The sequence below is a fragment of the Lachnellula hyalina genome, assembly GCF_007821495.1.
Source record: "Lachnellula hyalina strain CBS 185.66 chromosome Unknown contig00043, whole genome shotgun sequence".
Taxonomy (NCBI): domain Eukaryota; kingdom Fungi; phylum Ascomycota; class Leotiomycetes; order Helotiales; family Lachnaceae; genus Lachnellula; species Lachnellula hyalina.
This window is the reverse complement of record NW_022157157.1, coordinates 1-217,073: the sequence shown is the minus strand read 5'-3', so window position 1 is coordinate 217,073 and position 217,073 is coordinate 1. Positions and strand designations below refer to the sequence as shown.

General features: G+C 46.8%; 54 protein-coding genes and 1 non-coding gene across 55 annotated transcripts; 24 read left to right on the top strand and 31 right to left on the bottom strand.

The window, feature by feature from the left end:
* Nucleotides 1-1,682: 1,682 nt before the first annotated feature.
* mlcB_1 (Compactin diketide synthase) lies at nucleotides 1,683-7,168 on the bottom strand (the record flags this gene model as incomplete). Its single annotated transcript, XM_031149328.1, has 4 exons — nucleotides 1,683-2,327; nucleotides 2,378-2,551; nucleotides 2,607-5,802; nucleotides 6,084-7,168. Coding segments are annotated over 4 exons (5,100 nt in total), but the record flags the coding sequence as incomplete, so codon positions are not given.
* A 1,764-nt stretch (nucleotides 7,169-8,932) lies between these two features.
* On the bottom strand, nucleotides 8,933-10,526 carry azaB_2 (Highly reducing polyketide synthase; the record flags this gene model as incomplete). Its single annotated transcript, XM_031149327.1, has 5 exons — nucleotides 8,933-9,062; nucleotides 9,130-9,228; nucleotides 9,273-9,298; nucleotides 9,535-9,805; nucleotides 9,874-10,526. Coding segments are annotated over 5 exons (1,179 nt in total), but the record flags the coding sequence as incomplete, so codon positions are not given.
* A 1,833-nt stretch (nucleotides 10,527-12,359) lies between these two features.
* Nucleotides 12,360-17,378, top strand: easA_2 (Nonribosomal peptide synthetase; the record flags this gene model as incomplete). Its single annotated transcript, XM_031149326.1, has 2 exons — nucleotides 12,360-14,540; nucleotides 14,688-17,378. The coding sequence occupies 2 exons, from the start codon at nucleotides 12,360-12,362 to the stop codon at nucleotides 17,376-17,378; spliced, it is 4,872 nt and encodes a 1,623-aa protein (XP_031006533.1).
* Nucleotides 17,379-19,704: 2,326 nt separating this feature from the next.
* Nucleotides 19,705-20,695, bottom strand: LHYA1_G004364 (uncharacterized protein; the record flags this gene model as incomplete). The annotated part of the gene is made up of 2 exons (XM_031149325.1): nucleotides 19,705-20,071; nucleotides 20,391-20,695. The coding sequence occupies 2 exons, from the start codon at nucleotides 20,693-20,695 to the stop codon at nucleotides 19,705-19,707; spliced, it is 672 nt and encodes a 223-aa protein (XP_031006534.1).
* A 1,760-nt stretch (nucleotides 20,696-22,455) lies between these two features.
* LHYA1_G004363 lies at nucleotides 22,456-22,546 on the bottom strand. The gene has a single exon. It is a non-coding gene; the product is annotated as a tRNA-Ala (tRNA).
* A 766-nt stretch (nucleotides 22,547-23,312) lies between these two features.
* On the bottom strand, nucleotides 23,313-24,088 carry pmp20 (Peroxisomal membrane associated protein; the record flags this gene model as incomplete). The annotated part of the gene is made up of 3 exons (XM_031149324.1): nucleotides 23,313-23,553; nucleotides 23,686-23,785; nucleotides 23,869-24,088. Coding segments are annotated over 3 exons (561 nt in total), but the record flags the coding sequence as incomplete, so codon positions are not given.
* Nucleotides 24,089-25,006: 918 nt separating this feature from the next.
* On the bottom strand, nucleotides 25,007-29,195 carry PEX6 (Peroxisomal biogenesis factor; the record flags this gene model as incomplete). Its single annotated transcript, XM_031149323.1, has 3 exons — nucleotides 25,007-25,571; nucleotides 25,626-28,983; nucleotides 29,033-29,195. 3 exons carry the CDS (start codon nucleotides 29,193-29,195, stop codon nucleotides 25,007-25,009), a joined length of 4,086 nt encoding a protein of 1,361 aa, XP_031006537.1.
* Nucleotides 29,196-29,885: 690 nt separating this feature from the next.
* Nucleotides 29,886-32,322, top strand: YEH2 (Sterol esterase; the record flags this gene model as incomplete). Its single annotated transcript, XM_031149322.1, has 2 exons — nucleotides 29,886-29,894; nucleotides 30,040-32,322. 2 exons carry the CDS (start codon nucleotides 29,886-29,888, stop codon nucleotides 32,320-32,322), a joined length of 2,292 nt encoding a protein of 763 aa, XP_031006538.1.
* A 985-nt stretch (nucleotides 32,323-33,307) lies between these two features.
* SHB17_2 (Sedoheptulose 1,7-bisphosphatase) lies at nucleotides 33,308-33,927 on the top strand (the record flags this gene model as incomplete). Its single annotated transcript, XM_031149321.1, has 3 exons — nucleotides 33,308-33,492; nucleotides 33,583-33,691; nucleotides 33,754-33,927. The coding sequence occupies 3 exons, from the start codon at nucleotides 33,308-33,310 to the stop codon at nucleotides 33,925-33,927; spliced, it is 468 nt and encodes a 155-aa protein (XP_031006507.1).
* A 1,195-nt stretch (nucleotides 33,928-35,122) lies between these two features.
* LHYA1_G004358 (uncharacterized protein) lies at nucleotides 35,123-36,021 on the top strand (the record flags this gene model as incomplete). The annotated part of the gene is made up of 4 exons (XM_031149320.1): nucleotides 35,123-35,362; nucleotides 35,417-35,453; nucleotides 35,527-35,594; nucleotides 35,644-36,021. The coding sequence occupies 4 exons, from the start codon at nucleotides 35,123-35,125 to the stop codon at nucleotides 36,019-36,021; spliced, it is 723 nt and encodes a 240-aa protein (XP_031006506.1).
* Nucleotides 36,022-38,217: 2,196 nt separating this feature from the next.
* Nucleotides 38,218-39,976, bottom strand: LHYA1_G004357 (uncharacterized protein; the record flags this gene model as incomplete). The annotated part of the gene is made up of 2 exons (XM_031149319.1): nucleotides 38,218-39,624; nucleotides 39,671-39,976. The coding sequence occupies 2 exons, from the start codon at nucleotides 39,974-39,976 to the stop codon at nucleotides 38,218-38,220; spliced, it is 1,713 nt and encodes a 570-aa protein (XP_031006511.1).
* Nucleotides 39,977-70,839: 30,863 nt separating this feature from the next.
* butA (Diacetyl reductase [(S)-acetoin forming]) lies at nucleotides 70,840-71,892 on the bottom strand (the record flags this gene model as incomplete). The annotated part of the gene is made up of 5 exons (XM_031149318.1): nucleotides 70,840-70,862; nucleotides 70,910-71,244; nucleotides 71,309-71,601; nucleotides 71,714-71,756; nucleotides 71,807-71,892. 5 exons carry the CDS (start codon nucleotides 71,890-71,892, stop codon nucleotides 70,840-70,842), a joined length of 780 nt encoding a protein of 259 aa, XP_031006510.1.
* Nucleotides 71,893-73,051: 1,159 nt separating this feature from the next.
* On the bottom strand, nucleotides 73,052-73,822 carry LHYA1_G004355 (uncharacterized protein; the record flags this gene model as incomplete). Its single annotated transcript, XM_031149317.1, has 2 exons — nucleotides 73,052-73,200; nucleotides 73,291-73,822. The coding sequence occupies 2 exons, from the start codon at nucleotides 73,820-73,822 to the stop codon at nucleotides 73,052-73,054; spliced, it is 681 nt and encodes a 226-aa protein (XP_031006509.1).
* A 1,915-nt stretch (nucleotides 73,823-75,737) lies between these two features.
* dapB (putative dipeptidyl-aminopeptidase B) lies at nucleotides 75,738-78,557 on the top strand (the record flags this gene model as incomplete). The annotated part of the gene is made up of 2 exons (XM_031149316.1): nucleotides 75,738-78,417; nucleotides 78,466-78,557. 2 exons carry the CDS (start codon nucleotides 75,738-75,740, stop codon nucleotides 78,555-78,557), a joined length of 2,772 nt encoding a protein of 923 aa, XP_031006508.1.
* Nucleotides 78,558-89,605: 11,048 nt separating this feature from the next.
* On the bottom strand, nucleotides 89,606-90,685 carry SDR3c (Short-chain dehydrogenase reductase 3c; the record flags this gene model as incomplete). The annotated part of the gene is made up of 3 exons (XM_031149315.1): nucleotides 89,606-89,761; nucleotides 89,821-90,176; nucleotides 90,256-90,685. 3 exons carry the CDS (start codon nucleotides 90,683-90,685, stop codon nucleotides 89,606-89,608), a joined length of 942 nt encoding a protein of 313 aa, XP_031006515.1.
* Nucleotides 90,686-91,261: 576 nt separating this feature from the next.
* AGP2_0 (General amino acid permease) lies at nucleotides 91,262-91,890 on the top strand (the record flags this gene model as incomplete). The annotated part of the gene is made up of 3 exons (XM_031149314.1): nucleotides 91,262-91,457; nucleotides 91,507-91,614; nucleotides 91,670-91,890. The coding sequence occupies 3 exons, from the start codon at nucleotides 91,262-91,264 to the stop codon at nucleotides 91,888-91,890; spliced, it is 525 nt and encodes a 174-aa protein (XP_031006514.1).
* Nucleotides 91,891-92,039: 149 nt separating this feature from the next.
* Nucleotides 92,040-93,230, top strand: AGP2_1 (General amino acid permease; the record flags this gene model as incomplete). The annotated part of the gene is made up of 3 exons (XM_031149313.1): nucleotides 92,040-92,096; nucleotides 92,163-92,452; nucleotides 92,507-93,230. 3 exons carry the CDS (start codon nucleotides 92,040-92,042, stop codon nucleotides 93,228-93,230), a joined length of 1,071 nt encoding a protein of 356 aa, XP_031006513.1.
* Nucleotides 93,231-93,770: 540 nt separating this feature from the next.
* On the bottom strand, nucleotides 93,771-94,733 carry LHYA1_G004350 (uncharacterized protein; the record flags this gene model as incomplete). The annotated part of the gene is made up of 5 exons (XM_031149312.1): nucleotides 93,771-93,848; nucleotides 93,911-94,101; nucleotides 94,156-94,271; nucleotides 94,328-94,557; nucleotides 94,620-94,733. 5 exons carry the CDS (start codon nucleotides 94,731-94,733, stop codon nucleotides 93,771-93,773), a joined length of 729 nt encoding a protein of 242 aa, XP_031006512.1.
* A 498-nt stretch (nucleotides 94,734-95,231) lies between these two features.
* On the top strand, nucleotides 95,232-97,349 carry stcW_10 (putative sterigmatocystin biosynthesis monooxygenase; the record flags this gene model as incomplete). The annotated part of the gene is made up of 6 exons (XM_031149311.1): nucleotides 95,232-95,461; nucleotides 95,520-95,798; nucleotides 95,851-96,008; nucleotides 96,115-96,807; nucleotides 96,861-97,068; nucleotides 97,142-97,349. The coding sequence occupies 6 exons, from the start codon at nucleotides 95,232-95,234 to the stop codon at nucleotides 97,347-97,349; spliced, it is 1,776 nt and encodes a 591-aa protein (XP_031006493.1).
* A 334-nt stretch (nucleotides 97,350-97,683) lies between these two features.
* On the top strand, nucleotides 97,684-98,625 carry rhgT (Rhamnogalacturonan acetylesterase; the record flags this gene model as incomplete). Its single annotated transcript, XM_031149310.1, has 3 exons — nucleotides 97,684-97,819; nucleotides 97,875-98,041; nucleotides 98,164-98,625. The coding sequence occupies 3 exons, from the start codon at nucleotides 97,684-97,686 to the stop codon at nucleotides 98,623-98,625; spliced, it is 765 nt and encodes a 254-aa protein (XP_031006494.1).
* Nucleotides 98,626-98,988: 363 nt separating this feature from the next.
* On the bottom strand, nucleotides 98,989-99,611 carry MMF1 (Protein MMF1, mitochondrial; the record flags this gene model as incomplete). The annotated part of the gene is made up of 3 exons (XM_031149309.1): nucleotides 98,989-99,309; nucleotides 99,365-99,378; nucleotides 99,431-99,611. The coding sequence occupies 3 exons, from the start codon at nucleotides 99,609-99,611 to the stop codon at nucleotides 98,989-98,991; spliced, it is 516 nt and encodes a 171-aa protein (XP_031006489.1).
* A 608-nt stretch (nucleotides 99,612-100,219) lies between these two features.
* PMT4 (Dolichyl-phosphate-mannose--protein mannosyltransferase) lies at nucleotides 100,220-102,636 on the top strand (the record flags this gene model as incomplete). The annotated part of the gene is made up of 3 exons (XM_031149308.1): nucleotides 100,220-100,480; nucleotides 100,537-102,172; nucleotides 102,218-102,636. The coding sequence occupies 3 exons, from the start codon at nucleotides 100,220-100,222 to the stop codon at nucleotides 102,634-102,636; spliced, it is 2,316 nt and encodes a 771-aa protein (XP_031006490.1).
* Nucleotides 102,637-104,938: 2,302 nt separating this feature from the next.
* On the bottom strand, nucleotides 104,939-106,033 carry LHYA1_G004345 (uncharacterized protein; the record flags this gene model as incomplete). Its single annotated transcript, XM_031149307.1, has 1 exon — nucleotides 104,939-106,033. One exon carries the CDS (start codon nucleotides 106,031-106,033, stop codon nucleotides 104,939-104,941), a length of 1,095 nt encoding a protein of 364 aa, XP_031006491.1.
* An 871-nt stretch (nucleotides 106,034-106,904) lies between these two features.
* On the bottom strand, nucleotides 106,905-107,998 carry tpc1 (Mitochondrial thiamine pyrophosphate carrier; the record flags this gene model as incomplete). Its single annotated transcript, XM_031149306.1, has 2 exons — nucleotides 106,905-107,838; nucleotides 107,994-107,998. 2 exons carry the CDS (start codon nucleotides 107,996-107,998, stop codon nucleotides 106,905-106,907), a joined length of 939 nt encoding a protein of 312 aa, XP_031006492.1.
* Nucleotides 107,999-108,405: 407 nt separating this feature from the next.
* On the top strand, nucleotides 108,406-110,013 carry BODG (Gamma-butyrobetaine dioxygenase; the record flags this gene model as incomplete). Its single annotated transcript, XM_031149305.1, has 1 exon — nucleotides 108,406-110,013. The coding sequence occupies one exon, from the start codon at nucleotides 108,406-108,408 to the stop codon at nucleotides 110,011-110,013; it is 1,608 nt and encodes a 535-aa protein (XP_031006505.1).
* Nucleotides 110,014-110,528: 515 nt separating this feature from the next.
* MAL31_1 (Maltose permease) lies at nucleotides 110,529-112,323 on the top strand (the record flags this gene model as incomplete). The annotated part of the gene is made up of 5 exons (XM_031149304.1): nucleotides 110,529-110,918; nucleotides 110,974-111,014; nucleotides 111,084-111,649; nucleotides 111,697-112,134; nucleotides 112,187-112,323. The coding sequence occupies 5 exons, from the start codon at nucleotides 110,529-110,531 to the stop codon at nucleotides 112,321-112,323; spliced, it is 1,572 nt and encodes a 523-aa protein (XP_031006486.1).
* A 473-nt stretch (nucleotides 112,324-112,796) lies between these two features.
* Nucleotides 112,797-114,846, bottom strand: sdnE_1 (Cytochrome P450 monooxygenase; the record flags this gene model as incomplete). Its single annotated transcript, XM_031149303.1, has 9 exons — nucleotides 112,797-112,962; nucleotides 113,018-113,178; nucleotides 113,252-113,336; nucleotides 113,400-113,752; nucleotides 113,821-113,896; nucleotides 113,967-114,032; nucleotides 114,087-114,357; nucleotides 114,422-114,553; nucleotides 114,600-114,846. 9 exons carry the CDS (start codon nucleotides 114,844-114,846, stop codon nucleotides 112,797-112,799), a joined length of 1,557 nt encoding a protein of 518 aa, XP_031006487.1.
* Nucleotides 114,847-119,610: 4,764 nt separating this feature from the next.
* LHYA1_G004340 (putative ankyrin repeat protein) lies at nucleotides 119,611-122,565 on the bottom strand (the record flags this gene model as incomplete). The annotated part of the gene is made up of 3 exons (XM_031149302.1): nucleotides 119,611-121,255; nucleotides 121,304-122,404; nucleotides 122,456-122,565. 3 exons carry the CDS (start codon nucleotides 122,563-122,565, stop codon nucleotides 119,611-119,613), a joined length of 2,856 nt encoding a protein of 951 aa, XP_031006488.1.
* Nucleotides 122,566-125,358: 2,793 nt separating this feature from the next.
* LHYA1_G004339 (putative endoplasmic reticulum membrane protein) lies at nucleotides 125,359-126,094 on the bottom strand (the record flags this gene model as incomplete). Its single annotated transcript, XM_031149301.1, has 3 exons — nucleotides 125,359-125,832; nucleotides 125,896-125,979; nucleotides 126,032-126,094. Coding segments are annotated over 3 exons (621 nt in total), but the record flags the coding sequence as incomplete, so codon positions are not given.
* Nucleotides 126,095-127,068: 974 nt separating this feature from the next.
* On the top strand, nucleotides 127,069-127,675 carry rpb7 (DNA-directed RNA polymerase II subunit; the record flags this gene model as incomplete). The annotated part of the gene is made up of 3 exons (XM_031149300.1): nucleotides 127,069-127,317; nucleotides 127,350-127,448; nucleotides 127,502-127,675. The coding sequence occupies 3 exons, from the start codon at nucleotides 127,069-127,071 to the stop codon at nucleotides 127,673-127,675; spliced, it is 522 nt and encodes a 173-aa protein (XP_031006516.1).
* Nucleotides 127,676-135,210: 7,535 nt separating this feature from the next.
* MGAT3 (Beta-1,4-mannosyl-glycoprotein 4-beta-N-acetylglucosaminyltransferase) lies at nucleotides 135,211-136,377 on the bottom strand (the record flags this gene model as incomplete). The annotated part of the gene is made up of 1 exon (XM_031149299.1): nucleotides 135,211-136,377. One exon carries the CDS (start codon nucleotides 136,375-136,377, stop codon nucleotides 135,211-135,213), a length of 1,167 nt encoding a protein of 388 aa, XP_031006523.1.
* A 659-nt stretch (nucleotides 136,378-137,036) lies between these two features.
* PTC7 (Protein phosphatase 2C-like protein, mitochondrial) lies at nucleotides 137,037-138,269 on the bottom strand (the record flags this gene model as incomplete). The annotated part of the gene is made up of 1 exon (XM_031149298.1): nucleotides 137,037-138,269. One exon carries the CDS (start codon nucleotides 138,267-138,269, stop codon nucleotides 137,037-137,039), a length of 1,233 nt encoding a protein of 410 aa, XP_031006522.1.
* Nucleotides 138,270-138,870: 601 nt separating this feature from the next.
* JAC1 (J-type co-chaperone JAC1, mitochondrial) lies at nucleotides 138,871-139,638 on the bottom strand (the record flags this gene model as incomplete). Its single annotated transcript, XM_031149297.1, has 1 exon — nucleotides 138,871-139,638. One exon carries the CDS (start codon nucleotides 139,636-139,638, stop codon nucleotides 138,871-138,873), a length of 768 nt encoding a protein of 255 aa, XP_031006525.1.
* Nucleotides 139,639-140,279: 641 nt separating this feature from the next.
* On the top strand, nucleotides 140,280-141,496 carry fabG_4 (3-oxoacyl-[acyl-carrier-protein] reductase; the record flags this gene model as incomplete). Its single annotated transcript, XM_031149296.1, has 6 exons — nucleotides 140,280-140,334; nucleotides 140,409-140,453; nucleotides 140,559-140,582; nucleotides 140,634-141,169; nucleotides 141,223-141,279; nucleotides 141,335-141,496. 6 exons carry the CDS (start codon nucleotides 140,280-140,282, stop codon nucleotides 141,494-141,496), a joined length of 879 nt encoding a protein of 292 aa, XP_031006524.1.
* Nucleotides 141,497-141,880: 384 nt separating this feature from the next.
* Nucleotides 141,881-142,577, top strand: CDA (Cytidine deaminase; the record flags this gene model as incomplete). Its single annotated transcript, XM_031149295.1, has 3 exons — nucleotides 141,881-142,236; nucleotides 142,381-142,462; nucleotides 142,518-142,577. 3 exons carry the CDS (start codon nucleotides 141,881-141,883, stop codon nucleotides 142,575-142,577), a joined length of 498 nt encoding a protein of 165 aa, XP_031006519.1.
* A 3,536-nt stretch (nucleotides 142,578-146,113) lies between these two features.
* LHYA1_G004332 (uncharacterized protein) lies at nucleotides 146,114-146,441 on the bottom strand (the record flags this gene model as incomplete). Its single annotated transcript, XM_031149294.1, has 2 exons — nucleotides 146,114-146,158; nucleotides 146,208-146,441. The coding sequence occupies 2 exons, from the start codon at nucleotides 146,439-146,441 to the stop codon at nucleotides 146,114-146,116; spliced, it is 279 nt and encodes a 92-aa protein (XP_031006518.1).
* Nucleotides 146,442-153,363: 6,922 nt separating this feature from the next.
* Nucleotides 153,364-155,416, bottom strand: LHYA1_G004331 (putative secreted metallopeptidase; the record flags this gene model as incomplete). Its single annotated transcript, XM_031149293.1, has 2 exons — nucleotides 153,364-154,957; nucleotides 155,073-155,416. Coding segments are annotated over 2 exons (1,938 nt in total), but the record flags the coding sequence as incomplete, so codon positions are not given.
* A 1,321-nt stretch (nucleotides 155,417-156,737) lies between these two features.
* Nucleotides 156,738-157,723, top strand: LHYA1_G004330 (uncharacterized protein; the record flags this gene model as incomplete). Its single annotated transcript, XM_031149292.1, has 2 exons — nucleotides 156,738-156,776; nucleotides 156,839-157,723. The coding sequence occupies 2 exons, from the start codon at nucleotides 156,738-156,740 to the stop codon at nucleotides 157,721-157,723; spliced, it is 924 nt and encodes a 307-aa protein (XP_031006520.1).
* Nucleotides 157,724-159,580: 1,857 nt separating this feature from the next.
* On the bottom strand, nucleotides 159,581-161,185 carry SPAC227.12 (putative WD repeat-containing protein; the record flags this gene model as incomplete). The annotated part of the gene is made up of 2 exons (XM_031149291.1): nucleotides 159,581-161,058; nucleotides 161,113-161,185. The coding sequence occupies 2 exons, from the start codon at nucleotides 161,183-161,185 to the stop codon at nucleotides 159,581-159,583; spliced, it is 1,551 nt and encodes a 516-aa protein (XP_031006495.1).
* A 2,384-nt stretch (nucleotides 161,186-163,569) lies between these two features.
* Nucleotides 163,570-164,288, top strand: LHYA1_G004328 (putative mitochondrial membrane protein; the record flags this gene model as incomplete). The annotated part of the gene is made up of 4 exons (XM_031149290.1): nucleotides 163,570-163,651; nucleotides 163,737-163,961; nucleotides 164,024-164,150; nucleotides 164,207-164,288. Coding segments are annotated over 4 exons (516 nt in total), but the record flags the coding sequence as incomplete, so codon positions are not given.
* Nucleotides 164,289-164,599: 311 nt separating this feature from the next.
* Rad17 (Cell cycle checkpoint protein) lies at nucleotides 164,600-167,416 on the top strand (the record flags this gene model as incomplete). The annotated part of the gene is made up of 2 exons (XM_031149289.1): nucleotides 164,600-164,693; nucleotides 164,727-167,416. The coding sequence occupies 2 exons, from the start codon at nucleotides 164,600-164,602 to the stop codon at nucleotides 167,414-167,416; spliced, it is 2,784 nt and encodes a 927-aa protein (XP_031006503.1).
* A 331-nt stretch (nucleotides 167,417-167,747) lies between these two features.
* gedK_0 (Questin oxidase) lies at nucleotides 167,748-169,095 on the bottom strand (the record flags this gene model as incomplete). The annotated part of the gene is made up of 3 exons (XM_031149288.1): nucleotides 167,748-167,854; nucleotides 167,908-168,534; nucleotides 168,591-169,095. 3 exons carry the CDS (start codon nucleotides 169,093-169,095, stop codon nucleotides 167,748-167,750), a joined length of 1,239 nt encoding a protein of 412 aa, XP_031006504.1.
* Nucleotides 169,096-169,309: 214 nt separating this feature from the next.
* YJR141W (Uncharacterized protein) lies at nucleotides 169,310-171,147 on the top strand (the record flags this gene model as incomplete). Its single annotated transcript, XM_031149287.1, has 2 exons — nucleotides 169,310-170,092; nucleotides 170,542-171,147. Coding segments are annotated over 2 exons (1,389 nt in total), but the record flags the coding sequence as incomplete, so codon positions are not given.
* Nucleotides 171,148-172,820: 1,673 nt separating this feature from the next.
* On the top strand, nucleotides 172,821-175,637 carry LHYA1_G004324 (uncharacterized protein; the record flags this gene model as incomplete). Its single annotated transcript, XM_031149286.1, has 1 exon — nucleotides 172,821-175,637. One exon carries the CDS (start codon nucleotides 172,821-172,823, stop codon nucleotides 175,635-175,637), a length of 2,817 nt encoding a protein of 938 aa, XP_031006502.1.
* Nucleotides 175,638-176,774: 1,137 nt separating this feature from the next.
* Nucleotides 176,775-177,794, bottom strand: LHYA1_G004323 (uncharacterized protein; the record flags this gene model as incomplete). The annotated part of the gene is made up of 2 exons (XM_031149285.1): nucleotides 176,775-177,448; nucleotides 177,755-177,794. 2 exons carry the CDS (start codon nucleotides 177,792-177,794, stop codon nucleotides 176,775-176,777), a joined length of 714 nt encoding a protein of 237 aa, XP_031006499.1.
* Nucleotides 177,795-178,471: 677 nt separating this feature from the next.
* rna1 (Ran GTPase-activating protein) lies at nucleotides 178,472-179,769 on the bottom strand (the record flags this gene model as incomplete). The annotated part of the gene is made up of 2 exons (XM_031149284.1): nucleotides 178,472-179,533; nucleotides 179,584-179,769. The coding sequence occupies 2 exons, from the start codon at nucleotides 179,767-179,769 to the stop codon at nucleotides 178,472-178,474; spliced, it is 1,248 nt and encodes a 415-aa protein (XP_031006500.1).
* Nucleotides 179,770-180,056: 287 nt separating this feature from the next.
* COX17 (Cytochrome c oxidase copper chaperone) lies at nucleotides 180,057-180,417 on the top strand (the record flags this gene model as incomplete). Its single annotated transcript, XM_031149283.1, has 3 exons — nucleotides 180,057-180,081; nucleotides 180,140-180,207; nucleotides 180,274-180,417. 3 exons carry the CDS (start codon nucleotides 180,057-180,059, stop codon nucleotides 180,415-180,417), a joined length of 237 nt encoding a protein of 78 aa, XP_031006497.1.
* Nucleotides 180,418-180,712: 295 nt separating this feature from the next.
* sec10 (Exocyst complex component) lies at nucleotides 180,713-183,360 on the bottom strand (the record flags this gene model as incomplete). The annotated part of the gene is made up of 2 exons (XM_031149282.1): nucleotides 180,713-183,102; nucleotides 183,153-183,360. 2 exons carry the CDS (start codon nucleotides 183,358-183,360, stop codon nucleotides 180,713-180,715), a joined length of 2,598 nt encoding a protein of 865 aa, XP_031006498.1.
* Nucleotides 183,361-183,697: 337 nt separating this feature from the next.
* NUS1 (Dehydrodolichyl diphosphate synthase complex subunit) lies at nucleotides 183,698-184,825 on the top strand (the record flags this gene model as incomplete). The annotated part of the gene is made up of 3 exons (XM_031149281.1): nucleotides 183,698-183,793; nucleotides 183,846-184,278; nucleotides 184,329-184,825. The coding sequence occupies 3 exons, from the start codon at nucleotides 183,698-183,700 to the stop codon at nucleotides 184,823-184,825; spliced, it is 1,026 nt and encodes a 341-aa protein (XP_031006532.1).
* A 36-nt stretch (nucleotides 184,826-184,861) lies between these two features.
* Alkbh3 (Alpha-ketoglutarate-dependent dioxygenase alkB-like protein) lies at nucleotides 184,862-185,964 on the bottom strand (the record flags this gene model as incomplete). The annotated part of the gene is made up of 3 exons (XM_031149280.1): nucleotides 184,862-185,474; nucleotides 185,522-185,787; nucleotides 185,842-185,964. The coding sequence occupies 3 exons, from the start codon at nucleotides 185,962-185,964 to the stop codon at nucleotides 184,862-184,864; spliced, it is 1,002 nt and encodes a 333-aa protein (XP_031006531.1).
* A 291-nt stretch (nucleotides 185,965-186,255) lies between these two features.
* On the top strand, nucleotides 186,256-187,946 carry trm5 (tRNA (guanine(37)-N1)-methyltransferase; the record flags this gene model as incomplete). Its single annotated transcript, XM_031149279.1, is given in 4 exon segments — nucleotides 186,256-186,617; nucleotides 186,628-186,743; nucleotides 186,801-187,219; nucleotides 187,353-187,946. 4 exon segments carry the CDS (start codon nucleotides 186,256-186,258, stop codon nucleotides 187,944-187,946), a joined length of 1,491 nt encoding a protein of 496 aa, XP_031006530.1.
* Nucleotides 187,947-188,451: 505 nt separating this feature from the next.
* On the bottom strand, nucleotides 188,452-190,558 carry cnp3 (Inner kinetochore subunit; the record flags this gene model as incomplete). Its single annotated transcript, XM_031149278.1, has 4 exons — nucleotides 188,452-188,552; nucleotides 188,602-190,197; nucleotides 190,250-190,428; nucleotides 190,476-190,558. 4 exons carry the CDS (start codon nucleotides 190,556-190,558, stop codon nucleotides 188,452-188,454), a joined length of 1,959 nt encoding a protein of 652 aa, XP_031006529.1.
* Nucleotides 190,559-197,432: 6,874 nt separating this feature from the next.
* pip_0 (Proline iminopeptidase) lies at nucleotides 197,433-198,449 on the bottom strand (the record flags this gene model as incomplete). Its single annotated transcript, XM_031149277.1, has 3 exons — nucleotides 197,433-197,618; nucleotides 197,678-198,122; nucleotides 198,172-198,449. 3 exons carry the CDS (start codon nucleotides 198,447-198,449, stop codon nucleotides 197,433-197,435), a joined length of 909 nt encoding a protein of 302 aa, XP_031006528.1.
* An 875-nt stretch (nucleotides 198,450-199,324) lies between these two features.
* YJL213W_2 (Uncharacterized protein) lies at nucleotides 199,325-200,718 on the top strand (the record flags this gene model as incomplete). Its single annotated transcript, XM_031149276.1, has 2 exons — nucleotides 199,325-199,733; nucleotides 199,808-200,718. Coding segments are annotated over 2 exons (1,320 nt in total), but the record flags the coding sequence as incomplete, so codon positions are not given.
* A 4,943-nt stretch (nucleotides 200,719-205,661) lies between these two features.
* On the bottom strand, nucleotides 205,662-206,708 carry HAP2 (Transcriptional activator; the record flags this gene model as incomplete). The annotated part of the gene is made up of 1 exon (XM_031149275.1): nucleotides 205,662-206,708. The coding sequence occupies one exon, from the start codon at nucleotides 206,706-206,708 to the stop codon at nucleotides 205,662-205,664; it is 1,047 nt and encodes a 348-aa protein (XP_031006526.1).
* Between the last annotated feature and the right edge of the window lie 10,365 nt (nucleotides 206,709-217,073).

The following is a 217,073-nucleotide window of genomic DNA, read 5'->3' as shown; positions in this document are numbered from 1 at the left end:
TTATAATAGTAATAAGCTTTTTAATAAAATAGTTCTTATTAACCTATTAGTTACTAGTGTCTTATAAAGTCTATTATTTTATATAATAAACGCAGCTGCTTATTAACCTATTAATTACTATAGTCTTTAAATTACTAGTAACTAGTAATATTAATATCTTTTTATTAACTAATTAGTTACTAGAAAAATCAGATAGTACTATCTGTTTCTCTTCTTATTAACCTATTAGTTATTAGAGATCTGCAGGCTATTATTACTATTCTATAGTATCTTCTATAAGAATAACTACTAATTAGTATTAGTATTATAAGTAGTAATATATTAGAATGTGATTACTTCTCTACTATATAATATAGACTTAATACTAGTTAATTAATACTTAGCATTTAGGTGATATTATAAAGATAAAGAGGTTATACCTCTTTACTAACTAAGCTAAGTTATATGAGCTAGATTATATAACTAGAAAGGTTAAAGAGGATCCTAGAGCAGATCCTAGAGCAGATTGTATATCTTAACACTTAGACTTATATAAGATGTTAATAGAATAAATAAATAAATAAATAATAAATATAAGATATAAACTAGTAGATAAGATTATAAACAGAATGTGATTTAAATAATAAACTAATCTCTGCCTTTTCTAAAGCTAGAGAAAGTCTTATTTATATTTAAGTAATTATACTAATTTAAATAAAAGTTTATATATTAAGCTAAGAGGTTTTAGTTTTAAGTTAAGCTTAAAGCTAAAGTCTAACAAATATAGTTTAGATTAAAGTCTAATCTTATATAAGCTTTAGTTATAAAAGTAGGCTTTTATATTACTCTTATATTATTATACTTTTATATTACTTTTCTTTTATTTATTTTAAGACTTTATATATTTTTTTATTCTATTAATATTCTATATAAGCCTAAGACTATATAGAACAGCGCTAGCCTAATGCTAGTGCAGGCTAGTAATATCTGTAATATTAACATCTTATATCAAATTCAGGCTTTTGCTCTACATACTCTGCATTCGCTCCGTGACACTAGAGTCGCCTTCTTAAAGTTTTCGATAATATATAATAGCTTCCATCATCGACCCACCGACTCTAGTCGACGGCGTCAAATCGAGGCCGAGCACAACGCTCTTATATCAAGGCCTATAACCTTTTCCAATAAAGAGTTTAAGTAACTCGATATGGGAACTCTATATCGGAACACATTATACCTTTATCTATATAAACCAGGAACCTAGAAGATGAGGAACTCGCGCCTTAGAAACAAGTCGTTCTTCGCAGATTGAGCTGCACCCGAACCTGCCTGAATTCTCCAACAAAGGGAAGAATAGACGAAGGCCGATCTGTGGAGTAGGAAGGAGAAAGAAAAGATAATGATGTGGAGCGCCGAAAATGGACGAATTATTTTCGAAGATGTCTTTTTACGCTCATAACAAAGCTGCGAGGGCGTAGTCCGCCTTGCTATAATTTTGCACTCATCTACTAAGTGCTCTTGTTATTTGGTCAATCCGATACGTTACTTGGCTTTGAAACGTTTGTAATCTTACGAACAGTAGAAACACCAAGATGGGACTCGATCTAGATCTATAACCTACTCTATAAGTAAGGACGGTACCCCAAGGGAGGAATCGTCACCGTCATCCAAATCCTACTCCTTCTTTTGCCGACAGAGCATCACTACGACTTGCGGCTCGTCTCCCTCTGGGAGAGAATATACGTGGCTAAAGCTCGAAGATTCTCTGCACGTGTTATGGCAGGCAGTGGAGTTTCGACGCCAGTTTCCCTCCGAATCCAATTGCGCAGCTCTACAGACACTAAAGAATCTAGGCCGTAGGCTGCAAGCGGCGCATCCGGTTCCACCTCATCCCTTTCTATCATCGTGATAGAAGAAACTTTATCCATAAGGGCATCCAACAAAGCAAGGAGAGGATCACCGCTATTAGCAAGTCGTAATCCGTTCAAGGCCGTATCATCGTCTTCATCGAGACTAATCTCGGAATTACGCTTCTTGGCATTAACACGCTCTGCGAGGGCAAGTGGGTGGTAATATTGCCAGCCTAGTGTGTTTGGGTCTTCCCCTGATGAGAAACGGAATGCAATGGCGCTGCCGTCCTCATTCAGGTTGGAAGAAGGGCCAATAATCGCACCCTTGACAGCAGTATGGAGATCAGCTTCTGTCAATGTCGCACCCAACGAAAGCTTCAAAGCTTCAGTCAAGCCTTTTTCGGCAGCATAGCCGATATCTAGCACAACCGGCAAGGCCATTGCAACAGTTGGTTTACCGCAGGCGATTCTATAACGCGCGAAAGCATCGAAATAGGTCTAGCGTAAGAGTGAGCTTCATGAAAACTTGGGGGGTCATTCATACTGACCGCTGTGCCTGCGTAGATCCCTTGCCCCAAGTTCCCGGCAGCTCCAACAAACGAAGAGAGTGCAATGAAGAAGTCGACATCCTCTAACAACTCATGGAGATTCCAGGCACCCTGAACTCTAGGTCTTGTGATATTTTGCCAGTCGTCGTATGTTGCATTTACTAAGAGTGAGTCCTGGCATGGATGATTAGCTTGGACGGAGGGATTAGTATATGAACAATAAACTTACCCGGAGGTAAAGCGCGCCATGGACTATACCATGAACAGGTGGGAGGTCTTTGATTGACTGTAAAGCGTTGACAAGCTCCGTTCGGGAGCCGACATCACAAGCAACAGCTCTCATTTGGACGTCAGTGCCCTCATATTTCTCTAACAGCTTCTTGACCTCGGGACGTGATGAGCCACTGCGACCGAGCAACACAACATTTAGGGCTCCATTTTTGACCATCCATGATGCTAGGGAAATGCCGATACCGCCCGTACCACCAGTGATCAGGTATGTTGCATCAGGACGCAGCAGCTGACCATACGGTACACTTAGCGTTGGGGGGCAATCAGCCAGCACAGAGTCTTCCGGACCCATCGTGACGACAATCTTGCCTATATTTTGGCCAGATTGAAGCTTGCGTAGACCTATAGCTAGTTGAGATATGGATACTGCGGTTACTGGGCGAATAGGCACAATAATCTTTCGTTGAACCAGATTAATAAGTTCGGCCAGACACTCTTTCTCCTCCTCTGGTCGCCGATCAAAGAGTGTGCGGAGATCGACGCCACTGAAAGTCACGTTACGATCAAAGGGTCTCATACCCAAGTAGCTGTTCTGAAGCAAGTCTCTCTTGCCTATTTCAACAAATCGACCGAAGTCTCCGATCAAGTCCCAAGTCTCTTGCAGCAGGTTCCCGCTTAGAGAATTGACGATCACGTCGACCCCTTGGCTGTCGGTTGCGTTGAGAATTCCTTCTCTAAATGTCGGGGTGCGGCTGGAAAATATTTGCTCCTCAGGGAGACTATAGGTCTCGCGGAGGAACTCCCTTTTTGCAGGAGTACCAGCTGTAGCGAAGATACGAGCTCCAATGTACTGTGCTAGCACAATGCACGCCTGGCCAACTGCACCAGAAGCAGCATGAATGAGTACGCTCTCGCCTTTCCTAAGCCGTCCAATGCGTATGATTGCAAAGATGGCGGTGGAGTATGCGACTGGAATGCTTGCGGCATCCGTGCTGCTCATGTCATTTGGAATTCTCAACACTCGATATGAGGCCAGCCGGACGAAGGTCCCCAAGGATCCTCCTGCAAGTGACCCATAGAAGACGCGATCTCCGGGTTTCAAATCTCCCACGCCGGAACCCGTCTGGGTAACTACGCCAGCCCCCTCAAAACCGGGTCTCGTCCATGGGATTGAACCAAGAACAAGAAGAAGATCGCGAAAGTTCACTCCTGCAGCCACAACTCGGATCAAGACCTCATCATCACTCAAAGGCTTTGTCTTCACATCGTTCTCGCGAAAATATATAGAGTCAGGACTACCTGCAACGTCAACTGTCATCTCGAGTGACCTTTCGTTTTGCCAGACGTTTTGCATCTTTCGGACTGCAATTCCTGCCTCTGACGCAAATACATCTGTCGCTCCCTCGAGTTGTCGAAAGCGAGGTAGATGGATTATGCCATTATGCCAAACAAAATCCTGGTCGGTTATGCCTGCTGAATTTGCAAGTTCCAGATCTTCTAATCGTCCAGCGACCTGAGCTATGGCTAGAGCGCCTTCCGACGTGCAAGGCGTCTTTTCCAAAACGAGTAGATTCTTTGATTCGGTTTCGTGGCGCACGGAGCGTAGCAGGCCTTTGATTGATTCGGCTTCGGGAGGACAACCTTCTGGAACAACCCACAATAATCCTTCTGTCTCTAAAAGAGTATTCTTTATGATTTCGAAGTTCTCCGCCGAGAGGTCACCTAATACACTATAGCGCGGGGAATCGATGAAGATGCACAATCGCTTATCCTCGGCATCCATTTCAGCGAAAGGTTTAACTTCTGAGGGGCAATTAAGGTGCTGAGTGACATGGTCAGAGACCATCTGTGCAAACTCTTCTTCGTCGTCGTCCATAAAGAGACCGCAAATGGTTATTGATCTTGCGTTATGAGAATCTTCCCGCGTGCCTATCCTTGTGGAGCATATTATACTGATTACATGCTCAGAAGTCCCTGGATAGTCAGCAATGGCGGCATCTACTCCTGAAAACCCCACTGCAGTGAGGACAGTCTGCCACTTCTCCTCCGATAGAAGTGGTCCTTCCTCATGGTCTCGGTACTCGTCCTCGGAAAGCCACCAGCCTGGAAGCAAGGAATAAGGCAAAGAAAGAGATGGGTGGATGATAGCCTCCATCAAGAGCAGCTTGCCATTAGGTTTCAGAAGGCTTCGAACATGATCAAGCGTGGTTGCAATATTTGGAGTTGCATGCAAGACGTTCGAAGCAATAACCACGTCATACTGCTCGATGGCGAAGCCTTGCTGCACTGGATCTTGACTAATGTCAAGTTTCTTGTATATGATACTTTTCGCCCACTTAGCCAGCTTTGTTCGAGCATTTTCAAAGAAGCCGGTCGATATATCTGTGAAGGTATAGGTGAGAAACGCAGGCAAATCTTGCCCCCCACGGGATAATTCATCCAGGACAGGCAGTGTGGCGCTAGCTGTACCGCCACCAATTTCCAGCACGCGCAAGTCGGGCTTGATATCCGACAGCTGACGGACAAATCTACCCAAGGCTCGGCTAGAATGTGTAGTAGCCGCCTCTTGCTCATAGTTTCGCATGAGAAGATTATCCTTGAGCATGATCTCCAGTGGTTGCACTTCACCGCGCAAGATTTGGACGAGTTGTTCACCTACAGCACAGAGCATTTCACCTTGGGCGTCGGAGGTGAGTACTTCGGTCAGCAAAGACGTTGGCTCACTGTCGAAAGCCAAATTTTCGCGGGCAACAACTTTCTTGGACCAGTTCAAATAGCGAAGAAGGTGAGATGGTAGGTGAGAAAGGTCTTCTCCAGCCGTTTCTTTCAATGCCCGATTCATGTAATAGACACCGGCTCTGTTCACTTTACGCCGGTGCTGGCGTGCAATTTCGAGTGTATCGGATTTAACCGTCACCATCTTAGCTGCATATTCGTTATCGACGAAATCCAAACTAGGTATCAAGTCCCAGCAGTAGCCTGCTGGCAGGCTGGAGACTGAATCCCCGGTGTCCGACGATGAGATAGATCGATATGTCACCGACTCCCATTCGGCGAGTGGCCTCAGTGAGCCGTGGCTATGCAAAAACACAGCGATGCTGCTACGCAGCCTACCGGCTCTGGTATCGTTACCAAGCAAGCGAGTAACAATGGTGAAGCGCTGCTTTTGGACGGCTTCAATCTTGTTCGAGATTCTAAGCCTACTGACATAATTAGGCATATGCGCCGCGTTCTTTTGCCAAGGGGCTATACCCTAGATGTCAGAATTTTGGAGTCAGTATTAGCTGCTAGAGTATATTCCGAGAGACCGAAAACTGTTCAAAGGAAGTAGATTTAATAATCGGGGGCGGTTGACCATTGAAACTCATGTAAAGAGTAATTTGCTTCGAAGATATTCGAAATATGAAACATTTCTCAAAGATAACTTACCTGAAGATGAGAGTCTAAGGTCGGTGGATCAATAGAGATGGGCGACCCAAAGGGCCCAGGTGGCGACAGATCAAGATCGCGCAGCTCAGTTTCCAGAACTGTCCAGCTGGGCCCTTCCCAGTATTTGCGCATGGCTTGAAAAGAAGGGCCGTAGAGCGTCCCTCCCTGTCCTAGGTTACTGTATATAAGTTTTGCATCACGCTCTTTGAGGTTCTCGCCACCAATGAGCGGTGCTGATACTTTGAAAGTTGGACTTTCCATGGCCATTTCGCTCGCCTCTGCCTCTACTTGGCCATGGCAGTGTGCCGTCCATCCATTCGTTTCTGTCCAAGAATTGATCTCAAACACCCAAGCTGTGGTGGAAAAGCTTTCCGTTCCAGTTGTAATTGGCCTGAGCTTTGTTGTGATATCGATATGTTTACCTTCTTCGATATCTAAGCTGCGTTTGACGTGGTATTCGCGTACAAGTATGCTTTCTGGGATCTTGGGACTCACTCTCCTCAGTGCCTCAATAGCCATCGACAGATAGCCTGTCATTGGAAATATGACATGCCCACCTACATTGTGATCTCGAATCCATGGAATATCATCAAGAGTGAATACCTGTCTGAAAGTGGGCTCACTGCTGTTGCTGTACAGAGACTTGCTTCCAAGAAGCTGCGAAAAAGATTGACCAGGATGCAACTTCTCCCGCATGATGCGTGACTTATGCACGTATCTCACTGACTTATCCCACGCATAGGGAGGAAGATCAGTGAGAACATGGGCGTTGTGGTGGTCAAGTTGGTTGACCATCGCCAGTTTAATTGAAGACCCCATAGAGAACAGACTCCCTGCCAGGCCAAGAAGAGTTTCATCGCCGCTCTTTCCACGTACTAAAGAGGCAAGGTAGGTAAATTGTGACAGACGTTGGTCATTCCGCTGGCGGAGTACTTCTACTATCTGTTTGATAGGATTTTGAAGAGCAGAATGTGGGCCGACCTCCACGATTACATTTGGCAACGCAGCACTACGTTGCCCAGCGTCGATTTTGTTGTCGCCCGTCGAGAAAATACTCTCAATCGCATCCGCAAACCTGACTGGTTGAAGAAGATTCTTAACCCAGTAAGATGCATCAATGTTGTCCGCGCCTTCTATGCGACCAGTGACAGAAGATACGAAAACAGTATGGGACTCATCGTGATCGAAGGATGGGGATTCCAGATCGCAGAAAGGTTTGATGGATTCCAAGTAAGAAACCGCCACCAGCTGCATATGATTGGAATGATATCCTACTTCAACTTTCAGCTTGCGAGCAAACAAGCTTTGAGCCTCCGCGATCTGCCGTATATTATTGATAGCAGACTCGTCTCCAGATATGGTAACACTCTGTGGGCTATTGATAGCGGCAATGGTCGCGTATCCGTTGGGATTCTGCTGGAGTAGTTTTGATGCTGCTTCAGAGCTCGTGCCAAGTGCCAACATGGCTCCCTTTTGGCCATGTTCCCGAGACAACTGAGCAGCTGCTTTACCACGGAAGTACGCGATGGCTATTGCTGCTCGGAATGAGATTATCCCAGCAGCATATGCAGCCGCTATCTCGCCGCTAGAGTGCCCTGTGACTCTAGTCGGTGCAACTCCCCAAGTCTTTAGTAACATCACAAGCGCGAGTTGGACGGCAGTACACGCTGGCTGACTGATTTCGGCATCATCAATGCGTGATTCAGGTCCTGGCTTGTCAAGCTCCTCTGCCACGCATTAGCCCCATACACTTGTATTCGCCTCATATTACGTACCGTTTAGGGACCAAGATGCTCCCATTTCGTGGAGATATATTTCGGCCTGGTTTATGGCAGCGGCAAATATTTTGTGGTGCTTTAGTCCGGCAGTCATCTGAGGGTGTCTTTTGCGGGTTAGCTAAGTTTGGACCTCTCATTTCGTATGAATTATATGACGTTCCACTTCCAGTGACAAACTCGAGAGTTTTGAAAAGCAATCACTGTTCTAGATATTGAAAGAGGAGAAGAGGGGTCTTACTGGGCGCCTTGGCCGGTGAAGACGTGGGCGATGATCCGATCTTTTACTTTGCTGATTTTGCTTGTCAATAATTGGGCTTTCAGGCTAGTCGCCGAATTTGCTGTCGCTGTAAGTCGATATAGGTATTGTGTGCGTCGTTGTCCGAGGGTGAAACTGAGATGCTCCATGAAGTCGCTGGATTCAGATGCGTTATTCAGGTACTCAATGAAGGAAGACAAATAAGAAGCAAGTGTGCTTTCAGACTTGGCAGATAGGACGAACCTAAATTACATAAAGTCAGTGTTTCGTATTCAAATTGTAACGGTTGAGGGGGTTTTCATGAGAATTTTTGAAATGAGACACTGGAGCTCCGATTCTGATCTTGGAAATCGAAAAGTTACTCACAGCCGATGCTCACGACTAGAAACATCATGGGGTGCTGCCCCATTGCCATTTGTGACTGCAGTACCATTAGTGATACCGTTTTTAGTGCCGCTGTCCATCAGTGCGATGCCTTTCGCAGTACCATTCTCTATTTTAGCGCCGTTTGTTTGTTTGGCTGGTGCTTTTTCGAGTATGACTGCCGCATTGCTGCCGCCGAATCCTATATTTTATTATTTTAGCTGTTTTCTTTTCTGTATGGTGAGCAATTTAATATCTTATATTACCGAAATTTGTTACAATTACTCGCTTTGGCGCATTCTGTGGCCAAGGCATTATCGTTTGGGCCACCTGTATTATTGGTCAATAAATTGCTTCTGTCTTCTCGCGCAGAATAAAACCATTCTATTGCATCCCTAAAAGGAAGTGAAAAAAAACCTGTGATAGCCTATTCTAAAACATCCGATGTTCGAACTGGAGGAAAACAAGCTGTCGTATAGTAAGAAGATGAGCACATACCTTTAGTTTGTCCCTCCCTTCGATGTTGTGGTTGAACTCCTCGAATTCGGAATTAGGCAAGATGCATCCACGCTGAATCATCATGATCGCTTTGATAACGCCGAGAATCCCGCTTGCGCCTTCTAGATGGCTGTACAAGTGCCCATGAGTCAGCAAAACAAAAAGAAATCGATCGATTGTCGGAAAACTACTCTTACCCAAAGTTTGACTTCAGAGATCCGATGTACAACGGATCGGATGGCGTTCGCTCGTTCCCCAATACGGTCGCGAAAGCACCAGCTTCGATTGGATCACTACTTTATCAATAATGAGCGTCAGAGAATTTTATTAACAGACTTACCCGGCCTGAGTGCCGGTTCCATGGCCCTTGAAAAAGTTAGCAACTTTTCCCAATTGAACTGTAAAAGGGGTTCCGTTTAAGCGAGATTTTCTCGCTAATCCTTTTTAAAGGGTAAGTTGGGAATCTTTAACGAGAAAGCCCGGTTAACTAGTCCGAGAAGATTTGCCCCTGTATTTGCAGGAGAGTGGGGATATGAGTAATATAACGGCAAGATTACTTCCTACAGTATAAATCGTTGAAAGTAATAGGACTATGGACATACCTCAACAACAGGCGTCTCGGATGGATTTAGGCCAACCTCTTCGTGCACGCGTAAGAGCAACGCTTCTTGGACTACTCTGCTTGGCATAGTGATACCTTCTGATCTACCGGAATGGCTGGCGGCAGAATTGCGAACGATAGCTTGAATTGGATGGCCGGATTTGAGTGCATCCTCCAGGCGCATAGCCAGTAGACATGCACCACCTTCGCCGCGACCGAATCCCGAAGCCTTTGTATCGTAAGAGAAACATTTACCCTCTGGTGATAGTGCTCTATTTTCTACTGGTTAGAAAATTCATTGTCAAGAAATAGACTCCAAGTGATGGCGTGATAGTCATACCCCAATTTGTCGAGAACATTCCACTGAGTTGCGCCCATGATTAGTGATGATGCACCTATGAATGCGGCGTTGCATTCGCCGGTTCGAAGGCTTTGGCAAGCCATGTGAATTGCATAAGTACTGCTTGCGCATGCAGCATCGAGTGAGATGGAGGGGCCGTGGATATCGAAGAAATACGATAGCCGGTTGGCGAACATACAAGGTGCTCCTCCGAGAGCTGTCCATGTTGTTGTAGAGAAGAGGTCTTCTGATGACTGCTGCGTGTATTCCGTCGATCCAATTGCTGCAAATACTCCTATGTTGGCGCCTGCAAGATCAGCCAGACTGAGACCAGCGCTCTCAGCTGCCTCGAACGCGCATTCGAGCATCATGCGATGCTGCGGGTCAACCGCGCGAGCTTCATCGGCTCTCAAATTGAAGAACTGGGCGTCGAAGCTGTAGATATCGTCAGGCAAGAAATGGGCGCCCTGTGATGAGAAGCAGCCAGCCCTTTCAGAGTCTGGGTTATAAAACGCATCTTGGTCAAATCGATCAGCTGGAACTTTCGACCAGGCAGACTTTGCTTCAGCTAAGAATTCCCATAAGCCTTTTTGTCCGACACCTGGAGCACGATACGAAAGGCCAACAATGGCAATAGGTGAGAAGTTATTCATATTGTCTCCTATTCTGTTTGCTGTCATGTATTTGCTGAGTTGTCTCAGGAGCAAAAGAATGAAAATCCACAAAATATGGAACTACGAGCAGTATTGATAATATAAGCCGAAAAGAAATCCGCATTATGCTACACTGATGTCAGTGGTTATCGGTGTACGAGTATGCTTCGTAGATAGAAATACTTTCAGACACATGCATTGGAATCCTTACTCTATGCAAGGTCACCATGTGCCTCAATATCCTCCCCTCCTAAGGGTTAAATCACGTAAAGTCTCCATTGAACATAGGATCATTTCTAAATGAAAATCTAGATGTCCTTGCAGGTCCTGTAAAACAGGTCTAATATTAATGTCTGAAGTGCTTGTTAGTCTATATGTTACCCTAAGTATGTTGATACTATTTGTCAACTCCTAATATATTTACGGTAGCGTAAAAGATTATCAAAATTTATAAAGGGGGGGGTAGTTTGTACTTAGTACCCAGGTACCCCGCTATCGAGATCCGTACCCCGTACTAGTCACAGACGAAGGAGTGCTTCTAGCACGAATTCCAGGGCATCTTTACGGAGGTGTAACCTATTTAGGTTGACATTGGAAAAGTAAATTTGCCTTCATAGGCATGGCTTTGCCGTTCATGCGGTCAGTCAAATCAAGTCTTATTATACCGCCTGGTGATAATCGTTCGAGGTAACACCTGTATTCAAGCAAGATATAGTACGTATTATTTAATAACTCCTTAGTTTCGAATCGTATGCTTATTTTGTATTAAACTGCTAAGGAAATTTATGTACTTGGATGGGATATTTTCAGCTGCTATAATATAAGTACGCCTTGTTAAAGCCGACACTAGAATTTAGATATCAATATCCTGTCCTGTATCTTAATACAAAAATAAGAAATACGGAGTATCTGTGCAAAGTCTATTTCCTAACTAGGGGATAACATACTTGCAGCTCATCTGCAAGATATCTGCTAGGCATACAAATATGTGATAATGGGTTTTTAGAGCCTAAACCGAGGCTCACTAAGCGTTGAAACCCCCGCTACCTGATGGATTTGCGCGCGTAGGCTCCTTGCATACTCCGGAGTATGGAGTACCCCACTACCCCGCGTCGCATAGGATCGTAAGATGTTCCCCTATCAAGTTAGATATGCGGAATACCCGTCGTAGAAGGAAAACTGTTCTTTCATTCTTTCACGAGCCTAGTGTTAGCGCCGAGTCGTGCAGCGGTACCTGTATAAGCTAGTGAGTAAAAGACCCCCTTCCCCTTTCTGCAGATCGCATCCCTTCTCGACCTTGAAATAGGCAGACACTGAATTGAGGTCTTCTTTATCAGCAACGGTCAGATAATAACGAGATATCTGCAGATCTTCCGAGGTGTGCATGTCTCAAATCACTCAAGAATGGGGGTGTACTCCGGAGTATATCCCGGTGGAAGGTCGATAGGAGTTCCTGGTTGGAATATTCTATACGAAGTATACGAAGTATACGGTGAATTTGTCATTATGAATGGAACGGACCCACACCACCCTTACGCTTGAGAATAGTGGCAACAAAGCCTGGAACGCGGGGTTGGAGGATTCAGGACCATTCCATGGCGGAAGGACACGCAGAAGTCACTTGGCTGATATGCATTGGAAATTTCTGACTTTTCGATAGGCTCACAACTGCGAGTATACCGTTTTAGCAAGTTCCATCATTAGTGTTGCAGTCTGTACTAGAAATCATTCATTGCTATCTCCTGTTGGAGCTTGTGTTCAATATATTGAAGATATTATCTTCAACACGTGCTAGAGCAAAGTCATTCGTACTTTTGACGCCTGATCCAAATAATGGTCAAGATTGTGCCACAGACGGTATTGTCTCGAGATGGGGTGGAGGAATCAACGTTGGCAGAGATCGCAGAGGCATGCCATATATCAGCGGATCAAATCGACGACATATACGCGTGTACGCCACTACAAATCAGTGCCATGGCAGAGTCCACAATACGCACCGGCGCCAGTGTATTTCAATATGTCTTCTCTTTCGCTCCCTCAGTTGATGTCGAACGAGTTTGCATTGCTCTGCAGACAGTGGTTTCGCTGAACGCGATCCTGCGTACTCGACTTGTCGACTCTCGCCTTGGAATTGTGCAGATTGTTACGAAAGGAGCTCATTACACTCATCGACTGCCTGACAATGTTCAGATTGAGCAGTATAAGGGCGATGAAAAAAATAAGGCCCTGGTTTTAGGCAAACCGCTATTCCATTCTGCTATCATCGACCGGATGTGGGTGTTGACTATGCATCACGCGATCATGGATCACTCTTCCTTGACTTTTCTATTCAGAGATCTCCTCGGTATATATCATGGTCACGCGCCAGAGACGCGCACTCCTTTCAAGAAATTTGCAGAATACTGCCTCAATATTAACGAAACTGCGGCAAAGCATTTCTGGTCATCGCGCTTCAAAGGAGCTCCAGCCATCTTCCCAAAAGTTGAACCGGGTTATGCTCCTAATGCAACGCAAAAAATGACTTTGAAAATAACATCTACTCGTATTGGTGCTGGAGTCTCTCATGCTCATGTACCATCGTTTATCGAGGCGGCTTGGGCTTTGACTGCTGGAGCTTACACAAATAGTGAGAGCGTTGCATTTGGCCAAGTTCTGTCCGGCCGCACACTCGATTTGGCGGGCCTCGAGACTACCCTAGGGCCCATGATTGCTATAGTCCCAGTACAGATCAATTTGCTGCGAAATATGACCGTGGAGGGAATTCTTAAGGATAGGATTACAGCGCTACGACAGCTCCAAACACACTCGGCTCTACAATACGGCGTCACGAGAATTCGGGCTGTTAGTGATGAAGCACGTATTGCATCAAGCTTCCAGACTTTACTGAACATTCGTCCCTCATTGGATGACCCTGATGAATCAGAAGACTTGAAGTATGAAGGTATGGACGAACCGAATGGAGCCTTTGGCCTCTGCCTGTATTGTAATCTCCAGGAAGATGGAATTTTTGTTGAAGCAATTTCCGATCCGACTATCCTTTGTAAACGCCAGCTTCTCAGGGTAGTGCATCAGTTTGAACATACTTTCCAGTTGCTCTTAGACGCTGATCCTCAGACCAAGCTAGTGCAGCTGCCGCTATTGAACCCCCATGATCGTTCGGAGATCCTCAAATGGAACAAGAAATTACCCGAGACGGTGGAGAGGTGCATTCATGAGCTATTTAGTATTCGAGCTCGGGAGCAACCCGAAGCTGTAGCAATAGAAGCTTGGGATGGGGATCTCAGCTATCTCGAGTTGGACGAGATGTCTGATCGTCTCGCTCACGAGCTGCGACGAAAGGGTGTTTCTCCTCAAGATACAGTGGCTTTTATCTTTGAAAAGTCACACTGGACAATCGTCGCTATATTTGCTATTATGAAGGCAGGGGGTGCATGTGTCCCCATCGATCCAGCAAATCCATATGCTCGTAAAGCAGCCATTATTTCTAGCGCACACATAAAGATTATCTTGGTCTCATCCGCACAGCTTGCGAGCTCTGCGGACCTCGCGCCCGACATCTTCGTGGTCAACACAGCATCCATTTCTGGGCTTGCAGATGTCACTGGTTCTCTTGATGAAACATGCTCTCCAGGGGATCTTGCCTACATCATGTTTACCAGCGGTAGCACGGGATCCCCTAAAGGTGTCATGCTAGAGCATCGTTGTTTAGTGTCGTCACTCAGCTCTCTTGCCCAAAAATGCATGTGGCAGCCAGGCAGCCGGATGCTCCAATTTGCTGCTCATGTGTGGGATATTAGCATGGGTGAGATATTCGGGGCGCTTCTCTTCGGCGGTTGCCTTTGCATACCTTCGGATGAAGCGCGAGAATCGAGCCTTGCCAAGTTCATCACATTCAGCAGAGTTAACTGGGCGTGGTTTACCCCTACAGTTCTCCGCACCTTGTCTCCTGAAGAGCTACCCAGCTTGCAATCGATGATCTCTGCCGGTGAACCAATTGGCGCCGACTCGCGAGACGTGGGGCAGAGCGCTCCGCCTCTTTAATGGTGTAACGACCCCTTTCTTTGCTTGCTTTGCCTTCGATTTTGCTGAATTGATATCCCTGAAGATTATTCCCTCTTGGATAACGTTTTCTTATCAAAAGATTGTACTAATTCATTGCAGTGGGGCCCATGCGAAGCCTCCGTTCTCAGCTCGGTCGCGGAACTGACACCTGAATCTCGCGACCCTGAGAGCATCGGTAAGCCTGTCAGCTGCGCTATGTGGATTGTAAAGTATTCAGGGAATACAAATGAACTTGTCCCAATTGGTGCTATTGGGGAAATCTTAGTTGAGGGCCCAGGAGTCGCTCGGGGATATCTAGATGACTCTGTCAGGACCGCAGCTTCGTTCATTTCACCACCTGCTTGGGCTCCTTCTCGAACAAAAGCCAAGCATTTCTACCGTACTGGAGATCTAGCTAAGTATCATTCTGATGGAAGTATCGTTTTCGTCGGCAGACAAGACAGCCAAGTCAAGATTCGAGGCCAAAGGTTTGAGCTTGGGGAACTCGAGAATGTTATCGATAGCTGTGGTGAAGTGCAAGATGTTTTTACTGCAACCAGAATATTGAAAGGCCGGACTGAACTAGTCGCTGTGGTGGTTTTGGCGGATCCCCTGCTGTCGAGTAGGGTTGTGCTTAAGGACATCTCCTATGAGTTCGCAGAAATCACTTCTCGGTATCTGCGTGCTATAGGAAACCATGTGCGAGCTAGACTGCCTTCGTACATGGTCCCCACCATTTGGCTTACTGTAGAACAAATGCCTCGAGCAGCATCAGGAAAGTTAGACCGAGTGGCTATTAGTTCATGGTTAAAAGCGAAGGATTTATCGTCTGTAGGTTCCGCGGTGGACTCGCAGATGGCCGCAACTTTGACGCCTCCATCAACGGCGGAGGAAAGGTTACTGGAGTCAGTGTGGTCATCAGTGTTGGATCTTCCCAAAGGACATATTGGGCGGGAAAGCTCCTTTATGCAGTTGGGGGGGGATTCAATCTTGGCCATGCAGGTAGCAAGTCGATGCCGTAAGCATGGCATTCAGACAACAACTTCAGAACTTTTAAAAGGTAAATCTCTCGCAGCTGTCGCCGAATTATCGCTCCTCAAAGAGCCTGCTAGTGATGGGATTATCATGTCTTATAACGCAGTACCGGAGGATAACCACCAGGTCGAACCAACAGCTCCGATTCCGAGCGTTTTCGACTGGCTTCTTTCAAAATTGGGCCATTCAAACTCGTTTCTCCGGAGGGGAAATATTGAGAGAATCATCACAGCGACAGATGCTCAAGCCTATATGCTCGCGGCGGGTGAGCTTGGAGAGAAGGGATTTCATATCCAGTTCAAGCTCGAGCTTAGACCTAGCCTTGACTCTGCACGGCTACGGAGGGCCTGCGAACAAGTGATTCGGCATCACTCAATTTTGCGGACAGTATTTTTGCAGCATGGGCCGGCTCTTCATCAAGCGATACTAAAAGGCTTGCCCTCGGAAACGGTAGTCGAATTAGAAGAGGAGGACAACATGTCACCGAAAGTCACGTTCCGGGAAGGAAATAACTTGCCACGCTTTCGCTTATTCTCTGATGGCCAACTTTGCCACCGCTTATGCCTTGATATCCATCATTCTCTCTACGATGCTCTCTCTTTAGAATTGGTGTTCCGAGACCTCGACGCAGCTTATACAGAGAAACAACTTTCCGGAGGGCTGTATTTCCATTCCTGGATCTCGCACGTCGAATCCCTTGACAAGTCTACACCGCGAGAATATTGGAGAACGGTGTTACGAGACTCTTCGATGTCATATTTAGTGCAACCCTCTGCTCGCACAATACAGATCCATTCATTCGACCAGCAGCTCAAGATTCGTGTTCCTCTCCAGAATTTACAAACAGAATTAGGAACGCCTTCAAGTGTGATGAAAGCAGCCTGGGCCCTCCTCCTTTCCCATGCTCTTGGAACAAGGGATATCACATTCGGCGAAGTCAGCACAAATCGCTACTTACCGGTCCTAGGACTGAGCGAAGTGAGAGGTCCCTGTCTAAACTTTCTACCAGTCAGAGCGTGTCTCGATCATAGTTTGACTTTTGCTTCGTTGATCACACAATTACAGAACCAGTCAGCCGCTGGACTGCCTCACCACCATCTTGGATTCCGATCTATCATTAAAGACTGCACTGAATGGCCTAGCTGGTCTCGATTCAGTTCTGTACTAGTGTATCAGAACCATGGTTCATTGAAGCCTTCTCTCAGGATCGGGGATGCGGACTGTGCACTTTCGCATTCCGGCGAAATTGGCGACACCGCTGACATCTCAGTGATCGCTACACCAGGCTCGAAGGACCTGGAAATCGACCTTCACTATTCCTCTCGTGCACTTCCCTCCAAGCAAATACAATGGATTTCTCGATCTTTGGTTACAATACTAGAAAGAATACCATCTTTCGTGAGACAAAGGATGAATGAAGTTGAGGATTCCATCCAAAACTCTCTGGGATCCTACGATGTGCCTCTAAGTCGCACAGCCCAACTGCCAGATCATGCAAAAGGACATGTGCATCCTCCCTCATTACAAGCACAGTCAGTTGTTCTAGATGCTTGGAAGGAGCTTGAGCTATTGCCAAGAGACCAAAACGAAGATTGTTCACTATTCAGCTGCGGGGCTGATTTTGTTACTGCTTTGCTACTCTCCAAACGCTATCTTTATTGCGGATATGATATCAGCCCTAAGGATATTATTCAGTATCCTACCCGCTCAATGCAGGCATATATGGTAGACTCAAAGATAAAATCAAAGCCCAGTGAGATAGTGTTGGTTGATTGAAAGCTGATATAGTGGACTTGTAAAGTATAGCAATTGATGTCACTCTTCATTATTGTATGAATATTCTCTTCTGGCAAGCTAAAGACCGTATAATCAGCCAGTCATTTATCTACTCTTACGGTCACTTAGTAATTCAAGCTCACAGCTATACGAGACTTCAGCGCTTTAGTCTCTAAGCAGGTCCCTGTAAGCTCTGAGTCACACATCTTACAACGCCAAAGTTGCCTTGAAGCCGCAGAATCCAAACATTATGCAAGATTCTTTAGGAAATGATCAGGTTGCTAATTCAGGCTGGTCTCAAACCAAAGTAGCGTGAAAAGGTTGCTAAATGTGTCTATGTAGTCAGATTTAAGCTGCTGGGAACAGGCAAGGCAAGGCAAGGGAATAACAAGTTTGACCGTCTATGTCTATTCAACACACATGCATACTGACGCACTATCTCGAATATCATAACCCTTTGTAGCAGTCGTGGGATTAGCGCTGTGCCACGACTATACTTATATTCATTCGAAACCCCGCAATGAAAATACAAGGATTAATGCAACCCCCTCAAAAGAAACACACTAGCAAAATTAATTTATTCAAGATGCGACAAGGCATTTGTAGCGTTCAGGGGCCGGAGACGCGAACCGATTTTGGTAATGGTAACGAAAAATGATTTCTATAAGTCTAAAAATTTTCTCGGATTCTTTAATGCTATTGATACCACCTACTCATAGTACACTCTCGCGCCTTGGCTTACATCGAGTACCTTGAATGGCTGCGATGGCACAATAAGACATATTACCAGCACCGGTAATCGGACCTTCCACTCGATTAATACAGTGTCCAGAGTCTAAATAAGTTATTGTACTATAGCTCAAGACATTATGATCTTCGACACTTTGATGCGGGATGCTGTACTGGCTCCAGTTCTGCTTATTGTAGGACTCGGTCTCTACGAATTCCTTCGGACAAAACCACCCTTCCAAATTCGTCCGAAATTGCCCAAGCTCCCCGTGGTTGGCGCTAAAAGGGGAGAATGGTTTTCGATGCTGAAGGCCATGTGGAGGAATTCAATCGACGTCAGGAGAGCTTGTCAAGATGCCTACCAATTCAAGGACCAGCTCTGCCTTTTACCCATCATTGACTTAGGTCCCACTGTGATAATACCTCCCAGCGAGATTTCTTGGTATCTAGACCATTCCGACTCGGACATAAACACACGCGAACATTTAATGGATGCATTCCAGCTCGACTGGACCCTCACAGACCCACGGATATTCAGAGAAAACAGGCCCATACACCATGTCTTAATTAGCTCGAAACTGACACGGGAGATAAACAATCTTCTCCCTGGGTTAGTAGGAGATATCCCCAGCAACATCACCGCGACTTGGGGAACTGATACGGAGAACTTTAAAGATCTATGTCCTATGGACGACCTGCCAAGTGTAGTTGGGCGAGTCGTGAACCTGGCGTTTGTTGGTGCCCCAATGTGCTATAATAAGGTCATGGTTGATGCTGCTATCACATTTGCCAAAGGTCTAGCAATCACCGCTATCTTGTTACGGTTGACGCCCCAGATACTTCGGCCTCTGATAGCACCTATTGTGACTCTGCCGCAAAGGATAGCAACATGGCGATTTTTCCGTGAGCTACGGCCTGAAGTCGATCGACGCCTGCGAGAGCGAGATCAAGATAAACACAATGACTTTCTCCAGTGGATCATCAATGCGGCCATCCAAAGCGGGGAACCATATATGCTAAAGCCAAAGACAATCATGGGCCGTATTTTGCTACTCAACTTTCTGTCCATTCACACGACAACACTAGCCCTCACACACGTTCTGTTTGATCTCGCCTCAAATACACCGGCTGATATCGAGGAGCTGCGAACAGAAATTTCGAAGGCGCTGCAAGCACATGGTGGCAAATGGAACAAGCAGACTCTTGGAGATATGCCAAAGCTAGACTCGGTGTTCCGCGAGTCGCAGAGAATGAACCCACCAGCAACAATCGGATCGCCCAAACTCGTGACAGCTCGAGAAGGTGTCACGACACCATCAGGTGTCCATCTCCCTTATGGCACCTACCTCGCCATAACTGGATACGCGGTCTTGCGTGACCCTATCCTATATCCGGATCCAGAAACCTTCAAACCTTTCAGGTTCGCTGACCAGAGTGAAGCGGCAGAGCAACAAGGGTTGACGTTGGAGAAGGCAAGACAGGCATGGACTGCAACGAGCAATACGTACTCGACCTTTGGGACCGGCCGACATGCTTGCCCTGGTCGCTTCTTTGCATCAACCTCCATCAAAGTCTTTTTAGCATACATTCTCATGAATTATGATATTGAACCGCGGGCAGAGCGGCCATCGACGCCTTCAGTTGGTACAGCTTTGATCCCACCCATGACGGCAACGATTAGATTCAAGCGGCGGAAGGAGCCGTTTACAATTTGAGTTAAAAGACAGTTGAGACGAGCTTTTGGGCTAATCTTTTCTGTCAATATCGTGATGTCTTGGCCACTATTAGCGCAACGAGTTATGACAAGGTCAAAATTGGCTGTCCAGAGATCTTGACTTTGGACAGGAAAGGATCTGGAATTCCTATCTTCTCCGACCTCCTCCTGGCCATTAGACGCGTTGTTGCTAGGTTTAGCGATACGCTTCAACAGGTCAAAACCAAGACCGGGTGGTGCTGAGACGAAACTAGGTAGGATGTTGTGGATTGGATTTCTTTTTAGCGAATCACTATAAGATGTAGGAAATGGAAGTCTTTTGAATACAAAAGCATACGTCACTTGACAATTCTGAAGGTCATGCAAAGTGCAAGGAATAAGTTTGAATTATTATGAAGAGGAGTATTATATTATCATCAAGCTACATACGCCTTTCAAGATGTCTGTGGTAACTACTATTATATGATTTTTTCCCGAGCCGTACTGTACAGTATCAACCTATTCATGCGGCAACCATTCCTGTGATTCTTTTGAATTTCTCTTCAGTATGACTCCACACCTTCTCTAACATTCCTTCCTCTCTAAACTTCGTCAGGATGGCCGCAACTTTAGGCCCCGAGTTCTCCCCAAACTGGTCTACGGAATACACACCACTTCCAGCTTCTCCATTTGTTCCCCTCGTAATGGTGATAAAAGGACTAATGAGTTTCCATGCTATCTTCATCACGTACATCGATATACCTTGGGGATCTCTCAACATACCCCCGTCGATGGCTCCCGGGTACCCGTGGATGAATGTTACGTTGGGGGCTTTCTTGGCAAGTGCTTCCATGAACAAGGTTATCATGGATACAAAATGGCCGCGCGCTTTCATCATAGGAACCTTCCGCGCCTAAAAGTCGTTTTCATAGATGGGGCCTTCGTGGGCCCCGGCGAAAATGGTAATGACACGCCGAAGTCCTTTCGCTTGTTGGATAAGTGGTAGGAGGTTGACAATAAACCGATTCCGGGAGTAGAAATTTGAAGAAACAACTGTGTGAAGACCTTCCATCGTCTCTATAGAATTGGTTAGCTTCTTTTTGAACAATGATATCTCTCGTAACTATAAACATACCCGTATAAAAAATGTAATGATCCCTGGCTGAGGAACAGCAGATTTATTATTTTCTCCTTGCTCTTGATATCGCGGCAGACATCATCGACCACTTTAATGAGGCTAACATCTGCCTTGATGAAGAAATATGAACCTTCCTTATTTAGAGCCTCCAATTTGCCTGTAATACGATCTCCAGCTTCTTGTGAACGCCCAACAAATTACATGCGGGGTGCTTTGGAATATCTGGCGTATTGTTTCATGGAAGTTTCACCGATGCCACTAGTCGCACCGACAAACACAGCGACGGAGCCAGGATTGAGGGTCTTGGAAATCCTTGCATTGGAAGCCTGAACTGCAGAGAGGAACACCATCTTGTGATCTTTGAAAAAGGGATGACTATGATGCGCTGCAAAATCGCGAGTCGTGCTACGGAGGTGATTAGGATATATGGCAAGAAGTCACGAAACACGCTTCGTAACACAGGGAGTTTATTTGTTTTATATGTCCTGATACTTATAACAGACTGCAATGGGCTGTTTTATTATGATTCATTGGTTGATACTGATGCTATGTTTCTCCTTCTTATCAGAAGCCAATGCCGTAGTCTCAAATACGACACGCGGTTAGCTTAGTGTCGGAGTTCTAGGTTCTCCCGGATTTGCGGAGAATCTCCTAGTCAACTGGGCGTTTTCCGGTATGTGTGTTTAGCCTATAAGGCTTTTGCATGTTAGCCTCCTTTATTACAACAATGAATTGTGGAAGAGCTCAGCTCCACATTGGAAATAAGCGAAGGAGAAAAGGGGGTGAATCGCCCCCTTTTTTCCCTTCCTAATTCAGTGCCCTCAACGTGATAGTATCCTATGACTATAAACACTATAATAGTCCTTCTAATTTATGAAGCGCAAAGCGTAAGCTTCTAATTGCTAGCTAACTATTATATAATCTATAAACTTCATTCGCCCTAAAGTTTAACCTAAAACCATGCCCCCCGCAGCCCCCCGCAAGCTTCGGGGCGTTAGATATGGCCGTGCCTAGCTAACGTAGCAGTAAGTAAAATTAAAAGAAGTTTATCTAAGTGGAAGCGAAAGGAGGACGTGGGGGAAAGCTGCAGCGCTTTAGTATGCTGCTATAAGTATAGAAGTAAGGGAGGGGTAACTAAGAACATGTATCAAAACGCTCCTGCCACTACTATTTTTATAAGCTAATCATATACCCTAAAACTTTCTTGATCTATATTTGTAACATTTAAATCCTGTACCCCCTATTAACACACACAATTTTGGGTCACGCGTTAGAGGAGAAAGTAGACACTAGCGCTGGCAAAAAGGATTTGTTTTATTTTAAAAAACGATAGTCTTGAATAAATTTACTTAGAAAGAAGAACTTACGGATGTTTTTCATATACTATATATAAGAATACAATCAATCACATAGCAAGCGCCGAGAAAAGGGGGGAAAAATTATCAGGGCGCCGACTTAGCACTTGCCGCCGTTTCTTAGGCGAAAAAAAAAAAAAAAAAAAGAAACGAAGTTGTTTCTGGAGCAGAGAGGACTCGAACCCCTGACTTCTTCCACTTTCTTACAATTAAAGACTGCTAAGGAAGCACGCTACCGCTGCGTCACAGCCCCGATATTTTATTTGTAATCTTCTTATACAACTTTATAGCTACTCTGTGGTTGGGAATAAGTCTTGACCCGCTTTCCCAATGCAGCTAGCGGGTGGGTGTCAAATTTTAGCTACACTTAGTTACCAACCTGGCCTGGCCTGGAACTTCTTCTACAACCCCTATAATACGGCGACGACGTATAAATCCAACGACCTTGTAAAAGATAAGCTATGCGCCTAAGGACTTGCCAATACCAACTACATGTCTTGGCAGTCTTCTCTGTACCCAAAACCGCAATGCGTCCGATAACCATTTCTCAGTCTGGTCATCACGCTGGGATCAATAGACCGCCTTTTTCCAACGCAACTGAGCCATTTCCACTTGGACTAGGGCAATTGGTTTAATAAACCAACACTAGCATGTCAGATTGCGGTGTTGGATCTTTCCAATTAATCAACTTTACTTAATACATTGAGCGAACAGAATTGTGATTTGATAATTAAAAGAAAGACGGAAAAGTTGGCTTTAAAGATGATTATGTCGTGGCCTTTCTATTTCATTCGAATGTGAGAAACCTGGGTTCGGAGGGTATTCATCTTGCATACCATTGCTCTTTTTAAAGGATCGCAGATACGAGGGTACTAGAGGGAATGGATTATCCAATCATATTCCGAGACATCACGGTGCCGCAACACCAACACAGAAGAACGAGATGCACTCTGTATAAGGCCATAGCTCTTCCTCTATATCCCACATTCTATCTCATTTCATTTAACTACCCTTCTACCTCAACCCAAAATCTTATCCGCAGTGCTAACTTCAGCCCCGATGTTATCCGGCTCAATATGCACGCTCTTCACCTTTCCATCCCCAGTCACTACAGCGTACCGCTTGCTTCGGTTCGTGCCCAGCAGAGGAGCAGCAGGGAACTCGACGTCGAAGGCGCGCGAGAACTCGCCCGATGCGTCGCCTAGGAATCGGATCCCGGAGGATTTGTCGGCGTCGAGGGATTTTCCCCATGCGTTCATGCTGGTGGTTGTTAGAAGGGAATGGGAAGAGAATGTTGGAGGGGGGGAGAATGGGAGTGGGAGTGGGTGGGAGTAGGTAGGGTAGTGGACCCGAGGATAGTGGAGAATGGGGATGTCATTGGAGGAAACGTACACGAAACCATCGTTGACGGAAACGACGAATACCTTGCCGGCGCTCTTGAGCTTGGGGTGTGCGATGAAGCCCGGGATATGGGAGTCGGAGCAAGTTGGGCCTTGACACGCAATCAGTTAGCAAGCACAACACAGCGCGTTATAAAAAGAGCTCTGGCACAGGATAAGATAGGTATGGACGTACTGAAAGCAGCAGGGACACCAATGATGATTCCGTTACCAGTTGCAAGCTCTTGCGACAGATCAACCTTCTTGTCCGGAGCACCCTCTTGGAGAGGGATGCTGGGAATGCTGTCTCCGACCTTGACCATTTTGACGGTTGTAGATAGGTAGATGGGTATGTTGCTAGGAAGTTTACTTGAGAGATTGGAGATGAAGTGAGGTGAGATGAGTATATAACAATTGCTTTGGATGTGGATATGGAAGAGGGGTCGTTATAAGTAATGGACCCCGCCGTAAGGTACAATACGTCACGTACCGGCGCTAAGCCATATACGACCTAGGTAGCCTGCAGAGTATTTGAAATAAGAGAGGGGCAGGGAAAAGGGGTAAATCTCTACAGTACAGTACTGTAGTTCTCAATATCAACATAAGATAAGCATCATGGTCTAGAACTACCTACCTTTCCTACTCTTCTTAATTCTTATAAATCATATTATTCTTCTAGCACCAACATCAATGAGACTATTCAAAATGCCTAGGTGTAGGTATGTATTAGCAGTGCCGCCAACTTGACACGCTGTCTCGCATATTTCTTCAAATACAACACACACCCATCATCCACTTTACAACCTCCATACATACCCGGTATACACAGTACTATACCCATATAAAGCCGAAACCCTGTCGGTACGTAGGTACGAGTATTTGTCACACACACCCACACTTTCCCTTTCTCCCTCTCTCACTGCCGAATCGGTACTTACTAACAAATACCCCACCCCTCCAAAACTCACCCCACCACCAGAAGGTCCAGAACCAACCAGCCAGCCATTCTTATAAACCAACAAAGCAATCAACATTTGCATTTAAACGGAAAACCTCGCCTTCATGAAACATACTTACCTACTTATCTAGGTATAAGTCGTGACGAATGTAATAAATTGTCTGTGTGTGGAGGGGAACGGGGGCGAGTGTTGTTTCTTCAAACCGCTGTTTATCTTCCCTTTCGCCCGCACCCCCACCCCCTATACTGTTCTTTTGCAGAATGAAGAACGCCAGAGGACAATATACATTTGCTTCAAAAAACCAAATTTCAGATTTTGTCTTGTACTTGGTATATCGTGCTACATTTTATTTTCCATTCCATTGCATTCTATACATCAATACAACCCCTCATCATCATCCTCTCCATCCCTAAACCCCATATCAACAGCCTTCCCTTTTCCCTTCCCCTTAGACCCGTTTGAAGTAATACCCCCCTCATCACTATCAACCGCCCTCCCTTTCCCTTTCCGATCAACAACTTTCGCTTTCCCCTTACTCTTTGGCCTCCCATTCGCATCCCTCACATCCGCATCTACCTCCACCTCCGCCTTCCCCTTGCCATCATCAGGTTTTTCAAACATACCCCTAACCTTCTTATAATGCTCCAACTCCCCAAAACTAACACTGGGAACCAGCTCTTTCTCCGCTAGCATGAAATCTTCTTCCGTGACCACTACATCCGTATCCTCTTTCGTCGCGTAATGGTCGAAAAAGTATGCAGTGGAGATTTTGGTGGAGGTGTTATTGATTGCGGCAATTTTGGTGTCGACGAGGGAGGCTTGACGGGTCACGGCTTTGAGCATGGCGTCGGAGCAGAGGGCGTAGAAATCGGCGCCAGTATATGTGAAGGGGAGCCGGGAGGCGACGCGCTGTAGAGATAGGGAGGGATGGAGTGTGAATCTAGAAATGTTGCATTAGTAATGTTTACAAAATACGGTGACATGGTGAACTTACTTCCGTGTCAAGGCTTCCATAATCGTCAGCTGTTTCTCGTGCGTGTCGCTCACGCCCAGATACAGCATCTTGTCGAATCTACCTGGTCGCAACAATGCAGCATCAAGCAGATCAGGTCGATTCGTGGCGCCGATGACAAACACACCCCCTCCACCATCTTCACCGTCTGACATGCCATCAAGCTCAGCTAGGAGTTGGGAAACGATGCGGTCCATGACACCACCGCTGTCACCTTGATTTCCTCGTTTTGGTGCTACTGAATCAAGTTCATCAAAGAACACAACACAGGGCCTCGCATCGCGAGCGCGCTGGAATACTCTTCGCACGTTGGCTTCTGATTCACCAATGTACATGTTGAGCAATTCTGGTCCCTTGACGCTGAAGAAGTTTAGACTAAATTCGGTAGCGATAGCCTTCGCAAGAAGGGTTTTGCCGGTGCCGGGTGGACCGTAGAACAAAATCCCGGATCGCTTCTTCATGCCCTTGGCGAAGAGTTCTGGGCGCTCAAGCGGAAGTTGAATGGTTTCGATGACGGCATCCTTGACGTTTGTGAGACCTCCAACATCGTCCCAGCCTACATTTGGAATCTTGGGAGCTCCAATTGCATCAGCAAAATTCTTCCTTGCGGCATCGACGGCAAGGTCAAAATCAGCTTTCGTAAGACAACGGCCTGCAGGGCCACCGGCTACAAGTACATCCCGCACAGTAACAGGGGTTTCAGCATTGGAAGACGCAGAGGCAAGTGATTCGAGTCGCGAGTTTCTTCCTACAACAGCACGGTCAACAACATCAACGAGATCGCCGGCCACGAGGGCAGCAGTTTTGACAGCAACACCGCTCAAGTCTACTTCTGGAGCAAGAGGTATTGGCTGAGCATCGATTATGCCTCGGAGGATGCCCTCGCGCTCCCATTCGTCAGGGGCACTCATTTCCAGCTCATGCGTAAAGAGACCTCGAACGCCATCTGGGATCTTGTCAACCTCAGTAGTGGTGGCAATCAGTACTCGAAGCCCCGATAAGATTCCACTCAGTGAGGTGATCATTCGATCAGCCGTGAGAGCTTCAATATGACGAATCAAAATAGAACAAAACTCAGGCCCACAAGCCATAGCTTTGTCAGCACGAGTTTCCAAGTATGCAATGGCATTCGTATCACTACCCGCTCTACCTTCCGTCATGATATCATAAGCATCAATATTGTACGTATGCAGACCAATATCAGCGCACGCTTTCGACGCCAATGTTGCTTTCCCAATATTTCGCTGTGTGGAAACCAGAAGAATGGCAAGAGACTGCTGCTGGAGATGAATGGCACGAGGACTCGTAGCAGCAGCAATCAGCTCTCTCAGGCGGCGCTGAAGAGTAGTGACTTGGTGTCTCGGTGCCTCCGGCATGGAAGTTGTACTTGTTTCAGACTTGGGGACGGCAGTCAACCCCAAATAATATTTCCAAGTGCTGTCCATAGTCCCAGGAACTCGTCCAGTTGCACTGCCAGACTGCATCATTTTAGTGATCTGACTATCGATAGATGCAGCACCTCCCCAGATATCCTCATCATCTGAAATTTCATCTTTATTAACTCCAATGTATACTATCTTGAACCACCCAACGCCGGACAGCTTAGATTGCCTGGCAGAGTTTATAGTGCCTAAAGCTGAATTAGATAACAACTCTTGTATCTCATCACTAGCTGAGGGTTCGTATAAGGTTCGTCCAAGGTCCTCATCGATGGGAATGGCCACTAAATCACCCTTTCGAACGACACGTATGCGATTCGCAAAATGCCCCTTTAGATTTGCAAAGAGAGCGTCCTGGAAATTACGATCCGTAGATAGTGGGGTAGCAATTTTCGACAATGTGAGTTCTTGCGCAAAAGGAGGCCGAGATGAACTAGTGATTTTGGGTTGAGCAGTTCTTGCCGGTTGAGAGGCGCGCTTCAGAGCCGAAAGCCTGCAATAAGGTGTATTTTCCATATTTGCAAGTAAGACGGGCGAAAGATAGACTATCGGGTTAGTGGGCTTCTGAACTTGGGATTCAAAGAATGACATTCTTCGTTCCCCTAGCTTATTACTTGGGATCTTCGTGACTGGACGATGAGAGTAGCCTTCTGGTAACCCAAAGACCTTGACGGGACGCCATAACGGGTCTTCTGGTTCGGCGCCAAAGCTTCCGAGACCCCATAGGCCTGCTCCATTTGCCGGTGGCTCAGAAGCAACTTCTAATCGGACCCAATCCCCCGAGAAACAGCCAATCTTCGATAGTGAGCTAACGTCCACGAAAACTCGAGATTCTTCGTCGTCCTCATTACTTGGTTTGGGGTGTAGTATTTCTTCGGCTAAAGGCTTCATCAACCCTTGGGCTTTGAAAAGTCGTCCTTTTTGGCCACCAGCGCGGGCTGTGGTTGCAGTGAATGATGAAAAGACGGAGCCGGGGGTGGCAATTCCATTCGTTCTGTGGCCAATGGTCTGAGGCGACCCTGGCTGTACAGTTGATATTCCACTAGCATTATGAGCTGGAAGCATTGGGGCTTGTAACGAAATCATATCGTCCATAGAATCATCCGATAAATTATCCTCTTCTGATAAGTCTGCCTCAGTATCGGTCGCAGAATCGTTGTCCTCCACAGCCGTATCAGTTTTATACCGGTCTTCGGCTGCAGAATAGAATTGATCGTTTGATGTATCTTCGTCGTCTGACCCCCCGTTCTGAAGGCGGTTCACTGCTAGGGACTGCGGTTTTCGTGCAGTTTTCGGAAGATGGCCAGATTGAGTGATGATAATCTTGGTCTGTGGTGACAAGATACCTTGGCCGACAGGTTCGGAGAGAGTAACCTTGGCAGGCGGAGGAGGAATGTGTGTAATGGGATGAGGTTGTAGTGGTAAGGGGAAATCATCTCCAGTGTGTACAACCTTTAAGGACCCTAGTGCTTCCCGAATTGCAGATGACAATAGTTCTTCGGGGGAGGTAGCACTTGTTTTGACCATCGGTTTGCCATTGGTTCGTGCATGTTCTCCATGAAAAGTCCCTTCTCCATTCTCCAACCGGCTTGCTAGTTCCCTTTCTATTGTCACAAACACAGTATCCAAAGGCATGGGTATTACATCCAAAATTCTGATCTCAATTCCACTTCGACTATGGCTCGATAATTTGGAGGGGGCTATTTTTTGTAGAGCCGCTGCGAATCCTTGGAGCGCGAGGGATGAAGGAGAAAATTGCACTGTCGAATGTGCAAGAGCACTGGAGGATCTGATTGGAACCACCGTCCACGTTGAGTCTTCGACAGTGGTGGAGGGCTCCCAAGGGGAGATTGCAACATGGTGAACCTCGTCGTTTTGAGGGGGGCTGTCATCTTTTTGAGCTGAAATATGTTAGCTAAAACCACTTAGTAGCCAGCAGGAAGTATTCACCATACGCCTGGGCGGGAAATAAATCCGCAAACAGGTCTTCGGAAAGTATCCCAACGTCTCCCTTCACATGGTCATCTAAAACCAATCTCGCAGTAATCGAGGACTTGTCTTGACGCCGCCTCTTGCGCTTTCGATGGTGGGGTATTTGTATAGAATCTGCCATACTTGCAGCCTCGAGCTCTATCTGCTAGGAGTGCCGCGTTGAAAAGCGTTGAAGAGTTATGAGTTGGGGACCATAATCGAGGGTTTTCGCAGGGAAGGAATGCTAGATAATATTTGTATAAGAGACAGCTGTGGATTCGTAAGAATTTCGTAGATATGTACAATAAAAATGGTCAAAACTCAGACAGAATTCAATCAAACGCCGCCAATGCAAGTTTTGGTGTTGGGGTTCAAAATGCAACGAGCTCGGCTGGTACAGCAGGTAGAGTAAGGTACAGAATCAACGGCCGAGGCTTTGTGGAGAAGTGCACTAGAGAGAATACGGCTGAGAGACTTGGAAAGTCATGTGATTGGCGGTTATGGATGGATCTTAGATAGCTTTCATTTTACAAAGTAAAACTATCAAAGCTAGAAAGTGGAAATATCTGGCAGAGAAATAAACTCTCACAGCTTTATGAATGCGCCATCTCGAATAAAGTAAACACTATCACGTGCCTACTAACACGTCAAATTCTTTAGATTTGATTTTCACATGCTATCTGGCTAGGTACCGTATCTACATATAGGGATCTCGGAATCTACCGTACCAATGAACGGTGAAACAGAAACAACCAATCACAAGTCTTGGAGATGTCCCCCGTCCTGCTTTTCGGTCTTTTCAGCTGAACCAGGATCTTACTACAGTATCGCCATGCATCTGGTGTGTGGGCTCCTACAATATCTTGTACATTTGGTTGTCTATTTCTTTCTATATAACTTCAATTCTAACATTTCTACCTGTACATACATGTCCGCTGCAACTTTTCAGACATTGTAGTTATTCGCTGCTTCCCTTGCCACTACAGGTATGCTATATTAGATTTCCCTACATTGTTGCGATCCCCCCCATCGCATCGCATCGCATCATCACTTCGCACCACTTCGCACCACTTCGCTTCGCAATGGGAGACATCCAGAGTTCGGGGACCCCCGTGACAGACCGTCTCACCGCCAATGCTGCAGTGCAATACGCCCACCAAGCCGACAAGCTGTCCTACGAACACGACCCCAGCGGTTGTGCCACCGCCATCCAGGCCGAATTTGTTACACCCCATGATCCTATAATAATAACGGGCGATGGCGGCAGACTACCTGGGGTTCCGCTGGCAGAGGCTGCGAAACTCAATTCCCTCAAGGACCAAGTCGATGGGGTGTCGGGGCATGCTCTTAAAGGGGAGGCATTGGTAGACACTTCCCCCGGACAGAGTGAGAACTCAGGAGCGGAATCGCCCAAACAACATGGCACGATACAGAAGTCCCAGGAAGGTTCGCTGCGCAGATCAATGCCCCCTTCGCGGACACATCCTCTCTTCCCACCTCTCCCGCTCTACGGGCCCTCTTCCATAACTCGACAGATACAATGCATGGTCTTTCGCACATCTTCATTTTTCCTCTCCCTGGCCTTTCTCGGCATTATTGTTTTGGGCTCGGCATTTACTAGCATACCCCTAATGTTCAGACATATTTGGAAGCGTGTTACATTTCGAGACCCGGACGCCTCACGGCCTTTCAATGAAGAAGAGAAGAGGCGGAGAACGATAAGGAAGGAGCAGGAGAAAGTGTGGAAGAAGGAGAGGTCGAGGCGGAGATCCACTACGAAAATGGATGATGATAACGAGGATGAGGCTGCGCAAGGAGAATTCATACCAACGGAAGGGGGAAAGGATCCTCTGATCTGTGATGCTGGGTATTATGCTAGGAGAGTCGGACTGGACGTTGAGGAATTCAAAGTGCAAACTGAAGATGGCTTCATTATCACGCTGTGGCATGTCTACAACCCTCAAGAGTTCACGCCAATGACCGAGGCTGAACGAGCAGCACGAGGCCCAGACATCTTTATAGATGCAGGACCTTCACGCCCTGGTGGCTCTCCGCAGAAACCCAAATTCCCAATTCTAATGATCCACGGTCTCCTACAATCCTCGGGAGCCTACTGCACCAACGACGATGATTCTCTAGCCTTCTATCTCTGCAAAGCGGGCTACGATGTCTGGCTCGGCAATAATCGCTGTGGCTTCAAGCCAGAACACACTCTCCTATCCTACTCCGACCCTCGAATGTGGGCCTGGAACATCCGTCAAATGGGTGTCATGGACCTCCCCGCTCTCACATCACGCGTCCTCGCCGAAACAGGCTTCCAAAAACTGGGCCTCATCGCACATTCTCAAGGCACGACGCAGACCCTCGTCGCACTAGCAAAAGAACAACGTCCAGAGCTAGGCGAGAAACTTACTGTCTTCTGCGCCCTAGCTCCTGCTGCGTATGCTGGTCCGTTAATAGGAAAAGCGTATTTCAAATTCATGCGCATCATTTCACCCGCAATGTTTCGTATAGTATTCGGAATACACGCCTTCATCCCCTTTATGATGACCATGCACGCCCTGCTGCCCGGAAACCTCTACGGAGCAATGGGCTACCGCGTCTTCTCATTCCTCTTCAACTGGTCCGACGACCGCTGGGAACGGGATCTCCGAGACCGCATGTTCCAATTCGCTCCCGTCTACGTATCGGCTGAAAGTATGCGGTGGTGGTTGGGCCGAGAGTGCTTCGCGAAGCAGAAATGTATTCTTGCGACCAAGGACGAGATTCGGGATGAGGAGCGAGAGGATGAGTTGGAGGACTATCATGCGAATCAGGCGGGCGAGGAACATCCTCCGCTGCCTAGGCATTCGCACGAGAAGGCGAGGCATGAGAAGAGGAAAAAGGGCGCGACGGCTTGGTATAATGAGCAAGTCCCGCCGTTTGCGCTGTGGGTTGCTGGGTCGGATGATCTCGTTGATGGGCGCAGGTTATTACGGCGTTTTGACAGGGGGCGCGAGCCGCATGTCAGGGTTGTGCATTCCAAGGTCATTGAGGAGTATGAACATCTCGATGTCATCTGGGCCATGGATTCTATAGAGAAAGTTGGACGTGAGGTCAAAGATACTCTATGGAAGACGTGTGATGTGAGAGACAAGGTTCGAGTTCCGAGGGGCTGTGAGGAGGTTGAGGTGTGGATTGATCCGAAGAATGAGCGGAAGGCTAACGATGATATAAAAGAGGCTGAGGGGCTAAGTAGTAGCGCTAGCGAGACGGATTTGGGGGCGTAGCATAGTCATTTCCCGTTCTGGCGTCTTGGTTGGTTGGATTTTTGGATGGAAATACATGCATGAGCAAGCGGGAGTTGGTAGGGGAAACAGAACATATTACGTACATGCTATATATAACTTTAGAATAGATATAACAGTCCTACAAGGGACATGCAATACAGATCATATCAAGCATTCCTCAACCGACTGAGTCTTTCTAGCGATTCAACTTACAGACTCCACCCAAGTGGAGTCAGCGAATCAGTCAATATTCCTTGACTTGTATGTACTATTCACATCCGTTCCTTACTCCCTCCCTAGGTACTTTGTGAATCGCGCTCACCCGGTCGCTCTTCTTCTACCTTTCTTTCAGTCGTCACGGTGCGCTATTTATTTCACCTACTCTATCCACGAAATCCAAAATCCAAAATCCACTCTACCTCGACGCACTGCACTTAACACTTCTCGCTTACTGCTATATATATGCAGTAACCCCTGTTCATGCCCCTCCTTTTTTTCTTTAGGAGCTAAGTATGAAAGACAATGATGGTACATAGGACGTATGAGAGGAGGGGAGGAGAATGTTTAACTTGTACGCTTTTTGAAGTGTGGAAATGTCGGTTTAGCTTTCCCCTCCATGATAAAAATTCAGGAGCAAGCTGCTTTTTGTAGTGGGGGAGGGGGTCAGGGACTACATATGCGAAGTTGACAGCAAGTGGAGGTTGACAACAGAAGCAAAGTATAAGCTATGATTCTGAATCCAACGCTTTAAGATAATTTTATCGTTATCTGAGTTTATTAGGTCAATGAAAGGTTGCATTGGCCATAAACGGCTTTTTGATCCTTCAAGATTACCCAACTTCATCTGACTCCATTAGGTCAATAAAGGTTGTATTCATTAGCTATGAACGGTATACTATGTATGGTAGTCTGGTTGCAGCTCTAGTATTTGATTGAAGTTTGGAATGTTCTAAAACCCGGATAACGTGCTGTTGATACGTTAGAGATGTTGCTGGGACCATCGCAAAAAGAGCGCTTGGAGAAGGAGGGGAAAGTCACTGTCATGGAGGATATCACGGAGTGGGATTGTGGAGATTACGAGGGTTTGAAGCCGAATGAGATACATGAAAACAGAGAAAAGAGGGGTTTGCCTAAATGGGATATTTGGACGCAGGGTTGTGTGGGCGGGGAGTGAGTTGAACGTACCCGCTTGTTAGCAAGTGAAGCTTCGATGTTGCATATGCTCAACAAGAACTTTCTAATATGCTCTGCTCAATCTAGGTCAGCCGAAGCAGTGCAACAGCGTCTCGATAGACTCATCGGGGAAATATGTAAAATGCAAATTCCACACATAGACGGCAAAAGCAGACAGTCTTCAAATGTCCTGATTGTAAGAGCGCAATTTCTTCCTTACATTTCATTTCACATATCTAATAAGACTGAGTTCTATAGGTCGCTCACGGTCATATCCTACGCGCATTTACCAAGAGGTGGCTTCTTTACGCCATGGACTTCCCATTTATAATGATGATGGAGCTAGGTGCCATTGGTATCTTGAGTTATGCTCACCATAATGTCAAGGATCCTGCTATTCTAGTTGGCATGGCCTTTCCTCAGGCAAAGTAGTCTGATATATTTTGAGGCTCTCGGGAGCTGGTACACATATCACTTGTTATTCTTGAATTAGCCTCTATCCTTGCTAATCTGATATGCTGCCATGTCTCTATTTACTGGATCCTGCTTGAGGCACATCAAAATGAGGGGTGTCAGGACAAGCGGTAGCGATTTGGCCTTGCCAATCAACCTCGTCCGTGTTAGACCACATATGGTGAAAGAAACCAAGCCGCCAGATGTGACCATCTAAGTGCAGTCAGATAATTCGATTGGCCCACGTCGAGGGTAGTATTGAGAACTTTTCGGCTAAATATGCCAAAAGCACGACAATCTTCCCCAGAAGAAGAGGTCCGGCAAAGTGCGAAACAGGTAGAGATTTTACTTTACTGGTCATTGAACAATATAAGTATTGGTGGATCCATAATCAGAAGGGTGTAAATACATGAGAACTAGAGATATTCCAATTCCGGACGATAACATCTCATCACGCGCAAGAATATATGTGTAACCTGGACGATAGGCGTCAATATCAGGCGTACCCGTTGAGATATACAAAACTAGGCATGGCAAGTTCTGTTTCCACTGACTCTACGGAATTCTGGATATATTGCATATGAATAGTTTCACACGAAAACCGATAGGTTTTGGTCGTTTCGTGCCTCCTCCTTTTCCACTCTCCATGCATGCAGGCGCCGCTTGCATACATGTTTTTCGACAGTTCTGCACCCACACAGCCTTCCATGAGCTTTCGCACATGATGATCTTTCAATCTGTTCTTAATTAACTGCTGTGCAACCAAGTGGCTGTCCGCCAGCGGATGCTCTGTTTAATGTACTTTTATACCCCACACGCTGATTTCCTCTGTTATCTTGAGAAACCTTAAGGTAAAGTTACACAAGTCTACCTCTTCATCCCCCAGTATGCTATTTGGGTTTGGTCTAGCTGTTACAGCTCTCTTTACACTTACACAGGCAGCATTAAACCTTAGTGTCCTATCGGAACTTCCTGCTTGCACGGTCGGTTATTAATCATCAATGAGTACTCTGAGTACAAACTAATAGGCTAGCTTTCATGTTCCACGACTCGGCTTGCCGCTGCGAACTGTCCCCTCACAAATCTTCAGAATTGCATGTGTACGAATACTACGCTGCAGAGCGAGTTATTCGTGTGCATTATCGTAAAATGTAATTATACCGAGCAGATAAGTATGTTTAGATTCCAATCTTGGAAGTGCTGTATGCTGGCTGACTTCCAAATCATAGTATCTGCACAAGTTAATCAGAACTTGATCTGTGGTGGCATTCCACAGCCCTCCCGAAGAACAGAAATCATACGATTCATATCAATCATAACGGCGGTCACGTCCCCGTTTATTATATTACAGGGTCTTTCACGGTACCTAGTGACGAAATTCTGGTGGGATGATGGGATTATGTTGATTGCAGGCGTAAGTCCCCCTTTGGCCCGAATTGCTAGCAGCTGAGAGTTGACTACAATCTAGGTGCTCCTAATACCCTTGTCTGGTATCCCATTATACAGTAAGTATAAACTAATTGGGCTGAAGGTTCTAGCGTTTAGGCACTGTCTGAGGGCAGCGCTAACAATCCCTAGTTGCTACCAAGGGATTTGGAGACCACTTGTGGAACGTTCCGCCTGAGAACATCCTTATTCTACAGCAGGTAAGTAAACATATGACAGCTAGTGCGTGTCTATACTAATTCGAAGCAGCTTTCTTACGTTTCTGCAATCCTCTACGCTTTCTGTATCACGCTTCCTAAAATCTCCATTCTTCTTTTCTACCTACGAATATTTCCCAATAAAAAGTTTCGCCTTTTAGTAAAGATTGCCATTGCAGCAGTCAGTTGTGGAGGTCTGAGCTTCACCTTGGGGGTAATATTTCAATGCTCACCTGTGCGCGCTGCCTGGGATCTGACTGTGGATGCCAAGTGCATCAATTCAAAAGGCATCGTATTTAGCGGAGCTACTATTGCGATTGTAGAGGATTTCTTGATTATGTTTTTCCCGCTCCCGTTACTGAAGGGTTTGAATCTATCTCTGCGGAAGAGAATTGCTTTAGCCTTCATGTTTGCCATAGGATCGTTGTGAGTACCCACAGATGCCTCAATAAGATAGTTTCCTAGGGGAGTGCTGATTATGTTACAGTGCCTGCGTTACTAGTATATATAGGTTGAAGTGGCTAGTTTGGTTCCATTTGCACTCACTTGACGCAACTTGTAAGCATTCCAAACTCCTTCTTGCATCAGAAAACACCCCAGATCACTGATCCAAGACCAGGGGTTAATGTGGACCCAGTCATATGGTCCGTATTTGAGGTCTACGCAGCCATAATCTGCTCCTCCATCATGACCCTCCGGCCACTCCTTGTCAAATATTTCCCCCGAGCTTTCGGCTCCAAACGATCTACCCCAAGTAACACCAGCTTTAGCGCTAGCTGGAGAAATCGAATCGGCTTTCATCAAGAATCAAGACCTTGGAGTAATAATAATGGGGTAGAGTTGCTTAGTCAAGAAAACTTTGTGGAACCTAGGAACCATAAACCGATACATGCAAGCCGGGTCGAGAACAGCACAACCTTTGACGAGAATGTTAGAGCAGACCATCGTGCAAATATCTGGTAAATTCAAGTGTATATTCATTAGAATCAGATCCCTGTACAGCTTTATAATAGCTTCACGTCACTTCTGATTTCGGGTAATTATTCAGGAACTCAAATGTATTCCAAGGGAATCCTCATCCTTGAAACCAGCTCTATTCGAAAAGGAATATTATAAAACTTTACACTTCGGTTACCCGCTTTGTTCTTTGACTTAACGTATTCTACCAGATGCTCTTCGATTTATTGATTCATGTAATTGTCAGAGAATATATTAGGAACTTTTAATGGGAATGATGTTTTACAGCTGCCGCAGAAAGTAGGAGTTAATACAAAAACCAACAGCCTCCGAGGAAAGTTCATTGCTGGCCAATTCCCTGATGGAGAACAAAGAAACCATGGTTCATGACATAGCCCTTCCGTATACTATATTGCTTTGTGCTAGATGCATATGCTTAACGCGCCATGCGGAAATATAGACAAAGGGACCGAACGTAGAATCCCGGCTTCGGAATACCTAATAGTGCATTGAAATATCCAGGCATCTGATGGATTCGAGCTTCTATTCATTACATTTGCCGAAGTATATACAGTACCTAAAATCTAATGGTGCATGCGTATATACCAAAATAAATCAAAACTTCCAAAGAGCCTCCTACATTTCCGCGAGTATTTTATTTTCTCCCATCTGCATAATTCTGGCGTCATTCTCCAGAAGCAGCTTATTTCAATTCTTCATCGCCACCTCTTTGATCACTCCGAGTACATTCCATATAAAGCCTTCCCAAGTCCCCTTGTCCCCACCCCCCCGCAAAAGGACGGCCTTGTCGCAAACACACCAATACGAATTACAATAACGTAAAACAAAAGATACACATCATCTTCCGTATGCATACCGTCGCCCTTTCGCAAAAGACAGACGCCGAGGGTATGGATTGGGATTGGGAATGTTGCAATGTAAGATATGATATTCTCACTTTGTAGATTAGAGGGACATGACTCATGAGGCTAATTAAAACATTGTGTTGGTAGTGTGATAATTCGAATCCGAATCCTGATAAGACATGTCCTATGTGTGGACATGTTGAGTGTCCTGATTGTGGGGAGATTCGGTAGATTCGTTTTCGATGGGTTGGAAGTAGAAATAAGAGACGACGGGACCTAAGGGACGATAAAGGATTTGAATGGGAAGCAAATGATTGCGGACTTTTTGTAGGTGAAAAAAGAGGGGAGTGGGTTTCGGTTGAGAAGAAAAGCAGCGGAGAGAATGAAGTAAATCAATTCACGTACAAGTCAACAAGAGCCAATGCAAAGTAAAGTAGAGGTGAGTGAGGTGATACACCAAGTGACATTTTTATTCGGTATCATGTCCCTGTCCTGTCGGCTGCTATAATAACGTACATCCACCATCCACCACAACACCTACCACCCAGAATACCAACTCCCTCCCTTTCTCTCTCCGAGTCTCTCAAAACATGCCTCCCACCCAACGACTATCAACGGCCTCTCTTTCAAATTCAAATTCAAAAAGAAAAAATCAAGTCCAGTAATACTCTGTAAGGAAAAACATCGCATGTCATGCGTTAATAAAACAACAAGAAAAGCACCCGTGCATGCTTATCATAAACTCATTCGCTCGTACTCATTAGGCATTAAGCAAGCCAATCATGCAGGTGATCGGTCTGCATTTAAAAATCCCAGAAATCACCACCAGTCACTTGGTTCTTGCCTCCCTGCTTGCCGGTTCGAAATTTGTTGGGTTTGTTGTGTTCGGCCTCCTCACCATCGCTATCATCACCGAAGCCCCATTGACGACCAACACCCTTCTTGCCACCCATTCCATTACCACCCGTGGCGATTCCTTTGTGCTCATCGTTTCTGTGACTCATGGCATTGGTCGCGTCGGAAAGTGGAGCCTTGGCAGTAGGTGGCATATTCTCCTTCTGATCTGGGGATTTATCACCTGCGATCCAATTGGGTTCCATCATCTTGACTGCCTTGGCTCTGTCTTCAGAGATACGCTGAGGTGCAGGTTTCGCTGATGGAGAATCATCTTTCATCTCCCAGTGGGAGTCAAAGTCCTTGCGGCGATCAACTACATTCGCAATGGGTCTGAATTTATGCGGCTCATCACCTCCAGCCTGTCCACCAGTCTCATCATCATAAACGTTGTTCCTATAGAGACCCATACCGTCGTTATGGCCTTGCCCACGGGGTCGACCAATAATGCGACGCCCGGCCTCTGGAGTACCATCGTCCTTGAACTCAAAATGGGCCTGGGCGTCCTTCCTTGGCTTGTCCACCTTTGGGTGCTTGACTGGGCTATCAACAAGTTCATCGTCCTCATTGCCCCAGTGTCGGACCTCGTTGGCGCGCTGAACTTTGCCAGGGACAGCCTTCGCAGGGGTGTTGAAATCATCAAAGCCCCACTGAGTTCCGTGCTTGCTCGTCTTCTCCTTACGAGCAGGAGCATCATGATTTTCACCAAAGTCAAAGTGCTCATACTTCTTAGAATTTGTCTCTTTCATGGGGGATGGTCGGACGAGATCAGCCTCGTCAAGCTCCTCAGTATCGAACAAGCGCGAAGGCCCATAGTTTTTTCCTGCTCCTGCACCGCCCTTGCCCCTGACGCCGCCGTTTCTAGAGGGGGACTCGGCACGTTCGCGGGCAGTAGGTCTGGTAGGTTCAGTTGGAGATTGGTCTGATTCATTGCCGACGAACAAGTCATGGTAATTCCGCTGTGCTGGCTTTGCTGAAGAAGCGCGAGCAATAGCTGCTGGGCGGGTCTCGGCACCGGCAGCCTTTTCGCGTGGCCCAAAGAGAGATAAAGATGCATGAGGATCGCGGGTAACGTTCGTAGAGTTGGCGCGGGAGGAACGGGCAGCATCGGCAGCATTCGAAGTAGATCCCGAGGAAGGTTTGCCAGTCGACTTAACACTTGATACGATCAAGTTGATTTGGTCCTTTCCATCGCGAATTGGCCAGTTGCGCCCAGTCTTGCCAATAACATCGATCAATTTGAGAAGCGATCCCTGGTCCCAGCTCTGTCGGATTTGCTGGATCTTGTCGTTTGCATCGAAGCTGACGATGTGAATCTACAGAGGTTAGCAGTCTGTTTTTGACAAGGGATACAAAACATACGATTGGCAAGGTGACAATGCGATCCGCGAGGAAGTTGTCATCTAGGCTGGGCAGATATGCACCACCTCCGGTCTGGAATTCCACAGTGGTGTGGACCTCTACAGCTAGAGAGTCTGGGCCTTCTACCACATCGAGGAACTTCTCCTCTTTCTTGAGCTCATGGCTCTGTCCATTGAGGTATTTGATAATCTCTGCGGAGCCGTGCAGGGTGGTGAGAGTGGTAATGTAGTGCAGAGACGCGTCGCTGGCGAGGAAGGATGCGTTTGGCGTAGTTAAAAACTGCTTGTATGCGGCCTGGAGCGCCATAGTGTTCGTTGTTGTGTGGGAGTACAGAGTATGCGCGATGGATGCAGATGCAAGTGGGAGACAGATCTGGTTCTTCTTCTTGTCTGCGCGCAAATTGACAGATGCCGTGTCTTGGGGATTAGACAGAGTGGTGGTGGTGGTGGGAAATGGGAGGGGAGTCAGGGAGGGACGGCTGTTGCAGAAGCGAAAGTGGTGTTTACAGCGTCGCGACTTTCTACGCGGTGAGAAGCGATTCTATTTGATCCGCCGGGCAACAGTGGGTGGAGTGGGTGGAGTGAGTGAGTGGAGTGGAGTGGAGAGGAGTGTTGTATAGAAGTTTCTCTAATGGTATAATTAGATTATGATTAAATCGACATTAACTGTTCCTTTGTCTTGCTTTGGAATTGGTATATCAATTGAGGGATATATCAGTTCCTTATTTTAAGCCTTCGTGTTGTATTTGTTTTGTATCTGCTCAACACCCACCACACCCCCTGGCGAGGATCTTAAGATGCACCCTTTAAGGGGCACATCACAAGGAGCAGTGAGCAATCTCCTCCAAACTGCAATCTTGGAAGTTTACAAGTCTTCGTGCTGTAGGGATTCCGGAGTATCGTAGAGGACCGTAGACAGAAGCGGTGGTGTTTTGTCTACGTACCTGGCTACGAGGTCTGGATGATCTGCCGCACCTGGTTATGCTCCTTTAGGCTAGCAACGACCCTGTCCAGGGCCCGTTTGGTTTCAGAACGCGCCACTGCTGCCAAAATTAGAGGCCATGTTTCAGCTTGGATGCGCGTGCTAAGATGTTCAATGGAGAGAGAGAGGTATCTTTCAGCATGGTAAAGGGGGAGAGATGGACACATGGATAGATGGACACATGGAGATATACACATGGACACATGATGAAAAGAGGTCGTTGATACTCTGTAAACCACAGAAAAGCACCCCATTCTTACTCTCTCATACGATGGGGAAAGGAACTTTATTCAAATCATGCCACGACTAAAACCTTCTGCCTTTTGGTACTTGCATTACTATTGAAAAATACCAACTTCCCATCATCTTCGCCTACACCTTGCCCCTATTCCCGCAGCTCGGTTCCTTACAGGACTTGATTAATCGAGCTACTTTTCACGATGTGTTCGCAGAGCCGGGAATGTTTCAAGGTGTCCAGGTTAGTTCCAGCCCCCTCTCTCCCCCATGCCGCCCAATCACACATGGTAACGCTGCCAACAGCAAACAAAGTTGGTGATAGTTGGTGTATGGCGAGTCCACCAATCATCTACCTGTGTTTCCATTTGTGTTTCGTTTCACCTTCGCGGCAAACAAGTTTCCTTTCCTTGAGCCTCAAGTGTCACCGTGCCCGTGCTTACCTTAATCTGTCGACTTCTCCCTCCATCATTTCATCCTTCCTTCGTGCTTGCTCAGCCTTGGACCTTTGATACAAGCAGTGTCTCGACCTCAACTCCTATAATTTGCTTCTTATATATCCCATCACTACCTAGGTACTTGTAACACACATGTTCCAGCCATTTGTTTCCATTGATCGTCAGCTCGCATAACTTCACCAATTGCACCGCTACAAAGCTACAGTCACGTGTCATGGCTTCGATTGCAGCTGTATTGTTGGGCTGTTGCGACAGTCTCAAGTCGATCTTAGCATCCCAGGAATTTGGATCAGAGTATGAATTGTTATGTACTGAGCTTTCAATCCAGTCTTTGCGAGTTCGTCTCTGGGGAGAATCGGTAAGCTTACCTCCTTGTGCCACTTTGTATACCTTGGCCCCGTATTGACACGTCACAGGTCGGACTGGATGTGGAAGAAAGCGCTCGTCCGCTGAATCGGGCATTCAAACGGCCAGATGTTGAGAAAACCATCACTCAGACAATTCACAGCATCGCCTATGTATTATCTGAGATTGAGAATCTTCGAAGGAAATATGATTTACAACCTTCGTCACCTGACCCGAGAGGAGATTCCGAAAACTCCAAGCACTCACGTTCCTGGAAATCTTTTAGTTCTTTATTTGTCACTTCACCAACCAAAACCGTTCTCCAGGAGCGCATGCTAGAAAACCAAAAGCAGAAATCATTCCTCGCCATTGCCAAATGGGCTAGTGTCGATGCAAGGAAATTCGAAGAAAAGATCAAGGCCCTGAAGAGCCTCATCGATGGGCTTGAAAGTATTTCAAAAGCTGCGGGAGTCATCACTCCTCCGCCGAAAGGACCTCTGGATCTCCCTGCTGTACCAGATGAAAATCCACCACCATACACCACTATTTTACGACCAAGACCTACAAGGAGCGCAACAGAGCCTTCCCGGACGATGACTTTGCGTCAGACTTCACCCTCGGTTGCACCGTTATCTGCTGTACTCAGAAAACATATGACTGCTATGAAGAGCTATCTGGCCGAGCATCCAGAAAATGCAAATACCCTTCGAAAGCCACGGGAAAAGCTCGCCATATTATCAGAATCTCAAGTCGAAGAGTTGATAAACGATGTACATGACGAATTAATCCGTCGAAAAGCACTTCTAGGCTCCCCAGATCACCTACCTGAAACCCCAAGCTTTCACCCAAAACGAAACCAAGCACGAAAGAAGTTCGGCTCCTTCCCCGAGCCGCGGTTCCAAGACCTCGTCGGCAACTTGGTGGCTGAGATGGAAAAGCGGTATCCCGTACTAGTGGAGAAATCACCAAGCACGTCTACTCAAACTCTAGCTCCAGTCCACGATTCACGATCACGATCACGCACTCGCTCCCAAACAGCACCATCATCACACCAACCCTCCATTGAAAACCCTACCACCACCACCACCACCAATCTCAAACGAGCACAATCACACTCCGCTCAAAAATCCTCATCATCATCATCATCATCATCATCGTCATCCGACCTCAAACGCCACGGCTCAACCCCCACGACCCCAGGCACCCAAAAAATGGAAACAATCTTCAAATCCTTTCGCGTAGGCATCGACGATCCGACCTCGGAAATACTCCCCGCGGCCCTGCAGAAATACAATATCGACGGACCCAGCGAAAACTACTCCCTATATATAAGTTACGCATCTGAGTCCGGGGGTGCGGATGTACAGAGACCGTTGGGATTAGACGAGAAGCCGTTGATGATTTTCAAGAAACTGAACGAGGCGGGTCAGAAGCCTTCGTTTATGCTGCGGAAGCGTGAGAGGAAGGATTTGTGATTTTTGATGTATGGGAATTTGGCGTCTGATTTTTGGAGTCCTCTCTATTGGTTTAATTGGGAGTGTGGGATGGCGTTTGGTGTTGCTACGATTTCTAAAACCTTGATACCTATTTTGCTTTATCTTAGCAGTTTTGGCGGGTGGATGGACGGCATGGGCGTTCTTTGGGAGGCGACGACTTATGATCTATCTCTCTGGGTTTTGACCAATGCCTTGAAGGTGTAGGAGAGATAGTAATGGATAATGACAATATTACCACATACTACAACCTTACCTCCCACATCCTGAAGTAACTCACACACATGACTACAAATCTCATAAAAGTAGAAAGTATAATCTTACGATTCTCCATCTAACATTTCTCTACTTACCTCTACTCCACTCTACCAATTCATAGACGTATCATCAATCTATCTATCATTTCAACAGCTCTCTCTAGCTTTCATTCGGATAATCTTATCTTCATACGTCGATGTGTTTCGAATCTCTACCCATGGTACTCTCTCAAGATACAAAGGGATTCAGAATTGCACAATTCATTTCCATTTCCATTTACCTACTTTACCTAAAAGTGCATCATCTTGGATTTTATTCGCTGACGCACGTACGCAGCGTTCCGCAGACACCCGTCGGGTCCGTCCTTTCGAGGCGATGGGGAAAGGGGCGCTACTGTAGCGTATTTTGTAATGTACGGTGGTGGGGATCGCGGATTTACCTATACGGGATGGCAGGTAGGTAGGGAGGGAGGTAAGCGAGCCTCCGAGGAGGAAGAGCGAGAGTAGGTAGGTAAGGTAGGAAGGAAGGTTCTTAGTTTTCTAAATAAGAGGAATACCGATACCGATACTGTACCGATACTGATACTAAGACATCTTCTTACGAGTATGCTAGCGGTATATAGTTTTAATCTGCTTCACGCTGTTACTGTGATTGTAGTAATCTTGACTTCTTACTATTTTTGTTTTCACTATAGTAACTTACTTGAAAGTCTAGGGTAGGTTTATATTTATAGGTTTAGGCCGAGAATTACGAAAAGGCTAGTCCGGGTTTAAGTTACATTTCAATGGCCATCCATTGCCTTTATATAGAACATATTATTATTTAATCCAATTATGACAAGTTGGAAGGAAGGATAGATATTCCTACATTCTTCTTAGTTGCTCGGTTAGAAACGGTTGAGATGCGGCCCGGTTTGAACTTCAATCCCAACGACCCTCGCACTCCCATAAAAGCAAACATACCATATCTACATATAAAACCCTTCACCAGACCATACGTTAAAACTATCTTGCTTCTTCTGAATCCGTAGGTAAGTTATATTAATAAGCCCGCTTAGTTTTGAATAGGGGTAAGACAAGGGGTAGTTAAGCGAGGAATGCCAGGTGTGTTTGTGCTTGCTTTCTTTGTTCGTGAATCCAACATCGTGCCATATCATGTCATATCCCGCCGGTTCTGCGCAGAATACGAAACACTATGGAATGGTGTTTGTTTGTTCCAGATTAAAGTAGGGTAGAGTGGAGTTTGGAGAATGGAATTGATTGATTGTGGAAATGGATATATAGATGGGTGGGGGGTTGTTAGTATTGGGGTCAATCGGCAGCATTGTATCAAGGGCGTATATTATATGAGTATAGCATTTGACCTCATGGAGGGCTTTGCGACGGTACTTGATAATGGTTTGATTAGGATGGAGCGTCTGATAGCAGATACTTCCGAAATTTCGGTGTATGGATTGGATTACTCAGTTGATACCTAAGTTATATAGCGCATAGTATATGAGGAAGTCTTCTAAGCCATGGGAATGTGTCAGATATTTGGGACATTGTAGAATGGCAGGAAAAAAAAAAACGGCTTCCACAAACTATTACCAGTGCCTAATGATTGTTTTCATTATATTACATCTAATCAAGCTGCAATAAACGGGTAGCAGCATATCATACATGTCAAGGGCAGTCAGCCAGAAGCTCCCAGAAGCTCCCTCCCGGTCAAACAAAAAAAAAAATCGAGATCCACGCTTACTTTGGGTGGAGGGGGTGATCAAGAACTTGTATGAGCTTGTGTAAAGCAAGATGTGGTAGATGCTTGTATGTAGTTCCGCTACAGTAGGCGGGTAACCTGCCCACCCATGAATGACTTTAGCAAATCCAAACGCATACCGACAGTACAAATGCCTGAATCCTAGGGAGGAACCCCTCAACTAAGTCAGCACCAATAATAACACTCCTTCTAAATCCTGTTTGTACGAGTAAAACTACATACGTTTCTTATAACAGACGCCAAAGAAAGACTACGCTCCAGAAGGCTTCCGAATACGCTCGCTGAGACTAGAAAAGGGGAAACAACGCTCGCGAGGCCTGGGAATCCGGAAATACACTTCCACCATAACGAATACTAGAAGCACAACGACAGAAGCCACTTGATTCCTCAGTATCAGTACTCGAAAGACATGCGGAGGCAAACAAAGTGGAGGAGAGAGACATTCTGGTCTGAGAATACTTACCGAAGGGCGACCCAACGCCCAAATACTATCGACAAGACCCCCGAGTTCCCATTCGACAACCTGCTGATACCACAGAACCATTAAATCAACTCTCAGCGAACCACAGCGCCCAAGAACCTATGAAATCATAAACTGAAGCAAGGCTGCGGAAAATAGCACTGGTAAACAGGTAAGCCTCCCCAGGGCCCCCTCTCAAAGACCAGCTCCTGCTCCTCGAACGCCTAACTACTTCAAAGAGCCACACCATCCATAGCACACTAGATACTAAAGACGAACTCATAGCCTGTGTCCTGGCATTTTCGACCACCAGCCCAATCTTACCGTTCGAATCCACCCCGAAACGTCTCCAACCGCCCGAGACATCCTCCCTCTCGAATCCCCACAGCCCAAGGACAAGGACCACAGCACACAACCCATCGTCTCAGCCCCTCGAAGACGCCGCGGAACAGTAGACACCTTCTCCTACGCCTTACTATTCTACATTGAAACGAAGCTCCTCTCCCAACCGATCGAAGCCCCTTCAGATACGAGCACAAGTCGACAATCTCTATAGCCAGGCCATCTTCCAACACAGACAATCGGCAGGGCATATTGCTAGGCTAAAGGTGTTTCTATTCCGGAATCCTGGACGCAAGAGCTGTTGCATTCCCTACATTTTCAACAAAAGACGCAAGCTATCGCAGACGCACTTTGTCCCGAGCTATATTGATCACTCACTCGACTCCGCCATCTATCTGCCTGCCTTCGGTCGCTAGCATACCTATACACTGGCGACGACATGGTCTCTGACTTGGATCCCTCGATTGCGACCACGGAGCAACCCACATGCTTATTCCCGAATCGAAAACTAACACCAACAACCAATCCTACATTACTACACTCAAACATACACACGAGATAAACGAGGAGGACGTAGGCAAGGACACATGGAGGGAAGTCAAAAGGAGGCCCGGTATGATGAGGAGCAGTGGAAAGCAGAAGTGATGGAATCATCAGGGGAACGGTTCTTGGGTAAGTCAAACCACATTCTGCTTCAACGCTTTGCTTTACGGCCTTACTTTTGATCTATCTTGTTCTTGATCGGTTCCCTGCCATTGGCACAGGGAGACTACTTACTATACTCTGTAGCAATGATAGTAGATGCGTGGACAGCTTGTCTATCCCAGTAAAATTCGAGCAAGTGCTTTTACAACACCACCACTTCGAACTATGCTCCAGGACATGGACACGACACGTCAAGACAACTCGTACATCTACTGAGGCATGAACGGACGGTCGATCGGGCGGTCGATCGGACGGACAGTCGGTCACTCACTCATTGTGGGAGACAATTTCATCATTAACTGACTCACTGCATGGTTTCTGTCCACAATAGAGAATGAATATTGACCTAGTTCTCACCTTCCGCCTCCAGGATAGCATGAAAAATGATATGAGCATATCCCAGGAGAGATTTGGGGACGTGTTCGAATAATAATTTCGAGTTCTGCCAGTATGGCTTCACCTCCAAAAGATCCACACTTGGGGCCGACGGGTTTGCTGACTTCTACTGCCGCTTCTCTTCCAGCACCTTCTCAACAACAACAACACGACAGCATAGGGTAGGCAGCTTCAGATATACCCCTCAGTAGAAGGTTGAACTAGCTAACAGTCTTTAATCGCAGACGTCAAGCTCCCGCTGATACGACTCGGAACGAAAAGCCTCTCCTTAGCAATGCACTCGACCCATACGCCACTCTGGAGGAGTGAAGACTCGAGTCAGAGTTACAACGCCGGAGAACGAGGTTCTAATACAATGCTACATTGGACAATGGGAAGTGAACACGGAGACTTTTAAGAACAGGTACACGGCTCCCACAGGTGACAATTAGGGAATAGGCGCTCTTACTAACGATCACAGAGAATGCGACAATCACTCGACCGCATCACCCTTTCCCCTCACTCCACATTCGAATCATCTAAGACACTTATGTATATATTGGCGATGGAGATAGAGGGCATGCCAGGACCTATGCCAGCAACTACGCGGCGTTCAGGATAAACATACGACTTCAGAGATTACGAATCAGCATACAGATACATGGACATGTTGGCAGCGCACGTTAGGGGAAACTCAGTCACCAGATAACCAGAACATCGAACAAGAATGGTCAGATATCTGCGAAACTGCGGTATAATGAGGGCACCACAGATCGATTCTGCGGAACCACCAAGTCTGCAAACCCCATCCCCACAACGAAGAAACTTGCTATCCTTCTTCCGAGGCAATCGCAATTACGGTGCTTCTAGAACTTTCAAGTCCCATGATTGCAGCCGCCGATAGGCCCAGCTGTTATAATGGGCGTGGCAAACATGCCTGCCGGGAAAGTGACAGCCAATGGCCAATTCCGAATTACGTTTGGCATGTATAATGGCATGGGAATTCAAGACAACAAGCTCAGCTTGCGAAGGTCTTAGATTTACCACTTGGCAATACAACCATTCAAACCCGAAATCATACCAGCCACGGATCGTGTCCGGTACGAACGTCAGCAAACGAAATAATTGGTGGTTGAGGAGTTCAGCAAGTACAACTCGCTGGAATGAGCGATTGGGGTATCTCGACGCCTTTGTTATTTTCGAGTCGCAGCTACCATGCAATAGCCGGCTGTTTGTACTCTGGTAAATGTCACATATCTCGCTGTTTCAATGCGGGTTGCCGCTCCCGGCCGTGGCACATATCTGAAGAAGGCTTCGATAGTGAACGGGAAAGAGTGTACATTGAAGCCGCTCTAAGGACAAGGCTTCGGGAAAGGACAGAGTAACCTGGTGTTGCAGGGAGAACCTCATAGATAGGAACAGTGCAGTGAGACTTTCAGGCCATGCTTGTATTGCCTCAACAAACCGGGTTGAGGTGTGGACTCCAGGGTGGGAGCAAGACCGAGGCATTTGATGATGGTGCCGCACTGGTGCGTAGGGGGAGTTGGACAAAGTAAAGTTATACAACTGCTTCACGGGGAGAGGGAAGTCTTGTAGGTGCTTTACAAAAAGATTCCTTCTGAGCAGCAGGAGTCAACTGCCCACCGAAAGTAGAAGGGCACAAAATAGGCCACTCATTATGCAAACTACACGCTGGTGTGGTTGATGAGATTCCGAGGCTGGCTTGAGTAGTCAGAGCAAGATGCTCCACATCATCTACCCTGGAGCTTGCGAGTTTATTCCCTTACTTTGAACCCAGAAAGCGGCCCAACACATGAGCAACAGTCTGCTCTGGGGTCGAAAGAACCAATCCGAGTCGCAATGGTTGAAAGAGGACCGGGGGGTCGCATCCCTGGAACAAAGAATTGGCCCTGAAGCCAAATGCCGCCTGTCCTGGGTAATCCAATCATAGGGACGTGGCCCTATATTTCGAGTGCCGGCTCCGAAAAGGCCCCAGTCTCAATGGGTCTCAGGAATAAGGCGAGGAAATGCCTTGTGGATAACCCTTCACGCTTATCGACGCTTGAAGATGCTCTCGGGATGCGAGCTGTAGATCCAAGGCGGCGTAAAAGCTACCAGTAGCTTTGAGTACCGATCTGGTACCGCGTAAGCCCAGCGACCAATTTCTGACCATGATGGTTCAGTTCGATGACCTTCAGCTGACACTTATGGTGATGATTCGCCGCCTCCAAAGAGGCAGAGCAGATTTGAGGAGCAAAAACAGTTTCGACGGAGGCTATGAGCACAAGTCTCATTGAGCGAATGAACATGGATATGCTTGATTGGACTTTGAGCAACCAGTCATTTCTGCAAAAGACGCTCCAGGAACAAAGTCATTACTTCGGCCTGTGGGTAGGCGTTGTTCGTTGAGAGCTTGAAGGGAAATCTTCCACGTGCAACGAGAAATGATTTACTCTACGCAAGAATTGAGCGAAATCACAACTCGCAGTCACCGGATATAAAGCATAAACTGTTTGAGGGCGAGTTGTCCTGACTGCCGTGGCAGCGGTACTTCATCTGGATGACTTTGTAATCAGCCTTGGCCAAGGGCTGGAACAAAGTATTTGGGATGAGATATGCCTGAAAACGTCGGCCAAAAATTCAAAGTATAGGGGCCCTGGTGATAGATGAAACTTCCTTAAGCTTAGGCCGATTTGGATGTAGCTATAGGTAGACCCTCCCCCCTCAGTAAGCTGCGACCTCTACAACGGACTAATGGGCTGCTTGCTGTTACCAGCGCTGGCTACTCAATGCAGAGATATACTTTGAGGAAGCTCCCGCCTCTCGTATTCTAATATGGGTAAAGAAGGCGAGCAGAGCATGGATATCGCAACTAACTTGTTCTCAACGTCCATGGCAAAGTTTGTCACCTCTTGACAGGCTTCGGAATGTTCACGATCAATGATGGAAGCGGTGCCAGTTTGATAGGAGAACTTGTTTTCGACTATCAGAGAGGGGCTCTTCTGTGAAGTTGCCAACTGTTCAGGCTGAGTACTTGTATGAAGGGAGCCATGAGATATATAGACCTCCAAATTGCCACATATAGACTACTCCTACTAGCACTCAGCTATTGGACTTCACCGAAGCGGCCAACACACGTTCGTAGTAAGGATATCAGATTGAGCGTTCTGTACTGTCTAGCTAGCATAACTCGGGCAATTCCACCAGTCTAGGAGCAGTCATATTGCCCTGATCTGGATGCCGATGAGCGCAGAAAACAGATCGCAGCTCTTGTAAGCACCATTCAGCGATTCTGAAGAGGGGCTAGGGCATCGGAGTCGAAGCTGCTACTGATTTGCTTCTTGCGCTTCGAGAGAAGTAATGCCGCCATTGTATGCTTCCATGCCTTGGGACGTATGTCTCGATCGATGAGTGCATCTATGCCTTGGATACGCAACCCTGAATTGTACCTTCAGCGTCCGCGAGACGGGGAAGACTTCGTAATTGTATGGAGTCTGTCGGGTCCGGAGACGTGCCCTTGGAACATGTTTTGTCCAGAGGTAGAACGTTTGGAATGCGTATAATCATACGACGATTCGTTCGACATAATATTGAATGCGCATATCGAGTTTGGAGAGATTCGATTAATGGCTGAAGTGGTGGTATTGCTGCGATTTCGAGTTGTCCAAGGGCGTAGTTGGGTTTGGGTTGGTTAGGCTCCTCGCGTGTATTAGCCAAGCCAAGTTCACCTGGTAATGCTTAGTCATATACGAAACTCAGTCCAGACGACACACCTCACCTCACCCTACGAACAAAACCTTACTACGGACCATACTTGATTTAAATGAGTATCAGCATGGCTACCCTCATATCACAGAGGGGAAGCATAGTCTTGAGAGAGCACGACGCTCCAAACTCTTCAGAGTCCATCACTGCGACATTTCTACTTGCACATCTCACAAGCCATACGTTTTTATTTCTACGGGTGTACTAATTCAAAGACCTAGTTTGGATACGAAGTCATCCTCCAAGTTTATCTGCCTTTAAGAAAAGACTGAACCAGAAGGGCCAATCATGAATACAAGAGGAGCTTCTCTCAGAAGGGAAGAGCAAAGGAATTCAGCAAAAAGAAAACGCCAACGAAAACGCAATATCGATAGAGTCAGTCGCAGCTGAACTCGAAAAGCGTCACCCTAATCACAATTGACACTCATTAACTCATCATCCAACACTTCACTCGCCGACCCCATCTTCCTCTGAAAGACCAATTAGCAATCAGAGTTTTCGCTCGTCCTTCCGACGACGTCGTTTAGCCGCTGAAGGTCGACTTGCTTCCGAAGCCGGGGAAGCCATGTCCTGAAGACCGGCAGGCTGGGTAGCGGCGCGTTGTGCGCGGCGAAACGCTGGTCTGCGCCTCTTCGCAGCTTTTTTGCAAGCTTCTTGGCATATTCCCTCTTTCCTCAGGCGGTTTTCCTCTTGTCGGGCAACAAAGTTCTCGAACTTTGCCACAATTTCAGGACCCTTGGATTTCAGATATTCCTGCTCCTGCCCGATGGCTGGCATGTCACCCTTCTCCCCTACGTGTGGAAAACTTTCGAGGTATTCCCTTAGGGTGGGCTGCGGCCAGCAAACAAACGTATATGTTTCATCCTGAACGAGAGGCATGATGTGGGGCTGATACCTCGCCAGTATATATGCGTCCGCCCGTTTTGCCCTCTGTTTCGGAGCTGTAATTATATGGTCGCCAGCAGTGACAGTTTCAACGTCATCATTCATGTTCAGGTCGTCCTGACCAGTGCCTGGAATAATCGATTCAGCCGACTTGCTGTGCATATCATCTGGTATTGGGAGACCTATACCCTCTCCAGCCATATTTTGTTGATCTTGGTAATAATCATAATCACCATACACAGAACTATACTCATCATTTCCGTTTGCATATGGTGATTTAGGATAGCCACATTCGGCTCCTGTCAATGTAGGTGCGGTGTGTTGCGAGATTGGAGTAAGCTGAGCTTCAGGCATTCCAGTGGTTGCGTTCATCGAGTCTGCGGGGGTAGGAGAGTACTCATTGGCTGCGGATGTTGTTTGCGGCGGCCAGAAGCTTGAATTAAAGCTGGCGGCGTCAAATTCGGCTAACACCCCATATTGGTGATAGGGGGATGGGGCGGAGGAGGCGGAGTTGCACATCTGTCTGGACTGCGAAGACTTGTGGCAAGTGTCAGTATCAATGATCAACAATGCGAAAGGGCACGTTGCCCAAGGAAGCCACTCTTCATTGGTGTGGCAGAAGCACGAACTTGTTGATGAAACATATTTGGGGTTGGGAACTCTTACTGTGTTGGAGGTATATACCCGGCTTGGGCTTGGCCTATCGCTATCTTGTCCGATACCCGCTACATCTACAGCCCCTGGAACTCCCGGCATCTGAAATGAGGTTAGCGTTGAGTTCCCAGTATGGCTTGGTTGACCACACGAGAAGGAAGGTTTCTTCTGAGTGGCTATCTTACCTCTCGCACGGTGGGCGCAGCAATAAACGCGTCGGTCGCGATGGCATTGATCATTTGTCCGAGGTAGCCATGATTGGCATCCGTTGCTTGGATCTCAGCACTGTAATTCCTGGGAGAAAGGGAGGCGTCCGTCGCCGTCGTTCCGCCCGAAAGCGCGTCCGTAGTGCTTACAGCCATATCAGAATTGAGGGAAGTTGTCGCGGACTCCGGTTGCTCAAAATATGACCCGTCCTCGGAGTGTAGGAACCTTTCCCAGGAGTTGTCAACCGTTGGTGTTGTCACGGCTGTATCATCGTCAGCCAGATCTTCAATGAATTCGCTTCAATGCTCTTACGTATGTCCTCAAGATCATCGAAAGCATCGAGACCATCGAGCCATGCATTCTCTACATCGTCCATGGTGCCGGAATTCGATTGGAAAGTCGACTGGACGTCACAGCGTGACAATTGGGGGCGACTTGCTGAAGGGGCTCGCTGTCTCTCTGGAAAAGAACAACGCTCAAAGGGAAGTCAACTTCGAATGATGGAGAGTTTCGCGAAGTCTTTGGGATCCTGATATAATTGTTGATACTTGTGCGAAAAAACAATCAACCCTGGGTCGGCACGGATCTCTACCGCTGAGGGTCAACAATTTTTCTGTTAAGGATTGTTGCGGATGGTGGCCACCGTAGCCGTGGTTACCCTTTTATACACGCCTTCGAAGGTTCTGTCGCGGATGTCACGGGATCTTTCTTTTCCGGTGCACTCACTGCGGTATACAAACGACAAGTCAATGTGGACGACAATTCAATTTGTCTGTAAATGAAAGCTTTACTCTCATATGTTGAAAATCTACCGCTCTCTTCGATGTTCTCTTCGCCGTCCGCCGTCTAATCAAAAGCACATCCTATTCAATGCGATCCCTCCAATAAACTCAAAAGCACATCTGTCCGCTTCTCCCCCCTCCAACTGACAGGCCTTGCGACGACGATTTCCCTCAAGGACCCCCATTCTCATTCTCTCCTTCTTGGTAGGGTACAGACTGTGGTCCAGGGGAATCACCGCCGGTGCTGCCGTTGCTCGTGGACAATAAAGGGGCTGTGCTTCTCCGATCGGAACCTCCTCCCATGGTGCGTCCATTGTGGCTCAAGCCTTGCGATCGCTACACGGGGTCAGCATGCTGTTCAATTTCCTTTGTTAAAATTTATGACTGGAGAGAGATTTTGTCCCCATTAAGGATTCTCTGGGCCGGCCCCAAACACAAAGATATAATGAACGTGCGGGTGAAGACTTACAGATGGCTGTTCATCGAGGCCAAGGCGAACGTGAGATGAATTGTCCATGTTGGCTGCTGTGCCACTAGTATCAAGGTCCATAGGGGCTTGGATGGCCGAAGGACCATCAACAAATCCGCCAAGAGACTCATCGATCGCCCGTGCTTCAAGAGACTCTGCAAAGACATGTACCTCGTACTGAAGATTTTTGTACATTTCGATATACGTCTCTCTAGTCATGGACTTGAGTACGTGTTCTGCCTCGTCGGCGTTTGTCAGGTCTCGCAGGGTAGGGAATTGAAAATGGAAGTTGTTTGCGATCACTTTTCTGTCGGCTTCAAGGTCGGGCATGACATTAGCCACGTCCGCGAACGATACGCTCTTGTATCCCCGGGATTGTGCTATAACATTGTTCCTGTTGACGGTCTCAAAACTTGTCAGACTGAATGCCGGGGGCAGCTTCTTATGCTTGACCATTTTATCGAGGTAGGGGCAATACATTTTAGGCGGAAAAGCCAAAGACTGATGGCGTTGGGTTGAAGAAGAAAAAGTAATTTGCGCGATGGCGGTGGGTGGAAGAGAACGAAATAATTTACGAGGCGGTTGTCCTTTTTATAGGGCGTCCACACGGCGTCCAATTCTTCTGCAGACACAGATTCACCCCTACCACCAAGCGAGAAAAAAACCCATCTCGTGGATTTTGTGGGCTAGCATTACACGAGGAAGGTATTCCAAGGTATTCTAAGGTATGCTATCACGGACAAGACTCTTATCTAATCTCTCAGCTATCTACCCCGCGGCATCTCGGCACTCCCCTTCCTCTTACTCTGTGCAGTTTGCAGCTGGTTCTAGTTCTGCTGGTCTGTAAGCTACGAATAAGCTCGTAGCTTAAGAAACTATAGTTCGTGAAGAGATTTGAGTAGTTTGTAGGCGGAAGCTGTGCAAGAGGGGCTTAGTCTCCCGTATTTTTTGGACCGCTATTATTATATAGGATGAAGCATCACTGTGTGCTCTAGCCTCCCCTTCCCCTCCCCTTTAAGCCTTTGGCGGCCTTCACAATCAATCATCATTATGCAGGTAGGTGCAGTACACCGTTGAGGGCCACCAACCATTGCCTAGAGATGCCCTCCGAGCCTTTGCACAATCCACGCTTGTAAATCAAATTACTAAACCTAGTCAACTGCTGCCTTGCCTTGTTATTGAAGGTCCTCCCCCCTGTGACTGCCGTATTTCATTCGTATTGAGGGGTGCTTCGAGACTTGTGTACAGCAGAGAGATGATGCGGTGTGTTTTCTTCGTCTTTTAGTAATTGCTGGGGGTCTCGAGGATCGGTAGATGAGAGGAGAATGGTTGTAAAGGTTTGTGCAAGGCTTGTTTGTTTCTTCGTGTTTACAGGTGATTCGAGACTTATGTACAGTGGGGAGACGATAGGAGGTTCTTTCGTCTTGCAGTGTTCGCAGAGGGTCTTCGGGGCCTGTACATGGGAGGAGAGTAGTTGCGGGGTCTGCGTACGCCAGTAAGGCTTGGGCTGCTGTAGGTTGGATCGTTGTTGCCCGTATCGTCCTTGCTGCTGAGGTTCCGCTGGCCAGTCGCCAGTATGCTTTATTTCGGTATTGGGTTCTGCGTAGGCATGGCTCATTGGAAGAGGATCGAAGTAATAAAGGCTGCTGTGTGGATATGTTGTTGAGAGATACTGGTATCTGTCAGTCTGTCAGTCAAACTGTCAGTTGGTTGGCTTCTTTCTACCCCCCATGCTGCATCTGCTTGCAATGACATCTTGTTCGCGTCGAAGAGAAGCACATACCGTCTACATAAGTTACCATTGCATCGCCGCCAAAACGGACCAGAGTTTGGGAGCTTTCAATAGCAATGGCGGTTTGTGTTCAAGAGGGCGGGTTAGGAAGAGGCAGTTATCGAAGCTGGTGTAACCGAGTAACTTGGAAGGAATGGCATCTCGATTGTAGCGTGCTGCGACGAGACTTTTCAGCCATATTAGGAAAGTGGGTGGTGGTATTGCTTCTATCAATATCGTCAAGTCGCTTGCTACCAGTATTATCTCCATCGGCGGGCTTATTTTGAAGAGAATCCCTACGTTCTGATTTAGATGTGGGTCAATTGGATAGTTAAAAAGGGGGTATTAAGTTCCTTTTGCATTAAAGTAGCTATCAAGATGCCCAGGACAAAAAACTTCACTCTGGGGCTTCACATTTGCTACGGGAAATCATCCTGTTCTGAAAAACAGACCTGTTCAGAGAATACTTTCATGCTGGCTCTGCTTCAATGGTGTTGACATACAGTATGTCGTGTGGCATTTGGGCAAAGACTTTACAAAGGTATTAAATTGCTATTCGAGACGTGCTGGTACTGCACTCTCTGGTCTGGTTCAAACTGCCGAGGGCAGATTTGGTTCCAAGAACCATCTACTATAACAACATCGAGACTGGTCAGAAGGTCCAAAGGGACCAACCAAACCAGCACTGTCATAATAGGTCCAATTATCTTACTCCGAACCAACGAAACGCATCATATCACCAACCGCTCTCACTCCATCTTACATCTGCTGAAAGTACCGCCCTACACCATTTTTCTCCCACGCTCCTTCCGAAGCACCATCACGCTGGTATGTTACCCCTTACTAGATGCCTCGCAGAATATCTTCGATATCTCGGGGGACAAGAAAGTTTGTGGCTGCGTTGGGCCCAGTTGTAGGTCTCTTCACACCAAAGTGCCTGGTAATCCGTGCCCACATCGCAGTGTGTGCATCGGCCTCTCTTTCGAAATGGGTCTTCAGCAGCCTAGCTCTGCTTATTAAGTATTTCTGGTGCAGCTCCGGCTCCATATAGAGAACAAATTGATTGATGTCCAGGTCCTTCCCGCCCGGCGGCACAGGAAGTGAGTTTTCTAGGAGAAAACTTCCTAGGTGATCGAATGGGGCAAACTCTGGGTAAAACTGCACGATATGCGTGGACGGGTTTGCTATGACGCGATCCTCGTGCTCTCGGTAGTGTTTCATGACCCAAGATGGCTGCTTCGATTTGCGTGCTGGTGCTCCTGGGGGATTGCCACTGACGTTGTATGCACCGTTGGACGTGCTGGACCCGTTTGACGAAGGGACTACTGGTACCGTCGGGAAAGACGGTCCTGCTGACAATGATGCCGCGACTGTCGGGGCTGAAGATGGGACCGGCAAAGCCGATTGCGGCATATGCTGGTTGTTCAATGGGATAGAAGGGTAGTAGGTATTTGCGCTCGCCTAGGAGGAATTAGCTTCACTTGATACTACGACAAAGTTTTGTGCCTAATCTGAATGGCCGAGTAAAGAGGAACATACTGGATCGATGCTTCTCAGCAGGTTGGCCAAGTCTTTGAGGTTCGAAGGTTGGTTGGAGTTGCATGAATAACACGTTGCCGCGTATCTAAACAGCTCTGCCTTGGTTCTGTCATCTCTTTGCTGTTCCCCGTATCGACTATTTAGTTGTCTCTGCCAGGCAAGAGCTTCCGCGACTACTTCCGGGTCCAGTTGATTGCCCGTGGCTATGATCTGGTATGGTGAAACGCTAGTGGAGGGCACTTCTTGCCCGGGAAAGACTTGTGTTCTTGTCAGTAGCTAATCTAAAGCTATTAGGTAGCAGGTCTGGGACATACAGTTGCTAATGTCTTCCGCGCGGAATAGGAACATGATCTCTAGGTGAGCATCTTTGACACTTTTTGGGATTTGTAGACTGTCCATGTATTCTAGGACCGTTAAATTACCCTCCTCAGCCAAATAGCCCAGAAGGGTCCGAACATCTCCTGCGAATTGGTACGTAGATTCGAAGCTGAAAGGGAAGGAGTGCTCGTACGATTCCATTGTCGAGAGCGTGGCTTTGGCTTTGGCTTTCGGTGGTGGAAGGTGTGAGAATGGAGGTTAAGTAATGCGCCTTTGCGAGTCTACATAAGCAGCCAGTTAGCAAGAAGTTCCAAAAGGCTGGATTTTTCTAAACGAACTGAGATCAGCTCGATGGTGGTTACCTTGGTTTGGTTGTGGTATCTTGGGACTTGCGCTGCAGATGAACAATTAGCAATCGAGCAGACTGCATCAATGAGCCAATTGGGAATATTAGGCGTAAGGCAATGATGTTCAGGAGATCGTGCTTATAGGATTGTTTCTAGGTCAATAGTTGCGCGGATGGTGCTCGACTGTATTCAGCAGAGTGTCGATAAAGGAGGAAAGCCTTGCCGGAAATACTTCAATTCATATTTGTCGTCGGCGGAATTCACGGCTCGAAAGCGGTTAGCAGCGCGATTGAGACGCACAGAATCACAAGAAAGCTTTTAAGTAACTTTCAATCACACGGTTTGGGGTCTTTATACTCTTGGAAATTGTCATTTAAGTGCTACTATTACCCTATGTCTTCAATGAATGTTTTCTGGTCCACAACTTCCAATAACAATGGCAGGCCACCCATATCCGAATATTACACGTCCAATGCTTGAAATCGTGAACTTTCTTCGATGGTTCTCCCCTCCAAGTGCGGGCTCTCTAGCTCCAGCCTTTCAGGCCTCTCATTTTCCTCTACCGCACGCCTTCTTGCCATCTCTCTTGGCCTTTGCATCCAAGGCCTTCTGCGCGCTCTCTTCAAGCGCACGTATTCGTGCGCACTCGTTCGGGAAGCCCGACTCCCTCCCAATCCAATCTCTTGGATTGACATTGCGATAAAATTGAACGTGGTGGCCAGCGTCAAGGTACTTTGCCTTGAAGTTCTCACCAATGATTTTTCGGATCCAGTGCGGCTGCTTTGGGGTTCGATTATTCTGGGTTCTGGCGGGCTCCTTGCCTTTCGCAGTAGGACTTGTTGAGACGCCTAAATCGTCGGAATCTTCGTCGGAATCATCATCCACTACGATCACCGGGATCTTATGACGTTGATCTGTTGGAGGAGGAGTCCGTAATGATGAAGTAAACTTGTTGCCATCACCATTGCTCCCACTGTTTGAGTGGATACGGGCGCGTTTCCTAGATGGTGAAAAGGAGGAGTCAGAGACTGAAGGTCCACGTTTGGAGGTCGACTGGCCCATGTCGTTGTTTTGGGCCACGGGACGGTGTTGGACGTTCACCATACTTGGTCTGATCGAGGGAACAACAGTAGGAGCAGCGTCTTCTCTCTCCCAAACGGGAGCCCCGCTGAATGGGAGAGGTGCATATAAGGATCTAGCAGGTAGCAGTTGCTGCGAGCTATTCGATACTTGTCTCCCTGGCGGTGCTGACATAGGGGCGAGATCTTGAAATGGGTCGTCCATGACAGACATAGTGCTGTCGTATCCGACTTGTTGAGCCATGTTGGGCATCATGCTGTTCGGCACCATGTTATCCGGCATCATATTGTTCAGTCCCATATTGTCCGACATCATCCTATTAGGCATCATGCTGTCGTATTCGACTTGTTGGGCGATGTTCGGCATCATATTGTACGGCACCATGTTGTCCGGCATCATGTTGTACGAACCATCTGGAACAGCTGTGTGATCATTAGTAACAGGCGGATGGGGTTGACCTGGGGCCTGCACGTTACCTAGCCCAATCTGACTTCCCAAGCCAAGATCGTTGCTGATCTCAGAACCGTTCTCATCATCATTCTCATAATGATTTGTAAACAGTTGGAACATCTGGTCATCCGTATAATTGGTTGTCCCAAGGTCGTAACGCTCTTCCCAAGACAAGTCATCGAGTGCCGGGTCAAGAACCGATCCTGGAAAATTTGGAGACATTGTGTATATCTCGTCCCTTCGATGTGGTTACCAAGGTTGTAAGTGTATAACTGTGATCTAGACTTCTTCTTGTTGTAGGCACGGGGAGGGGTCAGAAGATGAGTTACCTGCACCTAGCACGAGGATAAATCCAATCTTACCAGGATAATGGCCGAGAGTCTTTTTGTTGGTGTTGCAAAGCTCTTGATAAATCTTTGCAGTTCGATGGTAGTGGTGGTGATTTTTGGTCTTGATGTTGATAAAGTCAAAATCCGCGGGATGAAGCATCTGATGGAAACTTTTATAGGGAGCCATCAGCGGCGACAGAATTGCGCTCTGCGCTCAGCTGTTACCAGATGAAATTTACCAAACAACTTCCAATTGTTGTTTATCCAGATTTACTCTAGACAGCAAGGTCTGCGCTGCCTGATTGACCGTATTCAGCATCGGAAGCGAGGGGAAAAGCATCATAACAGGGAAGGAACAGCTTACGAACAGCCTCTGAACAGTCTTGGTGGCGACATTCGAGAGGAAATCCTCTGAAAAATGCGTGGGGAAAGGTGAGGGGAATGATAAAGTCAAAAGTAGGTGCCTATTAGACGTTGGGGATAATAAGATATACGAGTATTGCAAGAGATAAGAGCAGGATGGACGTCTAATATACTTGAATTCCAGCTGACGGAATGAGGGCGAGGTCCTACATAGGCAAACAAAGGATTTTGTCTTTGCTAGTTATATAATGTTTCCCAGTACCAAATTTCCCTAGATAATTGCCAAATCGGATTTGGTCAAACATTCTTGTGGCAGGATTTAGGGGCAAACACTTCAAGCCTGCATTGTAAAAGGAAGTGTCTCGAATAGAGCAAAGTCTACTATCCTCGACTTCAACCCAGTTGTCGAAAAGTATATCACGATGAGCTGTCCCAGAGAATTATGTGACATGTACCATTTGGGCGATCTGAAACGCCCGCTGTTAAATATTCAGAGCTTTAGTGTCTTCTGATGCATTCGCAGCAATATCAATCGATAGGAGCGTCAACTCCTCAGAGCTCCAGAGTCTTTTGATAACTCCCCACCACAATCAATCGATATATTTTATACGGAAGCCTTCCCCTTCGCTATCGCTAGAGAATAGGCCATAAGTTGTAGCTCTACTTCCCAAAAGTCTCTTCTTCCTGACAGTCTCGCAGGTTCTCACATCTTTGTTCCACCGTCTTGCCCCGTCTGCTTACGCTCTGCCTTGCGTTGACTAGTATTCTCCAAGCCACCCCTCTTCTGATGAATGAAGCTGGCGAATAGTTTCCACCGTCATCTCCCTTCCCTGTATAATATACTGTCACATCGGAGAACCGCAAGGGATGGTCGGTATCTTTGTCTGCCGGAGAGTGGTGATGAGGTAGCGTATTAATCAAAATGTAGCAGTAAGAGTCAATGGTCGGAGATATTCGAGGGTATGGGTTTCAAGCTCAATGATTGGGATGACTCGAGGAGATCATCTGGACAAGAGGTGGGCTGGCTGTATATTGTATATGATGTATTTTAAGTCAGCCTTCATAACTCCAGCAAGAGTAGACTTCCGTAGAAGTGATTATCGGTAATTAATGCTTCAAGTTTGTAATTTGGTCGCGGAGTTCCATCAAGTGTTTCTGGGCATGGCTTCCAACCGATTTGTTCTTGCGCCAGGTTGCAACGTAGTCGCGCCTCCAAATTGTCGATTTCTTTCTTCCAATCTGACGTTTCTGATCGCGGTATTTATAAGTTATTCTGCTGCTCGTCCTTCCTCTTGCTGTCGCTACTCGCTGACGGAGCGCTCAGCGCCTTGTGGAATCCTCTACCATCCGCTCCTATACGCAAAACCTGCTTTACTTTATGATTTACGGCATTCTTAGATAACCAGAGTAGGACCTGATGCCTACAAAGAGGGTTCGCGGATGCAGCAACGGTACTGGTAGCAGGACGGAGATAGCAGAACGGCTCCTGTGTGAGCTGCTAATGATCCAGATGCTGGGGATGGAAGTGGCTTGCGAGACTAAGCCTGAGGAGTAAGAGTCTGTTTGTGCCAACTAGGCTTTTCATCATGTTTGACTGAATATTGGCATTGCTGGGCTGGAAACGAGATGATCGATATACTAACATCGTGGCGCACGATGGGATCTGAGGAACAGTCCTACTATTATATTCCATTTCTCTATACGAGGGTCGACGGCCATTTGAGCTGGGGAAATCCCCGTCGAGAATCAGTACGCCAATGCCCTTTATTCTCGAAATTTCTAAGTTTCTTTATTGGTAGATTCAGCTAAAGGAGTATTTACACGCCACGTCGCACTATCCCAGAAGCATCATTAATCCAACCAATTATATTCCCAGTTCCAAAATAATAGACCTATTGATAAATAAGACGGTCTATCACCTCGTAGTATCAGTACTAGCTTTCATGCCATACGTGATAGAGGTAGCCATCGGAATGCCACATTCTTTGATAGCCTCTTAGCATTTAGGATTTGATTAGCGACATAAATATTAATTCTAAAATACTATCATTCTGACCCTATACCGGCAATAATAGAGGCCTAAAATATCCTATTCTTCTATAATAATCAGCAAATAATAAAATATTCAAAACCTCTAAAAGTCATATGCCTATAATTCCATCCAAAAAGGGCTTATGAAAGACTTTATCTTAGATAAAATCTATATTATAGATAGATGAATTAAATATCACTTAGACCAGACCAAAGAAGCTAACATCTAGTAATATCCTAAATTTCTAGCTTAGGTGAGATTACCCCTGATTCCAAACTCGGTTAATACTGAGTCACGTGGTTGTATTTTAGATTGTGTGTATCGAAATATGTTAGTGAGATATAGATCTTAGAGTCCTATTAGTTAGTTTTAGATATTCTTAAAGGGGTCCCTTAAATGACATGACTACCATGGCTATGTTATCATTTCTTTACTTTTAGAAATATCTTATTCTTTGAACGAAACGTCTTACTGCCATGAAAGTGCCCTTGATATTAAGGCTTTTGGTAAATAGTATACTCACAACTTTGTTCATAGGTTTATAATTCACGCATTATACCTACTACTTCACAATAAAAAGAACATGAGCGATACTAGTATCGAAACTCTATTTCTACTCATCTGTGAAGTTCGCTAAAAAGTCATATTACTAGACCAATGTCGAGAGGCGTGAAACGCGCAGCGTGCCGAAATCTACTACGAGTAATGCCCCATATCCGCATGACATAATGACAGGCTGATGCTTACTCACTCACTCATTCAACCCCACACCATCAAGTCCTAACTCAAATTGGCGGTGCTTTCTTGCTCTTGGTGGACTTTCACTTGCTCTCCTCTTCCTTGAGATGCTGAAAAGGCCTACCTGGTCCCCATCTCTTTGTTGTTGTGTTTGCAGTTACAGCTGATGTTTCTCTCATGATAACAGCAAAGGATTCAATCAGTGCAATACAACTCGGGTGGAGTTGCGAAATGAACATCAGCCATGTTCACTGTCAAAGTGCGAGCAGCCTTCTGTTGCCGCTCCTTCTCCTGGGCTTTATACCACTCCATAAAATCATGAAAGAATTTTGGTTCGGGATTTAAGACAGTGAAGTAATACTCCGCGCCCGCAAAAGTTTGCGGCAAGTCATACGGCAGCCCAAAGGATTTGGTGAATTCGACCAAAGCCTCATAGATGTAAAGTGGACGGTGTGATCGAGCTGTGGGTGGAATAAGATTCTTGAGAAACGGAAATTCAGTCATAACTACCCCTTCGAAAAGAGAATCTTCTTCCGGTTGAAGATTGAAAGATTCGTTGTTCCATAGGTCGGCACCTCGCCAGTGCAATCTTCGGCAATTTTCCACCTGAGTGGGGGTTGTAAACTGCGTTTCAGCGGGGATCTCCTTGCAATAGTTGGATTTGTATCTGTCTGCCTTGTTCTGGTAAAATCTGATATCACACGGGGTTGTCGGCTGTTGAGTATTGAATTCGTAGATTTCGGCTTCATGATTGTACGGCTTTAGTTTCACTTGTTGGTCAAAGTGCTACGACTTTCAAGAAGTCGAAATTAAAGCATACCTGAGGTGTAGATTCGGCCAACCCGATGGTAGAGAATCTGCCATCCAATTCTGTATAACAATTGAACGAGAAACCTTGAGTGCGAGCTTCCATCTGGTTTTGATCAATAGTCGCCATCATATTCATAGAGTTGTTGTTCAATGGTATCCCTCTCCAAGCCGTTATTCCAGTGTTCATATATACAACGAGTGGATTGGTGCGAAGGGTAGGCATCGTTTCCATTTGTGAGGCAAGAAGTGAACCATTTGGAAGATTTGTATAGAAGGATCAGCCAGTCTTTTGTTTAGAAGTAAAGCAACATCCTCAGTGCGGCACCAGCAATTGAAGTCCCGGGCAATTGTGTGCACTCCAAAACCAAGAAGATTCTCATGAAATTTAGGAGCCAGCAATGCATCTCAGGAAAACGAAGGAATGCGGTCAGATTGAGGTCAAGGAAACTGCGAAAGAAAGTGCTTACCAGTTTGCTCGCATGCAGTCGGATTTTTGAACGTCATGGGATTTTGCCGTTCGAAGCGTATATGTTCACTTTCTCCAGGAGTCTCAACCGCTCCCAAGGACACTCGCAGCCTGGATCTGCTGTAGATGGAGTTAGCGAGATCGATATATATGGATATATTAACGCACAGTACGTTCGCCATCTCCAGTGTTCAAACAGCAAGGGAGCTACCGTTAACTTCAGAAGAAAGAGACTCTGGGGAACAATAGACCTCTTTTCAGCGTGCGGCTTCAATAAAGTTGAAGAAGAGTTATATAGTATATTCCCGAATGCGATGTAATGCATTGCGGACCGGATGATCGCAAAAGATATTTCCAAAAACCGATGTGTGATGTTGGGAGCAGGGAGAAGACCAACGATCTGGGTTAGGGATGTCGACATGAGTTTCAAGGTGGGAAAGCTATGTGAATGAGGAAAGGGCCTCCATGAGGTCGCGGTTTCCCAATTGAGAAACAGGACCGTGACAGCATGCGAGTCACGAGTGCTGTATCGTACACCACTCATTCAGAAGACTAGCAGTCGCAATATTCGGATAAAGCAATAGTCAACTGTTGCAAAGCGAGGCACAAAAATTTCATAGCTGTTTTTCGGACAGGAAATTCTCTGCTGCGCTGAAGTTCAAGATACCGTAAATTAAAATTACTTTAGTATTAAGCTATGCTTCCTTCCCCCAACATCAAATATTATCTCTCAGCATCCAAATCGCAGATCTCACTACACCGATCACGTGTGTGCGTAAGATCTACGCAACAGACTGGGACGACATCTCCACCGACCCAACCTCGAATCCTTCGCCAACGCCACGTCGCGCGGCTTCACCAGCACCTCGTTGACCCTGATACCTAAATATTGAAGCTCCCTCCGAGCATCAGGGTCCATCAGTTTCAATTGTTCACCCTCGAGTCTGTTCTTCGCTGGCATCATTGGCTGAGTTGATGGCTGGAAGTTCAAGCCCGGAACTTTGTCGAAGACTGTCTCTACCTTCAGAGACTCAAAACACTGGGGCTCTAGATGAGGGGCCATGTCTTCTGCGTGTACATTGTTCTCTTCTTGCAGGACATTCTCTATCGTGTAGTCGTTTTCCAAATCGTCTTCGAAGAAGACGGCTGTTTCGTCCTCATATATTGTGGTATCGGTACCTGACATCCAGTCATAGATGGAGCTATCATCGCTGCTATATGAGGCAAGAGAAGCAGAGAGATTTTCAACCCCTTCTTTAGACACGCCGTGATCTTCAAGTTGGTGCGCTCTCAAGGTCTCGGGAAACCCTGAGACGTAAGCAGCCCAGTCACTGGGATGGGCGCCAGTATACTCCGTCGAATTTTGTCTGCCGGCAGTATCTCTCGATTTATCCTGTTGGTTTCTTTAGAATGTATCCTCTGAGTGGAGTTTGAACGTAGGTACTTACATCATTTGACATCTTCAGACACTCGGCTTCTTTGATTGCTTCTTCGACATCATCTGCCCAGCTGAATGAACTAACAGATGTTCCTGCCCTCGACATTATGCTATTTCTGGTTAGTCAAGCTTCGTTGATGCCATGGAATCTCACAGTGATTTTCTCACAGGGTATTTCAGGTCGCAGTTCTGGAATTTCGGAATCCAAATAAAAAAATTTGTGTCGCAAGAAATTGTTCATGTCTGCACTTAACGATGCAGGACGACGACGCAAGACAAATACCACGTTTTATTCAGCTCGGCAGGTCTTGTTCTGTTCGTCTGGCTGAATTACGTGTTTCCTCCTCGCTGACGTTGGTGAATACCTAGGCTTGTTCCTTTTGCCTCTTCAAGTGGTAATTCAATATTGTTCGCAAACAACAATTCTCACAAGACAGACAGTCAAGACATAACAGTCACTCGCATCAAGTAGGTACGGAATACCAGAAAAAAAAGTATCTCCATTAATCCACTAATCCAATCCTCGTAACTCCAGTGTTCCAAAAAAGCCACTCACTCACTACTCATACACACAGCACCAGGCCGAGCGCATTCATCCCCACCACTGACCCCCTCCTCATCATCCCTCTCCAAAAACCATCCATTCCTTAACAAGCTCGTCTGGCGTACCCGGTACCGCGATAGATACGGGTGGCAGCAAAGTGCAGATTCCCCCGGCGACTCCACCGCAACAACATACTTAAACCCAAACCCAGTCATCCGCTGGTCCTCCTCGCGAATCTTCCGCTTACGCTCATCGCGCGCCATTCGCGCGATGCGTGCTTCTGCTAGTTCGGGGGGTTCGAAAAGGGATAGGGGGGCTGGGACGTCCAAACTTGAGGTATCATCGTCGAATATAGGCGAGACGGAGCGGCGTAAGTCAAGCCAGTCGCCGGAACTGTAGGGAGAGTTGTAGGATGAGGAGGTCATAGTGGGGGTATCTAGTGGCATCTCCCCTTCGATGTTCAAGAGGTCTTCCATATTGACGTCTCCGATGTCCTCGTCGTCCGAATCGGAGCTGACTGCTGACTTGTATAGCGATTCATCGAGCGCTATTCCCTCATCGCCGTCCTCTGTATCCATACTTTCTCTCCACTCTGTTGGTGCGCCTTCTGTAGGTAGTGGAGTTCTCGTTTTAGTATCTCCTGCTCACTCGTCAGTTACAGATCAGATTTCCCAGGTTGCTGTTCATCACATACCACCCCTCTCTCCCGTTATCTCCCCATCTCCGTCCCTTTCTCCTTCTACTTTGCGTCTGATTTTCTTGGTCATGTTTAACAAATAAATGATGCCTGCGTTGTTGGGCTGTAGACTGCGCGGGGTGAAATGGAAGCGAAGACGACAGTACCGCTTCAAGAAATTGAATCACAGCCTGACCTCCGCTCGCAGCTTAGACGAACGTAAATTCACTCTTGGTTCTTTTAGAACAGGAGTAACAACCTATATAGCGGGTCTTGACTGAAATCTAAATTCAAATTCTTCAAATTATAAACTTGTTAGTCAACGCGATTATTCGTTCAGACTTTCAAAGTTATACATGAAAACGACTCATATTTTCACGAGAGTAGCAGGAGTATGTTTGCCATAGGTATTACTCTGATACTTAATCAGGTATGGCGAGCCAGTAGATTGTATAGCGTTCTAACAGTAGCACATGGATTGCAAATAGGTAAACGAGGCCTCGATCGGACTCATAGAAAACTTAAAAGAGCATTTAATACTTCTGCGTTCTGAGACGTAGGAAATCTGACTCTTATTAAACACTGTGACTTTGACTATTACTATTATTATTACTCAAACTTTTATATAACCAGCAATAACCAACAAACAAGTTCCAAGTACGATGTACAGCTTCTATCACAAACACAGCCCCCCACCCCATACTCATATCTCCAATTCCTACCTCCACCTCCACCCTCACTTTTACAAACACTACCACCAATATCATATCCCCTAACCTAATTAATCAAGTGTCATGCGAACACTCGCCGGACTGAGCGTCGCAATATTTGGTCCCGGTCGGGCAGCAGTGCCATCGACAACCGGGGGCCACGGTCCATCCAATTGTCCCGTAATGTGCTTGAAGTTGCCCTTTGCTACAGTCCAGAGATTTCTAAACTGCTATTCCCCCCTCAAAGTTAGCACTTATTTCAAACCTCAAGTAACTTATCCCAAGAGCAAGAGGGGGAAGGAAGGGTTTCATTTTATTCATACCTGGCGTTCCTCACGTGTCTGTGGAGCCAGGATTGCACCCCTAGGACGGGCGCACGGATCTTGCAAAAAGCACAAGAGACTGTATGAGCGATCTTGTTTCGGGGCCGCCATGTTGCCATTGCAACTGAGAGCCTGTTCTTAGTTAGCAAGTCTGCTTATACTTTGGGAAGGGGAGGGGATGTTTACTTGAGCGTCCTCCCGCTTCTGGATGTTGGTCCGCATCTTGAAAGGGGCAGCGGTGGCTCTTAGGGTGAAAGGGGTAGCGGGGTCCCTCAGGGTGAAAAGGGGAGCCGTTGCCCTGATGGTGAAAGGGGTAGATCTTTCCACGGCGTGGACTACCCTGACACTTGGCACCGATGATGGCCCGGTGGTGTAGTTGGACATGGAGGAAGTATCATCATTGGCGATGGAAGTCTCTGCTTCGGTAAGTCCAGCTTGGACAGCCTCATCGGCTTTGGAATCCGGATCAGTGTTCATCACCCTGAGGACCCCGGTTGGGGTTGGGGTCGGGGTCGGGGTTGCCTGGATGGCAGCTGCTTCTTCCTCGACCATGTCTGCCCATGAGGCGGTAGAGGTAGGCATGTTCTTGGACGAGGTGGAAACCATACTGGCGAGAAGTAACCTCAAATGTGGGGTACTGAACTTGAGATTGTAGTGAAGAGTGAGTGTAATGGCGTCTGTTGCGTGTGATCAAATATCCTGTTATAGTATGTGAGAAGTTGATTTCGTTCACAAAAGATACAGAAAGAAGATGAGAGTAATGATGGAGAAGAATGTGAAGGAATATACTCAAGGGGGATATCGGGGGATATTTGTATGGTATCATCGATTGTTTTCTAAGTGCGGGCGCTTGAATAGCTTGGAGGATTTCTATCTCGACTGACTAGACCCGTAGCTCTTTCCTCCTACCCTACCCCTAAACAAAGTATGATGTATTAATGCTGATAAGTATTACCTAGGTAGGACCTAGAGAGCGCCTTAAAAGTGTCGATTATAGTGCATAATGTATTAATCGTCGCTTCCGTGTGAAGTTTCGAAGATTTCTTCCAATGGCGGAACAACATCCCACTCCAAATTCTTCTCGTTATCCTCTTTTCCTAGATTCTTCTCATCATTCTCAAAGACCCAGTTCCATCTCAATCGACTGGTACAGTAGCACCTATACCTCCCAAGTTTCTTGTGTTTGCGGAAAAACGTATCTTCGTACCATGTGGCAGGTCTATGCCGTACCTGAAGACCCTTAATTTCCTCACTAGTGCCCGTACCTTCACAACTCCCCCATCCACTGCCATCCGACCCCTCCTCCCAGGCATCGATTCCCCACGCATCATCAGAAATTACGGTCTTTGTCACAACAGTTTGTCTGTTAAAATACAGAGGCTTCGGTGTCTTTCGAAGTGTTTTCTGGGCCGAAAGCTTGGAGAGAGCCGCATCGAGAGCCGCAGAGACGGAGGTTTCTAGGCTGGAAGTGTTTTCGGGAACTATAGCTAGCTGCCGCATGTCAGTCCAGGTTGAAATATGGGGATCTTGTGACTATGGTACTTACACATTTCGGAACGTTGATAGGAACCATGACTCTGAATCTCTTTGGTGGTGCTTGGTTGGACTTGCGTTGCTCCTTTCTGTCCTGCCGAGCTTGCTGCGCCGCCTTCCAGAGCTCAGGCAGGGAGAGTCTTTGCCCCAACTCCGCGACGTCCTGAACACCTTCGGGGACACTGCCGCCGCGGAAGTCTGTGTGTTTCTTAATGCTCTTCGGATGATGCAAAGTGTCGTCGAGAATGACGAGACGTAGCCCGAGTACGCCTTCCACATCCGTCAATTCAATCACGTACCGGACACTTCCCCCTCGGAAAGAAACCTAGCTTTTCATTAGCCTCAGCTTGAAAATACCCCGTGTAGACTGACACACGTTGAATGACGGACTAGAGAGTTGAAGCAATCCGATCACCAAAGCCGTCACCGCATTGTCCTTGTTCGCAAGTACTGGTATTCCGACGCACCCGAGCGCGCGAGACTTCATGTTGGAAGCCATGCCAATGCAAAGCTATGATAGCGATAGATGTTTCAAAATTTAAATGCGAAGAGTGGGGCTGTTAAGATATACAATAAAGCGATAAGTGATGTTTGTGTGCAATTGATCTAATTGAGAAGTTGCGACCTTGGAGTTGGTATTTGCGACGTATATTGACGGACACCAGGCGAGAAAGCAAGGTAAAGATACGGATTTCGTCTGAAAGTTACAAGTTTCTTAGGGTAGAAAATGGAGAAGCAACTGTCTCGAGTTAGCTTTTGAAGGAAGTGTAGAGTGAATTATACATTTGTTCCCTTGTCTCCACTAGAATAGACCAACTTATAGGTTCTCGTCCCCGGGAAAGGATTCACTTGTTCAGCTAATTTATTAGCAGTGGATGAGAAGAAACACATTATATTGAAACCCGTGTTTGCTTTTCACTATAATGATTTCAGCCAGTCTTTGCTAGTATCGGACTCTGCATAACGCTGTGTATAGAAGAGGGGAAAACACCATTGACTACCTAGGTATACCTTAAGAGAAAGAATATAAATCACTCGATCTAGAAATTTCTTCTCGCCCCTAAACCAATATCCCCTTAACCTATTTCCCCCATTTCTCTCACTCTCACAAAATTCAGCTTACCTACCTACTCGCTTGAGGCAACACTGCAAGAGTCTCGTTCCATCTGGTACGTTCATCACTTCGGAAATTTGATCGCTTGCCAAGCTTGTTCTCGGACTCAAAACATGAAGGACTTACATTCACAGTCGACTTTAGATTACCAGCTTCATTAGATTAGAGTTATTGAAAACCAATGCTTGTGGGGTTTTAAGGGGCGTCACGTGAAGTGGAGGTATGCAGCTAAAATGTATTGCGTCGTATAAATACGACGCTTTGATAGTCTTAGATCACCATCAATTCTACATAAACACTCTTTTACATAGATTATTATATTTATATTTATACAATAATGGAACTTTAAGTCAGATCTTAGCCTAGAGTTCGCAGTTGTGTTGTCCCTCCACAATATGAAAATACTATCCGACATCTTCAGGAAAACTGAATCCCACCATCTATGAGAATTAACACCTTGTATCCAGAAGACAAAAGAGCAACTTACCTATAATCAACGTCTGGCCTGTCATAAAATCCGAATCCGGCGACGCCAAATAGCTGACACACTTGGACACATCTTCTGTGGTGCTGGGTCTCTTCAGAGCAGTCAATTCCTCCGTCATCTTCTTAAACGTATCTCCCTTTTGAGCACCCGTCTTCTTCCCAAGTTCCTGATCGATCAGGTCCCACATGTCCGTTCCTACTATGCCCGGCGCGTATGCATTAACCGTGATCCTATACTCTGCCATCTCCATTGCAAATGCTTGTGTGAAGCCCCGAACAGCCCATTTCGATGCCGAGTAGTGGGAAAGCAGTGCGAATGGTCTATATGCCACAATACTGCGGATCAAAGTGTCAGCGAAAAGGGCATCCTAATAACTTGCAAGGCTTGAGAAAGACGAACCTAGCACAGCCAATAATCTTTCCTGGAGTTCCTTGCTTGATCATTTGCTTAGCAGCTACACTGTAGGAGTTGAAGAGCCCAAAAACATTGACCTCAAATACCCGTCTGACATCGTCTTCTGTTAGATCAAGAAGCGGCTTGACTTGTGCGATGCCGGCGTTTGCAATCATGACGTCCAAGTTGCCGAGGTTCTTCACAGAGGCTTCGACCAGCTCTTCCACTTCGCAGCGCTTGGAAACATCTGCGGCATGGCCGTATGATTGTCGGCCGAGGGCTTGAATTTCTTTGACTGTCTAGATGGGATGTTAGCTAAGTTTATGATGGATAAGTTGAATACTATTCCCGAAGACATAGACTTCCCTCGTCAATCCCAGCCTTGTTCGCTGCTATGTCGTTGATACAGACATCATATCCATCTTCTGCCATGCGAAGAGCAACTGCCTTCCCGCTGTCTGTCGTTAATGGAAGCTCGTGTAACACTGCTGCGTGCATCCCTACATTCCCCGCGCAGACCCGGTGACAATGACTGTCCTCTTGCCATAGTCTTTGGTAACAGCCGTGCTTGATTTCCCGCCACTTGCCATTTTCGTTTCGTATGTGCCTAGAGACTCTGGTTTTCTTCTATAGAAGGATATACCGGGCGCAGAAATGCCGACGTTGAGCAGAGATGGAGGAGGTTCTTAACAAGGTAAGGGATTTACAGAAGAAAGAATGCCCCGGCCTCAAGCTGGCGCCTTCCTTGTACTTATCTGTGCTCTCGATGCAGCGACAAGGAGGGGTACTGTACTTGAACCCAGGATTTTCATGATGAAGTGGAGTGCAGCAGGGCTAGCGGCGCGTTTCGCAACAATTGGTGCCGATCAATTAGGTACCCCGCCAAAGTCTTGGACGCATTCTAATCTTAAGCTTGACCACTCTGCTTTATACCTAGGTATCTGTACTTAGGTACTTAGGTAGTATGTACAACATCTCTAATATATGCTGCGCTTGGTCTTGTCTTATGCAATTCCTCGCGCTTTTCCATTAGTCTTCTGTACGAAACTTTGTGTTTACTGTAACCTGTGCTTTTTAGTGGGCTTGCGGTAATGAAAATCTCGAAAGAACTCACCAATTGGCGAAGTCAAAGACAGAAAAGGGAGTCAACTGTTGTATCCTCAGCAATATACATTTACCTTATCTCGGAGAAATATCCATTTTCAAGCACGGTACAGATGCGCTGGAAATGCAGCTCAGAAAGCCTGGAGTCAAACAGTAACTCGCTAAAATCCAGGGGCTCGTCACCCGAGAGTGCTAAAATTGCGGGGTACGTATGCAGGATGCCCTGGATACACGTGACAGCTCTGCTCTTATTGAACCACTGATGATTACCTTGCCATAGCTTGTAATCTCACCATACTAGTCGACTTTGGACTTGAATCAAGCAACCGATCAGAATATTTTGACGGGACAAGTAGATACTTGCAGTCCTTTAAGTGGATCGGTGCCACGAACCTCATCGGAATAGAAAGATCGCAGTTCAAATTGGTATCATTTTATGCATGCAATCCTCTGATATATACACACAAGCACACAAACACTAATTTCTTGGACGCTGGCACAGTTGAGTTTTCCCATCCAATTATTTTCATTGAAGTATGAAGTACCCTCCCTGCCCCGGCTTCAATACATCACAACACTGCATCCCCGCACCTTCTTCTTAACCAACCCAACCACTGGAATCGATTTTCACATGGTGTCTCCAATCTACAGCATCATCATGCCAGCAGCAACGAGGACGAATGATGAGATCAACCCAACCCTGGCATTCAGCACGGTGCCTGCGCTCTTGGCCTTTGCAGTAGACGACGCGGACGTAGCTGCGGAAGAGGCGGAGGCTGCTGCATCTTTGGTACCTACGCATGATCCGTTAGATGAGCTCATATGAATTCGAAAGTCAAGTTGGATTATTAATCAAAGACTAATGATAATTAAATGAAACGTACCATTCTTAGAAGACGCTTTGGAGCTCTTGATAGAGTCACAAGCCGTTGTGAGCGTGGTGTTGCTGGTCATAGCATCCAGCTTCGTCTGTGCCTTTGTAGCCATAGTCTTGATGGCGTCGATTTTCGTCTGGTTGTTCTTGGCCTTATCCGCAAGAGCTGTGTCGTTGCCTGCTAGGGTAATGAGTTTCTGGAGGGATTTCATGCTCTCGCATTCATCATCCGTCTTGGCGGCTGCGTCGATGACCGCGCAGGTTGACACGAGGGTCGTGTTGGAGGACATGGTCGTGAGTTTAGTGGAAGCTTCAGATGCCTTGGATTGGATGTCGGCGATCTTGGTAGCGTTGTTGTTGGTCTTGTCGGCCAGCTTGGTTGTATTGGATGCAAGCTTGACAAGCTGGTTCAGGGAAGACATCTCCTTGCAGAGGCTCTTGTCGGTCACGGCTTTGGTGCTGGTGCTGGTGCTGTTCTTGTCGCCCTTGGCTACGACGGCGGTGGCTAGCACCAGGGAGAAGAAGAGGCTGGAGAACTGCATGTTGTCTGTTGAAGGATATTGGGAATATATGAAGTGTTTGTGAATGAAAGTTGGTGATAGAATTGAAACGGACCGGCCGAAAATATATGAAGTTGATTAAAAAATGAAGATGAGAAAGCACAGTGATATCCAGATGCTGCTTTGAGGAAGACACATCCAAGTCTTATATACGAAAGACCATCCTCGGGAATCCTATGCGGCTCCACATCGATATTCCAAGAATACATTAAGGGCGTGGCTTGTCAGTGCAAGGCCGCCAAGACCTGTCACAGTAATTGAATGGAACAAACTTGCTACAAGATGCGTTCAATCCATTGTAGAGTTAGGAAGGACAGGGTTGAGGAAAAAGACCCTAAACAAACATTGTGGATAATTTGTCCTAAAATATGCTCGATCGGCGTGGAGGCAAGCCCCGTACGAAGTAAGAGACGATTTGGATCTCATCGATCCTTACCTAAATGCTTCACTTCCCCGCGAAAACCGCATTTCGTGAACAATTGCTTGGCGGCAAGTAAAGGCGATAAGTTTCGCTGACGACAAGAATCCACTGTTTCGTGTTCACAGTGACTTGTTGGTGGGAAATAATTGGTTCAAGCGGCGCCTTCTCCAAACGTTTGGTGTTGGGAGATGGTGGCGTGGCGATCAATCAAAGCGAGCCCGAAGCGATGTTACAGAGATACGGTACATCCGCTCCGTACAGTACTAGATGGCGTATCCCAACTCAAGAATGACATTCGCGACCCTGCTAGGGCCAGAAGACAATTGTTTTTAGATCTGAAGCATCCGGCATCTGTTTACTTGCGTTGACACTGGTTTGGGATACCGCTTTGATCAGATGGTGGTTGGGGTTTTGCCGCTAGCATGCCTTGCAGTCTGTGCCACACATATTTGAGGGAGTTTGAGGTTTTCCATTGCAGCATTTCAAGGTCGAAAAGTTGTAAATTTTTGCTTCGAATCAAGTAATCAATGATGCTGTGTTCAAACCAAGGGATAACCTGGGCGTATTATAAGCTGACTTTGAATAGATGACGGACTTCGTGGTATTCGAAAAGAAACATGAATCCATGAAGACTCCTACCTATCTTCCGATGAAATTTGACCTGGTCGATTGTTGATAGTATGGACAATTAAATGTGTTAATGCCTCCTGGTGCTCCAACACAACTTTCCTAGAATATCGAAAGCACGCTGAGGATCAGAGAAGACTTTGCTTCTTCCCGTCGTATAAGGAAGAGGACTGAACCTCCAACTTTCTTGAAGATGCGATCAGTCATATCATACTGAGGCTCCTCACGATCCGAAGGTATGCCAGGGAGGACAAAGCACTTGCTGCGTAAATCGACACAAAACCCGAGGCTAGATTAAGCGTCAAGCTCGCCGGTTGCCTTTGTCTTGTGCTGTCTATCAAGATTCAAGAGTGGACATACATGTGCTGCATCGTGAAAGCTTGACCCATCTCGAGTCCTAATCCCGAGTCGTGATGAAGGCGAGGAGCATTCGCAGGATTCATATTGCGCATACGAGAGTTTACATGAGTTAAGGGGGTCGGAGTACACTGTAAAGGAGTTAAAGAGATGCAAATGGCAATTATCAGAGATCTAATCTAATCTAATCGGGTTCAATAGTACAGTACAGTACAGTACTGTACTGTAAGGGCTTAGCGGCCGCCAACTGATCTGCAGGCATCAGGCTGCGCATGACAAAGAATACAACAACATACCTACCTGACCACCTGCTTTCGGTGCTCAATAGATCTTTCTGTTGCACACAGCCGGTGCTCATGAATCGTTAGCCCATTCACCGCTTCCGCTTTCCGCTTTCCGCTGTATAACAATGATATTTTCTTGAAGAACACTATATCCGCGAGTCCATCGCTTTGACTACATCCCAACTGTTGAAACCCGCCCTCAAAGATCATGGCTGGCCACGAAGAAGAAGGGGCACAACTGCTACCTCTCGAGGGCCAGAAGAGAGATCGAAAATCCGAAGAATCAATCTTCTCAGCGTCAACCACGAGCCTGGTGTTTGAACGTATCGGCGAACGAGCAGACTCAGGAAATGGGTATTCGGTGAACGGCGACAGCAAGACGGTCACTCCCAAATTCTCTCCTCGAGGCGATTCTGTAGCATACGCAGACGACGAGAACATGCGCCACCCTTACGAAGAAGAGAAAGAGGAGGATGACCTCGAAAGCGGCCCTTTCATTAACACGGGCGTGAACAAGACAATAGACAAGAAGTTCCGCAAATTAATGTGGATCATTGGAGGGTGCTTCATTGGGGCATGGCTCCTTGCACTTGTGGTTTTTCTAGGGCAGCAAGCTTACCGACATCCATCCGAATCTCCTCACGATCCCGCTGCAACTTCAGTTCGAGGCCATGGGAAGAAGGTTACACTAGACCAGGTCCAGTCAGGGCAATGGCGGGCAACAAAGCACGATATCAGCTGGATACAAGGAGCAAATGGCGAAGACGGGTTACTCCTTGAACAGAATGTTGGTGGAAAAGACTATCTAATAGTGGAAGATATAAGAGGGACTACTGGTGACGACAACAAAGCATTGGCCACGAAGACCCTGATGACCCGCGGTTATTTCGAATACAAGGGCAAAGGATATAACCCCAGCAAAGTGTTTCCAAGCAAAGATTTGAAGAAAGTCCTCATTGCAACAGATGTTCAATCGAATTGGAGACACTCTTTCTACGCGAAATATTTCATATTTGATGTCGAGAAGCAGACTGCAGAAGCTCTGGACCCGGCGAATATAAATGGCCGGGTACAATTAGCCAGTTGGAGTCCACAGAGTGATGCTATCGTTTTTACAAGGGACAACAATTTGTTTTTGCGAAAGCTCAACTCAGATAGCGTCATCCAAATAACGAAAGACGGGGGCCCAAACTTCTTTTACGGAGCACCCGATTGGGTCTACGAGGAAGAAGTCTTTGGTACTAACAGTGCCACCTGGTGGGCCGAGGATGGAAAGTATGTTGCTTTCCTCCGAACCAATGAATCGGAGGTGCCAGAGTATCCCATTGAATACTTCGTCTCTCACCCAAGTGGCGTTCGTCCAGAACCAGGGGAAGAAAACTATCCTGAGGTCAGACAGATCAAATACCCTAAAGCCGGAGCCCCAAACCCCACAGTTGATTTGCAATTCTACGATGTCGGCAAGGGGGACGTCTTCGAAGTGAAGATTGCTGATAGCTTTGCGCCTGACGATCTGCTTATTACCGAGGTTGTATGGGCTGGATCGACTGGCAAAGCGCTCATCCGCGAAAGCAACCGTGAAAGTGATGTATTGAGGGTCGTTCTGGTCGACGTGGAATTGCGTACTGGAAAGACAGTGCGGACCCAGGATGTTCAGAAACTTGATGGTGGTTGGTTTGAGGTGTCTCAGAAAACCAGATATGTCCCTGCAGACCCTGCAAATGGTCGACCGCAAGATGGCTACATTGATACTGTCATTCACGATAACTATGATCATCTTGGATATTTCACGCCTTTGGATAATCCCACTCCGATCATGCTCACTTCAGGAAACTGGGAAGTTGTTGATGCGCCTTCTGCTGTGGATTTAAAGAAGAATTTGGTATATTTTGTTTCGACCAAGGCTTCTTCGATCCAACGGCAAGTCTATAGCGTTAAGCTCGATGGTACGAATCTTCAGGCCTTGACGGATGAGACTAAAGAGGGATACTATGGGGCTTCTTTCTCCAGTGGTGCAGGGTACGCACTTGTGAATTATGACGGTCCGAACATCCCGTGGCAAAAGGTCGTCAGCACGCCTAGCAATTCCGACCACTATGAAAAAGTCATTGAGGAAAATCCAGTGTTGGCAGATCTTGCCAAGACCCACGAGCTCCCAATCAAGATTTTCTCGACGGTCAATGTTGACGGGTTCGAATTAAATGTGGTAGAACGGCGGCCACCTCATTTCAGCGAGAAGAAGAAGTACCCAGTGTTGTTCTTTCTCTATGGTGGCCCTGGCTCTCAATCAGTCTCCAAAGGCTGGTCCGTGGACTTCCAAGCATATATCGCTTCAAGTCTTGGATATATTGTGGTCACTGTTGATGGTCGTGGCACTGGGTTCATCGGGCGAAAAGCTCGCACAATCATTCGGGGTAACATTGGGTACTACGAAGCCTATGATCAAATCGAGACTGCCAAAATTTGGGCTGCGAAGAAGTACGTTGATGCTTCGAGAATGGCAATTTGGGGGTGGTCGTATGGTGGATTTATGACACTGAAGACTCTTGAGCAAGATGCTGGGCAGACATTTTCGTACGGCATGGCTGTTGCGCCAGTCACCGATTGGCGATTCTACGACTCCATTTACACGGAACGGTACATGCATACACCACAACATAACCCAGACGGTTACGACAACTCGAGTATTAGCAACGCGACAGCAATAGGGCAAAATGTGCGATTCCTAGTAATGCACGGGGTCGCCGACGACAATGTGCACATGCAAAATACTTTGACCCTTCTCGACAAGCTAGACTTGGCTGGGGTGGAGAATTACGATGTCCATGTTTTCCCAGACAGTGATCATTCCATTTATTTTCACAATGCGAACAGAATTGTATATGACAGTAAGTTTTTCTTGTGAAGAACAAAGAAATTAGCTCATAAAATACCAGAACTGAGCAATTGGCTGATCAACGCTTTCAACGGCGAGTGGCTCCGCACGTCAAATGCAGTGCCCTTGCAGATTGATGCAGCGTCGGAATAAAGCAGGGTATTTTTGTTTATAGTAAGGCATTCAGGAGGCGTTCACGGTTTCGCGGCATATTTGAATTCCTTGAGAAGGTGGTAAGTATCCAATAAATATTGGATATTATGACTCTGCGTATATAGAAGATCCTCATACATAGATGATAATCCTCATAAATCAACCCTTTTTTTTTTTCAACCCCGCGCCAGCGTGGTTGTTTTCTGATATCAATGTAGAATGTTTTCGCAGTTTCCTCCCTTAGTTTTTGTCAATTTGTTTATCCGAAGTTTCGGATCGAGCGATGGACGTTCATGAGCCCCCCGAGCAAAGCTCTGTTGCTAAAGCTCAGAGGCATCGGCATCCTTTCCCATATGGCCGGGGGAAGCGACTGTTCATGCACTCCCCCCAGAGGAATTTCAAAATCCTCGAAGCGCGTCGGCGGACGTACTGATTTACGCGTCGCCAAAAATAACGACTCTGAGTAGGCCACATATTCTGGACGCGCCTCCCATGGAGTTAGACTTGCACTCTCTAGCGATGACGATGACGACTGGCCATGGAGATCCTCATCTATATCTCGAGCACCCGCGTCAGACGAAGTGTCTGCAATATCAGACGCAATGTCTGTGTCGGTATCGGTGTCGGTGTCTGAGTCGACCCAACTCCAGTCGTTGGGAATACTCAAAATGTACTCATCCCAGCTATCGCCGAATGATGAACCGGAGTAGTCCGGGAGGGGGAGTGTAGGCGGCTTATTGCCGCTTCGGCCCACCACGGGTGTGTCTGCTGGCAGTTCGAACACATCCTCGGACGATTCAGGGCCTCCTGGAACCAACCACGATGCAACCTCTGCGGCAGACTGTCGTTTCAAGCCTACCTGTTCGGGTTTATCGTCGAGACCGAAACCTAGCTCTGAGCCTTGCGGCGTTGGGAGAGGGACGGGTTTTCGCTTGATGGACATTAGCCCTATTCGCAATGTGGGGGGCAGGTCGCTTTGAGATAGGGATGATGTGGGTTTGAGAGGCTTTTGCCTACTTGGCAGCCTTTCTCGGTCATCTGTTGTGGACGACGGATTTACACTTACTGGGACGTTCTTTCTGCGGATGGTTTTGGTGGGGGTGTGAGAGGGCGAGTCGGAGGTTTCACGCTTCGAATCTTCTCGTGCCCGACCCTCCATCCGATCATCCACGGCCTCCAACCTCGCAACTGTAAGAACTCCTTCCTGGGATGGGTCAAACGAGAACAATGAATTTCTGTTCGAAGTTCCTAAGTCCAACTTATGTTGTCCCCGACCCGTCTTCCGAAGATTATCAGCTTCTCGCGACGCAGCAGTAAGCTGCTCTCTCTGGATTGGGACAAACGAGAATAGCGAATCTCTGTTCGAGTTTCCTGGGCCCCATAAGGAAATTCGGGTGTTGGAAAGTGCCAGTGCTAGGCGTCGATCGATTTTGGATTCAAATACTAAAAGATTATCCAACTTACCAACCAGCCGGTCCAAGAGGCTTCCCCGTTGTGCGCGCTGACATTTGATGCAGTCGTCTGACGGCTGTGCTTTTGTGATTTTCATTGCTTGGCATGTCGAAGTCACGAAAAAGCGAAAAGGATTATGTGACGGCAGTTTCGTCGGGCAAGGAACCGCTTCGATTTTCTGGTGGTTGCATTCGCCATACTGAGAAACGAGTTAGCACAGTAAAAAGGTGAAGGTTCGGGGAGAGTCGCCACTAAGAAACTGTCTCAAGAGCTAATGCAAGCTCCTAAGACAGTTCACAGCTTATCAACCCCGAGGAATAGCAACCTTTTTTATGGGAAAACATACCGTATTGATGATGAAGATGCACATGCTGATAAGTCGAGGCGTTAAGGTTGCGTTTAAGGTCCAAAACGAAGGATGGTGGAGTCACAGTGGATAAGGATGTTGATGGTGGTGGTGGTGGTGATGTGAAAATTCGCCATGCCTAAGTAAACTTTCTGAGCGTCCTGTCATGAAAGCTACGCTCGCTGTTATAATTCCTTTGTATTGCCCCATGCGACTTCTTTGTAGAGAATCTGCAAGGAATGACTTTTCCTCGAGTCAATAAAGGCCATTGTCACCTGAACAATAAAAACAATAGTTCAAGGATCCTTTGTGCACGAACAACACACAACAAAGCATCTGTTCTATATCAATGGTTGTTTCTCCCTCCACAATCCCATATTTCCATTTTCCCCCAATTCTCATCTATATCTGCCGTCTTTCTGCCACCGTTCTCCAATCCGAATGCGTTGACCGTACCTGATTTCTATCCACCATTTCGACCATTTCCACAGCAGCTATTTCTTCAAGTTAACCAACGCCTGTTAGAATACCATTCGCCAATATTCTATCCCTTCGGTTTCGAAATACAACCACTCTCTGACTGTTCCAGCTTTCAACAATCTTCGCAGGTTCGAAGTTCCTTTTCAGACACCACTCCTAACTTTTTGCGTACTCTGTATACGCTCGAAATCTCGGAAATGTCTCTAATTACCGCCAGTACCGCCCAGGAATGGCGCGATATAGGCTACGCAGGCATTCCTACCCCTTGTAAGTCTCTTCGAAAACCCCCAAGACACAAACATGCTAAGTTCCTAGGGGCGCCTTCTCCATGGTCCATCTTACAGATGCAAGCAGATGGATACATCAACTACCCTCGCAACCCAACCGTAGTCCTTGCCGAGTCTGTGGCCATGGCCGACCACTACTGGCGTCTCTGCCAAGAAGAAAACTACAAGTATGAACAAGAAGAAAAACGCAGTATTAAGCCTGCCTCCAAAACCATCAAGCCGCGGTCAACGTTCCGGTCAAATCACTACCTCTCCCATAGGAAAATTGCGCGCATGAGACCCTTCAATCCCAGACTAACTCTCAATGGCCAGCGCGAGAAGACTTGGGAACAACTCAATGATTTCCAGGAGCAGTTGTGCAGGGAGAGATTTGAGATGATGATGAAGAGTTTGGTAGTAAGGGTAGTTGGTTTTTTCATTTTTCTCTCTGCTTTTACGTACTATTTCTTGTAATTCAACTATTTCTACTGAAGTTTCAAGTTCTTTGTTCGGCGATAATGAAATATGACGCCTTAATATTCGCTACTGACTATATCGCCAGATCCGACTGGACTGGCAATTTTATGATACTTGTAAAAGGGATAGGTGTAGGTAAGAGCTATGGTAGGACAGAGAGGTGGTACCAAAACAGGCTTAGACTCATGATTATATGGGAGCCCCTACTAGCGCTATGGAATACTTATGGGCTGTACCTCCGTGATAATTGGTCTTAATGTCTTTCTATGTAGGGCCCTCCCTTCCCGATAGGGCCTCGGCTGCGAAGGATCCCTTGAACTGCGGATCGTTATGTGGGGGCGGGGTAAGAAGCTTGCTCACCATCAAAAACGCGTCTTTGACGCCATCACCATCACTGCTGGCCCGCCATTCCTATTTGTGCCCAGGCTGATAATTGAATAGTGGATGATATCGCGGCCCCAGGCTTTCCTTCAAAACTCTCCAGGCGCAGTAGCGTACCTGAACGCTAACGCCAGCACAGTCAGCCTCCCTTCAGAATCATAGCAATCTAGCATCGAGTTACAAATGGTCTTCGCGAACCGAGGACGTTTGCGAGTTAACGACTATCAAACATCTCCTATGAGCTTACTGACCAAGCCTCAGCTTGCGTTCAAACGAGTCCAAAGATGAAGGAATATGCTACTAACTCCGAATTCCTATGTAGCATGAACTATCTGATGAGCATATCCATTAAATGAGAAATATACAGCGACATGAACGCTAGCAGGATCCTAGCGCAGTTACATTACAACGCTTGGCACCCTGCATCCAAAATTTGGAAACTACACACTCGCCAACTACATCGTCTCATTTTTCCACAACGATGACATACAAAGGAAGACTACTGCCTCTGGCCCTAAGCATTTTAATCTGCTTGCTACTTTTGTTTGAAATTCGGACGAGATACGAGCTTGAACAGAATACTAGAACTCCTGCTGAGACGATATCCAATCCTCACCTACCTGTGATGGAGAGCGACCAGACACATCGTCTGAGCGTACTAGAACTATTGACGCTGGATGCCTCTGAGCTCCAGGTTTTACTCTCACGGGGAAATATTACGAGTGTCAGTTTGGTGGAGCAAGTTCTGGATCAAATCGCGAAGGAGGACAGAGATGGAGCCAACCTACGTGCGATGCTTTTCCTCCGGCCACGAGAATTGATTCTCAAAGATGCTGCCCAGCTGGACGACGATCGACGGGGCGGGAAGTTGCTAGGACCATTTCATGGCATTCCTATCATTGTCAAGGCAGGTTAGACCCTGCTGTTGTATTATTCGTCCATGTTGCTCACGTGCGTCAAGGACGCCCTTGTAAATTCCCCATCTTTAGGGACACCATCAACATTTGGGTGCTATGCATTACTTACTTCAAAGCCAAAAAAGAACTCTGTAGTAGTTGACAAGGTACATTGGGCTGTTTTGAGACGTCTACTCCATGCTGACAGCGTTGGAGTTAATAGCAGACGGTTTGATCATCATTGGCAAATCAAATTTAAATGTACGTTCTTGATTTCATTCCGCAGAGTCTTTATTAATTCTAATTAGGAGTTCTCAATGTGGAAGTAAGTATTCTAACCATGATGCTGCGGTATGTCCTAATCTGTCAGGGGGTTCAATGGAATCAATGGATTTTCTGCCATCGGAGGCCAGACGAACTCTGCATATATAGTTGGAGGTTTGCGCGAACATGAAGCACCAATGGACATACGGTGGGTTCTATAAGTCCCTTGAACATGCTGGTCTAATTGTAATGTGATAGAGCCCATGTGGTTCTTCGACAGGGTCTGCGGTTGGGGTATCTGCAGGCTACAGCCCTCTGGCATGGCACCGAGACTGAAGGATCTTTAATTCAGCCAGCAGGTAGAGCGGCACTCTTCGCCTTGAAGCTAACAGCTGGCAGTGTTCCAAGAGAAGGCGCATGGACTCTTGCAAAAGCAATTGGCTCCATTGGAACAATGACAAAATCCGTCAGAGACCTCGCTGTCATGACGGCGATGATACACACAGAGGATGTACGAGAGAAGCTACCAGCTACAGGATACATATCATTCCTCACCAAAACATTTGCTGGGCTGAAGGTTGGCTTCGCTGATCCAGCAATCTGGCACTTTCCCGCTTCTCTCTGCCCGCCAATCGAGGGCGTAATACAGCAACTAGTAAGTATTGGACAACCGCACGAATACTTTTAATGATCGTCGACCAGAACACAGCCTACTTTGATGCCATGAAAAAGATAAAAAAGGGTGGAGCCAATGTCGAGTTTCCTGTGTCTCTTCCTCTCCCTAGTGATTTGACAGTAAATGGTTCGAATGCAATGTCAATTGTTATATGTCCGTAAGCTCTTTAGACCGAAAGGCTTGTGCTGATTAATCTGTAGTCAATGAATATCGGAAAAACATAGACGAGTACCTTGACAGTCTTGAATTTTCAGAGGTTAAGAATTTGAAAGAGCTGACTGATTGGAACGAGAAGCATGCCGACATTGAGTTGCCATTCGGTGAGTATAGTTTACTTGTGGTCACTGACATAAATATAAGCTGACATAAGAAGATTATGCAGATCAAGGGGTCCTCATCAAGGCCCTCCACTACAAAACTGATGCCACCGAACAAGAAGAAGCACTTAACCATCTCCGAACAGTATCGATGGTGAAAGGATTAGATCCGCTCTTCGACGGCCAGGAGTTCGATCTCATTGTAGCCCCTCAAGACAGTCAAATATGTGTGCTGCCTATGGCTTCAGGTACGTCGAATACTGGAAATGTTATTACCAGCCATGCTAAAACCTGGAATCTAGGATATCCAATGGCGACTATGCCTCTTGGAACCCTGGATCATCTGGGTCGCCCTTTTTCTCTTACAGTCATTGCAAAAGCAGGAAGAGAGGATCTGATATTTCAATTTTTAAGCGCTTTCGAGGCCACCTTTCCCAAAAGAGTTGTCCCTCCACAATTAGTCCGTTCGACCAACGGTACTAACAGCTTAGATGAGGCCGAACTCTAGAAATACTATGTAGCTCCCGGATCATCTATAAAGAGGCCCGTATTTAGCATCCAATTATATCATCAAGTCAATAATGGATTTCTTTCGGTGGCTGCTTCTAGAAATGATTGATTGATTTCCTCAACTCCGTCAGTGCTCCTGTCATCATGTTGTGAGACTTCATTTTCGGGTTTTCCGTGCAGAATATAAGCCATGATAGTGACGATAGCAAACAACGCCTTGGAAATTAGCTTTGGAACATAGTCTGATTTCCATTGACTTACAGCGGATACAAAGAAACAGAACCCCTCTGAAACCACGACCCCCTTTCTTTGGATCAGAACTAGCGAGGCCATCAATGGGCCCCCAACTAGCTCAGCAAATCCGTTGATACTGGTGATTGTGGTAAACATCCTGCCAGTATAGGCGCTATCGACGAAGAAGGCACATAGTCCCTGTAGAACAGGTTCGATTCCCTCACCAAACCGCCAGATGAACATAGCTATCAAGAACCAGTGTGAATCTTTATGTGCTGCTAATCGAAAGACTGGCCCAGAAAAATGAGAAGCGTTGAGTGCGATGACCATGCTAGGAATGACCCAATAGTAGCAGAGATCGAACTTGCTCTTAAAATATAAAGGTCTACCTTCTCTGCGGAGGCGACCAATTTTCGGATAAGAATGGTTGAAACAGCCGGCAGGAAGATAAATATCCAGAAAATCATTCCAGTTGCTCGTGACATTTGGAGTTGAGCCGTATGTCGTAGCGGGATGTAAAAGTAGCGCGAGACGTACTGGTAAATGAAGTCTTGACTCGAAAAGGCTACCCGTTTCAAGAAGAATATTAGGTAGCATGTAAGAAGCGGTGCCGTGAATAGCGCACTCCAGGGGATGGATTTGAGCTGGCTTGTGGCAGGTGATGTTGAGTATATAGTGTTAGAACTATCGCTCGAGACTGCCTCTAAACGATCACAGTCAGCCATAGGTGAGGGTGTTGCATCTATCGCTTGTCTATCAGAATCATGTGTGAGTCCATTTTTAGATGGCAATGCAAATACTAAAATTAATATGCTGCCGTCGACTATTACAAGTGCTTGAAATGGAAGCCAGGTGGAGTACCCTAGCATAAACTCTGCAGCCGGTGGTGTCAGTAGTAATGCTGCGGAGCCCACAGCCCTTCCCAGTATCATAAACCTCATCCTGGGCCTTGGCTAATAACTTGGGACTATCAAGAGATATTTCGATACGCACTTGAAGGTAGGGTGCACGATGTCAGAAATAAGGCTGAATAACATGGACCAGAGCACTTGATTTCCACCTCCGATGAAGTAGAACATGGAAGACGCCCATACGAGCCTGATGGGAACCTCCAAGTAGCCTCGACGAACGCTGATATTAGCCAGGTTTTAGCAATTTGTAATATAAAACTCACAAACGCCCAGAATCCATGAAAGTGATAGCACATATCCCGAAAAAGCCATTAAACACACAATTTTCCTACCATGTCGGTCTGCGTACGCTCCATAGTAGACGCTAATCAAAATGCCTTGCGAATCAGTCAAGCACGCACAGTCTTTGATAATGAACTTACGAGGTATGCTATTGAAGAAAGTCAAGAATCCAAGAACAGTTGAGAGCTCTTTTTGAATCTCCTTGAGTTTACACATCGACTCATCAATTGGTGGTGGCGGACCAATCTGAGGGGGCTGGCGGGTACGATAGTAAGCGTGGCATATTCGAGATTCGAAAAGATGGACCTTTGGAACAATCTGAAGATTGTTGCTCAGGTGATTCAAAACGATTATGGACAGGACACAGGCGAGCGTCCGTGGAGTCGCTAAACTTCTCGATGCAATAAGGCTGTGAACCATCGCACCGTACTTGCTCGACACTCCTCACGGCATGATGAGGAGTGGATGACGCTGAGTAAGGCACACACTGAACTCGGGTCTTATTTCAAAGTACCCTGACACGCTTGCGATGAGGACGAAGACGGTAATAATAATGATATTGATGTTCTACCCGTCAACCGTGGAAATAAAGAAAAGGCGCGGAACTGTTTTAAGCTGACGTTAAGGCGAGCGGCCCGGGGTGGGTAGCGCAAGGTAGTCTGACACGATCTGCACAATGTTGCCTAGTATACGCCGAAACGGCGACAGAAATGCCGTCTCAGCTGATCAGTCCAGTGCACAAGGACCTTATTAATGTGAGGCACATCCGTTTCCTCACCCCTGCCTCAGACCATGTCTAATCTAAGATTGATAAACTCTCATCTATTCTGTTGTTATTTAGGCTGTGCACTTCAAAAGTCTTGTCTTTATCGGTATATAAATGAGATTGCCCGTGGAGTCGCTTTACTTTTACCACCAGTACCCCTTTCCTTTCCTTTCCTGCCTAAGGCATCATTGATTAGCCTTACCCAATTAGGACGTCCGTGACCCCCGAGACCCTAAAAGGCGGCGTAAACAGCCGTCTGATAACGCGAGATAACTACTTACCAATAAACTCTTCTACAAATCTTTGCCTGCTGTAACGCATACCAAAAACTGGTACTAAATTAGATCATAAATTTCTTGCTTGGAAACATAAGGGCGATATGACCAAGCGTTCATATGATGCATTGAGCGATCAAAACCGCCTTCCTGTTGATATAGGGGCCATTGCCCATCCTATAGTGGGGGGTTGTGATGGTGGAGATCCGGAGCAACCTCATTCTGGGGAGAACTCTAAGCATCGTAGGAATTTCTTAGCGCTAGTGGTACATATTTCCACCTCATCGTTCCAATATTAGTTTTCTATTGCTAATGATATATAGGCTTGTAAGCTATGTCGAGCAAAGAAGTCAAAATGTGACGAAGACAAACCTCGTTGCGGACAGTGCAAGCTTCGTGGGAGTGTTTGCTCTTATGATGAGCGGACAATAACCAAGTACGTATGAATATTGCTGATTTTCGATCTTCAAGACCATGGTCCTCTATCTGACTTGTATGCTAGGAAAGACCAGTCTCTAGCTATTATCGTTAATAGCTTACGACGCATGGAGTCTAAGATGGACACATTGCCGTCACAAGTATTATCTTCGTTACGAGATCCTGACCGCGCATGTTCACCATCAAGCAAGCGCACGGCAGAGTATCATAGCGAAATAGCTACTCCGATTCCAAGCCGATCGAACTCAACCCTTCTTCTCAATGATGAATTTGATTCGGACAGTGTACCAAAGTTAATAGACTTTCAGGGCCAAACGCATATCAGATATAGCCAGCATGGCGTCCTTCTTTGGCCAGCAATAATAAAAACGGTCCCCCAAGAATTTCTTAGTATTTTTCGACATCTCGAGCCAGACTATATGGTAACCCTAGAGAACAACAGACCACCACTCCCCATGGGAATCTCTTCATATCCGCCTGATTTGGGTGAAAGGTGGATAGAGGACTTGCCATTTTCTGTGATCGAATCCTTATGCGACGCTTTCTTCACGACATTTAACCCCATGTTGCCAGTCTTAGACAAGTTGTATTTCTTCTCTGTCACTCTAGAAACAGTGGTAACTCAAGGCTTCGAATGTAATATTGATTCCTGTCTTACATTAGTCATTATGGGGCTTGGTTGTTTAGCTGTTTTATCACACGAAGAAGGTGACTACCCACTACAGCGAAATAAGTCAGGAAGCTCTAATGAGGGATTTATATGCCCTGAATGGATTGGAATCGTAAGAGAAGAAATCCCGGGATTACGATTCTTCAACCTTGCTCGACAGAAAATGGGATTTCTAATGTGCAAGAACGACCTCATGACCTGTCAATTCTACCTCCTTTCTGGGTAAGTCTCAAACAGATCCTCATATGAATGGAAGAATATATTAATTGGAGTCATCAGGCTCTACTATACACAAATAATCCGCCCTATCGATGCTTGGACAATGGTAAATAGGGCTTGTGTCTGCTGCTTTACGATGCTAAAGACGTGAAGCTCCCATGAAAACTTTCAAGAAATTTCTTGCTGACTTTAGTATCAGGCGGCAGAAGATTCCGTGGGATGACTGGGATGGCGATATGAGATCCCGAGTATTCTGGCAATGTTTGATGTTCGAAAGTATCATTATCCAAGAATTGAACCTTCCCTCAAGTGGAATTGCATCCTTGGAAGATCGCATTCCAATTCCGAAGTTCATCCATTACCAAAGTAGCAGTGGCTCACTAGAAGCTTGTTCTTTATCGAAACAATATGATTCCAACTATCAGTATCATTTCTTGGCGCAGGTAGCGCACCGCTTGCTACTTAGTCGCATAAGAGACAGCTTATTCTTTCATTGTATGTCTCTAGACTCTGTTCCGATTGTAATGCTTTGACACTCATTCTCTCCTAGCGACAACCAACAATTCTCCTTCTGCTCCCATCGTTGCGGAGCTGCGTCACCAGCTGAGTCAATGGCGGAAAAACCTTCCAGAGACAATCGAGACTTTTATCGAGGACTCCCAACTCAGACCTGAAACTCCAGCGGATGCAATGCTCAACACCATGCTCCGTGGCCGTTATCGTATTGCGAAATTTCACCTTGGAAGACCGTTTCTATATAAAGTGCTGCACGCACCAGCCACAGCCACCGAAGATGACCTTAATGCATGTCACGACGGGCTAGCAAATGCCATGAATTGGCCACAGATTCAAGGCGTCTGTAAAAAGATGAAAAGTTGCATGCCCTTGAAAGCTGGCTTATGTAGTCTGTATGAATATATTTCTTGTCATGTAATTGTATCTATCTACATGCTAACACCATACATATAGATTCTTCGGCCAGCTACTTTTGTTTTATGGCGTCAGGCACTGTCCTGACGTGCGCATCCGAGGAGTCTTACCTGTGGGCTGGGAGACGTGGTGCGGTGAAATGATCACATTTCTCCAGGACTGTGCACCACAGTGTCCCGCGGTAGGGCATGATCTCGATATGATCGAAACATTTGGCTGGGCTTTAGGAGTTCTCTAAGCTCTTGATAAAGGTATTAACTACAATTTTGGCCGTTCTTGCGGCAACTTATAACCGCCAATATCCTTCATGAATCGACCTGCTGAATTCATCAGCTCTGCTACATCCGAACCTACCCATTCAGGCACCATGGCATTATAAAAAGTTTCGAGCTCAATCATCTTGCCCAATGCAACCTATCATCATCATTAATCAATGGAAAGCCCCAAGCACATGGATTTCGCTGGCTACTCACCAAGAAGCATTTCCCGCTGCGTGAAGAATCCATAGCAGTCTGTGTTATTGCCTGGGCCAAATCATCTACGGTGTTTCCGGGTACGCTGCTCTTACTCCATAGTGCGGAGTAACCACTGGTCATGTGTGTCGGAGTATAAAATGGTGCAATCCCGTTGACCCTAATACCTAGCTGGTTCGCTGCTCCCTGAGAAGCCCGCAATACACCAGTCACACCATGCTTCGAAGAAATATATGAGGCGACACCGCTACTGCCAAAATATCCAGAAGTTGATGATATAAGAATGATTGACCCTCGAGAGCTGTCCGGGAAACAGGGGGGATTTGATCGCATATGGTACATTGCAAGCTTCAAAGCTGTTGAACGAAGTATGGTCAGTTAGTTAGTTGTACTTTCGGATATTATTTGACTTGGTGGAGATCGAGCACTGCGTACTGTTCATAGTTCCTTTCAGGTTGATGTCTATAACTCTACTCGATTCTTTGGGTTCTAATGGATCCCCTTGCTCATCAAGCTGGTCAAAATCCCAAAAGTTCGTACTTTCCATGACTCCAGCGTTCGCAATGACAATTTGAACGGAGCCGAATGCGGAAAAAGTCTTGAAAAACATATGTTTCAGGTCGTTCCAGCTGGTAGTGTTTGTCGGTATGTAAATCATTCGTTGTTGAGAACCGGCTGGAAGCGATGTGATTATGTTGTTGGCTGCATTTTGTGAGGACGCAAGGTCTGCAATGGTCACATTGGCTCCGTATGTATGGCAGAGCCTGGCTGTCTGAGCTCCAATGCCATTTGCTCCGCCCGTGACAATGACAGTTTTCGAAGAAAGACCTCGTAGGAAAGTCTTATCAAAAGCCACTGATTCCATCATGATGTTGAAGTCACAGTTGCTAGTGCGGGCGCAGAGAGATACTAATAATCCTTTCCTAAAACATACCCTATCCACTCTCGAATTCAAATGGCGATGCTGAGTAAGGTTTATTGAAGGGTATTCCATAAATCATAGACCTCTTGTGCCTAGCCTAGTGGGTTGAGATTCTGAGATACACTCTATCGGGCCATCCGACACTATTTTCAGGGGTTTGCGAGCAGTAGCTCGATCGACAATCTCGGGGCCAATCCGCTCATGTGTCTATTTCGGTTAGTACAAAGATGTGATTGGTCCTTAACTCCACCATTCTTATCAACGAACACCCATTCTTGAAGATTTTCGCTTACAGTATGCGGGGAGGGGAGTCTAACGCTTCTCCGAGAATATGCATTCCCGTACAAAGTGTTATATCAGCAGGAGGCTTCGCTGGCGTATCCTAATGCCAAAAATGATAAGTCCTTAGACTTATAGCCGTTCGCTAATCGTGATAGGCGATGGAGACTTTGTATACATAAGCTTTGAAAGGTACGAGTTATTGCACTTCGAACTGTTAAGGCTCTCTGTTTAGTCGCAATGTCTCTTCCGGTGTCCTATGTAGCAGACTCGGACTTCAAGACTCAGGAGAAGTCCGCACTTGAACCAGAAGCATCCAGTGGTATAGAAATCGGTGATGCAGAAGCTCTGATGGGTACCGGGTCGCAGAATCTGCACCGGAAGCTGAGGGGGAAGGAGGTACAGTTATTTGCAATTGGAGGTGCAATTGGAACATGTGATTCGCCTTCTATTCTCTTCTATGATTTTTTCTAATACCTACATAGCTTTGTTCATGCAAATGGCCTATTCCCTTCCCAACGGAGGGCCCGCAGGCCTCTTCCTCGGATTCGCGGTATATGGAACTGTCATGGTTGCTGTCAATGAATGCTTTGGTATGACTACTTGAAATCCTTTGCTGGATATATTTATACTGATGCACCATCATAGCGGAGATGGTATGCTACATGCCAATCGCGTCCCCATTCATTCGGCTTGGTGGCTTCTGGGTCGACGACGCTCTCAGCTTTGCAATGGGCTGGAACTTCTTCCTTAATATGGCTCTCCTTGTGCCATTCGAGATTGTGGCTTTTAATATTCTTCTCACTTACTGGACCGACAAAGTTCCAGTCGAGGCTATTGTTTCTATACTCATTGTCCTTTATGCGTAAGCTCTCATTCTAATTATAGTACTATCGTGTCTGACAATTTCAGGATCCTCAACCTCATATCCGCACGTTTATTTGGGATATCTGAGTTCTATCTATCAATTTTCAAAGTGGTTCTCATTATAGGCTGTATATGCTATACTTTCATTACAATGGTTGGCGGAAATCCACTACACGATGTGTACGGATTTAGGTATTGGAACAATCCCGTAAGTCGTTCGATGGTTCTGTTCAGGAAGGTTTGTGCAAAGGCTTACTGGAGTTATAATGTTTAGGGTGCTTTTGTGGAACATATTCGGCCGGGTAACACAGGTAGATTCCTGGGTCTGCTCGCATGCATGTCGCAAGCTTCTTTCACCGTCTGTGGCCCGGAGTATATTTCCATCGTAGCTGCGGAAACGGAGCAACCACGCAAGATTCTTCCAACGGCATTCAAGTCCTTTGTCTGGCGCCTACTTGGTTTCTACGTCATCGGTGCTCTCTGTCTTGGAATTGTAGTCCCATATAACGACCCTACTCTTGCCGCTACCATCTCCGGAGATGCTCCTAGTGGGACTGGTGCCAGGTTAGTTCTGAAAGGTATCCTTTCATATTCGAAGTGGTAACTAACAACCGACAGTTCGCCCTACGTTATCTCCATGGATCACTTCAACATACCCGGCCTTGGGAGTCTTGTAAATGCCCTTATCATGACCTCTGTATTCTCCGCAGGCAACGGACTCTTATTTTCTGCAACACGTTGTCTCCATGGAATGTCACTTGAAGGCAAAGCACCAAGATTTTTATCAAAATGCTCAAAATGGGGTGTTCCATACTACTCAGTATTGGTTGCTCTTGCATTCTGCCTCCTAGGCTTTCTGCAGGCTGCTAAAAGCTCTAGCTCGGTTCTTGGCTGGCTTGTGGATCTGATCACTGCCTGTCAACTAATCAACTATATGGCAACAATAGTTGTCTACCTCCACTTCAAAGCAGCTCTGGATGCTCAAGGAATTGACAGAAAGAATCTTCCATATAGAGGATTCTTACAGCCCTATGCCGCTTACTATGCTCTTGGAGGTACAACAATCATGTTGCTTGTTCTTGGCTATTCTTTGTTCTTTCCCGGAGGCTGGAGTTATCTTTACTTCTTTCTCGACTACTCTATGATCGCAGCCTTCCCGCTAGCTTTCATTGGCTGGAAGATAATCAAGAGGACCAAGTATATTCGTCCAGGTACCGCAGATCTAACAGTAGGGGGAATGAAGCAGGAGATTGATAGGTATGAGGAAACTTTCATACCTCGGCCAACAGGAAAGTTTGAAACTGCTTTTGACCGTCTTTTTGAACCAAAGAAAGACATATAAACCTGTGGCGATGGGTTTATTTTATTTACTTATTACATGGAATTGGTTTGCTTAATGAATTCGTTGTTGTATTTTGGAGAGCGAGAGGAGACTTCGAAGTATGCTTTTCATATTTTTTGAAATAGCTTATGTCACCATCATTTGTGCAAGTTGTCTAGAATAGTTTATTGGAGATATACGAAATAGAGGAGGCACTAGTATGGAGTATAATAGACGCAATTTTGGCTGCAATTCGTTCTATTGCTATTAGGCTAAAATAGGAAGGTAAGATCCTAACTTTAGAGTGGAGTCTATATGATAGTCCAGATTGTGTTTAATAGTCATGGAGAGAGGTCTAGTTGGACTTGAATGGGCTCAGCGCTCATCATGATCTGCACCTCGCAACATGAATCAATTCTAATTGTTACATGATATTCATATATACTCAAATAAGCCCAAGTCATCTTTAGTAGCTATGATGTACATCTCAAACATAAATAGTATGGTAAGTAACTAGTAATAATAGCATCTCGTATTTGAAGGCTTATAGCTTAATTAGATCTAGACTTCGTGTTCAATATCAGAGACTCTAGGAACTCTATTGACCTTCACACCAGCAAAATTTGCAATCAATTCGATCTGAACTCGTTTAGTTAGTTGCGTTGAATAGTTGGATGACATAAGCCGGAAGGATAACGCACGCATTTATGTATACCCTCCACGTCGTTGAGGCTCACTCCCAATCTTCTCATCCCCCTCAAATGCCAATGCGTCTCGTTTTTCAAGTTCTGTATCATTATCCCTGTCAGAACCACCAGTTCCGTATCTACGTCGCTTAAAATAGTATGATCCGAAAGTAAAAGACCGTATACGATTTCAGATCCAATCCACGCTATAGGAGTCAGCATCTCAGCGTTCGAAACAGATAGAGGAATGTAAAGAATACCAAAATCCTTATGTGCTACCAGTTTGTTGTCATACTCATCTATATTCGACTGATAGATTCTTTGCTCCCATGCGGCTCCTCGTGCAATATTCTCGGCTCCGGACTTCCAGTTCTCACTGTAAACAATATATATCAGACTTTAATCCTTCAGTAACAAATGCACTAGGCGTACCGGGAGAATGAAAAGTCCTTGTCCTCTTCCATCTGTACCGCATCGATACTGAAAATTGCTTCGAGTGGTCTGCAAACTCCAACAATCGCAACAAGCTTGATGAGAGCCTCTCTAAGCCTTCTTATCAGCCCCTTTCTAGACTCCGCGGTCGAGTACTGGGTCTGATTTATGAGGTAGGTGTATACATCGGCCGAAATCTCTGTCATCCCAGCTCCAGTGAGTGCAGAAACCTAATTCAAATCTGTCAGGTGGAAATATTAAAATGTTGGGTCTGAAGATCACATCATCATACCGCCAGGAGGTACCATTTTTCATCTCCAACGCCTCTAGGAAACTCTTTTTCCAGTGTCTCGAGAAGTTCCTGTATCTCTTTAGAAGTCTTTTGCGTGTCCTCAAAAGAAGCCATTTTTGTCACTATGCATGTGATAGTGAAAATATTATTTTTCCTGTTGAGAAGAAGAAAGTCTCGACGTCCATAAGACGGTAAGACCGCTCCTTTCCGCAGTTAATTCTAGATAAAGGCATTTCTTCTAGACGAATTCTAGAATGAGTTGCCTTATCTGAAGTCAACTCTAGCTATCGGCCCCTTATCTTGTCTTGCCGGGGAGGCTACATCTTCTCCGAACACAATGCCAACCCCATCTTTCACATGTGGGGCTCGTCAATATTGTAAACCCTTCGGGAGATCCAAAATAACATATCGATAGTAAATCCAGTATAATTCGATAACGTTAGAGTATATGAATCATGGGGCTTTTGTCTATATCAATCTACCATTCTCAATCGGGTTCCCATGAGACATTGAGGGAAGCATTGAGGAAAGCACACTTGATATTCTCTCCTGAATCTCCGCACCCAGGACCTCAAACTACGATTATTCTCGCGATACCGCTTGTCGACAGTTATGGAAGATATAGAAATAGGCAATGGAAGGCCTACATCGCCATATAACTATTCACCGACTCCTATGGGAACACCCAGACCTATGCGAATTGTGGTCATTGGAGCAGGAATTTCTGGAATAGCAGCCGTAAAGCTCTTTCGAGACCAATTCTTCAACCAATCAGTTGAATTGGTGGTTTATGAGAAGAATAAAGATGTAGGGGGGACCTGGCTCGAAAACCGATATCCAGGGTAAGTAGTTGTTGATATGCCATGTCAAGCGTCATACTTATTTAGATCTCGTCCCCAGTTGTGCATGTGATGTTCCAGCCCACATGTATACATATACGTGGGAGGGCAATCCATCATGGAGCAAAGTCTACGTTGGATCGGCAGAGCTTTTTGCGTTCTTCAAAGGAAGGGCAGTTGCATACGGCGTCGAGGAGTTCCTCCGCTTGGAGCACCAAGTCACGGAAGCAACATGGATAGATGAATTGGGGAAATGGAGAGTGAAAGTGCTGAATAAAAAAACTGGTACATATTCTTATGACGAGACGGATGTTTTGATAAATGCTGCAGGTTTCCTCAAGTTTGTTTATTCTTTCGCCCTATCCATTGTCCGTCAACGCTCACTTTTGCAGTAATTGGATATGGCCCAAGATTCCGGGACTTGACACTTTTCAAGGCCAACTCATACATTCCGCAAATTGGCAAGATAATTATGACTTCGGAGACAAAACCATTGCTGTGATAGGTTCTGGTTCTTCAGCCATACAGATCGTTCCACAGCTTCAGCCAAGTACGTAAGGAGTTTTTGTTCATCTTCTTGAATTGATTCAATGATGGCAGTTTTACTCGATAGCTCTACAACCAGAACCCGACTGACCTTTAATGTCTGCATCTAGAGGTTAAGCATCTTACCAGCTTCAATCGATCAAAGACATGGATAACTTCCGAATTCGGTCAAGAATTTGCTCCAGAAGGTAGAACAACGGAGTTCTCGGAAGAACAGAAGAAAATATGGGCAGAAAATCCCAATGCCTTCTTCCAATATCGCAAAAGAGTCGAGGCAAATATGAATGAGAGTTTTAACTGGGGATTTAAAACAGCAGAAGAGCAGCGTAATTTATTAGAGCAATCTAAAAAGCTGATGAAGGGCCGATTAGGGGGGAGAAAAGATCTTGAAAACATATTGATTCCCGACTTTGCGGTGGGATGTCGACGGTTAGTCATGCGCTATTCTCTTGGGTTTCTTTCTCTTTATGGTGCGGATATTGTATATGAAATTGTGCTTAGCCCCAAACTGACAAGAGCTTTTGACAGGCTGACTCCAGGCCATGGATATCTCGAAGCACTATCTTCCAACAACGTCTCCGTTAGAAAGGATGAAATTTCAGAAGTTGTAGCAGACGGAATTAAGATGAAAGATAACACAATCATACCTCTGGATTGTATAGTATGTGCGACTGGATTTGACACGTCGTACAGACCGGCTTTCCCTCTTCTTGGAAAGAAGGGCAAAGATCTTAGAACTGAGTGGGCTACCAATCCTCGCTCATACTTATCAATTGCAGCTCAAGACTTCCCCAATTACTTCAGTGAGTTCTTTCCTTACCATACTCCACGGTGATGAGGCTAAAATGGGATGAAGTCATTGCAGGGCCAAATTTCCCAATTGCAAATGGGTCCTTGATTCCAAGCATAGAAGCAACCATCAAGTATGCTTTCAAAGCCGTCGCAAAAATGCAGCGAGAGGGGATAAAATGCATGGTCCCCAAGAAAGCTGCTATAGATGATTTCCAAGAACATAAGGATTCTCTGATGAGAGATCTAGTTTGGACTTCTGGTTGTAACTCATGGTATGGTCATTGTTTTGTGCTAAAACTCTCGTGAGAATCGAGAAAAGATTTTGGCTAATACTTCCATTATTAGGTATAAAGATGGCCAGGGAGCGGTTTGGGGTCCATGGTGCGGCTCTTCTTTGCATTTCCTCGAGCTGATGTCCGAATGTCGGTGGGAGGATTGGGAATTCGAAGGCTTCAGTGGAAATAGATTCCAATATCTGGGTAATGGAAAGACTCAAAGAGAAGAACGGAAAGCAGATCTAGCATATTATCTCACCCAGAATTCAACAAGCTAAAGTGCAGCTCTTCTAAAGCATATTAGATAATAAAAACTTTCCGCTTCTCAATCACCCATCAAAAATTTAAAGTTGACACAATGCTAGCCGCTCTATCGGTACTTTGCGGATTGTTCCGAAAGCCACGTTCCAGGGGATATTGCGAACTGTGGGGTTGTGGATAATATACGTCCTGTTGGAATTAATGCTCCAATCAGAGGGCACGAGAAGGGGATCTACCATGTGAGATATAGATTGGACTTGGCAGGTGATGTCTATAAGAGCAGAAGATCAAGTACTTGTAAGTTCCTAGTCGAAAGACATTCATTGCATATTTATAATTTCACTTAAAGAGATGTATGCTCCTATTGCCACGTTTTTGTTTGGCCTCGCCTTGGCATCTCCCCTAAATGCCAAGCGAGCTGGAAAGACACCTGTGTTTTTTTTAGCTGGGGATTCAACCACAGCTACGATTACTAGTGGTGGCGGAGGTATTCATAGTACCTCTTTCTCATGTCCCAAACGAAAACTAATCATTTTTGAAAGGTTGGGGAGATGGATTCCTCTCCACTCTCATAAATGGAGCCACTGGCATAAACTTCGGTCATAATGGAAGAACGACTGTGAGCTTTGTGCAGGGAGGAGATTGGGCCAACGTTTTGAGTGCAGTAAAGAATCATACCGGAGTTTATGATCCTTATGTTACAATACAGGTTTGTGGATTCTTCGTTCCCATGCAAGTAAATGAGAGTTGAGTTGAGGATTTATCCAAGAGACATCCTGATTTGGGATTAGCGAATGGATGTGTGGAGAAAGAGTGCTAAGTGCTATCCAGTTCGGACATAATGATCAAAAAGCGGCAGCGAATATAAGCATCGCTCAGTTCTCCACCAATCTGGCCAATATGGTTTCCGACGTCCACACCGCAGGCGGAACACCCATCCTCATCACTTCCCTCTCGCGCCGCAATTACAACTCCTCCGGCCTCATCATTGAGAACCTAGCACCACAGGTAGCAGCCACAGTTTCCGTAGGCTCGAACACTAGTACCACGGTTCTGCACTTGAATGAGGAGAGTACGAAGTATTTGAATGCTATCGGGGAAGAGGATGCGTATGAGTATAATCGGGTGGAGGGTGATTATACACATTTGAATGTTGCGGGCCAGACGGTATTTGGGAATATGGTGGGGTGGCTGTTGGAGAAGAGTGATCTGCGTGCGAAGGTCGAGGGGTTCTTGGGGTTGAATGGGACAATTGTGAAGGATATTGAGGGTGGGGTGTTCATTTTGCCATGAACCCGGGACTCAAGCTTGCGGAATGAGTGCGCGAGAATGCACGAGGATATTGAGTTCGTAAATATGCCAGACAATGAATATACGATCAAATAGCTTGTACTTCTCTTGAAATGGGGTTCGTTATATGGAAAGCAAGCAGAATTAGACCAGTTGACTCTGAAGCGTCTTGAGAATAATGACCCTTGTCGTTCAATATCAGGGTGAGCGTGACAACTTTGGAGAAATGAATAAGCAAGGAGTAAGGACTTGTGCGGATGTGATGATTTTGAAAACCTTTTAGTCTACTTGACGGGGCTGTCTATTGAAGTATTATGCCAAAACGATGGCTGGGTGCAACGAAAATCATTATTTCATTCATCCCACCTACGGTATCGCAATACACTCAATCTCAAGATCCACACCCTTTGGTAATTGCCTCACAGCAACACAACTCCGCGCCGGCTTATGCTTAATCCATTTTTCATACTCGGCGTTCATCTCCCCAAAGTCCTTCATATCTGTCAGGAAGATTTGGACTTTGACAATCTTGTCGAGCGATGAGTCGGCTTCAGTGAGCACTGCGGAAATGGCTTTCAGACACGCGGCGGTCTTTTCACCCATGCTTCCCTCCACTAGATTGCCTTGCGCATCGGCAGGTAACTGGCCAGAACAGTAGATTGCGTGTGGTGTTTTCATTGCTTGACTCTGTGGTTTATGAGCATAGACAGAGGCACGTGGTACATGTTTCAGATTTGCTCACATATGGACCAACAGCTAGTTAAGCGTCAGTGGTTCGATTATTTAATGCTTGGTTCAGGGAACAAACGTGGCATGGCATTTTTGCTCAATATTGGAGTCGTCGGACTCGATCCAGAGACCATTCTTGACCGTGAAGAAGCGAAAGCGCGTTGTTGAACTCGAGTGGAGGACAGAGTAGTGCGTAATATCGCCCGGCTGAAGGCATTTTGAGATCCGATGCTGGTGCCAGTCTTGGAGAGAACGAACATCTTGAGAGGAGGAAGATATAAGGCTCTATTAATATGTTTTGTCTTGAAGTCAAAAGTTATAAATAACCACGGCCTTGCCCCTTACTTATCAAGGTTGGGCTTAGCGTGGTCTACACGTGATTAGTATACCTACGTCCTTCCTCATTTGAAAAAGAGGAGCTCTGCAGTTGAGATTTAAAGATAGAAGTATCAAAGGTCTTAATATCATTATAGTTATTCTATAATATTCTGTAGATTGTAATTAATTGTTGCGAACAGAAGAATGACCCTTTGCCCCTGACGCCATGTGGCCTTATTCCAACGCGCTAAGCGGATGGGACACCTTACGAAAGTTATAAGTTACGCGGCTGTGAAATTCCTATCTCTCGACCAAGAAACATCCTCCTCGTCCTCCGACGTAGAAGACAGCAACGTCGCCTCTTGATCTGTAGATCTTCTTCTGAGATCAATGCTCTCTTCCTACACTCATTGAGCTCTGCTAGGCTTTGCTGTGCTTATTGTGAGTGCCCTCTTCCCCCCACAGGAGAGCTTATAGAATTGTGCTTCTGGTCGATTACTGGCTAACATACCATTTTTTGCAGTGATTTTCTTTCTTTGCTCATCTCAATATGTCTCAAGTAGGCTCCGCGAAGAAGCGGAAAGACGCCAATATTCCCATCAAGGCGAAAGATGCTTCCGCAACTGGTATTGCAGCCCCTCGCGACGCCGATCTCGATGCTTTAGTCAGGGCGAATAAGAGCAAAAAGGGGGCCGTTGAATGGGATTATCGGATCGCCATCTCAATCATAACGGTGCTGGCATTTATCACTCGATTTTGGGGTATCAGCCATCCCAATGAAGTTGTCTTTGACGAGGTCCATTTCGGCAAGGTAGGCCAAATCGAACTCATCCACACAACTAGAAGCTAACAAATGGCCTCAAACAGTTCGCTTCATACTACCTCGAACGAACCTACTTTTTCGATGTCCATCCTCCTTTCGGAAAACTACTTTTCGCCCTAATGGGTTGGTTCGTGGGATACGATGGAAAGTTCCACTTCGAGAACATTGGCGATTCCTATATCGATAATAAGGTCCCATATGTGGCTTACCGTGCAATGCCCGCTCTTTTGGGTGCTTTGACTGTCCCGACAGTGTTCGCCATCATGTGGGAGTCCGGATACACTCTTCCCGCCTGCATTCTGTCGGCTTCTTTGATCCTCTTCGATAACGCACACATTGGACAGACTCGTCTGATCCTGCTAGATGCTACGCTTGTATTTGCCATGGCATGCAGTCTGTTGTGTTATATTAAGTTTTACAAGCTCAGACACCAGCCTTTCGGACGAAAATGGTGGAAATGGCTTCTGTTGACCGGATTCGCCCTTAGCTGCGTCATCTCCACGAAATACGTCGGTCTGTTTGCCTTTGTTACGATTGGATCTGCAGTTGCAATTGATCTCTGGGATCTCTTGGATGTCAACCGTCGCCAAGGCCCTATGAGCCTTCCAGAGTTTGGGAGACATTTTTTCGCTCGGGCAATTGCTTTGATCATTGTTCCCTTTCTTTTCTACCTCTTTTGGTTCCAGGTCCATTTCGCGATCCTGACACGTTCCGGACCTGGTGACGATTTCATGACTCCTGAGTTCCAGGAGACGCTTAGCGACAATTTGATGACCGCCAATGCCGTAACTATCGATTATTATGACAACATCCAGATCAAGCACAAGGAAACCTCGGGCTTCCTTCACAGCCACCCCGATAAATACCCCTTGAGATATGATGATGGCCGAGTTTCCAGTCAAGGTCAACAAGTCACGGGTTATCCATATGCCGATGCCAACAATCATTGGCAAATTATTCCCGCTGTCAGCGATGATGTTCTGGGACACCATGTCAAGAATTTCGACCTCGTCAGACTGAGACATGTGGTCACCAACACCATGCTTCTCTCGCACGATGTTGCTTCTCCGTTTTATCCAACGAATCAGGAATTCACCACTGTGCCAATGGAAGATGCTTTAGGAGATCGTCTCAACGATACTTTGTTCGAGATCCGAATTGAGAACGGCAGGGTGGGACAGGAATTCAAGAGTCTTTCAGGCCAATTCAAATTGATCCACAACCCAAGCAAGGTTGCCATGTGGACACACACCACCCCACTCCCGGATTGGGCATACAAACAACAGGAAATCAACGGAAACAAGAATCTTGCGCAAAGTTCCAACATCTGGTATGTTGATGACATCCCATCCATCCCGAAGGACAGCGAGCGGTTGGTCAAGACAGAGCGCAAAGTCAAGAGTGTGCCCTTTCTCAAAAAGTGGTTCGAGTTGCAGCGAGCCATGTTCTACCACAACAATGCTTTGACGAGCAGCCATCCGTATGCCAGTGAGCCTTTCATTTGGCCATTTTTGCTCCGTGGTGTCAGCTTCTGGACCCAGAATGATACTCGTCAGCAAATTTACTTCCTCGGAAATCCTATTGGATGGTGGCTTGCAAGCAGTCTTTTGGCTGTGTATGCTGGTATTATTGCTGCAGATCAATTGTCTCTTCGCCGTGGTGTTGATGCGTTGGACGAGCGTAAGTTTTAAATCCTAATGCGTTGACTTCTTGCTGACTAAATAGGTTCTCGATCACGACTCTATAACTCGACCGGTTTCTTTTTCCTTGCATGGGCAATGCACTACCTTCCATTTTACCTGATGGGTCGTCAACTGTTCTTGCATCATTATTTGCCTGCTCATTTGGCTTCAGCTCTAGTCACGGGCGCTTTGCTTGAATTTATATTCAATGTGGAGCCTATCCTCGACGATGCTTCGATGGTCAAAGGGAGCAAGAAGGCTCCCAAGAAGCACCTACCGGCACGTGAGAAGTTGGCTGGTCAAAACCTATTGACCTCATGGGCGGCAGCAGGTTTGATTATTACCGTCGTCATTGGTGGATGGTACTTTTTCTTGCCCTTGACTTACGGTTACCCGGGTCTCTCGGTTGACGAAGTCCAGTCGAGAAAGTGGCTCGGCTATGACCTCCACTTTGCGAAATAGATGGGAGTTGGTCTGGGAAGAAGAAAATGTAACAACAACGATATTGGGAGGGGAGTAAAAACGGTGGTCATTTGGAACGTCAGGTCGATGCGCTTAGCGACTGTATCTGTATCCCATCGACGCCTCTGGTTGGAATAGATTATTATTTACTCTGTATACTTGATATTTGCCGTGACCCTATACTTGTGAGAAGGACTGTCCATAAGGGAAGAGCAGCTCCCGAACTTGTGCCATACGCTGTGCCGTCAGACACATGTTGTAGGCATTGTAGGATCATCTGAGGCATTTGACGTGCATCTGTGGAGAAGCTGCACGGACTAAGTGTCCAAAATGCCACGAGGCGAGCTACTACTTTACAGAGTGCTAGGAAATGGATCACTCTGCCCATGATTAGCTCTGCGATGACCATACGAACCTCGTTCGTACCTATGATTGGCCGCTAGAGAGAGCGGTCAATGGTATACGTCTTCTTCCTGTTGCTGCTTCTTTCTATGAATGCATCGCTCACTCTATCGATATGGCCGCAAGCCAGTCCCTACCCGATATATTGGTACGAGAAAGCAGGTGGGCATCGCCTTCGTTCAGAGAGATGGAAAAGATCTTGGCATCATTCACATGCGCGCCCTCTGTGATTTCATTGAGTTTCAAATTGTCCCCCTGCGTAACTCGACCACCGTTCCCCCTTTACATTCAACACATTCGTCACCATCATACATAAGGACAGCAGCATACATAGCATTAAGTTACCATAATACATACACGTAGCAGTATCCACAGTGTAGTATATTGAAGTTAAGTGAAAACAGACGCGCAATGTGGAACTTATCTCATGACCCCGCTGTCATTTCTACTAATCTCTTTCCTCCTCCTTATCATTATAAACTTATAGCTAGATAAATGTGTAATTCTATTGCAGCTAACGCGGACATATCTAACGTACATAGATGAAAAACTTGCGCTGAGAAAGTTACCTACTAACGTCTAACACTCATTCATTTGATTTACCAGCTAGTCTCGCTAAAGCCCCTAAGTACCTTCTTACCTGAAAGCAGAGTTTGACTCCTATAGTGTTTTATAGTCTCCTCCACCAAAAGCCCTACCTATCCTCTTTAAAGTAGATATAGAAAAAAGTGGCACTCACTGTGTATCATTGATTTCAATATTCTACGCCGCCCTGCAAATTATAAATCAGTACCGCTTTTTCCTATGCACCGCGATGCTTCTTCAAGTAAAGTAGCAGCGTTTTTTGAGGATTTCCTGTCGGTGAATGGGATGGGATGTGATGAATTTTGAATTCGAGGGTTATTTGAGTCATGCAGAGGATTTCCGTAGAAGGGCAACATGTTGAGAAAGATGGAGAGCAGCAGCTTGATGAGCTGTCGGATCAGAAGAGTTTGGACGACTCGCCGTCACGCGAACTCAGCACATCTTCGAGCACTTCGAATGAACTATAAGGAAACGGCAACGTTCGATACCTATTCACAAGATCATCCATCCATTCCCGAAGAAGGCTTTCACTACCTCCAAGTTTAGCAGCAAGCTGAGTTCCGTGGATCCCCTGATGATAGGGCGCATAAAAATGATCCAAACGTTCCATTATCCATAACTTATATATCAGCAAGCCGGCCACTGACATATATAGCAGGGAACAACACAAAGGCAGAGGCGAACATCCACATTGTGCTTCTACAGGAGAATGGGAAAGATCTATTGCCTATTCATATGGAGACGATCTGATATATTCGCTCTTGTCCTAGAAGTTTTAAATTCGATGGAAGACGTGGCGCATATATACAATACTACGCACAAAGATCTTATGCATGTGCAGGGAAATGAACGGCAAGCTGTCTGTCTGCGTGAGACGCATTCTAGAAGAATTTTCAAGGCGATTGAGGAAAAGTTCATTAGGGTGAGGAGTTGGAGAATCCGAAACATCTAAGGCAAGGTGCTATAGAATTGGAACGGCGTTCAGAGCTGGTGCATGCGGGATCGAAAGTGCAGGTGGTATTGGAAGAACAATGGTCGAATCAGCCTTGCTGTCGTAAGGTGAGAAGCACAAATAGCAAAACAATTATACAGCGAAATCAATCAATTCGCGTTGGTGAGCACTGAGAAGCGATTAAACTTCCCCGTAAAACTACAATGCCAAAATCAAAGGCCAAACTAAACCGCAAACGTCAGGAAAGAGTCAATTACACTAACATCCAAATCCATAATATTGTATCCAGATGCCCAAAAAACACCATAGCTATGTAAATTCATGATGCTTCAAGCGCCAGGCTATGCATCAGACTACCTTAAATCAATCATCCTCATCCATCAGCGTCAAACACTCCAGCTCAGTCCTCACCAATCTTTCAAACTCTTCCCTCTCGATTCCCCCAACCTTCGACAGCCTATACAGACTCTTCATAGTCGTCGAAATATGCTGCTTGATGCCCACCTCATTCTGCTCGCTTCTAGCCGCTGTTCTCTCTAGGCGAGCAACAGTATCACTACCGCTACTTCCTATACTGGACGCAGGATGTACTAGTTCCTCTGTATATGCAAGGTGGTCGGGTTCCGGGTGCGAAATAAGGTGTTGCCGCCACTCACTCGTGGTTTCGTCTCCTCCCAACGATGTCTCTACATCGCCATTCTGCTGTGCTTCATCGGGATCATGGCTATCCATTGCAGGCTGCACATTCCCATATTGTTCGTAGTATGAGAGCTCATCGGCAGGCCCATTGAGGCCGTTTGGCGGGGCTTGGGGAGGATCTGGGTCTTTCGGGGCTGGGGTTCGGCCGGGGGTGCTGTCGTATTGGGCCCAGTAATCGTCGTCGTCATCTTCATCGTCTACGGGTGTGAATAAGGTATCGCGGTCTGTACTGTGGTGGATGTTGATTGTGGGTTGTGTTGATTTGAAGGATTCTTCTGCTGCGCTGATGCTGCTTGCTCCCCATGATGAACTTGTGGACTCCGATCCGCTCACTTCTCCGATTCTCCAACCGTCGCCACCGCCCAAATCGTCTCCTACACACCATACAAGCTTGACCTCTAGTCCTAGGTCTCGCAGAGTGACCATTGCTTGCATAGTCTCTTGGTCAATCCGCTTGTACCGGATTTCCACATCATATTCCCAATCCACCTCCACCTCGCCAGACACAGGATGCGGTTCTAACCTCTCATTCTGCGCGGCATGTTCCAATTTCGAGGCGTTTGCACTATCCCAGGAGAGGAGGGAGAGCCATGGGTCTTGGCTCGAGGCTGAGAGCAGTTGCACTCGCTGACGGAGAATTGGTGAGAGGAGGGGCAGGAGGGCAGTCGGTGGCTCTCGCGAAATAGAAGCACCGGGCAATGAAGCCAGCAGAGGGGCAAGCAGTTCCTCAACTCGTGGAGGGGCAATTGCGGCCTGCATTCTTTGGAGTTGATGGTGAAGTTTCCAGGAGGGCCATCAATCACATGCAAATCACTGCGCAAACAAGCGGCGGGAGATGAGAAATGCGATGAAATGCGATTATGAAGGAACAATATGATGAAAAAGGGTTATAATGAAAAAGGGAATAGATATTGGAATAGGAGTAGAAATGGGAACTTGGGCAGGAAAGGAAGGTGTCAACTGACCAAGGGAGCGCATGGGTATGTATATGTATACTGTATGTAGAAGTCCATAAACGGGTCTGAATGCTGTACTTCGTACTGCCGCTGCTCGTTTTGAGGTCTGTTCCATTTGGCCGCGTGGCTTGAATATTTACAAGGACTACCTGTGGCAGTGCGCAAATTCCGGCCCTGTGATTCGTGCGATCATAGCAAGGCTGCGCAAGGCTGAGGCTATCAAAGGGACGAACGGATACAGGTATACGGAGCACATATTTCCGGAAGAGCCTTTCTTCATTTCATTTTATTCCATTTCAAAGTCATTAGTATGATAGTTCAAAGATATCCTACTTGTAAATAAGATATTCCAAGACTGAAAAGGTTATGAATCCTTCGGGACGATCCAGATAAAATGTTCGACACCGGAGACCGGGGCAATTTCGTAAAACCCACCGATGCCTGGCAACCAGGTGGAATAATTTGACGTCTTATGTGCCAAATAAGTCACGGTGGAGGACAAATTGACTCTTCCTGATGAATCGCACGTTTGTCTCTTTGCATATTTACTGTTCTTCTATCTCTGAATACTGGCTGGCTGTCGCTAAATCCATCTGACCCCCGGATCTGATGTTTTCCTTTAAGTATGTGACGGCGGCCATGTAGTCAGCTGAACTAGACATAATGTATCCTATTCAGCCTGCAGCAGCCTTAGCTGTAGCTTCCATGTCCAGCAAGATATTCAAAACTCTCTCATAGGTCCACATTGTGATAGCACTTGCGGGAGCGGATTTCAGAAGACTTAGAATTGTTAGTGTTTGCATAGCAGACATTCCATCGGATTCGTACCTGACTGTCAGCCCTCTGTAAAGCCCTCTGATCCCCTCGTTCTTGAAAATTTCCCGCATAGAGTTAAATACCCCTTTATAAACGGGTATGTTCTTGTGCACATATTTCGATCTCGTGGGTCCTTGAACTTGCAGTCGCTTCCTGATTAGATCAAGAGGAAACACTCCTGTCTTCGAGATGACCGACGCCATGACTCCGGCCGTAGCGTCACTAGATCCCCAAGGCATATGTAATGTTCCCATAGGCAATCTCAATGTTTCATATGTGGCAAAGAAAAAGCCCATGTATGGAATGATTTGCCCTACACCCGCACTTAGACCCTGGAAGAATCCTCGAGGGCCTTCATTCCGGGCAATTTCGCGAATTGAAGCCAAGAGGGAAGGATATACCTTTTCTGCGCCCTGCGCTGCAAAACGAGTCCGCAGAAGATCGAGTGGGTATGTAGTAGCCGTTGCCAAGGCTCCTGCACTGGCACCAGCGATGAAGCTTTCTACCGGCGCAGGTATTCGGTTTTCTCCAAAAGCCGTTTGCAGTCCTATGGTGACAGATCGATATGCTGTGAACTGGATAGCGCTGTACGAGACGTACATCAGTTCCGCGGGGATGTTTCCCTTCCATAGTCCCGTAAGTCCTTCCTCTCGTAGTATATGCTTGAGCGTGGGAATGGTGCCTTTGTAGATTGGGGAACCTTGCAGATCCCGATGCGACAGAGGATCAGATAGGGAGTGCGTTTGCAATTGAAGACGGATTTTCACGACATCAAGAGGGGCAACGACAAATCTGAGTCGGGAGTTAGCATTGATATATCTCGAGAAGGATAGAAACCAGAACTTGCCTTGCGATCAATCCAGCTGTAGCTCCAGCGATAACGACCTGGGTTTTGGAACCCTGGAACTCGATTAGCAGTAATAATCATTGGGGTTTAAGCAGCGTACCTCATCCTTGAGGTGCTCACCGCTGCCAGACATGCATCTGCCGATTCCCGACTCGAGTCGCGCTTTGAAGGGGATTATATCTTCAACTTTTGTTTTCGACGCAGATGCACACGCACATGCTGCAGCTTGAGATGCCACCATGATCGTTTCGGGGAAAGCGGGAATTCGGCTTAGGTATCGGGGAAGCCTCGGCTATTTGGTATGAACTCCTCTCCTTTGAAGAGTTGATGCCTTTTCTTCTTCCCCTTTTCCGTGAAACTTCATATAAATGTCACTACCGTATACGTTATCATGAAGTATACTCCTTTCGACTCCAAGCGGTGACGACCTACTATCGGCCAAGACCTCTTCATTGCTCCTTCCTGTTACGAAACCACATCAAACTGTGTTTCGCACGTGACCTGTCGTCGAGATGGCTTTACCTATGCTGAGGTCTAGCATAGGAGGAGTGGCGAAGAGAAAGGGGGGTTGCAGGAGCATCGAAGCAGGATGCTGCATCTTGAGCTACCAGTCTCGGGGATTTGCTCAAATCTTCGGCTCACCCTTAGATGGTTTCGAAGATGATAGTCTATCTCTATCTAAACCAATGCAGCACTTGACATATAGACAACGAAGAACGAAAACGACTCCTCTTAAGGGTTCACTTGAGCCAAATTCCGGTCCTTGGCGCCTTCTTCGTGATAAATTAACATTACGCGGAAAGGCTCTGCTCCGGGGATCTCCGTCGTTGGCCAAGGGTAATCGAACAGCAAAGTCTCGCATATCTCCTCCCAATGGTCTACTTGAGCGAAAGGAAACGCCTCTACCCTTCAAAGTGCCTGCTGCTTTTCTGAGCTATAATGCCACAGTGCACATCGGGAAAGCACAATTCCATCCAATATTACTTCGCGATGCCTGCATGTGCCCCAAGTGTGTTGATCCATATTCAACGCAAAAGAACTTCCATACACCAGAGATCCCACCGAATATCCAAGTCAGGTCTATCGAAACTTCTCCAACGGGAGATATTCATATCAAATGGGAAAATGATATACCTGGTTTTGGGGATGACCATGTCTCTTTCTTTCCCTCGGGCTCGTTGGATATTCGCCATAGAAGCAAGAAATCAATGAATCGAAACCGTACTCGGGAAGTACCCAACGCAGTATGGGATGTTACTAGAATCAAGAAGGAACTCCAGTTCGTCAACTTCCAAGACTACATGACATCTGACAAGTGTCTTTTGCGAGCATCATATTTACTGTTAAGGCAAGGCCTCTTGATCATCCGAGGAGTTCCTGAGTCAGAGAAGTCGGTAGAAGACATTGCTCTTCGGATTGGATCCATTCGCGACTCATTCTATGGGCGGACATGGGATGTCAAGTCGGTGCCGGAGGCTAAGAACGTGGCTTATACTGCCCAGTTTCTTGGACTCCATATGGATCTATTGTACATGGCAAATCCACCTGGTTTTCAGCTGCTACACTGCCTGAAAAATACTGCGGAGGGAGGTGCGTCACTCTTTGCAGATGCGTTTATGGCCGCCAAAAGCTTAAGCGTCAAGCAACGTGACATTTTAAGAAGAACCCCAGTTGCGTATCAATATCAGAACGCGGGAGAACATTACTATCACACACATCCAGTCATTGAAGTAGAGACTTCGCAAACTGGAGATACCGTGTTCACAAACATGAATTACTCGCCCCCGTTCCAGGCGAACTATCTTCTTCCGATGACCCCCAACGTGGCTGAGGTGGCTGAATTTCTGGAAGCATTTAAGGCTTTTACACACCGAGTTGAGAATAAAGACCATCTTCTTGAGTATAAGCTTCAGGAGGGAGAGTGCGTAATTTTCAACAATCGACGGATTCTACATGGAAGAACACAATTCGACGCTCTCGGAGGCGAGAGATGGTTGAAAGGTGCATATGTCGACTCTGACGTCGTAAATAGCCGTTTCAGGGCCTTGAGCAAGGAATTTGATTTGGATAAAGACGACGATGCGCAGCTCGTCTTTGAACTAGAGGGGAAGAAGAAGTAAAACAGGAATCTGCAGACTAACACACTTGTGGGAAAAGTAGTCGGGTAGGATGACAAGTTCAAAGTATAAAGCGTTTACCTATGGTACTTATCTTTCGGTCAACAATGTGATGGTGAAGCCACGCTAAGAATTGTAGTTATTTGAGGCTCCATCTCCGTAGTAAAAAGTCCGCAGCTCAAAACCTTATTCGTCCCAACACCACGGTCTAAAATACTTAGTTATCTTTGATATCAGCAACCCCAGTAAACCACGATAAACCTTGTCGAATCTCAAGATGATAACAGCCGGTATCCCCCAATCGATCCACCCCGCTTGTTAACGTTGCATCCAGATCCAAAGGTGGGGGGGAGGTTGGTCGATAAACATGGACCCCTTTCAAGGCAAAGCTCCGATCATATCTCCACCACTCCTCCCGGCGTCCATTGCCCCGGGGCGTCTGATAAAGATATCATGAGCTTCCTCGTCTGAATTTTAAATTTCATCCCATTCATTTTCTCATCCATTTTCTCATCAACATGGACATGGAAAAAGCAGAAGAGCACGGTGATGTCGACATCCAAATCACCGCCAAAAATGGCACCGTCCTTGAAGTCGGGCCCGAAGCCCTCTATGCTATGGAAACAGAGCACCGCATGGGCTTTTTTGAAGGCCTAAAACTCTACCCCCCTGCCGTCGGCTGGTCGATATTCTTCTCCCTTGGGATAATCATGACGGCTTTTGATCCTCAGTTATTGGGTAGTTTGTATGCTACTCCTGCCTTCCAGAAGGACTTTGGGTATTTATTTGAGGGGAGTTATATTATTAGTGCGCCGTGGCAGACGGGTTTGGGTATGGGTAATCCAATCGGGCAGGTTGTTGGAGCGCTGGCGGCGGGGTACCCGATGGAGTGGTATGGGAGAAAATGGGTATGTGTTTGACATGGGAGGAGTTGTAAAGAGAGACGTCAACTAACCTACAAAGACATTTGCGGCTTGTGTTGCTGCTACTGCTGGGTGTATCTTGTAAGCAAAACTACGCAGCTAAGGCGTCCTGCGAGAATACAAGCTAATCTGCGAATCCGCGTCCTATAGCATCCAGTTCTTTGCCCGCTCCTTGAAAGTATTGCTAGCAGGGGAGCTCATTGGAGGTCTTGTCCTCGGCACATACGCAACCATAGCTCCGACCTACGCCTCAGAAGTGTGCCCCATTGCTCTCCGAGGCCATCTCACAGCATATATTAACCTTTGCTTTGTCATGGGCCAGTTGCTCGCAAATGGTGTTATTGCCGGAACTCAAACCCTAGACACGCACTGGGCTTACTCTGCGCCGTTCGCTATCCAATGGCTATGGCCCCTTATCATTTTGGCAGTTGTTCCCTTTGCCCCAGAGTCGCCCTGGTGGCTTATACGGAAGGGCAGATTGGAAGAAGCAGAGAAAGCATTGAACCGTCTATCTTCATCTAAAGTCGATAATAAGCCTACTTTGGCGATAATGATTGAGACTGACAGGCTTGAACTTGAAATGGAGACTGGAACTACGTACATGGATTGCTTTAAGAAGACCAACCTCCGAAGAACTGAGATCTCAATTGGAGTATACACTATTCAGGTATTTAGTGGGATCTATCTAGTCGGTTACGCAACGTACTTCTTCCAACGTGGGTCCATCTCCGCTTGATTGGAAACTCATGCTTATGATCTCTAGTTGCCGGTCTTCCCGGCTCAAAAGCCTTCGACATGAGCGTCGGCTATCTAGCAGTAGGATTCGTCGGGACCTGTCTATCTTGGGTTCTCCTTTCCTACATGGGACGCCGACGAATGTACAACATCGGTCTCGCCATCTTATCAGTCATGATGTTTATCATCGGAATCCTAGACTGCGCGCCTAATTACGAGAATCGTCCTGCAGTCATCTGGGCCCAATCTTCTATTATGGTGATCTGGAATGGTATATACGACCTGACTATTGGGCCCGTGTGCTTTTCTATCATCTGCGAGGTCTCAGCCACCAAGGTGAGGTCCCGGACGATTGCGGTCGCCACGGCTGTACAAGCACTGTTTGGGATTGTCATGACCGTTGCTATTCCGTATATGATCAACCCGGACCAAGCAAACATGAGAGGAAAACTTGGATTCTTCTTTGGTAACTACCTACCCATTCCTTTAGAAGTCAGAGATGCTAATATACGATACAGGCGGACTCTCCGCGATCTCGTGCGTGTGGGCTTGGTTCCGGGTCCCTGAAACAAAGGGTCGAACTTACGAAGAGCTGGATCTGATGTTTGAAAGGGGCGTCAAGACGAGGGAATTTAAGCATTATAAAGTTGTTTGAGGAAATTTAATTAGCGTGTGTCATGACGCCGCTTCAGACCTGTCCATACTAAAGCGTTCCAAGCCATTGTGAGATTAGTGCAGCCTGTGAAATCACAATATTAACGAGACGAATGTGACCGGGTGTAAAAGAGTATGGATTGTCTAAGATGGGTGCTCGTGGGCCTGAAAGGAAGTACACTAGGGTGGCGCTAAGCCCCCCTCACAGATTGGAAGTGTCTTCTGTAAGAGACACTACGAGCAGAGTGCATGGCACATTTGAATTTTATAAGATACAATTACGTACTTTGAACTTAGTAGGCTTCAAATGACTAGGTCAGAATGTGATAGTAGATTAATTCCCTAACTCACTCAACCTACTTGGTTGCCGTTTCGATTGATCATAACGTCTTTCAAAGTGCAACAAAAGCAATGTTGTCTCCCCCATTTCAAACCTCTCATCAAGTTCAGCTTCCTTTTCCGGGATTTAGCTAATCATTGAACCTTAATCCTTAATCCCTTGCTATCCATCTTGGGCAATGAGGCAGTAAAATGATGCACTTTCTCCACGTCACTTACATCCGTCTCAAAGAGAGACATCCTCGGCCCTCCTGGACGAAACAATACTGATGTCAGGATATATAGCTCTGAATATGCCAAACTACACAGCCACAACGAGTCAGCAAAACTCTTCGAAGCGGAGAGGAAAGACTTACTTCTCCCCCAAGCAACCACGAGACCCTTTTGCAAATGGCACAAAGTTCCTATCCATCAATGGGTTATACTCGCCTAGCCATCGCTCAGGAATGAACTTCTGTGGCTCTGGAAAGATATCGGGGTCCATGTGCATGAAGTAGGCGGACATGCCCATCGGAGTCTAGAGAAATTTGACGACGGTCAGTCCGGAACTACGTAAGTGTTTATTCAGAGGCTGGTATCAGCCGACTCACGTTTCGTGGGATAGTCCATCCTTGACACTCCACATCTTCGTCAGGGAACATTCGGGTTTGGCGACGGCTGATCACCGTTCCTATGCTGTCGTGGCGTATCAGGTAAGTAATTTGAAGTCGATTGAAACCACCAGGAATGGCTTCTCACCGAAGACCCTCTTTTACCACTGCCGTCAAGTAAGGTAATTTTTCTAGCTCTACTCGATGAGGAATTCGATGGGGATATGCAGACATAGTGTTTCCAATTTCTTCTTGTAGTTTTATTCTTGCGGATTGGTTGTCGAGCAAGTGGTATGAAATCGTGCCCATTGTGCTCGCGACTGTAAAAGACCCAGCACCAAAAAGGAGCATAGCTTCTTGAGTAAGTCGATCCATTGACTTTTCAGCTGGCGGCATGTCACTTGAGACCATGATTTGGAAAAGGGTAGGCGTGGATTCGGTTTTACTTAAAGACGCTTCGACTTTGGCCTTGTTGGCATCATCAATGCCAGATCTAGCTATCTGAAGTCCGATACGGGAATTAGCAACACCTCTCAGGAGGAATAAAATTGATCAATTAGGCTACTCACCACCTCTAGCATCTGCAGATGAGCGATTGCGGGAGACAATTTAGACAGTACCTGCTCCGGCAATTTCACGATAAACCTAACAAAAGGTAATTAGTGTACAATTACCTAAAACATATTTCACGGATTGCCTGAAATGATGCTCTTACCCTCTAAGTAATGGGAAGTTGAGAAATACAAGACCTGTTTCTGTTATCGTGTTGAAGAAATTATGCCTAGTAAGTATATTAATATAGTGTGCTGATCAAGTAGATGGAATAGTAAGGTACCAGTAAGTTGCAAACGTCGGGTCATTCAGCAGTTCAGAAGGATGATCACAACAGATTTGGCAGATGATATCTCCAGCAAAAGCAGAGAATGCATGCTCGAGGTGAACCGCGGTGTCCAAACCGCTGAACCTCTGCAGGCGTTTGTCTAGAATTGCTGCTTTTTCGGCGATTTGCACCTCAACGCTTTCGAGACTGCGGCGTGTGAAGAATGGAGCTAGTGGCTTTCTTCGCTTTCGGTGCAGCTCGTGTGAGACGGTTGCAATATGAGTGTCTATGAGAAAAGAGTCTTATATACAACTGTTCAAGACATCTCAAGGATTTAGAAGGTTGCTTACCGTCAAAACCAAGTCCGGCAAGTGAACTGGCCCATTTCTCGGTTCGTCTTGTGTTTGCCGCAACGAAAAGCTCCGTATAAAACTCTGGGTCCTTGATGGATAGTTCCCATGGATTGATTCTAACAACAGGGCCTGTTGAGTTTAGCATACATCTGATCATGTCTGTCTGTATACTGACCATAGATGTTGTGCATCTTCTCAATCTCGTATAAATACTTTCCTCTTTTCACGATATCGTAATAAGCTTCGTACCATCCGCTGATAGCTGCTATTTTAGGTCCAGGAAACTTGGCAATAGGTGAAAACCAGAGTCGATAAACGGTGATACTCATAAAGTAAACACCCAAGACCAAAATAAAAGATGCTGGAGTGATAAGCAGCGTCCATGCTTTTAGGTGTTGAACACCCAGGGTAGGGAAAGACATTGCGGTGGAGATTCCTTAATGATCAAATAGAGCAGACCAACCGTAGAATTAGACTGTGGGTATTAGAAGCTCTTCGTGGCTTTTTGGGTTACTTATGAGGTTTTAAGAAGTGCTAATCTACTTGGCTGGTATATCTATTCTGGCGGGCCGTATAAGCTTTGAATTGAACATAACGTAAAGGCCAAGCCGGCGAAAGTAACATCATAAAGGCAGTGTAACTCTACCGATATTAAAAGCCTATCAATCTTGCAGTGTGTCGCATTTGTCTCCAAAAGAAGTATAATCTGCCGAGTGATGCGGGGACAATAAAGGTCGATAAAACAAGTGTCTCCTTTTGTGTCTAGCCTGAGAAAACATAATAAAGAGTTTAAGGGTTTGTATTTGGTGATAGCCTTATGGGAAAGGCAGTAATCATAGGAATAACCTACCTTCAGTCCCTGATAATTCATTTCGTATGACTTTTTCGACTCTGAGACTTGGCTGTTACACAACGAATTCGAAGCTGCAGCCAACATGCATGTGGAGCCCTGCATGAGCAATGAGCGCGATTAACGGCCCCTCAATTTGTCGTATTTATTAAACAGCAGACCCACAAGTACAACGCACAGAAAAATACAGGATACAGCCCCATCCAGTAGCATGTCCATATCCTTTATGACCCCAGATAAGACGAAGACGTATAGCCAGTGGTAGACAGCATGATACCTTGAAGAAAGCATCGGTTATTTGCTCTCATAGGCACTGCAAATAAACAAGGTGGGGTTGCACTTTTGACTCTTCGGTATTGACTGATATAATGCTTTCTGCACATGTATGATGCACCGGCTTTTTGTCATGCTCTCAGGAGCCCCACACTTTCTCTGCTCACGCCGACATATCATGTATCACCATCTCCTGGCTATAAAATCTCACGCGCTTAGGGGTAAACTGTACGGGTATGACCCAACCCAATCATTTGGTGGTCCATCCCAAATGGAGGGAAGGTCACAGCCACAAGGCCTTTTGGCCATGCACTCGAGTGTGGAATGCTTTCTGATGGTCGTACTCTGTGTATAAACCCTTAGCTTAACACGTTATCGTACATTTAGGGAGGTTTTCGGGGCTTTAGGCTATACGCAAATCAATATCTTCTTCAATGTCGTGCTGTACCGGTTAATGGTTGTTGACTAAACACCTAGCTCGGGGGCAGGACAATCTCTAATTTGCCAAACCCATGTGCTACTTGGCATTGAATCTTGGGGTGCCCTCTAAATTGAAACCATGCTCATGAATTTCCTTTGCAGTGAGCTTTGCAGGAGAGAAGGATTCTCTCACTAGTGGGAGGGGGCGGCCCGGGCCGGGCTCGCTTAAGAAAGTAATGAAAAGGGGGTGGGGTGGGGTATAGCTCGCATTCGCATTCGCATCCAGAAGGGTCCCAAAAGAAAATCTGGATTTCAGATACAACTAGATGTCTATCATAACTACAGATTTCAATCAACACCAAATACCTCGGCAGAGTCAGCACGTCCAATGAGGAACTCCTTGTGGGAGTACGGATCTCAATCGTGCAGTTTACCCGTTAGCTCGTACCGCCCCAAAACTGCATGCCCCCCACTACCCCTCCCTACTCGACCGAAATATTCTCTGATTTATGATTCCACAAAAGCAGTAGTCGTGCTTCCGAGTGTTTTCATTTTCTATTCTAACTCTATGAGTTACTATTCGAGGACTCTGAGTCTTTGCGTTTCGAGCTTGTCTACTTAAGCCTATGAAATCCCAGCGAACATGGTACTTTCACTACAGCTTATGAAAGAGCCCCAATATATAGCCTATAGAGACGCCATGACCTTTTTCTCACTTGAAACTTTCTAACTAATCATGATGCGAAAGGGCTCCTGGTGGACAAGAAAAGCGGCACTGATTTACAACGCTAAAAGTTAATGATAATAAGTGCCGCTTTTTGTGTTCAGCACGAAAGGGGTTCGCTAGGATGTTTCTTCTGCTGCTCTCCTGGACGCCGCGCCTTCACAGTACATTCTGGAAATATGAACAGCAAGATGCGCAACCCTCACCTTGTTCAATGTCAATCACATCGTTAAAAGTGGCAGCCATCTGTCGAGATCCTATGATTATCAGCTCTACCCCAGTAGATGTAATCGCGTCAATAGCAAGGACAGAGAGAGTCTTACTCCAAGCTGCGTTTAGTAGCTTTGCTACAAGAACCTTAAAGAAGAAGCTGAGTTGCCAAATCCTCTCTGATTCTCTCGAAGTCTTCCGAAATCCAAGATTATTCATGTGAAAAGAATGCTAGCAGCTCAAAACAATGCCACTGCTGTCCAGAACAGCAGAGCAGAAGCTACAAAGTCCATCAAAGCGCCCTTTATGCACCAAAAGCTTACTGTCTGCAACGCAACAAAGTAATAGACGTCTAGCCCTGGGGATCTTTATTCAGTCTCAAAGGATTATTGCAGTTGTCCAGAACAATGCTATTATTTGTTGGTAAAAACAGCTCTTCTGGAAAGGCAAAATTAGAGCATAAAGTTCAAAACTTTACTGTCCAGTCCAAGTATTCCAGATCATTTCAGTTAGATATCTAGTCGGCATTCAGTCGGACATACCAAGCTCTCAACATGGTCTACCAATCCGTTCAAACATACCACGTGTGTGGACACACCACTGTCGTCGAGGACGAACAACCCAAGCAACAAGCGTTCTGGGGAAAAGTCAAAAACACCTTTGCGAATCCAAAAGTCGTACACGAGACTAGCGATAATTCATGTGATGATTGTCGCAAGACTTATAACTTGTTAGATGCTCGGGAGCATGCGGTGACTGAAGAACCAGAGTCAGAGTCAGAATCAGAGCCGAAACCACAAAAACACGCCCCTCCAGCCAGAGGACTGAAAGAAACAGTCACTATGCTGGCACTGAACGAAACCCCCACGGCTGTCAAAGCTTTGAAAACAGTCCAGCGTGATTCTCGAAAGCAATCTTCGCAGACCAAAGCACAGGTCCTTCAGGCGTCTGAGAAACAACGAGTAGCAGCGCAAGAGGCAAAGTACGACCTTGAAAAGGCCCACAAGTTCTGGGAGGATATGCACAAGGTTCATGCAGTTGCAAACGGTCCTTTGACAGCTCGACAGTGTAACCAGTGCGCAGAGATCGCAACTTCGCTTGCGAAATCCAAAGCCCATCCTCGAATCCAGTCCAATCTGGCGGACTTTTATCACGGTCCACACGCTCCACTTCGACTCCCTCCCGCAAACCCACCACCGGTTCAAGAGTCGCAACCTTTAGTTACGATTGATACTTTGGTAAGTCCTCCGCCTAAATCTCTACGAAAGAAGCTGGAGGGGCGTACGCAGAGACCCACCATTGTGCGATCGGCATCGACGTTGACACTTCACACGGTTGCTGAATCTTCTTCAAGCGGTCCATCTAATCCAAAGGTAAGTCACAAGAAGGTCCGCAAAGCCCATCTGAAATTAGATGAGCTACCACCGCTGCCCCCACAGACCGACGCAGAACTCCTGGCACTTGAAGTGGCTTCTGCCCCAACCACCACTTCAAGTGCCCCAACCACACCCGAGGAGATCAGAATCTCGCCATCCTCACCGGATGGAAAAATTATGACTGCCGGAATTCGGAAATACTTCAGTATACCGAGCAACATTCAAGACTTTGAGATCCCGGTATTTATCAGAGCTCCTTTAACAATAGGCTTCACGTCCAAGACCATACATGCCCCTAAGAAGTGGGAGCAGAGGTTTGGCCCTGATTCTCTGTTTATAGGACTCAGACCCAGTCCAGTGCAGAGTGCTATGAGAGACATAGTCGCAGAATGGCTTTGTCTCTTGGACTGGCCCCTTGCGAATGAAGCTCCAGCATCCAGTGACTGGCCCCTTTCATCTGAAGATTTATCAGAGCTAGAGCAAGAGCTAGATCTAGAAATGCAACGTCCGTCTACACCACGACCTGGCGTAGATGACAACGGAATGGATGACGGCGGCAACCCAATCGACTGGGTAAGATACTTTGGTCCAGGGGTCCCCGCGGTAGATGAAGATTCATCAGTGGAAGGAACATTTGACTTCTCTGACACTGAAGTATACCCCACTTGGATCGAGTTGATGGACCAAGCAGAGAGCGGGGTATTCGCACCAATGGTCCAATTGCAGGATTCAACCACTCTAACATCGGTTTCCGAACGGGAGCTCAAGCACAAACCAAAGATTCCGAGTAGTTTGAGGCAAGAAATCCTTGTTACAAATGGAGTAGAGATTTGAGGATCAAGCGATTCTTTAGCGGGTAGGCAGGTAAGTGTGTTAATGTTTGCCATAAAAATGTAATAAGTTATATAGTATGATGTTCAAAATAAATTTGTGTTATTCTCGCTGTGAAATTGATTTGATTTTGAGCTTTGCAAGTATTGACTGAATAAATGCTTCTCCAATATAATCTGAAATTTGAAAGGATACTATAGATGATACTATTCAACTAACTCGAGAGATAATGCACGAGAACATAGTCATGCCGAAAATCCATTGCCTTAAACCACGGTTCCACTGTCATTGCTCGCGCACCTCACTATCGTGCTTGCCATCGACTTTCCTTTCTTCCGAGAGCGTCCTGCCATTCGACAGTCCACGGCTTTCGGACATGGCGGAAACACTATTCTCTTCTTGAAGTACACCAAAGCGACCATCAAGCATATACGGCGTCTCCATCCCAATTTTGTATCAGGCGTACGTAATCCTAGGCTAGACTAGTGCACTATGTATAACACTAACAGAAAGGTTCCCAAGTGGCGTATCGGGTAGCAAACAAAGAAGGGTTCTCGCCCCTAACATCTGCTCTCATGCTAGCCATTAATTTGTCCAGATCATAGCTCATAGATTTTGATATCTGGCTTGGTGCTTTGAGGATAACAGACTTCTTCGCCTCGATATCAGTCTTCGTCTTAAAAAGAAACTGGAATGTTGACTTTTGCGTATCTTCAGCCGCCCAGTGCAACGGTGTCCAACCATCCTGGCATCGAGCTTCAACGTCAGCATTCCCCTCAATCAATTGCTCCACGATAGCTTTATTCCCTCCTAGAGCCGCTAGGTGTAGTGCCGTTGCTTCACATTCATTCTTGTCTACAACTACTGCCACATCCGCTTCGAGCAATAGTTTTACCACCTTTTCGTACCCTGCGTTGGCCGCCCGATGCAATGCTGTCCAACCAAAATAGTCCTTAGCTCTAACATCTGCTTTAAATTTGAGTAGCAACCCTACTACCTCGTCATGTCCTCTAGCAGCTGCCCTGTGAAGAGCACTCTCGTTTGATCGCAAATTACCTACCCTGGTATTCACGTCGGCTCCAGCCTTGAGTAGTTGATAGACCATTGCTTTATTCCCGATACCAGCAGCCAAATGTAGTGCCGACTCGCCGTATCCTTCCCCTCGCGCGTTAGGGTCGGCTCCTGCCTCAAGCAAGAGTTGGACAACTACGTGGTGCACGTTCTTAGCAGCCCACGACAGCGGCGTCCGGCCACACTCGCTATCCATTAAGTCAAGCCCGACGCCTTGATCGAGCAGCAGCTTGACTACATTCTCGTGTCCGCGTTCAGCTGCCCACAACAGCGGCGTCCGACTATGACTATCTTTCAAATCAGGATGATTGCCATTAAGCAGGCCTAGTACCACGTTGCCAACTCCGAAGAATGCTGCAAGATGAAGCCCAGTCATTTGTTTTGGACCTTTTTGACTATATTTCGTTTCATCAGAATATCGCTTAGATGCCATTAGTACTTGACTTGATGCCTCGACGTGAGCTTGTTTCCGAAGAAAGTCCATAACATTGTCACACGAAGTCGAAGCCTCTCGAGCGTGATGACCCCAGTTATGTGCTGCGTAGTCGTAGAACTTATTCGATTGAAGGCGTTGTTCGAACTCATTGTCGCTCTGACAAATTCCTCTCTCGAAATCGTCAAATGAGAGATAAGTAACGCAAGTTGTTATGATATTAGCTTGCACATCCGGAAACCATTGCCTTTGTGTTCGATCGAAGTATTCCTGTGCTGTATAATGGACTAATCGAATAATCCCACTTCCTTCATCGATTGTAACCAACCCAGCACATACAGAAACCATATCTTCGATTTCTGGGATATTAGCTTCGTCAAGCTGGGACTCGCCAACTTCAACACCAAGCGCATGCTGAAGCTCTATTGCAGCGAGTGGTCTCTTCGCACAGGTAATCCACGATAAAACTTGTTTAGCAAGCTCTTCTTGGTCTTTGATTTGGCCATTGATCCGTTCCATAGCATCCTTATATGCATGGTCATATGCCGCAGATCCTTTGACCAAATTCTTTAAAGCAGTTTGGACTGCTTTTAGCGACCTCTTTCCGGTTAAGGAATCGAGATGGAGCTGTGCAAGTAGAAACCTAGCAGAATTAGCGCGATTTAATAAGTACTTGAAATAAACAACATACATCCCATCTATAGCATTAACAATATCCGTCTTGATTTTCTCTTGGAGCTCAAGACTCCGAGCCACAAATCGTGGAAGTTGGACCATATGGGCATCTAGGTATTTTCGTACATCCTCTTCGCTAGCACGGATCGCTAGCTTTAAGCACCCTTCAAACTCCCGTTCAATGCATGATATATGCCGTGAAGTGGCAAAAATATTTGCATTGCACTTTGCTTGGAGTTCAAAGAGGCCTGACAGTAATCTTTGTTGATGACCATCGGAGATTTGGCATTCATCAATTGCATCAACGATAATAAAGACTCTGGAGTATACTGACGCCACACTTTGGAGGACTCCTAAGATTTCGTCAAGTGAAGGCCGCGTCCGTTTGTCTTTATGCCGGTTGTAGAGCGTTTTCACACTATCCGGTAAGGAAGGCTGCTCTTGAACAAGTTGCTTTAACAAACTGGCAATTAGATCCTCAAACTTTTGTTGATGCTGTCGTTGGTAGTTGCAATATAGGTAGGCAATGCCAATATTGCCAACGTTTTCAAACCGCGTAAATAGCTCCTCTATCACAATTGACGTGAGCACTGTCTTTCCCGCTCCGGGAATGCCTGGACAGAATAAAGTCCGCTTGCTGGTCCCTACCCACGCAGTGAACTCTGCTGAAACAAGTAGCCATTGGCCAGTCCCTGGTTGTCGTCGACTTAAGAAATTGCTCTGTTGTGCAGCATGATCGATCGAGGTAATCCAGTCGAGGATAGTCTGGCGGCCTTGATCTTCTTGACTTCGTACTAACGTAACCACGTTGTCCCGAATAAGACCGCTTGTGAAGAACGCGTTGAGTAAACCAATGTTCGTGCCGATCCGGTCACGAAGCTGCTTGATGTCTTCCGGCTCCCATTTGAGTCTTTTCCACATCCTTTTCACCGTTTTACTAGCACTCCTGTGGCCAGACCTAAGTTCGCCATAATTATCTAGTGTGTGTTCCAACTGGTTAAGAACATTCCCGCAACCATCTACAATCCGCCTTAAATCTGCCTCTTGTTCGTTGCGAAGTTCGCGATTGTAGAGGAAGACTTCGACATCGAGGAGGACGATCGAGAGGCTTCTGACCCTGTTCCAACAACAAAGTCAGCATGCTCAAAATGTGGTCAGGGCAACGTACTCGTCAGAAATAGCGTTGAATTGGCTCGGTGCACCGACGAAGCCTTTACGGACCTTATTGGCAAGCTCAACTGTCTTGATGAAGTCGCCCACGCTAAACCCGAAGCTCATCGTGATTCACGCACAGCTCTGTTGTTAGCATACTAAAAAAAGACAAGCAGAGTGTAACGAGAAAAGCAGAAACTGGAACAACATTGCCTTTCGGCTTCACAGACAGGTTTGTCTGCACTCGGTCTCGCGAGGCTGAATTCCACTCGCTAGGCAGACTCAGACTTGATGCGCTGGCACGTTGGGCTTACATAGGAGGCTGAGATAGGTCATATGATGGACCTCATAAAGCTGAGCTGAGGAGTTTGGCATTCGCTCGTTCCAGTCAAGACAGTGCATTGTACAATTTGGCCTACTGATCCGCGTGGCGATCTTACATGAATTTGCACGCCACAGTCGCCATAAGGCTGAAGACGATTTCCTGTGCTGCAGCAAAGTCCCAGGGCGCGGATACGACCCCTTCATATACATTAGAGAGATTAAAGAATTGGTGGTGTAGCTGTAATAAAGCAACTCCATTTCGTTATAACTCTTTACAAATCAGGCGCGAGAGCGACAACATTAATATGAGGGGCTTTAAGGTGTCCAGGAGTGGATAAGGAAGATAATTTATAGAAATATATAAGAAATAATAAGGTATGCATAGATTCTAAGATGCTTCAAGTCAAAGTACCTATCATTTTTTTCCGGCACCTGTTTTTTCGCCACGCAGGGATGGACGTTATGGGATTCAACAGGTACGGCTCTGCTAACAGAGCGCTGCTAATACTTGTGGCCGGCCCACTTTGCAAAACAAATCACACGAAGGAATATGAAAGTTCCTCTCTTTGTTGAAGCATGTTGTTTTGTGAAGCGACAATAATCATGCCGAAGGGAAACAAAGTAAAGGCAGAACAACAAACCGCCCATCTCGCCACTTCTTTATATAGTAGCATAACTTCTTTCATGAAAATAACAATAAGGAACAACGAGGAGAAATAACAAGTGACTTCCAGCAGATATATAGACATGAATACAATGCCCATTGTCAACTCATTTCCGCATAACTCATATACATATCAATAAACTTTTGCAAACTCTTAGACTCTCAGACTCTTAGACTCTGGCAAGATGTGTCACGAATCCGCCACCATATACTTGCAGTGTTTGCACACCGAAAATGCACTCACCCGCTGCCAGAACTCCTACAAATCACGGGGAACAAAAAGCAAGCCCAGCTTCCTTAGAACCCTCTTCTGTGTACCTACCACTACACGATCACGATCCTGCCGCCCAAGCAAAGGCCGCTCATCCATCGACGGTCTCTGCACCGCCTGCTCCCAGGCCGTCAGACATCGACGCGAGCCAGTGGACAAGATGAAGACGGAGCGGCCACGACATGTGCACTCGCGCACGCACGAGGCCAAGAAACCTACAGAGGAAGAGCGCAGGCGCCCCCACGGCAAAGAAACATTCCGCTGCTCGAAATGCAGTAGAGAAGGCCGTCACACTTCAGCTAGAAACCGACTATCTAACGGTGGACTCTGCTGTGCTAACGGGCTGCGTGAGTGGGAGAGTGGGAGAGGCCAGGCGCATCGCAGCATCACCTCCAATAGAAAGCCTCTTCCAGCCGCACTGGTACGGGAGCACACTCTCAAGAGAACACCGGGTAAACAACACCTCCGGCACAGCCAGAGCACACTAGATGCCCGGGCTGCCGCAACGGCAGCTGCGCAGCGATACAAGTGGACTTGCAATAAGGAATCCAGCACCCTGGAACCCAATCTCGTCCGAGAGTACATCACCATGACAGGGACAGGAAACCCCGAGCTCCCATACCCACGTCGAGTAGAGCCACGTCGAGCAGAGCCACTACGTCGAGCAGAGCCGGTCTACGAAGAGCCTCAAATCGACTGGGACCGCTGGAACTCCGCACCACAGACCAGCCACGGCCGATACCCGCCCGCCGACCCAGCACCAGACAGTCCGTTGCCAGTGCGTCCTCTCCGACCAAACCGTCGCCACCCCAGCCCTCCGCACATCCAGACCCCGAACCCAGATGGGGACTTAGGGAGAAGACTGACGCCAGCACCCCTACGGCTCTCGGGAGACAGCTCCGAGGTATCGCCTCTGTCCACTCGATTCCGCTCGCAAGATTGGGGAAGGGGAAGCTCGGGATCCATTGCCCCAGTCTCGCCGATGACCGTGTCTCCGGAAAGAATGTTCATCAAGCGAAACCAGCATGGAGAGCTGAGAGTTGATACGGTGGACGAACAGCTCGAAAATGCTATTCGGTACTGGGGGAATTGAGAATCTGAGGGTGGAGAATAGGGCAGGACCCAAGAGAAAGGTAAGATGTTCGCAAGAACAAGAGAATTTCATAATAGCGGTATTTTGAGCATTTTCTTGAGCGTTGCATTCGAAGATACAAGCTACTGGCGAATCGGAAGTGCTCCACCTTGCCAGTAGCACTGTGAGAAGTTACTTTACAATGAAAATAACAATTTTGTACAAATTCAAAAACCAAATGAAGAGCTGGTGTCTGTGTAAATTCCATGAAATATTGCAACAGCGAACTTGTGTAACGCTGAACCCCTTGAAAATGTGAAAATAAAATCAATATTGGCATTCGTAACGCTCATAGGGACAATTTTCTACAGGTGAAATGAAAAGGAGCTTGTGACACCTCGCACCTTTCTCCGACTCCTCTGATGGGCGGATGGGAAACTCCGCTCGTATCTAGCCCCTGCCACTGCCTCTGCCCTCTAGGACTCCTTGATCCAAAATTTGGTCCGTCCCCCCAGCCAGTCAAACTGTTGTATTTCCCTCTGTGTGCTGTCTTGCGGTTTGTCCCTCTCTCTCCATATTCTTGGTTCCTCAATTCGCCTTTCCATTCTTCGCAGCAGCCCCATTTGGCTTTCCTGCTTCAAATTTCTTGATCTCTTTTTCCACCGCCTCGTTCACTCTCTTCTGCAACTCAGGTCTGTACCCAAACTTGAACAAGCCCTCCATGAAGACGAAAAAAGGAGCCAGGACAAGTGCTTGCACCAAGTTGTCTAGCAGCGCCGGGGCACGGTGCTCGTAAACCCCGTGTCCAATAAATTGGGCGACCCAGGCACAAATCTCGACGGAAATACCGACCGTATTCGCGCTCGCCGTATAGGTGCTCGTAAGGTAGTTTGCAAACGCTGTCCAGCCGATAATCATTGGTAGAAGGATAGATCCAGCGACTGGTTCAAGTAGGATGTAGAAGGCGCTGTAGCCTATTGCAGCCAGTGTGCCAGCGTTGAGAGGAAGATTTGGGATGCTTAACCAAGATGGAAGGGGGATTAAGATGGGGCTATTTGTGGCCTGGAATGAGCTGTCAGCGCTTTATCTCTGGCATTGGGGTCGGGAGACTCGGGATGGATATACAAGTAGTAAGCTGGCAGCGAGAATCATGGGAACGAAGGTCATATGTATGCCGATGTTGACGGCATTGTGGTGGTAGGCGCCATACTTGGACAGGTTCAGCTTGAAAGAGCATTCTCAGGGGATTGGGGTAACCGACGAAGCATAGTTGCTTTTCTAGATTCAGAGACATGCTGAGGAGGTTGATTGAGAGCGGATTGTTTTCTTATAGAGGATATTGCAGATAGCTGAGGGAGGCAGTAAGTAAATCGATCAGCGTTTTCGTACTTGCCGCAGGACCATCACTGACGGTGAGCGAGGAGTGGAGAGGAGTGGAGAGGAGAGGGAAGGAAGGTTCAATGTTGAAGTTGGAATTGAGCTTTGAGGTTGCCAGTAAAATAAAATCAGTGAGGTGAAGTGAGATGAGGTGATGGTATCGTGTTTTCTCATCAAATGATAGAGTGACGCAGACGTAGACGTAGTATTCGCATTTCCATCATATGATACAAGTATGCCTGTCCTGTCTGTTCTGCCTCTACCTGTCGTTGGCCATGGCGTCTGCATTCCTCCGCTGCCTCCGTCGGGTCGGTCATGGGTGGGTGGGGTAAAGGCCGTTCTTAGTGACAGAACTTACACCTGCTATGCGTTGGGGTCATCACCAATATTGAAAAACACTTTGAATTCCTGCCGCGTCGCAGACCTTCAACCTCTCTCCCTTTCCCCCAGTCCTTGCCCTAGACTCGACTCAACACCAGCATCGACTTCCTCCGCGCGCACTCTGTGACGGTACTTATCTCCAGAGTAGTTGCCAGAGTGTTCGGTCTTTGCGCTGTCATTCATTTGAGCCAGAAGCCGCTGCACTGTATGTTCAACTTTTGCTAAACTCGGCGCATTGCTACATTTGGGACTGATGACTGCAGAATCCCTCGGGTGTCAGGCGCATCATATCTACGAACTTAAGGGGGTCGACACCATCTAGGGGAACACATCGACGGGTGTCGAAGGGCGTGTTGTGGTAGAAGAGCAGCGCCCGAATACCTACCTATAGCAATTCACTCGCGACTAAACACGAACTCGCTCTTGATTGCCTCAAGCTCGCCGCAAAGGGCAAGTCTCGGCTTTCGAGTCGCATAACAAATATAATCCCAAATCAAAGCTCATTATACCCGCGCATCTTCTCGCTCGCCATCGCCCACCATGTTCTTCGTCCTCAGCTTGACCCACCAGGTCACATTGCACCCCTCATACTTTGGCCGGAATATGCACGAGTTGGTTACAGGGAAGCTCTTGAAGGATGTGGAAGGAACATGCACAGGTCGCTACTTCATAATCACTATAATGGACACGGTCGATATTTCGGAAGGGCGTATACTACCAGGGAGCGGTTTGGCTGAGTTCACGGTACACTACCGTGCTGTGGTTTGGAGACCTTTCAAGGGCGAGACCGTGAGACTGCTGAGGAATCCTTTCTTTTCTAGTTGGCTCATTTCGCGCAGGTTGATGCTATCGTGACGTCTGTGAACGCCGTTGGCTTTTTCGCCGATGCTGGTCCTCTCCCTCTCTTCGTCTCTTCTCACGTGAGTATATGCGATTTGATTGTAGAGCCAACCCACGCTGATACTCGAGCTAGTTGATACCTACCGACATCAAGTTTGATCCCAATGCTACTCCTCCCCAGTTCACCAATAACGAAGACTCGGTTATTGAGGTTGGGACGCACGTGCGAGTAAAACTGATTGGTACAAGAGCTGAAGTCGGAGGCATGTATGCCATCGCCAGTATCAGGGAGGACTATCTTGGGTGAGCTACTTGGCCAGTCTCATCGAGGACTGGCGCGGACAAACTCTTTGATCCAAAATAGATCACCTGCTAACGAACTACCAGATGTCTACAAGGCGGGTCATGAACAGCTTGACTAGACCACCAGCACTGAGTCATAACCAGGGGAAAGTGTAGTGGGAGAGATCGGGTGAGAGAAAGAAAGCCAACTAAATTGAGCATCGTCGACATTAGTTATGAGATCACGCTACTGGATCTGGATAAACCCCAACATTTCTGTCATATGAGCTGCTACCTGGGTAGACTCCGCGGCTAAACACCAAGCGCGTGCATCACCGCACGCTCAAGCACTGCACTTCATGTCGGAAAGCTTGGATCTAAGAGATTAAATGGAAGATTAGAAGAATCCCAAAATTAAGTCAATTGCCTGGAATACATTGGTTGCATGTGCGGATTTTGATTTTTATTCTGTCCGTTTTTCTGCCATATTCTGTCATTGTCAAACTGCTTGGATGGTGTGGTGTGGAATACAGGCACCAGGCTAAAGTTAGCCTGGGGAGAAAACTAAAGCGTAGGAACCCTCACCACATTTCCCAGAACACTCGAGTTACACTTTTGCTAGTAAGTATAGGTTAATCAGAACTGAGGAAAGTCTACCAGTTCCATGCGTATCTAGTTTCAGAGACCAAGCTGTCAAAGCTTAGCGCCAGTTCACTCTTCTTACCTTGAATGGAGAGGTCAGCTTTACTATAGTTCCGATTTGCCTGGTAGGGCCGGTAATACAGTTAGGCCATCCGTCACAAAGCTGCAAGTGCCATATGTTTTCAGGAACTAAGCTGTGAAGGAATAGCGCAAGCTCGATTTTCTTAGCTTGAATAGCTTTATTTCCATTTCGCCTGGTAGGGCTGGTCTTGTAGTCAGGCCATCCTATTATGAAACTACACTTGCTATATGTTTTAGTGGATTTATCTGAGCTGCGATTCTCATTAATGGGTTTAGGTCCCAGTTGTAATATGTTCAGTTTCCACTTATCGTTCGTTGCAGCTATGGATCCAGCCGAATTGGGGAAAGGCAGGACCCAAGTGTACAGTTCTTCTGGTTCGGAGTTCCTGGTAGTGATGCCGGGTTAGGGAAAGGCAGAACCGAATATACAGTTCCCCTGGTTTTGAGCACCTAGTCTATGACACTGATCAGGGCATGAAAAGAAACCCTTTCCCCAGATTACCAAAAAAAAAAAAAAAATCATCCTTCTTTAACATCGCACACAAAAAAATTTCTTCAATCAGTTCACTTTCTTTTTGGCAATCGTTCATTTATATTGGACTTTCAAGACACCACAAGATCTGAAGATACTCACTCACTTCCAATACGACCACGCAAGTCGGGCTTTCAAGCTTGGCATTGTCGTTGTCTTCGCTCTGAAATCACAGATTAGAGACAATTTACCAAGAGAGACGCAATATCATTGACAAAAAATTCATACTCCTCGCTTTGGCCCCGTACATCAACCAACCAAACTCAACACAATTCATACCGGTGTCACCAGAAAGTCATCCACAGCAAACTTCATTGACAAAAGCCGTCACCATGACTTCCATCATCATCATCAAGCAGGACGAGGCAACGCCTGTCGTCAAGCAATCATCATTACACCCAAAATCTCAATCGCCAAGCGGACCACCCACTCTGAAGAAATTCGATATCCCTGCCTGGAAGAATGTTTCATCACCCACGGCTCATCTGAAAGTTCTTAGGAACCCAATCCACAAGGAGCGCTTGACAGACGCCTATCTCTGTCCCAGCATGAACATCTCGGATACCTATGTCCGTCACTTGAAAAAGACGGTCCCAACTCCGATGGGATTCTCCACGATTTGCTCGATTGATGCATGCCGCGAATTCGAAGAGCAAGCTCAATCAAACACCCACGAGGGATGCTTTTCCACCTTGGACCGATGGTACGATGAAGTTCTGGCAATGAAAAGCCAGAAGTATGGTGATGGGATGAATCACCTCAGCAAAAGAGCTGATGAGCTGCTCGCGGACGAATTGAAGTTCCGTGGTTTGGGCCTGGAGATGTGGAAGACCATCACGGAACAAATGGAGATTGCCGCGAGGGGATGTGACAAGACCGGCACTGAGCTTGAAGCTGCCACTGAATGCAAGAAGCAGGCTGAAAATGAAAAGGCCAGCTTGAAAGCCAAAGGATGCTATTCACGTGTCGAAACCACTGGAACCAACAACACAGAGAAAGTCCAGCATGTCTGTGGCAGTGTCGAATGCTATACGATAGGTGCTGACGGGGACTCCTCCGACGAAGATTCTGATTCTGACGTAGATTCTGATGAATTCAGCAACCCGCAAATTCGTGGAAATTTCGAATACTGCACGGCGCAGAATGTCGATGACTCTTCCGACGAAGATTCAGACGAGGATTCAGACGAGGATTCAGATGGGGATTCAGACGAGGATTCGGACGAAGATTCAGAAGAAGATGATTTCAACAACTTGTACAACTACCGCGGCGTTCCAACACCACCACCATCAGATGGTAGACTATCGCCAGACTGTGAGCACACGGGCAGCAATTCAGACCGACCAGCGACACCACCCTCTGTTGAGCGTGCAGTTGCAATCCCCTGGACATTACCGGAATTCGGAGAATATCTCAACGGCGTCGTGGAGAAGAAGGCCAAAATGGGGAAAGGGCAGGAGAGAGACGGGCTCAAGACAGCTCGTTATATCTTCTTTAATACAGTTACTCGCAGACCACCACGCCAACTTCCACAGTACCCTTGCAGACTCATAGTCTCGCCTTCAACAATGCAAGCACTACAAGCAAAGAAAAAGCCGCCGCACACGAGTCTCCCATCCCGTTGATCTGGGTTACCACACCCAACGGAGTAGTCTGCGAGGCGGGTTTCCTACCGCATACGCTGGCTCGGGACTTCGAGGAGGAGAAGCGAGAGCGAGACGATGCTCAGGACGATATGCAGTATAGGCGGGAAAAGTACTTCAGCCGCAAAGAGAAAACTTCTGCTCCTTGGGAAAAGAGGATCCAAAAGGAGAATATCTTGAAATGCAATCAGCGGTTCGATGAGTTCATGCAAGAACACAAACTCCCGTATCCCCTTCGTACTAAACACACGTATCAACGCCCACACTATCTTGAATCTGCCTGTGGCATGATGGACACCATTGCGGAAGAAGAAGAAGAAGAAGAAGAAGAAGACACCATTGTGTATGGACCCACGCCTGCCGATTTTGCGAATCAGAGATTCCTTAATGCGTTCCAAAACCACCAGACCGCCCTAGAAAGACTCGCTGCGGTCCGCAAAGCCGAGCAGGAATTCAGAGATGTCTTAATGCCAGCGGTGAAGAAAGTACGCGGCCTCATCAACAAGCAATATGAGCTGTATATGAAGAACCTCATAGAGGATAGCAGATGGAGTTACAACCTCGGACCCCCCAAGAACATCGACCCCGCAACAACAGCCGCATATCTTCGACTCGCCCTGGCGCAAGGAATGGCAGCGGACCAGCTACACCAAAGCCGGAATGATCCATCGAAGTTCGTCTCTGTCAAATACAGATATGAGGTCCATTTCGTCGGCCAGTTCATGCAGAATGACATGTTCAAGAACCTCATCACAAGATTCTCCAGGGTTTTTCGTTTGGCGCTTGGAAGTGGCAGGATCACGCGCAGGATGCTGAAAGGGCATGATGTGTGGGATGATATTAGAGTGGATCCACTCCCAGGTGGTATTGCGAGGATGAAAAGAAACGTGATAGGCAACAGAACATACGCGCAGCTAAGGAACGTCTCGGACTTTTGTGAAAGAGAGCAGAAGTTGCACGCCGACAAATTGAGGGAAAAAGTGTCGGCAATCCTCGAAAAGGTGGATGCCATGTCCAAAGACCATCGCCTCTTCAAACTCAAGACCGAGATTTCTTTGAGGCTTTTGGATCTCTACAAGCCTTGTTCCCGGAAGCCAAAGGAGGATGCAATAGAGCCAGAGAACAAGCCTATGCGGTCCTCTGTATCTGAGGGTGGCACGCGAGAAAGCTCTGGGCGTACGGAGAATTGGTGGGCAAAGAACGGGCGCAACTTTCTGGAGGCAGCTAACAGGAAGTCTGTTGACTCACCGAATGATACAAAAGCCAGGAATAAGAGAGAAGCACAGGACATAGCTAAATGGATTGCGCCCCTCTGCATGAACGACGGTCCGTCTAAGGAGCCAGACTGTGGAAAACCAAAGCTTTGATGCTCCATGTCAAAGGGGCTAGTGAGAGAGAACAATCGGGGAACGGGGGGTTGGTTCGAATTGGAATTTATGGGTTTTTGGATTGTGAAATTGGGAGTTGGGGATAGGAAATAGGATACCCGACAAATGATGCTGGACCATTATCCGAAATTGGCAGGACACATATGATACGCGATGGAGGCACGATGTAGAAGGATTAATGACGCACAAGATTATGCCGCAGATGGAAACGATTCGCAAATGCATACTCCTAAGTTTAGGCCTGTTCAATGTTAAGTTCTAATAATACAATTAATTGAAAAGGTCAACGTGTTCCTATGCAAACCTATCTGACTAACGTCCTTTGTTTCCCGTCTTGCCTGGCTAGTTTGCATAAAGCCGAATCGCGGATGGAAGATTATGATATGAACGTTTAGAATAAGAGGATAAAGCAATCCTTGATGTGTCCAGCCACAACGCTGCTAATATGCAGTCTTCTCATCTGCGCCAAAGTACTTACTCGAAGGCCCTTGATAATCTAACTAGTATCCCTCCTAAACTCCAGACATAAATTTTTTCGAGAGCTCTTTCCATAGGCTAGGCTCGGGGTCAGACTTTTTTTATAATGGTATCAACATATTCGCCAATGTAATGATTAATCGGTGTTGTATTTGCTGCTACCTTTAGCGTAAGGCCGTTTCGGACAGAATTTTCGTCTTCGCTGTTATTCTGCTTATTATTGCTAGGTAGGGTGTCGGTTTCCCCATTCCCTTCGTCACCTCCATCTGCACCCCCCTCCATCCTCGCCCTCCCCCGCATCTTCATCGTCAGTCAACGTATCATCCCGAGGCGGATCCTCATTATCAGTCCTGTCATCTTTACCTCCCTTCTCACAAAACGCATATCGCAAACTCTTATCCCGCCAAAAGTCTCTAGCCTCATCACTCAACCCCATCGCCTCAATCAGTCTATTGATGTTAACAGGATTATGCACAGGGGCTTCCCCATCCTTGCTATAGCTTTCAAAGCTATCAATAGGGAAGTGCCCCGGGTTTCCGGCATGGAATTCTGCCAGCCGGACTAGAGCAACACAGAAATCAACCCAGTGGTGGATTTCTTCCGCTACGAGCGTTCCCCTCGCCTGGCGGAATTCAATGGTCTGCGCGTATCCACCGCCTTGGCATAAATGGGTAAAGTTGACGAATCTATTGCGGTCTCCATGTTCATGCCCCGGCCTGTCATCTGCCGGCCAGCACATTAATCTGGATAACGCGGATGCGTCCTCACAATTGTTAATCTTTTGCCTGATCTCTGCGAGTCTGTTTTTCGCTCCACGCAGGATTACACTTTGGGTGTGACGCAGGGTGTGTGTCGAGCAATCGATTTTAATAAGATGCCGTGTAGACGTGTTTTCGTCGTAAAGGAAGCCTAGTCGATTACTGTTCAGACTTCTTGTTGTGGCAGGATGTCCGTGCCGACGACATGGAGGGTGCAATTTGCTGATTTCTTCTTCATACACAATAAGTAGAAGGGCAAGCTCTTTTGAGACAATTAGGTCCTTGGGTGCTTCGATGTGAACGTGCAGGCCACACTGATTCGTGACAAACGCGTTATGGTTGCTGATTTGCGTGCCTTTCACGACGTCGATGATAGCCTCAATCTCATCTCTATCGGCTGGCTCTCCGGTGTTGAGGACCCGGGACGCCAGCTCGATACCATATGAGTCCCACTCGGTGGGGTCAATTACCTTTTCTGGTAGCCAAGTGTCTATGTCAGCTCCACGACCACACACTGTATGGTCCACGGTGATGATCCACTTTTTGTATCCCTCTGACAATGTCAAAGCTTTATCTTCTCTGGAGAGAGTCCCACGAACCAAGGTATGCAGATTGGGAAGCTTCTCGGCCAGGTTTCTCTTCACTATCATCTGTGGCTCTAGCCTGTACTGTTGATAAATTAGCAGAGATCCGACGAGAAGGCATGCGATTGTGCAGTCAATACAACAACTCTAAGCAAGCATGTATGATAATGAACAGAAACGAATATAAATTGAGAATGGCTAAAGTGGTAGTCAACTACCACCAGCAGAGCGGTGTACAAGTATGTAATATGGGGTTTTAATTTGGACGGTTGTAGAGAAGATGATACGTACTGGTCGCACTTTGTTGGGATCACCGCTTTCTAATATTGCCCAGCTGTTATAAGGGTGGTCCTATCGCAACAAATCAGCATAGTAAAAACTGAAGTAGTTTAGTAAGAGCCCAAAGTCGCAGTTCAGTATAAAATAGCCCTACCGGCAAAGCCCTAGGATCAATCCGCGTGAACTTAGGATATACCTCCCTCTCAAAATATCTCAAATTCTTCCTAAGTGTATCCTCAACCCCATCCGTATAACCTAGCTGCAGCTCGTCTTGTCTAAAAGCAAACACAAACTCAAGCTCAACGCCGTAATGAATAGGCCGCGGATGTAATCGTGATGGCAGTCCAAGCGTCTGCGTACCTTTTGACATTTTCCTCCGGTGCTTCTATATCCAAAGAGGGACAAATACACGCAAGGCGCACGCATGAAAAGAAGCAGATCCAAAAAGGAAGAGAAATTGTGGGTAGTAGAATAATTGGAAGAAAAGAAAAGAAAGGTTTTGTTGTCAGGATTCCATTATGGTGTGCTATTTGTAAATGGGCTGGACGGCGGAGCGGATAAACTAGTGGGGATTCATCGAAAATAGTATAATAGGGGTTCAAAGAACCAAGACAAGCAAGGCTATGATAAAAGAAAAGTTGTACTGGATATAAAGACGATACTTATAATTCCATTTCCCCTAGTACATGATAAATTGATGCCGCTTTCTCTGTCTGTCCATCTCGAGGAAGATATAGTTATGAGGAGAGATGGAACTAACTGACATTGCGAGTTGAATGTGATTTGTAGAAATACATATTGCTCAAGTGGCCTCCATATATACTTAGCTCGCTATAAAAGTCCATGGGCATGAATGGTCTATCAAGAGATAGACAGGTGGGGACCTCATCTTTTGCGATATTTGGCTAGATTTATTTGTATGTGGATGTTCCAATCCACCATGATCTTACGCGTATCATAGCGTTTGACTGTCGTCCTGCTTTTTGCTCCTCATTTTCGCTGGAAAGCCCTGTCATGGTCTGTTGTGTGTGGTTGGTTCATGCCCAAGTGGTACAACTGGGTGAGCTTGACTTGTTGTTGATGCCTGGCTACTCTGGCTGATAATTTGTTTCTGTCATCCCTGGCTGCCATAACTGTGGTTTCTTTTGTGTTGCCTTTAGACCGGGCGCGGTTGGATTAGGCCTTGTCCTTGAATCCAGCATTCGGTCCATCCCGATCCAAAAGATAGCGAAACCTCTCCCTATCACTCTTTAAAAACTCGGGGACATCCTCATTTCCCTCAATCCGGTCATAAATCTCTCCCTCTCGATCCCACAAATCCAAGCCCTGCCGTACCCTGTCTGAAATCCCCTTCGGATCCCTAAATTCCTCTTTGTTCAAGGACATGTGAGAGAAGCTATTCATCTTGTTCAAGACCTCGTCGATCGTTTCAAAGCATGTACTACAGTGCCACCCCGCGTTCCAGAGATCGGCCTTATCCCACCAGGTCTTAACTATATTACCACCTTCGCCATTTCTCAGATCAACCGGTAAAATCGTTCCCTCTCCCTTGTAAATAGTAGCTTGGCCATGCGCCCACTGAGGTCCCCTATGCAGCCACTGAAAGCCATAGTAGTAGAATTGGCTTCTGAGCGTGAGTCTCGGCTGGAACGCACAATTCCGTAGGAGGGCCAGGGTAGCTGGTCGAACAATCTCATCCACATCAGAGACTAACAACACGTCGCCTATATTCGCCTGCTGCTCGCCTTGTAGATACGGCACAACCTGGAGAAACATCGCGTTACGCTGGTGATCCTCCAAGTCCCACGTGCGCTGGGCGTTGGGCGGGGGATTTTGAAGCTCCCTGTATATCATCTGCGTATGGAATTTCTCGAAACGCGCCCAGTTGTCCTTCAGCGTGAGGGGCTTCAGATGGCCCGTAAACGTAAGGGGTGATTCGACAATGACAAAGTAGTCGACGGTTGAGGAGAGCGTGTTCAAGCGGATCTCGAGCCAGTCCAGTTCGTCGTTCAGCATGAAGAGGTCGTATACCTTGCGGCGGTGTGTACGATGGGGGTAGGGCTGCCAGTTCTGCTGCTGGCAGAAGGCGTGTGCCTGTTCGAGTGGCAGGAAGCCATGGTGTTGAGTATCTTTGGAAAGGTTTGGGTGAAGGGTCGTTTCGAAGGATATGTCTGCGGACGTGACGGCGTGAGGCTGGGACGTGAATGGGTGCTTCTGCTCATTGCAAAGCGCGAGGAGCCAGAGTGATGCTATGGCAAGGGTAATTTCTCTCCAGTATTGACGGCTTGACTTGAGTAGCCATTGCCAGCGTCGCCGGTAGCGGGTGTTAACCCTTAGCAACATAGCGTCTATGTCTGCAGCAGCCTCATGGCTTTGGCTTTGGGATGCGCATGCGCATATTCGAGTCAGAATAACTTCAGGTGAATCCGTACGTACATTCTGACGATCTCAACCGCCACAATCGCCGCCTACAGGCCGGTTTGGCTTGTTAGCATGGCTGTACTGTAACCCCCTTGCCCCTTTTTCCTTTCCGATGCCCTCATTTTAGACGTCGCGTCGCTGTTTGGTTCGCTTGTATCTGGTGGCGCTTGAATATCTGGGGTGGTAACTTATTCCGTAAAGGGGCTGAAGCAGTGCAGCGCTGTGCCGCACGGTACTGTAGTTGCATTGCATCCTGTAAAAGGAAAAGTTGCTTTGTTCAAGGTACATAGAGGAAACTAATATACTTTTGAAAATGGAAAGTCTATCGGATAAACAGTTGTAACTACCGTCTATATAGCATATTCTGCTTCTCCCTCTTTCCAATCAAGGCTGTCAATGACTTTATTATCCAATACCTCGAACATACAAATTATATTGCCTTCTATATCATTTGCCATTGAAGCCTCGCGATCTATCAGGAGCCATCCCTTTTGATACAAGCAAGCCTGTCTAGCCAGCAGGTCTTGATAAAGACGGTACAAATACAACGTCAAATATCCAACCATCAGGGGAATCTAAGCCTACTTTTCTTCTTCGCACACAATTGCTACCACGACGCAGATGTCATCTACCTTCCCACCATGCCAGTTCTCGTGCGGGTACTCTCTCTGGACTTCCTTGGCGAATGGCCCATCCAGCTTCGTGTTGACACTGGCCGCTTTGGCTTCATGCGTGATGCCTACAGCCACGAAGCTCTGCAGACTTGGGATCTCTTTAGCCCCGCTCGTCCCATCATCAGCGATGATAAAATTGTGCAAACCGTCTCCGACTATTATTCCCTTCTCGGTATGTACCCAAGCCCTGGCTCCAACCATTATTTTCGACACGATCTTCAGAATCGATTGACTCGATAGATTGTCCCACACTCCATCGCTGGCAAACACCAACACGTCGCCATGCCGTAACGAGTGCTGCGAGACATGAGCATCCTTGGGCATATCGCAAAGCTGCGTTCCTCCAAAAGCAGCCGCCTGGGCAAGAATCTTGGGCGGAACAACGGATAACTGATATGGCGTATTAAAAGCATGCGTCTGAGGCTCCGAATAATTATGTACTGCATTAAGCCTCAACTGCACGAACCCCGAGTCTCCTAGATTCGCAACCTCAAGACTCCCACTCTCCTTTGCAATAGCCACACAAGCCGTACTCCCCCCAGCCGGAACTGAAGGATCCTTGCATATACTCTCGTAGCCTCTTTGCATAAGACTCCTAGCACCTATCGGCGGATCCCATTCCCCTGGCTTGTATGTGTATGCCGCGTGAGCCATGTAATCGCAGAACCCGTGAGCGAAATCCGCTGGGTCCACGCCGGAATCTACCCATCCTCCAACCCCATCTGCGATCCCAAATGCAGTGTCCGCGCTATCCCCCACATGGCTGACGAAGAAGGCATCCTGCCCACTACCTGGCCGCGTAGACTTGTCTTTTCGTCGCGCGCGGATGGGGTTGTGAGGGTTGAAATTGAAAACATTCGTTTCTGGGTTGTAGCGGCGATCTTTAGCTGTGAAGGATGCCGCAATTCCGTAGGTGAATTTTGACTGAAGGGTTCGGGGTGTGTGAAATGCTCTCGAACTTGGTGGGTGGTGAGGTAGTTGGGAAGAACTGGAGATGTGACGACTTGTAAGAGGAGACTGCCGCCGTCGGGAGAGGGTTGTGAAGCTCGCTGCTTCTAAGCGGCTGGCAGTGACACTGGTGATATGTAATGGAGTATTTCTAGATGCTGCAACAGCGATGCGGCGCAAAGAAGACGACATCCTGGATTCTAGGAGAGTAAAGCGAAGCCCTGGGCGGGCTCGCGGATGAGTTGTAGAAAATCTATAAGATTAGAACAGCCATTTTATTGCGTCCACTTCCAGGGGTAACGGTTCAAACAATGTAATGTGAGGTGAATATAGAGTGTGAGATACTTGGAAGAATTATCTTTCTCGATGCAAATTTGAACTGAAGAGTTTCCGTCAAGAAAAAGAAGACCGAAACCATCCCGTCATTCTTACCCCTGTTCCTCAGTGTCACACTACGGGTAGTGATACCGGTAGTAATATAAATCTGTCAGCCTCATCGCTCAGCCTTGTCTGAACCCCCTCAGTTTCTAAGTCCCTGACGTAAGTCCTCTAAAGGTATACAGACATACAGTGTATTATCTATATACTCTAACATCTCCAACCAAAGCTTCACTAGAAGGGAAAACGTACTAGATTGCCACTGTACAACTTGGGTATCTTTCATCTTTCATCTATATAATAGTCCTACAACGATATAACAAAAATCTCTAGTCCCAAACCATTCTTTGCTCAGTGCGTCTCTATCGTTGAAAAGCATCATTATTTCTTTGATATTCCCTTTCTTTTCCAAGCCCTAGTGCACAAGCACAACCGGCTTCCCCTTCTCCCACGCATCCAAACTCTCTTTAATATTAACCCAATACCTCAACCTAACAGCCTCTCCCTTGGCACCCTCCATATCATCTTCCTTGAACGCGCTATCGAGGACCTTTTCACTCGCAGTAATTCTTTCATCATTGACCTTCTTCAGGCCTTCAAGATCCCCCTCTTCTTCTGCCTCCTCAATCTCTTCTCTCGTATCCAACACCTCCATCAACAACTCCGGATCATCCATCTTAGCTGTTTCGTCCTCCGCTACATCTATGCCTCGTAGACTCAGCAGGTATTGTGCTCGTAGTAAAGGATTCTGTAGCGTCTTATAGGCCTCATTGATGCGCGCCGACGTAGCTTCTGCTCGTGTCTTGAGATGTGACGCATGGCGATCAGGGTGCGCTACAGCTTGTAACTGTAGGAATTCTTTGCGAAGGGTCCGGGGGTCGATGTGGAAGGGGCCTGTTGGTGGAGGGCCTTGGGGAATGGTTTGAGGGAAGAATTCGTAGTGGGTTTGGGGAATTGGTGCTGAGGTCTCGAACGGAGCTTCTTTTGAAATCGTGGAAGAGCTTTGCCAGCGCCGTTGAGGTGCGGATTGAGCCTCTGGCCGGGATAACCTTCTACTGCAGGACTGGCAGAGTGGTGGAGGAGGTGGCGGGTTTCTTGAAGAATTTGTGGCAAAGCTGCGACGTGGGGGTATTTCGCAGATGCGCAGCACTTGTTGGTTTCGCTTTAAGATTGAAGAACGCATGATGATGAGTAGGAGTGCTTGTGGGAACGAAGAAGGGGATTCGACTACGAATACATGGAAACCGAGTTTGTGATGAGAGATGTAAAGTAATGTTATGTTATATTTCGGAATATTTCAAAGCACCCTTCGGTCAATGACGTTGCGAAGCTGAGACCGCAATTGAGCGAGCCGCTCCAGATTTAATTTCGATTTTAATACCTAGCGAGGCAAAACTTACCTGCTTGGATATTTTAAAGAGGAAATGCTTGTATACAGTACTGGTATCTCTCGTCGCTATTAATTTTCGTTCAAAATTTGTTATTTGTAAAGTCTACTATGCTCCTCGCGTCCACAGCACCTCAGTCTATCCTCGGAGAAGCTTTCACCACCTCATACGAATTGAACGCCAAAAGAAACTATAACCAACGGAACGGCCAATAGCAACATATAGATTAAATCTCGAGCTTAGTACGACTCCTATTACTACTACATATCTCCGCGCGTGGGGCAGACCTTATCTCATTGGCAATCCTATCATGTATACGATTCAGGTTCAAGTACAAATTCTCTATTACAGTCTTGTCCAGCTACAGTAGTTATTCTATAGAATATTAACAACATCTTTGTTTCATATCATCATAATTCTTCTTTCTCTTGTCAATATGTCTGATATGGGTACGGAGCATTTTAGCCCTTACCGTCCGGATGGGAAGCTTTGTAGGTTTAAATGTGGAAGATTGAAAGTTTTCCGGGTTGATAAAGAGTAGATGGCTTCGTGTGTGTTGTAACAGGTGCTCAGCAACCTGTAGGGCAAGCTATCGTCAAGGAATTAGCTTGTGAGTCGACTTGCTTTGTCCAATGCCTCAACCATTCAACAAAGGTTGCTATGGATAGACAATATGCTTCCCATGACATGTATAAACTACGCTGACCCCCAATAGCTCACGGCGCTGCTTGTATCTACGGTATAATAAAATGCCCTGCTCGTCCTGTCCTCCAATTCTAATTCCTCACAGCCTGCGACAAAGGGACGAGCGCCGACTACCCCGCCCTAATCGAGTCCATAGCAAGGGAACACCCCAACACCAAAGTAATCGGCTACCCTTTCAACGTCGCCGCCGAGGAGGAAACCCTCGGTCTAATCGATGATGTCCTGAACTCATGGGGTAGGCTCGACGTCTGGGTCTGCTCTTCAGGTCTACTCGGCCCTTCTTCACTAGAGGCCACAACACCAGCGGATCTACAAAAATGCTTCGAGGCGAACTCCATGGCACCGTTCTTCGCCCTGAAATATGCCCCTCCTGCAATGGCGAAGACGACCCCGAAGCAAGCGTACCCGAATGCCGCGCCCAAGGATCAGAAGTATGGTAGTATTGTTGTGGTCAGCTCTGTGGCAAGCTTGTATGGTGGCTGCTGGGGGCTGGCTTATACCATGGCTTCGCATGCTGCGCTTGGCGTTGTAAGAGCTGGAGTAGCTGTTTTGAAAGGGAGTGGAGTCAGAATCAACTGCATATCTCCTGGTCAGATTGATGTTGGTGTGGACTTGCAAGGGGTATGTCTTTCAACCGGTATGATGAAGGTTTACATGAAATAATTGAAGAGTAGTTTGATGTGCGGGGCATGACATCCCAATTTCCCCCAGCAAGCTTGCAATCCAAAGAGGTTTGTCTCCATTTCCCCATGGCAACTTCTGTCCCGTCATCTGACACAATCGCAGAGTCAGCAAAATCACATCGGATTGGAGCGATCAGGTCTTCCAATCGAAGTAGGACGTGTAGCTGGTTTCCTGGCAAGTGGATTCAGTAGCTATATAACAGGAGCCAACATGGTGGTTGATGGGGGTGCCAGCGTGATGAATCCTTTGACGGTTCCAATATAGCCAAAAATATACTTTCTTTTTTTATATAATTACTGTACTGTAGCAAGAGATACTTCATGATTGATTTGGTACGCATTTGTTACTAAAATGAAGCTTGTGGAACAATCAGTTGGCTAAGCTTGTAAAACATCTTGCAACCATTAAGATAGATGCTTAAGTAAATATAACTTCCAAGTGGAAACAGCTAGTAGAGCCTGCCTTCCAATCGTGGCTAGTGATCATTCGTGCCTTCCATATAATCGCGGATGATTCCAACAGCTTCGGGCTCCCCCGAAGCAAGCGCAAAGAAATATGGAACCTATACAAGTATAAATGATCTTGCGCCCCGCCCCAAGTACAGCACCCCTCCCCCTCATCCTCACACACGGACCACATTCATTCAAGATGTCAACTACAGTCCTCACACTCCAGTCCTCCAACCCCACCGACGTCTCCTCCGCCTGCTCAACCTACTCCCTCACCACCCTCCAATTCGAGGCGCTGCACGCCCGCAGCGCCGCTGCAAAGGCCACCGCCTATTGCCCGTACTCGCGCTTCCGCGTCGGGGCCTCGATCCTGACTGAGGACGGCGCATTCATCGATGGCGCGAATGTGGAGAATGCTGCGTATCCTGTAGGGACGTGTGCGGAGCGCGTGGCGTTTGGGAAGGCGGTCACGGAGGGGCATAAGAAGTTCAAGGCTGTGGGTGTTGCGACGGATATCAGCCCCCCGGCTAGTCCTTGTGGGATGTGCAGGCAATTGTGAGTTTGCGAATCCTGTGCTTAGGTGGATTTCTGTGTCTGCCTACGAGAGAGCGCTATCTTTTTGGAGATGGAGGTGGAGATGGAGATGTGTGCTGCGTTGTGCTGCGTTACCTTGTCAGGGAGACTGACTGATGGTTTTAGTATCCGGGAGTTCTGCGAGCTGCAGACGCCGATTTTCATGTTCGATAAGGATGGTGCTTTTGTAGTGATGAAGCTCGAGCAGGTAAGTGTCTGCTGTTTAGTCCTCTGGTTGAACACATACTCATTCATATGCAAAGCTGCTTCCAGTATCCTTCGGCCCTGAGGCCTTGCCTCCTCCAAGCTTCTTGCCAGCATGAGGCACCTAAGACTACGATTTCAGGTAAATGATAAAACATATGTATGAGCAGAAAGCTCCAATAGATGATCTACGATGTGGTGCCTAAAGGGGTGAATCTCTATATGGAGTTACATAGAGGGGTGGATTTTGGCCGCGAGGCTACATTTTCCCAGGCAATGAGCAGTCTCATGCTCTCGAAATTATTCAGACGAATCAATTCTCTATTCCTATTATTATATTCCATGGAAAGGGCGTTTGTTGGTCAAATTCCCAAAAGCGGTATACTTCTACTAGCGAGACTGTTGCTCTTACTTGTTAGGCAGTGAGCCGGCCGTCTCCTCTATTACCTTTACACCGTCTGATATATAGCCATGGAAGTCTTTGCAGCCCAGTTTCACACAATTGAAGTCGCAAATTTGGCCAGTGGCACGATGGGTTTAAATGGGTAAGGCTACAACCCCACACCAAACCCCATGTTTGAGATGGCACGTCTGATAGCAAAGACAAAACGAGTGGATTCTGGCAGTATCCTTCCTAGCCATTTTTTCATGGAGTCTTTCCTGAAAGCTACTAGTATGCGAAACTTGCGTCGTGAAGCTTGAAAGCTGCATTCAAAGCCGTAAGGGGGAAAAGCTCAGTCCCGCACTACCTCATATGAGTAGGGTACATAGATCAACGACCCTCTTCTCTCTGGGATCCTCGCTTTGCCTTTGCCTGTTCACCAAATATTATTTTGAGCACATTGCTTAGAGGTGAAGATTGTTAAACTCCTAAAGATTTATAACACATACGTTGTAGGGAATTTCCAAAGGTCCAGAAGAAATACTATATTCGTTACATTCATACCTTTACTCACATATGATCCGCTCGTTCTCTCATTTCTCCGTCCTTACACTATGATTGGTCCGAACTTTGCCACCTCTCCTAGCAGAAGCACTTCACTCCTATACACCAGACTAAGTCTCGTCTGCTACCGTCCGCATATTCATCCCAGATCAAGGTCCCCATCTTACATAATGATCAGTCGGCGACATCGCCTGCCTCTCTTTCTCCCTCTCTTTCTTTTTCTGTTCCTTTTTCTTCCGCTTCTCCTCCTGCTTCTCCTCCTTCTCGATCGTAGCCACAGACGGCACACTACCCTTACGGGAGCTTTCCTCCGACAACGAACTAACACTGCCCTTTCTTCTACCTGCCGACATCCCAGGTGTAAGGAGCCGTGCAAACCTGCCCTTCCGACTCGTAGCCGGACTTGGCACTTCAGCTTCCAAATCCAACTGTTCCATCTGTTCCATCTGCAATGCAGGCTGTGGTACATATACCTCAGGCAGTACGCAGCCTTCCTCCTCAATGGTCACAATAATTTCACCAGATCTCGGCACATTACGCGCATAGCCCACCCTAATCCCCCACGTATCCTTAGCATTAAACCGGTAGTCGTCCATTTGATGTAGAGCTTTAGAGGCGCTAATTACATCGGTGAATTGTACGAAGCATTCTGGTTCCCTAAGTTTCATACGCAGGCCTCTGTATCCCGGCAAGGGGGAGAATAGGGTACGTAGGGCGATTTCCGAGGGGTTTGCAGGGAGATTACGAATGTAGAGGGTCGTACAAGGAGGATTTTGGTAGGTGGATCCGCTAGAGGGGTTCTGGAGGCTGTCGGAGGCTGTTGATGTCTGGGAGGAAGTGAGGACTGCTAGCGGGGGTGGTGTAGAGCGGGCTGAAGATTCGGAAATTGAGCTTCTGGAAAAGTTTGGCGCCCACGGTGGAGTGGCGGTGGGAGATGCCTCATTTAGGGACATGGATGATGAATCCTTGCGTATTGGCTCAGGAACCCAAGGCTCAAGGCTTTTTGCCCCTTGGTCGAACTTGAAAGTAGACTGTACTGGCACTGTCTCGGTGACATTGGTTTGGACTAAAGTTGTGTTTTGGGGCACCATTGACTCTTCTCTTTCGTCTCTAGTAGGAGGCCACTGGAGTGGTTCCCGTTTCCTCTGCACGGCTTTTCTAGGAATCGTCAATGGAACAGTATTCGAGGTAGTCTTGCCTTTTGAAGCCCATTGTTCAGGCGTCGAGAACTCGACCTGTTGCCCGAAGAAAGTATCGATATCCTCGAATATCTCAACCGCAGGAGTAATGTATGCTATGTCAGTCTCTGGGTAACCTGAGGTGATAGCTCCATATAAATCGCCGGTTTCACAGCCAACGACCCATGCTCCCCCGTCTCCAGCGCCTACCAAATTAAAGTCAGAATATGTGAGAAGCGATGGGTTTTTCAAAAGGCTTACTAAACGTCCCACCAATGCATTTTACTATCCACAGTTCTTGAAATATGTTCTTTCCCGATATTCTCTGAAAGGAAGGTGATGCAGAAAGTCGACCTTCTAGTGGGTGGTCCCTGTTGCCTGTGCAAATTAATACTTCAACGTTGGCTGGCTCGCTCGCCAAACGTCTCGGATAAATAGCGCTTGTATGCAGGCTTTGATTAGAACAGTATACGCTATTTATCATAAATCCTAGTAAGGTTTTAGTATGAGCAAGTAGAGATATCCCAATGGCGATCGACTTACTGCGGTTGTTGAGAGATATGTTCTCACGCATTAGATTGGAATTCTCGACCGCCACCAGAGCCCAGTCGAGACCTCTTTCGGGAGCTGATGTTAACACTGTACCCAGTCTAGAAGGCATGCCATCGTTTGGGTCTCCAATCGTAGCGGACTTGTCTAGAGTTTGTTCCGAGCTGGACGAGGAAGTGCCTCCGGGTGAACCTTTGTTTAATATGTCAGCCACAGGTGTTTCACTGATCCCTTATTATGGATGCGTAGGGCTGCTTACATTTACCTGCGCTCCTAGATACTGGAATATCCTCATTGGTAGCTGAATTGAAAGGACTCAAAGGAGCTTGAGCCGTCGAGCTAACCCTCTGTTCTGCCAGTCAGCATTTCTACCTTGTAGCAGAATTAGGTTCTCTGAGACATCGCGAAAGAGATTTTAACTAAAAGAGAGTTTAACAAGATTGAAAGATCTCGCTATGCAAACTCCAGAGGCATAATATCTATAGGGAGACACCTAGCTAGCTTACCCGGCTTGCTGGTTGAAAGAGCTTTGAGCTCGATAGCATACTTCCTAAGATCGTTTAGTATATACCTCTAAGTTTACAATAAGCATAACTCGCCTTTACATGTTGTTTCTACAGCATGACACTCTTCTTCTGCTTCAACCTCGAGTTCGCTCCTATATAGAACAAAGTCGCTCTCTGCTTCCAAATCAACATCTCTTCCTGGAGCATCTAAGCAAGCGTGGGCAGTCGTCATGCCATAAAATAGACCACTTATGCATAATATACCCCCAAGAGTAGCTTTTGATAATGACCCAGCTTGGCCCTGGAGATTATCACAGAAGCACCACAGTGTCGCAAAGCATCAGACGAGTACACGCCAGGTAGTAAAGCTGGCAATCCCGATACCTCTTCTATCACTAAAGGTCTTGGGAGCATTGAACAATCAGCCATCATCACCCCTGGATATGAAGCTAAAAGTGAGCTTTCGTGTACTAGCTTTATGGCTCTTTGGCGTGCAACTTTACTTTGGCTTCGGAAAAGAACTGTAGGGCTAGGTTCCGCCTCTTCTCCAGCTCTCATAAACATCTCCACCATTAGATCCGTCTCTTGTACATCCAGAGCCTCAAATTGATCTTCAATCAAGTTGATGATCTGTTCCGAAACCGCTCTCCATGCTTGGTGCGCTGGGCTATTGTTTTTGACCTCCCAGAACTTATATCTCGCCAATATATCCAGTGAGCCATATGGTGCACCTAGGGAGAGCTCTGGTTGAGGCCATTGATTCTCAGACTTCGATAATGCTGACAGCCCCGTTGAAGAAAACATCGTATGGGAAGCTGACGTTGGCTCAGCCGCTCAGCCTTGCGTATATTGAGGGATTCCTAGAAGTGTTTCGCATCCTCTACCTTTCCGAATGTGAGATTATACAAGTACCACTGACACAATAGCGTAAACCGGCCGTCTTAGTATTAATACTCTCGAAGTGCGGAGTACAAATCGGAGAGAAAAACCAAAGGGAGATTTGCAACGAGCTGAGGAGTATGGAATGCAATATACCCTGCTGAGTGCCGCCTCTATGCATGCGTTCCTACGGTTACCTCAGCAGGAGGCGGTGCAACTGTGAACTCGCCTGGCGCTTGCTAGAACCAATGTCTTCAATTCACACATGCTTCTCAGGTGCCACTCGATCAAAAAGCAATTTTAAAGCATGCATAAAGTTGGGGGCTGCTTTGAAAATCTCCATACAGGAACGAGTACAAGGAGTAGAACAGTTGTGTGGCTCTTTTTGTACTATACCCTCCGGATTAATAGTGTGTCTAGAACATGTCTTTTAAGGGGGTGGGGGGGGGGTTATTAAAAAGGTACACAAATGCAGCTGCAGGAGGCCGCATGCGGCTCCTTTATTCCTAACGGTATACTCTAGATCAGGTGCACACCAAGCTCCCCAAAATCACAGATATGCTTACTTTGACCTTGTCAAATTTCCATTTCATTCGTCGCTGTCTGTGTGGGTCAGGTACTAACAGCAAATTGCCCCAGTAATTCAATGCCTCCCTCCAATACTCTCCAGTCCATGAGTGGACGTGATTTAAGAAATCTGACCAAGTTCCCGAGCAAGCTTCCGCGACTCTGAATATTCCAATTCGAACTCGTTGCAGTCGGAATTTGGATCAGAATATTCTTCACCAAGTAGGTCGTCAGGATGATGGACCACACATAAGCCAGTCGAGCCCTCCATCTTGCCATACTATTCTTCATCACCTCAGCGGATGTCGTCAATTCATCGAGTCTTGTCACAAGAGCCTTAGCTTTCGTTATACCTCTTTCTCGTGCTTTCATCTTGATAGCCTTGTTTCTCTGGAATGTATAGACCGAAGGTCTATTATTCTTTACAGTCTTATATTTATCTCTCTAGTAATTTTAAACTACTTTTCTATCTAATTTGATATATATATATATCTTATCACCTCCCTATATAAATTATCCTCGCATATAAATACTATATGTTCCAGCTGCCAGTTCGTTCAGATGTGCGCCCTCCTCAAATCCACCTCCTTCACGGGCCATAGGTGACTGTGACTTCTTCTTCACTGGTAATACTACCTACAGCAAGTATGGTGGAGTCCGTCTCGGACTCTTGTATCGACAACGCCTGAGCCCCCTCAAGGTCCATTGTGTAGCCGCCTGAGACCGACGCACTGGCTTCTGTGAATGTGACCGTGCCAAAGTCTGCCAAAGTCCTTCCGCCTACACGTTCCACCACCCACTCTGCGGAATATCCCAGGGCTACATTCGTAGAATCGGTTGGTGAGAAGTCCTGCGAGAAGGATTTGCCAGTGGTTGTATTATCTATATACAACGTGGCTTCGGTCGCGCCAGCCTCAACGGTAATACCAAATTCTAATACTATTAGGTTAAGAGCATTAGTATGGTTTTATTCGCGAAGAAGGAATAAGGGAAAAGGAATAGAGTATTCACCATCGCCTGCTTTGAAAGGAAATTTAGTCTGGCCGTAGTAGACTGGGTCATCGGGAACCCACTCGGACCAAGCTACGAAATATTGAGAGTTATCCGCACTCGTACCAATCAAGATACCTCCTTGAATAACAGGTTTACTGTCGACGCCATCAATGCCGAGCCATATTGACACATAGGTATCTGGAGCCCCAGCTGCTGGAACCGAGATCGCTATAGAAGATCGGGGTCAGTATTATGGTTTCCAATAGTAAAACGAAGGATTACGTACTACCCAACACGGTTCTAAAAGTTTGTCCTTCGTCGGGATAGAGCATTGCACCTGCCCAGTTAAGACTTGCTAGAGTGCCATCTCTTGCCTCGATGGAACGGGCGCTATTGTTTCCAGATCTAGATAAGAGCTGAAGTCTACCGCCCGCCTCTAACTTGGAAATGGGGGAAGCAAAGATACTAGCTGCGAAGATTGCAGAGCTGAAGAGCGTGGTGAGTTTCATGGTCAAAAACATTAACAGAATAAGTTGAAACTTGGACTTGACTTAAACGAATGAGGGGTTTGGGGTCTGGCTGAAGAAGCCCATTTCAAAGAGCAAATTTTCTTTTGGGATACTTATGCTTTTCCAACACAGCTTTACGTATAATCCTCCGCCCACACTGAAGCTTAAACATTTATCTGCAAGCTCCTGCTGTTCCTCCAAGCAACTAGCCTACATGGATTTTGATGCGGCACTGCAGGGTACAGTCTAGAACAATCAAGAATCCTACTCCGTAAGGTCAAGCAGAAACGAATAGCAAGTTCACCTTCAAGCAAAGGATCAGACTTTCTCCTAGCATGAGAATATAAAGATAGCAGTGCAATGACAGGGATGTGTCTTCAGCGGGGTTGAAAGTAAATTAACTTACAGTTAGTAATGCTTCCGGGACCTCCGACTGTACGTTCACGGAGGCTGTGTTGATCTCGGTGTCTTGCAAGGTCTCGAGTCAACGAAAACAATAATGGCTTCAATTGGAAAAGCCACCAGAAAAGGTACAGGACCAGGTACCCGTTTCATTATGACGATGAACACTGCTTTCCAAAAAGAAGCCTTCCAATCCGTCGAAGTGGAGTCTCAGTCAGAAGCAATGCAAGACGCGGCAGATTTATGACTAGGCCCACGGCTTATTTGATATGACCCATGTAGGTACGCTAGGAGGCTACAGTACAAAGATCCAGCCGCCAGGGAAGTTTTTCTTGGGTATCCTAGATCCCGTCGTTCCGTCAGCCAATTAAAATGTCTAACGTGCATTTTTAGCCCTTTCGAACTTAGGGCAGGGCGGTGCCGCGGTTGCGGTCGCGGTTCCTTCGTACTTCGTCCCATGCGTAATACTCCGTAAATCCTCAATAGGGGGGGTTGTGCTACAGTAGGGGTGATTTTCTATCGCAGCTCCTATTAGCGGAACCCCTGCCTTCACCCTGGCTTTCAGTGCAAGCTAACTTCGCCTTTTTAAGTATGGAGGTCGTAGCTAAACGTAGTTAGTAGTATATTAATAGACTTACGGAGGTAAACGTCAAGAGAATAATATTATTTTACGAGGTACGGATGGATTAGCAACCTTATGAATATGCGCAACTCATATAGTACGCGCTATAATTTAAAGTTGGAAAGATTCGTTTAGAACTATAGAAAGGGGAATCTTGCGCTCCTGCATACTAAACCTAGTACTCCTTTATAACGCCTTCCACAGATTCCACGTCAATAATCGGTCGAGCTAAGCGAGGAAGGATACAAGGGATCGTATTGTTAGTATATCTCCGTAAACTAAGAAGTAGGAGCTGCTAAGCACCTAGGTATCCGAGCACCTAGCGGGGATATTTTGGGACGGGTTTATTACGCCTGGGACGAAATATAATCCCAACTCGACTCAGACGTTAAACCATCTATTCTTACTGAAGTACGAGTCCTTCTTGAAGGATCAAGTATTAGTGTTTCAAATTAAACGCACCATGACTATGCGGAGCAGCGCAGCTGTGCCAAGTGGCAATTTCAGGTTCCTAGAAGTTAAGAAAAGAACATTCGTAGCTAGCACAACGCGTCGACAATGCGACAGAAGGATTTCGCAAATTCTCAAATTATGTATGTGGAGGTGGATGTCATAAGTGAGGCGCAAGCGTTGTCTAAAACTTCTACTTTCATTCTCTTTGATAATATATCCTTCCTCTGGTTTGCTGTAGCTGGGAGATTTTGAACTTACACGCTGTTCGTTCGACCATGAGACTCAGTCTTGCCCCTTGCTTGGGTTTCTTGGCTCTTAGCCATGGCTATATTTTGGACAGCTCTTCGTCCGCGACTGGCGACTCAAATATGACTTTGACCAGGAGTTCGGGCACTTCAAGGAGCTCCCGCAATTCCAGTGCTTCTACTCATACCACGCCTTCCAGCTTTATCACCTCGACTTCAGCTCTTAATCGCAACTACTCCGTTAGTCTCTATTCATCATGTACCACCAGAAGTCAATCGTTTCCAACTTCAAAGAGCGGATCAACTTCAAGCATCAATAGTCGAACATTGTCAAGCACTTCCTTGTCTGACTCTGCCTTCTCACTGAGCTCTGGAACTGCAAAATCTGCGACTGGATTACAGACTTTCAATTCAAGCCAGACACATTCAACTAGCTCCAATCCAGCAAGCACATCAAGTTCAAGTACACCGAGGAGTTCAAGTCATGCTGGCAACGGAACATCATCAGCATCATCATTGTCAGTATCATCGGTAACCGGTGTTGGCATTTTACCCTTCCCAACTTCGACTATTTCCTCATCCACGAAAGCTCAGACGGGATCTTTTAGCGGTTCATGGAGTAACCCATCGAGTTCGATAACACCGGTATCCTTCACGTTTATTAACGTTCCCACGAGCACGTTTGCAAGTGCTGCAGCTGAGACGTCAGAAGCAGTGCTTATAGGCGGCTTATTTCTTGCACTTCAATCAAATCGAAAATGGCTCACAGATCCTAAGCTCAAGTCTCAATATATAAATAATGTTAGGAAGACAAAAGATGAAGTTAATAGCCTCTTGAACGATCTTAATGTCAAGCCACCAGACACTCCAGTTTGTCTAAACACAAAGCGAAAGAGAGACACACCTATGCTGTCGGAGAAGAAGCTTAGAGCTATGCTTCGTAATAGGAGTGTAATATCAAGCATAGGGAATCTGGTTGAAAGTGATATTCATGATATCGGAGCCCTCTTTAATTGCGCAGAAGACATCACCAAGAACTTAGATACGGAGGTCAATAAAGATACGCCTAGTTTGAGTGTAGTCGAGGACCTAACTGATAGCCTAGCTGATATTGCCCAAGCCGTGGAAGATGATGGGAATGATGATAATGATGATAACAAGTCGTCGTCAGCGGAAAAATCATCCAGCAAGGCCACAAGCTCATCTCAGCACTCCTCGGCGTCTTCGAGCACCTCCAGCAGCTCTTGCTCAGCACGAACTACATCTGCCTGCAACACCTCATATCGGATCTTTACGCCCTCTGGTGCGAGCACGGCATCTACATCAACCATTACACTCTCATGCTCAACCGTGACCGCTTGCTCGGCTTCAATGACCGGGTCTTCGACGACGACGACGGCAAGCATCCAGGTCAACCCGGGTGGTCGCCTACAGCTAGTTTCCTCGCAACAATCTTCAAATTCCTCCTCTTCGGCTCGAGCTAGTTCATCAACATCCTCGATAACAAGCACTCAGATTAATCCCGGTGGCCGCTTATCTCTTATATCAGCTGCCTCAAGACAATCCTCATCTTCAAATTCTTCTACTCGAGCTAGTTCATCAACAATATCCTCGATGACAAACAGTCAGCCCAACCCGGGTGGCCGCTTATCTATCGTATCATCTGCCTCACAACAGCAAGTCTCATCTTCAAATTCTTCTGCTCGAGCTAGCTCAACAACACATTTCAGGACATCAATAGGAACAGCAGTACGTAGTGGGGATTCAACAAATCCTTCAACCGCAAAATCGGGTTCCAAATTATCATCGGAAACGGGAGCAACACGTACCACAACTTCAGCACCAATAATAAGTGAGTTACCGTGTTACAACTATGCGGATCCCAGGCAGAGTTTAGATTACTGCACTTGCAGCAATGGTGCAAGCACATCAATAGCCGCCTCTACAGGCACAAATACAGGCTCAGCATACCAGCCATGTCCATGGACAGTAGCACCGGCACTGCCTACCACAAGTGCAAAACCAACAACCACAAATACAGACCCCTTTCCCTTTAAAACAACCCTGATGAATGGACAAGTAGAAGCCTGCGCAACTTCAACATTTCAGGATATCGCCGGCTTCGAATTCACTCAATGCGCTGGCAGCGTCACCACACTCGTGCCTGCCACCACATCTGCAGTACGTTATCTCTTCCTTCCTCTGAGCGATAAAGTTTAACATTTATAAGGCCGCTCCTTATGCAACAGGAGAATGTACGGTGCTGCTCTACCAACAGTCCGTCAGCGATGACGGAGAGCTGTATACCAACACGACCTTCCTAGACGACGCTGGAAAGGTCCTTTATGGCCCGAGATTCACGAGTGCAGATTGGAAAGATACCGGGACCGTGATCTACCCAGCTTCGGGCACCAGTCTGCCTGACGATTTCTCCATCGATTTCTTGATGAGTAGTGACGTGCCGGATGGATATTCCAAGGTGAAGAAGAGGTTGGGTGGTAGCGCGCCGATAGAACCGACAAATCTGTTCTTGGAATGGGTAGTGACCTTCTCCATAGGCTCGTTGAAGTGGTCAACCGATGTTACTAAGGATAAAAGTAACGGTGGGCCATATTGCAATGTGGGAGGATGGGATGTCTCGCTCACTGAAGCGGTAAGATTCTCCTTGTGCAAGGAAATGATATTTACTGATGCTTTTATTATAGAATCGGCATTGTGATTGCCATTGGCAGTGCTAGCTAGCACCCCGAGTTGAAATAAGATAGGTAATACTATTAAGACATGTCACGGCTGGGGATACTGTCTGTACATTACAATTGGCGAAAATGAGAGGCGTGGAATATTTTGTTTGGTATCAGGGGGCTCGTCACTTCCTCAGACAAGCGGGCTAGATCGTTATATTAATGGAGCACAATATCCAAAATCGCGAAGCTGTACTTTTAGTAACGTCAAGCTTTGTCTTTTTTTGAGGTTTTGACATGTGTAGTTGTTTTGAACTGGTGTATTTGAGCTCAATATCGACCCGGTATATCATGGCTAATCAGTGCGGTACACTTCTACTCCTCCAGATTCTTATGAACCACGCAACTCCCCGTAGCAGAGACAGTTGAATCAGACTCCGATGTAGCAGTCAACGTGACCGTCCCATCATCAGCAGCATCCGCATCCGCAGCAACCGCAACCTTCACCGCTACCTTCTCTCCAAGCTCAGCCGTCGCCAATGCATTCGGCAGCTCCATCTTCCAACCGGTTCCCTTCACTGTAGCATTAAGCCGGTACACATCCGAGTCCAAATACGCCGACCCATCTTTCGAACTTTCCCCCGTGTTCTTTAGTTGGAACGAGCAAGTCACTCCTTTTTCCGTCGGTGTATTGCCGTCTGCTACTATTTTGCCGTCGGAGAGGGTGACAGCAAGAGTGGATGTATCGGTACTACTGTTGGTCGAACGAACACCGGCTGTGTATGAAAGTACACCGGTGCTATCTCGCTCTACATCAATGATGTAGAAATGCAGGCTGTTAGCCTCGTCCACGTACTCGTACTGGCTCCCAGAACGTGTCCCAGCATGGAACAAAGCGTCGAGCAGTTGTCGATAATCACCCATGGTGATATACGACGCTGTTCCATTCGGTCTGTAAAAGTCGAGAAGTTGGATATCCTGCGGGTTGGCATCGATGGTCCATTGGAAAGGCCCTTCATCGGATTCGACCTTCGTTTTGCTGATCATGACGCCTGAGTCTGGCGTGAAGGAGTCAGCGCCCATTCGATCGACAACTTCGATGAAGTAGGCGTTGTAGCCTCCGCCATCGCAGAGGACTTCTGTGTCTATATCGCAAAAAGGCTCATTGTCTACATCCATGGTTACGCGGATGCCCATTAGATTTGTACCGGGCGAGACGGAGCGGGCTTGTATTTGAGCCACGACGATCCCGGAATCTGCTAATGCCTCTCGGGATACATTAAGTATACTCTCTTCACCCACTAATCCGAGTTGTGCTTTATCTCGCACAGTGTGCAAAGACCCCAAAGAACCGCCTTGCTGAGGCGGGATTTGCCAGCGCGTATGAGGGCCCCCAGGACCATTGAAAGACCCTCTTGACATCATAGACCAAGGTCCCGTATATGACCTCCGTAGTGGAATGCCATACGGGTTATTGTAATTATCCCCAATATTCAAAAGATGGCTAAACTCATGCGCATAAGTAGCCATACCCGAACTCTCCGCTTGAGTCGAAGAGCCACCCCCCGCATTAGGCCAAATATTCGAGGCCGCAGCCCACGAAGTCCAGTCTACATATCTCGTCTTCGCGTAATTCGTCCCGTTGTCCGGAGGGCCGAAACTGTCAGGGACGTCTTCTCTGGTCTGGAATTTCATCTCGCCGAATTCTTGCCAGGTCGAGGACTCGTCTTGGCCGGCTGAGAGGATGAATACTAGTTCGTAGGAATCGGCTGTGGCGTTTCCTACAGCTGTGCGCCATGTTCCTAGGGCGTCGGTGCGAATGTCAATGTTGCATGTGCCGTTGGTTGGACACCCGCCGCTGTTCATGTCGTCGTCAATTCCGTATTGGTATGACTTGAGTGGCATTTCGTAGGCGCCAAATACGGTCAGATCGACGCCAAAGCGGCCATCTGAGTCTTCCATCCAGTATCTGAAATGGTGTCAGTATTGTAGTTTTAGAACACCATGATAGTTTTGAGGGAAGAAAGTCAAGTCGTAACCGCCTGAATTTACAAGACTGTATTATTGAGAGAAGATAGACTTACTCATGCAAGGTATGCCCCTTATTAAGCGTGCCTGGTTTGTTAAGGAAATCTCGATAGAAAGTAGGCACATCACCCCGCGTGATATTCGAAATCCCCGCCACCGGCTGGGGGTTTCCATAAATCGTCGACTGGACCGGTAAAGTTATTTCGAAAGCTCTATCCGTATAATCAACAGTAATGAGCGCGATATTGAAATTTCTGATTGAACCTGTTGTAGAGGGATCTGACCAATTGGTGTTTGGTGGAGCTTGCCAGTCGGCCCAAGTCATATTCGCTGGATTCGCCCAGATCTGGGGATCTATGACTGCGAAGGTATCATCACCGCTTCTTGGGACGTTTTTCAATCCTGTTATGGGCTGGAAGAGGAGCAAAGAAGCCAAGGCAGGTATCGAGAACCCCGACTGGGGTCTAGATGCGGTCCAAAGAGAACGCATACTTTCTTCAATAATGACAAAAAGACGAAGTGAAATATTCGCCCCACAAAACAGCTTGAAAAAAAGCAGTCAGAGGTGTCATATTTATAAAATAACATGAAAGTCAAAGTGCAATCATGGAAACTTCGGACCAATAATCAGGCTCAACTTGCCTTCTATAACAGGCAGGTCCAACGAGAATGCCAAGTGCCAAGTCTTCGGGAATGGCATTACCTACCGTAGCACATAAACAATTATGAACTTAGTTTGCCCAGGCAAATTCTTTAAACTTCCTAAAGAGTAGAAAAAAGAGATGAATGCGGCGGGGTGAAGAGACATGCGTCCCAGTTGGCATAAGTTCCTAGCTGGACCCCTCCAGTATCCCTGTGTGTTCGAAATAATGATTGGTGCGACATGCAGGCAAGCTATGCGCTTTAACTTTCCCTCTTTGAGCAGATGATACTTGCAAGTCTCGATATCCTCGCGAAGAACGTTCCTATTCCTAGTCTCGATGCCTTCTTTGCGTGTACCGTCGGCATCGGGAGCGATATCTTAGGAACGGGTCTCGTCCGGGGATAGCTGAGCTTCACCCGGAAGTCAGGGTCTCCACACCCCGTGACTCTATATCCTTGGTACCTATCTTGTCCTACTTTGATAATTTATAAGCCGCAACTTTCAAATATTCGTTGCATATCCGATTGTAGTATATCGATTTCTAGAAAGATGCGAAGTTGTTAGTTATAAGTGTGATTTATGATATTGGATGGTCGCAGTACTAGAGCGAGAGCCAAAGTAGCGAATTCAGGAGGTGGGGTGGATACCCCCTAAATATTTAGCGATCCTCGCTAACAAAAGTCTCCGGGCTTGCTTTATCAGCGCTCGGATACTTTTATCAGCCTTCTTTAAGGAAACAAGACCAGTATTCTTTCGCCCTCGGTCTTTGTGAAGTTTTTCCGACGACATAACATACACGTTCATTAGTTTGTACCATTTCCTATTGATCCCCCACGTTAGACTTTGCCACTATTGGAACGACTTTCCCTTTCCCCGCAAGCCGTTAAGAGTTTAGATTGATAATAGCCCGCGCTTGTTAAAGTGACTACATCATAACTCATCAACAAGGACTTCTCTATATAAAGAAGGGCCTGGATCTCAAATGTTTCTCTCAGCATTCTCAAAACAGCTTACATTCAGACTCATCAGAAGATCATTCTCAAGCTCAAGCTATACCGCGATCAAAACATCCAGCACCATGTCAGCTCCCGCTTTCCGCAGCATTGCCCTTTTGGGTGTAAGTTATTTATATCCAGTCTGCTTGAGGCTCGTGACGGGTAGCTAACTAGACATTTATAGGCCACTGGCAACCTGGGCTCCAAGATCCTTGCCGCTTTGAATAACACTGGCTATAGTGTCACGGCCATCCAGAGAGCCGAGTCAAAGAATGTCGCAGACGGCGCAGCGAAGAGTATCAAAGTTGACTTGACCAGCAAATCTGGTCTCATTGAAGCCTTCAAAGGCCAAGATGTTGTCGTATCCGCCACCCCAAACCCCGTCCTCGCAACGGAGAAAATATGGATGGACGCTGCAGTATCCGCAGGAGTAAAACACATTGTCCTCTCAGAATACAGCACCAACATGGACAACGAAAAGTCCAAAGCTCTACCAATCATCTACGACAAACTACAGACGCGCAAGTACGCCGAGGAACTCGAATCATCTGGCAAGATTGGATGGTCCAGTGTCAACAATGGACCATTTTTTGTTCCGTTTATCTGGACGGCCGGTTGGATGGGCGCGAACGTTCAAAAAGAAACCGCTCTGTTCCATGACGGTGGCGACAAAATCGTTTGCACTAGCACGTTAGAGCGAATTGGTGAGACGGTGGCTAAGATCCTGGCACCAGAGCACGCCGCAGATACCAAGAACAAGCCAATATACACATACTCGGCTGCAGTCAGTGAGCGCAAGATCACCGATATTATTTCGAAGATCACGGGAATTGATTTCCCTGTGACCAATGCTAGCGTTGAGGATATAACGAAGGAGACCTTTGCTGCAGTCGCAAGGGGAGATAACTCGAGGAACATGGGGTTCTATATTCCGTTCTGCTGGGGTGATGGGTATGGAGGAGATTTTAGGGGCCAGGCGTGGAATGAGAAGCTGGGGTTGAAGGAGATGAGCGATGCGGAGATCGAGGATTTGTTTAGGGGCTTTTTGAGCGACAACGCGACTAAGTGAATGCCAGGGGGGCAAGCTTGGTGGCCATTAGACCGTCATGCCTGAGTTGATTAGCACGGATACTCGAGTACCGAGAAAGAAGCAAACATACCCTAGTTATTAGTGCCTTGTAAGCAGGGCTCTCTTTCAAATCTTTAATTCGGCCTCAGAGGCATTCGTTCTACCATTTCCCCATCCGACCATGTCAGCGTATCTAATGAACAAAATCTTGCAAACAGGGATGTATTCGACAAGAACACCATATGTTGAATTCGGTGCACCACGGAACTGGTTGATAGTTTTCTGCAATGAAAAGAAAGCATTATGATGACTAGAAAGGTGGAAAGGTTTCTAAGAAGTCTTGCACGACCTTGTATTCAAGTTCATGATGCACCAGATGCGTTCTGCTAGATTCCATAGATAATGTTGACCATAAACATCTCTTCCAAATGCAGCAAAAGATTTCAAGTCCGAACGGATAACTCCAAAGGAAAGGATACAAGGTCAACTACAAACCAATAGGCCTCACGAATAGGAAACCGCACATTAGTACGTATAAAGTAAGAGGTCCAGTGGTGGTTGTCGAAGATATAGGGTGAGGACTCGATGCAAGACAGCATTTCCACCATTCGTGGGCGGCGAGTTCAGTTGGATTGAATTGAACATAGATCTTTTTATAAGCCCCTCGTAATGTATCTCTACCTGTCAAAAACTCGACAGCCTGATCTTTTCTCGCTATGCAAAGTATGATGCATCCGATGCATTGGGGGCCTCAGTGCCTCTCCTCTGGCTTAAACAATCAACAATTCAACCCCCCCTCCTTAAATTCCAACTCCTACCGCCTCCTCAACACACAATTCACTCACCGCTGGCTGACTAGGTATATGCCCTAAAAATTTGTTGCACATCGCATCAAGAAGGTCGTCGAAATAAGGTTTCAGCAAAAGCCTAAATGTTCAGATGAAGATATATCTCCCTAGTTGTGCCGCGTGTGAATTGCCCAAAATGGAAAGGTCGCAGCATCTACGCTAAGGATTGATATCAAACTCTAATCATGATTGCTATGCATACCTTAGGTATCGTAGGCAGGAAACTTAAAGGTGCTAGGGAATAAATCGTATGTATAAAATCCTGGGGAGTATGCAAGCTGCCACACTGCAAACTCCTACACCACAGCCAACGTTCAATTACCATGCCGAATCGATGTTCAAGATCACCGATCACCCTTCTTCTTATGTCCAGTTTACCCCCGAAGATCCCAACGCTTCTTTCTTCCATAGAAAACAAATATCATCGAACCAACAAAAAATGAACGAATGAACCAAATGACAGCGAGATTTTATTAGCAGCAAGTCACCGAACTTTACGACGAAAATGCCCTTTTCAATGTTCCTTGCTGTCGTTGACTTGGGCACCGAATCAAAAATATGGCTGGGCGCCCGAGAAGAGAAACGTATTATGTCGGTACTACAATGGCAGAAGCATGCGTGACACATCTCATGAAAGAATGATTTGTGGTTGAGGATATTCAAATGTCAGAACTTCGTTTTATACTGTGGGAGAGGAAGTTGGTGATTGCCGCTTGGCAGTGAATGTGAGAGCGGAAGTGAAGTGGTATGTAGTCTTGTGCTTCATGCATCGTAGATTGATTGGCATTGTGATAATTTTAGGAAGATCCATTGTTAAATTAGCTCACGAGAGCAGTTGACCGGAAGAAGTGAAACCCCGACACTTTCGGGATGAAGATTTGAGAGACAAGCACTGTGCCTCGAAATAGCAACTTGGATATCACGATAAGATTCAAATATTCTAGCACAAAGCCAGATACCGCCAGATTTTGACCAGCCCACGAACTCCAAGCCATTCCCAGTAGATTTCTCAGAGAGCCTCCATATCATTCCTCCCCCATAGCTTAACCGTGCGATCATACCCCCCACTAACAATCCACTTCCCATCCCCACTAACATCAACACTATGCACATTCCCCGTATGCCCACTCAGACTCTGCACCAACGCCCAATCATCCGCCGAGAAAATGTTGATATTCTTATCAAATCCACCGCTCACAAAGAAGGTTCCCGCTTTCTTCGGCCTCCTCGCACCTTGCTCATCCATATCAGGAATGATCTCTTGCGAAAGATCAGCCTGACCTTTATACCATCTCAAATCAGACACCACACTTTTATGTGCTCCCACTCCTCCTGCTGGTCGCACCATACGCACATCCCAGCATTTAATCCAGCCATCTCCTGAGCCAGAAAGAACGCGGTGCCCGTCAACGCCCCAGTCGAGCGCGTAGATGGGTTTGATGTGCCCTTCGAGGATCATGACTGTTCGGCCTGTGCGGAGATCCCAAATTCGGCCGATACTGTCGTTTCCTGCGCTTGCTAGAAGGGAGCCATCAGTGTTGAAGCTTAGAGCAAATACACCACGAGAATGACCTTCTTGAAGAAGTAGCTCGGTCGTAGTATTGACATCCCATAAACGCCAGGTAGTATCTTCTGATGCCGAGGCTAGGTAGCGACCCGATGGGTGGAATTCAGTGCGGCAGACGCGCTGATTATGTCCTGCGAGGGTGGACAGAGGGGTATCTTGGTTCAAAGACCAAAGATGGATATTTCCCTCCGCGCCTCCTGAAGCAAGATTGACCGAGTCCGGAGAGACTGTCGTTCCTGGTAATGTAGCCCCTGGATACCAAGCTATACCACCAATTCGATCCGTATGTCCACGCAGTGTCCGGATCGTCTCCAAATTCGGCACACTTAAAAGTTTAACCCCGCCTCCCCAATTACCCGCAGCAATTATCTCCCCATTTGGAGCAAACCGCGTCATGCTAACAGGTCTCTCGCCCGCCATCTGACTACCCTGCAACTCAAAAGCACCCAAACGTTCCTTAATCCCCTTCCTAAACTTCACATGCGTCCGTAAAGGGATCTTAGACTCGGCCTTCTGACTCTCAATCCTTCTTTTTGCCCTCGGCAGCGAATATCTCGCAATATCCCTCCTCGCCTCTACCAGCTCCTGAACACCCTTGGTATAGAATTCCTCTTCTTGCTCATTTTGCCCCTCATCTGCATCTTGCATCCTCGCATCGCCATCCTCGTCTTCCATATCATCCATCTCCGCTTGTATAGCTAAAAGCTCCCTTAACCTGTCTCTGCGATCACCGGGTCCTTCGCCGAACAAGGTGATAGGTTCCCCCATCTGTCGTAATCGCGAACGTACTCGTCCATCGTCTGTTGGGACAGCGATCTGTGCTGCTTTCCGCTTTCGGTCGAATTGTGAGAGAATAGCGGAGGCCTTTTCAGGCGCGATGCCGGCGGTTGCTGAGGGCATGTCATATTCGCGATCAAGAGCTGGGAGGCTGTTAGTATGAAGTGGAGGGTGAAGATTGGTGAAGAGTTTCTTACGGACGTTTGCCAGGTCTATGCCAACATCTTCTGGCACTGCCTCCTCCACGTATGCTTGACGTGAGGGATGCATGGTGGCGCCGAGTTTTGGGGTATTAACGAGAGTGGGTGTTGGACCTCAAGGCTTGATGGTTTTTGAGTCGTTAGGTTCAGCCTTGTCGGATCCTGGATTTTATATTTTGATTACATAATCATAAGGCTGATGGCTCCACGCTTTGTATGCCGCAAAGGTGCCAAGGCCCTAAGACGGTTTTGGGACAACTTCAGCATTTTATTTGCTATATATATAACGAAAACGAAATAAGCATTTATCCACTCAACGGGTTTCGGGAGGGTGTTTAGGACATCATCGGTATGGTCAGGGGTGATAGCCTGTCGTGTGCTGCCCGTATCTTATTTCATCTTCTGCTACCTTAAAGGCGGAGCAACCGAGCATATCTGACCTTTTTATCATCTTGATTGGGAGTTTATTTTCGTCTTTTACGCTTTAAATTTATACATTTTTTTGTTTTTATTATGTTTTCCAAATTGGAATATCTTAGAACTCTCTATAGGGGGGGTTTCCCGTCATATAAGCCTTTTTGCCGTTCTTTTTAGTATGGATAATAATTGCATTATATTAGCGAAATCTCAAAATGGAGGCGGCCACAAGCACCACACTTCCACTAACGGTATTTATTTGTAAATGTCTCGAATGCATTGAACCCGGAATTTAATCTCTAGTAGCTGTCAATCCTGTTTATCAATGAGCAAGTCCCTCAACTCCAAATGCGCCTTCCCATGCGATGAAGCGCAACCACCATCCTAGAAAACCTCGGCCGAAACAGATGACCCAAACCACGTTCCAAGTTCATCTGTGGTCTTCTCCTTGCCAGCACTGAAATAGTCGGTGACTCGACTGTTCTCATCATCCTCTCCGACCGGCCATTCCACCTTTGCGGCAGCATTCTTTGCATCCAACATATCTTTCGCAGTTCCCCAGCTGAACCGACACTCACTCCCCCACCCAAATACAGGATCCATATTTCGCTTCAGCCAAGACGTACATCTCGCATCTGAAGGGTATCCAGAGCCCCATGAAGCTTCCGCCGGAGCCTTTGTCTTCTCTGTCCCGCCCATCTCTTCATCCCCATCATTCTCTGCAGGCTTGACATAACTCTCATACAGTACTTCCAACGCCGCATCTCTAGTAACTTTGGCACAGACACTCGCAGCACTAACACATGGATACAAGCTATCCGCCTTCTTTGCCACCGTAACCTGCGCCGTAGGGAAGATCCTCTCCAGCTTTTTCTGATACGTCGCCGGATTCCCAATAGTATCGATAAAAATCTCCTTTACATTCACACCCCTCTTATAAACCCCTTCGATCAGCGCGATGGTAGCATCCATAGCTTGTGCATTCAGATTGTATGTTGCAGCAGGCTTCATCATATTCGCGCCAATGTCTCGCGCGGACATTACTTCAACAGCCCAGCCACATTGTGTATAGAGGTCTGTTTCGGGTGTGCATAGTTTCTCCATGAGGTTTGAGCGAACGTCAGCTGTGAGGACTTTGCTGTCGTCAAAGTGGTGGGTGTTTCGGAGGAGAGGGTCGGAGAGTGGTAATGGGAGGTAGAAAAGTCCATAAACCATGGGACCCAGCACTGGCCCGCGTCCAGCTTCATCGACTCCCAATGCACATGGTGGGCCTGCATTCCCTTTCTGTTCTGGCTCGGTATTTGGTGGTGGAAGGAGGGCTGGAGGAACGGGCGAGAAGTGTGTATATGAAGCGCCGGAAAAGAGTAAATCGTGGTTGATTGAGGGCGCGATGAAAACATCTGATGCAGGGGTTTCGAGGGCAACCTCTTCTTCCATCTGTGAGTCTGCCATTTTGATCAAATTGTTTTTGTTGGATGTATGAGTTTCTCACTACCATTGAAACTTTTTAGACGCGGTTGACGCGTTCTGCATGGGGAGACGTGACAAAAGAAACACGCTAGTGATCGTGATCTGTTTTCACTGGCACTACGGAGTAAACCCAACGCACAGACGTGACTATGTAGGATTAGCACAAGACCCCTGCTGTACTCACCCGGGGTTCATTTCACCTGGAACGAAGTCCGGATTCATTGGCTACACTACTGGCTATTTTAAGGGGGCAAAGAGGGGGTTTGAGCCTACCTATAGATAACTACGGATACCTAGAACCTCTAGTTTACTTCCTAGATTGGGAGAAAGCCCGCAATTTAACATTTATACGGAGTAAGGAGAGTTTAGTACCGATGTCACGGACTACACTATCCCAGGTGGGTATATTACGACGATGCTAGGCCCGCATCTACGGAGGTATAGACATGTAGACATAATATAAGAGTTCAGTCTTCAGTCTCACAAGATTCAACAAACTCCCACTCTATCAATCAACTGAAACAACCACTACTCCTAATATCAATCGCCTTAGGAAATATTAACGAAATGGCCTCTGTACAACCCCTCCCTTTCCGCATAGCGCAAACCGTAGGCCTCACATCAAGCGGCCTCCTCGCTGGAATTTCCTGTGAGTTCTTGAATGCCCTTCATATATATTCTTCCTGGCCATGCCACGCATAACTCTTGATACTAACGCTCCAACCTACCCACAGTATCGTTCACCCTCGTCTCCGTTCCGCGGCTCCTCGAATCCCCAGCACCCCTACTCCTACAGCAATGGACACACCTCTACAACGAAGGGAAAGTGACCGTGCCGCCCCTAACGATCGTTGCTAGCACAATGTGGGCGTACCTAGCGTATGGAGCGAGTAAGGCTGGGGCGGGGAGTATGGAAGGAGAGAAGTATTGGGGGTATGTCGCTGCTGGGGTTTTGGTACGTTATTTGTTCTTATTCTTTGGGCTGTGTGATTTGGTTTATGAGGAGGGCCATGCTAACGAGGCATTACTCTGAAGAGTGCACTGTTTGTTCCTTTTACGGTGTTGGTGATGAAGGACACGAATGCTAAGCTGCTGGGGAGGGGAAACTTGAGTGCTGAGGAGATTGTGAAAGGGGAAAGTGTACATCAGTGAGTTCACTATTTCTTTAGATGGTTACCGTAGGATGAAGACTGACAGTAATCAGATTGGTTGATCGGTGGGGATTGTTGAACTTGGGACGGGGTACTGCTTTATTAGCTAGTGCGCTGGTTGGAACATGGACTATTGTAAGCTAGAAATAGTCCCTGGAGAATGATATATTATCTGTCTAAGTAGGCAGATATTTATAAGATAGGTGTGATGGATAAATATTATAGTTGAAATTTCAATAGCAAATACTACAAGAGAAAGACGAGATGAGCGTTCAGCAAAAAATAACTAGGCGGCTAATAAATCATTTGAACACTCAATCAACGGTAGATATGACGTAGAATGAGTATTTGCAAAGAGAACGAGCATTGCTGGACTTAAGTGTGAAGTTTATATAAAGAAGTAGTGCTGCCGGTCCAAATATTTCACGACAATACAGTACAGTACAATGTCGGAGCCGGATCCACCTTTGCCGACAATATTCAAGGGTGCAACCAACTTACGACAATATCAACAGCCCACAGAAACGCGGCCTACAAATAGTTTATCTTCTCGTTAAAATCATACTGATGTAGAAGCATTTCCTCCAGCGCCAGCCGGTATGGCCCCCCCAGCCAAACGACGAAAGCGGAATGTCGTCTCCTCATCCTCGACCAGCGACAATGACGACGAGGCTCCAGAACCCAAGCCAAAATCGCGATTGATAAACCTCATCGACTCCTCTCCTCCATCTTCGACTGTTCCAAAACCTACGACCTTGAAAAAGGCCGCAAGTCAATCGAAAGTAGCTGCTTCCAAACCTCAGCCTCGTGCTAAGACAGCAAACCACCCCCACAATGCCGCACCTATACGTCTTCCAAAGCAAGTCCCTGGGAGTAATGGAAGTAGCAAAAGTGCCAGCAGCAGTCCAGAGAAACAAAAGGGGAAAGGGAAGGTAAATGAAAAGGTCAAGAGCGGGGATATATATTCGTTCTTTACGAAGCAGGCAGAGAGACAGAAGGCTGAGGGGAGTTTAAGTGCCACGGCACGCAGGCCGAGAGTCATCTCTAATGAGTCGAAGAGCGAAGACCTGGACCTCATATCTGACGGGGACGATGATGTGGTGGAGAGCAAAAGCCAGTCAAGCCTGGTGGGACTGGCGGCACGGAAGAGAGCGCGAGGGGCAGAGGCTTTCAAAGCAGGAGATGGGAATGCGCCTAGTATGAGCCAGAAGTTCTTGAAGAAACCTGTTCCACCGGCGGAAATCAAGAACGAGGATGATTTACGGCCATGGGCGGAGCGGTTTGCACCTGTTAACTTGGATGAACTTGCAGTACATAAGAAGAAGGTTTCGGACGTTCGAGGATGGCTTGAGGATGTCATTAATGGGAGGATGAGACAACGGCTACTATTACTGAAGGGACAAGCTGGGACAGGGAAGACAACTACGGTCCAGCTTTTGGCAAAGGCAATGGACTGTGATGTGTTAGAGTGGCGGAATCCCGTTGGATCTGTCGCTACCTCTGATGGCTACCTGTCCATGGCAGCACAGTTCGAAGAGTTTATGGGCCGAGGGGGAAAATTTGGTCAATTGGACATATTTTCTGGTAATGAAAAAGTACTTTCGAAACCAGAAATCAAGCCTCTTGATCGTCGGAAACGGATTATTCTCGTAGAAGAATTCCCAAATACGTTCACTCGCTCTTCGACTGCTTTGCAGTCCTTTAGGGGTGCTATCCTTCAATATCTCGCTGCTAATACACTTCATCTATCAATGTTTCACAATAACACGGCTTCTGATGAGCCAGTAACGCCTGTGGTTATGATTATTTCCGAGACGCTGCTTACCACGACGTCTGCTTCTGCGGATAGTTTTACAGCACATCGATTACTTGGCCCAGAGATTCTTCAGCATGCAGGAGTTGGGGTTATCGAGTTCAATGCTATTGCACCTACGTTACTGGCGAAAGCTCTCGATATTGTGGTACAGAAAGAGTCTCGGAAATCTGGGAGGAGAAAGACGCCTGGACCTCTGGTGCTCAAGAGACTCGGCGAGATTGGAGATATTAGAAGTGCTATCGGATCCTTAGAGTTCCTATGCTTGAGAGGCGATACCGATGGAGACTGGGGATCCAAAGTTGCTTTCGGCAAATCGAAGAAAGCCAAGGATGTAGCATTGACCAAGATGGAAGAAGAGAGTCTCGAAATGGTCACCCGCCGAGAAGCCAGTCTCGGCATTTTCCACGCAGTCGGCAAGGTCGTCTACAACAAACGGGACGATACACCCCTTAAGCTCCCCACCGGCTCAGACGTCGAAACCCTACCAGATTTCCTATCCCTTCATTCCCGGCCGAAAAGATCACAAGTCTCAGTTGACGACCTCATCGACGAAACTGGCACCGACACGCAAACTTTCATCGCCGCCCTCCACGAAAACTACATCCTCTCTTGCGAAGCACCACCCACATCCTTCGACGTCTCTTCATTAGACCACGTGAACGCCTCCATCGACGCCCTCTCCGACAGTGACCTGCTCTGTCCCACCTGGGACACCTCATCTGGCTCCAGCGGCGACATCTTGCGCCAAGATGAAATTAACTTCAATATCGCCGTCCGCGGTCTCCTCTTCGCGCTTCCTTCCCCCGTAAAGCGGAAAGCACCTGCGCAAGCGTCGGGCTTTAGAACTGGAAGTGGCGGTGATGCGTACAGGATGTTCTATCCAACTAGTCTCAAGCTGTGGCGGATGAAGGAGGAGATTGAGGGGCTGGTTGATGTATGGGTAAGTCGGCTTATGAAAGGTGAGGGAGGGAGCGTGGTGACGGCAAAGACATTTGCAAAGGGCACTGTGGAGAGTTGGCGGAGTGCTAGGTCCACGCAGCCCGAGGCTGGAAAACCAAAAGACGATACCACCACTGCGCCGTTATTATCACTCGGCACTTCCGCCAGGAAGGAGATGCTGCTTGATCGCCTACCGTATATGGCGCTTATTGCCAAGGGTCGCAAGGGCTCGTCCTCGGCTTTCGCGGTTAGGGATCTTGAGAAGGTGACTACTTTTAGTGGCATCGGTGGGCCTTCAGAAGACACCCCTGACGATGGGGAAGAGGGCGATACAGCTGCTGTTGCGGGCCAGGAATGGGCGACTGATAAACCGGTGGAGGGCAAGTCGCCTCGGAAAAGGGCGCTTGTGATTAGAGGGCGGGGCCAGGGGAGTGGGAGTAGGGTTCCGATTTTGAAGGCACAGGAGCAGAAGCTGGTGTTGAGTGATGATGATATTGAGGATGATTAATTGATTTGCGTGGTACGGACAGGGAAAGGGATAAACGGGATGGTCAGGTGGGTTGGTGGGATGTTGGACGGAGTAATGTATTTGGTTTCATGTGGCTTGTATAATAGCTGTTGTACCTAGACTCTGTACATGGATGGGGTGGCGCCTGGCTGGCCTGAGTGCTTGTTTTCAAAAGGATCGTTACTTCATACAACATATCTAAATACATTTTGTCAATCTCGTCCCTTCATTAAATACATCCTATCGACCCCCAATAGCGCCGTACACAATAAACAAAAACGTACAGTACACAAGAGAGGTGGAGCGGTTATCAATTTTATCGTCCATAGGGCTAAAATGTCCATCCCTTAAAGTCATCTGCTAAATGTACCGCAGATGATAAATACAGTTCGTGAACATCGCCCCAAGTAAAGGCCGCCTCTTTCATCGCCCTCAGGGCTGGAAAGATATTAGAATGCTTCAAAACATACTTTAAAAGTGAGGAATCATACCTTTAACATAGTGCGCATCGGTCGACCAAGGCCCATTGACAGCCATCTCCTCTACATACGCCCATCCCTTCCCCGGCTTTCCCTCTATATCTTCATCAATGACCGGCCTCAACTGCGCAACATACACGGCGATTGTAAGCAGCCACCATTGGCGGACCAGACTGACATGGAACTTCTTCGGCACCACTGGTAGCAATATCCTGACCGCATGACTGGTCGTAAGTATATGCACCATGAAGAAATCATACGCGTGCGTGCCCGGCTTCACTGTCCTAACCACCAAATTCATGGCCGCTTCTTGCGAGGCGCGGAACTGCTCTGTGGGGTTCGTGATTGTCCATGCGTTCCAGTGTTCGAGGACCAGGGCTTCGTGGTGCTTGAAGAGGGTTTCTATGTTCTCGTAGCCTTTTGAGGGAAAGAGCCCATCGAAGCGGGTATCGGCTGCTATTCTGTGCAGGATTTCGAGGGGCGAGGTCGTGCTGTATGTAGAGGGCTGGGTGTATGAGGGATTGTCGAGGTATTTGTGGAGGGGATCGTAGGCTACACTTGTCATTGCTAGGGCTTCCATTCCCAGTTCTTTGCTGGAGAGTTCGTAGGCATAGCCGAGATGGATCAAAGGGTGGCCAACTGAGGATTTTGGATTAGTTTTGGTGGGTGGGTATGAGACAAAAGGAGAGACGTACGCCCGCCAATGACTCCATTGATCAGAGGCTCTTTCCCGCTGAACAGATACTCATCCGCTACTCTTTTCCAATCGTAATTGAACTTCAGCGCCAGCTCGTCTTCAAAGAAATCCACGTATGCTCGTTGGTATCTCTTGTCTCCGAGAAAGTCCCGCCAGTCCGAATCTGTTACCTCTGCGGGGGAATCTTTCCATTCCTCGAGTTCTTTGGAGTCTTCATCATAGATCTTTTGCAGTTGACTTGCATCTGCTCCAAAGAGGTAGGCAGATCCTAGATGATGGGCCATATGGTTGTGGAACTGTAGATGGTGGTATATAACTGAGTGGTTGACATGATTTGCCTTTATTAGATGCTTGAGGGTTCTGGGGCGTTTTTCTGGAGCTGTCTCAACATCATGGATTTCCACTGATGGCAAGTCGATTGAAAGGGCAGCATAGTTGGTGGTTGTCCAGTATCTGTGGATTCTATGGACCAGAGGTACCCAGGCTATCATAGGAGACGACATGATTGAAGTTTTGGTGAACTTACTTGTTCAAGTAAAGCTGTTGGGATTGAAAAGGTGGGGAAAGCTTGACTTGATAAACTAAGTATTACTATGCATGGATGGCTGCCCAGGTGGCCCATGCGCATGGCATGAGCATCGGCTGAAATAATCGTCTTCGCTCCGGAACTAACCACTTGCAGTAAGGCTACCCGCAGAATGCTAACGATTTATAGCAAGGCAAGGCAACGCAAGTTTCCGGAAATTCAACCGCCGCAATGAGAGATCTCCATCTTCATCAAAAAGATGCTCTGCCCGAGTACACGTCCAGGTATTTCCCGTTATGTCAAAATCTATGCCGCCTCCGTCGAAAGGTCTGATCTACGCAGAGCTTCTTGCAAATATCCGTCAAATCTCGGTCATCGCTGCGCTGGAAACGCCATGTGATACAGCTACAAAGGTTGAGCTGTCTGGCAATGGCCAGGAGTTCATCTTGCAGCATGGTGGAGAAAGTACTACCCTGACACTTCCTGGAAGAATTGTTTTGACTACCCAACTGCAAAAGCCAGCTTTGGGAAGAAAAGAGTTATCATGGCGTTTGCCTCTGGACAGCCCGCCAACGCGTCCGGATGCAGAGGACGCCCAAAGTAACGTAGCTCCTTGGTCCGCCAGTAATTTGAGAGAAGACTTCGAGTTTCTGTGTCGAGATTGTGGCGCTGTTGTGATTGGAAAAGGAGTCATCAAAACTTGGAAAGACCTGCCAAGTGAAAACTGGGCAGAGATGATGGATTTCTGGCATTGCCACAAACCCGATGTTCCGGAGCATGAGCGTACCCATGAACACGAGTCCAATGGTGCCCAAGGTCCCGAAGAACTTGATACCGAGAATTCAGTAGCGACTTCCAAAGGCTATGGAGCCAACACAAAATTTGCTGCCAATTCTGGAACGGCCTTTATTGACATCACCACCTTTCTCCTTTCACCTTCTGACTGCTCCAACTTAGAGCCTCTGGACAATCAGGTAAGCTGGTAAATTTTCTATCTCTTGGCCTTTCTTTCCTAGCATCAAGAGATACGGGTATCAAGAAGGCGGCCATGCATTGCTTCTGCAACTATTGCTTAGTCACCGATACAAACACCCAAAATTGACCGTTTGATACAATCTACAACTTCAGCAGCAAGTCGAGTAGGCATACCCTCTTCTTTGGTCGACGGGTTACCTTTCGGCTGTTTGTATCAAACTCGTTAGTTGCACACCGCTCCTTCCAAAGCTCTGGCGGGCTGTGGGATTAGAACGAGATACATTTGACACGTACTCCTTGGACGTCTGGCATTTGAAATGGCTTTTTTGCGTATTTACTCATGCCATATGCTATGTGCTCGGTTTTGGGATTATTTTCCAATTGCATTGGCCGTGCAACTGCCTTGTGAAATTTACTCTCTAACTTGAAATTTACTAATTACCGCCAGACCACTCCTGCCCTCGAACAGAAAGTAGCAATTCGGCCAATACACTGTAAAGGTTGCTCTAGGAACATGGGCTATTTTGATGAACAGTCAGATGGCGTCAAGATTTGGAAATGGAGTATTAAATTGTCGCAGGCAAACCCTCACTGGTCTTCGGGTTCGCGCCTGCCTCAGATGCCGTCAATATCTTCAATAATTTCAACTCGAATTTCGAGTGTCTTGCAAGCACAATGCTGCTCTCGGTTGTTACTGCATCCATTGGAGTGGAAACCTTCGCCGGCCGCCTCAGACGCGATGAACAAGATGTCGCCATCACTACTATCGTTGTGGATTTTAACGCCTACCTTGCGATACTCCGCAACCAATTCTTCGGCCGTAGATGAGCCAAACCTTTCACCCGGCAAACTTGCCATGAAAGTTTTCTGGAAAGAAGTCACAGAGGAAGAGGCAGCTAAGTTGATGGATACAGTCGAAGAGGTACCCCTGCCATCGGAAGCAATACAGCAAATATCGGCCTGTCTTCATGGTAGCGCCGTCTTACTACCGCCAAGCACGAGAAAGTTTCAAGGATGGGATGTAGGATTACTAGAGAGATGGGAAGAAGAATAAACAACAGTTGCGACGGGATCTTAAAATATCTCGACTTAGCTACGTCGTACATACGAAGCATGTCCTGGGTCGAGCCATTCCAATGGGATTCAGGAGTAAATGCCCCTTCCACAATGAGGCTCATCCAACAACTTTTGATGAACTGTTGCATATCGCAGTCTTGTTCTGGGCTAGTGCAGTTATATCACGTCCTCCGTCACGAGGATCAATATATATCGAGTCGAACATGCAGTCTCGTCCACTATTTCCGGAGTCGGGATAAACAGCTCCCTAACCAATTTGATATTTGGTGGCTGACAGGTGCCAAGTTAATGCCTCGCTCAATATGGAATACTTATTTACGATCAGTGTCAATCCATTTGATCAGCCTTCTTCTGTCACTTAGTCAGACTTCAAAGCCTCATTTTTGCGGATGCCTGGATGACTTATCACTATGTTATTAGAGACCCCGGAAGCACGTCCCAAATATATTCTGGAGCTAGATCTAAGTCAAATTATCCGGGACCAAGATCCCGAAGGTGTCCCAAGCGTCCGTCTACTAGAGTCAAAGGGTCGGCCTTCAGGACCAACACGTGACAAACAATTGAAAGGTCTTGGCGCCGATTCTTCAACATGGTCGCATGAAAACCACACGACTTGTACCTTTACAAAGTTTACATCCAGCAATATATCTCCATACATAGACGAAAACATCAAAATAAAGTTTATGCTTCATGCTACTGAGTCTATTTTTGAAAAATCAATACTCTCCGCTCTTTACACTATACATGACCTTAAATCTATTTCGAGGATACCATGCTTCTGCGATGCTTGAATCTGGCTAATTAGCTCCCTTTACTCGTACCACAGCAGGACCAAGTAATTGAGCCTCTCACGCTATTCGTTCCTGACTGGCCATTGCTGTCCACTGGCATATAACCGTTTATCGTGCGTTCAAACTTGCGTGGAGGATTAAGCGCCCATCTTTGACTTCTCTTCACGAGGGGCGGGCGCCGGGCCTTCTTATTCGTCCACGCTCCTGTGTGCCTCTGCAGCGCACCGCCAATGAACTCCAACCTCACACACCTCGCGCGCGCAACTAGCTCACGCCCAAAATCTAATTTTGGTTATTCGATGAATGACGATGGATGGTTCGTACGATGTTTCTTTACCACGTTTTGTTCTGTTTCATTGGCTACCATTCGTATCGCGCTGTTCTGGTATTGGCGATAGTTTGAATAAACATCTGCTCATCCTTCTGCTTCGGGCCCCATGCTTCTCCACAATCATTGTAATGAGGATACGGAGTACAGCATGCAAGCGCATGTGCATCCTAACGCCAGTTCTTCAATACTGCAGGCCCAAATCGAGACCCAATCTGGATCTTTAGGCATGCCCTTGTCTGACGTTAGCGCCCAGCCAGTGACATGGCCGCTTGGTAAAAACCAGGCTGGGTCTATAAACATTGTGGTTGCCCAAGCTGTGTGCTGACCATTTCTTGTCATCTTTCTATTGTTCCTTCTCCTTGCTTGTCGTCGCTTGCTTTATTTTTAAGTCTTCGTTGACCGAAGCATACTATCTTTAATAATTCTTACTCAACGGACGCTGGCAGTCCACAAATAACAACATACATTCTAGTCGACCAAGGACGCAACATTATCTTATATCTCGGCGTTCTTGGGATTGACTTCAAAATGGCTACACTAGATCTCTTACCTGCAACTACATATCGACCGCCATCTCCAGTACAGGTACAACGGAAACGGCGGTCACTTAATACAATAATGGAAGATGATGAAGAATCAACGAGAGGCTCAGCTATGATTGAGGGCCGGCGAAATAGGGATAGATCACCTAAGATGGCGGACTGGCTTTCCCCACTCAGCGATCACTTTCCAACACCCAGAGGTAACCACTTCATGTCAGCACCAATTCCACCATCAACGTCCTCCTCGGATACAGAAAGCGTTTCTCCTACACCCTCATCCGCTCCATGGACGAGGGATAGCTTTACTACGGAAGCCACCGAATTTGACGATATTTATGATGTGTCATCAGATGAGGATGCAAGAATCAAGAACTCTGCTAGAAGGAGGAACAGTACTCGACAATCCAAGCACGTCAAGCGCCACTCTGTCGATTCGAACAATAGCAGATCATCTCGAAGCTGTCTCCCCTCCCTGGTTATTCCCTCTGAGGGTGATCCATGGCCAGGTGTTGCAGTATTCAAGCTGCTATCATCTCCTGTACCACCGACGCCCCCACCGAAAGTTCCAATGTCTCCTGCGATATTTTCATATTTACAGTCTCAAGAGGTACCGTCATGCTCTGCTCCACCATCCCTGGATGGTAGTCTTTCATCAGAGCAGATGGCTGCTATGTCTGCTCCGCCAACACCAGATGTCGGGAGTGAGAATGGAGATGATAGGGACGCCTGGGGTGGGGGGGTTCGGCTTCAACCTGGTGCATTGGCAACTTTGGAAGCATTATCTGGCGGCGAAGAATCATTCGAGCACCATGCAGAACAAGTCATTGAATTGGCGAATGTTGAGCAACCCGTGCAAGAGATGCAACAAAGACTGCCTCCGCTAGTCACTAATATTCGGCGGAACAACTCGATTGTGCTCTCCCCAGAACAACAACGGGCTTTTAATAGTTTGACAAGGCTTGATATACCCTCTCCCGGAGGCTTCTTCTCCACGTTATCACATAGCGCCAGACATACATGGCATCTCGTCCCATGTACGCCCGACTCGGCTCATCCACCCTCGTCGACTACTGCCGAACACTTTTACAAAACACCTTGGTCGACACACCCGATAGAGAGAATTGTGGAGGTATCCGAAAAGTCGGAAACAATGTCAGAGGGCCTTCCAACGGCAAGACCAAATCTGCCTCAACAGAACTCCGATTCCACTATTCGCCCAGAACTCACACCTCAGAATTCTGATGAAACTATCAAAGTCGTTAAAGTACCCGAGCATGTGGAAGAAGATATTGTTGTAGATGAGATTGTGAAAGATTCGACTACCTACGCTTTGAAGCTACAAAATTTGGCTGTTGAAAATGTCGACCGCACCGGGATGTGGCTCGCAGCCCAAAGCAGTTACTTGGCAGAATTGATTAATCCTACAGAGGAACGCGACGACGAAGCTGCACTCCTCAAGCGTGTCGTAAGCACTAGAAGCCAGAGAGAATCCATCGTCCAAGCGACAGACATTGAAGTCGTAGACTCCCACCCCCGCAAGACTGTGCGCTTTTCTGAGATCATCTCAACGACAGCTGCCATTGCCTGCCCACTTCCAAAGATCCATCAGGAGTCAGCCTACTACCGAGCGTTCCAGAACTTCGTTGCCCGATCATGTTACCAAGATACCTATGTCCATCGCATCCCAAGATTCGAAGCTCTGCAAGCCCAGCGCGTCTCTTTCCCTCTCGCGCACCGTGCTCAGCTCCTTGGGAAGTACCAGCTCAGCGTCGTGCCCATGAGTGCTAAGCGCCGCATGTCTGCCAACGTCGCTCGAGGCGATGAGATCACACCTGAAGACCCAGAGAAGCTGAAGCGAGACAGAGAGTACGAGGCACTTACGCAAATCGCGCCCGCTGCATGGAACATCATGGCCATAAAGCTCCTCAACGGCGACCGCTTGATCGCAGCACCGGTAGCGAAACGTCTCGCGCGACTCTCATCCATGGGACCGAAAATGGACGGAACCCCGCGAGACCGCGCGCGCATCCTAGATCTCGGTGGCCAAGCTACGTGCGACTGGGCATGGCACTGCGCGTCCGAATACCCCAACACGAAAATCTACACCATCACCACGAAAGCCCTGCGCCAGCTCTCCAACTCCAACATCCGGGGCCCCAAGAACCATCGTCAGATCGCAGTTGACCGTCTCACAAAGCTGCCATTCAAAGACAACCAATTTGATCTCATCTCCGCAAGGGAAATCTACACGATCTTGAAGCAGAGATCCGAGCATGGCCAGGATGAGTGGGATGTATGTCTTAAGGAATGCATGCGTGTCTTGAAACCAGGCGGGTATCTCGAGTTCTCAATCATGGATTCAGACATCGTCAACGCCGGCCCCCTCGGCCTAGCCAAGAGCGTAGAATTCGGCTTCAACCTGAAAACTCTCGGCTACGATCCGCAGCCTACGAAGCTCTGGCTGTCCCGCCTCAAAAACTCCGGCTTCACCGGTATCAAGCGGGCGTGGACGTTCCTGCCCATGGGCGCCAAGCTCTCGAACAAGATCGTGAACCGCGATAGTATGGGCGTGGAGGTTAAGCTGGAGCTGGAGGCAATGGTGACGGGCAGCACGGAGAACGCGGCGAGTATTTGTGGGATTGTGGGGGGTTGGGCGTGGGAGAAGTGGCTGTTGAGGTGTAAGGTGCAGACGGTGGGGATGGAGGGTAAGTTGGAGGGCGTGCAGAATATCATTGAGGAGGGCAGGGCTTGTGGTGCGGGGTGGAGGACTGTTAGTGGGTGGGCGAGGAAACCGTTGAATTGACGGGTGAGCCATACCCCGTATATATTTCCTTTGTGCTGGTGGAGTGGAAATGGTATGCAATGAGAATGGATGAGATGGGGGACTTTGAGGGGGTTGTATATTTAAGTAATAGATGGCGAAAAATCTGCGCTCTCCTTGCCTGTTACTCGGGGATTCAGGAGGTCGATCTCTTTACCATGTTCAATATACATTCCTATCTCTTATATTTCCCTCTGACTTTCCTTCGTTCTACATGATGTTTTCAGATAAATACTAATTTATAATGACTCCCTCTCTTCTTCTTTCCACAAGTATACAGTACACAGTGTGAATCTCGCAATAAATCTGCTAGTACGTGCGGGGAAAGAGATGGTTGTTACTGTACAGTATCCTGAACGCAATAGACTAGAGGCCTACCGGCAATGCGTGGTGATACTTAGGCTTAAGGACCATAATTCCTAAAGAGAAGCTCAGTCGTCCCCCTGCCATTCAACCACTCCCTAGGCACATTCAGTGCGAATTTCGATGTCAGAAGGTGAAAGTTGTCAAGAGCATCGGGGTACTATAGTAGTACTAGTTGAGCATATTATCTCCGTCGCTCTTGCTGCAAATAGAACCCAAAGTCTTAAACGATAGAATAGCCGATCAATTGTGATCATGTGAAGACGGGCACGACCAACCCTGGACTATAGTTCGTTGTGGGTTCAACGGCACCTGCTGTTTTAAATCGAACGTCGTTAGTAGAGATGTCAAAGTAGGCTGGGGGAGTGATACCGTGGACTAGCAAAGGAGTATAAAGGTAGTTGGATGTTGGGAATTGGGAGTTTCGATTTGATGACTTATTATATATCGCCAGCTCATAAGATGTCCGCCTAAAAGAGAAACGCAAAATAGAGTATATAAGAAATGTGGCACCGGCGATGAAGAATGAAGTACTCCGTACACCTTTCTGCAGAAACTCGTCTAGGGAATCAATAAAGTTTATAAATAAAGAGGGCTGCTAAATAAAGAGTTCACAAGTGAAGAGTCACAGTCATGGAAATTGAAGAAATTGAAGGTTTAGTTATTCTTGACTTAATTATCTTAGTAGGGGTATCTACAACGCGCGCACCTATCTCCTGACCTCAACCAGCAAGGCCACAGGTCACGACGTCTTTCTCAACCACCAAACGCTTTATTCGCCCTATCCCAATACGCCTTGCGATCCGACGTAACACCCGTCCCAATACAGCCCATATAAGCCGCGAACCCCGCGTCCCCACCAGCCTGAATCGCCGATCTAGCACTCGCACACTGCGTCGTCAAGAACCACGCTCCAGAAGCCCAGCTATACTGATCCGGCAACACCAACGCCCGGATCGCATTCAGCTGATCATCGCTCTGCCCATCGACAGAGGTCGCCGAGACTTTGCTAGCGAGCTCCGGGATCGATTTCGCGTACATGAGATTGTAGTTGGCCATCTGTAGGTTGCGTGTTCCTTGGCCCGGACGACCGGGGGCCGGGAAGTGGTTGGTGTTGTATTTGAAGTCGCCGGACTCGAAGGCGATGAGAGCCAGGACGGCGGCGGTTTCGGCGGGGTGGGTGATGTTGTATTTGCTCATGGCTGCGATGAGCCATGGGGCTGCTTGGACGTTTGTCTCGCATTCTGCGGGGAAGGTAGCGCCGGAGCAGGTGTTGGAGGTCGGTGCGATTTGGAGGAGTACATCGGCGGCTGAGACGCCTCGTCGAGAGATGGGGTCGGGGGTATTGAAGGGCCTGCCATTAGTGGGCATTGCTGAGGCGCAAACGAGGCTGTTGAGAAGCGCGAGGATGAAGGTTTTGGATAACATCTCTGAGTGGTTTGTTGTCTTGTTCAGTTGCTCGCTCAAGTTTTACCCCAGATATGGACTTCGTGCGTAAAGGGGTTCAAAGAAGATATATGCCAACAATAATATTGTTCTTTCTTATTGTTCGCCGACAAAGGTACGGAGGTCGAACAAAGAACTTATGAATGTTCCTGCATTGTCTGTGTGACGACTATCAAGACAGCAAGGTCTGTGAATGACGGGAAAAAACGAGCCTGCCATTAATAATTAGTCGCGGAAAGAAGGGAAAGTATAAATTGCAGTCTAGATTCTCTCTTTGAGAATCTAGTCACCAGCATAGTGTTTGTTTCTTGGTAATTCACCCGGCTTCATTACTACCGTGTCAATCGCGACTTGTCGAATATCATCGGCGCAACGTGAAGCAGGAACTCGACAAAGGAGAATCATCAACACCACACAAACAGAAGAAGCCAAGGAGGTTTCCGCGGGGTTGAAGTACGCGCAGCCAATACTTTGATGCGCGTCGTCGTGTCCTGGAGCCGAGGTGTTTCGAACATTCGATTCGGTAATAAAGGGGTTTATTCCACGCTATGCTGGATACGGCAGACAGCGTAGCGAATACCACGAGTGGGGGCCAAAAAGAGAAATCAAGACAACTACAACGCCCAAAATAGCAAAACTCATAGAAAGACCAGTCATGTTTCCATTCTAGGTGATTCAGCAATATGAGAATAGACTCCTTTAGAAAATCAAGTTAATGAATTTTTAGACAGGGCTTATTAGGAACCTCAAAGCTCAAGAGTTTACAAACCACGAAAGATCAGCAGTACAGTCAAAATCATCATGGAAGAAGACACGGATATTAATATAGCGCTTCAATGAAGGCAAAAATCAACACAATCTATTTTCTAAGTTATGTGCATCGCTACAGCCTCATTCGCAGGCTTTGGTCAGTATAGACTAGGTACGAATAGCGATGATTTACGGGTATATGCAGACGTTTTAGGGCGTGGGCTCCGGGAGGATTTCCCACTCGACTGGGCGAACTTTTAGATTATCACTCTCTCCTTCAACTGGTCCGCCAGATCATCAACCTCCTTATCCTGCTTCAGAGCCACCGGTTCTTCTTGTGCTTCTTCAGCCTCCTCAATAAGCTTCTCGCGAAGGTCCTCAGCTTCCTCCTCCTCCTCCTCTGCGGAATCTTCCTCATCACTGTCGTCTTCGAGGTCGCTCAGGCTATCAAGACCCCAATCATCCTCCATAACCACATCCCCCGCCAGTTTCTCCTTTCGGCCCTCCAAAAGCTCCTTCAAATCCGCAACAGCTTGCTCGTCTTCAGCAAATTTATTTCCATTAAGCTCAATCTTCCTTAATGCAGGAAGATTGTCCTTTGCAGCCGTAGCAAATGCCTGCAGCCCCTTCACAGTAATATCATTATACTGCAACCTCAAAATCTCCAACTTCCCATTCTTCCCCTTTGCCAGCGATCCAGCTACAATCACACCCCCTCTAGCACCAAGCAACGAATCCCCCACCCCGAGTTCCTCTATCTCGGTCCAGCCAGGAATTACAGTAGCCAGCGCCTTAGAACCCGTTATCGTAAAAGTATTGTCCTGCAAATCAAGCACCCTGATCCCGCGCGTATATTTCAGTCCTTCCGTAAGAAGATGCGAGATGCCTTCTTGTCGAATCCCATTCTGAACCATCTTGACAGTCTTCAACCCGGTATGCAGGCTATACGCCTTGGCCCATGCCGTCATGCTGCCATTCTCGAGGCGGTTGCGCCCACAGATGACGGTCTCGAGATAGGGGACTTCGGTGCCGGCTTTCCGCGCTTCTTCTTTCTTTCCGTGGAGCGTGGAGAGGGCGTCGGCGATGAGTATTCCGGCGTGTGGGCCTAGGCCGTTGTTGTTGAGGATTAAGTGTTGTAGGGGCGTGTGAGAGGAGAGGAATGCGACGAGGGGAGCTTGCGTGTTGAGTCCGAACGCATTGTCGTTTAGGTTGATCGTATGTAGTTTTGGAAGGGCTAGAAGGGTAGTGAGCAACGAAGAAAGTGCTTGAGGGATCTCATTTAGGAGTCGTCCTGTAAATATGTCTGCTAAGTTTGCAATCTGAATGAGGTCAGCCATGAGTAGGGCATTTACAAAGAAGGATAGCATACCTGGAGAGTCTTTTTCGTCTCCAAAACCTCGCCCAATACTTTGCAGGCCTCGACACCAAGAGTATTCCCCAGCAACCTGACCTCGACCACATCGTCCATCTCCCTTAGCGGCTTAATATGCGCCTCAACATCCTCCTTCGTATCGAGCTTCAGCCCCTTCCCTTCAAGAGAAAAAATCTTAGACATATTGTCCCAGTTGTATTGAGAGATTCAAATCGAAGCCTAGGGAAAAGATGGAGGAAAATGTCTTCGTTGTGTGCAAATACAAGCTGATATTGTTTTAGTATTGTTCTTTCTTAGTGGGGTTCATCGAACAACAAGGCTATCGTTACTAGCGCCTTCGGCTCGGAAAAACGTCTCGGCAGAGCAGGAACTATATACAGCCAACCTGACAAATGCAACTTCGCGCCTCAATTATTTCCGACAATTGGATGCACTTTCATCGAAGTCTATAAGAATCCAATCATACAAAAATGTCATCTCCAGCTGTCTCAATACGTATGCTCTCTCACTAAGCTCGAGGAAGTGTACAATTGCTAATTGCAGATGTGTATAGCAACCGCCACTGGCGCAAATATGGCAGCGGACCTTAAACCTGCTGGTTCTGCTGCGAAAGCTGTAAAGGTGATTATAATACTTTCCGGAATATCAAATACGAGAGCGAATCACTGATGGGATGTCTTGGAATAGCCATGCTGCGTATGCACAGACGAGAAAGCCAGCCGCGACGAATGCATGCTATTCAGCAACGCAAAGGACCCCCAGAAGGACTGCGCGAGTACGATCGATAAATACAAGAGTTGCATGGCGGGCTTTGGATTCAACTTGCCTTAGAAGAGTGTGGGAGAAGTGACAAGCTTGTAATATTTTGGCATGGAGCGGAAGGGCATTCATTGCATCACAGGAGTTTGGGATATACATTTGTGTACAATTATGACGAAACATATAGAAAGTATAGGAACGAAGGGGAAAATCACCACTCTGATGGATTTTTGAACACCGTTGTTCTCGTGTGGGATTTGATAATTGGCTTGAAAATGCTGATTTCCTACTTATACATTTTGCCACCCCTGGAGGCCCAGCTGTTTTCCACTCCATACGCCGAATACCCAAATTCTTATAGCTTAAATCACAGTCCAGCCAGCACGCTCTGAATGCCCACACTGCTAGCATCATCTCTCTTCACCACAAACGCTCTAAAGTCCGACTTTTGCAGCTTCTTGCCCGCGCCACCCGGCTGGAAGTTCCTTGACCTCTCGCGGAGAGCTTCAGGTCCAATGATGAACAAATTGCCAATTTCACCAAGTACCTCCACACTTGCCTCAGCTTCTTTCGTCAATGGCCAGTCCTTTAGTGTTGAGACGTATTTGGAGAGATCTTTCGTAACCATCAATCCACCAGTAGCGTTGACCTGGAATTTCTTGAAATGCTCGAATAAGAGATCTCGTATCCTGAATGAAAGCTCGCCGCTGAATGTTTCCAAATTCTGACCATCGATTGCTTGAGCAGCGAGTCCTGCTGTTTTGTTGAGGAATGTGCAGATTGTGAGGCAGGTCGTTGTCTGCATTGATTCAAGATATGAGCCATCTAGCAGATCACTGTCTTTTGGACGGAAGTCGACCTTCTTTTGGGTAGCCAATAATTTAGTAACCCAGTTGACGATGACTGTAATAGTGCTTCGAATAATGTCGTTCGTTTTCGCTTCGATCCTTTGCACTCCTGATTTGGTTTGCGACTCCATGTTGCGCCGCACGGTGGTATTTGATTCCGCAAGCTTGATGAGAACGGTATTGATAAAACGTGACATGATATTCGTAATCGTGATGGCGGGTTGTAGTGAAGGGAGATATTGCAGATTTGGTTCCGTCTTTATTGTCTCTTGAGATAGCGCAAGGTCTGCCGCTGCATCCAAAGCAGTCTCGACGTATACCTGTCCCATGCTCGTCAAAAGGAGATTGAGAAGAGCTGAGACGTCCTTTGGAGTATCGCTGCCACTGCCTAGCTCAAGTGCTCGTCGCACACCTTCGGCCAACCACTTGAGCATCCGCTTAGCATTTGGAATACTGAGAATACCGTCCTCGTCTGTGACCTCAATCTCATTCTTCGCATTATCGTCTTGGTCTCTGAGACCGGCAACTCGTAACATCATGGCTTTCTGTGTTGGCGTAAGTTCCGAGGAATCTAAACGATTGATGTATGCATCCTTTGCTGACGACAGTAGCTGGGTACCTTGTTGTGTGAGTGATGCCATAAACCCAGTTGGAACCTTCTTCCGCCGCGAATGGTAAATCGTGAATTTGAAAAGCAATGAAGAGTATAATTCTTCCAAGCTCTTCCTTTCTCTTTCTATGTACGCATTCCCAACTAGGTACGGAACAAACAGCTCGTCTAACTGTTGATCTAAACTCAAGGCGGTCTGAGCCGAGCAAGCTTCTGGATGCTCTGTCAAGCCATGAGCTTTCAAATCTTCAACCAGGTTGTTGATATAGCTCCTGGCGGCGTGCATTGACCGCAGGAAAGCTAGCGATGATATGGTATCGGCTTTTTCCAATACTAGTTCCAACCGCTGTTGTATAGACTGCTGAAAAATTCTCTGGATGAACTTGATCAAAACAAGCTCATAGTAGGGGAATGCCCGCCTAATAATGAACGATTCATCTTGCATGACCACTCGGATTTCATCTACTAGCGATTGGAGACTGGGTTCAACCCCAGGGGGATCCGAATCCGGGTCTGCCAATCGTTCCCACGTTTCGTTGTCGGTCGTTACCTCCTCAGTAATCAACTGGTTTCGATCAATGAAAAACTGATGTTGGTTGACGAACAACGCAACAACACTCGAACCCCCATTGAAATCATGCAGGACCTTGGCGCATTCCAGCATATCATCGAAGTTCTGCCTTCGATAGCTTTCATCAAATTGCTTCAACAAGTCCTTCTCCAGAGTTTCCGAGAACTTTTCTATGAGCTCCCTCGTATTGTGCCCTCTATACCCAATAACCCCATTTGTGACACCATTCGTCTTCTTCAAGCCATTCGTCTTCTTCAAGCCATTCGCCTGGGCCCATGAATTCGGGTCCAGTCTCTGGCTCATCTTCATAAGTTGCCTAGCAATGATAGCACATCGTACTTTGTTATCCCCACTTCCCTGTCGCCGTATCATCTCCTCCAGCGACGTAAGCTCGCCAGCCTCACTGACTTCGGACCAGCATTGTATTAGGAAGTTGGCGTCCTGCGCTCGTCTTCGTTGCTTGTCTAACTCCTCCAGTCTTTCTCCGATCTGGACAGCAACTAGCCCTCCGGCGTCTGGCCGGCCATGTCGGTCGCTTCCGTTCGCTCCATTCGGTTGGTTGATTTGAAGGTCAAGATCTTGGAAGGAGTCTATTGTCTCGTCCAGCTTCCTCCCTAATGTATCGAGTGTTTGGTCATGCTGGATCTCAGCGCGCCGTACGGATGTCAGGAGGTCTGTTTCTTTCTCCCCCAATTCCTCGGAAAGTGATCCCAGCTGTGACAAAGCATCTGTCTGATGTTAACTGAAATAGAAAGACATGAAGAGGTGGGGCGCATACTTTCAAAGGTTCTGATAAGAGGTTTGGGATCGAAAGCTTGCTGCGCCGGCCCAGAACGTCGATTTGCTGGTACAGCACTTTCAGAAAGGTCTTCGATAAAGTCCCTAACTATGAAGTCCTTATTCGAGAAGTTCTCGAGCGTGAAGCTTGGTCCCTTGGGAAATAACGTCCTGGCGCTGCCTCCAGCTCCGCTGTTCAAGGAAGACATTGATGACTCGAGAGACCTGGCAAAGCCGCCGTGCTACATCGAGACCTGCGATGATCCGTAGTATTTTATTATTCAGAATCGAATAATTGCTTTACCATGCGCATATTTACTATATTCATGTGTGACGTTGTGAAGTTTGGTGGAACTTCCCATGTGCAGACAAGTCGCTTGAAACGAAATGCAGGTGCTCAGCCGCGGACGCTTCGTGGCCCTCGTTGATTCAGCCTTCCGACAATTTCTCGATATTTGACACCACCAAGAACGTCACACCACCCACACAAGTCTTCGCCCTCCAATTCGAGAACCATAGCTGCTTTGGTGGGAGCGCATCCATATAATGTCCGTCGCAAGTCGAGAAAGGGATATTTACAGGCGTGATGCAAAAGTCGACCACAATCTGCTAACCCCAGCTGAACGAGAACGACTTCTTGAGGTACGCAAGCCCTTCACCACTTCTATACAAATCCTGACAAAAGAAACCACAGCCATATCTACCGACCCCACCTACTAGATCTGCTTCTAAACGCGGCAGAAAAGATGGAATCCCGAGTATCCGTATAGACCAACCCAAAAGTTCGAGACTCGGTGTCCGAAAGTTCCTCAAAACCCAATTACATGTCCTCCTTTACGTTATTGTGCATGCGGTTTTCTCAGTTTATATACGGTTTCGACAGGCCTATCATGCGGTAAAGGATAGGATATTCGCTATTCTGTATTATCACCACAGGACGCCGGAGCTTATACAGAAGGATGTCAAAGGCCTGAGCAGGTTACCACAGCATTTGAGTGTAATATTGAAGCTTGAAGATGGGGGAAGGGGAGGCGCTGGGCTAGAGGCGCTGGTGGATGAAGTTGCGGAGATTGCGGCTTGGTGTGCTTGTGTGGGCATTCCTATGCTGTCGGTATACGAGCAATCTGGTATGTTATATTCAGGCTCTATATCAAGGATTCGTGCTAACTTTGGGAAGGAATACTCAAAGGATACCTTCCAGCAACACATAGGGCCATAGCACGAAAACTCTCTTCATACTTCGGACCCCAACACCCAGCATTATCATTGCGAGCTCCTCACGTACCGTCTATGGAATCTCCCTCGAGCCCTCCTACGAGCGATGCCCCCGGAGCCTCGTCCAAAACCCTATCTATCCTCCTTCTTTCCTCAGAGGATGGCCGAGACTCATTGGTTGATTTGACCAAAACCCTCGCTGAAATGTCACAAAGGTCCAAGCTCTCCTCCAAAGACATCAGCCCCGACCTAATCGACGCTGAACTCTCGGAAAGCGTAATGGGCGAGCCCGAACTTCTAATACTTTTCAGCCCATCCGTCGAGCTCTCAGGCTATCCGCCCTGGCAAGTCCGACTCACAGAAATCTATCACGTGCAAGATAACCAAGGAGTTGGGTATCAGGTGTTCTTGCGGGCGTTGTACAATTTTGCGAATGCACAGATGCGGTATGGGAGGTAATTCCCCAAGGAAACGTGTATATATTATTACAAGAGGTCATGATTTCCACAACCTCATCTCGCGACGAGTTTCGTCCCATTTATAAACCGGCCCAGAGCCTACGTTGTAATTGTAGTAATTCTCTGTTCCGCCCTTGATCATTGCGCGCCTAAAGGTAATGTTGATTCTTCCTCCGTCTTCCGCGTTCTTGCCTGTTCGTTTAGGGATTGAATGAAGCCAATTGGCTTGAGTTCGTCCTCTCATCAAAATCATGTCTCCGCTTGCAAGAGGTAGCTTGATTGGTTTTGTCTCTGGTGGTGGTACGTTGTCATTTGGTGCAACTGGTTTGTGCTTCATGAGAAAGTCTCTCTTTGCACCGAGCGAGAATGAGGCGATGGCAGGTAGGCTTCCAAGAAATCTCTCATCGTCACTGTGGTACGAGATGCTGTCCGACCCGGAGGCATAGTAATTAACCAAACAAAAATTGAATTTGCATCCTGTGGCCGCTTCTGTAGATATCCGCAGGTCGTCGAGACATTTTGGTATTGGCCGAGGTGGATACTTGGAGTAGTTCTTGTCCTTTTCTACTTTCCTCTTTGTGCTGGCATCGACTACTTCTCCAGTTTCATTAAATTGGGAGGTGTCATCAATGCCAAAGACCGTGGTGTATCTGGTTGGAGCTTAGTATCATTCGATTGTGGACTCACGTATGCATACCTCGGTGTTCGAATATCAGTCTCAATACCACCACGTTTGATTTTGTACTCGACTCTATAGAAGAACAATTCTTTTCGGAGGAATTGGAAGACCTCGCGTTCTAGATATTTTGGAATATATGGTTCGAAATAAAGCAGGTCAAGATCCGCTTGATCATTGATGACTCGACCGATTGTCGAAGGGAGAGACTTCAGTTCTGTTTCGATAGACTTTAGGAAACATTGTATAGGATGAGGATATGTTGGATGATGAGAGGACTCGACTTTCTGCAGGATAATCAGCGTGTATAGACTTTACTGTAAAGAGATGTTGACGCTCACTTCATCCTTGTCTATTGTTGAATTACCACCAATGTCGAGGTTATTAGTGTCAGATACACGTGCCTTCTTGGGAGGAGGTTTGAAAAACGCGTCCAGAGTTCTCTTTTTTGTAGACTCTGCCATTGTTAATTTGTTGTTCGAGAAAAGGACCTACGGCAACTAATGACTTCACCATCGCAGCCTCGTCCTCGTTGGTGGGCCCTAATCCTAATCAGGAAAAGCCTGGCGATCTAGCGTGCTTTTAATCTCAGCCTTGTCTTCAAAATCGCCGAATGAAATTAGTGACTCGACCAAATAGAAGTATTCATTAAAAGACAACAATATGCAGCAATGGAGGTAAGACTTGCAATATCCATGGAATAACTATCAATAACAGCTTTGCAGGATACAACTTTATTAGCTAAATCCGACGCCATGTCCCTCTTTCGACCTCCAATCGTTCGGTCTGCCACCGCAGCCCTCGACCGTTCTCTCTTCTCAAAGACCTTTCCTATTGCTGCCGCAAGAGTGTTAAGTCCTAAAAACATACCGCGAATTCAAGTCCAGCTTAACAAAAGCCATGAAGTCCTCAATCTGGAAAGACGAAAGCCTGTGGAAATAGATCCAGATCCAGCGCTGGCGTCAAAGGGTGGGAAATGCTTGCTGTTGAACCCCGACGTCAAGCCATATGACTCGAATACGTGGAGCAAGGTCTTACGAGAGGCGTCGGAAAATGATGAAATTAAAGTTATACCTTACGATCTAGTGCTGGATTATAATTATTGGCAATACCGTACGTACGTCCAGAATCTCCTATTTCAAGGACGCTGTTCTGACAGAAGTAGTGGATATAATGACTTCATTATTACCGGAAGATGCACAGGCAGAAATCCCCACTGGATTTACAATGGTTGGGCATGTCGGTACGTAACCACACCAAGACCAAGTTGACTGGTAATCCCAAGATTAACTTCCTCCAGCACATTTAAATCTCAGAGACGAATATCTCCCTTATAAGAAGATTATTGCGGAGGTTATCGTAGATAAAAACCCAACTATTCGAACAGTCATTAACAAGACTAATAATGTGGGCACTGAATCCGAGTTCAGGACCTTTGCATACGAAGTCCTATTCGGCCTAGATGACATGAACGTCGAAGTGGGCGAGGGAGAATGTGTCTTTAAATTCGACTACTCCAAGGTATACTGGAATAGCCGTCTTCAGACAGAGCATAAGCGAATTGTGGATATGTTCACTCCGGGCGAAGTCGTTTGTGATGTTATGGCTGGCATTGGTCCTTTTGCTCTACCAGCCGGAAAGAAAGAAGTCTTCGTTTTGGCTAATGATTTGAACCCGGAATCTTACAAATACTTGAAGGAGGGTATCGTTCGAAATAAGGTCAGTTCATGTCCATTAAGACCTTGTCAGAATTGCCTCTGACCAGGCACTATATCTGATATATTCCTTCCTCATTTCCCCTAATACAATTCTCACATATACACCCCCAGCTAACACCCGCGCTCACTCACAGGTCTCCGAAATCGTCCAACCCTTCAACGAAGACGGCCACACATTCATCCAGCACGCAGCCGATCACCTCTTAAACCTAACCGCCACCTCCCAAAACACCATAACCCGTCCCCTCCGCGCACCCAAGCGCTCCCGCAGGCACCCCCCTCCTACCACCCCCGCTCCCACCACCAAAACCCTCACCATCCCCACCACAATCTCTCACTTCGTAATGAACCTCCCCGCCATCGCTATCTCCTTCCTCCCCTCCTTCAATGGCCTTTACAATAGCCACGACTCCCTTTTTTACCCCCACACCGCGACCAAACTGCCCATGATCCACGTACACTGCTTCTCGACGAAAAGCGACGACAACGTGCGCGAGACGGCGGAGATTTGCGAACGCGTGAGCGAGGCGTTGGGGTTCGAGATTAGGCCGGGCGAGCAGGAGATGAGCGTGCATGAGGTGCGGGATGTGGCACCGAAGAAGAGGATGTTTTGTGCTAGTTTCCGGTTGCCGGCTGAGGTGGCGTTCAGGGAGAGGAAGGCGGTTGGGGAAAAAGATGGATGGGGTACGTGGATGAAGAAGCAGCTGGGGATGGAGAGTGAGGAGTGAAGAGTGGGGATAATAGTGGATTTGTCTGTAGTGAGCGGCCCTTTCGAGGGAGAGACATACCATGCACTAGCATACTTCCCCGGACGACCAAAGCATTGAATTGCCTTGCATACATTGTTGGGAGAGTCAGGACGAGACCACAGGAAAGCTTTACACAGTGAGATACTCGTGGACTTCAAATATAGGTGAGACTTTGGATTGGAAAGAACCCCAACGATCCTTGGACCATGTGGGAGAATGTAAATTCGTTCTAGTCTTGTACTGTTACTTGATTACTTCCCAAAAATTTAGATGCAAGTTTCACAAACAGGAAGTCAAAGCGTGATGATTCGAACCAATATCCATTACAGCGATTTCTATCGCATGCATCACATGTATTCGAAAGCAAGCAGAAACCCAGGTCATAAGCTCATAAACCAAACGCCCTATGAAGATACCCCGGCGCCCCACGAGTTCCGTGTACGTCAAACGCCGCCAAATTATACACCAACTCATAACCGTCCACTCATTCCTGCAGCACTTCTTCTTCCACTTCAACCTCGCAGCCTTGACTAAAGAAGATCCTAGCCGGCTGCTCATAGTCATTTTCGATGGTGTAAAAGTTTCCTACTTGAGATTAGCCTTGTAGAATCCAAGCAGACACTATACAACATACCTCTCGGGACCTGAAACATGCCTCCCTTTCCAATCCTAAAAACGTTTTCCTCATTAACCGTGACCTGCACGCGTCCATAATGCACAAAGAACACCATCTGCATCTTCCTCGAACACTTAGACTTCTTCTTGTCGCCTGGCCTAAAATCAAGTATTCCAGAGCCAAAGAAAGGTAGCGTGAGTGTTTTGGCAAATTTGAAAGACCCGTCTTTTACGACTTGGGTAATGATTGCAGCTGAAGACAAAGCAATCTCTTGTTCTTGGTCTTCGGTATCCTGACCTGTTGGATCTTCCGGGTCCCATGCCCTAACGACGCCTTCAATGCGACCAGGTGCCGCCTCCCAAGGCTCAACTTCCTCCTCCTTTTCTGGCTCTGGCTCTGCACGCTTCTTGCTTTTAGATGGCTTCGCCTTGCTCTTCGGCCGGTGAGGCTTTCGTTCATCAACCTCGTCTGTGCGGAGTACTTCCTTGATTCTAGGTAGCAAGAATTTACCATAACTGTCTTCGATTTCGTCTTGAGACTCCGTGGCATATTCGACTCTCTCGTTCCTCCAGAACGCGAGAGGCTTTATGGAATTTCGGCCAGAGCGAGTCATGTTGAATCCGGTGCTTAGAGCTGGAGTTTCCCGGCGTAGTATGATGAGTCCGCGGTTGTTTCTAGGCAAGGGAGGACCGCGCTTGACTGCGGGGGAGTCTTCTGATATAGTGGCTAATGCTGATTTCGGGGCCTTGGCCTTTGTTTTTGAGGCATTCGAAGCTTCACCACTCTGCCGAGACTTTCCAGCTGCCTTCTTAGATGGCTTTTCCGGGGCAGGTCCCGCAGCTTGAGCAGTCTTTTTCGTTCTACCCTTAGTTTTGGGAGCTTCTGGGGCTTTGTCGAGAGAACGTCGGGCTCTTTTGGCTGGCCGTTCCGGTTCTTGCTCTTCTTGGGCTTCCTCTGGCTCTTCTTCCTCTTCTTCAACAGGGGCCGGATTGGCCTTTTTTGGTCGTGCGCCTCGACTCTTCTTCGCAGGGTTTACTGGCTCGTCAAGAATTGGTGATTTCCGCTTTCCTTTTTTTACTGGCTGAATATCGGATATCTCAGACTCGTCATCCTCGTCTGGCTCTGCATCTCGTGGTTCGGGTTCCGCATCATCCTCAGCTTCAACCATTTGAAAGTCGTCCTCACCATCATTGTTGACCAATTGAAATGAATCTTCGCCGTTATCTGCAGTGCCATAGTCTACAGCCGTATCGAGTTCTTCTACGCTATCGTCCGAAGAGCGCGGTTGCTTGAGGCTTTGGAGATGATTGCCGTTGGTTAGTTTGCCCACAAGAGGGAGGGCTGAGGCTGCTCGTTTCTTTGTCGCGCTAGCAGTTTCCACGGAGTTCTCATCAGTGGCATTTGAGAAATCCAGCTTTCGCCGCACAGATGCAGATACTGAGGCCGACCTTGGTGCGACGATGGTGCCTCGTGTTGGTGATGAAACAGGGGCGATGGATGGGTTTCTTCGGGCAGGAGATTGTAGAAATGTCTTGATTGGTGATTTGGATCGCGGTGGCGGGAGTCGAATACTTGCTCGCTTTTCGAGGACTTCATCAGGTTCTGGTATCGTACCTATGAAAGCAGTTAGCAAGTTCTATTTACTGCTGCAGGTTCGCGAACATACTCTCGCCAACGTCCATATCCTCCTCGCTTGAGATAGTCCTATTGGCGTTCTTCTGTACACCGTTCATTTTGTTTGGTCTGCCATTGGAAGGTTTTGCGGGCGAAGAGAATAGGTCATCTATAGGCTCGAATCCATTCTCGTCTCGAATTCCTTTATCGGGCAGCGTAAGACCAGTCTTTCTACAGAGATGTTAAAAAAGTCCCCATATCACGAGAGATCTACCCACCTTCCTCGCTTTCCTAAGTCGAATAGGAATTGATTCTCCGTTGGTTTGCGCTTTGGCAGCGCAGCAGTTCCATTTGGCGCCATCCTCAACGCGCGCGTCGATGGAAAGCGCGTTTCTCAGAGCGAAAGAGAGCGGCGGTTATCGTGTTCAATATTTGGATACTGAGATTATCGTGGGAAGTGGAAAACGCGTGGGAGTCGGCCGGACGAGAGATGTTAAGAAGTTGATAAATCAATAGGTAAGTTGATGAGGGGTGCCGCTAGGAGGTCAGAACAAAACAGTCGCTCGCGTTCATTGCCGGGGCCGGGCCGTTTGACGCCTGTATGCATGCCTGATACCTTAGGCAGATATTAGTCCCGTGACTCCATGGTAATTTATTTCAAACCTCTTCTCTTCCATCTAGGCTACTTCCATCCAACTTGGTCTCTCCCCTAAATTACACTTTAGCGTAACAGTTACATCCTGCCACGTAACTTCAACCAATAGTTCTTTTGGTCTCGTCTTCTCTTGTAAAATATAACATCCTCACCGTTTCCTCAATTGAGCTCAAGCTTGTTATTTATCCAATCGCTCCAACATGAGCTACCAAAGTACGAATCTAATACCACACGCATTGCATGTTAAAGCTCCGCTCTTGTCTTTGATAACGGCTAGGCAGGCCGGTGTATCATATACTAGATGATAGCTTCTGCATCTGAGGACAATCTCCACAGGATCGAACATGTCTATCAACAGGACTTAGAGGGCTCTACAAGGAATGATTCTAACATCTGGATTACACTTCGCTGGTAAGGTCTCCAGAAGTTATTTTGAAGGCGAAATATGCATAAGTCTCATGTAGGCAGGTTCGATCATTTCCTTCTTGCCTCAATTCACTAATACCTTGTGCTTCTTTTGCTGTTATTCATTCAATGCCGCCTGCACATTCTTTCCTGCCCTCTTGCGCGCTGTTCCTAAAACAAAGGTATTTCTTTGGAGCATTTCAGGTCAAGTCAGCGCATTCCCACATCTCTACCGCCGCTTTGATTTTTTTCAATTATCTTCTAGAGCCACAGCAAGACCCGGCACAAGACGAAACCATGAACGGGAATTGGAGGCAAGGCTTCATGGGCATGAATATGATGGAAAGGATATATGGCTTCGGTATGAATTTCTTCCAAAAAGAACTGCTTGGAATAATTCTGACAGCTCTAAGGTCAACGAATGAAGCGGTTAGGCGAGGGCTTCTTGATATACGCGTTGGCTGTGCCAGTCATCCTCTTCTACGGTCAGCTACAACCTGAAGCTACTTGGAGAACAGCTATTAATACTGAATCAGTTTTGGTCTATGCAGGATGCGTGTCTGCATCTCCAGGGCTTCCAGGCTTGTATCTAGTCTCCATTTCGAACACGAATGCTACAACAGGACCTACAGCAGACCTCACGGTTCATGTTGGATATTTCGGTCGGTACCGTGCAAATTCACCTCCTAAAACATCAAGCTCTGACACCAATAGAACATAGGCATGTGTGCTTACTACTCCAACACCATGGTAACCTGCTCTCCATCAAACGGTCGAAGCGGGGACACAATCACAAACTGGTTGATCCACACCGACGACCTGAATGCAATCTATTTTTTCGACTTTGCCACAATTATCCAGAGCAAGATATTCTTCTACCTCATCGCCTTCGCTGGACCCTTCTTCGCCGTTTCACTAGGCGTATTCGCCATATGTATTCTCGAGCTTAACAATAGTGATCCTACCAATCCGGATCCCGTACCCGCCCAGAACCGAAAATTGATTGCAATAATGGCTGGAGGTTCAATGTGGACCAGTGTAGCACTCAACATGGCTTCTGCTATATCAATAACTCAAGTGGCCAATGGGCTCCAATATTTTTCTGGTGAGCACGATGGAGGTATCGACATTCGTAGCGGGACGAGCTTAACCGCTTTGCAGTGGCTCATTGTTGTTGTTTTCTCTTTTGCTATTGGACTTGTAGTTTCTACCGTCTGTCGAACTGCGTATGAGGTCCCAGTATTCATTGACAGAGGGAATCCAGGCCCTATGGTACTCCCTATACAGCAACCTATGATGGATGGAGGATACGGAGCGGGCTATGGAGGATATGGGGGTCAGGGGGGTCAGGGGGGTTATGGAGGGTATGGAGGAAACGGGATGTTTGGTGGCTTCAATCCCTGGAATGGGTTCAACAACTGGAGGCAGAATAATTGGTGATGATCGTTTACAAAGCTTGTATCCCACTGGAAAGTAACTTTTGGAAGATATACTCCACCAAGAATTTGAGGCGGAATTTCAATCCACGTAAGCAGCTAAATATCGATTAGAATTCGGAGGTGTTTGTTCGAGCCTATCACACATGTCGCCTCTTCCCGATCCCGCAAAACTATCTCATATCCTTTTCCAGAGCGGTAATTGACTTGAAAGCCTGTCTGTACTATCAAGGCAACGCGAATATCGACAACACAAGCTAAACTTGTACTGTCTAGCTCTCCGTGCAATACAATTAACATCTTCAAATGTCTAAAGTCATCGGCCGCTGGCCAGTTGCCTACTCCAGGGTTTTTGAAAGCTCGTTCAGCCCTCGGCCCTTATTCCAAAAGAAATTCGACGCTAATGACGGGTATTGAAGATGGGAATGTATATGATAGGTGTACAAGCTGGTATACATACGAAAATGAATGCTGGCAGCCACTGGGACAGAAACCATACAGCTCCTGCCCCAGAGCCTCTCCACACCATCTCGCCATTCTCCTTTCCCACATCTTCCACAAGAGATTCGGCGAGCTCCACGGCGTTAAGATCCTCCCGAACTGAGTTTACTCGATGGGGGATGGGAGATGGGAGATGGGAGATGACCTCCTTGAATGCCATGTACCGAGAATTGGTTGGCAGGTCACGGGAGCCCACATTATGCATACGGCCGAAGGATGTTTCGACGACTGCTAGCATGAATATCAAGACGCTGCTACGTAATGGGGTCAGTTCAAGGAGCATTGTCTACGAAATTCTGGTCAAAGCCGCCTTGTAGAAGGGATATGCGCCTAAGTCTCACTAAAACATGTTAGCAAAATTTAACATCAACAGGTAGGACCTTTACGTTGTTAAGCTAGAGATGAGAGCTCCGTCGGTACCTTGGACATGTTCCGGGCTGTTGCAAAGACATGGTGGCCTCGTTAGGCAGGCGCCTGCGCAAGAGGTTATCTAATGCCACCACTGGAGCAACCAGTAATAAGAACGGTTCGCAATCCTTCAGCCATCATAAGTTCCAGCGGATAACGCGCATGATTTATATCATATTACCCGACTATCTAGAACATTTGTGTACCGGTAAGTCTGGAATACCCGTGGTGCTCCACTCTGCATGACACAAGGCTATGCTAGGTCAACCCCAAGGCTCTGGTGGTACCTACAGCACAGCCCCTTTTTGGACCTTAAGCGAATTCATTGCCACGCTTGAGAATGATATCCAAGCCTTATTACAACGCCGTAACCATCGTTTCAGTACAAATGCTATCACTTATATTACGAAATAACTCAAGGGCCGAATTCCTTTCTAAATCACCTACTCGGCATAATCGCGACATGGCGCACCAACATACCCAACTTGTTCTCGACGACGACATACTTCATCTAGTCGCCACTGAACTACAAGCTCAATCTCCCTCATCAATATTTGAATTAGCTCGAGTCTCTAGAGCTTGTAATAGAGCCGCAAATACACTTATTTATCATACCATTGGATTTAAAGACTGTCAGCATCTGGAGCAACTCTTAAGTCGACTGCTCGACAAGGATCATGAAATCCATCAATATGTGCGGGCCATTACGGTCTCAGACTTCGGTTTGGAGTCTGTGAAGTTTGATGAGTCGCAGTTGCTAGAGGTCATCAAAAATGTCAAGCGACTCAGTACAGTCAAGTAAGTTGATCCTCCAATTCGTGCTTGGAACTTAATAAACGATTATATCCCGAGAAAGACTGATGGTTTGTAGCTGGATAGCTGTGAATTATAACTTCATTCCGGAAAACCTACTACTCAAACTGTATCTAAATTGTCCCAACATCAGACTTGAAGTAGACAATGTGGTACGCAGAATGCCGTATCGCCCAATGGGACACGAACCGGTTGTGGTTGCCAACCAACTTCGCCCCTCTCCGATTCTGCATTCTCTGAAATACCAGCTGCGCTGGATCTACTCAAAGGATCATCCGGGCATGGCCTTTAGAGACACAATTTCATCTGAAATACCGAGCCTGCACGCCGTAGTTTCTAATAGCCCAAACCTGAGGATTCTTGATCTGAGCATCAACCAAGCAGGTTCAGAAAAGAGGGCCTCTGAAGGGGGTGGATTTGGGCCATTATTAGAAGCAGATATCCCCTCGCCTCTTGTTTCAGGCTACCAATTCCCACAACTCGAGAGCCTCACGATACCAGTTCGGTGGCCATGGACGACAATTGCCCCTGAAGCAATACCACTACTAACGTGCTCTCTTCTTAATCTTGCCGCTAAATGGAACCATATCCGACAACTTAAGCTGACAGGCTTGGACCCAAACTTTTCCTCTCGGCATTTACGAGGAAGTGTTCCGAATCTGAAGCGATTGGATATCGCCCTCCAGCATTCCGAGGTTGCAGTTGCAGACTTCATATCATCTATCAATCGACTTGAAGAACTTCGAATCACGAACTACAAAACAGAGATCCATCTTGAAATTCTCTGCGCAGCTATAATTAAGCATCGAGCTTCGCTTAAGACGCTAATGTTCCACACTCCTATGGATTCGCAGTTCCGAACCCAGACTCCATATTGGCGACCAGATCAGCTAGAACAGCTTTGCAACCTCAAGCTCTTACATCTAGAGCTAGATCTGAGATGGGAGGATGCAACATGGGTGAGACTCAACTGTGACTAGCTCACACCCAGATTGAAATTTTGACTAACTCTCACGCTAGAATGACCAGAGGCTCAGCGTTCAGCCCGTCACTGACCAACTCCAAGCCATAACTTTTCATCCTTCATCAGGCGCTCTCTTTACAAGCTTCTCCCAAATTAAGAAGCTAAAGGTCTGGATTGAGCTACCACTTACTGCCAGTACCTTCTCAGAGGAGTACAGATATGATGGTTTGCATGGAAGTGTCCTGCCACCACCTCTCTTAGAGGAAACAGGCAAGATTGCCGCCACTAGCCTGTTTCGACAGATATATTCCCAGAATCTACAGGCACAGCTGGAACATCTGGAATTGTGTTTTACGACATTTTATATTGGAGATAGGATGCAAGCTCAGCAGGTTGGATGGCCAATTGTTGTCAAGAGATTAGTCCAAAAGGAATGCAGTGGGGCTGAGTTGCACTTGGATGTGACTTCACAAAAGCACTGGGTTTAAAGAATGATGCTTAAGGTCTTTCAAGAGGAAATGAATGGATCAATTTGTCTTGCTAGACAGTAATAGCTCAAGATATTTGAACAAAGTCATGTAAGTTTTACCACCTCTTCCTGTTTCCCTTCAAGAAAGATACCAAGCGCTCTCTCTAAAACTACCACGAAGCTGCGTCTGGTGTCTTTTTCTCCCTCGTTTTCTAGAAATGTCCGGAGTGCTTCGCTGTCGACAGGAAGCCCGATCTTGCAATGCTTCTTCTGTCTTCCCATCCACAAACCAACCGATGTCTTCCCATCCTTGACACCCCTGTACTCTCCGCAGGAAAATATCGACTGCCGTATCACCAATACCCTTGATCTTCTTCTTCAAAACACGTCTAATTTGTTCTTGCATTGTCTCTCCTCTGACAACATCTAGCAACCCCCATCAGCGTCTTCATCTCATCCCTCATCTTTTACAACTTGAGCCATTCCTCCCATTTCCGAGGCAGCTTCTGTCGATGCTGTGTCTGCGCCTGTTCCATGGCTTCCACGCGTTCGGTCTTCCCTTCTTCATTCTCTTTTCCCGCTTCCAGAACCGTTCCGGCGTTGGTCCAATTCCATGGCTCGTTCAGCACGGTTTTGATGGTACGAAGACCTAAATTTTGACTAATTAGTCTGCTCAGGATGGCGCGCATCAGGTGTTGAAATGGAGTAAGGTCAGCGGAGAGATAATTCTTCACGCTTGAATCAGATGAGTCCTGCTCTTCCTTCTGGCAAAGCGAAAGCGCTTTGGGAGATAGCAGGTGGCGAAGAAAGGAGTTCTCATGTGATGAGTTTTCAGTTTTCAGTGCTTTGCTCGAAGGCTCCACGTCCCCAGTACTGAGTGGGGACTTTCGCTTTGCTTCAGATTTGTGATCTAATTCTTCCTTGTCACTAGTCTTATGACGCTGTTGTGTGTCTTCTTTTTTGCAGTCTCGATCCTCTTCTTTAGCCGTCCGAGACTTCTGTTGAGACTTTTTGGGTGGCATATTTAGGTTCTGACTGCCGTATAGCTGATTCCGGGCAATTGCGAGTGCAGAACTAAGGAGCTGTTGAATATCCCACTGGATAAAAATAGTTCAAGTTCTAATATCTTTCAAACCTTACTTAAACTGGTTCTACAATGTCTTTATATAATTCTCAGTAGGATAGCTGCTCGCTCGACTACTACACGTTATAGACTTTGGTAGAGCAATTATCACGTGCTGGATGACATCGTTACATCCTTTGGGAATCAGCTCTAGTAATCCCATGAGACTATAATATGTATTGCTCGGTATATTCAGGCTATTGTTCTTAAGTTTCATTCTGCAGCTCCGAGCGACATAACAGCGTCCAAGCCATATCTTTCACGTGTCCTATCTTGAGTATTGCTCCTATATTAGATTCTATCACCTAGAAGGATGGTTCCTTTGTTTAAGATTCACATACTTTTCAATAAGATTCATTTGTAATTGTTATTTTAAGAAATCTTCAAGTGACAATTTGGACGACTGCTTCCTAAAAGCACCATGGACTTTGTTACAGTAATATATATCTCGGATCCACAGTCTATATAACTGTTCTCAAAAAGTCTAGCGTAACTTGTCTGAACTTTTCTGTCTCATCAGATGCTGGATTATGTCCGGAGTGCTCGAAAATCTCCAACCTTGATCCTGGAATGCCGTTTGCTATTTCTTGGCTGAACTCAACTGGAGTGATACGGTCATGACGCCCAACAACAACGAGAGTAGGAGTCTAAGGTTTGAGTTAGATTTAATCTGATGCTAAAGCGGAGAGTTTGTGGATTTTTCTACCTTGATATCCTTGAGTTTCTGGCGAACATCAAAGCATGGCACATTTATACTGAAAGCCGCATTCTGTGTAGCTGAGTTATAAGCCGCACGCTCGTCCATTCCTTCAAATCCCTTCAGCTCGTCATTATCTTTGACTGGTCCTTTGAGGGAAGGATCTTCTGGTGGTGCATAAATTGGTAGAATTTCCGGAATCGCTTCCTCGAAATCTTTGTCGTCTCGAAGATTGCCCGACCAAACCCTAACTTGACGTGCAACATCGACGTGGAGCCGGTCATCGGTCAAGATGTTCCCTAGAGCCGTCATCTGGCCCAGTATTCCATTTGCCCAAGTATCTCTGAGCATTAAGCCGAGGAGTTTATCCGCATGCAAAACAGCGTAGTCTAGCGAAATAAACCCTCCATAGCTCCAGCCAGCAAGGACGAATTTTTCTGCGCCTGCCCATTTCCTAAATTTCTCAGATCAGCTCGACAATTCAGTAGAGGTAGTTTATTTACCTCAGGATTTCAATATCTTTGATCCAGCGATCATGACTGTATGGCCCAGTCATATCAGAACCACCACTCCCCCGAGCATCGAATACCAGAACTCGAAAGATGTCGGAGAGAAATGTGAAAGTAGCTTCCGGTTCTACAGAAGTGGATAACCCTGGTGCACCGTGAAGGGCGATGAGGAGAGGTTTGGTACTTTTCGAGTTCTCGCCAATAGCCTTCACACGTAAATTGACTCCGTCATCCATCTGGACTGTCGAAGTCGTAGGTTTGATTTCCACCATATTGTGATCCCGATTCTTAACTAATTTGAGCAAAAGATATAAGAGAATGCAAAGTGGAGAGAACTTTTGCGGAATGAAGACCACTTCTGAAGAAGAAAAAAACCAGACAGCTGGGGGAGAAATATATAGTATACTCTTCAGCTATTTTGAGATTTCGAACCTTGATGTCTGACCAACTGTCTATACATTTTCAATCACGCATGCTTACCCCGCCTCGTCCAATCAAATTGACTTGCGACGATCAATTTCAATTTGTGACCTCAATCTATGGATCTATTTTGATCAGTTTAAAAATCAGTTGATTTTTGATTTCCAATCCATTATAAATGAGCTCCAGTTCAAAATGTCTCGTTCCCAAGGAAGAACACCAGACTGTTGTGTAGTCAGGTTTCTCGCAAACCTAGCTAATTGCGGTTAGTGTGACACAAGCGAGATTTATGGGGGGCTGAAAGCCAGTGACTGACTGATACCTACCTAGGGATGTATGGCTGGAAGGATGCAAAGGGGAGGATGCAAAGGGCTGTTGGTGCCTCGCGAAGCTAGCCTTCTGGACTTTGTTCTCTGGGTCCTCTGTCGTTACCACTGACTATATGCATGCCAGGAGTCCTTGGCTATGCGGGTTGATTTGAAACAGGAAGTTATCTTCCATGATGTTTTACGGCCGAAAAATACTATAGAGGTATAAGAATGGGCTTTGAATGCACCTTGAATTCTTCTGGAACATCAAGCGTGTTGCTTGTATTATACTCTTTTGGAACTCTTCAACCTCTGATCTGCCAGGTCCAATAAATTCTCATACAAACGCATATTTGTTTCGTCTTTACGGGTAGAGGTCATTCGCAATACAGACAAGCATGATGCTGACTATACTATAGGTAACTGAGAAATTAGGTTCATCTTTGAACGATAAAATGACTGCATCAGTTATCACAGCCGACCTCCTGATTCCCGGCCGCGGACAACCCCTCAATAATGGGGCGATTGTTTATGAAAATCGCCGCATAACATGGGTTGGAGCAAAATCAGACATTCCTGAGGCATACAAATCCCTCAATGCCACGCATGTTCCGATCCTGATGCCGGGTCTGTGGGATTGCCACGTCCATTTTCTCGGCAGTCGTTCTTACATCACTGAGGTTCTATATCGAGAATCAAAAGTTTTAGCAGGTGCTCGAGCAGCTCGCGATGTTGCAGAAGTACTGAATGCTGGATTCACAAGTGTTAGAGAAGTTGGAGGCTACGGGATATATCTCACTAAGGCAATCGAAGAAGGCTATCTTGTTGGTAAGCAGCTTTTCGGGGTATTTTATGCTCATAATGCTCGATAATAGTGTTTCACTGACTCCAACAACTTATAGGTCCGACAATTTATGGAGCAGGAAGTGTTCTCAGCCAAACTGGTGGCCACGGAGATGGCCATGCCGTCCCACTCGCAGAGTACCAAGATGCTTGTGCAAATGGACTGTTCTTCGAACTTTGTGATGGTGTGGACGGATGTATTAAGGCTGTCCGAATGCAGCTCCGCCAGGGAGCCAAGGTGATCAAAATATGTGCCAGTGGCGGAGTGTCCAGCGAGATTGACCATCCAAAACACCAGCAATTCACTGACGCCGAGCTAAAGGCGATGGTCGAAGAAGCTCATCGATCGGAAAGAATCGTTGCTGCCCACTGCCATGGTAAAGCCGGCATCATGGCAGCATTACGCGCGGGGTGTTCAACAATCGAACATGGAACATATCTAGATGCCGAAGCAATCGAGGTAATGATTAAGCAAAACGCAATTCTGGTTCCAACGAGAACGATCCAACAGAGTGGTCTGAAAATGAAAGATTCATGGACGGAAAGTGGTTACAAGAAGCTTCAAGCTGTGGCAAAGGAACACAAAGAAGCATATAAGCTGGCTGTCAAATCAGGTGTCAAGATTGCTCTTGGAACTGATATTGGATTCAGTGTTAGTGGTACGCCGCTCAGTCATGGGAGTAATGGCAGCGAGTTAGTGTATGCTGTCGAGGCTGGACTTTCACCTCTTCAGGCAATAGAGGCGGCCACTGCCAATGCTCCCGAGACATTAGGCCTTCAAGCGCCTCTGTCAGGTCAGCTTAAAGAGAGATATGATGCGGATTTTATTGCTCTATCTGAAAATCCACTGGAGGACATTCAGATTATGGCAGATGCGAAAAATGTTACTCACGTGTGGAAGGGGGGAAAGCTTTTCAAAGCTCCCACTAGAGATATTTTCTTGCCTTCTCATCTAGCTCTCAAATATTAGGTGCTAGCAAATTCCATTTAATCTACCACAAATGTGAGTTTATCAATAGAACCTATTACTCGTTGCTACTCGTAGTTTCATAAGATAATAGGATATCATCAGTCAAACCCTGTCAATTTCGCTCTTAAAATCTACGTGATAGACTTTCTAGTGTCCCCTGGGGGGGGGGGGGGATATTTCTACCAAGTTAAGTATTCTTCTGTTCTTAATTGTTTGTCACCAAATCCCATCAATATCCAGGTTGAAATTAGAACGTGACTTGCAAATGGAACCATCAAAATGGACTAGAATGACGTTAGCACTTCAAAGTAGTGTTCTAGATATTATAGTACTAATAATTCCGTTTTTTTGAAGCCACTCCCAGATCACTATTTCCATACTCTGTGATTCTGGTAGCATAAGGCACGTGCTTTTCTCTATTTATAAGCAAGATGACCACATGAAAATCATGATTTCTTACGCTCAAGACACCCTAGAAATATATTAAAAATACTTGAACTATATTACTCATCAACCTCAGTCAGTATTAATGGCTCGAACTGCTGGCCGAAGTAGGGGGTGTGGCATCTGCCGAAAACGCCGTATTAAAGTAGGTAGTTCCTGGGATCGGCTAACGTTCCACTTGTACTATCTTATTGTAATACTTACATTGCCTTACTATAGTGCGATGAAGCTCTTCCGGAATGTACGCAATGTATGAAAAATGGAAAGAAATGTCCAGGTCCAATAACAGACACATTTTATATTATTACCACAAATGCACGCACGTTTCCGTCGAGCAGCCCGCCTACTTCATCGCAACTAAGCTGGAATAGCACAATAGATCCGTCTAGCTATTCTACTTCTGATCCTGATATTTCCAATGAAGCACCGCGGACAGAAATACAGCATGCTGCAACAGATAGTCCAGTACCTTCAGACTTGAATAGCTTAGCTCTGACTAAAGTACGAAATGATGTCTTCATCCCCACCATCCCATCATACTACCAACCCTCCCGCGCCGAAGCATTCGAGCAGCTGTTCTTCTCCCATTTCTTCACCGCCTACGGCCACGGAATCGAAATGATAGGCGCCTGTTCATGGCTAGCCAAACTACCATCATTAATACTCACCTCACATTCAAGCCCAACAATGCGCTACGCTATTCGTGCAACAAGCATGGCATTCTACGGGCGTCTCAATGCCTCAATATCGATTCAAACCGAAGCGCGGAGAACCTACACCAAGGCATTAGAAACTCGACGGAAGGACATATGTCGCAACACAGATGCGAGTCGAACGCCGGAGGAAGCTCTGTGTTCCACAGTGTTAATGTGTTACTTTGAGCTTGTGGTGAAGACGACGCCGTTGGCATGGATGCAGCATCTCGATGCTGCTGCTGCGATGTTGGAGGCAATAGGTCCTGAAGCATGTCAAAAGGGGCTTATGCATCAACTGTTTCGCACCGTGAGGCTTGGAATAGTAAGTTTTTGTTTGAAGGGCAAGTTTGAGATCAAGACACTAAAAGCTCATCGCAGGGATTCTCGTCCGTCATGCTCCAAAAACCACACATCTTTGCTCGGGATGATTGGAAAACGATCCCCTTTCCAAACCCAAAAATGCAACTCGACAATCTAGTCGATGTTGTGCTTTTGATTCCAGAGTATATCTCACGTACACAGAGTATGATGTATATGCTTTCCACTTTCGACTCACAAGAATCTCTCCAAAATCTCTGGGACGGCCTCTCCGTTTTGATCTTAGATCTGGATACACAGATTCAAAACTATGCAGAGCCTCGACTTCCACTGCAAGCTGACGTACTGTTGCCACGCTACGACCCCTCGAATTCTTTTGCCGGATGTCTAGCAGCCATTCGGCACGCCACATACCTGATCTGTTTTTCCCTCCTGGACGCAGGAAATATTGGGAATCAAGACCAAGCGTTTCATCACTCCGAAGCAGTCTTGCATGCCGTGGGTCATGTAGATGCCTGTTCAGAATCCTCTGCTAGCAGTCTGTTTTTGACAACAGTCTTTGCACTAAATGTGGTCTCCGTATGGAGTCCTTCGCCGCTTCATCAAGAATATGCGACGACGAAATTGGAAGGGAAGTTTAATTAAAGCAGGAAAAGTAAGGGCAAAGATAGAATGGCCATGACTTTTGGGCTTTTTAGATTCAGGCATTCAGCAAGATGTATGTGGAAGGGCTTTAAGACTTCGAGGGATGAAAGCAGGGCTATTTTATCAACAAGTTAGAAGCTACAGTCTCTCATGGAAATACCACAAGAGCGAGGTTGAGACCAACAAACTGGAGATGCCAGGGAAATGTTAAGATGCCGTTAAAGCGATTGAGAATCAAACCACGGCCTCATATGTACAATACTTCCAGTTGATTCCAGCCTTTAATCCAATCCACCTCCTAATGTAACATCAGCAACAATGACATAGCAACAATGACATAACTTGACAGCAAATAGCTGCCTGACAGCAAGATAATTTTCTACTCCGCGTTCGACATACACCAATTATAATAAGTTTATAGCTCAAGGGAAATCCTAAGCTAGAACTCCACTTCTCGTAGTACATTGTCACTCGATGTCAAGTCCATGCACGCACGATACAACTATATTAATCCACAACGCAAGTGTCTAAGGTAAGCAGTAGGCCAGTGAACAGTCAGATATGCAAATTTCGAGCAGTCTTGAACATTGATGGTTTAGCGCTCCAACCAATTACTGGGTCCAATGTCTCCTAGTAGTATGTGAAATTAGGCATGATCGTCTCCTCGAGAACTTGACTGAAATTCTAGCCTATCTGAAAAGTGAGTTGGTGTGGAAATTCTACTAGAACATAATTTGCAAGCCTAATTAGAGGTATTTGATACACATCAAGAAGTCACCAAGTTACCAGCAACGAGTGTTTATACCAACCCAGATATTTTAAGAGATTTCAGAGATGAGCCTCTTACGTTTACCAGCTTTCCAAATGCCAAACAGCATATATAGCCGCTCTCGCCTCGGCATAATAGCCTAAATATGTACACAGGGAATGTGGTAGCGAAGCGAAGTAGTCAACATAAAAGGAATGTGACATGACAGCAACACGCTAAATGACAGCAGGAATATCATTGACAACAACCTCCACGTGCCATTCCCTTCTTGCACCTCCCGTTTTTAGGCCCTTACAGAGCATAACTGACTCAACTCTACTTTACTCCCACCACGAAACTCACTTTAGAGTAAAACAGGCATGAGCACTTAGTAAGAGTACTTCAAGGGTCTCAACAGATCCGTCTGGTGGAGAGGCAGTATAGTGGAGATGACCTGGAACGAGAAATATATACCCCCATCCCCTTCCTTCCCCCCGTTCATGATCACATATTTCAAGTGAGCCACACATGCCTCTTACAAGCGTAGATCAAACAACGATTAAGCACTAACGTACTTATATGAAAAAGCAAGAAACACGTCTCGTCAAGTTTCAACGGAGAAATGCATGCTTTCACAAAGTAAAAAAGAACCCACGTCAAGTCCTCAACCATACCTATAAAACTCACAACCATCTCCTCAAACGAACCCCCACCCCCCATCAACCAATCCCCCAAAGGACTCAAATACCCCATCTCCATGAACCAGACCAAACGCAGCAGTAAAGCCAAACGCCAACCCACACCTAGCCATGCATTTACTTCCTTTCCATTCCTTTTAATTCAGTACCCCCCTCAGCGTGACACTCCATGCAACAGAAAGAAAGAAAGAATCCAGAATCTATTTATTACTTGAATGAACATATATATTAAAGTTGAATGAATATATGACAGCGCGCAAAACATTTCCTAACAGCAATATATATATATGATTAGACCAATCGATCCATCACCCATCCATTAATCCACCAATCGGGATTCAGAAACTCTCTTCCCCCAATACGCCAACGCCAACGTGCATCTACCTACTATGCGATAAGAATCAGTAATTAACAGTGCTTATATTTACCTCTCACCTCCCTTCGCGACACGACATGAAAGTATGAGAGTTGAAGGCGTATTGTATGCTAGCAAATCATCCAGTGAGTGTTTAATGATGGTATATATAGAGAAAGCAAGAGGGGTGTATAGATTGCTGTGTATAGATATTCGAGGCGGGGGGGAGGGGGGTTATTCGACCGTAAATCACACCCACACAAGAACAACCCTGTAAATATAGTTGGTATCAAGTCTCAAAATCTCATTCAAATATAATAGGTGCCATACAACATCAAAGCCCTATCCCAACATATGATACAACATCTCCATCTCCCACAAAAACGCAAAGAAAAGGCCATCATCATAAGAGTTCCTTCCCTAACCCCTACTACCTAAACGCAAAACTCGCTTCAATGATTCTGTTTTTTTTGACCATCCGGTGAGGGACCTGTACCAAATTTCTAATCCCTTGCCCATCCATCCATCCATCCATCCCATTCCATTCCGTCAGAAAAATAAAGAAAATGAAATGTATTGTAGCGATGCGCCTTCCAGCTCTTTCTCGCGAAAGGCCAAGAATACATAGAGGCGAAGTGAAGACGGCTGACAAAAGTGGGGATATTCTAGTCTAGCGAGCGACAGACAAGTTGCGAAAAGCCAATGAAGATTGTAAAACGAGCGTCCTGTGTAACCACTAAACCCCATCCATATGCAAAAAGATCCCATATCCATATGCCCATATCCACAAGTCCCCTCAACAAGCCACAGAAATAACTCCAGCCGAGCCCGAGCTCCCCCGTATTGGTATCTTCCCTCGTGCTAGACCAGATGAGAAAAGAAATATGTTGCCGTATGCGAAAAACCCACTGCCCCGGTCGCTGTGAAAATGAAGCAAGAAAAGCAGGAAATCCAATTTGTTGCGCATTGGAGAAGCAAACGCTGTCGTGACATCGTAACTAAACACATACAAAGGAGATTTTTGGTGTTGGGCGGTAGCGTCAACCATCATCTTCTGCATCCTCATCATCTTCGTCTTCATCCTCAGCGCTACTTCGACCGACGGGTGGCCCGTTGCTTTGTTTAAGCTTTTTGCTGGGCGTCGTGTTGTCTGAATCGGCTTTTCGCTTATTTCCTGATCCACTCCCGCTATTCAATATGCCTTTTGCGGGGGTATCCAATGACACTTTGTCCATCTCATCTCCTCCATCGCCCTTGGTCCTCTCAATCTCTGCAACTTCGTCCGCAGTCAAGAATCTTCCACCGGGTCCTCTCGGTCGCCTCATCGCATGATTATGCCTGCTCTCGTGAAGATATGGTTTCCTCCCTTTGGAAGTCAACCGCAGAGCCTCTTCTAATCTTTGTCGCGCAACGCGGCGCTTTAGGATGCGGTGAAATTGCTTGGCATTCACATACAAGGGAGATTCTTCAACTGCGCCAGAGACAAGTTCGGGTGACTGAGGATGTTGTTGGTTATTGACCATTGGGGGCACTGAGGGTCGAGGCGCGCCGTGGTTCATGATAGGCTGTGAATTTGGAACCGCCGGACTGCCCACCTGGTTGCTCATTCTCCGGCCTTGGTTGACTTGCGCATGGTTCATTTGATTGTTGATTTGTTGTGGCGATCGCGGTCCTCGTTCGCGCTTGATCCCGGATCCCATCTTGGGGGACCCTTGGGGTATGCTGCCATCCGGCATCGAGTATGAGTAGCCTTGACCGGAAGCAGCAGCAGTCGCTGCCATTGCGGCCGCTTGTGGGGTGATTCCAGGCATGCCATAGTGCATACCAGGTTGCGCGTAGGCGGGTTGATAGTTCATTTGCGGGTGAATACCATGCCCTTGGTTCTGCCCCGGCTGCTGGGGTTGGGAGGAGAGTATTGGTGACGTTTGATTATGTACAGCATGTTGTGGGTGTAATGGTTGTTGAGAAGGAGATGTGATGGTAGTTCCTGCTGGGTGTTGCCCAGAATTTGGGTACCCGGCTTGAATGTGTCCACCATTATGTCCGTGCTGGGCTTGCGCCGGTTGCTGGTATTGCGCGTACTCCATCATTTGTATGGCCTTCTTTGGATTCGAGTGGTGAAAGAGTCTGTTGCGCGAAAATTGGAGCGGCGCACAATGTACGACGCGTGTGGATGTATGCTTGAGGTTTGGAGTTTCTTTGGAGCTGAAAGTGGGTATATCTCAAGGATGTAAATCAATATGTTGGTAAAGAATTCGATCTTTTCGAGGATTGGAAGAGTCTTCCAGTGCGATGTTGTAATAACGCGTTACGACTTCTCTGACGCAGTTCTCCAGAATTTCGTACTTCAACTAGTGAAAGTAGCCTTCTCGTCAATTCGATACCGGTATGCGTGGATGTGCTGGCAGGCAATCTGGTAGGTGTACACCGCAATAGACCGCAGCACAACATATGCAAGCTGAAGTTGACGGGAGGCGTTTTACTGGAAGGTGAGGCGGTCGGAACAGTGTCGCGTTCTTTAAACCCACGTGAGAGATGAGGCGGTGTTGCGCTTGCGCTTGAAGCTATTCGGTATATGGAGTGGCAGGTATAACTTCGCGGGACCTAAGGTACTTGAGCCACAGAAGAAACGAAGCTTTCCCCAGTAATTAAGACGGCTTCGCGACTGTAAACCAACCGCAGCAGTTAGCTATGATGTTTGGTCAAGGCACAGACAATCTTGGAGAGCGATTGGGGGAGGGGGAGGTTTGGGCCCGATGTTGTTTTTTGCCTTGGACCAGTGTGATGCGTTGGCCATGCATAGAGGGTCATGCAAAAACTAGGCGTACCTTGTCAATCAGCTTCCCACGCCAATTCCTATTCCTGTCGAGTGTAGCGGCAGAGAATCCAACGGTAAACCGAATGAAGCTTGGATGCCAAATTTGACTTGCGCGTGCAGACGATGAGTCTTCGAAATGGTGTTTCCGACGCGCAGTTGTGCGGCTGTAAGCGTAGGTTCGAGTCGCGAACACGATGCGCGCGCGGGACAAACAACCGGGTCGCTGGAACAGTAGACTTAAAAGATAAAGCTGATGATTATGTGCCTATGTAATGAATGCATAGTTAGTTGACCTGCACTATTTGTTATGTAGATGCTGCTGCGCGCCGGTGCAGCGGGATAGGGCGCGCAGCCGCGGCGATGGAGCTGTGGGAAGAAACTCAAGCTTCAACGTTTAATAAATCTCCGGGAAAACTCACCTCCAATACGAGATGTTGAACGTATCCAGCAGGCAGTGGATGGAGCAGCACACGAATCCCTCCCGCAGAGCGATTTAATCACGGGATACAGGTGAGGGCCAATTGATGCGTCGATGAGGGCTTTCGCGAGCGTGATAGGGCTCCGGCGATGATGAGGTCGGTGTTTGGGGGAGAGGGCGATTGGTTGTGTTCCGTACAGCGTCCAGATGCGATGCGATACAAGGAAGGGGCACCGTTTGGGTGCAGGACAGGATCCGCGAGCGTCAAATGGGGGGCAAGAGAAGTCTGAGCTTGAGCTGTGTGGGCTGGCACAGAACAAGGACGGTCGCGCAAATAGAGTAGTCGGGATTTTGGCGAGGGACAACAGCAGCGAGTAGTATCGTGAGAAAGAATAATGATTTTCAGTATCGGATCGTATGGCACTGCGTAGATATGGGGATCTATCGATGGAACGGGCCTTTCTCTTGGGTTCCTGAAAATTGATTTGTTGTGGTTTGATGGGGGTGGTGATTGGTCGTGGGTGTGTTGGTGTTGATGGGTGAAAGGGAGGAAAGAGACGTGACTGGTTGAGGAAGTTCCGGTTTCTTAAGGGTGAGCGCTGACTCGATCGCTTACGGAGAAATAGAGCAGAGAGCTGATTAAGCAGAAGGCGGGCGGGCAGAAGAGGAATGGTAGGGGAGAAAACCAGCAGAAAGGCCGGTCGGCGGAAGTGAGTGTGTGAGGACCAACCGGGCTCAGCGAGAGGGGGGGAAAGGAAAGCTACCGAGTACGATTGGTAGGCGCAATTGATCTGTCGATCAACGGGGCGTATGAGAGGACAGCGCACAAAGGATCACCCACCCACTTGGCTCGTGATGCGGCTGATGGCAGGCTTGGAGGCTTGAGCTGGAAATAGCACCTACCCTACCCCGTCCAGTACCGTACCATATAATACTGTGTGCTCTGCTCTGCTGGGACTGAGCTGAGTGGAAGAAAGGAAGAATTGTCCGTTGTGCTAGGGTACTGTAGGCGATTGCATTTGCTACTGGGCTGGGCCTCACTCTTGCTTAAGTTTTGCTTACATAGATAGGTAAGTGTAAGTTATGGATGCGCGGCATGAATTCCCCAATATCTCCGTCGACAACCTGGAAATGTCGGTGTAAGAGTCCTGATTCGGCGACAACGGGTCCTGTACATGTGGAAGTAGCAGTAGCACCAGATCAGATGCTGTTGCACTCTCTGCAGTGTCTGCCTGTCTGCACTGCGCTGTTCTACTGCAAAAGAACTCCACGTCACGTCCAGAAGATACCTACAGTACCTACTGATAGTCTGATACAGTGATACACCGCATCGCATGCAAGCACGGAGGTGGAGAGGGGCCGGTTAGGGCTGGCTGGCATGGAATGGAACACTCATACATGATGGGTGCGGTGGACGTTGCAAGGATACCGTTTATCGCCAGGAAAGGAAGTACTCCGTAGGCCATGATTAATTCCTCTCATCCGGTCGGCTGGTTGGTTGATCTTTTCCCGACGATCCCAAATCGCGCCGTTTTGAATTTTGTGATTCGACAGTCAAAGATAAAAGAATACTTCCAATGAAAGCAAAGCTTCACTCTGGGACCACGATCACGATCACGACCACGACCACGAACCACAACCCAGCGGCTCAGGTGTGCGCGCTTGCACGTGTTTCCCAGCTACCAGCCTCTTCATTCCAACATGAATATGTTTGGGGATATGGATATGCGGCCCATCCATGCGACCTGGTCTCTCTCTCTTGATGCGCAATCCTTGCTCTCCTCCCGCCCTGTCCGTCAGCCACCTCAGACTATTATGATTTTAAAACCCCTGTCATGTCCCTAGAGGAGCAGAGGGTGTTGTGTCTGGGGACCCGACGGCCGCGGTGAGAGTGTCCGCCGCCGCATGAATTCTCTCTATTAAGCCTATTATCAATTCCTCACTCACTCGCTGACTGAAGATCGATGCAAGTTCTGTACTCCCCATAACCTTAATTGACCATTATACCAATTGACGTTACATTTAATATCAAACCCCCTCATCTAACCCCAGGTCTCGAAAACCCTCCCTCGTGATCTCCTCTTTCAGTGCATCTTAATGTTAATCCAACATCTATATCCCTCAATCGAGCAGTCTCATATAGCCGCCGCAACCCTACAGTATGTCGACGGTCGTCGTCATCATCACATCTTATCTTTTCCCATCACGTTATTATGCCGTACAGTATTTGCTTTTTCCATTCATTACTCGCCTTGCCTCACTTCACCTAACGCCGCCGCCAGCGGGAAAACTATAACCGTACCCTACCTATACATTTCACATGCCACGCAAAAGGCAAAAAACATGAAACGAATCTCCTACTCCCAAGTATCCCCTCCGTTCCCTAGAAAAGGCAATTCCTGTTCCTGTTCCTGCTCATCTATCTCATCTCCCCCCACCTACCCAATCAGCAACCAGAACACCACATATCACTTCCCATTCGGCGCCTAACAGTTAGATACCTACTGTAGGCTTCTTGTTCCTGGCGCTTAGAAACGATGTCATTACAAGCACGCACTGCACTGCATCATAAGAGCTTGAATTAATTAATCAAGCGTTTCCAATTAATCTCCGAGCCCAAAAACGAGGCTGATGTGCATCTATCTATCTCCATTATTATTCTTGATAGGGCCCCATCCCATCCCATCCCATCCTAGCCGGCTTCACGAAAACGGCTGCCCTGCCTTGTCTGCTGCAGGTCACCACTGAAGCATATGTATGTACTCCGTACAGTAGCTCCCTTCCTGACGATCACCGTACCGAAGCAGCAAGCAATGTGGGGAAATATTTACTCGAGCAGAGTATCGTTCGTCTCTTCGGGGCCGAATACTGTACTGTAGCAGGCATATCATTTCATCTGATATCTCATCTTGACAGACGCTACTCTCAATCAAGAGAGTCAATAAAGAAAGTAGAACCGGCCGTTTTCCTTGTGACACTAAAGCGGGTAGTCCCGCGGCCGTTCGAGAAAGCTACTGTAATCTAATCTGCGGAGTGGGAGTACGGTACATACAGTATGTAAGAGCAATTACGTCTGCTATTGTGACGTTACACTCTCTTCTGGTTACACTTGGGCATCAATCAATCAACGGCGTGATTGATAGCTGGCAGTCATTCTCGTTTCTTGCAGATCAGATCCGCGGAGAGCGAGAGTGGTTAATCAATCTATTAATCTATTGATTTCCGAAGTTGGATTATGCACTGCAAGCGAAGTTCTTCTTTACAGTATGTCAATTTACTTTGTTCGGGCTGGCTGGTCTTAGCCCCGCCTTGTGGTACCTGGGATAAGACCTCTAAGCAGAGCACTGAGTATCTAAAGATAGTCGGTGCATTCTTCTCACTTGAGTCACTGCTTTCTCATGAGCTTTTTCCATTTCTCTTCTCATCTTACTTGATCTTAAAGATCATGTTCTAAGTAGTGGGTGATTCTAGTTACTATTCCATCTTCGAGGCTTTTGAAAAATAGTTTGCGTTGAAATTCTAATAGAGTATGCTAGCTAAGAATAGAAAACGCATCTCATGTCATGTTCAAGTCTCTTAGAAGTAAGCATAATAGTATTAGCAATAGCTCTTAGCTTGCATTCTACATTCAATCAAGCACCCCTCACTAGGTACGCCACTCAATTTTTGACAGACCTCGTTCCTCGCTTTTGTGTAAAAGACTGTAAAGGTGCGGTAAATGCATTTGCAGAACCAAACAATCCAAGATCAACGACCACCCGGATCTGAAGATTCCTTTTGAAATGAAGAGTCGAAGAAAGGATAGGTCTTTCGGTTTCTAAAGTCTACATATTCCCTCCTAAAACCACTGGTGAAGCTCCATGCAATGCGCGGCTTGTGTGCTATCTTAATATGAATGATCGGTTTCATCGACAGCAATACTTTTCTGAACGGCAGTGAAATAAAACTCGCAATGAATTATTAGTTTAGTCGTCAGTTCAACGTTCAAGTCGTGAATGTTGGGATGCCGCTACAACCATAGCAGAGAAGTGCAAGTGCACAAGGCAATGTGAACGCGAAAGGAGTCCTTCTGGTCACTCCATCATTCTCCATATCTCACAATGTCCAGCACAGTCTCATCCACTAACCCATGTAGGGGAATATATATTGTGTAAACTTTGCTTTCACCAATAGTACTAGGCGAAGGTTCAATTGCGCTTTTGTCAAATTGACTGCTCTTGCCGGTTCTTTTGCCACATTCAAATTAGAACTATAAAACCTTCACATACCTCTACTTCTCTTACTTTCATTCCAAGTCAGAAAAGAATCCCATCTCCACAAGCTGAAGCTGAGTTTGAAGAAGTCGCTTGGCTTTCTTGCTCAACTAGATCTAGTCACTGTCTATCTATCATATATGCACCGCAATACAAGATAGCTTCCTATCTAACTGAAAGCCCGTGGATGGGTTGACTAAATGCTGTAAATATACTCTTTGCTATCAATCCCATCGTTCGTTCATTCGTTCGTTCATTTCTTAGCGAACTTCTAGCAGATGGAATTCATTATAACTAATGATGATAAATCTCTTCGTCCAACTTACATAGTAAACATCTAGGCTTGGTTTGTGGAGCTGACAAGTTGTAAGTTGTAAGTTGACAAGTTGTAAGTTGACAAGTTTGTGGAGTTGACAAGTTGTAAGTTGTGGAGTTGACAGGACTACTATTTATAGTGCAGCCGTAGAGACGTTGCTCTAGTGAGTGGAATTGTGAATAAGTGGAGGATGCTTGACTGATCTATCCTAAAGATAGAAGTCATTCACCTAGTAATAGTGTCAATAGTAGTATCAACTCGACTTTAAAAGGACTACTTTCCTTGAATTGAGACCTTTGAAACAACCAGCAATAATTTATCGCAGAGACGGAGACAAATTACAATCGTTGCACAAAATATCTTAGACCGCCATCCATAAAACACCTGAACCACTTCAAGAAGCCAACACTAAATGTCTCCTCAAACACAAAAACCATCTTCGTGGCAGCACCCGCAGATGTTCCAGATGAGAAGAATAGAAGTATAACAATCCCAATACCTACCAGCCAAGAAACAACCTTTAAACTATCACCAGACCAAGCCCCTACCCTCTCCACCCTACCCCCAGAACTCCACCTCAAAATCTTCGACACCCTCGAGCAGCACAAAAGGGGTGCAGAGATGTCAGCCTGTCTCGGCTTAACATGCAAGACCTTCTACCCCCTCTTCTTCGCGCGCCACGCAAAAGTCCCACTCCGGCGTGTCTGTGGAAGCGGGTGTAGTTACTGGCGGGACCCGTTTACATACGCCCACAGCAACACGCGCAGTACCCGTTTCTTTCTTTTCAGGCCCTGTATCGAGTGTGCAGCTCGATGTAAGGAACGCGAGGAGTTGTACCAATTGCTCGAGGAATGGTTGCCGGAGAACTTGGAATTCGTACCTGGGCATTGGGCGAAGGATAATAAGTTTGGTAGGAGAGAGGGTGGGCTTTTCAATGATCCGGTTGAGAAGGCGTGGAGGAAGGAGCTTTATTATGATCTGATGGAATGGAAGGGCTCTGATATTGGGGAATGATGGGGTTAAATGGTTCGTGATTCTTATGCTTGTGCAAGCTTATGGAGACGTTGTAAGTACATATCATCTTGCTACGGGAATTACGAAGTCATAGACCAAGCAACGCGGATACTACCTACCAGTCACAGAAGTCACACCACATATGAATAACATGGAAACATTAGAGTGGAAACATTGGAAAGTAAACACTGAGTGTAATTCTTCATCATGCAAAACGCAACGTTTTTAGACTGTGTCTTGACTGAGCGTTGCTAGTGACTTATAAATCGCATTACTAAACCAGGGTCCAGTGACCACCAGACATACCACCCCCCTTTCAACACCTTATTCAAGGAGCTCCCTTGACCCATATCTCCCCACTAGATCCTCATAGCCAGGCAGGTACCTTATACCCTCCCATCCGCTCAACCGCATCATCTCCCCAGATCGTTTAAGACGAAGATGTCCAGGTAGCCAATCCATTAACAACTCACCCAGAGTCTGCTGTATATAACCACGCGGATTAAAGCAATTGGAGGAGTGAGCGAATTTAGTATATTTGGATGATGGTAGACTGTATCCATATATGTCGCACAGGCGATAGAGTGGTGTCTTTGCGTCGCGGGCGAAGAACAGCGGGTAGAATTTCTTGCAGGTCAGACCTAGACACGCTGAGGATTCCGAGGAGAGGAACTCGAAGATTTGGAGATGAATTTCTGAGGCGAGGGCTGTGATGTGGATTGGCTCTGGTGAAGTCTTAGCAGGTTCTTCATGGGATCTTTCTAAGGCGTGGGAGATGAAGGACATGCTCACGGTGATCTTGTTTCTTGGAGAGCTCCACTGAGACGTCCATATCTGTTGTCTTTGCCGCCATTTTTTAGACTATGCCGTGGAGGGTATTCGTGTTGGTTCTTGGAGTGGATTTGAAGGCTAGGTTAACGGCAGGTTGATGGAAGAGCAATAGATATTCAACATTCTTATGTCGATGGTTGCTTGAGGATACCTGCCAAGATAGAGATTTTATGAATTGCTAGCGTAGATTCACTGCTTCCTTAATATATACTGCGAGTTCCTTGGCAGTGCTCTCCCATTCGATATTTAAACCTCGCCAGACACTCTTTCCCCTCAACCTCGCACTCTCGCACCAAGCAACACCCGGCCTCAACATGATCTCTTCAACGCAAGACCTAGCAACAATGGCAGACAATAAATGGCATGGTAAGAACGTCGTCCGGGGTGCATTTCTCGTTCTAATACGTTCTAGATATGGATCCACCTCTTTGCGGACTCCCCGCCGAAATCCACCTGAAAATCTTCGACCTCCTCCATGACGACCCTGAAGCCTCCGCCTGTCTCGGCTTGGCTTGCAAGAAATTCTACCCGTTGTTTGCAGCACGTCACCTCAAAACCAAATTAGTCCGCAATTGCGAAGATTGTGGAGAACTCTTAGATGGTCCGAAGACTGTACATCCTACACTTGCCTTAATCAATACGCATACTGCTGCACTTGTTGCGAAAACTACACTGCTTCAGAATGCTGCACTTGCTGCACAAGGACTCCCAGCACTTGTTCCCACCAGTGACATCTGCAATGCAGAGGGTCACCAAAAAGGATGGAAAGCACTCTTTCAGCTCTTGGAGCAATGGAGGCCGTCTAGCATGATTTTCGTTTTTCATGTCAACAAGTTCGTCGATGTACTAGCGGCCTTGAAGATCCAGGAGAAATTGCAAGCCAAACAAAGGATCGCACTAGATGAGCAAGGAAGGCGGATCAAGGCAGTATACAAGCATTTGAAGCATCGAGAAGACGCAAGGATAGCGTTTCTTTCATAGCAGGAGCGTGTATCAACGGCTGCCCATCATGCCTTGTTTGACAAATAATGCAACGCCGGCTGGAAGCTGTCAAAAAAGCATCCCAGCAAAACAGATTAGCTTCATAGCAGAACTTCTTTCGAAGGAGATATATTAGGCAATTGGGACTTCCTTTGCTCTTGTGGTTTAGGATTTTTATACGACAACATGAAACAAATACAAGTTATTGAAACACAAAAACAGAAAGAAAAACGAAAATGGCCAGGGGAAATCCTATATCCAATGTATTCATCGGTACTTAAAATTACAAACAACCCCGCCTTTACGTTACAGCAACGCCTCATTCTAAACATCTTCTCGTTCACTCTCAGCAATAAGCACTAGTATATCATATCTCAAAACAAAGCAAGCACTGATACCCTATCAATAATATGTACTTGGGTAAGGCAAACATTAAACCCCTGATCCCTAATCCCATCTCTTCTCGGAACACTCCTATCTGTCTATCAATCAGTGATCCAATAAAAAAAAACCCACATCCTAAAACGCAACCAGCGTAAACTCAAACCCCAAGCTCGCTCGAAATCCCGCTCAAACTCTAAAATGACCCGTACTCGTACTGTACTGTGGTAGACTGCCGGGAAATCATCCTAAACTCTATTCCCGGAACCCTCATTTCAACTACCGGACTCCTCCTCCTCCTTCTCTTCGTTCCGACTGGAGATGCTGCAGGCGCACGCATACCTACATATGTACCCTTTCCCCTAAACGAAATATATCTTCCTAAAGCCAGAGCCAAAGCCAAAGGCAAAGCCAAAGCAAGAGCCGAAGCAAAAGCTGAAACCAAACCCACACCCTCTATCTCAAACTCACACGACAACGCACCACGCTCCATTCAAATCCCCAGATCCAGACGGCGCAGAAAACTACTGTAGTCCACCGGCTTTTCCCTAAAATTCACTAAACTCTATCTACCCACAGTCCGTACTACCTCCCCCCCCCCCCCCCCTCTTAATAAAGGTTAATGATCCGTCGCCCCACCGCGTGCACAGGGGAATTCAGCAAATGATATCACTACGTCTCGGGCCTACTAGGACCTCACAAGGACTTTACTCCGTACGAGTACCCTTCACGGGCCACTCCAAGGGTTCTAGCTATTCAGTTACATGGGATTCTACGTATTATGGGGACTTTACATGACTTAACATTTATTAAGGGGGGGGTGGGGGGCGTGATAGTACAGTACACCCCATATCATACTAACCTATACTACTGCAACATAACACCAAGATGAGAAAACAGACCCTCCCCTCGCGATCGAACCCTTCCTTCCATTTCTAAAAAAAGCAGCTACATCTACTCTATTACATACATACTTTCCTACCAAACTCCAAACCCGAACCTCGACTAATCAAGCAACTATTCATAACCAGGTACTCATACTCATAAACAAATGCCCTGACAAGTACCCAGCTATATATATAAAAGATCCGATCTAAACATCTTTACTATCCATCATCCCTGACTTACTCCACACATAAATACATTAGCATATCTACCCCCCCCCCCCCCCCCCTCTACCACCTCTCCCGCCCCGGTAATCAAAACCCAAAGAAAAAAAAAAAGAAAAAAAAGCCTCCCTCTCTAGCAAATTAGATACAATTCTTTCTCTCATATTCTCTCTCCCACTCGGGCCTTAGAGAATGCCAAAAACAAGCACAAGTAATCCTCCAACGATGAAATTTTCGATCATGTCATCTACTCCCCCTGTACATACTTGTACATACATACATACATACATACATACATACATACATACATACATACATACATACATACATA